At 47.2% G+C, this 287,082-nt stretch overlaps 4 protein-coding genes and 1 non-coding gene across 10 annotated transcripts; 3 read left to right on the top strand and 2 right to left on the bottom strand.

The window, feature by feature from the left end:
• Positions 1–70,891: 70,891 nt before the first annotated feature.
• Positions 70,892–116,832, top strand: GATA4 (GATA binding protein 4). Of its 2 annotated transcripts, none has more exons than XM_065908243.1 (6): positions 70,892–71,507; positions 109,660–109,826; positions 110,784–110,909; positions 113,395–113,482; positions 115,277–115,425; positions 116,650–116,832. In XM_065908243.1, exons 1-6 carry the CDS (start codon positions 70,892–70,894, stop codon positions 116,830–116,832), a joined length of 1,329 nt encoding a protein of 442 aa, XP_065764315.1. The 2 variants fall into 2 exon arrangements, with proteins under 2 accessions (XP_065764315.1, XP_065764314.1); XM_065908242.1 differs by having other exon boundaries at positions 109,657–109,826.
• Positions 116,833–123,359: 6,527 nt separating this feature from the next.
• NEIL2 (nei like DNA glycosylase 2) lies at positions 123,360–133,400 on the top strand. 3 transcript variants are annotated; one of them, XM_065907975.1, is made up of 5 exons: positions 123,360–123,480; positions 125,691–125,830; positions 128,003–128,340; positions 130,460–130,659; positions 132,353–133,400. In XM_065907975.1, the coding sequence occupies exons 2-5, from the start codon at positions 125,693–125,695 to the stop codon at positions 132,664–132,666; spliced, it is 990 nt and encodes a 329-aa protein (XP_065764047.1). In that variant the 5' UTR covers positions 123,360–123,480; positions 125,691–125,692; the 3' UTR covers positions 132,667–133,400. The 3 variants fall into 3 exon arrangements, with proteins under 3 accessions (XP_065764047.1, XP_065764048.1, XP_065764045.1); XM_065907976.1 differs by having other exon boundaries at positions 123,428–123,528; XM_065907973.1 differs by lacking the exon at positions 123,360–123,480 and adding an exon at positions 124,600–124,713.
• Positions 133,401–141,454: 8,054 nt separating this feature from the next.
• Positions 141,455–164,865, top strand: FDFT1 (farnesyl-diphosphate farnesyltransferase 1). Of its 3 annotated transcripts, XM_065907962.1 has the most exons (9): positions 141,455–141,657; positions 143,363–143,452; positions 151,111–151,208; positions 152,241–152,424; positions 156,103–156,231; positions 157,011–157,202; positions 159,043–159,219; positions 160,516–160,668; positions 163,979–164,865. In XM_065907962.1, exons 1-9 carry the CDS (start codon positions 141,559–141,561, stop codon positions 164,198–164,200), a joined length of 1,344 nt encoding a protein of 447 aa, XP_065764034.1. In that variant the 5' UTR covers positions 141,455–141,558; the 3' UTR covers positions 164,201–164,865. The 3 variants fall into 3 exon arrangements, with proteins under 3 accessions (XP_065764034.1, XP_065764035.1, XP_065764033.1); XM_065907963.1 differs by lacking the exon at positions 143,363–143,452 and having other exon boundaries at positions 141,459–141,657; XM_065907961.1 differs by lacking the exons at positions 141,455–141,657; positions 143,363–143,452 and having other exon boundaries at positions 150,753–151,208.
• A 3,697-nt stretch (positions 164,866–168,562) lies between these two features.
• On the bottom strand, positions 168,563–190,074 carry CTSB (cathepsin B). Its single transcript, XM_065907965.1, has 10 exons — positions 189,935–190,074; positions 177,512–177,662; positions 176,789–176,874; positions 175,772–175,886; positions 173,846–173,964; positions 172,953–173,038; positions 172,512–172,655; positions 171,987–172,103; positions 170,748–170,876; positions 168,563–170,141 (listed from the first exon to the last, which is right to left on the bottom strand). Exons 2-10 carry the CDS (start codon positions 177,635–177,637, stop codon positions 170,056–170,058), a joined length of 1,008 nt encoding a protein of 335 aa, XP_065764037.1. The 5' UTR covers positions 177,638–177,662; positions 189,935–190,074; the 3' UTR covers positions 168,563–170,055.
• Positions 190,075–258,296: 68,222 nt separating this feature from the next.
• Positions 258,297–258,446, bottom strand: LOC136148793 (small nucleolar RNA SNORA62/SNORA6 family). Its single transcript, XR_010659564.1, has one exon. It is a non-coding gene; the product is annotated as a small nucleolar RNA SNORA62/SNORA6 family (small nucleolar RNA).
• Between the last annotated feature and the right edge of the window lie 28,636 nt (positions 258,447–287,082).

Raw genomic sequence — 287,082 nt, 5'->3', positions numbered from 1 at the left:
GTAGTTTATCCCTTCTCCAAGGGACATTCCCGACCCAGGAATTGAACTGAGGTCTCCTGCATTGCAGGTGGATTCTTTACCAGCTGAGCTACCAGAGAAATATCTACCCAGGTAGATAGATAGGGAGGTAGATAAATGATAGAAACAAACCTTACCAATTCAGCTCTGGTATCTCCCAAAACTGAAGTGCAGGATGTAGAGAGGTGTCTCATGAAAGACAGGGCCTGGATCCATGAAAGAGTTCAGAGCAAAGGCAGATAGGGGGCTATGCTTGGACTTGGTAACCTGGCAGGACAGGGTTCAAGTCTGCCCCTTACTGGCTAAGTGTGGTTGGGGAAGCTACTGGATCTCCAGGCCTGACTTGTCCCATAAGTAAAACGGGATCCCAATAGTACCTGCTCTTGGGACTACGGTGAGCTCTGACTTAGCGTGGGCAGCAAAGGCAGCTGGATGCTGGACATGGGCTCCAGTTCCTGTTCGCTCTCTTCTTTCCTGCTTTCTTGCAGCCTTGCTTCCAGAGCTCCTCCGTACATACAGCCATCTCGTAGCTGGTTTACATCTTTTCAGAGGCAACACTTCAGACACGGAGGCATATCTCCCTCAAGTCTCATGGATTCATCCAAGTCTCTGGAGAAGAGAATCTGGAAGGACCCTCCAGGTTCCATCACAACTGTAATCCCCTCCAGTCAGAAGTGAGGGACCCAGTGATGCAAATGTGGGTGCAGCTCCATACCCTCAACTCCTGCTGAGAAAAGAAACAGTTCTCAGAGAGAAGGGTGGATGCAGGTGACAGGGTGTGCAGATACCCCTCAGCTCTCTACCGTGGCTCCCCAGAAATAAACATTCTCTCCAGACCGACCCCCATACTGCCTTTCATCTCAAAGTCTGCCCTCCACATCTTCCTGGGATGAAGTCCTTCAGCCCCTACCTCCACCTCAATCTGTCCCCTGTTCCCCCATTCCGTCTGCACTGGTATGATCCTCCCAAAGCTTCCAGTGTGCCCTCCACTGGGTGGGTTAGGGATGATCCCAAAGTGTGATCCCTACCCCCAAGGTGCTGACAATCTAGCTGATGACAGCAAGACAACACAGACAAACCAGTTGAAGAAGTGTCTGGTACTAAACCTTGAGTCGTGACCCTGAGGGCTCCAGGGATCCAGAGAAGGGAACGATCTGTGCAGACTGGAGTGATCAGAGAAAGCTTCCTAGAGGAGGAGGAACCGAGCAGGCTTTTGAAGACGGTGGGGATTGGGAAGAACATTCTAGGCAGGCACTAGAGGAAGGGAGAGAGTCCTACGATAAGCTACCCAGGTGGGAATACAGGCTGGGGAGGGGGTGGCAGGAAGGAGAGGAGGAGAAGCCCAGCTCCGGAGGAGCTGTGACTGCAGTGGGCCTCGTTGGCCAAGCATGGCCCTTCAGACTGCGTGCTGGGGGTCGGTGTGTCCCAGCCTCCCTCCCACCCCACTCAGACAGGCTGGCTATCGGGCTCCCGACCCCAGAGCTGCCCCATTGATTGGCCTGTGAAAGGCCACTTGGTGGGCTGGTTGCCGAGAGACGGCCCCAGAGGCCAGGGCTGGGATTAGCAAGTGGCCCTGTTTGCTCTCACTGCTGGGAGGAAAGAGGACTTTGGTCTCAGCTTATCAAACTGCCCCGGGTTTGAAAGCCCAGGAATGCAGCCTTGGCCAAATGTGCAGGTTCACAGGACACCCATTAATCAAACAGTTCCCTTCCCTCCACCCCAATAACCTGGCCCCCACTCCACACACACATACACACTCACACTCACATATGCATGCTCTGCCAATGCACTTTTATATGGTGTCTTGGAAGGCCAAGCCCAGATGGCTGCTAAGCCTGAAACACCTCAGTGGGGTGTTTCAGACTGGGCTGGTCTGCATGCTGTGTCTTTCCCCTAGTTTTCCTGGGGGGCCATGGAGGAGAAGAAGCCAGAACACCACCTTGCTGCCTCTCTTCTCTGTACAAATGGCAACTCATTGTTTCCTCCAGATGGAAAGAAAAATATCCTGGGAAGTAACTTTTTAAAGTTTTTTAAAGTTTCAAGTAGTAAGCTTTTTAGACAAAACATTTTTTTTAAAGAAAACATAAAATTCCTCTTACACAGTGGAAATGAAACTACAATGGAATGTCACATATCAACCCAGGGGCCAAGCATCACAGCTTCTAACCCAAGGTTGCTGTGTCTTCAGGGTAAAGGGCTGGAGGTGGAAGCACTGAATCTAAAGAAAAGTGAATTTCTTACAAAAAATACAAAGAAAAATAATAAATGTGAGTTCCTGTTAATAGGTTCTAATAACCAGCTGCCCAGGTTCCAGACAGGGGCACGTGGCTTGGAGCCATCCAGAGTGAAGGTTCATGGCCTTGAGAAGACAGTGTGCTTCTATGCAAAACTGTGGGCTCCAGTTACCAGACCTCAGATGTCAAGCTTGGTGGCAGAAAGGGCAGAGACTGGAAGGAGAGAGATAAAAGACTGAGATAATCCATGCCATCCAGACAGTAGCTGAAATCCTTTGTTCTGCTCTGGGCACCACACGAGGTTACCTTAAATTGTAAACAGGAGCCCAACCCTAGGGCTGAGTTGGCTGGTGAATGAAGCACTCCAAGGTTATGTCCAGTGAGTACGTGCAGACCTGAAGTTGCACGTCCAGAGAAGTTTGCCAACTCCCCTTGGACCACACGTTACCGCCTCTCGACCCCACCCATTGCCCTCCACCCACGGCTGCCGCCTTAGCCCAGACACCCAGTGCCTCTGGCCAAGTTGCCTGCAGCCACCTCCCCTGGGCTCTCTGCTCCGGCCAAAGGACACCCTGGAAATGCCTTCTCCATCTGGCAGCTGGAGTGACCTTGCTAAATTCCACACCTGATCCTGCCTTCCCCCATCAAAACTCCCTGGTCTGTGCCCACCCTTGTCCCTGCTAGGGCCTCAGAATCAGGTCCAGCTCGTGCCCTGCCTAGGGTGAGCTATCGGTCTCCCCACACTTCCTGAATCACCTGCAGTGCAGGCGCCAGGCTGCACCCTGGACTCCCATGTCCCAGCCCCTCTGTCTGGAGCACATAGAGCTCCCACACCCCTCCTGAGTAGCCGTCATGCGCCCTCCAGCACGTGGCTTCCTCTCCTCCGGGCAGGGCCCAGCCCCCAGGGGTTCTCCCAGCCTGCAGACTATCACCCTACAGGGCCAGCTCTCTTCCTGCCCTCCCCTCCACCAGACCACCAAGCACCTGTCTGCCCTCAGCCCTCAGCCCTGGCCCGGCACCCACCAGGAACCCTCTCAGTATTTGCCAGCGCATGAATGCCAGCTCTTTTCCAGTATCACAAGGCTGTCTTGGGGAAGAAGCGTTCGTCCTAACCCAAGTGCCACAGTCAGGACGAGTGCGTGGACGTGACAGAGGGGCAGGAACCCGGTGGGCCTCCCCTCTGCCACAGGCTGCTCCCGGAGGCCGTGGGCACCCTGTCACCCGTGGTCACTGAACATGGCATCTGGCCTCTTAGAGGGATGACCACAGAGGGGATTACATTCAGATAAGAAAACCTCCACGGCTTCCGGTTACACACCAGTCAGGCCCAGCCAGGCTGAGCCTCCGAGCTGCTGGGGAGCCAGACGCAGCCCTGCTAGGACCCAGAACCTGTCACCATTCTGCCGAGGCACGCTGGGTGCCTTTGGGAGGATAAGGAGGTTGACGGACATTTGACCATCAGCCTGTGGCCTCCAGGGGGAAAGGTAGAGTCTCCTCCCCCAAACTCTCCTCCCCGAGGGCTTCCCTGGTGGCTCAGAGGGTAAAGAATCTGCCTGCGATGTGGGATACCTGGGTTCAACCCCGAGGTCGGGAAGATCCCCTGGAGAAGGGCATGGCAACAACCCACCCCAGTTTTCTTTCCTGGATAATCCCCTGGACAGAGGAGCCTAGTGGGCTACAGTCCATGGGGTCGCAAAGAGTCATCGGGCGCAACTGAGTGACTAACACACTTCGTTGTGGGCCCCCAGGGGCAGAGAGGAAGTCTCCTCGCCCCAAACCTGCAGGGCCTCCTTGAGAGCGGTCTTCTCTCCCAACACTGAAGCAGAGTCTTCGCCATCAGAGCCAACCCAGGTGCCGCGGGGGAGGGGAAGTGACCTCAGCCCAGCCAGCGCGGCTCCTTGGCCTCAGCGGGGCTGTCCTCCCTTGCCAGCAAGGTCACCGTTATCTCCTCTGCGAGCGCACTCGCAGGGCCTGGACGCCCTCCAAATATGTAGAGGGAGTTTTCACCTAACCCGGGACTAAGAGGCCTCCCACGCTTGACATTTTCCAAGTGCTGTAAACTCCAGGCGGGGACAAGAAGGAAAAGCACCACGAAACACCTTTCCAGCCGTGGGCTGCGGACGTCACCTGCATGAGGGCGCTGGTTTGTATGTCAATGTGTGTATCAATGTATGTGTGTGTGTAAGCATGTGCCAATGTGTGTGCTGTGCCTGTGTTAACGTACACGCATGTGCCTATGTGTTCACAGGGGTGCAGAGAAGCTATTTCCTTTGATCGCAAGGCTGGATGTATGGAAACATTTTGTCCGGAACCCTCTCCCAGGCTGGGAAGCCAGGGTAAAGTGGCTCCAATTCTCAGTCTTTAACTACTCATTGGATGTGGCCACTGGCAGAGCCCTCAGTTCCTCTGAAATCTTTCACTGTGAGCCATCTTCACCCTCTACAGAAATTTCCGCTCCCCTGTTGCTCTCAGAGGGTCATCACTTTCCTGGGTTAAGGGTCTAACCCTCAAAGCCACTGGGAGAGAGGGGGACGTAACGTTCATTGAGAGTCCTGACTCCAGGCCGTCCCATCCCCGGCTGTGTGATGCCGGTGAGCTAGCCTCTCAGCTGGCAGAGCTGAAAGCGACCTGAATGTACGATCACATGTGAGCACCTCTCTCCACGCTGCTGCAGTTCCCTGCATTGTCGATGTAGAATTAAAAGCAGAACGAAAACAATAAAACTTTCTGATCCCTGACTGAATGAACCATCCTCTGTGCCCTGAGGCACCCCACACAGAACCACCCCCAACCACGTGAATGTGCTTAGTACTACTGGACGATAGACTTAAAAACGGTTAAGATGTAAATTTTACATTATGTGTAATTGACCACAACTAAAAATGAAAAACATTTTCTGAACCAAATGGATGTTATCTGATTATAGCAACATCTTCCCCACTGGTCTCTGGGCTAAAAGGGCAATTTTATAGCCCTGTCATCTCTCACCACGCCTGGTACCTAGTGGAAACCCCATACCTTTCAATAAACTGCAGGAGGCTTTGGAAAGAGGGGTGCCTGGGGGGTAAGGAGGGCAGAGTGGAGCCTGGCACAGAGGCCGAAGGATAGGTGATCACGTTCAACCATGAGTACTTGCCTTCTTTCTCTGAGAAAATCTTCTGAAATCAGGTGGGATTCCCTGAGGGAGGCGAGTAGGCAGGTTTAGAGTCAGATAGACTTGCCTCTGCTCCCTGGAACTGCTTTTCACCTGGGTCCTCTTGCCCTCCAAGGAGACTTAGGTACCAAAAAAAAGGAGGGGGCAATTACCTGACAATCCAATGGTTAGGACTCCATGCTTTCATTGAGCATGGGTTCCATCCCTGGTTGGGGAGCTAAGATTCCACAAGCCGCCTGCTGTGGCCAAAAATAAATGTAAATAAAACTGTAAAAATAAAAAATAAATAAGTAAAATCAAAATAAATGAAATAAAAATGTTTATAAATAAAGGAAATAAAATTTAAATACATTTATGTAAAAAATTATTTATATATTTATTTATATAAATAAAATAAACAACCATGTCCTACTATATAGCACAGGGAGCCATATATAGTATCTCAGGATAAATAATGGAAAAGAATATAAAAAAGAATGTATATATGTATATAACTGAGTCACTGTGCTGCATAGCAGAGATTAACACACTGTAAATCAACTATAAAATTTAAATTTTAAAATGTTTAAAATTAACTATTTAAATTATAAAATTATTATTATTAAAAATAAAATAAAATTTAAAATAAAAGGTAAATTGTTCTTGAATATCTGTAAAACACAAAAACTTGTAATAGTCCCACTATTTTTGATGTCTTCACTCTTAAGCAGTATGAAAAAAAGCAAAGTGATTAAAGAAGCAAATCATATCACCTGGCTTTCACTTATTAAAATGAAAGCAAATCTTTGAATTAGAAAAAGGCAGAAAGTAAAGATATGTTGGTTTTGAAATATAAACAATATAATCTATCTTGAATTAGAAGTGAAAATAAATGCTGCCTGTAATGGGTTTATTATTTTATTTTGGCTGCGCTGGGGCTTTTCTCTAGGTGCGGTGCACTGGCTTCTCATTGTGGTGGCTTCTCTTGTGGAGCACAGGCTTTAGGGCTCACAGGCTCAGTAGTTGCAGCTCCTGGGCTCTCGATCACAAGCGTAGGTAGTTGCAGCGTGCAGGCCTTGTTGCCCTGTGGCATGTGGAATCTTCTCGGATCAGGGATCAAACTAGTGTCTCCTGCATTGGCAGGCAGATTCTTTACCACTGAGCAACCAGGGAAGTCCATGTTTTACAAACAAATGATACATAACTGAAGGTGACTCTAATAGAACAGCCTGAATGAGTTTATTCCCAGGGTAAATCAAAGCTGTTAAGATATATATTTTGTTTATATTTCTGCATTTCAAAAACTCAACAATTCTTGGGTACAAAAGAACCAGGAAAAGCTTGAAGAAATGTTCTAATCATTATCAAAAATTATTAAGAACTACTTAAGTCCTTGGAGGCGTATTTAGTCAACATCCAAAAGAACCACCAAGAGACCCATTTGAAAAGTCACTTGTGTGTATGAACTGAAGTGTACTTTTCTTGCAAAGAGCATATGTGTCTGTTATCGATGTTATTCTTAGAATAAAGAGTGTGGGAAGATAGGAAGCTATCTATCTCATTCTACTGAATGAGCTTTTGTATCCATCCTGCAAGCAACTGATGCATCGGAAAGCTGTCCTTTCTGGATTGGCAGCTCCATGTTTAACACTTCTTCTCTAGGTAAAGGTGTGATGCATTTTCCTGGACATCCACCTGTATCCTAGTTTGACTTCTAAGAAAGTTGTGACTTTAGGTTGCACGTTACAAGGATAGCTAAAGTTAACTTAAGGCATTGGATAATTTATGAGACGGGCGCAGATTCTTTCCTAAGATCTTAGGGCAGAAATGCAGAAAAAACATAGCCAAGCTTCAGAAAGGCCCTGATGCTTTCTCCATCTCACCGCTGAGTTTTTCTAAATGAGTCTAATTCACTCTTCTTTCTCAGCAAAGCACCTTTCTGGGCTCTAATATCACAAAGAGGATGAGGTGGGAAAGATGACTGCCACAGTCACAGTTACAGATGTACAGAAAAAACAGACTCCCAGTCTCACAAAGCTAATGTCTAGCCCTCCTTCTGCACAGCAGGGCTGGATGAGTTACAAGCTGGAATCAAGATGCCTGGGAAAGTACCAACAACCTCAGATATTCAGATGATGCCACTCTAACAGCAGAAAGCCAAGAGGAGCTAAAGAGCCTCTTGATGAAGGTGAAAGAGGAGAGTGAAAAGCCTGGCTTAAAACTCAACATTCAGAAAACTAAGATCGTGGCATCTGGTCCCATCATTTCTTGGCAAATAGGTGGGAAGAAAGTGGAAACCGTGACAGATTTTATTTTCTTGGGCTCCAAAATCACTGCAAACAGTGACTGCAGCCGTGAAATTAAAAGACGCTTGCTCCTTGGGAAAAAAGCTATGACAAACCTAGACAGCATATTAAAAAGCAAAGACATCCATGTAGTCAAGGCCTTGGGTTTTCAAGTAGTCACGTACGGATATGTGAGTTGGACCATAAAGAAGGCTGAGCACCCAAGAATTGATGCTTTTGAACTGTGGTGCTGGAGAAGACTCTTGAGAGTCCCTTGGACAACAAGGAGATCAAACCAGTCAATCCTAAAGGAGATCAACCCTGAACATTCATTGAAAGGACTGATGCTGAAGGTGAAGCTCTAATACTTTCACCACCTGAGGTGAAGAGCCAACTCTTTGGAAAAGACCCTGAAGTTGGGAAAGATTGAGGGCAGGAGGTGAAGCGGGGGACAGAGGATGAGATGGTTGGATGGCATCATTGACTCAATGGCCATGAGTTTGATCAAGCTCCAGGAGACAGTGAAGAACACGGAAGCCTGGCGTGCTGCAGTCCATGGGGTCGCAAAGAGTCATACACAACTGAGTGACTGAACAACAGCAATGAATAAGAGAGTGTGACTTTTAGAAGCAGAACAAAGTTTAAAGAAAATATCCTGAATATAAGAGCCTGCTACCCTCGCATACAGTAGGTGCCCAGTAAATGCTGTCCTCGCCAGTCCTCAGATATCTGCTTTGAGCTATTGATCTGGCCTTCAAAAGGACCCAATTCTCTCTCCTTCTGGGCCTCAAACTCCCCTTTATTTCCAGTGAGTAGCAAGCTCACCGTTCCTTGGTTTCCCTCTGCGCAGAAGGAGGGCTTAACAGTTAATATACTGCCGCCTCTGATTGCAGCTTTAAGAGGTGTAACATTTGATAAGCTCCATTTAGCTTGGTTGGGCTGCATTGTTTAAATTATTCAAAGACAGATTGCTCCCCTGCCGTCCCCTCCCCCACCCCGAGGATTTCTGCTCCACTGAGCCCGCTGCCTGCCAGTTACCAGGAAGTAAGGAAGGGGAATCAGCGGGGCAGTTTCTCACTCTAGGACTGAAAATCAGTTCCAGCCGTTGTTCGCCACCCGTCACACCCCATTATTCCTTGCTAATTGCGAGCCTGGCATGCGGTTAACTCTTTGAGAACAATGACGGCTTTGATTGCCGGGGAGACGCAGGGCTCCCCTCCAGCCCTCCCCCCACCCCGCTTGCCCTCTCCCACCATCCGCAGCTGACTCCGCCTGTCTGGGATTCCAAAGGTCTCACTTTGAGGAAGAGGAAACTTGGAGAATGGGCTTCCCAGGTGGCTCAATGGTAAAGAATCCGACTGCCTTTCCAGGAGACTTAGGAGACCCTGGTTCAATTCCTGGGTTGGGAAGATCCCCTGGAGAAGGGAAAGGCAGCATATTCCAGTACTCTTGCCTGGAGAATTCCATGGACAGAGGAGCCTGGTGGGCTACAGTCCACGGGGTCACAAAGAGTCAGGCACAACTTAGAGACTGAGTGTGCAGGTGAAACTTGAAGAACAGCTTGCTCCCCAGACATTCTGATGGTGGGACATGTAGGGGGGAGTGGGACACTTGGGGACAGAACCTGTGTCTAAATTACAGGGAGAACAGACAGTCTAGACTCAGCACCTGCTTGACAGTGCCTGCCTAGGCTGTCATATTTTGGCCACCTGATGCGAACAGCTGACTCATTGGAAAAGCCTGCGCTGCTGATGCTGGGAAAGACTGAAGGTAGGAGGAGAAGGGGACCACAGAGGATGAGATGATTGGATAGCATCACCAACTCGGTGGTGAGTTTGAGCAAGCTCTGGGAGTTGGTGATGGACAGGGAAGCCTGGTGTGCTGCAGTCCATGGGGTCACAAAGAGCTGGACATGACTGAGCGACTGAACTGAACTGAACTGAGGCTGTCAGTCTGAAAAAACACTTCCTCCTCCTGGCCTGAGAAACAGGGATGGCAAGAACTCAGGCATCTCCCATGGATAGATCATTCACTGGAAAAGTTTGCTTAAAAGCCACTGAATAGGGACTTCCCTGGTGATCCAATGGCTAAAGACTTCATGTTCCAAATGCAGGGGGCCTGGGTTCAACCCCTGGTTGGGGAACTAGATCCCACATGCCAAAACTAAGACCTGGTACAGCCAAATAAACAAATAAAAAATACATAAAAAATAAATACAGAGGGAGGTTCAAGAGGGAGAAGAAATATGTATACCTATGGCTTTTTTGTGTTGATGTATGGCAGAAACCAACGCAATATTGTAAAGAAATTATTCCTCAATTAAAATAAGTAAACAAAAAATAAAAATAAATAAACTTAAAAAAAGACAGTGACTAAATGCAGATGGTTAGCAGGCAGTGTGAATGGGGGGATTATTTATTTCCATCTACTGAATTCATTGAACTTGATTTGACAGCTACTCCCTTAGAACAAATAAAAATAATTGTAAGAGAGGGCACATGACCTGCAAAGACTAAAATATCTACTCTGATCCTTTACAGAAAATATTTGCTCACCCCTGACCTTGAGTTTGGATGAAAAGAGACTAAGGCCACATAGCCACTAAATATAGCTCATGAGCCTTTGTTGAATTGGATCCTGGACCAGAAAAAGGGCGTTAGTGAAATAGCTGGAAAATTTGAATAAGACCTGCAGATTAGATAAGAAAGTGCATCCATGTCAGTTTTTTCATTTTGATCATTGTACTGTGGTTCTGTAAGATGTTAATATTTGGGAAACCTGGGTATGTGGGAGTTCTTTGTACTATTTTTGCAACTCTTTTGTAAGTTTAAAATTATTCTAAGAGGGGAAAAAAAGGTCTACAGAAAAACAACTACAAAGAGATGGAGAGTCATCTTCCTCGCCAGAACCCAGGGGCCCAGGAGAAGACAGTCTTATGGTAGGGAAGCACCCAGGAGAGGAACGCAGAGTTCAGGAGGCTACCCTCTCCAGAGGACCTGAGTTCAACCTCACGGGCCCAGACGCTGCAGAAAACACATGTTTGGGGAAAGGATGTGAAGTGAGGGGGGAGGGGAAGAAAGATGGTGGAAGGATGTCCATGTTGTGACCCCTCTCCATGAAACCTAGAGTCTCAGCCAATTTACTAACCTTATGAAATACAAGCGTGATTAGATTTCTCATGTAAGTTCAGGGCCCAAAGTGGTGCCAGCTGGCAGGAGGGTGAACAGAGCTGGTATACCAGAATGCAAGGACAGAGACCATGGTCCATAAGGAAGTGAGGCCGGTCATTCACAGAAATCTTGGGAGGCCTCAGGGTTTACCCAGGCTGGGAAACAGGAGGGGAGACAAATGTACCTACATTGGTAAGGGGTAGATGGAGAAGGAAATGGCAACCCACTCCGGAATTCTTGCCGGGAAAAATCCCATGGACAGAGGAGCCTGACGGGCTACAGTCCATGGGGTCGAAAAGGTCAGACACAGCCTAGCGACTGAACAACAGAGAGGTCCCAAGGGCTGGGCTCCCCTCTCAGGCAGTATGGCACCGAAAATGTGCATACATCCTCACAAGGCTCACCGAATCTCCCTTGAGAACATATAGCCAAGAATGGCCTCAGGACGATCAATGGGGCACCGGCGAGTCAGCCCCTTGGAAGTCGATAATGCCTGACTCACTCACAGCCACTCCCGGTGCTGTTGGCTTTTCCGACCACCCGAAGCTGGCAACCAAAGTGACGGAGGTCCATGTGCTGTGTGGTGGAAGCAGCACAACTGATCTGTGGATTCTGCAGCTAGTAGCTAGTGAAGAAACATAAAGTCCTGCCCCTGCAAAAGCATCTTTAAGGGAAAAGGGTGGATTCTTCCCTTGGTGCTAGAGAATCCATCTACCAATGCAGGACAGGTTTGGCCCCTGATCTGGGAAGATCTCACATGCCACGGAGCAACTAAGCCTGTTCACCACAACTATTGAGGCCACGTGCTGCAACTACTGAAGCCCTCGCGCCCTAGAGCCTGTGCTTTGCAACAAGAGAAACCACCTTGGTAGAAGCCTGGGCACTGCAGCTAGAGAGTAGCCCCCACTGCACACAACTAGAGAAGAACCCTTGCAGCAACAGCACAGCCAAAAATAAATAAAAAATTTAAATTATTTTCAAAAAGAAAAGAAAAGAGGGCATACGGAGAGCAGGAGATTCTCACCAAACAGTTCCCTGAGAACAGGCAAAGAGGCAACAGGCCTCAAAATATGGAGCTCACTTGGAGCTCAGGGGAGCCAGTCCACTGCATCAGGCATTAGAAAGGCTCAGAGATACTAAGTCAAGAGCTGGGATTCGAACCTGTCTGCAGTCACGACATTGGTGTCATGACACCCATCCTGTGACTCAAGAAGGTATTTCTGGACTGGTCACCTTGGTGACTCCGTCAGCACTCACTTCCTTGGCTTTATTTTGGATTCAAAGCTGCCCAAGTGATGAAATCATATTTGTCTTTGCCTAAAGCAGCGCTGTATTCTTGCCTGGAAAATTCCATGGACAGTGGAGTCTGGCCGGCTACATTCCATGGGGTCACAAAGAGTTGGACACGACTGAGCAACTGAGCGTGCACACACAAAGCAGCACTTTAGTTGCTTTTTTTTTTTAAGCACAATTCATGGTGAGAAGCATCTTTTTCACTGCAGTCCAATGCACATATACCCGTGGAGGTGTATAAAATATCTGAAACAGAAGTCACACAAACTGATACTAATCCTATCTGCAAAGCATTCTACTGTTTTCTCATTTGGTGTCTTCTTTTCTCTAGCATTTAAAAGTAAAGCTACTTGCAGTCAGACAAACACCAGCTGAAGGGAGAACTGGGGTGACCTCAGGGACCTGGAAGAAATGTCAGGTCAGCAGTGAGGCTGTGCTCAGGTGTGGCTGAACGTCCTTATCAGGAAGCTGGAGTTCTGACCCCAAGAGGTCCCCACGGCCTCCGTGGGTCCTCTCACTGACCTAGGTCCAAGGACATATCTCAGCTCAGATGCCTGCACAGTCTTTGATTACAGTAACAATTTATACTTCACTCACATTTTCTCACTAGAAATCCCTCAGAACAGCCCAGCAGAATAGGTGATGTTTTTCCTTTGTTTAACCAATGAGAAAAGTAGAAGTCAGACTGCCCAGGTGACTTGCCCATGGTCACCTATGGCCAGGGCTGAGACCTGAGTTTTCTGATGCTCTTTCCACCACGACCCTTCCCCAACATTTTGATGGTTCTCTGTTGGGACTCGGGAATCTTCTTTCTTCCTTGGGAAATCTCTCCCAGTTCTTAAGCTCTGACTAGACTGGAGAGGTCCTTGAGGAGGAGAAATTTCTAATAATCATCTTGCAGCAGTCTATCCAACTGTTAGCCTACAATAGGGGCTTCCACTAAGCCCTTGAGCAAATATTGAGGATTTATACAGAGACAGTAGGGGCTTCCCAGGTGGCGCTAGTGGTAAAGAACCTGCTTGCCACCAGTGCAGGAGACCTAAGAGACACAAGTTTGATCCCTGGGTTGGGAAGATCCCTTGGAGGAGTGCAAGGCAATCCACTCCGGTATTCTTGCCTGGAGCATCCCATGGACAGAGGAGCCTGGTGGGCTACGGTCCATAGGGTCACGAAGAATCAGCCCCTACTGAGTGACTAAGCATGCACGCACACATATGGAAACAGTGGATTGCTCAAGAAGAAATATGGGAAGGCAACAGTGCTTCCAGCTCTGCCTGGGAACTCTTTTAAGCTGCTGAGGTCAGAAGCAATTTGCAAAGCCCTCCAGGAAATTTGACTGAATGACGCTCTGTGCTGGGAGTTAATGTTTTTATTAATTGGTTGTGTTTGCAGCTTCTTGAAAATATTGTCGACTCACTGGCATCCACCCCCGGTCCCACTGTAACAGCCTCAGTCCAGCCCTCCATTTATCAGCACAACTGCATCAAGGGATCACCTCCTGGTCTCATCCATCAAACAGGCCACTGTCTGCAGACGTTCCGGGATTTGTTGTATTTGGGATTAAATGTGGGAGGGGGTGGGGTAAAATTAACGGGATTTCTATAAATATAACTTCTCTGGCTCTTGTTAAAACTTGGGGTCACAGGAAATCTCTGGTTTCAAACAACTTCATGTGGAGTGATCCTGTTTACTTGAAATGTCTAGCCAAGATCTAACTTTGCCCATTAATACTAAATAAATAATTTCCACAGAAGCTATTTTTTGGTCATCTTTGCCAAAAATGTTGAGAAAAGGGGCCAGCACAGAAGCCTTACATGCATGTTTCATGTAAAAGCCACAAAATCATTGGGAACTAGGCTTTTTTATTTTTTAAGCTGTTTCGTGACAGATAAAACTCAGCTGGTGGTGAACCCATCCATACAAAATGATTCATCAGGGATACCATACTGTGAGCAAAGAGGAAAAAAAAAATCAAAGCCCCTTGTTAAAGGTGGGGATGCTGACTTTATTCAGGACATTCAGGACAGGTGTAGGGACCACTGCAATGGGATTTTACAGTGGGAGAGAGAGAGATGGGATCAACTCTGAACATATCAGTGACAAGTGGGGATTTATAGCTGAGGAGGGTGGTGGGGACCAGTGGCTGGAAAATTTCTGGGAGGAAACATGAGGGTTGAGGAAGTTTCTTCATAAATTGACATAACAGGATTCTTTTTACATTTTCATTTACTTATTTATTTAGGCTGTACTGGATCTTCGTTGCTGAGCACAGGTTTCCTCTAGTTGCAGTGGCGGGGTTTCGGGGCGGGGGGCAGTGGGGAGGTGGGGGGCGGTGGGGAGGCAGGGGGAGGGGGAAACTACTCTTTTATTGCAGTACACAGGCTTCTCACTCAGTGGCTTTTCTTGTTGCGGAAGTATGGGCTTCGTTGCTCTGAGGCATGTGGGATCTTCCCAGACCAGGGATTGAACCTGTGTCCTCTGCATTGTCAGACAGACTCCCAACCACTGGACCACCAGGGAAGCTCCAGGATTCTTGATGAAGGGGAGACAGGACGATCAGACAGCACTGGGGTTGGTGTGGAATGAGGAACCTGATCAGATATCAAAGGTGATCAGATATTAAAGTTGGGGGGTTAAACTGACTTAGCAGGGTTCTTGCTAAAACTAGATTTTACAAGGAAGCACATAGATGGGCCTGGGAGAAGGCTCAGGAGCCTGACTACAGTTTGGTCAGGCAGTCTTTGTCACCGGTTACCACCAAGAGGCCATTCCGTGAGCTCCATGCTCTCTTCCTATCCAAACCAGCTCCCTGAAAAGGGCCTAGCAAACGAATTTACCCAAGACACAAATGGCTCTTAAGTAGGGTGGTCAGATTGAGCACATAAAAAACTCGGAACATCCTGGGACTTCCCTGGTGGTCCAGTGGTTAAGACTTCATACTTACAATGCATGGGGTGCGGGTTCAATTCCTGGTCAGGGAACTAAGATTCTACATGTGGCCAAGAAATAAAACAAAAATTTTCTTTAAAAACATGTCATATCCAGTTAGACTTGAATTCCAGATGAACTGTGAATAATTTTGAGTATGTCTGTCCTGTGCAGTATTCAGACCCACTTATGCTGAAAGTTTTTTGTTGTTGATCTGAAATTCAAATGTAATTGGGTGTCCTGTATTTTATCTTGCCACTCTACTTGGTAAAGCCCACTATGCTACTTTTCAAGGGCATTTGCTTTTTAAGAGGACAAGCGTAGACAGTAACGGGGTTAGAAGGGAACTTCTGTGGGGATGTGCTGGCGTACCAGCTAAGAGGTGTTTGTGGCCCAAGAACTTGCTTTGATTCAGAAAGAGCAACTTTGTCCCCTGTCCTCCGCTGTGTGGCTGAGTAAGCACGCTCTGCACCTTAGCCCCCGGGATGGGTAAAAGCTGCCATTTCTGAGCACCTGGCACTTGACATTTGAGGTGAGGCAGGTGTTCTGACCCATTTTCACAAAAGAGGAAGCGGAGGGAAGGGAGACCAGAAAACAGGCCCCGGTTCTCCACCAAGACACAGGCCCCCAGAGCCAGTCTGGGTCATCTTGAGAGGGAACCTGCTCTCCCTTAAGTCACCAGGCTGGGCCTGCAAGGGACAGAGGTAGACAGGGATGCAGAGGGGTGACCAGATGCTTAGTGGACAAATCTAATAAAATGGGCTCTATGCAGAATGCTCAGAGGGCATTGATACTTATTGGGGAGAAGGATCAAGCTTCAGAACCAAAGTGATTTGGGGGCAGATCCATAAAGGAGAAGAGAAGGTCAAATTTGGAAGGAAGTGGAATGAGTATGGATCCAATTTCTGAAAATCATCATCCCAGCTGCCATCAGAGCCTCTGCTTGTGGCATGTATGCCCACTCCCACTGGTTTTGTACCCAATACAATAGGAAACTCCAGCCAAAATTTCAGAAAATAAGAGTTTCCTCAACTTTATTCCTAGGAAAGGGCCCCTGCCCGGCTACAAGTTTCTCATACATAGAGCCTCCAAAAATTGCTATTTTTCTCTGATTTGTGTACTAAGAAAATCAAGGTCAGCGTCATTCCAACCTTGGATGTGCCAGCAATGCTATTCTTGAGAGGTTCAAATATCGTTGCAGGCCTCCCATTGGTTCTCAACTGGGGCGATTCTGGGCCCAGGGACGATTGGATGTGACTGTAGGTAAATGGGCTTCCCTGATGGCTCAGATGGTAAAGAATCTGCCTGCAATGCAGGAGACCCAGGTTCAGTCCCTGGTTCAGGATGATCCCCTGGAGAAGGGAATGGAAACCCACTCTACTCCAGTATTCTGGTCTGGAGAATCCCATGGAGGTAAATGGGTTGTTACAACTTGAGAGCAGTGGGTCTACCACCTCCAGTGGGCAGAGGCCACGGGGGCTGCTAAATGTCCTACAGTGTGCAAGACACCTCCCAAATGGAATTATCTGGCCTCAAACCCTGGCCTAAACTACTCAACTAATCCTTGCATTTGAGAGGCAGCTACTGGACACCAACCAGGCCAGACGCTGAACTAGATGCTTAGAATGTGAGATAAATCAGGCCTGGTCTTTGATCTCATCCACTCACACTCTGGGTGAGGAAAAAAGACCCGGAGACAGAGCTCTCAAAACTGCCTGTTAATGGGGGCTGCACACAAGTCCACGTGGGCAGAGAGAAGAGAGAAGGGTGATTCTGCCCCCAGGAAGGTCCAAGCAGGCTTCCAAGGAAGGACCATTAGAAAAGGGCTGTGACAGATGAGTATGAGTTTGATAGCAGGGAAGACTGGAAGAGGACTCAGGCGGTGGGTCAGAGGCTCAGAGACCTGGGGGTATACGAGTAACACTGCAGATTCCAGAAACCGTGAGTGGTCTGTGCAGCGAGAGCGCGGCATGTCGTGAAGCAGACATGAGGGGCTGGGCAGATGGGGAGGAGCCCAGTCACATGGTCACATCTGAACTTGGAAAATGAACTGTGTGTGGAGGATGGTCTGGAGCAGGCAGCCCGTGAGAGAGGATGCAGTAGCAAGAAAGCAGAGGGTGAAGCTGGCTGAGGGGCTATGACAGTGATGGGAAACTCTGGGATATTTTAGAACTTAGCGACTGATTCTGTCAGGGGAGGCGGGGAGGCAGAGGTCAAGATTTAGAAATTGCGCGAGAAGGGAACATGCCAATGCGGTTGACATGGAGTGGGGTCTGGAGTGGGGACTTGCACGTCTGCTAGGGCTGCAATAGCAAAGCCCCACAGACGGGGGGCTTCAAAGGCAGAAATGCATCCTCCTACAGCTATGGAGGTGTCGGCAGGGTTGGTTTCTCCTGAGGCCTCTCTCCCCAGCTTGTCGAGGGAGAGGGGACACCTCCCTGTGTCCCCATGTGGTCATCCCTCTGCATGTCTGTGTCCTCATCCCCTCTTCTTAGGGCACCAGCCATACTAGATTAGGGTCCACCCCAATTACCTCATTAAAAGATTAACTTATTAAGTTAATTATTAAATTAAATTAAAAGATGCCTGTTCCCTGGAAGAAAACCTGTGACCAAGCTAGACAGCATATTAAAAAGCAGAGACATCACTTTGCTAACAAAGGTCCGTAGAGTCAAAGCTGTGGTTTTTACAGTAGTCATGGGTGGATGGGATAGTTGGACCATGAAGAAGTCTGAGCACTGATGCTTTTGAACTGTGGTGTTGGAGAAGACTCTTGAGAGCCCCTTGGACTGCAAGGAGATCAAACCAGTCCATCCTAAAGGAGATCAGTCCTGGATGTTCATTGGAAGGACTGATGCTGAAGTTGAAACTCCAATAATTTGGCCACCTGATGTGAAGAGCCAACTCATTGGAAAAGACCCTGATGCTGGGAAAGATTGAGGGCAGGAGGAGAAGGGGACAACAGAGGATGAGATGGTTGGATGGCATCACTGACTCAGTGGACATGAGTTTGAGCAAACTCCAGGAGATGGTGAAGGACAGGGAAGCCTGGCGTGCTGCAGTCCATGGGGTCACAAAAATCAGACATGACTGAGTGATGAACAATGATAACAACACACTAGATTAGTACCCATCCCAATTACCTCATTTTTATTTAACGCTTCTTTAAAGATCTTTAAATACAGTCCCATTTTAAGGTACTGGGAGGTCAGAACCTGGGGGCTGAGAGGACATCAGCCCCCACTGGGAAGGGACTGAGCTGTCTCCTCCAACATTTCCCTGGGAGCGGTCAGGGTCCCACTGATTCAGAGATGCTGACTTAGCAGCAGGAGAACTGTAGTGATATCCCATGGACCATGCAGCCAGCAGGCTCTCCAGTCCAGAAAACAAGACATGCCATACATTGAGCCACTGATGAGGGATGGGTATGTTATGTGCGGTGCCGTTTCCTCCTCACAGGAGGATGCAGGCAGCTGCTCTCATCCTTGTTGTAGAGACTAGGAGACGGAAGTCCAGAAAGCTCAAAACACTTGCCCATGTTCTCACAGCTCACAGCAGCGAGTTCAGAAGTGGCGCTCCTTGCCTTCTCCTGCACATCTGCCTGCTGCCCACCAAGCCCGGTGTCTGCTCAAGACCTGGCACCGTGTCCCTCAGGGGGACCTTTTGCCTCTGCATCACCCATCTCTTGCCTGGCAGAGCCCCCACTTTACCAGAGATGTGCCCGTGGAAACAACAGGTAGCTCCCGGGCCACCGGAGCCTCGGGTCAATATTTACCCAGTAATTCAAGCAGGCAATAAACAGCTTACAGGTAGCCTCCCTCACACACCACACAAACTTCCTCGGCCCTTGGACTGGGCCCAGCCCTGGCAAGTCTGGGCCGGGGCCACCCTTCCTCAGTCCTGGGGGCACAGTGGAAACCCCCAGGGGAGCTCTGAAGAATCCTGGTGCTCAGGCCACCACAGATCGGCGAAATCAGAGCCTCAGGAGTGGGACTCAAACCTCAGGCTCTCTGAGGTTCTTATAAGAATCTCTGAGATTCTTATAATAATCTCTGAGATTCTTATAAGGCTCCCTGGTGGGCAGCCAAGGCCAAAGGGATGCAGCCATCTACAGATGTGGGGGAGAGATTTACTGTCCCTGTCCCCAAGGAGCGTGACACTCAGCACAGCACACACTCCCTCTTCTGCACATTCTCACCTCCAGCCGACCCCGGGTGGACACAAGCATTTACTTGCACGTGCAGACGCACAGTCAGGACTTTCTGTCCTAAACCCATAGGAGACCAGTTTTCTGGGTGATGGGGCATGAGTCATTTGTCCTGGCTCACCCCACAGATCACCCCAGCATGGACTGTCCTAGCAGGGGGCTCAGCCTGCAGTGCTGGCAGAATAGACGTGTCAGGTCCACCACCCCACCCCACCCCCCGCGCCGAGATGTCCGTTCAAGGCAAGGAGATGCCAGCAGGCTGCCGGCATGGAGCATCACAGTTGGGGAGTGAGAGGGGACTTGGCAGTGGTGCCAGTCCTTCTTTTCTGTGGCCCAGAGAGGTGCAGGGGTGTGCCTGGGGCCACACAGAAAGGCCCAGTAAAATGACACTGGTAGCTGCCAGCATCTCTGGCCGCCACTCTGGATTGGCCACTTCTCTCAGGGGACGGCTCCATTCACACACTCAACGCTGACAACCTCAGAAGTACAAGAGGTTCCCCCCCTCCCGTTTTAGAAGTAAGGAAACTGAAACTGAGGGTTTTTTTCCCTCCCTGTTTTTTTCAATTATAGTATAGTGGTAGAGAACCCCCCTGCCAATACAGCAGACATAAGAAATGCTGGTTCGATTCCTGGGTTTGGTTGAATTCACCTATGGAGCCACCCAGTCCTGAACTTTGTTTGTTGGAAGTTTTTAAATTATTGATTCAATTTCATGACTCAGAACAGGTCTGTTTATGTTTTCTATTTCTTTCTGGTTCAGTCTTGGAAAGTTGTATGTTTCTAAGAATTTGTCCCTTTCTTCTAGGTTGTCCATTTTATTGGCATAGAGTTTTTCCTAGTAGTCATTTATGATTTTTTGTGTTTCTGTGGTATTGGTTGTAACTTCTCAGCTTTCTCATTTATGATTTTATTGATTTAAGCTCTCTCCCTTTTTTTCTTGATGAGTCCATTAAGCGTGCAATAGTATTATGTCTAAAAAATAAATATATCTTAATTAAGAAACTAGCTAAAGAATGCTAACCATCATCTGACAATGCAGAGTTGCCACAACCCTTCAATTTGTAAAAAGAAAAAATAATAGTAATCCCCCCAAAAAAACCCACAAAAATGTAGTGAAGGAAGTACAATAAAATGAGGTCTGCCTGTACTGATTTCCACAGAAGCTGCTTTACTCCCACCAACAGTGCATAAAGGTTCCAATTTCTCCATGTGTTCACCAGTACTGGTAGGGTGAAGTTCACACCCAAACATCTAACTGCAAGAGCTTGCTTTTAACCATTGAAATAACACGTGTGGAGCTCTTGAAACAGTGGCTTGGGTGGATTAAGTACTCTGTAAATGTTAGCTATTACTGCCATTAACAGTACGGCCACCCAACAGCGCTACTACCAGTACTACCATTAACGTTACCACTACTATTACTACCAGTGGCTATTACTACTACCGTTGCTGCTATTAACTGTGCTGCTACTCTTGTATGTGCGTGTGTGCTAGGCAGGCAGTTGTGTCCAATTCTTTGCAACCCCATGGACTGTAGCATGCCAGGCTCCTCTGTCCATGGGATTTCCCAGGCAGGAATACTGGAGTGGGTTGCCACTTCCCTCTCTGCTGCTACTCTTATTACGATTAACATTACCATGACAGCTTTGACAGCCACCAGGATAACCACCACACCGGCAGCTGAGTTCTGACCAGTACTTGCTATGTACAAAACTCTTCTGCACACAGTATCTCACTGACTCCTGGCAACAACCGCATGAGATGAGCCTTGATGGCTCTTCATAGAAGGCACAGAGGGACCCGTCTGCCCAGTCACCCAACTAAGGTGGGGCAGAGCCAGGATTCGTGGTCCACCGAGAGCTTCCCTCCGCTGGAATCCCAGAACCAGAATGGAAAAAATGCAGAATTCATCCGCACACTTGATGATGGAGCTCCCATCTGGGGCTTCTGCCTCCAGTCTGGGAACACCATCCCCAAGGCTTTTGGACAGACCTGTGTCTTGTGCTGCGGCAGAGCCGAGGCCAGACGGCCACAGCCTGCTGGAGTCCCTCATCACAGGAGCCGACCCGCAGGTCAGGGTAAGTGATGGGGTGTGGCGGTGGCTGAGCCCTCACCTGCTCACTTTCAGCCGCACCAACATTCTGTCTTGTTTGCGGGAGACGCCTGACCCAGTAGTCTCGGAAGAGAAAGGTGCCCCCCACCACTCCTAGAAGCTGGGCACGGAGCTGCCTTGTCCTGTGTAACAAACTGAAAGGAATTTTGAGTTTCTGGGCAACCAGACAAGGAGGAAACAAAGCGTCTGGGAAAGAGGAAGGTGAGACCAGGAGGAGGGTCGGGGAGAGGGAAGAGCATGGCGGTTGGTGCCCCGCACAGGCGAGCTGCCAACACAAAACCCTCCCGTCCAGGCCACAGAGCCCCGGACAGTATGCCCAATGCTGCATTTATTTCAGAGATTTGTTAATATTTATTTATTTGACTGTGCTGGGTCTTAGCTTTGGCAAGAGGGGTCTAGTTCCCTGACCAGGTATCGAACCTAGGCCCCCTGCTTTGGGAGCACGGAGTCTCAGCCACTGAGGCACCGGGAAAGTCCCACATGTATTTTTAAAAAGTATACGTTTTTTTTAAAGAAGGAGTTTGTTACAGTGCTGCTTCTGTTTTATATTTGGGGGATTTTTGGCCCTGAGGCACATGGGATCTTAGTTCCCTGACCAGGGATGAAACACAAACCCCCTGCTTTGGGAGAGGCAGTCTTAACCAGTGACCCACTAGGGATGGCCCCCAACGTTGCATTTTTTTAATATCAAAGTAAATCAAAACTTTATTCTTCCTCTGTATATTAACTATATTATAATATTTTTATTACTTTTAATTAGCATTCCTTTTCCAATGTTGCATTTAAATGTGTTTGCTGTGTTTTGTCCTGAGAGGTGACACTCTTTTCCTATTACCCAGGCCTTTAGCAAAAGTCAACCTCACCCAGATGTGGTCCATCTTTGATGCTTTGGGACATGAAACAAGAGGAGTGTCATCCAGCAAGTTAGAGAGAAGACCCTTCTGTCAGTCATTACTGGAAAGTAGGGGCCACCCATCTCTCCCAAATGCCTGAATCAATTCTGCCAGGATCCATGTCATCAGCTCTTTTTCAAAATTAACTGCAGTAATTGAAACTGAAACTCTGTACCCACTAAACACTAAGTCCCCATTTCCCCTCCTTGCAGCCTCGGGCAATCCCCTATTTTACTTTCTGTCTCTATGAGTTTGGCCACTCTGGATACCTCGTATAAGTGAAATCTACAGTATTTGTCGGACTGTGACCGGATTCTTCGATGACCATAATGTTCTCAAGATTCCTCCATGCTGTAGCCTGTATCAGAATTTCCTTCCTTTTTAAGGCTGGATAGTATTCCACTGTACGGATGGACCATATTTGGTTTATCTGTTCATCCACTGATAGACACTTGAGTTGTTTCCACTTTTTGGCTTCTGTGAATAATGCTGCTATGAACAGGGATGTCAAAATATTTTTTTCAAAATCTTGCTTTCAGTTTTTTTGTATTTATACTCCAAAGTGCAATTGCTGGGTCATCTGGCAACTCTCTTTAATTTCTTCACCATACTGTCTGTCACAGCAGCTGCCCCATCTTACAGTCCCACCGGCCGTACACAAGGGTTCCAACTTCTCCACATCTTCCCCACACTGGTTACTTTCTATTTCCTCAGCTCTTTTTAAAAAGTATTTATTTATTTATTTAAAAAACCCACTGCAATGCAATGGGTTTTCATTGCAGCATGCAGGATCTAGATCCCTGGCCAGGGCTTGAACCAGGCCCTCTGCATTGGGAGCACAGAGTCTTAGCCCTCAGACCACCAGGGAAGTCCCCTGCTCAGCTATTTCTTCCTCACTACAGGTCTCAGCCTCTCTCAACTTACTGCAGAAGTGATAAGTGGAAATATTCACTCTCCTGATGTATTTTTCCTCCAGAACTCCCAATTTCTGCAGGGTCCTGTGTGCCCAGTGTTTTACTTAGGTGGTGGTGGTTCAGTCGCTAAGTCATGTCTGACTCTTTGCAACCCCGTATATTGTGGCTTACCAGGCTCCCTTGTCCTCCACTATTTCCTGGAGGGAACTATATTCAATTTCCTATGATACCGCGATAGTGGAAAAGAATATTTTAAAAATGCATATGTGTATAGAACTGAGTCACTTTGCTGTACAAGAGAAATTGGCACAACAGTGTACATCAACTATACTTCAAAAAGGAAAAGACACCTACCTCTGGGAAACAAAAAGTGTGGGTGGTGGTAGGCTAGGGAAAGGCAATTAGCAGCTGTTGAATAGTTCCTCTGGGCAAGCACTGTGCTCTATGTTTAATATATTCTACAGTGTAGAACTCTCACACTCCGGAAGAATATGCAATATTAGCCCTTTTACAGATCAGAAAGCCAAGGTTTACAAGGAGTTAGCAGCTTGCTCGTTAATGATGGGGATATAAGCTCAGATGCAGCCATAACCAAAAATCCTGCTTCTTCCAAACAGCCAGCTGCAGCCAACTTCTGTTTCCCCGCCGCTCTGCTGTGATGGTGAAGTGGGGGGTGGGGGGAAGGTTTGGGTGCTGAGACTTCAGCCCAGGGACCAGTGCTTCACAGGCCCAGGGCTGACATTCACCTTCCCAGTGAGCAATCTCTGGAGGTCTGACCTCCACTCAGAGGAGACTGACTTGAAAGCAGGGTGGTGTTTATACATTTATTATGACCAGATGGTGACAGGATGCCTGGCTTCCAATCAGTCACCATCTCCTGGCTCAGGAAGTGAAATCAAGGTCAGAGTCAGACTGATATGCTGAGAGTCCATGCAAAATGAAATCAGAATTTTAAAAATTGTTTATTTATTTATTTCTGACTGTGCTGGGTCTTCATTGCTGCGTGGGCTTCTCTCTAGTTGCAAGAGTAGGAGCTGCTGTCTGGTTGCGTTCTCACTGTGGCAACATCTCTTGTTGTGGAGCACGTTTCTAGGGTGAGTGGGCATCAGTAGTTGCGGCTTTCAGGCTCTAGAGCACAGGCTCAGCAGCTGTGGTGTTTGGGCTCAGCTGCCACCATGGCATGTGGGATCTTCCCGCATCAGAGATGGAATCCGTGTCTCCTATGTTGGCAGGCAAATTCTTTACCACTGAGCTACCAGGAAAGCTCAAAATCAGATTTTCTGTTGTGATAAAGCACACCTAAGACGAACCATTCTAACTCTTTTCAAGTACACAGCTCAGTGGTGTTAAGGACACACTGCTATGCCACCGCCGCCACCATCCATCTCCAGGTGGTTTTCATCTTCCCAAACTGAAACTCCATCCCCATTAAACCCTAACTCCCCCTCCCCCTTCTCCTCAGCCCCCAGGCACCCATCCTTCTACTTTCTGTCACTGTGAATCCAATGACTACTCTAGGAACTTCATGGATGCGGAATCATCCAGCATTCATCCCTTTGTGACTGGCTTATTTCACTTAACATAACGTGTTCAAGGTTGAACTTAGGAATTTTAAGAATCCTTTGCATCAAGTGCTTCAGCCTGGTGAGTCACCCGCTCTGCTGAGGGATCCCACACCAATTGGCCTGCACTAGATAACCACCCAGGAGCCCACACTGGCCTCTCCCTGTGAACCACACCTCCAATAGAGCCGTGCCATGACAGCAGCTCTCCTCTTCGTGTCTGCACCCTTCCAGGCCTTGCTAAAGCCCCCAGGTGTCCAGATTACTTTTCTATTTTTTAAGCACTTCTAAAAATTATTATTATTAATGTTTGGCCACACCTCGCAGCATGCAGGATCTTATTTCCCTGACCAGGGCTTGAACCCGTGACCCCTGCAATGGAAGCACAGTCTTAACCACTGCACCACCAGGGAATTCCCCCAGATTACTCTTCACTAACTTGCTTTGGAGGATGCTTCCCATGAGAGCTTCATGGGGCCCTTAATCTCATCAGGACTAAATACATCCCCAACCACAGGGGGCTTCCCAGGTGACTCAGTGGTAAAAAAGCTGCCTGCCAAGCAGGAGACTGAGGCTCCATCCCTGGGTGGGGAAGATCCCCTGGAGAAGGAAATGGCAACTCACTCCCATAAGATTGCCTGGGAAATCCCATGGACAGAGGAGCCTGTTGGGCTACTGTCCATGGGGTCACTAAACAGTCAGAAGCAACTTAGCAACTAAACCACCACCACCACCACAGGGAGGAGGGGTGGGATTCCCTTGGGGCAAGCATCCTTAATTAGCAACTCCTGGATCTGGAGGTTCTTGGTCGCTTTCTGTAGAGCTGGGTGGTTGCAGCCCTTATTCTAGTCTTCTGCCTGCTTGAGCCATCCACTCAAATACACACCCCTCGCTTCACTTTTCCAGAATGAAGATGACTCCTGGGACCTCCCCACCCCTCCCCACCTCACGCCAGCTGCCCCGCCGCCTGGCAATCTGCCTATGCCCACCTCACTGCTCTGGAAAAGACTCTCCGTCAGCCATCCCTTGAGGGTCAAGGTCACTCGTCCGTCCTGCCCACCCACTGGCTGCGCAGACTTCCCGGGCAGCTCCACCCTGCCCTCCTGGGAGCACAGGCCTGGGATTGCATCACGCACACCTTTAGACTGCCAGTGCCACATGGGCACGGACTCTGCTGTTTGCCTTGGCTACACCTTTTTCATTAATTCCCTGCTGCCCTCGTTTACGGCCCCATAAAACGACAGGATTAGAAAGAAATAAATAACCAATTGGCCGTTGGTGCTCCTTTAACAGGGGAGAGGTTGGGAGGGTCCTCCTTTCCAAGTCCAGAAGTGAAAATGTCACCTTTCACCTCAACAAGGTGAGGAGCCCAGGAGACCTTGCGAAGCTCACCAGGTCCCCTCTGAGCCCGGTCCTGTCTGTTTCCAAAAGGCCCTTCACCCCAAGCCAAGTCGCCTTCATGACCCCTCTGCTTCTCCTGCCTCACCTCATCTCCCAGCCTATCTGTATCCCGCGGTCTTGTTACTTGTGACAAGGGGGTGGGGGCAGCTCTGGGCTTCACCCCAAGCCTTCATCACCACCCCATTTTCCTTCCTGGATCCCAGGCTGCTGAAGTCCTCCCTTTTCCTTCTTTCCCGAGAAATCCATTCTACGGAGCCTCTCTCACCTTGTTACTGTCAACAACTAGTGGAGAATAAAACCAAGAGACCATCCCCAGAAGCACCCTCCTCATCTCCTTCCAAGCCCGGGGGTGGGGCACTGTGGACCACTCGCCCCAGGGGGCTTGGGGGGAGCAGCAGGACCAGCCTACCTTGTTCCCAGGGAGCCCTGGACCTCTCACACCCCTCATCAGTTATCCCAGCTGACTCTCTGGAAGACCCAGGTGGAAGGCTCACTTCCAGAACAATGTCCCAGCTCTGCATTGTAGAAACCACCTGCCTTTGCATCTTACTCTCTGGCCCATTTGTAAAAAGTGAGGAAACCCTCTTTTCATAGATAGTCAGACATGCTGCTGTCATCCCCTCCCGTCTGGGCTGGGGCACGGTCCTCCCCACCCTCCTCACTGCTGCCATAGTAACCTCGCTGGGCAACACCAGGAGCCTCCAGGGCTTCACGCCCAGAAGTCCTAAATGATCCCCCACCCTACACAGAATGGAACACTCGAAGCCCTAAGCATGCTGACCACAGCTGTCCCTTCCAGAACTTCCTCCGTGACCTTGGTATAAGTACCTCACGCTACAACCAAGAGCGCCTGCTCATCCTTCAGAGAATGGGTGTATGCTCTTCACTTTTTTTCAGGGGAATATGGACTTAAAGAAGAAAGAATTCAGTTTTAAAGAAGGGAGTTACCATACTGTGTCTGATGGTGGTGGGGACAATCCAGGAAAGAACAGGTGAGCCTAAAGAGAGAAGGGAGGTTTGCTAGAGCCACATCCTTGAACATGGGGAAGGAGTGAAGCCAGCCCACAAGACAGGGAGAGAGTGGCTCATATGAGAGGAAGGACAGTGGCCATGCCCAGACGAGGAGGGGTGGACAAGCCCAGAGACAGAGGCAGGGGCTGGCGCCCCGTGGGTGGCTCCTGTTCTCTCAGTGACATAAGAAGAGCTGAGACAGAGTGGGTGGATGTTGGAGGTCTAGGAAGAGAGAAGGAATGAAATACAGGATGCAGCAACTATGAAAATATATAACTACATCTGCGTAGCTCTGTTTCTCTGTCTACATGCCAGCCCCCTCGCCCCCTATGAAGCCTGGAGAGAAACACATCAGAAGGTGATGCGGGGCTCTATCTGAACACGTGTTTTATGAGGGGTTCCTGCTTTCTTCTTTGCGTATATCTGTGTTTTCCAAAACATATCCAGTGAAGGTGAATTAATTTTACAGTTAAAATATAATTCTTAGCAACAAAAATAAAATTAATTACAGGCTGGCATCTGAAGTAGACAAAATTGTCACCTTAGAAAGTAACTTAGGAAGATCTTAAACTAGAGTCAGTTGAAGGGAGAAGGCAGCAAACACCTCAAAGGCACATGACAAAACGCCTCTCTCCAAGCTAGTCTCATGTTACAAGCCCTAGTTGCCTCACAGACCAAGGATGGCTTAAAACTAAGACAGGGTGACACTGAAGCACAGACAAGAAAAACAAAAAATCCACTGGACTACAGCAAACCTCGGTGCATCTAAAGACTAGGATTCTAGGTTTTTACTGTCAGGGCCCAGGTTCCATCTCTGGTGGGGGAACTGAGATCCTGCAAAGCCATGTGGGGAGTGGCCAAAAAATAAAATAAAAGTTTTAAGATACTATCAATGAAGTGAAAAGCATCTTTCAGAATGGCATCAAATATTTGTCAATTCTATTCCCCATTAGGAGTTAACATTCAGACTATGCCAAGAATTCTTACAACTCAGTTCAGTTCATTCACTCACTCAGTCATGTCCGACTCTTTGCAACCCCTTGGACTGCAGCATGCCAGGCCTCCCTGTCCATTGCCAGCTCCTGGAGTGAACGCAAACTCATGTCCATTGAGTCGGTGATGCCATCCAACCATCTCATCCTCTGTCATCCCCTTCTCCTCCTGCCCTCAATCTTTCCCAGCATCAGGGTCTTTTCCAATGAGTCAGCTCTTCACCTCAGGTGGCCAAAGTATTGGAGTTTCAACTTCAGCATCAGTCCTTCTAATGCACACCCAGGACTGATCTCCTTTAGGATGGACTGGTTGGATCTCCTTGCAGTCCAAGGGACTCTCAAGAGTCTTCTCCAACACCACAATTCAAAAGCATCAATTCTTTGGCACTCAGTTTTCTTTATAGTCCAACTCTCACATCCATACATGACTACTGGAAAAAGCATAGCCTTGACTAGATGGACCTTTGTTGCCAAAGTGATGTCGCGAATCATTAAGGACATGCGAATCAGAACTAAAAAAGGAAAATAAATTTACATTAAACAGCTGGTGAAAAAATGCCAGCAGACTCATGCCATTTTGAAGTGCTTTATCTAGGAAGAGTGAGGCTGTTTCACTGCGGTGTTTGAAGCATGAGATGAGACTACCTGCTCACTCTGTGCGAGCTCCTGGGCCATGAACTTGAGCTCAGGCAAAGCTGGCGCTCTTGCTGCCCTCCTGCATCCCTGGGCACACTCACCAAGGACCAGCTCTGGAGCTGGGGAGAGAGGGGCTTGGGCCCGCCTCCCTGCCAGTGAAGGGCGGAGCTCCGCCCAGATCTCTGACTCCACCTCCCACGTCCACTCACCACCCGCAACCGCCTTCCTGACACCAACAGACTTTAGAGGTCAGCAAAATCTCAGCCACCCCATCACATCTAATTTCAGCCACCCTCCCTCACTACCTTCACCTCTCTGCTTCGATCCATCCCTATTTCTTTATCTCCAAAACTCAGGCTTCCTGTTCCCCCAAGGAGCCAACTCCTTGATTGTCAAGGGTGTTCTCCCTCCTGCACCAACCTGTTGCTGGCATGAGGCAGCAACTTCCCCCTTCAAGCCTGTTTTTTCCCACCAGGGCCCTTTAACCTCACAGACCAATTTTTAAGTCCCTCAAATCTACAAGTCTTCTTCCATCAAGCGAGACGTTACCTGTCCTCTCCCCTGGGGTAGTCTAAACATTCATCTGAAGAAAAAGACATTTATTGCCTAGACAATTGAAGATAAGAAAAGATTGTCTGTCTGCCCAAACAGCTTGGGTTGGGCCAGAGTTGCAGCATTGTCAGAGTGATTTTAGCACAGACTCTGCTAGACATGGGGCTCTTACAAACTCTAGATAAGGCCCTGGTCTTTATAAGACTTGGAGGAGTGGAAGAGAGGCCAGGAGTTGCATGAGACTTGCCACTGTAGATAAGGAGGATATATATTTTGTTTAACCAGACCTGTCCTTTGGCTGGAAACCCCAATGAAGTAGCATCCATCAAATCCTTTTCTGATTTACATGAATCCCTGATTCCCCCGATAAGGAAAAGTGTAAGTCAACACAGCTCTGTTGTAATTGGGTGTTACCTGCTCAGATACCAGACTTTTTATCTATAGATTCTTTTGCAGGCTCCCTTTGGCTTTATCTGCTTTGTAGGTGCGACCAAATTATCATGTGTGTGTGTGTGTGTGTGTGTGTGTGTGTCTGTGTGTGTGTGTGTGTGTGTGTGTGTGTGTTCCAAGGGCCTGTTCATGAATATGTCCCAGAGAAATACATCAGAGAATTAGTGATTGGAATCCAAAGAGGGGGAAAAAAAAAAGGAAGGTGGTAGGAAGATGATGAATCTATTTAATAATCATATCTAAGCCTTCCCGTATTGTCTGCTCCATGAAGATATCTGCAATTCATCACCCGTAACATGGGGAAGCCAAACTCAGGGCTGCCCTGATAAGGGGCTGATGCTGGGGTAAATCACCCACACCTCCAGACTCAGTTTCTCCACCTATGAGAGGGAAAACTGTATGTACCACCATGTAGCTATCATCAGGATAAATGAGCTGTGTTTCACCAAGTGATCTTAAAACAGGAAGGCTGGTGGATTAAATAAAGATTTACAAAGAATTATGTCTAAATGATCATTATGTATGATGTGCTTCAGGACGGTGATAGATGATGCCTGAAGAGATCGCCAGAGAGAACCTACTTCCAGGGGCTCATTTTCCAAATGGAAAAAAAAGAAAAACACACATACTCCCCTCCCACTTTCCCTCTGCTGGTCAGGTCAGTATCCAGGGAAGATAAGTTCGAGCTACAAGTCACTGGTAGCTCAAAGTCCATCCTTCTATCCTGAAAAGTGATACTTAGAATTTTCAGCAAGGCAGAGCAGCAGCAAGGATACAGTGTTAAGCAACCTAGCAGAATACAATGGGGATTGACGTATATACACTACTATGTATAAAATGGATGGTTAGTAGGAACCTACTGTAAGACACGGGGAACTCTACTCAATGCTCTGTGGTGATCTCAATGGGAAGGAAACGCAAAAAAGAAGGGATATAGGCTTACGTATAGCTGATTCACTTTGCAATACAACAGAAACTAATACAAAATGGTAAAGCAACTATACTCCAGTAAAAATTAAAACAAACAAAAAAGCAGTATATTTACTACAATTGCAGTCGTGCTGAGTGTGTGCCTGGGAAAGCAGTATTTCAAAACAAATGGAAGTAATTGTGCTTGAGGGTGTGTTTTAGTTTAAATTTTAGTCTCTGATGTTACTGCATTGATACTGGTCTCTTAAATTGTGACACTCTCTTTGCCAAAGTGTTTATATACAGAAATGTAAAACTGTACCCCACCGTGACCCCCCAATCTCTTATCTTGCTCTCCCTGGTGAACTAGCTTTAAGTTACACATGTATTTCCAGACCTTTCCTAGCTACAAACCTGACTCTGAATGTTTGTAGTGATTTTTTTTTTTCATTGAAAAGGGGTAGATTCTCAAGTCTCACTACTCAACACCCAGGAACAACCCGTCCTGGGACACAACGGAGCGTGGAGGACGGGGGAGGATGTACTCTCCACTCAGACCAGGAAAATGTGACTGTGGACCGAGGTGAGCACAGTTCATTCACCTTTCTAAGGGGAGACTTTACTCCCAGAAAAGCACTGACTCAGCCTGGCCCCTCCTGGCGCGGCTTCTTCCCCTTTAGCCCAAAAACACCCAAGTGTGCTGGCCTGTGGACCCAGCCGCCACTGATGAGTCAGAGGCCAGCTTGACGGAGGGAGGCTCGGAGGCAGCAGTAAGTCAGTGTGCGTGAGTGGCCTGAGAAAAACAAATCATAAAACAAGAACCCTGAGGACAGCAGGTGGAACGAGCAAGCACCATGTGGTCTGTATGTGGATTATCTTCCTGGGAAAGCTACCAGGACCCAATTCAAACACCACCTTCATAGCACATTCATTTATGCTGAGCTCTCGGTGCTCATAATGGACTAATCCAATCCTTGGAACAGGTTTCTTTCATGAGCAGGTTCCCCAGTAGCCCCCAAGTATAAGGAACCCACCCCCCATTCACACACAGGGTTTCCCAGGTGACACTAATGGTAAAGAACCTGCCTGAAATGCAGGAGACAGAAGTGATATGGGTTTGATCCTGGGTCTGGAAGGTCCCCTGGAGAAGGGCATGGAAACCCACCCCAGTATTCTTGCCTGGAGAATTCCATGCACAGGGGAGCCTGGCGGGCTACGGTCCATGGGTTTGCAAAGAGTCGGACACAACTGAAGTGACCTAGCACACACGCATGCATACACGTACCATTCCCATCAACACAACCCTCCATCCACTGACCCCAAAATTGTTGCAAGTTTTCTCCACACTTAGAGTTGCCACATTTGCAAGTAAAAACTCTGGACACCCAGTCAAATTTGAATTTCAGATAAATAACAAATTCTGTTTCAGTCTAATAACAAAAGAATTAACATTCAAGTCACTGGAGCTCCAGAAGAGAAAAGAAATGGGTAAGGCTGAAAATAAATTTAAAATATTTTTAAATAAAAATTAAAAATACTTAAAATTTCCAAATTTGACAAAAGATTCTTTACCGCTGGTGGCACCAGCGGAAAAGAATCCACCTGCCAGTGCAGGAGATGTAAGAGACATGGGCTCGATCCCTGGGTCAGGAAGACCCCTTGGAGGAGGACACGGCAACCCACTCCAGTATTCTTGCTTGGAGAATCCCATGGACAGAGGAGTCTAGCAGGCCACAGTCCATAGGATCAAAAAGAGTCGGACACAGCTGAAGTGACTTAGCAGCAGCAGCAGAAGATTGCAAATATGAACACATTGAATCTCAACTTTATGAAGACATGGGTTGAGTAAAAGGTCAGTAAAGCATTAATGATGAAATGCTGAGCTGGCCTCTGGATTGTCTGGGGGGGCAGGACTCAGATGACTCTCATGGAGGGAAATGCCCAGGAGCAGTTTCAAAGGAGGAAGAGGGCTTTGCCTGTTGAACACACAGGATTAATGGGAAGATCCAATGAGAACAATGTGAACACTTGGTCACTGTCACCTGTGACACAGTTAGCTGTTGGCATGATTTGGCAGAGAGGATAGGAGGACATCCCCAAGCTGAGGAGGGCACAGTGTCAGAGTCAGCCAGTTCAGAGTCAGTGGCACAGTGAGGAATATGTCAGGGTTCAAGGAATTTCTGTGAACGTAGATAAAATAAAAGGATATGTTTGTTCTCTATGCCCGTGTCTCATTTCTGCTTTGCAAATAGGTTCATGTGCACCAATTTTTTTAGATTCCACATATATGTATTAGTGTATATATGGCTGGTTCGATTTGTGGTACGGCAGAAAAGGATAACGCATTGTAAAGCAACTATACTTCAAAAATACCTTTTCTTAAAAATAAATAAAAGGATAAGAAAACATGAACATGGAGCGCTCAGGGTGGCACCTGGCGATAGTGAGAACCCAGCGCAGAGCCACCATTCAAAGTCACGGTCTTGGTTCACCAAGTCAACATGAAGAGCAGGAAGGACGGGGTATGATCAGGTGGGGGGCAGACCTAGAAGGTGAAGCTGGAGTGGGGTTAGACCAACACAACTCCAAGGGCCACTAGAACTAAAGAGTCTGGGACTTTCTCTAGGAAATTTTCAATAAACCTACTAAATCCAATCAAATTATAACCCGAAAACATTCTGAGTTTACATGGTAGTGCTGGTTTGCACAGCCTCATGAATATATCAAAAGTCCCTGAACTGTACATTTTAAAAGGACGAGTGTTACTGTTTGATTCCTCTTATACAAGGTACCTGCTGCTGCTAAGTCGCTTTAGTCATGTCCAACTCTGTGCGACCCCATAGATGGCAGCCCACCAGGCTTCCCCGTCCCTGGGATTCTCCAGGCAAGAACACTGGAGTGGGTTGCCATTTCCTTCTCCAATGCATGAAAATGAAAAGTGAAAGTGAAGTCGTTCAGTCGTGTCCAACTCTTAGTGACCCCATGGACTGCAGCCTACCAGGCTCCTCCGTCCACGGGATTTTCCAGGCTAGAGTACTGGAGTGGGTTGCCATTGCCTTCTCCGATACAAGGTACCTAGAATAGTCCAATTCACAGTCAAAAAGTACAAGCATCTCCGGTTAGAAAGTCTCAGGAAAATTCTGAGTACATCTTCAAATTGACCAGGGGTTGGGCACAGGGTGTGAGGTGAGTTGGGGAGACAGGAATGGGGAGTTAGTGTTGTTATTAAGAGGGACAGAGTTTCCATTCAGTTCAGTTCAGTTCAGTCGCTCAGTTGTGTCTGACTCTTTGTGACCCCACAAACCACAGAGCGCCAGGCCTCGCTGTCCATCACCAACTCCCGGAGTACACCCAAACCCATGTCCATTGAGTCGGTGATGCCATCCAACTATCTCATCCTCTGTCATCCCCTTCTCCTCCTGCCCTCAATCTTTCTCAGCATCAGGGTCTTTTCCAATGAGTCAGCTCTTCGCATGAGGTGGCCAAAGTATTGGAGTTTCAGCTTCAGCATCAGTCCTTCCAGTGAACACTCAGGACTGATCTCCTTCAGGATGGACTGGTTGGATCTCCTTGCAGTCCAAGGGACTCTCAAGAGTCTTCTCCAACACCACACTTCAGAAACATCAATTCTTTGGCGCTCAGCTTTCTTTATAGTCCTACTCTCTCATCCATACATGACCACTGGAAAAACCATAGCCTTGACTAGACGGACCTTTGTTGACAAAGTAATGTCTCTGCTTTTTAATATGCTGCCTAGGTTGGTCATAACTTTCCTTCCAAAGAGTAAGCGTCTTTTAATTAGGAAGGTGAAAAATTGGGGAGGTGGATGATGGTGAAAGTTGAGAGTTGTACAACAATGTGAATGTATTAAGCGCCATTGAACTGTATAGTTAAATAAGGTTAAAATAGTATGTTTTATATCGTGTGACTTCTACCATAATAAAACAATACTTAAAATTTTTTTTAATTAAAAGAATGAATTTTATGATATGCAAAATGTATCTCAATGTTTAAAAAAAGAAATCAAAGCTTGATGGACTGGGACAGAGAACAAAGGTCAGAACAGAGCCAAGCCAGAGCCTGGCCCAGAAGCCACTTGTCTTCAAATTGTCCTTACCTCTGCCCATATCACGGGGACCTCCCAGCCCCAGGGGACACACTTACCAGCAGTCCTGTCACAACAATGCAGGGGAGCCACCTGCCAAACACAGCACAGCCATGAGCTCCAGGGCCAAGCAGAGGGTTCACAGATGGTCAACACTTGCCAAGCAGCTGTCCGCAGAGCTCCCGCCTGGACACAGGTCAGCATAGGTAGCCCGAACAGGGTCACTGGGCTGAACTCAGGCTTCCGCTTCTGTCCACAGTTAGTAATATTTTATTTATTTGTTTATTTATCCATTCATTCATTTATGTGCCAGGCAACATACTAAGTGATTCCCATCTCAGGAATCTCAGGTTCATAGGAACCTTATGAGATAAAAATTATTTTCATACCCATGTCACACATTTGATCGTTGAGGCTGAAAAATATTCATTAATTGCTCACACAAGAGTAAGAAATGCAATTTCTGGAGGCTATTTCTTAATCATATGTTCAATGTCAAATCACCCAGAAAAAGGACAGTCTTCAGAAGAAAAGTCAGAATTTCAGAGTGATCTGATGAATGGGGAGGTGACGGCGGTGAGAAAGACTGTCACTTTTCACCTTCTACAGAACTTTTAATTTTAGCAGTGGGTATGTCAGATTTCCATAATAAAAACTAGTTAAAAAAAAAAACTAAAAAAGTGTGTGTGTGTGTGTGTGTGTGTGTTTGAAGTTCAGAGAGAGCAGATTTGTAATGAATGTTCCTCAGAAGTTCTCTCTCTGACCCTCCCCCGGGGGTGGGTTTTGAGTGGTTTTTAGAGAGTTCTGACTGGTTTCATCAGCAGTTAACATCATCTTCATCATCCCTGGGTTTTACCCTCTGCCCTAATACAGAACAAGCAGGGGTGTGTAGATGACAGTAAGTCCTTTGTTGAACCAACACACGAAGGAGCAGCTGGCAGGGGGCTTGCTTACCCCTCTCCTAACCCGAGTTCCTGGGCACGTCTCACCACCCTACTCCCCACCCATGGGCTGTAAGGGAGTGAGGGCTCCCACCCTCCCAGGAAAGGCTGGTCCTGTCCTGGGCTGTATGCAGAGCCCCAGGCGAGGCCTCAGGACAACAGAGTTTCAGGTTCCCCAAAACATACAAAACCTTTGGAAAGTTTGAAACCACAAGGGACAAAAATGGGCTTGCCTCTACCTCACGAAAAAGTTCAGTAACCTGAAACAAAAATACAGGAGCTTTCACTAATGCTCCCTTGATTATTTTTGCTTTTTAAATTTATGAACATAAATGCATGCTGTCTACGACTTGTGTTTCTTTCCTTGACCTTGTTGGCTGGACAGTGAAGCTGTGAGGACCCCAGCTTGTGGTCCTGTGTGGGAGATGGAGGTAGTAGACAGCAGAGCTGATGTTGGGAGCCTCTGAGCAGGCATCGACCTGCTTGGATAGAACCCCAGCTGGAGTAAGTGGGTGCAACTGCCTCAGCTTTTCATTTTTTGGGGGGATGGAGGCATCCTCTACCCATTTTAAATCAGAACTCCACAAGGGGTGGGAAGAAACAGCATGACGGGGACTTCCCTGGCAGTCTTGTTGTTAAGGCTCTGTGCTTCCACTGCAAGAGTCACGGGTTCGATCCCTGCTAAGTTCCCACATACTGCAGGGCCGAAAACAAAACAATGAAACAAGAACAGTATGGCGGCTCATCAAAAAATTTAGCTTACACTGGTCCATATGATCCAGCAATTCCACTTCTGTGGATATAATGCAGAAGAGCTGAAAACAGGACTAGAACAGATGTTTGCACACCCCTGTTCATAGCAGCATTATTCACAATAGCCAGAATCGCCATCCACGGATGATGGTAAACAAAAGTGTTATATATGTGCAATAGAATATTATACAGCCTTAAAAAGGAAGGAAATTCTTCTTTTTATTTTTTAATTGGCAGAAAATTGCTCTACAGTGTTGTGTTGGTTTCTGCCATACAACAATGCAAATCAGTCATAATTATATTAATACATATATACCCTCCATTGGCTCAGATGGTAAAGAATCTGCCTGCAATACAGGAGACCCAGGTCTGACCCTGGGTCGGGAAGATCCCCTGGAGAAGGAAATGGCGACCCACTCCAGTATTCTTGCCTGGAGAATCCCATGGACAGAGGAGCCTGGCGGGCTACAGTCCATGGTGTTGCACGGAGGCAGACAGGACTGAAGCGATTTAGCACACAGCACAGCCCTCTGTCCTGAGCCTCCTCTCCTCTTCCCATCCCACCTCTCTGGGTCATCATAGAGCAGGCTGGGCTCCTTGTGCTATACAGCAGTTTTCCCTTGCTATCTATTTTGCACGTGAGAGTGTATATAAGTCAAGGCTACTTTCTCAATCCGCCCTACCCTCTCCTTCCTCCATTGTATCCACACGTCCATTCTCTACATCTGCATCTCCATTCCTTCCCTGCAAATAGCTTCATCTGCACCATTTTTCTAGGTTCCATACATATATGTTAATATACAATACGTGTTTTTTCTTTCTGATTTACTTCACTCTGTATAATAGGCTCTAGTTTCATCCACCTCAGTACAACTGACTCAAATTCATTTCTTTTTATGGCTGAGTAATATTCCAAAGAAAGGAAATTCTGACATAGGCTACAGCGATGGATGAACCGTGACGACACTGTGCTCAGTGAAATAAGCGAGTCAGCAAAGGACAAATACTGTATGATTCCACTTTTTATGAGGTACTTAGAGTAGTCAAATGTAAAGAGACGGGAAGTAGAATGATGAGCAACAGGGGCTGCAGTGAGGAGGAATGGGGAAGTGTTATTTAACCGGGACAGGGTTTTGGTTGGAGAAGACGAAAAAGTTCTCGAGGCAAATGATGGTGATAGCTGTCCAGCAATCTGAATACAATTAATGTCACTGAACTGAATTCTTAAAAATGGTTAAGATGGTAAATTTTACATTATATGTATATGTGTGTGCTCAGTCACTCAGTCATGTCTGATTCTGTGACCCCATGTACAGTAGCCTGCCAGGTTCCTCTGTCCATCGAATTTTCCAGGCAAGAATACTGGAGTGGGTTGCCATTTCCTACTCCAGGGGATCTTCCTGACCCAGGGATCAAACCCACATCTCTTGCATCTCCTGCACTGACAGCCGGATTCTTTATCACTGTGCCTGTGTCTGCATACTGTATATATATAAATATATGTATTTACCATAATAATTGTTTAAACTTCATGAAGAGAGGCTACAGGGGAAAGGGCAGTCCTCTGGTAAAATTAAGAGACCCCCCACAAAGAGAAAGCAGGTATGACACTACTTCTGCATCACCATCTTGTCCTGCTCAGCCCACACATTAGGAATTTTAATGATCTGACATCACAGGGAGCTGTACAGTAAAATCTTCCTGTGGCATAGTTTCTACAAGTTATTTGGCCGGGGAAGTGTATAGAGACAGATAACAATAATAGACACCTTATTTATCACTTCCAAAAATATTCACAACTAAAAATTCTTGGAAGGAAAAAATATTTATCTTCCCTTACGTTTTCCCTTTCTTCCCAGGCCTTCATCTCTCTAGTTGCTTTTCCACCATACATGTGTTCTTTGATTTCTGGCAGTTCTTTTACCTTTTCTGTTCTGTGTTTCTGGACTACATTTGGAAATAAGTAATAACTTGTATTACTTATCACTTGTTCTTTCCTTTCCTTGCAGAGATTGTTGTAAGAATTCTGGAGACAGGGGAGAGGAAAATATGTTAAAAATATAAAGGCATTCTGTTTCTTCTTATTAAGAATTGCCTTTGGGGGACACTGACTCCATGGGAGAAACTTGCCCTAAACAATGCCAGACGTGACAGGAGAGAATTCCACAGCAGACCTGTCAGGAGACCTGGTTTGCCTGATTCCTCAAACCCTGCTGCAGCTGCCTCTTCCTGTTTCTCTCTGTGTGCCTGGCATAGCCCACAATTCTGGGTCACCTGGGAGACAGGGAAGTGTGGTGGCCAGTAGAACTGTACCTCAATGCAATGTAAAAGGATGAGCTCCCCATCACCAAGGGAATTCAATTAGAGTGCAACTAATCATATCACAGGGAATTCTTGCTTTGTGAAAGAGACTGACATCTGAGGTCTCTTTCAATTTTAAGAACCCATTGGTTTCTTTATTACTGGATTTAGTTCAGTCGCTCAGTTGTGTCCAACTCTTTGTGACACCAAGGATTGCAGCATGCTAGGCTTCTCTGTCCATCACCAACTCCCGGAGCCTGCTCAAACTCATGTCCATTGAGTCGGTGATGCCATCCAACTATCTCATCCTCTGTTGTCCTCTTCTCCTCCCACCTTCAATCTTTTCCACATCAGGGTCTTTTCCAATGAGTCAGCTCTTCACATCAGGTGGGCAAAGTATTGGAGTTTCAGCTTCAGCATCGGTCCTTCCAATGAATATTCAGGACTGATTTCCTTTAGGATGGACTGGTTGGATCTCTTTGCATCCAAGTGACTCTCAAGAGTCTTCTCCAACACCACACTTCAGAAGCATCAATTCTTTGGTGCTCAACTTTCTTTATAGTCCAACTCTCACATCCATACATAATTACTGGAAAAACCATAGCTTTGACTAGACAGACCTTTGTTGGCAAAGTAATGTCTCTGCTTTTTAATATGCTGTCTAGGTTGGTCATAACTTTTCTTCCAAGGAGCAAGTGTCTTTAAATTTCATGGCTGCAGTCGCCATCTGCAGTGATTTTGGAGCCCCCCAAATAGGAATCAATTGATCTGTTCTTGTGTGGGCTCCATCCCCTTCCTTGCTATGTGACTGGACCACAGGCATGTTCCTAACCTCTCTGAGCTCAGCTGTCTCAATTATCTCTTATTAGTATGTAATCTGCCTCCCTGATCCTATCCTGAGGAGCCCAGAAAATTCTACAGAGCAAGTGCTTTGAAGATCTTACATTTTTATTGCCATGCTGGGAAGAACTGTACTGCTGTTATTATTACTCTTGCCCTCAGAGGACGACTGCATGAGCCAACCAAATAGCACAGGGCAGCCCTCCCTGCTCAGGACAAGACTAGAGTCTGAGAGGGACTTAGGGTAGAGGAGTCATGCTCTGAATCAGCGTTTCTCCCCAAGAACAGTGATTCCTTCCGATTCCTTCCATGTCTTTCCTGTTGATCTCTGGTCCTTCTGAGCAGACGAACTTTCAAAAGCATCTCTGGAACCGTGTGAACACTGACTATTATTTTTTTTAATGTCCAACTAGGGCTTCAGTTCCTAGGAGGATTTCCTTCCACTTGCACACATACCCCAAAAAAAAAAAAAAAAAAGGCTTGCTGAATTAATGAACCACTTCTCTTATCTATTTTTCCTGTTATCTAATTCCGAGGGGAAAGCTGGGAGCTCCGAGGGAGCTGGGAGACAGCTCACAACGCCTCCCTCCCACCCGCTGAGAACAGCCTGGAGTCCCCGGGACTGAAGGACGCTTCGAGGAGCTGCAGAAACTCCGCTTCCACTTCGGGTGAGTTCCCACCTGGCCCCCCTGGTGACCCCTTCACCAGGGCAGAGCAGGAGATGCACGGAAGGAGCCGGGAGGGCCAGGAGCAGAGGGGCTGGAGGAGAGAAGGTCGGTGGGGGGAGGAGGTCAGGGAGAGGACCAGCCAGCCTGGAGTGAGGGTGCACAGGGGCTCTTGGGCCTTAGGGACAGGAAGGATGAGATTCTTTGCAGGCCAAGTCACAGAGGCAAGGCTTCCTTTCCCACTTTCGCTCTGTGGTTCATTTTCTCGGTTTCTTTCTTACAATCGGGTGGTATTTTAGTTTCTCCATTTCCTGATTCAGCTTCCTGCTTGAACAATCAGAAGTTGATGGGAATGAGCTGTCTCTCAAGAAAAAAATAATAAGTGAATATGCACCATGCAAAAATATCAAGCAATCTGATCTGACCGATTGCCCCTGGGCCCCTTGCCTCTGCTTCCTCCAACACATTCAGATGGTTTTTCTTTCCCCTGGAGTTCCTGCTGTGGATGCTCTGTCTTGAGAACCTGGTTAGAAAGCTTAGGAGAACCCTTCCTGACTCAGATCAGACCTGCCCAGGATGCTTTCGGGGCAGAAAATATCTCACTGGCATTTTTCGTGGTTCCATTGGTGAGTTAGTGGACAGGCCTCATGGCCTTCAGGATCTGATAATTTTCTTTACCTATTAACAGGTCAAAAGTCAACCAGGCTTGGTGTCCAGTTTAATTTTTCGTTAATTCTGGAGTCAGATTTGTGATGGGAAGGAGGGGGTGAGGGTGGGTCTTGCAGGTGTACCTCAATAATCATGCTTTTTTTTTCTGAGTTCAGGTTGTACTTGCAAGAGTTTGGTTGCATATGCTTTCTGCAAACACATCAAAATTACCTCTGCTCCCTATAAACCCATTGCTTGGACAAATGAGCTTTGGATCTTATTAGTAACAGAGAATAGGGCTGAGTCACAAAGAAAAGGAGATACAGTGGTAAAGACAGAGGGATAGCTTTGAGAGGACACGGGTTGAGAATGGCAAATCTGTGCTTAAAAATGAAGGCTCTGCGCAGGGTTTGAAACCAGGCAGGTTGAGCTTTTCCCGCTGGCCCAAAGTTTGGAAATAGATAATGGCAGATTTTAACTCTGTAGCCTTTCGAGGACTAAGCAGCGTTCATCAGGAATTGGGAAGGAGTTAGTGCAAAGTCTCTTGGTGTCTGTACAGTTACTACAAATATTAGCTCTGCAAAGCAGAGAATGGAAATTTTTCTGTGTTTCCCTCTCGCCGGCTTCCAGCCAGGTGGTTCAAACCTGCCTGACTTCTCTTTCCCCTGGCCAACTCTGAGTCCTGTCACCTTCCCCATTTCTCCCAAAGGCTGTTATTCTCAGGCTTCTGTGTGTTCTCCAAAATTAAGGGAATTTGAAAGGTTTCTAGCTCGGCAAAATCAAGGAAGTGCCCCTCTGAATTGAATGAAAATCCTACTGTGAAAGGCTACTAAAATCCCATGATTTATCATCACAAAATTGATTTGACTTTTTTATTAGTAGTAGTACTGTGTTGGTTTTTGTTTGCTTGTTTATTTCTGTTCATCTTATTTGAATAAATAAGCCTAGCATGAAAGGATATATAAAAGTCCTACTTTATTAACTTTTTAAACATAATTCATTAGAGTTCATTTTTAGCAAAACAGACATATCCTGTTTCTTCTAAAGAATTCATCCCTGAAAGTGACTTTGCATTTGTGAATTCAATTGGCAGGGAGGCGAGAATCTCACTTTCCTGTGGTTGGTACTGAGGAAATATTAATAAGTTGCTCTTTATCCCGTTCTATTTCTCAAGTCCAATAAAATATCCATTTCAAATGACTTTCTAATGCTTTGTTATATTTGCCAAGTGATTTATGGGGCGGAAAATTGTAGTTCAGCGTGTGTAAGTGCAGAGATGGTTTAGCGCTGGGGACAGTAGAAAGCAGGGGGTTTGGGGCTGGGGCAGCACAGAGCCTGAAGAAATTCAGGCTATCAATCTCCAGCTGTCTAAACACAGCACCAAGTGGAGATTTGAGACAATTATCCGAATTATTGGGGGGTGGGTGGGAAGGCACTTTCTCCTGAACTGTCTGGATAGAGGGGAGGGCGACACAGGAAAAAACTCCCAGCGCGGGGAGGGCCCTGCTTCGGCTCTTTCCGGGACCACGCGAATTCTGACGATTTTTCTTTAAATTCTCCGAATTAGAATCAGGGATGGCAAAGAAAGCTTTCCAGAAAAAGCTTAAAAGGGGCTCCCGTCGCGCCACTGGGCCAGGCGGAGGGTGGGCCCCCCGCCCGCCGGGCCTGCGCCGCGGGACGCCCCCGCCGGCTCTGATAAAGCCCCGAAGCCGATCTAAGGTCAATAAACCAGGCGGCGTCCGGCTCCGGCGGAGGGTCGGGAAGGACAGGGGCGGGAAGGGAAGACGGCAATCTTGAGGCTGTCAGCGAAATGGAAAGGAACGCTGGACCGAGGAGGTCCAGGTCCGGGCGCCGGCGTGGGGCGCGCGGGGCCGAGACTGGCCGCGGTGCGGGGCGCGCGGCCCCCAGGAGGGAGTCGGGCGGCCGGCCGGGTGGGTCCCCGCGGCGCGGGCCCCTGACCGTGACGGCGGCGACCTTGAAAAGTAAACCGGTTCCCCAGCGATCAACCGTAACTTCGCCGAGTTTGAAGAAGGAAACGAAAAGTTTGGGGGGGAAACAATTTTTTTTTTTAAAGAAACGGAGGAGGGGTGAGGTGGAGACTCTCAAATAATGGGAACACTCAATAAAACTTCTGGGATGCTTGAAAGAGCCAAGGAATTGTCCGAAAAAACTAGGAGAAGGATGACAGTGTTCATCATTAGTCATCCATTTTAATCCCTTTTGTATGGCGTTTAAAAGTTTACAAATTCCTTTTACATAGAGTTCTTGTTTCTCCCACTCCTCGCAAGGCGAGAAGCAAGATTGGAAGTAGTTATTCTGCCCAAAGTTACAGCACGTCGCCAGGGTTCCCCGCAAAGGGGCTCGAACCAGTTGCTAAGTCACTCCTCGTCATCAGAGAAGGTCTTCCCAGGACAGAGCCCGGATATGTACGCGACCCTGAGGAAAACCGGTGCATGGAAGCCTGGGCCAGCGATTGGGGTAGTTAACATCCGCAATCGGGGTCCCTCCCGCTGAGCCGTCTAGTGCAAAGCCGGGACGAGAGCAGATGCGCGACGAGCTAGAACCGACGGATTTCCGCAAATAAACACCACCCCCCTTGAGTTCTTTGCACTCTCCCGCGCTTGGTCCACGAGCCTACGGGGCTCCAACTTATTCGCATTCCTGGCGCGGCCGAAGCTGGTTTGGTTTGAACTTATTTCAACTATTGTGGTGCTATGTAGGCCAGGCCACCTCGGACGGGTGTCGAGTCCGAGGTCTCCAGGGTCGGGTCTCAGGCCCTGGGAAACCCGCGCAACCGAACTTCCTGAGCGCAGCAGGGCTGGTGGGCGAGAAAGCCCAGGCCGCAGGCGCGGTCAGTCGTGTGACCTCGGGCCTGAGTCTGGCGCTGATCAGAACGCCGCCCCAGCTGCCCTCTGCAAGGGAGACCCCTTTAGGGGTCTGGGGATGCAGGATTCAGGACGCATTGATGGCGGGGGCGGCGGGGGGGCGCGGTACGGGTTGGGTGGCGGGCGGGAGAAGGTGTGCAAACTTGGCCTGCCTCCTCCGCTCCTCGCTCTGTGAGCTGAGCGCTAGCGGCCGCGGCCGTGGCCCCCACTGTCGGAGTAGCAAGGCTTGTAGTGCAGCCCCGTCCCCCTCCGGTCGCGACCGCCCTGTGAGGTCCCTAAACAGGCCAAGAATCACAGTAGGAGTTTAATCAGAAAGGTTATTCTTACACACAATTCCCCAGTTAGGCTGCTCTGCATCTCAACATCCCGTGCTCCCGTGCGGAGCATCCACACGCCCCCATCCCCAGGGTCGAGGGTCGCAGCGAACCTCCGCAGGCTCCGAAAGGCACTGGATCAGTCATTTCTTGGGCCGGGTTTGGAGGATTATGGGATCCGGGAAGGGAACGAATGGCAAATACCCCGGGCTCGCAGGCTTAGTGGCCACGGACACCGGGTTCAGGCAGTCTCTCTCAGCCGTAATATTTCAGATACGTTCCCTGCCCGCGCGGGGGCTGGAGGTCGATTTTGCGCAGCTTCTGGACTTGGAATGTACAGAGGATAAATGGTTCCCGGGCCTGGCATGCGGATTTCTGTGGAGGCAGTGTTTTAATCACTTCTCAGCCAGCGTCCCAAACTCGACCGTTCCCCAGCGAACCTCCTCCTAGTCTTGGATAAAACTCCTGGAAGATCCTTCCCATACGACCCGTCTCTAAACCTGGGGGCAGCGGCTGCAAAGCCCGGGGCGGGGTCCAGGCTCTGGTGCGACGTGGGCGGGGGTCGGCGTGGGGCTGGGGTTGGAATGGCTGTTGCTTTTTCTTTAGCTACTGAGAGGTGTAATGTCTCCCTCATCCATCCCAATCGTCGTTCTTAGGGATATTCTTTATTCGTTTACTATGTCTTCTTAACTTAGATGCTCCGCCTTTAAATTTTCCTCTGCGTCTGACTTGATCTTTCCCCATCCCAGCCCGAGACCCTTACTCCTTATGATAAATTCGTTTTTATTAATTCGGGTGTCCAGGTCGCATCCAGAAATTACCCGATGACGTCCTGTTGGATGAATCAGGAGCTTTCCTGTTCGCCACATATTTTAATTCCTGAATGTTGAACTACATGGTAGCGGTTTTTCTTGCCTTTAAGGAATTTCTTAAATTCCCACCTCTAAATAGCACCCTACAAAATTATTTTCCAGCTTCTAGGTGGATGTCTAACAAGATTGATTCTCTCAAAATCATGATGCATTGGTGTTGATATTGTTGTTTTTTTAATGTTGTGGAAGCATTTACTACTGAGCCAGTTGATTTGTCCTACCACACGATTTATTATGGCTTTCCACTAACTCCAAAGATTTAGCAGGAAACTGATATGGTATAAATAGATAACTTTCAGTTGTTCATCAGCTAAGATTTTGTTTGCTTTCTGTTATATCAGAGTAGTTCTAGTGTAATAATGATAGAACAATTAGTCTCTCCTTGTAGATAAGTCATTATTTTGAGCATTTATTATATGTTTTCTGCCGAATTTGTTGTTTAGAGCCTACTTGAAAATGTAGTTTCTTATAACAGTGCTGATTAATAATAGATCCTTTTCATTTTCAGAAAATGACTGGCGATCACGAAAAGATAGCTCATACCAGGGGAAAATGTATTGAGGTTTATTTCCTCAAGAAATTTTAACAAAGAAACTCTAAAGAAACAAGACCATTAACAGAAAAAACTTGACCACAGGGAATTCAGAGTGGAGGTCAGAAATCAGCTATGCTTCCTCTGCAGTGATTCAAAAACAACAAAAATTAGGAAAAATACTACCCTACTGGTCACCCTGTTACTGCAAAAGTATCTCTCTAGTATTAACTAAAGGGAGGGGGAGCGGAGTGCATGGGAAGGGTGTTCAAAGTGTTCCTAGCTTCTGGAAATTTGACAAGCAGAATCTAGAAGTCTTAGGACTTCTCCCTAGAATTCAGCAGATAGTAGCTACTGAGCACATCGGATACCTGCTTCCTAAAATGCTATGGGAGTAGCAGCAGGAGTTAGGGTTCAGGGCAAGTTCTGAGAAGAAGTTCTAGGAGGAAATAGCCTGGAAGCCACAGGATTTGTCAGCTCTCCCGGGCCCTGTCGTTTCCCCAGGCTTGGCACCGGGCTGCCTTAGAAAGCTCTCAGCGTGGTGGCCGCTCGGGTTTGCTCCAGCTGCGATAATGAAGGGGCCGGCTATCTAATCTGGACAGCAGCATGAACAATCCATTAGACCTCGGCATTTATCTGGGGCGGGGGAGGAAGGAGGGACAGGGGCTGGCATGCCCCACCAAGACTAGGAGGCACTGAGCTGGCCCATTGGAGCCTGGATGGGGTGTGGGTGGGGGGTGGGGGGAATTGGTGAAACCGACTTTGTGTAGACTCACAGTTCACCCTTGCTTGGTGTGCTTTCCAATGCTGGTAAATTATAGTTTTACCCATTGTCAGTGTAAGGATGAATTAGGAGCCCTTTGGGTTTGGAGTATTACACATTTTATCTTAAGCAGTTCAGTATACACTTCACAATATCTCATTCATACTCCACCCCAATTGCAGAGCACTGTAAGATTGCAATTTTCACCAGGATTCCCTGGACTTGGGAGACCTAAATCCATCCATCCATTCTTTCATTCAGTCATTCGCCAAACATTTACAAAGCTTCTCTCCACCAGGCATTGTGCCTCGTACTGACAGGTTAAATTATTTGCCCAAGATGAGGGCTATGCTGGCGACAGAGGCGGAACCCTAAATCAACTATTCCAGCCCTGTGACTACTCACTTCTTTCCCCTAAAACACACAAATCAGAAACACAGGGAGTTGCAAGGGCCTCAGGGGTTATCCGGTCCAGCCTACCATTCAATGCAGGAATTCCCTCCTCAGAAGGCAGGCAAAGAGGCCTGAGTGGGCTTGAATGTGGCTCCCAGGACTGGAAAGTCTGTTCTGGGAGAAATCAGCCCCTGCCTACCTTCACCTAAGCTCAGGATGCTGAGCCCCTCCTGCTACCGTGAGCCCCCAGGTGTCCTGCTAACCAGCTGGACTACCTTCCTTTCAGACTTCCCCTGGGAATGGAATCTGCAAGTACAGGATACAAAGCCCCAAGTAATGTTTGGGCACTGTGGGCCTTAGTTCAGCTGGCTGCCTCCCCCTCCCATAGTGGGTATTTGCTGCTGGGTCAGCAGTAGCCAAAAAATCTTCAGAGCTTGGATTTTTGTCTCAACACAACTACCTACAAGCTGGGTGACCTGGAGCAAGTTATTTCACTTCTGTTTCTGGCATATTCTAGAAATAAGATAGGTGAATGTGCTCAGTACTAGAGGATACCACCTTCTTTAAAGATAAAATACTCCTCATTAATAATGAGATTATTGTCATTTGCTGTCTAAAAGCTTCAAAGTTACCAAAGGCAACTTCTGGACAATGACCTCATCACAGAGAACATTCTGGAAACTTTAGAACTGATGAGAAACTCGGTGCACACTGTCACTGGGTGAGTGTGAGAATTTAGGCTGTGTTAGAATAATGTGATTGGAATCCCAACTCCACTACTTACTAAGTCGTGTTCAACTCTTTGCGACCTCACAGACTGTAACCCACCAGGTTCTTCTGTCCATGGGATTCTCCAGGCAGGAATACTGGAGTAGGTTGCCATTTCCTTCTCCAGGGAATCTCCCCAGCTCAGGGATCGAACCCACGTCTCCTGCATTGGCAGTCAGAATCTTTAGAACTGAACCACCTGGGAAGCCCACACTGGCTACGTTGTCTTGGGCACATTACTTACCATTTCTGTGCTTCTGTTTCTTGTGCTTTGAAATCTTCACAGACCTTAGAGGGCAGAGAGGACCTCTCCCAGTCCCTAAAATAATCTCCATAATGTATTTCATTACCATCAGTGTCCCTCACGGGTTTGGTTTTGTTTGCTTTGTTTCTTAACCTGTAACTTCAAAACACTTCAATAGTTAAATTTGTCTACTAAGGGGTAGACATTTACTCCAAAACTGATAACTATGTCTTAAAATTATCTCACCCAAAATTGAGTGTTGCTGGTGGGAATTTTGGGTGCAGCCTTTCTGGAAGACAATTTAGCAATATGTATCCAAAACACCACAAATATTCATATTTTTTGGACCCACTTTTTCCATAGTAGCAATTTACCCCAAGGAAATAATCAGAGGTTTACAAGATGCTTTGCTTGCCAATATTTGTGTGAACTTGACAAGGACCCTTCAAACATATATTTAGTTTAATGAAAAATAGAAAATAATATAATCTCTGAAAAATAAGTTACATAAACTGCAAAATCCATAATGTAGCCGTCAAACTATTTTTCTTAAAATATTTAACTCATGGGAAATCTCATAATATACTTTTGAAAAATAAAAAGCAGATTATGAAAAAATAAAAAGCAGATTATAGAATACTTTATACAGTGTGAAACTGGCTGGGTGGGGTGGAGAGGAGAGAGAATCAGATAGATGGAGAACATTAATGTTCTCTGTTTTTATTTCTAGGTGATGTGGTTAAGGATAGGTTGTGCTTTCCTGTGTTATACTCATTTGTATTTTCCAAATGAACTACAATGAGCTCCTGTTTCCTTGAAACTAGAAAAAGAAATTCTTTGAGAGGGGTGGGGATAATTGGTCACCTCCAAGACCAATTCTCTTGCTTCCCAAGATTTCATGACTATCGTGCTTATGACAAACACTTATTCATTTTAGAGAATTCAGCTTTGAAGTTTCCAAAACTCCATGGACTCAAACTCCAAAAGCAGTCCTGGACTCTAGAGACATTTACACTTGGTGGGAGTGATTTTTCCACACAGATTCCCCCTCCTGCTTTAGAAAATCTTTTCAAAGTCATCCAGATTGTCTCAGAATTTCACTTGCAACCTTGAGTGTTTCTGACATTGAAAACAACAGTCTAAGTTCTTGTAACTTTTTCCTCTTCTCAAAACTCCCTTTGCTGGCAGAAGGATATGCTGGAATGTGAGGCCAGGTGCTGGTCCAACTGCAAATAAACGCTGCTTATTCAGACCCAGGAGAAGAGGAGGAGGGAAGGCAGACATTTAGTGGTGGCCCAAAAACCCGAGAGGGTTTTCAGAAGGGAAGACCTTTGTGAAAGCAAGGAAGTTAACCACTGAGAACAGCAATGTAGGACAAAATAAGTTACAAGTATTAGTGAAATAGTTTTAATTTGTAGAGGATTAAGTAGCAGTCTATAAAGAAGAAGGCTGCCTCCCTTCCACTTTATACCTGGAGTGCGGGATGGGGTTGCCTGGGAAGGTGGGTAACACAAAGAAACGGAAACAAAATCCCACCATAAACTCAGGGAGCCTTCAAAGGTCTTGTACTGAGATTTTTAATTTAATGTAACATATTCAGTCAACAGAAGATAAAAGTAGCATGGGGCTGAAGACTGATTTCATTGATGTTAATTATGTAATAAACAAGCAAATTTTAAAAATTGGAGTGTGAATACAGTAGGGGATAGAGACTTAAAATACCACTCCAAAAAAAAAAAAAAAAACAAAAAACAAAAACCACCACTCCAAGCTCTATACTTTTTTTTTGTTTGTTTGTTTAACTTTGAGGTCAGCCTTTGGTTGGTTGGTTGGTTGGTTGGTTTGGTAATAAAGGCATATGAATAGAATTTTGGTAGAACTGTAGAATTCAAGTTTTTTGTAAACTGGAGTGAGTTTCTCTCCATCCTGCTCCATCTATGAGGCAAGTAGGGCCCTAGTAATGCACCTATTTATCTTCATGCTACATTTGCAGGCCTCCTTCACGGCACAGTTATGGTAGTAGGTGATGTCTTGAAGAGTGATCTCACAGGAGCACATTCTAGACATCTTTGCTGAATGAATTCTCTACAACAAAATTACTTATCAACCACTGATTTTCCTTGTCTCTGAAGGGAACAAACTTAAGCCTTGGACAGAACATATGTACCCTCCAGCTGGCCAGGATGCATCCCAAAGCGAGGGGTATAAGAAGTAAGGACAGCCAGAGTTATGAAGGGTGCATATTTCCAAAGCCTTTACAAAATGCTTTATTTTTCTATTAACTAGGAGTTCCTAGATCTGTGGGCCAGTAGATACGGGTTGACTTTCTTATGACCATGCCATTTAGCATTCTCATAAATGTCTCATCAGGCAAGGTTTTCTTGAACACACACTGACCCCAGGGAAGTATCCTTAAGTACTCAACCTTTATATAATTTTAAAATAATATCCACATATAATCAAAATAGAACAAGAGAGGTCAAACAAGCCTTCCCTTGACCCCACTACAAACTGATTAAACAAACTGCTTCAATCGATTGCCCGATTTGTAAATTGGGGACAAGGAGTAGCATTTATTGGAGTCCTTTCATGTACATATCACATTTGATCCTCACGTTTGATTGCTCTCTGGGGTAATCAGTGAGGATATTAATAGAATATTATGCCCGTTTTATAGGTGAGGAAACTGAGACTTGGAGATGTTGCATTGCCAAAGGTCACATCGCTAATAAGTAACAGAATAAAATTCAAAATGCCCTGCTCTATCTAGTAAATGCTGCCTCCTCCACCCTCCAGGAGTATGCCAAGGACTCCTGAGATGGTCTGTATGAACTGATTTGTAAAAAAATCTCATCAGGATCCCTTAATTTACTCATCTGGAAATCTGGAAATCAAGTAATGACAGAGCTGCAAGTTTCTTAAAGCTGATTTAACTACCCCCCCCCCTTCATTTTACAGGTGAGGCTTAGGGAGGTTAAGTGATTTGCCAAAGGTCACCCCACAAGTTGGTGGGAAATGACCAATGTTATTTTTAAAAATTAGTTAAAACAATTTCCTACCAAGCCCATTTTTATGGCTTATTTTAAGCAGGTTAATAAGTATACCAGGCATAGCTTTAAACCCAACTGAGTAAATGCTGACACTAGTTTATAGATTCAACAGATAAGTAGCAATAAGGAATTATTCATCTCTCATTTATCATCCAGCCTCTCCAAGGTGCAAGTTATAAAGTGAAGCAAATAGCAGTTTAAGAGCCCCCACACATGGGAGATCAAAACAGTGAAAATAAAGTGGTTCAGGAAGTCATACGTTTACAATGTGACTTGGTCCCCAGGTCTCAATGTGAAAAAAGTGAAAGAAATTTGTGCATTTCACAAATAGACACTTTTGTCATACAGATTTCCATATTTGGCTTCCGGATGCATCCCATCTTAATTCATCCTTTGGAGTGTGTATTGAGCACCTACTGCATGCAGGGCGCTGTGGCAGGTATGGAGAATGATTAAATCTATTCCCGCCATCAGGGACATTTTACGCTTAATAAAGTGGCAGAACACACACACACACTTGAACCTCAGCTAGTGGGGTACAGAGGAAAGGGAGACTGCCTGACTGCTGGGGAAGCCACAGGAGGAAGCATACGGAGGAGGTGTCCTTGCCACAACCTTGTCCGCACCAACACGTCTTTATCATAGGCACAGTGCTGGGAACCATCACGGGCAGAGAAAAAAAAAAGGCTGTGAATTGACTGCCCCAGTTAAGAAGGAATGAAAAAAAAAAAGCCACGTTTCCTCCACTCAGCTCCATGTTAAATACAAACAAACTGGAGAAGAGATGGACGGGGTCCCCTAGGATGTGAACAGATGTTAGAATATTTGTAACACATGCTGATGATGAATAAAATTAACAGTTGATTTGCTTATTTGGACAGTGAGCACTAATGAATCCTCATGTTGTTCTTCAGAAGGACTGGCTTATTTTATTATTTTTTAAAAGTCAATCCCAGTACCCCAAGGGTGAGCCTTGAGGCCCAAAGGTCAGTGCCAATAACAGGGCAGTCACAGATCCATAGTGACTTTGCTCTCAGCTGCCCAGACAAAAGACACTGTGAGGCTCCTCTTGGAGCCCCACCCTCATAAAATGGAAGCATTTCCCAAGATATTTACTCAAAAACCCTTTATTTATGGGATTTTCCTGGTGGTTCAGTGGTAAAGAATTCTCTTGCTGATGCAGGAGACATAGGAGACATGGGTTCTATGCCTGGATCGGGAAGATCCCCTGGAGGAGGAAATGGCAACCCACTCCAGTATTCTTGCCTGAAGAATCCCATGGACAGAGAAGCCTGGGGGGCTACAGTTCATGGGGTCTCAGAGTGGGACATGATTGAGCGACTGAACACAACAACAACAACATTTATTTTATTTTTTTTAACAACAAACTTTAATTTGTAGATGGGGAACCGAAGTTCAGAGAGTCCAAGTGACAAAAGGTGACCATGAAATAAATGTGAAATGATGAGTGAATTGTGTATTACAAATAATTACGCAGGACATGGGGGTGTAAACTGGGACATGGGATCATCCCATGAAACAATAAGGGTCATGACAAGGACCAAGCCCAGACTCCTGTCTAGTATACCTCTCAACGTGCCCACAACTTTGCTGTCTTATTTCATATTGAAGGCTGGAATATTTATGAGGACAATTGAAAGCCATTGTCCAGAAACATATTATGTACCCAGTGCCCCTTTTGGCTTGGTTTACCCTCTGTCTAGGAGATGCAAGGAATGACTGTAGTTGTGAATGACTCTGACTCCCTGAGACCCTTTACTTCAGCCGCATTCCCCCGCCCACCCCCACTGAGGCTGAGCCTGGTCACCATTTCCACCTTCCTGCAAAAGGTGGGGGTGGCAGGGCTCACCATGCACTCTGGCTGCCCCAGAGCTCAGCATGCCTTATCGCTAATCCTCTCACCCTGGTGATAGCATCTGGGTGAGGAAAGCTTGGCCTTGGATTCAGATTTATAGAGGGGAGCTATCAGTTCCTACGCAGCATATGGAAATGGAAGAATAGGGTACGACCAGCTCTAAAGGCACCTAGTACTGGCTCTGCCATTAAATAGCTGTGTGACTCGGCACAAACCTGTAGCCCTTTCTGGGTCCTAATCGCCTCATCTATTGAATGAGTGGATTGGACCAGAATCCCCAAGGCTCCTTGCAACTCCAGCTCTCCACATCAGTGTCAATGTCAGAAAAAGAGACCAAAGGTACATGGGTCACAGTCACTCCCACAACAGGAGCACTCAGGCTAAGATACTTGTGAGGCCTCATTAGGCATCTTCGGCATGTGAGCTTTTCTATGTTTGCACAATGGAAGGGACCGCAGCACATGTTTTGCCGTATCCCACCAGTGGCTCAACGTGAAGAATCTGCCTGCAATGCAGGAGCCACAGGAGACACCGGTTCAATCCCTGGGTCAGGAAGAACCCCTGAAGGAGGACATGGCAAACTACTCCTGTTTTCTTCCCTGGAGAATCCCCATGGACAGAGGAGCCTGGTGGACTACAGTCCATAGCATCACAAAGAGTCAGACATGACTGAAGCGACTTAGCTCTCACATAACATGGTACTACATCTTCAGTCATAAAGGATAGAGGTTTCTACTGTGTGAAGACAAACTGAAAACTTCAATTTTCTAAGCTCAATTCAACAAGCTTAATAACATCTATTACATATTAGAAGCTATGGAAAATACAGAGATACCAAATAGGATTTCTGCCCTTGAGAAAGCTGAAATTTGGAAGAGACGGTTATGGAGACAGGCAGACATGTGGAGAGATTAAAAGGAACTAATGTGGTAAAAATCTGTGGATAAGGAGGGGGGAAGGGATCAAGTCTGGAAATTGAAGTCTTTAAAAGTGGATTTTCATTTAAAGGAGGACATGTGAGAAGAAGGGCTTCCCAGGTGGCTCAGTGGTAAAGAATTCACCTGTCAATGCAGGAGACACGGGTTCAATCCCCAGGAAGATCCCCTGGAGTAAGAAATGGCAACCCACTCCAGTATTATTGCCTGGGAAACTCCATGGACGGAAGAATCTGGTGAGCTACAGTCCATGGGGTCACAAAAGAGTTGGACACAACTTAGCCACTAAAAAACAACAATGTGAGAATAAAGCTCTTGTTTTTTCCCTTTTTCATCCCTCACAGTACCAATGCTTTGCTCACAGTAGCAGCATTTGGGTTCTGGAATCAAACTACTTGCATGTAAATCTTGGCCCTGTCACCTAGTAAGCTAGGCAAGTTACTTAATAGTGCTGTGCCTCAGTTTCTTCATCTGTAAAATGGGAGAATAAAGTGATTGCCTAGATAAATGAGATAGTCAATCCGTCCCACCTCGTTGGCACCATGCCTGGATATAGTAAGTGCCCAGTGGTAGCTGTTACTCAATAAATGTTTGTCTAGGAAATGGATGGAAGTTTTATCTGCAGTCTGAGCCTTCTCTCATAGACATTATGATATAGACATTTTGGGTTCCTCGCTAAACACACTCATCATCTGTGGCTAAAACTGAGCTCAGACTTAGAGGTCTGGTGTTCCTACCCTTCCTCTGTGTGGGACCAGCAGTGAGCCCCTTGTTATAGAACCTTTTGAGGGACAGAATGGCACCATTTGGAGATGCTTACTTGGGGAGTTTTAGAGCCACAACGTGTTGGTGTAGGAAAGGATCCAGCCTCTGCTACTTACAGACAGAAAACGAAAGCACAAAGAAGCGATTTGCCTGTGGCCCTGCGGAGTCAGGATTAGAACCCAAAACTTCCAACTCCAAATCAGTGAGTTTCCACCAGACACCTGACCCTTAGATCCGACTCCCTGGCCAAGACTGCTTCTTGCTGTGAGTCTCTTGGGCCACACCGCCTCCTTCCACTCTCCCTGCAGTGTCCCAAAGAAAAGACTACCTGTTCCCAGTTCTTAGGTCACATCTAACGTAGAATGAAGGCCCTTACTTGTCAGAGCTAGCCCTCAACTCAGAATGGGGTGAGGGGCGGGGCGGAGTGGGGGGAAACAAAAGAAAAATCTGAGCCCTTTAGCACTTCCTGTTGTCTCCCGAGCTGACTTACTCCTTCAGTTCTCACCGAAATGCTTTGCAGGTGCTATGATCATGACCCCTCCCCCACGTGAGTGTCACCTGCAGAGAAGGTGACCCTGGGGGCTTTCGGTAGAAAGTCAGAGGAGGAAGGCAGCTTGTCCTAGTTACAAAACCTGTCAGGAGGTCAGAGTGCCCGCTTTTCTGGTCTGAAAGGCAACGACGGGAAGAAAAACTGACCAAAAACAAGATGGAAGAGGGTGGAAACGGGCGAGTGAGCGTGAGGTTGCGCGTGAACTAAGGTGGATCGTATTTTTTCAAGCAAGTAAAGTGTATTCGCTATTATAAAAGCGCAATTGAAACATTAGAAATGTACAAAAATGGAAGGGGGGGGGATTCCAAGTTGGAAACTCACCGTCTTTACACGTAGGTGCACTGACTTTCATTTATCTACCTGTCTTGGTTTCTATCATGTAAAAATTCGATGAACTCAAATGGAATGTGCGCCGGGGTCCTGATTTTGCTGCGCTCGCGCGGGAGTGAGTGATGCCCGAGAAACTGACGATTCCCGTCCTGAGCTGTGTAGCATGGGATACCACGCGGCCCCTCCGCTGGGAAAGGCGCTCGTCTCCCCCGGTGCGCGGCTGGAGAGGGCGGGCTCCGAGCTCGGACCCTGGCACGGACCACGGCTGCGGGTAAGAGCCGAGGTCCGGGCGCGGGGCCTCCGCCCAGGAGGCTGCGGCGTCGGTCCGGGGGAAGTGGCGCGGGCGAGCGGGGGCGGGAAGCCGGGCCACAGCCTGGAGGAAGCTGGGCCGCACGCCGGGCGCCGGGCTGGGGAGGTGCTTCAGCGCCCGCCGCCCCCTCCGCGGAGCCGATCCGGGGCGCGCCGCGGGGCGGGGGCGGCCGGCCGGGGGCTGACCCCGAGCGCCGCAGAGTCTGGGCCCGCCTGCCGCCCCGCGCTCGCCGCCCGCCGCCTCGGGTTACGCGGCGGCTGTCGGCGCGCACCTCATCAATAAGGCCTGACAGGCCGCCGGCTCCGCGGCCATCCATCACCCGCCCGCGCGGCCCGAGGCGCAGGGCACCCCGCGCGGGGGGCGGGCGCGGGCCAGGAGCCGACGGCCCCTCGGGAGAGCGGGACAGGAAAGTCCAGCGGTCACCGAGGAGCCGGACCGACTCCACGTGGCCCGAAAGCAGCCCCGCGCAGCTCGGAGGCAGGGTTTCCTATCCATCAACACATATCTGACTTTATTCCAGTTCTTAATTTCAGAGTCTTATAAGGACATGCTCATTTGTTTTTAAAGAGCCACAAGGGAGCTTAGAAATGATCTAACACAGCCCGCCCATTTCACAGATGAGGAAACTGAGTCAGAGTGGGGAGCGGGCATGCCTGAGGTCAGGCAACCTGGTGGCAATGAAAACGACAGCCTAGGTCTCCTGATCCTGGATTCCCAGCACACGCGCAGGCCACTTGGGCACTGGGCGGGACCCAGGATCCATATGCATGACTGACATCAAATATGTGGAATGAACGAAGTCGTGCGTGTTGTAGGTTCTCGATGTGCCCGCTAGTGCATGAACTCTACAAGGTCTACACAATTTCTTGCCCCGAAATCAGATCGCCGCCTGCGTGTGTGTGTGTGTGTATGTGTGTATACGCGTGTGAGTGCGAGCGTTCTGAGGTCTAGAAAGAGAAGAGTAAATGAGGCAAACGTGTGGGGTTGGGGGGCGGGGGACACCTACACATAAAAATAATAGAGTTCCTTGAATTATTTACTTCCTCTTCCCACCTACTCCCCCACTCTCGTCCCTCCAGGCATTAGCGTGGTTTCTCTTCTAATTTCTCTGTTGCAGCACTTTTCCCCGTTGCCTGTTTGCAGGGTTCTTTTTCCTCACTGGTCTGAACCAGTTTGGAGGTGGCGACTTGTGTTCATTCTTCGATTTCCAAAGTTTGCCTGATGCCTGGCACACAGCAAGCATTAAATACATGTTTGCTATGTAAATTGCAATACTTGTAAGGGAATCCAAGTAATACAAGTTCAGTGGACACTGAAGCTGAAAGAACTCTCAGATTACGGTGTTTTGTCTCATTTCATGAGAGAAAGAGACTGACTCTTGATTTACTCAAGGTTGCCAGGGGGGTAGGATCAGATCTCTCTTGGCCCCCAGAGTTGTGTTTTTTTTTCCCCCGGGGAAGCTACCGTCCCAGGCGCTCCCAGTTGTGGCTTCCTGCATGCTTTTTACTGCTTCCCTTTCTTTCCCACCTTTTGGATCTTCCACTGCCAAATTAGCAAGCTTTCAAAGGGTGGGGAGGAGAATAAGAGAAATCGACAGAGCCAATCTGTTGGCTTTATTTCTAACAGGAAATGGTATTTTGTGGGGTTTTGTTCTGTCTTTGTAGATGGTGGTGTTTTGTGATTGTTGGTGCTATTGGCTTTTTAATTCGAGTGAACAGGATGAGATTAAAGCCAAAGACCAATGGGTGTCTGTTAATACTAGCACTCCTTTGGTTGGAGTTAGAAACAGTGATATCAACAACTCTTGGAAGGGGTAGAAATGAATGCACACACACTCATACCACTTTTATTGAGCAGGAAAGGCATCAGAGCCATCCTATGGTCCAGGTAGTCAGTGGCTTTGGGCTGGCTTGTGATGTCCACTAGACCATGATTTCTGTAGATACAGGTTAAAAACTGTAATTTTATCTGGAATAATGTGCAGGTTTTTCCCGGTTACTATCTACCTACATGGTAGCCCTTCCACAGGCAGGTTGTGAACTGTAGCTGAGTGTAACAAAAATTGAAAAAAGAATCAGAGTCAGAACAACTTATCCTGCAGAACTGTTGTGAAGGTTGAATATGATCATTTACAGAAAAGGTCATGTTTCACCAAATGGACTAAGGGAAATACACTTCTACTCTTGGGGCCAAACTCATGCTCTCAAGGGCACACTTTGGCTTACTCTTACCTCATGAGACCAGCTGGAGAAAACCCAGTCTCCTCTGACTGACTAGGTTCTGGCCAACTGGGGCTCTCCACCCTTCATTTCCTGCCAGCTGGTTGCCTTGGGGAGCAGCAATGTGACTGAAAGTGACTTAGCAAGTTCTGAGCTTCTGCTACCTGACTCCAGGGACTGTCAGGATGAGAGAACAACCACCCTTCCTGAAATAAGGAGGGCCAAAAGAAGAGATGCAAGGCTGTCTTCTGTATATAAATCACTTTTCTGAAGTATCCTAGGTGGGAGTGAAACATGTACCAGGGATGTGAAGTCTCACTAAAGACTGGAGGTGTGTGTATGTGGAGACAGACAGAACAGGGTCTGAAGAATTTTATCCTGTCCCAGAAATACTCTTCAACCCCCTGGTTTTTCAAAGATACTTTTTCAAATCCCCTCTTTCTGATTTATTGAGGTAAAACTTACATACAGTAAATACACCCTTTTTAGTGTACAGTTCTGTCAAACACACAAACCACCACCACAGTCAAGATATAGACTAGTTCCAACACACCCCCAAATTTCCTCCTCCACCCTCCTGCCCCTGCCAACCTCTCTTTTCTATCCCTGTGGTTTTGCCTTTGTGACAATGTCAGATAAATGGGTTCATTTAGTCTTTTGAGTTCCACCTCTTTGATGCAACCCTAGTGCATGTGACATTCTTTCATGTTGTTGGGTGTATTTGTAGTTCATTCTTTTTTTGTTCCTGAGTAGTATTCCCTTGCACGGATGTCCCTCCGTTTATCTATTTTCCAGTTGAGGATCATTTCTGTGGCTTCCAGTTTGGGACAATTATGAATAAAACTGTAAGTTTAAAGATGCCAGCAAACCTCTTTTATAGGTTAAAACACAACTTACATTGAGCTTGTTTTTTCCTGAGGCAAGTCGAAAATAATTCATCTGCTGAGCAGCCTTGTTCAGGGAGTTTGGGGAGGGGATGTCCCAGTATGTGGAGGTGGGGATTGGGAAGGAAGAGAAGAGGAAAGAGAATGAGAGTTCAGGGCTTTTGAAGAGGAATAAAGACCGATTACTCACCTGGTGGTGGAGAATTTGATTGCTCCTGTCAGGAAAGGCTGTGTCTTGTTCTTTCTGCTCTGAACCCTCCATCCCATCCTTACCCCACACCAAGAAGTGTGTGGGCGATGGGAACAGGGCATCTCCAGAGACTTCCTGGGGTAGAGGTGCAAAGATTCTTGCCCTCACAGGGGAAAGATTCCAGCCCCTGTGAGAGGTGGTATGAGATTGGGGAGGGAAGACAGGCTTCCTGTGCAGAGGCTCCTGGGGTTGGGCTCTCCACCTCCCAGAGCAAAACCCTGCCAACTCTTCCCCATCTAGGTGCTGATTATGCCATTTCATTTAGACCCTTGCCTCTCTATTTTTCCCCCTTTAGTTCCTGGCCCTTTGGCATCTTGCTGTTGATTAGCACCTCTGCTACAAACGACTCGGGCTGTGGAAGAAAGCAGACTTTAAAGGTAGAGCACCCTTGTCTTTCAGTCAAACAGGAGGGGATGCAGGAGAATAGACAACAGGGAAGTTGAAACTAGTCGAGAGAAATGGAACATCAGGGATCTTCCAGTCTTTCTCTTCACTCAGGTCAAAATACAACAAATACTCTTTTGACCAAAATGGGTAGGTCAAGCTGTGTGGGAAGCTCCACGCCTTCCACTTCCTTCTTCTGCTGTTGCAAGAAACCAATCGTTTACAAATAATTAATAAATAGCCAATACTTTGGCCACCTGATGCCAGGAGCTGACTCATTAGAAAAAACCCTGATGCTGGGAAAGACTGAGGGCAGGAGGAGAAGGGGACCACAGAGGTCGAGATGGTTGGATGGCATCACCGACTCAATGGACATGAGTTTGAGCAAACTCTGGCAGATGATGCAGGTCAGGGAAGCCTGGCGAGCTGCAGTCCGTGGGGTCGCAAAGTGTTGGACACAACTGAGTGACTGAACAACAACAACTTGTTGTTGGAGATAAATAATTATCTCCAAGTGCCCAGGGGTGTGTGAGAGAGGGCAGCTCCCTCTCTTCAGGCACCTGCTGCCATTGAGGAGTGGTGGCCTCTGATCGAACTTTGGGTCCATTACAGGGAAGCCCAGGCCTGGGCAGAGAGGCTCCTCCCCCACGTGCAGGATCGCAGGACTTCCAGCCACCAGCCCCCAGGTCCGCTCAGCTCAGCCCTGCGGCCTTGGCTCCAGGAGCCGCCTGCCCAGGGTGGAGAGGCTTCCAGGGAATGGGGGGCAGGGAGGAGATGCTGTTTTTGCACTTGAGCTTCGCGCTTCCTTGACACTTTCCTGTCTCTTGCTCTGCCGCCACGTCGCGGCGCCTGCCTGGGCGTCTTCTTCAGCTCCGGGTCACCTCAGGCTCAGTGGCCCCGGGAAGGGTGCAGGGGGAGGCCTGTGCGGAAACCGGCCCAGGCTGGCGCTGGGAACACCGCGTCTCCGGTGGCCCCACAGGTCCCGATATGCATGTTGGGGTCTTGGACTGGCAGCTCTCCAGGCTCTGGATCCCCATCACCACTGCTGCCCTCCTGGGAGCAGGGCTCCAGGGGCGGTGGGGGCACGATTCGGAATTGAAGTCGCTCTGCAGGGTCCCCTCTCCTCCATCCGGCAGCCCTGGCCTTTCATTCTGGTTCTCTCCTTGGCCTCTCCTCTCCCTGGGGGTCTCACTCTATTTCTGTCGCCTGGTCTCTTGACTCCTATCTCTTCTTCTCTGAGTCTGTGTTTCCCTGTCGACACCCCCTCTTTTCCTGGGTCTCTGTTACGCTCTGCCCTCCGCCAGCCCTTTACCTGCTGTGTCTTCCCTAACACTCCACACGGCCTAACATTCTGGATTTGACTGACTTCTTCTCTGTCTTCCTCTTATAGAATGTAAGCTTCCCATAGAATTTTTCTCTATTTTGTTCTATGTTGAATCCCAGCACCTCAGAAAGCTCCTGGCACTGAGTAGGTGCTCAATAAAAATAGGATGAAAGACTGGATGAATGAGATGTTTAAGGGTGGAACGAATCCGTCCCCCACCAAATCTCCAGGGAAGCCCCTCTGGGTTCTCAGGCCGGTCTTTTCTCTGTCCTTTCTGCCTGCCTTCTTTGTCTCTCTCCCCGTTCCTCTTCTTTCTGTCTCTCTCCATTCCTCCCTCATTTTTTTTCTTGGTCCTACTAACTGACAGGGTCCCTCCAGCTTTCCAAAATGTAGGGGTCCAGGCCCTCCACCCTCCCTATTGGGAGGCAATATACTGGCATTAGTCCCAAGGAGCCTGGCAGCTTCCGTCTCCAATCACTGTAGCCTCAGCGCCCAACCCGGTTCCTAGCAGAACTCAGCCTCTAAAATCCTGACTGCGCCTGGAAATCTCTTCTTCCTGCAGACCCCAGAGTGCTTGGTCTCTGGGTCTCCTTAGAGGCAACCTAGATTTGGGTGGGAGACTTGTAGGCAGCTGCACAGATAACACTCCCCAGAGACTCAGAGTGGGCCTTCCTCTCCCCACGTCTGGCCTGGGCCTCAGGGTTCTGCTTAGAGAAATGGCGGTGACTGTGAGCACCCACTGTATGCCAGGAGACTCACTCCCTTTTGAGAGAGTGTTCTGTGCTCCAATTCCCAGCAGCCCTGAGAGATTCCATTAGCAATTCCTTTTGTAGTTGTAATCATTCAACAAACATTTACTGGGCAGCTACTACGTGCCAGCCCCTGCTGCCCTCAGACATCCTGCATTCTGGCATGTGTGGGGGAGGAAGGGGTGTGTACAAGCAACCACAGATAAACGAATTTCTAACTTTGGGGAACAGAAGGCCTAGGGATTAAGCAAATTCACGGTTTTTATTTTTTTTGTATTCCAGGAGCATTTATTGTGCCCTTCCTCTGTACTGGGCACAGTCAGTGCTGCAACTGCAATAGTCCCTGATAGAGGAGGAGGGAGGGAGAGTCCACAAGTGAAAGACTGGTGCCCACATCACCAAGAGACAGCCCAGAGGTGGCAACTTAGGTCCCAAAGAGCAGGGCCCCTCCAGTCAGCTCAAAGATTCTGCAGGCTCAGGGCAGCCAGGGCAGTGGGTGCCGGAAGCTTCCGCTAGCAACTGTTCCCCTGCCTTCCGCCCCCAGCCCCCACCTTAGTCCTCTGTGAGGAAGGGGAGAGGGAGCCAGGCTGGGAGAAGGAAGAGGAGGCATGAGAGGGCGTCAGCCTGGCCGCAGGGCGCCCGGTGCTCCGCGCTCCGCGCCCCGCTGGCGGCGAAGCCGGGACTTGCGGGCGCCTGGACCGGGTTTCAGTTCTGGCCTCTGCTGCCCCGGGACCTGAGGATCACTCTCCCCATTCAAAAAACTTTTGGCATCCTTCCCAAAATTAATGAAAACGTAGAGACTCCTTTTAGCCTTTCTTTCCCTTCCCACGGGCTCTTAGATTATGAGACAGGAGCTGTTTTATTTAACCTTGATTTTAATTTTTAAATGTGAGACATATTCAATGAAATTTAGAAACATTTGAAAAGCAAAACGAGGGTTTTAAAGTGTTTCGTTATAGAAACTCAACATTAAGCAGAATGCTGCTGCTGCTAAGTCGCTTCAGTCGTGTCCGACTCTGTGCGACCCCATAGACGGCAGCCCACCAGGCTCCTCTGTCCCTGGGATTCTCTAGGCAAAAATGCTGAAGTGGGTTGCCATTTCCTGCTCCATTAAGTAGACTAGATAAAAGAATTAAGACTCAGAAATCTAGATTCGAGACCTATTTCAGAGATCACTGGCTTTGCCACCTTCAACAAGGGTCTTAACCACTCTGGGTCTCTGAGTTCCCCTTTGTTCGAGGACGCGAATCTCTCTCCCTCTGCGATGCTGTTGTTTCCTCGAAGGAAAAAAAAAAGGAATTCGAAAGTGTTCTGTAATCTGGAAATGACTCTAAAATATGGTAGGGTGTGCCAAAAGCTCTAGTCCTCAGGGCCGGAAGCAGGAGGAAACGTTTGCGGTCTGTGAGGGAGAGCATGGCTTCGCCTTGCAACACCGGGTAGTATTTTTACAAGTTTGACAATTAAGCGGAGCTGCCTTCTCCCCGCACGTCTGCCTGCCTCGAGGCCGGTGATTGCTTTCCGGGGTGCAGAGCACAGCACCCGCAGGAAGGGGACGGAGGTCTCTACGCCCGCCTCCCACCAAGGATTCCCAGTGCCAAGGCCCAGGGCTCAGGAGGGAAAGAAGGTCTACTAGCTTAATTCGTTCTGCATTTTTCCGTCCATGGGGATCGGCCCTGCTCCGCACCCTGCTCCTCGGTGCTCCACTCGCGGAGGGTTGCGCAGCGCTCAGTGCGGGCTCCGCGAGTGAGGACCGACTGTCAAGAGGGAGAAGAGATCGCCCGCAGCGCCAGGCCCGGCGGGGGGAATTGGAGGGCGGCGAGGGGACTGGAGCCGGCAAACGCTTCAGCGCGGGTCCCTTTGCTCGTCTGCCCAGAGTCCGTCTGCACAGACTCGCAGAGTATCGTCCACACCTCGGAGGAACTCGCTACACAGGACGAGGTGACTTTTCTGGTCCCCGCCCTGGTTCTCTTTGCGGGTTTCTTGATTAGAAAACTTTGGGGGCCCGTTGTTCTTTCAGGCGTCGATGGTTTTTAGGGCTGGCGGCCGCCGAGGCTGATTTCCGCGGGGTCCCCAACGACTGCATCAGCCAGAACAGAGATTGTGGCACCGTCTCGCCCTTAGCTTAAAGCAAGCCCGCTCCGTCCCACCAGGAAATCCGGAGAACCCCACATGGAGAGACCCTCGCTGGTGTCACTGTGAATTCCATCGTCCACTGCTTATTAATTTGTCAGGGAACTAGAGTTCCGATCCCTTTGTCCAACGTGTCCTGCTTACAAACCTGTCTCTAAGGTATGGACCGGCTCAAGTTCCAGAGGTCTTAATGGAGCAAGAAAACGCATCTTATTCTTGCGTCCTCGAGAGATTTTTTTTAAAAGCGTAAGGCACATCTTAGTAATTCTTATTTCTCTAAAAATCTCACCACTTGACTCTTCATTAGACCCAGACTCCTAGTAAAAGAGGTCAAAGAATTTCACAGTATTATATTTTCCTTGCAGACTATGGGAAAGAAAAGCGGAAAGAGGACGTGAACGGGGTTGAGCCATATTCCAGGCCAGTTCGGAGCCTTCTTCTTAAAAATAGCCAGGAGTCCGAACCTCCAAGCACAACCGCCCCCCACCCCGGCCCCCCTTCCTAGCGGCCTCCTGAACGTGGGAGAAGCCTGGGAATTTAGCGGCAGCCGATAAACCTCCTCCAGCCCGCGGGCCAGCGAGGCCTTGAAATGCTCTCTGCTCCTGGCAACGGCGAGCCAGCCCCGGCGGCTCCCGCCTCGCCCAAGGGAGGGAGGGGGCGAGCGAAGGAAGGAGGGAGGGAGCGAGGGAAAAAGAAACACCCTAAAAGAGTGGGCGGCTCGCCAACCACCCTCTGGACTGTCCTTGAGCTGGGCCCTTTGGGAAGAAACTTGGGGTGCTGGGCCCCAAGCGAGGGGGGAGGGGGGCACACAGAATATATCGACACAAAATACTCGGTCCCAGTAGCCTTTGTAGAAGCAAGGAATCTTTCATGGACTCCCGGGCTTCAGCACACAGGACAGCCCGGGGGTCGGGGGTCGGGGGTCGGGGGGTGGTAAAGGAGCTCTGTCGCAGGCCTTGCCTGGAGCGGCCCCCTAGTGAATCCCGGCTGCCTCGAAAGGAAGCGCTTAGAAAAAGCAGGCTCTTCCATCAGGGTCTCACAACAGCCACATACAGCAGGAGCTAAGTGACCTCTCCATTGCACGGGAGACTGGGGGTGCGGGGAGCGGGGCGAGGCTCGCCGCTGGTTACCCGGCTAATGCGACCCGCAGCACGCGCTCTCGCGCTGCGGCCGACCCGGCACTGTGGAGGTAGCCTGCGTGGGAGCGGCCGTGTCCTTGGCTTTGGGGAGGACTCCCAGATGGCCGCTCCACCAGATGCTAAGCTCCAAGGTCCAGTCTCCAGGTTCATCCCTTTTCGCCCTCTGGGGGTCGCGCGCGCGGGAGGCAGCTCTGAGACTGGGGCATCGCTGGAGCCACAAATTTCCAGGGAGAAGAGAGATGCCGACGTAGCTTCCTGCTCGGCTGGGCTCAGCCTTTCAACTCCTGAGGAAGCCCTCCTAGGCCCCGGACGTAGGCCTTTTCCTTGGTGGCTTTCTCGCTCACTCCAGTGGGAAGGAGGACCCGTTTCAAAGAGCGCAGGGGCCGTGTACCCTTCCCGGCTGCATCTGAAAGTGCGCTGGTCGGAGTGTCCCGGCGAAATCGTCTTTCCCCAGGTCCAGCCTCGGGGATCCCCAGGACACCTCCCCCCCTTGAGTTCCCAGGCCTGGGATATGCAGCGCCGAACTCTGCAAGGCGCTGGCGAGGAGTTGGGGGAAGCTGGAGAAAGGACCGACCCCCTAGCCCGCCACCCTCAGCTTCCGGGGCGCGAAGGGACCCGGCGGGCAGCAGCCCAGGGAGCGGCGTCGGTCCGTCCAGCCAGCGCGCAGCCCTTCCGCCCCTCTGCTGGGCACCTCAGTTTTCTCTCTTTCGCCTGAGCCCCTCTAGATCTCCGCACCTTTCGCTCAGGGAAGAGACTTCCCCGCGCAGCCGCGCTCAGTCCTTCCTCCGGGATTTTCCTGAGAATCCCCACGAGTTGGCCACGAGCCCTTTGGGGGTTTCCTTCCAGCCAGCCCCGAATCCTAGCCTGGTTCTCGGCGCCCGGATCGCCCTTGCGCAGGCCGGGAATCCAAGACCGATTACCGACTGCGAAGCGGGTCTCGCCTTGTACCCTTACTTCGGAGGCGCACAGGTTTCTTGCAGGGAGGTATCCTGGCCCCCTCCCGACCCCTCCAATCTGGCATGAGAAACCTGCGCTAGGGATAGAAACGCGACCTTTGGCGGGTGGGGGGGTGTTTAACCGAAAGCTTGAGAGCCACCGGCCGGCTGTTATCTGGAGCTGAAGGCTGCGGTAATCGATGGGTTATTTTTACGCGGTAATAGGGCCCTGTGATTGCTCTATTAACCTTTAGACCTGTCTGAGGGACTCTCCGGCTCACAGCCCCGCTGCGCTGGGGCCTCTAGGCACTGACGCCGACTCAAACAGGCCTGCCACCCTTCTCCTCCCGGCTCGGGGCGGGGTGCTGAGCCCCTGGAAGAGTCCTCTCGTCGGAGAAGCCCCGCTGGATTGCCGAGCTCCCCGAACCCCTGCTAAGTCCCTTAGATTAGTGCGGCGGCGGCGCAGGCTGCAGAGAAAACGGAAAGATCTGAAGGCAGGAGGCCGCAGGGGCTGGGAGCTTCGCCATGAAAGCGTGGACTTTTTGCACAAATACAAAACTGTAGGCAGGAGCCTTACGGACACCCTGGGCTACTGCGAAGGTGAAAGGGAGTGCGGGTTAGGTCTCCGCGCTCCGATTGAGGAGGACCATCCAAGTTTGGTGTCTCTTCCACCTACCCGGGATCTTGGACTACGAGGATCCCCACTACCCACTATCACCCGGAGCCTTGCAGCCAGCTGGGGCACTCCCCGGTGACCTAGTGCCCACACCCGAGCCGGGGTCGCTCCCGAGAGGTCACCTTCCCCTTATCAGCCCCGCCCCTCGCCCACCGCGTCCCCAGCCTCGGCAGGAACCCGACCGCCAGGAGGCGTGGGGAGGAGGGAAGAGGTGGAAGGCAGGGGAGGTCTCATTAATAAAGCTGACCCAGGGCAAAACCGCAAAACCGAATCGGCCTCAGGCAGGGCGGTGGGGTGAAGCCCCGCGCCCCGGCGGAAGCACTTTGGCGTTTCCCGAGGAGATCCCAGCGCCTGGACTTTGTCTGCTGGGGGAGTTTTTTGAACAGCCCCGCAGCCCGGCGCCCGGCGGCGGTGCAGCCGCCTCGGCGCACCCCCCGCCCCCTTCCCTTGCACGTGACTCCCGCGGGCCAGTCACCGCCGGCGAGCGGGAGCGCAGGGGCCAGGGGCTCCGCGCCGCGAGCCGGGGGACTCCGCGGCGGCCGGCAGGGAGGCTGCGGGAGCTCTGCCGCCGCCTAAGCTGCCGCGGCGCCCGGGGGAGCGCGCGCTGGCCTCCAGGAAGCTCGAGCCCGGGCAGGTACGGCTTTTCCCATCCCTCTCCCGGCTCTTTCTCCCTAGTCGCGGAACCCCGATCTCCTCCGCGCGGGCTTGCCTGGGAGCAGAGAGAGGTAACTAGCGGGTGGAAAGGAGACGTCGATCATCCCCGGTCCCTAACCTTGCCCAGAGCCGGCTCTCCTTTGGCTTAGCAGTTTCTTTAAAACTAAGTGAGATTTAGGGGGAAAGTGGAGAGGGATCGTCTAAGGGCTTCTGGATTCTTTCTGTGTGAACTTGGACGTTTTTAATCCCCGCCCCTCGTGCGGATTTCCCAGCCCTCGTCTGCACCTCGCAGGACTGGGCCTTGGTGGCGATGATGGCCGTGAGAAATCACCCTGACCAACTGACCCGGGACCGGCCGCCCGGCGGCTCGAACACGGAGAGACTCAGGCGGAGGACTGTCGCCCATGGGCGACAGAGTGGCGGTGGGAGGCGGCGCAGCTGGGCCTCGGGGCCCCGGGGAGGCGCTCAGAAGTCGGGAATGGCTGCTGAGTGCCCGCTCTTTTTATGCCTCCTAGTCTTCCTATCCGGGGTCCAGGGAACTAAACGCCCCTCACGAAGCTAGCAACCCCACCCACCCACAGCCCTTCTGGATGAGATTAGCTGGGGTGGGGAAGGGCGGGAACCCGCGGAGAGCAGTGATGTCCCTCAACTGGCCAGGGCTAGCCACCCCGTCCACGAAATTCTGTCGCTTTACTTAGGGCTGGGGGGTCACCTAGGGGAGCAGAGGATGCCCAGGTGGTGAGCTGCCCCCAGGCTGAGAGAACGAGGGGCCTTGGGGTTGGTCGCAGAGGGTGGGGAGGCACCCAGGGCTGGTGGGAGTCCGGGCCAGCGCTGCCGGGAAGGTTGGGGAAGCGCCTCGGGGAAGTATTTCCTGTGTTTCTCCTAAAAGGAACTGCAGCCTAGAGCAGGTTAGAGGCTTTAAAAGAGAGAAAGTTTTTATTGGAGTGACGGGGTGATTCCCACCCCCCCACCCCCACTTCTGGATCTCCACGTCCCCCTCAGCGATCAGGTTCATTATTGCCGGCTAGTGTGTGCGTTCGGGTGTGACAGTTTTCTAGGCAGCAGGCCGCGGGGTGAAGGCGCCAGCAGAACCGAAGGAGCAGGAGTGACTGTAAATGGACGGGAACGTTAGGGCACTCTCCATCCTCCCCGCTGGCAGGAATTTATCAGAAAAGGGCTGTGCGCTAACTCAGTAAGGAAAAAAAGCATTCCTGTCCGGCCTGTGAATCGGGGGTGAACTGGGATGAGTGATAGGAGGAGAGGGACAACTGGGCACAAGCCTCAATCTCCAGAGGCCAGACCTTTTCTGCCATTCTCAGGAGTTCTGTCTGTATCCTCTCCCGGTGGCCTGCATCGGAGGCTCAATTACAGAAACAAGCAACTTTCTTTTAAAGGGAGTAGTTAATTTCTTGTCTTAACCGAAAGGTCTAGGGTGGTATTTTCTCCACCTTCTATTGTTCAGTAATCCAACTCTTAGGTAATGTATCAGCCATTTTAAAAAGGCAGAGAATGCAGTAAAGACAAATGTTGGATTTATGGCATTTTCAGCGTTTACATTTTAAAGCTTGTTAAGTTAGCATCTCTATGTATATTGGAAGTTGGATTACAAAATTATAAATCTTCCTTTCCTGCAGCTATGTGAGAAAAGAAATGTATAATGTTTGTTTTAGAACCGAGGGGGTATTCCAGAAAATTCAATGAAATAGATCAACTATTGGATTTTAAAATTAAATACTGAATATTTTATTAAGGTAAACCTGTGTAATTTACTTATTGAAGCCTAGGTATTCCTTTAGGTACTAATTTTTTAAATTCATTTTTGAAGGGGAAAGTTGATGATCTCAGGTCAAATTTTTTAATATCCATCCTCTAAACTTCTTATTGGAAGGAAATGTTCACCAAACCAATAATTTATCAGAGTTTTGAAAGCAAATAATAAACCATTTAAGAGTTAACATATGACTATATAATATAGTGCTATCCCATTATTACTAGTGATGTAAAAGTGATGAAAAGCATTATATTAGAAATTCCATTTCCAAAACTTTTTAATAGAATAAAGATAATCATTTATTATAGTACATAATACATTGGAAGCACTTTCTTTATCTATAATAGTAGTAATAGCCGAGTATATAGAATTTATAATCCTCACAGTGACCCTACAAGGTAATTACCTTTACTATTTGAATTTTTGCAAATGAAGAAACTGAAGCATGGGGGTTAAGTAATGTGTCTACAGTCATTCATTTGGTAAGTGGCAGAGCCTGGATTTAGTATATAATTCAGTTAATAACTCTATATAAGTTTGCTATTGCAATAAAAAAAAAACGTTGTTAAGAGTAGCTGCGTTTTCTTAAGGAGAAAAGTGGGCATGGACTGGACAAACTTAAACTCTGGAGTCCTTCAGATCTTGTCCCCCACCCCCTTTTAATTGTACTTTGATCTTAGAGAAGTTTTAAAACTTTTGGATGCTTCAGTTCTGCCTTTTGTAAAATGAGGAGAGAAACTTCTACTTAGTGGAATTGTGAAGAAAATGACCTGGAACCAAGCAGGTGCTTCAGAACGTAGCACGCTTAGTTTTTATCAGAAAAATTGCCTGGTGAAATCAAACACAGGATGCAAGGAAATAATCAAGTCCTACAAACTGTTTCTGTCCCCCAAGCAGTCTCATTGGTGTTCTGATTCCATACGTGAGTGGACCTGTGATTCCATATGAAAAACCCACTCAATGAATTGGAGATCCAGTGAGTTCTGTAGTTCTGTAAAGTGATTGTACATTTCTCTTACTTTCTCATCTTAATACCCAGTCTGCAAAATCTCCAAAATAAAACTATTTGTAAGAAATGTGTATCTTGTCTAATTTGATGTCCACATTGTATAGTTGTATAGATAAGAGTTCACAAACCTTTTCACTGAGATTTACCAGACGCTGTGTTCATTTATAAATATTTAGAATCTGCCTCTAGTTTAAAAGCAAAAAAAAAAAAAAAAAAAAAAACCAAACAAACAAAAAAGATTGCAAACAAAAGTTTCTTAGGTTGCTGGGTTTTTTTATTTTATAAAGTTTGTGTCTTCCCTGCGCAATCTAAAGTTCTTTCACAGTCAGGATCAGTTGGGGGTAGGTGGGGGGAGAAAGGAGTTGGGGAGAGATTTCTTAGATTTCTAGGCTCTTCGTGGAAGCCGGAAACCCTTGGTCTTTTAAAATACTGTGACAAGAATATGCTAGAAATAAGGTACAATTAAAGTCCTTCCTGACAAGCAATACAAAAAAAAACGCTGATCGAGATCACAACCAGTAATTTACACGTCCAATACCCGGAGAGCCCTACGCCTCTAAGGCGCCCCTCCCTGAGGGCTTCCTTGCAGCAGTCAGGCCCCACCGGCCTCTGCAGTCAGCTTGCCGAGGAGCTGGGCCCCTGAGAGTGGCGATTTTGTTTGTCGGGCGAGAGAAGCATCCAAGCTTAGGGGAAATGGGCCCTGGAAGCACTGGATGAACTTGTTTCCCTCTGTCGTTCCCTCTTTAGACGCGGCTACATCTCGGAGGAAGGGAGCCGGCCCGGCCCTCAGCCTTGGAGCCAGCCTACCGCACCCTGCGCCCCGGCCGGGGTGTTCGGACGAGCGGCCGTCACCCTGCGGGAGCTCCGCGCCCGGGCGCCATCCCGCGCCTTCGGATCCTCTGGGACCTTTGAGTGGGCTCGGCCCCCACCCCTCAACTCCACCACCTCGGGGAACAACCACAAATTCAGTTTGGGATTTTCCTGAGTAAACCAGAACCTCAGAGTCTTTTTGCTCAACGCTGGATTTAATATGTATATATTTTTGAAGGATTTGTGGTTTTTTTTTTTTTTGACCTTTGATTTTTGATCTTCGGGATTTTTGACAGCCCCTCCCCTGTACGTTATTCGTTTGTTTTTTTGTTTGTTTTTATTTGTGTGTTACTGTTTTCTCTCTCCGCATTGCTCCTCGGCCCGAGGACTCGGACGCTGCGAGCGCGCGGGGGGCGATGTACCAGAGCCTGGCCATGGCCGCCAACCACGGCCCCCCGCCCGGGCCCTACGAGGCGGGCGGCCCGGGCGCCTTCATGCACGGGGCGGGCGCCGCGTCCTCGCCGGTCTACGTGCCCACGCCGCGGGTGCCCTCCTCGGTGCTCGGCCTGTCCTACCTCCAGGGCGGAGGCGGGGGCGCGGCCGCCGGGGCCGCCTCGGGCGGCAGCTCGGGAGCCGCGCCGTCGGGCGCGGGGCCCGGGACGCAGCAGGGCAGCCCAGGCTGGAGCCAGGCGGGAGCCGAGGGCGCCGCCTACACCCCGCCGCCCGTGTCGCCGCGCTTCTCCTTCCCGGGCACCACCGGCTCCCTGGCTGCCGCCGCCGCCGCCGCCGCGGCCCGGGAAGCTGCGGCCTACAGCAGTGGCGGCGCGGCTGCCGGCGCGGGCCTGGCGGGCCGCGAGCAGTACGGGCGAGCCGGCTTCGCGGGCTCCTACTCCAGCCCCTACCCCGCCTACATGGCCGACGTGGGCGCGTCCTGGGCCGCGGCCGCCGCCGCCTCCGCCGGACCCTTCGACAGCCCGGTCCTGCACAGCCTGCCCGGCCGAGCCAACCCCGCCGCGCGACACCCCAATCTCGGTGAGTGCTGCATGCCGCGCGAGTACCGGGGCCGGAACAGGCAGCCCCGAGCCCTGTTTGGGGCATTTAATTTTTCACAAATATGTGGGGGTGGGGGCAGAAGATAGAAGGGATGCGTGAGTTTCCAAGGAAAGCACACCGGGAGGCCGAACCGGGCGGCCTGGGCGATGGTGGCGGCGAAGGTCACAGCTCCAAGGAGCCCAGATTCTGTTCAGTGAGATCGGGCCTGCCTTCTACCATCCGCCTCTGAGCCCGAGAGACGACTGCAGGGTGGCGGGGGCTGAGGGAGCCCTCCGCGCGGCCCCAGGCGTGGGATGTGTCTGGGCCGCCGGGCACCCAGGCAGCGCCCATTTTTGGGTGATTGGGGAGGCCCCTGGTGTACAGCGCCGAGACCCCCGGCTTTCTGCTCCCACCTCCTCTCAGCCCTCCGCAGGAAACTCATTCCATGGCTTGGGCCCAACGTCTTCTGGCCCCCATTTGGCGGCTCAGTTGGAAGATCCCTCTGGGCGGCAGATTTTCCTGTTGGGTATTTCACACCGGGAACAAATGAGGGACCCTAGCAATGGAGAGGGCGTCCCTGGTGGCCTGCAATGAGGAAGACCTGGGTTCGATCCCTGGGTTGGGAAGATGCCCTGGAGTAGGTCGTGGCAAGCCACTCCAGTATTCTTGCCTGGAGAATCCCCATGGACAGAGGAGCCTGGCGGGCTACAGTCCATGGGGTCGCAGCGAGTCAGACAGGACTGCGCGCCTAAGCACAGCAATGGAGATGGGTTGAATTGGGTCAGTGCCCGGGGTGTGTCTCTGGGACGTATATCAGGGCCAGAGCGTATTGTGACCTTGGGCTGCTCGGCCAGACCGGGGTGCCCAGGGCTGCGTTAGAAGCGCTCCCCAGGTGGGTATCCTGGCACACAGGAAGCCGGGCATAGGAAGTCCTGGCACACAGGTGCTTCTTTATGATGCCCACCTGTGGAGGCTGTGCCGCAGAACCACGTGTTCAGCCTCCTGCTGTCCCTAGCGCTGGGGTTAGAAGTTATAATTGTAACAGGCACAATGTTATAGTTCCTTTGAATTTCAGACCTGAGGACAGCATGTGTGTACCCCTTGGCCTGATTTACAGATGAACAAAATGAAGTCCCAGGAAGGGCTTCCGTGCTGAGAGGAAAAGGAAGTGGCACCACTAATTCAGAATCCTAAAGTCCTTTGGTGCTGTGGAATTTCAGGAAGGGACAGAATCGGGTTTGGATGGAAGTGGCTTTAGAGGGGGAGGGGGAGCCCAGACTTGAGAAATAAAGTTAACATTTATTGACTGCCTACTAAGTGCTAAATCCTTTCGCATTTGTTCTCACTTTGAAGAGAAAAGCTTTGTCCCTCCCAGGTTTCCAGTCTCCAAGAAGGATCCAGGCTTTGAAGGTTTTTACATTATTCTCTGACCCTGGGTGGCCTAGGAAGGTCCTTAGGGGTGTCGGACCAAATACACATCTTAGGTAAACTGATTAACCATGGATGTGGCGCCCAGTTTCCCCCTCATGGGGGAGCCAGACGCACCCCTCCCATCCCCAGGGAGGAGGACCCCCCCCTCCCCCAGGATGCTGGCCCCTGGGAGGACCTTGAGAGATAGCCGGTCAGCATCTCCATACAATGGCAGTTCGAGGTGGGCTTACTGGGGGTGGGGCCCTGAGGACTCCCATTCTTGGAACTCTGCTGAGTTCTCTCTAGAACTCACTCTAGAACTTCCATTTTAAAATAGGAATGGTTCACGTAGTTTTACTTCTTTTAATTTGGGAGTGGGTTGGAGAGATTGCTTCCTAAACTCCTGTGATCCTGGACTGAGAATTTGGTGTTAGAGGAAGAAGGAGAAGTCTGAAATCCAAAGATGGGGGATCCTTTGTGGTCATGAGAGTTACAGCCGCAGCAATGTTAAAAAAAAAAAAAAAAAAAAAGTACTGTTTGAGAAGTGCACTCAGTGAGTATTAAGATTAGAAAATGTGACCCCCGCCAGGCAGGAGGGTATTGGAGTCAATAAAGTGTCCCACATTCCAGTGCCAGCAAGCTGACCTTTAGTTTAGGGACGGCATCCTTGCTGAGAAGCCTGGTGTTGCTGAGAAGTGTGCTCTGTGCTGTGTCCTGCTAGTTCAGCAAGCCCCTCCTGAAGACAGCCGTTGGTTCTGGCCAAGCAGTTGGAGTTTCTCTTCTGGGCACAGCCAAGTGTTTTAAGTGGTCAAGTTATAAAAGGTTCCATGTTATCTATGTGAGGGGAGGAGGCATGTTGAATTTGTTGGCATTCACATCTCCAGTATGTTCTCCATGGCACTTATATCAAAGCCAGTTAAAAGCAGCATATGTACATGCATATTTATATGTTCCTTCCATCACATGAGCCTTCTTGTAAATGCCTCATAGCTTTATCAAGGACCATCACTGGCATGTTAACTGATGCTGAGTGGTAGAAGGATGAAGACTGAATCTATATTTTTTGAGAGCTTGCTTGTGTGGAATGAGCACCAGGTCCTAAGACCCAATGAAGGGCTTCCCTGGTAGCCTGGCAGTAAAGAACCTGTCTGTCAGTGAAGGAGACACAGGTTCAGTCCCTGGGTGGAAAAGATCCCCTGGAGAAAGGAATGACAACCCACTGCAGTATTCTTGCCTGGGAAATTCAACGGACAGGGGAGCCTGGTGGGCTACAGTCTGTGGGGTCACAGAGTCAGACAACAAAATGATAACCACAACACCTAAGACCCAATACAGTGTGGGGTGTGACAGAGGCAAACCTAGATTCAAGTCCAGGTGCCTCTGTGACCTTGGGCAAGGTACTTACCTCTTTAGTCTCCTCTCTTTTTCTGTAAAATGAGATGATGGTAGCTACTTTTAATGTTGTCTTAAAGTAGAAAAATACTGTAATGTTTGTGAAGTACTTGGCTTTGGCATCTCAGAAATGATGGCTATTTTATTAAACAGTCACTCGCTATCATGCAGAGTGACCAGTTCTGATTTTCTCAAGACTGGGTTTTTTTTTTTTTTTTTTTTTAGGATTGGGAATGTTTCATGCTAAACCTAGGAGAGGCCCCAACAAATGGGGATGGTTGATCACCCTAAAGACACATGAAGGCCAGTGAGTGACTCAGCAGGGAGCTATGGCCATGAACTGATAGCAGAGGAGAGATGACAGAAGTGTGCCTCCCTTCTGTCTAGGAACCTGGAAGTCTTCACCAGAGTGGTACTGTCTGCACTTGGCATTGAAGGATAAATAGAACTTTACCAGGAGAAGTGCCTGCAATTTGAAAAAAAGATTAAGAAAACATATGCCCTCATTTACAAGTTACCTAGCCTGGTACCATGAAATAATACAACCCAGTTTGGTTTTTGTTTAAGTAATATATTTATCACTATAGGTAAAACCACACAGACTAACTCACCCTTCACTCAGAAGCTGTTTTTAATTTCAGTGAGAAGAACGACGCAAATACATTTATTTTCTATGAAGTATTAAGCGTTAATATTAACAATAGTTCACATCTTGCCAGAATTCTTTTTTTGGTTATTGGAATAAGGGAAAACCCAAAGTAATAAAAGCAAACAAGGGCCTTTGTAGAGCTCTGGACCTAAGGGGGAAGGAATTACTCTGCCTTGACTGCAATGTATATAGACTTTAATTCATTCCAGGTTCAATATGTGCGTGACACACCATTGAATTCATGAATTAGGCTGCACTAATGGAATTATGTGACCTTACTGAGGCCAGGTACAGAGTGTCACTCATGTTTAAGTGCCTGGCAGAGGCTGGGCACTTAGCAAATATTTCAGTGGAGATCCAAGAGGGAGTTGCCACAATCCTCTGCCCAGGTCAAACCACACACTTGGGCTGCTAGAGGCAACTGGAGGGCCTTGGGGAGGAGTAAGTGAGGTGGGAGAAGGTTCTGGAAGCCTTGGGAAACCTCTGGAACAGTTTCGGGTGGAGAAGTCACAGGATGGGTAAGAGAAGGTGAGAGAGAGAGAGAGTGACTGTGTACAGGTCTCTAAAATGCAAGAGCCTATGCCTTTACGAACTTCTCTGGTGGCCCAGTGGTTCAGACTCTGAGCTCCCACTGCAGAGGGCATAGGTTTGATCCCTGGTCAGGGAATAAGATCCCACATGCCACACAACATGGCCAAGAGGTTTAAAACAATAAATCTGTGGCCTTTTAACGTGTTGCTCTATGTGAACAGATACTAGGCTTGAGAAGAACACTGTCACATGTGGGATTGTAGTTGTTGAAATGGAATGTGGGCACTGAAAGTTCTTAAGGGTGCACTGTGTGACCATCTGCCAGTGGAGCTGTTTTCAAGGGCTCAGGTCCACGTAGGTGTGCGTGTGAGTTAGCTGTGCAGGGTGATATAGCTGTCTCCTTGTAGAGACCCAGTCACAGCTATTAAGTAGGCACATCCGTTTGTCAGAACTCGCGGACATGTACTAATAGAATGGGAGCATTGAGAAGTCCCTGGTGGTCCAGTGGTTAGGACGCCACACTTTCACTGCCAGAGTGTGGCTTCAGTCCCCGGTTGGGGAACTGAGATCCTGCAAGCTGTGAGACCTTGAATACAAAATTAAATAAAATGGGAGTATATAAAATAAACAAAATTGCCAAAAATAAATAAAATGGGAGCATTTTATTGTGTGTACATTACACCACAATAAAGTTGATTTTTGTACCAATTAATGCTTGTAAATACTTAAGGCTGAAAAGGAAACCGGAAATTATATGTGAATATATCTGAAAGAAAATAACATTGTGATAGATGTTACTGGAAAGCTATGGAAATATATTTTATGATGAAATAATAATTCTTTTGTGTAATAGAAAAACAAGTGATTATATTTTTAAAGGATCTCAATAATTTAGAATCATTTTAAGGGTTGATTAAGAAAACATAACAACAGAACAAAATGCATGTATAACAGTGTTAGCGGGAGGTTTCTTTAAAAGCTTTGTCTTATTCACTTAGAATACCTAAGAGTTTATTTATGGTGCATTGGTGAGTTCTACAAACCTATACCATAAACAAACTCTTAGAATCTTTTGGTAACTGCTTATCAACAAAGCCCGTTGCTTTCTGAGCCAGTTCATTTATGTAGGGAACTTTGTGAGATAGATTCGTGAGTAGCTTGTTTGGCGAGAGAATGATTCGTCAGTCTTTGAGAAACCAAAGTTGTTTAACTTTCCGGTTACCACCCCGAGCAGGTCAGTCAGAGCTGGGGCTGGACTCTGGTGCTGGCCTGAGAACCAATTAAATGGGGAAGGTGTGTGGGGGCAGCCAGGGGGGTGTTACTGCCTCTAGTAAGATTTGTCACCTGCCCAATTGTGTCCCATTGAAAGGCCAAGCCACATTTGCTAGGTACTTTCTAAGCACTCAGGTGGAATGATGCACGGGAGACGGTTTTAGATAACACTTTCTTTGGTATCCCTCCCTATTTTTTTTTTTACCCTAAATGAGCTAAGAAAACAAACATACTCTGAGGTGGGGAAACAGGAACTCTGATACCTGTGGATGGAAGTGAAAATTGGTACAACCTTTATGGAGAGCCCTTTGTGATGTCTGACAAATTACAAAACTGATACCCTTGACCTGGAAATTTAACTTCTAGGAATTGATTCTGTAAATATAAGGACATAAGTTAGTTGCAGCAGCGTTTGTCATTGGAAATAATTATTCCAAGCAAAATCAGAAATAATCTAAATGTGCATTATTTAGGGGACTGTTTGCCTATATAAGGTGTATACAAATAATAGGATATCTTGTCAGCATAAAAAATTAGGAAGTTAAAAAAAATTAACACTGTTTAGAAAAAAAAAAGAATTGATATTCTTTGAATATGCAAAAAGCTCTCCAGAAAAAGTTAGAAAGTTCATTATGCAACGAACTTAGAATAATCTTGGAATCCTCTCCAAGACATTTACAAGTGCAGGATGTGTGTGTATTTGTTTTTGTTTTTTTTTTAAAAAAAAGGACAAGAAAAAATTATGTACATTTGCAAATATTTAATTTCTCTGTGGAACTATTCACAAGGAATTTGTGAATGCTTGCCCATTGGGATGGAGGGGTTGAGGGGAAAGGGACTTTCACCATATATGCTTTGGAACATTTTGAGTTTTTAACCATCTTAACCATTTTTCATTGTCATTTTTGTGCTTCTTTATTAACCCATTAAATAGCAAGAAATACATTTAACATCCAGGGAGGTTAAAGTGAAAGTTTATTTGTTTTGTTTTTTACCATTTTGTTCTTGTTCAGTGGCTAAGTCACGTCTATTTTCAACACCATGGGCTGACTGCAGCACACCAGGCTCCTCTGTCCTCCACTGTCTCCCAAAGTCTGCTCAAATTCATGCACATTGAGTCAGTGATGCCATCCAACCATCTCATCCTCTGTCGTCCCCTTCTCCTCATGCCCTCAGTCTTTCCCAGCATCAGGGTCTTTTCCAATGAGTCGGCTCCTCACATCAGGTGGCCAAAGTATTGGAGCTTCAGCTTCAGCTTCAGTCCTTCCACTGAATATTCAGAGTTGATTTTCTTTACCATCTGAACCATTTTTAAGTGTGCAGTTCAGCAGTGTTGTTGTGTGTGAATGCTCAGTCATGTCCAACTCTTTGTGACCCCAGGGACTTCAACCCACCAGGCTCCTCTGTCCATGGAAGTTCCCAGGCAAGAATACTGGAGTGAATTGCCATTTCTTCCTCCAGGGAATCTTTAGAACCCAGGGATTGAACCGCCATCTCCTACAATGACGGGCAGATTCTTTACCACTGAGCCACCTGGAAAGCCTAAGTTGTTTTTAGATTGTTGTAAAACAGATTTTCAGATTTTTCTTTTGTCTTGCAAAACTGAAACTCCATACCCATTAAACAGCAACTCCAAATTTCACCTCCCTACCAACCCTTGGTAACTGCCTTTCTGTCTCCATGATTTTGACTACTTTAGATCCCTCATGTAAGTGGAAATCAAACAGTATTCATCTTGGTGTGACTGGCTAATTTCACTTATGGTCTTCCCTGGTGGCTCAGTGGTAAGGAATCTGCCTGTAATGCAGGAGATGCGGGTTCGATCCCTGGAGAAGGGAATGGTTAACCACTCCAGTATTCTTGCCTGGAAAATCCCATGGCGGGTTACAAAATCCATGGGATCACAAAGAGTTGAACCCTGAGTAACTAACAACAGCAGCAACGGAATGTCCTCCAGTTTCACCCATGTTGTAGCCTGTGAAATAACTTTCTTTCTTTTTAATGCTGAACAACATTCCAGTGTTTGTACTGCGTTTTGTTTTTCTGTCTGTCAGGGACACAAGTTGTCTCCTCCTCTTGACTTGTGACTTGTGCTGCTGTGGACGCATGGAACCTTTTTAATTTGGATTCATATGACTATATTACCAGTTTAAAAAAACACTAAGCCAGTTAAAATTTTAAAGGCACATAAGTATTCATGAATTAACTTCCTGAAAGTCTTCCTTCTTTAAAAAAAAATAGAGTTCTATATTTAGAGCTTATGGATGCACAGGAAAAGCACTTTAAAGCATAAACTGTTGTTTATTGAATGTTGCTGGGTTTTGCTTATTCAACATGTGATTGCTTTACTGAGGGGTCCAAAAACCCTTATCCGAGCCTCAGTAATGTCTTCTGGAAGCAGATCTCAGTCTGCAATTGTCAGATGCCACTCCCCCCCCACCCCCCCAACTGACATGACTTTCTAAGATGCCCTCACTGGTACATACACTGGCCACCATTCTTGGTGTGGGTACTTCTCACTCAGATTATATTGGGTCTAGAACCAGAAAAACTAATAACCCAGGGCAGTGATGGGATTGTGTTAGAAAACCAAATTACCTTCCACCAGGGCAAGGTAACCACTTCCTTTCAGCCTGTCCTTTTAAGACCTTTAAGGTGTACTGAACTTAGAGCTGAAGCAGGTTGCAAATATTGTTGCTTCTGTTTGCTTAAGAAAGAGAAAGGACCCCTAGTTTTTCCAATGCTTTGCTCTAGAAGTGGGCAATTCTTCCAGGTCCCGGGATACTGCTGTTTTAAGATCTTGAAGGGGCCTTTTTGACATCCCAAAGTGTTTGTCTGCTGGTGACTTCTTTGACGTGCAGTCCTGCATAAGTTGCGGGTGATAAGTCTCTCTCGTGGCTTGGAAAGTATCACTCTGTTATATTGCCCTGCCATGGCCCATGAAGTGGTCTCAGGTAATACTCTCCAGGCAGGATTATTTAAATGTTTTATTGGCTAATAAAACTATTCTTCTGTTTAGAGCTGTTCTGTTTCTTTCTAAAGAGAGTAAGGGAAGATAATATGAATGGGGTTATAATAAGAGTAACCTCTGAAGTATTTTAATTTATACAAAAGAAGTTTACAAGTTTGGGTACATTAATGGTTGGAAACCAGCTAACAAAATTTTAGGGATAGGAACCTATATCTTGTACTATACACACACACACACACAATGCCTGTATCATGCATATGGGGCTTCCCTTGTAGCTCAGCTGGTAAAGAATCTGCCTGTAATGCACGAGACCCTGGTTCGATCCCTGGGTTGGAAAGATCCTCTGGAAGCAGACATGGCATCCCACTCCAGTATTCTTGTCTGGAGGATCCCCATGGACAGAGGAGCCTGGCGGGCTACAGTCCGGGGGGTTGCAAAGAGCTGCACACGACCGAGTGACCAGGCACAGCACAGCCCATAGTGCATATATGCAAGTAAGCTGAATCCATCCCATGAGGAAGTTGTCAGGTGAGAGCGACCTGTAAGTTCTTCTTGAGAATTAGGTGCTGTGACCTCCGTTTTGCAGAAGGAGAAACTGGTGCTCAGAAAGATTAACCTGTCCCAGTTCTCTCTGGTGGCAGACAATAGGTCTGGCTTAGAACCCAGGTAGGTCTCAATTTCCAGGAATGTGCTTTCTCCCCGTTTGCCACCCTTTCACTTGCCAAGTTGAAGGGCACTCATCCTTTCAGATCCAGAAGGTCTGTAGTGGTCAAAGGTCTCAGGTCAACTTCAGGAGTGTGTATTACTTTGTTCTCCACCTGCTCTCTCTCCCCGCTGTGGTTTCTTTTCTGTGTTTTCCTGTTTCCTACCAATGTCTCTCCATCTCACTTGGATGCTGCAGGACTCATTATGCCAGGAGTCCCCGCTTCAGAGAAGCTTCCTTCAGCATCCTGGTTTGGGCGTGTAGAGAATTAAAAGAGAGAGTGCCCAGAATTGAGGCTCTCCAAACTAGAAAAGTCTTCTTATTTGTGGGGACTGTTGCCTGCAGAGGAAGGGCAAAACCATATGCCTCGCACAAAAATCGTTTTCCTCAAAGAAAACTAGAGTTGTCTTTTCTGTATTGCCTTTTCTTTGAAGGTCAGAGCTGAGAAAGAAAGAGGGGAATCACAGTAATTATATTGTATAGTGAACATGTCAATAGAGGCCTGGATCAAGATAGTGGATAAAACCCTAGGCTGGAAAAGCCCATGGACTTGGTCTGAGCTGATCACAGAAGCCATCAGTAGAAGCTTTCTTGTTTCTGGCAGGGGGCCTAGGGTTTTATCTATTACTGCTCTGTAATCAAAACTGAGCCAGGATATTCAAGCCTCTTATCTGAATGAAGGGAATTGGGTTTTCTGGCCTTCAGTACTTTGCAAGAGCCCTCGAATTGCCTTCATGTCTTTAAATAATCTTTTTTTTTTTTTCTGCCAAAGGAGGCATATAATCCAGACAGGTAATCCATTCCATTTGGTTCACCCTTTGCAAGTGGAATGAACAAAGAACATAAGGCTGTCGCTCTGTGTTGAATCGTCATAGATTGACTTTATTTTTGGAGGATGAGAAATCAGGGAGTTCCCACCAGAATCGGGTGGGAAGTTTTGAGGATTATTAAGCTACAGGTTTTGAGAGTTCTCAGTCACAGATCCAGTTTTGCTTCTTAAAATTGAATTCGGTCCTTAACATATTATTTTGATCTTCCTTTTTTCTTCCTAGTTTAAATCCCTATTTCTACTTCTAGAAATCCAGTCAGACTTTTATCAGCACTATTCAGTATTGATCGATAGCAACTGGTGAGCAGGTTAATTATAATCGCAGAATAAACGCTGAAGTCTCAAAGTTCACCACTTTTGCAATGTTTCCAAACCCCTCGGGGACCATGCCAAGAGACTCTCATTGACACATTCAGAGCAGGTGTGGGAGTTTGAACCCAGGCAGACAATCCGATCTGATTCAAGACAACCCAATTTGGCTTCTTATCTGCAGCTTTTCCTATCTTGTGATGTCTGTCATTTCAGATTTAAAAAACAGTTCAGTCAATTGAGCTGGGAAATGGCAAGTTACATTTTCTTCTGATAAAAGTTTTCAAGTTGCTGTTTTATCAGATTGGGTTGAAGTTGTATGTGTTTCTGTCAAGGTCTGCAATGACCTTTTCAGATATTTTATCAGGTATTAGGTGGGGAGACCTTTTTTTTTCCCCTTCTTTCTTCGACCCAGCAGAGAATGACCTGACTTCCAAGATCATAAATCAAGCCAGGTAAAGAGAGGCAATAATACAGGTTACCCATCAAAATTGAGTAGGTGGGGAAAACAAACAACAAATAAAACCTTTCGCTAGCATATAGAGAGAACTTAACTTGACCCTAAATAAAGAATGTGGTTCTCTCCGAGTGTACATTTAATAGGGAAATACTGCTTATTTGAGAAAAGAAAATATTTTCTAGGTCAAAGATGACTTCAGAAAAACTGTTTTTTAAAAAATAGTATCAATAAAGCTTAATTATTTTTATTTTATTAAACAGTGTGTATTTACTATGGAGAAATGAAAAACTCTTATAAACCAATGCACAGAGTTTGTAATCTTACCGTCCAAAGATAACCACTGTTAGGCATTAATCCTTGACTTCTTAGTTACCATATACAGGCATGTGTATGTCTATATATTTAAACAGTCATAAAAAGTTACTGTTTAGTTATTTAAACATTGAAGAAAGTTTTTATAAGATTAGTGACCCAGACTGGCTCCTAAAGACTGATCTCTTAAATCAGGGGTCCTCAACCTCTGGGATCTAATACCTGATGATCTAAGGTGGAACTGATATAATAATAATAGAAATGATTATTTCTGTAAGAATAGAAATAAAGTGCACAATAAATGTAATAATGCAATGGAATCATCCCCAAACCATCCCCCTGCACTGTCTGTGGAAAAACTGTCTTCCACGAAAACAGACCCTGGTGCCAAAAAGTTTGGGGGCCACTGCCTTAAATAGAGGAGAACTGGGAAAATGACTGAAAGAATGGGCAATAATAAATAGTCAATCAAATGGGAGCATAGTTTTCCAATCTTACAGTATGCTATGCATAGCCATTTTAAAGCTAGGGCATTTTTCTAAGTTTTAAGTGGTTGCCCTCTGCAATGAGGTGACCAGCTACAGGCTGTGTTGATTTTTGAGGCTCTGACATGCGGGAAATGTGAGGGTGCTGCTTTCAACCCACTTTTCAGAAGGGGAGGGCGTCGAGGTGAAGGCACATCGGTCTGGCACCGAGTCCCTGCAATTCTGCCTCATGCTCTCATCTTCCTGCTCTGTGACTTTGGCCAGCTTACTAAAGCCTCTCTTAGTTTGAGCATCTGCATTGTCAAGGTTAAGAAATCAGGCCAGGAACAGAAATAGTGAGAAAAGGGTATTTAAAAATCCAGGGTCTGGGGAATTCCCTGGCAGTCCAGTGTTTCAGACTCCACGCTCCCAGTGTATGGGGCCCAGATTTGATTCCTGGCCAGTGAACTAGATTCTGCATGCTGCAACTAACAGCCCACGTGCCACAGCCAAGACCCAGCACAGCCAAATTAAAAAGACAAAGAAACCCTGGTCAGGGAACTAAGATCCTGCAAGCCGCGTGGTGGAAGTAAATAAATAAACTTAAAAAATCCAGGATCCTATGGCATCGCCCATTAGAACAGTTCTCTGGCTTTATCTTTCCTCACAGCAGTGGTACATGTCATCTTCCGAGCTTGCTGGGCTTCCACTCGATTCCATTCAGTCTGGGTAGCGTAGGTCTCCATGACTGCATGTGTGTGTGCTAAGTAGCCTCAGTCATGTCCCACTCTTTGTGACCCCATAGACCATAACCCGCCAGGCTCCTCTGTCCATGGGATTCTCCAGGCAAGAATACTGGAGCGGGTTGCCACACCCACGTCCAGGGTATCTTCCCGACCCAGGGATCGAACATTCCCTTACATTCTCTTATGTTCTCCTGCTTTGGCAGTCAGGTTCTTTACCACTAGCGCCACCTGAGAATCCCATTTTAAGCAATGGTATCTGAAATTTCAGGTTTGATGGGTTAATTTTATTTTTTCTTACACAAAATAAAATAGGAGAAGGTAAAAGCCTCTGTGGGAAAGCATGGGTTGAATGATCCAGTGCTGGGGTCTCAGTGTGTGGTCCCTTTGGTTTTTTCTCTGTTGTTAACCAAACCCATTCAGTACCTGAGGTTCTTGGAGGCCTGCAGAGGGTAGAGCTCTGCTACCGACACCAGTACCAGACACATCATTTGTCTCATCAGCCAACCAGCCAACAGATTTTTTTCCCCCTGCTTCCTGGGAGCTGAGTGCATGTTAGGCTTTGGAGATTGAAAATGAACAAGGTTGTCTTTGCTTCCCAACAGCTTACCGTCTTGCAGGGGAGATTAAAAAAAAAAAAAAAAAAGTGAAGATCTCAGTGTGTGGAGCGCACACTGAGATTTACTCAGATTTACTCAGCGGGGTAAAGCTGTGTTCCTCTAGAGCCCAGGATGCTTAAACTGGTAGAGACCCGCTTCCTGCAGGCGTGGACTCCTACAGGGGGTCTGAAAGGAAGATTAGGAGTTTGCTGCCTGTGGGGGAAGGACATGGTAAGCTGAGGCTCTTGAGTTGGCTTTTCTGCAGTGTTGAGGGTGAAGCATAGGGAGCATGCGGCCAGCAGAGGCATCTGGAGAGTTCAGACTTGACCTTGGGAAGGCAAGACTCAGACAGTGGAGGGGCAGGATTCAGGTAGCATTTTGGACCTATCACTTTGGTTATAGTATAGAAAGGTTAAAATGAGTTTGTTTTGTTTTGCCGCACTCTTGCAGGGTGATGATAACCTTCCCTCTGCATTTCTGTGTGTATGCATGCTCAGTCGTGTCTGAGTCTTTGGGACCTCATGGACTGTAGCCCGTCAGTCTCCTCTCTCCATGGGATTTCCTAGGCAAGAATCCTGGAGCAGGTTGCCATGCCCTCCTCCAGGAGATCTTCCCGACCCAGGGATCCAACCCAAGTTTCCTGTGTCTCCTGCATTGACAGGCAGATTCTGGACCACTGAGCCGCCGACCTGTTCCCAATTAGAGAGAGCTCTCATATGGAAAGGAAGAGACACAGTGTAGGATGTCGAGGAGCTGTTGTGTGTTTATGCCTGCTTTAGAGTAGGGCACAGTGTGACTGTGGCTTGTGTCCATGCCGAGGTAGAAGGGGGAAAAATCCAGGTTGATTCTAGTTCCCAAACCCAGATTCCCTGCCCTGGGAAGGATGGGGATGTGGCTAATCTGACCTCAGAGGTGGAGTCCCACCCTCTTTTGTAACCCCACTCCCTTCTTAGTGATTCTGTCTCTAAATGTAGGGACCAGGAGTGTCCTGAATAGGAATACAGATAATGACAGGGGAAATTACTGTTTATGCAGGTGTGCAAAGCCAGAGGCCATAGCATCTACTTCCCAGGGGGGTTAGAGGTGAAGATGAAGATTTTAAGGTCACTTCTTGCCTTTTAAACACATTTTAAAAAATATGTTAATTTCCAAACATATGCAAAATTGAGAGTAACTACTCATCCCCTTAGCTTCAACAAATGTCGACTCAAGACCAGCTGTATTTCATCTGTATCTCCCCCATCCCTCATACTATGTTATTTTGAAGGAAATCCTAGACAACTTATCATTTTATCTCGAAATACTTTGTAAATATCTCTAAAAGATATGAGGACACTGAAAAAAATGTAGCCTGAGGATTAGCATCACTCTGATACAAATTAACCATCACACCTTAATATTAAATATCTAATTGGTGTTCAGATTTCCCATTTGTCTAATTTTCTTTACCAGTTTGTTGAAATCCGGACCATTCATTTCCTCTGTTGATATGTCTCTTAAGATTCTTTTAACCTGTAGTTCCCTCTTTCACTCTTCTTTTTCTTGGAATATATTTGCTAGGCTTCCCTGGTAGCTCAGTGATAAAGAATCTGCCTGCCAACGCAGGAGATGTGGGTTCAATTCCTGGTCTGGAAAGATCCCTGGAGAAGGAAATGGCAACCACTCCAGTATTCTTACCTGGGCAATCCCATAGACTGAGGAGCGTGGTGAAAGGAGTCCATGGGGTCACAAGGAGTCGGACACAACTTAGCAAATGAACAGCAGCAATGTTTGCTAAAGAAACTAGGCTTTTCCATTAGGTTTCCCCACAACCTGAATTTTGTTGATTGTATTCCCTTCATTTAATGTGTCCCGTGTTTTTGTTTTTTTAAAAAACGAATTATTTATTTGTTTTCGGTTGTGCTGGATCTTCATTGCAGTGAGCAGGCTTTCCCTAGTTGCAGAGAGTGGGGGCTACTCTTTTGCAGCGCACAGGCTCTAGAGCGCACAGGCTTCTATAGTTGTAGCACGCAGGCTTAGTAGTTGTGGCACTTGGGCTTAGATGTTCCGAGGCATGTGGGATCTTCCTGGACCAGGGATTGAACCCATGTTCCCTGCATTGGCAGGCGGATTCTCATCCATTGCACCATGAAAGAGGACCCCCATCCTGGTTTTTTTGTGTACATCTGTGATTGGAAAAATTGGCTAGAGTACATTCAACAGCTAATGGTCATTGCCTAGATCTGTTATTTTTTTAGGGGTTGCAAATGGTAACATTCTAATACTCTCATTCCTTCTTCATCTATTAGCTGAAATACATCTATAACAGCTAAAAGACTGTTTAATTTATCAAATATTTGGTTACTCTGAGATACAGTTTATATAAGAAAGGTAGGATAAATGCTTGCTTCTTTCACTTTACTTTTCAATGTTCAAAATAATGAATTCATTCACTAGCATCCTTTCCAAGATTACTAGTGAAATAAAAGCTTTCTAGTATAATTAAGAACTCATGGATTTAAACATACTTGATGTGTTTTAGTCTATGTCCTTATTATCCTAATTGATGCTTACACTGTCCCATCTTTGCCAGAGGGAACTTGTTCAAATTGTCTCCTGAGTTCTTTTGACAAAATCTTGGCTTGATCCTTTCCTGATTTGCATACTATAAAATGTTCCAAGTTCTCCTTATGCACTTCCTCCTCCCAGACCTGGGTTTGGCCATGTCTCCAAGAAACACTGACTCCTTTTAATGAGAAATGGTGTCTGGACACCACTCTTAGAGTTGGCTCTGCTAGTTGAACTCTTTGCTATTGGATGAGTCATTCAGTATAGAGAGATAGGAAATACTTCCCCTGTCCACCTGAAGATAAGATAAAATATATCATGTGGTGAAGCTAATACTTCCAATTCAAATTTAGGACTGAAAGACTTTCGCTTCCCTTTTTGCCCCTTTTGTATTAACTGTTGTAAAATGTACACAGCATAAGACTGACCTTTTTAACAATTTTTAGCTGTCATTTCAGTGGCACTAAGTGAGTCTACATGTTCACACGTCCATCACCACTTCCATCTCCAGAACTTTTTCATCTCCCCCAAATGAAACTCTATATACATTTCCTCCTCCTCCCAGCCCCTGGCAACCACCATTCTCCTTTCTGTCCCTAGGAATTTGACCATTCTAGTTACCTCATGTAAGTGGAATCATACAGTGTTTGTCCTTTTGTGTCTGGATTATTTCACATAGCATATGTCCACAGGGTCCATTCACATTGTAAGCCTGTGTCAGAATTTCCTTCCTTTTTTGGCAGCACCACATGGCATACTGGGTCTTAGTTCCTTGACCAGGGATTGAACCCATGCCTCCACATTGGAAGTACAGAGTCTTAACCACTGGACAACCAATGAATTCCCTTTCCTTCTTTTTAAATACTGAATAATATTCCATTGCATGGATAGACCACATTTTATTTATCCATTCACCTATTGGTGGACACTTGGGTTATTCTGCCTTTGGACTCTTGTGAATCATGCTGTTTGCCCACAGATGCACCAATATCTATGCAAGTTCCTGCTTTCACTCCTTTTGGGAATATACCCAGAAGTGAAATTGCTGGATCATGTGGTAGTTGTGTGTGGTTTTTGAGGTACGACTATACTGATTTCCATGGCAACTGCACCATTTTACATCTCTCATGCATCTTTACATCTTTAAATCCTTTCATCCACATCAAGAATCTCACTCTCAAAAACCCCAACAGAATTCCTCGTTTGCTTTATGCCATCCATAGAGTCTGAGAAAAGCAGTATCAATGCTAACGCTGGTGCTTGGTTACTGAAACCTGCTCTCTCTGTTTTAGTCATTCTTTGCCTTTTGACTTTGGGTTTACCTCCAGTGTTTCCGGCTCTGGGCTTCTGTGCAAGTATGTGAGCTGGTTGCTTACAGCGACGTCCCCTGCCTCTTGCTCCTTGATACAGTTCTCCACCCTGGAGGACCACCTTGGGCATCTTGGATACACCCCCCCCCCCCCCACACACACACACACATCTTGGACCTTTTCCAGGTGCTCCTGCAGCCTGGTTCTCCTTTTGGGGTTGTCCAGGTTGATACCATGGGACCACACGTGGAGGGCCTTGAAAATCAGGCAGAGGAGTTTGGGGCTTTATGAGCAGGGAAAACATGATTGAAACAGTAAATTGAGAATATGTCTACACAGAGGTACGGCTTCCCAGGTAGGCTCAGTGGTAAAGAATCCATCTTCAATGCAGGAGACACAGTAGATGCGGGTTTGTTTCCTGGGTCGGGAAGATCCCTTAGAGGAGGGCGTGGCAACCCATTCCAGTATTCTTGCCTGGAGAATCCCATGGACAGAGGAGCCTGGCGGGCTGCAATCCATGGCATCGCAAAAGAGTTGGACATGACTGGGCGACTAGGCATGCATGGCCTCATTTTTCCTTCTACCCTAGTCATTTCATACTGGTGTTTTAATGCAAACAGCATTTCTTCTCACTCACGTGACCGTGGAAGACCCAGAAGCAAACAAGGAAGCATTAAAGAAATCAGGTTCACGCCGCCTCTCAGTAGCCCAGAGGGAGCAGAGCTGCATCTTGTCATGAGTGCAGGAGAGCTGGGATGGGCTCTGCGCTGGGAGTCTCGCTGTGAGCTCGCCTCTGCAGGCAGCCTTTGACTCGCCCACAGACAGAATTCCTGAGAATTGTACACAACCAGCATGCTCAGCCTGTACACAACCTATTTCTCCTTGGTGCTGTCCTTTCATTTGGATTATAGTTCTACTAGACTGGAAGTGTTTCCAGGGTAAGAATCCCACCTTACTTACTTTGCCGTCCATGATACAATTACAGGGAAGATACTACGTGAGCGTTCATTATCTGAAAAGGTAAAATCAGGAATTCATCAGAGTCTGTGGCCCCTTCGGCTCGCATTTTCAGACCTGCAGTCTGGCCCCACTGAGACTCTGACTGCGGGGAGGGGATCATCCTTGTAAAACGAGCCTGAGAGGCAGAGGTCCAGGGAGGAGCGTGATCAGTGTTACGGGGAGAAGGACCTGATGGGACTGCGTGTGGGAGGGGAGGACACTGAGGAGCTGTAAGAACCATGTTCTGGGGCTTCCCTGTTGGTCCAGTGACTAAGACTCTGCACTTCCGAGGCAGGGAGCCAGGATCCGATCCCTGGTCAGGGAGTTAAAGCCTACATGCTGCAACGAAGACCCCATGCAGCCAAATAAAGATTAAAAAAAAAAAGGATCAGGCTCAGGCAGCCCAAACCTAGTAGGCCAGGGGAGAGAGGAGAGCGTAGAAGACCCCAGTGATGTGCTCTCAGAGGTGAGAACAAGGCAACAGGGGTCTAGGGGTGGGTCAGCGTGTTGGGCACAGTGGTCTGAGGCATGGGGGAGGGACGGGGAGGTGGCAGGAGGCAGGTGAGCCAGTCTGGAATCTGGAACCATCACTCTGTTTGAAGCCTTGAGAATGGGAGAGAGCCCCCAGGGTTGTGGGGAGAGTTGAGGGGGAGAGGTGGTGGCTAGGCAGCACTGGCCTCTAGTGGAGGTGGGACTGGTAACAGGTTAAGAGATACCTGGCAAGAGGAACCAAGAAAGGAAGCTGAAAAAAAAAATTGATAGTTGTGTGCTCTCCGTGTGCACCTTGTAAAATTCACGCGAGCTCATCCCTTGATCTTGTGACGCTCTGCTGGGCCCTGATGGTGCCCTCTTTGACTTCCTAAACAGCCCCCCCGCCACACGCGAAGCCCTCGCATCCTCTCAGGGTTCTGGCCCTGGAGCCAGAACCATACAATCTCCTCCTGCCAGCTTATGGAGACTTGCAGAATTTCCCTCAGCAGATCTGTCCTTTGCAACTCATTGAGTGTCTGAATCTGTGCTTCTCCCTCCCCCTCGCTGTGAATAGATTCCTTGAGATCCTTTTTAGAGAGCCTCTTAAGGCACCCAGGAGGGTTTTGTGTATACGGGTAACCGCCTCTCAACCTCATCATAACAAACGGGCTCAGGAACTCAAAGATTCTCTGTAGAAACAAACTCTCCCATCAGACTCTGTTTAAAGGGCGTAAGTGCCTGTTGATTTGGGAGGCTGGTCTCTGCCTGCCTGAAGTGCTTCACAGAAGTGACAAGACACTCTCCTTCAGGGAATGTTGATATTAAGTTTCCTGCCCTGTGTAAACACATCTCCAGGAATGGCATTAATAAAGGGGACCCTTTTCCCAAGACAAAGCAGAAGGGGCAGTGGGGGGAGAAGGACTGGGAGGATGGATCTGCTGGGCCAGGGAGAGCTGGCCGAATGCACCGTCTGACCAGCTGTTCCCAGTGAAGGCAGAGCCCATTAGCCAGACCTTTTTTTGGCATGTTCAGAACTCTTGCTTATATTTCGTGTTGGGACCTCCATCTTTTTATTATTTGGCAGCTGATAACAGAGCGGCAGAAGAGGCTTGTGGTTGAGGGCATGAGTCTGGAGTCAAGACACCTGATTTAAAATTCCAGCTCTGCTCCCCACTGCAGTGTTCTCCAGTGTTCATGTCCATTGTAGTGAATAGAAGCCACATCATCAAGTTATTGAGAGTAACAGAAATAATGTTCTTAAAGCATAGCATCCTTAAGTGTTAGTCATCAGTCACCTATTAATAAATATTCACTATTATCACTAGGCAGATATTATTTCAAATAGGATTTTTTCAGTTCTACTAATGAAAGGTTAGGTTGCCAGGTGGAATTAAATGGGAGTTTTGTAAATATTTGTTAGGAGTTAACCTTCTTTCTCAGTATTAGTGTACATTTAGGGACACAGTTGGGTATATTCAGCTTAACATCTGATTTTTTTCTACATATGGGGGCACATGTATGTATTGAAGTGAAGTGAAAGTTGCTCAGTTGTGTCTGACTCTTTGTGACCCCATGGATATACAGTCTATGGAATTCTCCAGGCTAGAATACTGGAGTGGGTAGCGCTTCCCTTCTCCAGGAGATCTTCCCAACTCAGGGATCAAACCCAGGTCTCCCACATTGCTGGCAAATTCTTTACCAACTGAGCTACAAGAGAAGCCCAAGAATACTGGAGTGGGTAGCCTATCCCTTCCCCAGGGGATCTTCCTGACCCAAGAATCAAACCAGGGTCTCCTGCATCGCAGGCGGATTCTTTACCAACTGAGCTGTCAGGGAAGCCCACATGTACATATGCAGATGTTCATTGGGGTTGTAGGTACTTGGAGAGTGACTTTTGTCATAGGTTTGGAATGTTTTAAAAATCCTTCTAAGGAAGTTGGAGCCAGTTGTCTGCCTCCATCGAGAGCTGAAAAAAAGGGAAAAACAGAGAAACCCTTTGGGTTGCACTGAGAAAGGAAGAGAGTATATGCCCTGAGGAGGCCCAGACAGGGTCTGTCTCGGGGAATCTGACAGTAAGTGAGACCCCCTTCCTCACTGAGCTGCTTCAGTGGAGTCTTCCGTGGGGTTCAAGTCCAGCTTCACTTGGTTCACACCAAATGGTGCTAGGCTGTGTTTGCCAGAAAGCAGGGGGCAGGTCACCTGCGCAGTGGATTTCTGCCAGGAAATGTACCTAGTCCATGGTGGCTGCTGGATTCTCAGTGGGTTTGGATAAGAATATGAGGAAAAGGAGGAATTGTGTATTGGTGGTTTTTTTTTTGTTGTTGTTGTTTAAGTAACCCAATATATGCATCTTCCTGGACAGTCCTACCTCTGACTGGTTTTGGGGGCTGGAATTGGGATCCAGGGTCTGTAAGGTGAAAACTGCATTGTCCATATGGGCTTCCCTTGGCTTCTGATTGCTTTGTAAAAACAAGTGAATTGGAACTATATGCCTCATGTCCAGCTCTGACCCTCTGAGAGTCAGTGAGAGTACAGTCTTGGGATGTGTGTAGGAGGGGGTGGATTTTAATGGCTTTAGCACAAATAGAAATAGAGTGAAAAAAATCGGAACCTCTGAAGGATGATTTATGCAGCTACTGGCAAAAGCAGGGGTCTTTGGCCCATTCCTTAGGGTCTGAGGACAACAGCCCAGCAGAGGTCCAGGCAGCGAGGAGGAATATGAAGCCTGGGTCCCCATCCTCATCCATGTCCAATCTGTCCAGTTGGTGAGTCATTTGGAGGAAGTTGTGACATTTGGTGGTGGCACTGAGGCCCAGTAGACACTCTGAGTGAAAAAAGGAGAAAGAAAACAAAACTAATGCAATAAATAAATATAAAATATATTCTGATATCCTTGTGCTTATATCTTGGTTTAGGAACAAAATGTCTTCATCTCTAGTGAAAAGTGGGAAAAAACTCATTCCCCCAACTTTAGAAATACTCTCAAATATGATGGAAATTCAAACCACATTGAGGGAAAGACTTTGAGAACTGATCATACCTCTCAGATCTCTGGCTGGTGTAAATTTATTTACCTGGTAATAAAATAAATGAGGTTGGAAGGGAAGAGGCAATGTTTTCATTATTTGCAGATGAGAGAATGGTCAGCTTTGGTAAACAAATATGTAAGATCACTGTGGAGAAAGCTATAAAACTTAAAGACATAAAAAAGACATGAATAAATGGGAAAAGATATTGTGTTCTTGGTTTGGAAAGCTTAGCAGTATTCTTTCTTCCAGATTCCCCCTCAAAGAAAATCTATAAATTTAATGCAGTCCCAGCAAACATCTCAATAGAATTTCTTAAATACAACTTATCAAGATGATTATAAAATTTATATGGATGAGTTATTGTGCAAGAATAGCCAAGATAGTTTTTATGAATAAGATGTAAGAAGAGAGAACTTGTCCTGCCAGAAATCAAAACAAATTAAAATAAACAGGTACTGGCACAGAAATTAAGGCAATGATGTTCACTACAGCCCTGCTGTATGTAGCAGTGAAAAATTACTTGCTGAAAGACAGCCAAGGCATTAGGAAAGGGGAACCCATGGTATAAAAAGACTGGCAGTAAGCAGTGGATCCTGTCAGATATCAAAATGCAGCTAAACAACTGTGGGAATTATGGATTAGAATGTAAATGTACTTTTACCATGTAAAACTAATAAATCCTCTTCAAAGAGTGAGATAGATCTTTGTTAATGTTGTATGCTTAGTCGGGCAGTTGTGTCTGACTCTTTGCAACCCCATGGACTGTAGCCCACCAGACTCCTTTGTCCATGGGGACTCTGCAGGCACAAATACTGGAGTAGGTTGTCATGCCCTCCTCCAGGGGATCTTCCCAACCCAGGGATCAAACCCATGTCTCCCGCATTGTAGGCGGATTCTTTACCATCTGAGCCACCAGAGAAGCCCCTCTTAAGGCATAGGAGGAGTTATTTCCTCAGGGCAAGAATTCTTAAAGAGAATTTTTTTCAAGCTTTCTCTGGAGTCTAAAGAATATTGTGACTACACTGTCAAAAACCTTATTTTTCTAGGGTCATAGTTTTATAACCAAAATTTAGACCAGAGAGTGCTCAAATTGGCCCTGATAACAAGGGCAGATTGGTTCCAGCAGGGATTGTCCCTCTGGGGGAGTAGGGATCTGAGTTTGATCAGCCCCAGGATGTTGATTATAAGAGAAAGTCCTAGGCATAAGGGAACTTCAGTCCATTTTCCTATCCTATGTCAATAAAGACCTAATACTTTTAGGCCTTTTTTGGGGGGATGGTGGGGGGAGTGTCCAAATATGTGTGCTTCCATGAAGAAACTAGGCTGCAGAAAGGTCTGTAAGGTGTGGACCCATCTGTGTTCAGGGCAGATGGTACTGTTCTCCCAGGTGCATCTTCCTGGGGGAGGATTACATCTCCCACCCTGATAACATAGGCTTGCCTGTGAGACTTGCTTTGATCAAGGCCATGTGACTACAAGTCACTTGCGCAGATTCCAAGCACAGGTTTTAAGAGTCATTGTGTAGCATTGACATCACTTTTTTGCCCCTGCCATGAGACCAGCGTGACCCAGGTAGAGGTTGTACCGTCAGCCTGGGCCTCAGGATAAATGGAAGCACACACATGCAACAGAACTGCAGCCAACTTGGGACTGACTGACCTGTAATATGAACAGCAGAAAATAACACTGCAACATAGTAAGCCACTGAGATTCTGGGGTTGTTTATTACAGCATAACCTAGCAAAAGATGTCTGGTACAGTATTAAACAGCACCCAAGCCAACATAAGTGTTTGTTGAATATATGTTTCTCTTTAATGCATCTATAATTGTTATAACTTATAAAGCAGATGTGATTTGAGTACTACATTTCTATTCACAAAACTTGCTGGGTTACTTTTCAGAGGCCTTACAAGGAGCCTTGTTAGGCTTATAATTTTGCTACTCTAAACAGTGTTTTTCTTTGGAAAATAAGTCCTGTGGAAAGTTACTCCCATCAAGTTGGTTCAGTTTAACATGCTAATTTCTAGAGGTCTGACACATGCAGTAGATAAATACAGGGGATGGAAGGTTTTGAACAAGCCTAATCCATCCGAGAGATAAGTACAAGGATTCCTGCTGCAGTGATTATGGGGGAAAAAATTGAAAACTACATAAATATACATCAATAATGACATTGACAAATTAAATATGCCATGTTAATATAAAGAAAAACTATAAAGCAACTCAAATGAAGTAACCCCATGTGTATCAACATAATTAAAACTCAGAAAGATATTAACAGGCAAAAGTAAAGCTTACAGAAAGATACAAATATTATGTTATTTCTATGAAGCTTAATGAAGCTTAAGACATGCAAAAAAAACTATGTACTTTTTTGAAAAACTGTGCACATATATTTACCAGAGTAAAAGCATTCACATGAATTGTAAACATATTCAAGATCCACTGAGGGAAAGAGGAGACTGGGATGAAAGGAATCAACAATCTCCAGTGCTTTATTTCTTTAAAAAATTGGAAGGAAATATGGTAAAATGTTAAGATTTAACAAGCCAAGTGCTGGCTTCAAAAGTGGTATAATATTCTTTTCTTCTCAATTACTGAAACATTTCACATTTTTAAAAAAGTAAATTTGTAAGCATGATGTACAGTATGAGGGTATTCATGTAAAGTAAAATTTCAATTTATACAGAGCCATGCCTATAATATTCAGAGATGCATATCTATGTGTGTAAGAGGATAAACAGGAATTGGAAGAATATACACTAAATTCAAAATAGTGATTGGATAAGGGATGGTGATAAAGAGTAAAAGGAATTGTTATATTGTTTTTGATATTTTTTGTGATTTCTAAATATGGAAATTATAATTAATAACATAGAAAGTGTCTGGCAATAGAAAAACTGTTAACCTCCATTGCTTCTGGGGAGCAGGATAGTGGTAATGGTGGAGACTTTTATCTTTCCTGTGCCATCTTTCTGTACTGTTTGTATTCTTAAAGCAATAATGATTTATACACTTTAAACATAAATATAGATAAATAAAAAATACATATAACGAATGGAAAGAGTTCCAGTGTAGTGCCAAGTCAGATGATTCAAAAAGCAGGGAGTTACAGGGCTTCCCTGGTGGCCTAGTGGTTAGGACTTCCCCTTCCGGTGCTCGGGGTGCAGGCTGAATGCCTGGTCAGGGAGCAAAGATTCCACATGCTTCGTGGCCAAAAAAGCAAATGTAAAACAGAAGCAGTATGGTAACAAACTCAATAAAGACTTTAAAAATGGCCCACATTTAAAAAAAACACAAAACCTAGGGGGTTAGAAATCATCTTTTCCAAATATTTTATTTTTGAGTTTTGGAGATCAAAGCAAGAGAGGTAAAGGTGCTGTTGGTGAATGTTTTGGCTTGTAATGCTTCTGGAGCTGGTTCTCATTGCTCCCAGCCTTTAAGTTTGGTAAATGTAGTTTGTGGTATTGAAGCAGTAGATGGATCTCATTCACATCATTGGTAGAGAGTCCTGGATGGCACTCCTGCAGCTATGCTTCTGCATACTCAATGGTTGGGGGACCTCCTCAAGGCCACTGTGTGAATTTAAATATATGGAGGGGGATTTGGGAAAAGTCTGGGTCATCCTTTCACCCAATCAGCTGCACTTCTGTCTTTTTATTTCACAATCCTAAATAAAATTTTCCTTGAAGAAAGGGTTCTGCAGCTTAAAAAAAACCCAAATGACAGAAAAATCACTAACAGAGTCATTTATACATTTGATCTGATATCAGTCTGGATAATTTTCGAACTAGGAAGGACCTTGATATGTGGTCTAACACTCCCATTTTACGAAGAAGATCCTAAACATAGGTGCATAAAATGTGTGTTATCCGGGTCCATTGCCTGGGAGGAATGCAGTCTCCTGGCCGTATTGTAAGTGATCTTCATCCTTGTTTTTGTTTTATGTTAAGTGAACGCAAAGCTAAACAGAGCCCTCCTGACTCTCCTTAGAATCCACATTTCATGCAAAAAGCTTGCAGGATAACTAGGTGGATTAGCAGGAGAAGAAAATATAAACTGCTGGTGATTGAATTTAACCTGGGTTTGATTAAATAATCCCTAAGAAGCCCCCAGAGGAGAAAAGTAGTCACATGTATACAGTGCTACACCTTGGCTCCCCTCCCCTTCTAAAAGGCGTAAATCTCCCTGAAATGCCTCCCTAGCATTCAGAGCAATAAAGAGGTCACATTATATCTCCATAAATCTCCCCGGCTGGCTGGCTGGCTGGCTGCTGCCATTCCAGGAGGTGAAAGGGAAGTTGTTTCCTTTTGACGGCCACTGGGCTGGAAGGAAAAGGCTTTTCCCTCCAGACCCATTGTCTGGATCCCTGAGGGAGCTGGTCTGGCAATTTGTTCAGTATTTCCTTTCCGTCCTTCCAACCTGTCACAAACTTGAAGAGAGGTTGCAGAGTCAAGCGGGCCCAGACTGGCCTGGTATAAGTCTCCAATGGCCCTGATAAAGGGCCTGGCCGTAGCGCCTTCTCAGTCTTCCTAATTAATAAAAGGAGCAGGATCTAAACAGGCAGTGTGCATGGGTATAGCCTAGCATTAGAAACCAAGCAGGATTTGCCAGGGGCTGGGTACCTGGGCTGGTCGAGGAGACTGGATTTGGGGGCACCTTGGGATAAGAACTGGGGTGCTCTGAGAGATGGCAGTAGGTCAATTAGACTGAGAACCTGCTTGGGAAATGGTGGGAGATAAGATGCTCTGATGGGAAATCAGAAAAAGGAATCTTCCCTGCTCTAAATTAAAAACATCACTACATGAAACAGTGGTGATGCTGGTGGGGGCTTATTATTTGCTTTATTGCTTTATTTAACCTATAAAAGAATTATTTAATCACAATGAGGAGATAAATTAACATAGTTCAATATTCAAAAGCTTCACAAGGGAATACAGTTGAAAAGTACTCCTGAGCCACCAGATTATAGTCTCCCTAGATGCAGTCAGTATTATCAGTTTCTTGTCTGTCCTCCTAGAGATACTTGGTGTGCATACAAGCCAATGTTGTGATAGTTTCAAGTGAACAGGGAAGGGCCTCAGCCTTGCATATACATGTATCCATTCTCCCCCAAACTCCTCTCCCATCCAGGCTGCCACATAACACTGAGTATAGTTCCCTGTGCCATACCATAGGTCCTTGTTGGTTATCCATTTTAAATATAGCAGTGTTAGACGCCTCTTCTTTTTTAAGAGAGTCTTCTATGCCCTGTTCTGTACCTTCCAATATTTCATAGCATATTTTGTAAAGAATTCCTTATCAGTGTATAAAAGATTTTCATTCTTTATGGCTACACAGCCATTGAGTTTTTGAGTTATTAAGAGTTCCATACTGATGAACATATAAGTTGTTTTCCCAATCCTCTGCTATTGCAGGAAAAAAAAAAGCCACATTAAGTATGCTTGTACGTGAACCATTTTACGAAAGTGCCAGTGCATCCACAGGATAAATTCGTGGAAGTGGAGTTTCTAGGACAAATGCAAGTGTGTTTATACTCTTGCCAAGATAGCCTCATGTTGCCCACCTCCCTATCCCCGTGTCCTGCTCTCCATCAATGTCTGGTCTGAGTATTTACCCACAGTCCTCTCCCAGGGCACAATTAGGTGACTGAGGCAGGCTGGCAGAAGGCCTGGACTCTGGGGAACCAGCACCAGCGCCAGACTTGGTCCGCAGCGAGATTGGCAGGCAGCTTTTGACTAGCTTGTCACGTACATGCCTGCACTTGCTGGTCCTGCCCACTGTGGAAAGGACCTTCCTCTCTCCTTCTGTGGGGTGGGAAGACTGGCCTGTGCCTTAGTGCATACCTGAGCCCCGAGGTCCGTGTGCAGAAGGCATTTGGTCACTGGAATGGGGGGATCCTGGGAAATTGAAGGAGTGAAGTCGACATCTCCCATCCCCTGACGCCTAGGCAGAGATGCTTTTGAAAATTATATTAAACATAATATTAGTTATTTTGCAACAGCCTTATTAATATGCATTTTGCCAGTAATATGTAATGTACATGCTGTAAATTTCACTCATTCGAAGTGTACACTGCAGTGGATGGTAGTGTGTTCACAGAGCTGTGTGTCTGTCTCACAGTCAACTTGAGAACATTTTCATCACTCCGTGAAGAGCCCTGTACCTATCAACAGACATTCCCATTCCTTCTCCCCCAGCTCCTGGCAACCACTAATCTACTCTCTGTGGATTTGCCCGTGGATTCTCAACATTTCATATGAATGGAACCACGCACTCTGGTCTTTGTGACCGACTTCTTTCACGGTATTAATGTTATTTTTAACCATCCATTTCCCCTGAGCTCAGGGATTTCACACTGCTGTTCCCTCTGCCTCCAATGCTGTCCCCCCAATACAAAGATGCTTGCTTAATTAGCTACTGACTTAATGAGTTTTGAACTGTGTTACAGGAAGAGGAAATTCTTAACATAGTTTACTAATTGTCATTTAAAAAAATCAACTCGTTTTTTTTTTTTTCTTTTTACTGTATCTTAGTTTTCTTACTCATTCCCCTATAAGTGAATATTTGAGTTGTTGCTAGTGTTTTGCTATTAACACCTAAAATATAAATATTTCTCCCTTCCTATCTGTCTCTCACTTTCTCTCTGGGAGCATTGGGGAGTCCTTTTGATGTATTTTAATGAATTATTAGAGCAATTTTTATCACTATAGTTGGCTGGTTTTTAATGCATTTCGTGGAGTACTTTCCTGCATCCATCCATCCATCCATCCAGATGGATGTATAAAATATATATATACACACACACACAGATGGATGTATGTATACACTATGTATATATGTGGATTTATATCTAGGAGAACCTGTGGCCCCGTGTAGATAATTCTCTCAACTGAACTATGATGTGTGTCCAGGAACACGGACCTCAGTGACCAGGCGATCAGGCAGGCCAGGAGCGGAGCCTTCAGATGGGCACCATCCTACTGGTGTGACTGCTGCCTCATCGAATGCTTTAGGGCGCTGGATTTTGAAATCTGTTCAGTCAAAATGTTCTGAGTTTCTGTTGTGTGCGGAGCACTGCAGATGAAGCGAACCGGCCTGAGAGCCGCATGGGGCTGGGGAGGGCAAAGATCAGGTCACAGAATGTTCTGGAAGCTTAGATGACTTACTCACCATCTTCGGACCTTGGTTTCCTCCACTGAATGTCCACCCAGACATCCCTTCTAGTTTCCAAGGCTTGTGTGCCCACCCTCCAGGAGCCAGCACGGGAGTACCAGGATGGGGGGCTGCTCAGAGCTTACCAGGCGCAGAGAAGGCATGGGGGTGTGCTCTGGGCTCAGTACCCAGAGTCCAGGAAGCAGCAAGTATTTTCAATGGCTGATGCCCACCCAGGGCTCCTGTGGCTGTAGCCGAGCCAAAGGCTAAACCCAGCCTGACCCCGGGGAGCTGGGAGATGTCAGTGGCCAGCTAGAGAACCCAGCGTTCAGGGCAGTTCTGGGCACCTCTTCCCTTCTGCATACACCTTCTCTGGGAGGTGCTGACGCTGGGGAGAAACGAATGTCCGGGGGAGCCCAGGGGGTGAGTGTGTCAGGGTTGTAGGTCTTATACCTGAGTTCTGCCAAGCGTGGCCATAAGTCTGATGTTAAGCCAGTTACCTGATGTGAACAGCCGACTTAATGGAAAAGGCGCTGATGCTGGGAAAGATTGAAGACAAAAGAGGGCGGCAGAGGATGAGATGGGTGGATGGCATCACTGATCCAATGGACGTGAACCTGGGCAAACTCAGGGAGAGAGTGAGGGACAGGGAGGCCTGGCGTGCTGCAGTCCGTGGGGTGGTGAAGAGTTGGACATGACTTAGCAACTGAACAACAGCAAAACAGTAACCCAGGATAATTAGTAACAGGCACCCTTCCCTCAGAAGTGTTCCACTGTGAATGATGAGTTATGTGGTATCCTAGCCAGTCCAACGGAGTTGGGGTGGGGGGCAAAGAGGAGGAGCCGTTGGTTCCAGGTTTAGAGGCTGGGGGCTGCAGGACAGGGTGTCTGTTGGATGCAGCAGCTTTCAGAGACCCAGGCCAGTCCTCACTCATGTCTGCAGGGTTCTTCCCCTGGCCCCTTGAGGAAGACTCCGGGCAGTTCACCCACTGGGTAAAAATGGACAGGAGGTGGGGAGGGGAGCCCACAGAGGACCAGGAGACCACTGGGCAAAACAGCGTTTGTAAAATATTTATTGTTAGAAGGATAAAATATCAACATTAGGAAGGGTTTTTAAATCGAAATTATAACATCACACAATCTTTTGAGTGTCTCTTTCTTTGTTTACTTGTCTGCTTTGAAGACGGTCTCCTAGCCCATACATCACAAGTGGAAAGGGGCCGTGGGGGCTCTCTCCCAGGGGTCTACGTGTGTTCCACTTATAGATACAGCAAACAAAGTAGTATTCTCAGAACCTAACACCACGGATAATCATGAGGCGGTCTGTATCCTTCATGGACTTAACCTCGCCCAGTGCAGGAGGCTCAGGACATCATGACCACCAAGGATCAACTGTGAATTCTGAAGCACCCGGAGGGCTTCCCTGGTGGTTCAGTGGTAAGGAATCCACCGGCCAATGCAGGAGGTACAGGTTTGAGTCCTGATCCAGAAAGATCCCACGTGCCATGGAGCAACCGAGCGCATGCGCTATAACTGTTGAGCTTGTGCTCGAGAGCCCAGGAGACGCAACCACTGAGCCCCGCACTGTGCCGCAACTATTGAAGCCGTCGTGCCCTAGAGCCCGTGTTCCGCAACGAGAGAGGCCTGAGCACTGCAACTAGAGAGTAGCCCCTGCTCTCCGAAACTAGAGAAAAACCTGCGGAGCAACAAGGACACAGCCAAATAAATAAAATTGTAAAGCTCCCAGAAACTTCTCCCTCATTAGTGACTAACGCTTCAGTCATGGGGAAATCTTTACATGGTAATTATATCCCTATACCTGGGGATTCTTGATACTCACAGAGAGGCAGGTCAGGAGGCCTTTCCCAAGCTGGTGTGCTGAAGGGCATTGAAACGCACGTGCCTTGAGATGCTTTTGTGATGCAGGTGAGCTGGGTAAACAGGCATATGTGGGTGCTGGACTTCTTGTGGTCCTCGCTGCTAGCATGTCATGTCATGACTGTCTTTCACATAGTGATTTTTGAATTGCTCATGTTCAAAAATCACTGTCTGCTACTGGGAGGAGAATCAGGCCCCCGGCAAGATGGTCATGTCATCCATCTGGCGGCAGGACCTGGGGGAACTCGGGGCCCACGGTTAAGAGACTGGCCAGTCTGTCTGGGTTGAAATCTGAGTGCCTCTATTTACTGGACAAGACTTAACTTCTCTGAACCCCACTAACATACCTCTTTCTGGGCCTCCCTCCCACTCTGCCTCTGCTGTGAACGCAGACCAAGTAGGAATGGAGGCAGATACTTGGGAGCTTGTAGAGCTTCAGGAATGGATCAGTTGGTCCACAGAATGGAAAGGCTTGTCTCTTCCCACAGCTTCTTCAGTGTCATCATTGGTTGCCCCATGGAGTCTTTCTCTGTGTGATGTGTCATTTTTCTTAACATATTCAGTTCAGTTCAGTCACTCAGTTGTGTCTGACTCTTTACAATCCCATGGATTGTAAATCCCATGTAAATCCCATGTAAAGCAGCACACCAGGCTTCCCTGTCCATCACCAACTCCCAGAGCTTCCTCAAACTCAGGTCCATCAAGTCGATGCCATCCAGCCATCTCATCCTCTGTCCTCCCCCTCTCCTCCTGCCTTCAATCTGTCCCAGCATCAAGGTCTTTTCCAATGAGTCGGTTCTTCACATCAGGTGGCTAAAGCATATTCAGTTCAGTTCAGTTCAGTCGCTCAGTCGTGTCAGATTCTTTGCGACCCCATGAACCACAGCATGCCAGAACTCCCTGTCCATCACCAACTCCCGGAGTTTACTCAAACTCATTCCCATCGAGTCGGTGATGCCATCCAGCCATCTCATCCTCTGTCGTCCCCTTCTCCTCCTGCCCCCAATCCCTCCCAGCATCAGGGTCTTTTCCAACGAGTCAACTCTCACATCAGGTGGCCAAAGTATTGGAGTTTCAGCTTCAGCATCAGTCCTTCCAGTGAACACCCAGGACTGATCTCCTTTAGGATGGACTGATTGGATCTCCTTGCAGTCCAAGGGACTCTCAAGAGTCTTCTCCAACACCACAGTTCAAAAGCATCAATTTTTCGGCACTCAGCTTTCTTCACAGTCCAACTTTCACATCCATACATGACCACTGGAAAAACCATAGCTTTGACTAGACGGACCTTTGTTGGCAAAGTAATGTCTCTCCTTTTTAATATGCTATCCAGGTTGGTCATAACTTTCCTTCCAAGGAGTAAGTGCCTTTTAATTTCATGCTGCAATCAGCATATTAGGTGGTATTAACTCTGGCAACATGCCGCAAATATTTTCCTCTAGTCTATCATAGCAAGAGGTTGTTCTTTCTTTCCTCCTTTCCTTCCTCTCTCCCTCCCTGTTTTTGGTGCTTTTGTTCCTTCCTTTCAGGATGTCCTTGCTTACTTGTGATTATTTTCTTAACCTGACTCATTCTTTAACTTTCACCTCAAGCCCAAAGCCAGATTCCTAGGTAAATGCTACTGGAGTGTGTATGTGTGTTGGTGGAAATCTATTTCCAGTGCAATTACAATATTCATCTGAAGAAAAGTTTAAAGGCCTCTCATATTACCGGCTATTAAGAAATGTAGATCAGGGACTTCCCTGGGGGTTCAGTGGTTACAACTCTGTGCTTCCACTGCAGGGGGCATGGGTTTGATCCCTGGTCCAGGAGCTAAGATCCTGTAAGCCACATGGCGTGGCAAAAAAAAAAAAAAAAAAAAAAAAAAAAATGTAGGAAGAAAGGAAGGAAAGAAAAAGAAATGTAATGGTCACATGTTTCATACAGATTCTTCTCAGCTTCCTTGTTTGTAAATTTCTAACGCTATCCCACCTCTCATGGGTCAGGGTTGGGATGTAGTGGGTACTCTGTGCACCTCACACATGCCTGCTGGGCACTCAGAGGTGGGCCCCCAGCTCCCGCTCCGCAGGGCAGTTCCAGCCTGGCCCAGCGGGAACCGCTTCTGTTTAGCAGGAGCTTCCAAAATAGGTGCTCTAATCCTGCCAGGCAGCCGGTCGCTGCCTGAGCTGTGTCTGCCCTCCCCGCCCAGCTGCCTGTCACCGGTCGGGCCTGACGAAGCCCAGAAGACCGAAGGCTCAGTCGCTGCCCAAAAACCTCGGAATTTGTTTGCTGCTCGTGCCTCAAACCGAGGCGCCAGCCCAGGGGCAGAGCCTGGCTTGTCAGGAAATCCAGGCACAACCTCCGCTGAACTTTGGATGGGACTCGGGGCTGGGGTTCAGCAGGGAACGTCTGGGTGGGGCTGGCCATCCTGAAGCCCCTTTGGCTCTGTCCCGTCTCTCGGCGGCCCCTCCACTCTCTTCACCAGGCCGGGCCTCGCACCCACTCTGGCCTTGATTTTGCGCCATTGACTTGGCGCTCTGGGCATGGGGAATGTCCACTGTGTTTGTGTGTCTTCCCTCCCCAGACAGAGTGCAGAGTGACCTGGGACAGCTGAGGATGTGCTGGGGGTGGGGGTGAGGGGCGGGGCCTAGTGCTGCAGCCCAGGCTTCATTGCAATTTGTCACATTTAATAAAATTATTTGCTTTGAGTTGTGCATCCCCAGCTAGATCAAGACAACTTTGGGCAGAGATTTTGTCTAATAGGGGCTTCCCTGGTGGCTCAGACAGTAAAGAATCTGTCTACAATGCAAGAGACCTGGGTTTGATCCCTGGGTTGAGAAGATCCTCTGGAGAAGGGCATGGCAACCCACTCCAGTATTCTTGCCTGGAGAATCCCATGGACAGAGGAGCCTTGTGGGTTACAGTTCTTGGGGTCACAAAGAGTTGGACACGACTGAGCAACTGGCACTTCCACGTTTTACACTCTGCCTAATATATCTCTATGCCCAGCACTTTGCTTCAAAGGCAAGCAGAGCAGACACACACACATGGCATACATCTGGGCCCTGGCCAGAAACACAAGCACCTGATGGACTCAGCATCTGAGGACTGAGGGAGAGGAGGGTCTCTTCCCTCCCAGCTCTGGCTCAAGACCCAGCAAGCAGAAGCCCCCCTGAAGAGGGAAGGCATGAGGGGCACCTTTGCAGCAGAGCAGAGCCAGCTTTGCAGCTCCGACCCAGTGGCTGGCACGCACGGGGCCAGGTCCATCAGCCCAAGCTCTCTCTCTCTGGCTGTAGGGAGACAAAGCAGCTTTCTCGCAGTACCCAGTGGACGTTGCCAACTGCGATCCTGGTTCTCGAAGTCCTCTCACTTCTCCACCAACACCTCCCCTTTCTTCCTCTCCCGTCAGCCCCTCTCCCAGCCCTGACTTGCTGGCCAGCCTGTGTGTGGGTTCCCCAAGATTGATGGAGCTGGCCAGGAGAGGTCAGCTCCCAGCCCGTGCTTGCGTCAGCTAGCCATGGGGGAAGTCAGGGTGGGATCCTTCAACCTCCTGGCCCACATTTTTCTTGCAGGCACTTGGGTGGGCGTAGTCCGCCTTAATTCCTAGGAATATCTGTGCTATTAATAAATTGAATGCAGAACAAAGCAGGCTGGGTTTGTGCCCCTCCTTTAAAACATTTTTTTAATTGGGCATGGGTGGAAGTGAGGAGTTAAACCCCCATTCCTGGGGTGAGGAATGGGGATTCCATTTTCTGCTTTTGGTTGCTAAAATGATCATGAATTAAGAGTCCCCATGAGGAGCAGCCCCAGACCTGTCAACCTGCCTGCAAGTTCACTCTGCCTTTGAGTCTCAAACTGGGTCAAGTCTAAGAGTGATACACTTTACAACTGAGAAAAGGTCAGATTCCCAAATCTAGCTCTTCTATCTGTTCCCTCTCCCAAAATCCCAGCCCCAAGTTTCTCCCTGGTTGTTCCCACTCTCCCCCAACCCCTCCAGCCCTGACAATAACCCATCATGGTTATCTCATTGGGTGTTTGCAGACCTCTTTACAGCCATTGTTTTTTTCCTTTTATTTGCAAAGTACTTTACAACTTTTATTACAAGTCTTTCCTCTGAATGTGGGGTAACACTGACCCATTTCGGAGAGCTGGATTCCCTTTCTAAGTGGTTGGTCCAGATCCCAAGATGCCCGGCACTGGGTGGGTGGGTCTTTTGAAAGTCAAGGCCATGGGCATGGCCTTCCTTGTTAGAAATCGTGCCCACTTGCCCTCGGGAAGTCCCACCCAGGGCACGTCTATCTAATGAGGCGGTTGTTACCAAGGTTCACACAGATGTTAGTGCTGGCTTGGGGCTCCCTGCCTGTCGCCTCTCACCTCCCCCAGAGTGGGAAACAAGCAGCAGTGTCTGAACTTTCTCTTCTTCAGTCCAGCGGGTTCCTGCCTGTGTCAGATATAAGAAAATAAAATGGTCCCTTCCCCCATGGCATAGTGGGAGTTGCTGCAGATGATCAAAAATTTTTGTTTTCTTCTTTTTTTATCATATTTAAAAGCTAAGCAGTTATGACATTTCAGAATGATGCTTTTAAAAATGAAAAAGCCACACAGTTTATTAGCCTAATAGAAGCTCCTTCCCAGTGGTCTCGGCTGCCGTCACAGTATATAGGATGTTTTGCAGGCTGCATTTTTTATTTAACGTGGGAGGTTGGCATTTTTCTCTATCATTAGGTTGTCTTCGTCATAATCATTTGCAATTGTGTAACATCCCATTGAGTAGGGCAGATGACAAGATCTGGTAGAAGACATGGAGACTTTACCCATCTGGAGGTGTGGTAGGTTGTAGGGAGACGCGGTTCCTTTACAATGCTTTTAGGAGGCTCGTCCTTAACGGCTTTCCTTTGGCTGCTACTGTAATGCCTGACTCTTCAATCTGGGTCAGACTTCTGCGCCTTCTAGACAAGCAGTCTCTGCCACCATAATACCCACCTTGCTTGAGGTATGTGTCCCAGGGCTGTCCCAGGGAATCTGACCTTTTCTCAGTGGCTCCGTGGTAAAGAATCCGCCTGCCAACGCAGGAGACACGGGTTCCATCCCTGGTCTGAGATCTCACGTGCTGTGCAGCAACTGAGCTCATGCTCAGCAACGAGAGGCCACCGCGACGAGAGGCCCATGCAAGCCCCGTGCACTGCAACTAGAGACTAGCCCCCACTCGCCACACCTAGAGAAGGCCCTTGTGCAGCGATGAAGACCCAGCACAGCCAAAAAAAAATTTTTTTTAAAAGATACATGGCCCAATTGAGTTCAGTTATACTGTTACTCATTACCGATACTCTGGCCCAGTTTGCCCAAGCAGGGCATTAGTGTTCATAGCTCCTATGACCTCTATCAGAGTGCTTAAATAGCAGGTACTCAGTAAATATTTGTCAGTGACAAATACATACTTGCCGACCTCCAGTGCCTTCCCCAGCCTGTAAAATAGTTGCTTGCCTGTGTAACCCATTCTGTGTGGCAGGTGAGAAGGTGTTTCTAAGGCAAACCTTGGTGTTGGGTTCTCAACGCGTCAGGCTAGTAACCAGCAGAGAGACTGGAACTGCTGGGGAGGCCCCTGGGATGAGACCCTGTCTGGGATGTCAAACAGTAAGTGTGAAGAGAAAAGGGAACGTCCCCTCCAAAAAAAAGAGGAATGAATTCAGAGACCTCTGTTTGTGCAGCCTTTAGATGAATCGGAACATAGGAAAGAGGTTGGTTTGCTCATCTTTCAAAGGAAAAGAGTGTGAACCTTTATCTGTGAGAGGCACGTTCTGAAATATTCATGAGTGAAATGACAGAAAGTCTGAAATTTTCTTTAAAAAAAAAAAATCAGGTAGGGAAAGTGGGTGGAGGTATACATGAGACAAGATTGGCCACAAAATGTTGAAAGCTGGATGGTAATTAAATAAGAGTTCGTTTTCCTATTCAGGCCACATTTGGGCCTGAAAAAAAAAAAAAAAAAAAAAAAAGAGTTGTGCTGGGTGTGGAATGGGAAGGTGCTGTAGAAAGCCCTCTGTCGTGAGTTAGACCCGAATGACGAGTATCAATTTTGAGGCTGTAGCGCCATCTAGTGTTAATTGCAAACACGCTACAAATGCGGACATTGCAAGCGCCTTCCTTGGTCCGAGGGCCTTTTATGAGCTCCCTTGGCCTCTCCAGCCGTCTCATCAGAAGGCTGGGCTGTGGGAGCCAGGCAAGGGTGGGGTGGCCGTGGTGGTGGAGGGTGACGTGCCGGTTGTTGACGCCTCCCCCGGGTTTGGGAAAGGAAGCTGAGAACAGGAGTTGTCATGTCATGTGGGGCTCTGAAGGCAGGTGACCTTGCTGGAGGGTTCTCAGTGTGACCTCGTGCAAAAATAGCCTCTCTTGTGACTGTGTGTGCTCAGCTCCCCAGACTGAGCAAACAGCCCCTCACACCTGCACACTATTGACTCACAGTTACTTGTTTGCAGGTGCAAATGACTGTTTGTGTACCCAGAGTTGGGGGGAGGGCCCCCACCATCCTTTTCTCTCTTAACTCATGTTCCCTTAGAGCAGGTAGTGGGGCCACAGAACTGGCAGAATGTGAGACCCTAACCCCCAGGGCAAGGGGGCCGAGTCCTGATGGCAGAGAAAGGTGTTGCCCTCCTCCTCAAGTCTCCCCGTGAACTAGAGAAAAATCCACTCTTGCTTCTCGTGGTAGGATGAGAACAATCTGGACACCAGAGTGGCTCTATTTAGGGACAGAAAATTAGAAAGAATATAAAATTTGTCAAAATAGGAAGCAATACACATGGAGTCAGAGAGAACTCTGGGAGTTCTCAGCCAGGCTTTATATAGATAACAGGGAATAAGAAAACTGGCCCGACCTATCTCTCCCAACCTGTCAGGATGACACGAGTGAAACGTGTCAATTGTTACATTCTATAGACTTTGGGACTTCCTTGGTGGTCCAGTGGTTAAGACTTGGAGCTCCCGATGTAGGGAGCTTGAGTTCGATCCCTGATCAGTGAACTAGATCCCACATGCTACAACTAAGACCCAGCATGGCCAAATCAATTAATCAATCAATAAGTAAATATTTTTAAAAATTCTATAGACAATGGAAGACAAAGGTGATGGGGAGGGAGGCGCATGTGAGCGAGTACAGGGGAGTGGCAGGGATGGCCACATCCCTTGGACAGGTTCCACTCTAAGGCATCACTGCTCATAATATGCACCTTTATTTCTTTGTTCCAATAGGCAAGAAAAATGTCAAACTATGACATAGCATAATCATACAGAAATTGAAATGAAAAAAATGAATTACACCCTTCTCATGCAGGGAAGTTTGAAAATTTCAAGAACTTTCAAAAAAGAGAGTACCTTTGCCTCAGTAATTCTATATCTAGGGGAATATCCTGAGAAATAACCAGAAATGCTAAGAGTAGTTTACAGAATGAGCTGTGTCTACAAAAATCAGAAACTGAGTAATGACTTAGTAAAAATTCAGTGAGAATAAAGGATGGTGCATTTCTGTGATGGGATAATATACACTAAAGTTCCTGAAGAATTTCTAATATGGGAAAATGCTTTGATATGAAGTGAAAAGACAGGCTCTTAATGATATGGCCTGACCTCAAGTAGGCAAAGCTATGTCAATATACAAAATATAAAGTATTAAAAAGGATGTAATGAACAAACTTAATAACATGGTGATCTTTGAGTTATAGGATTACGTGTGATTCCTATATTCAGCATTTAACTTTCTTGAAGTAAATATTTATTATATTTTTACTGAAAAGGAACTGAAATCTCAATTCTGCAAGGGCAAAAAGAGAGAGAGAAGGTCTCGAGGGGAACTCCCAGCTCGGAAGGAGCTGCTGGTTTCTGCTGCACCCCTCCCCACTCTCAGAACCAGGGAGAGCCCTGCTGCGTCTGTGAGGCCGGCGGTAAGATGGCCACTCCCCAGGACAGGCCTTGGAGCCGGCTCTCCAGGGTGAGGGCAGAGTGAGGAATGACATGGCAGCCCAAGGGGACCCGACTTCCACTCCTTGCCAGGAAGGGCCATTGTTTCTGTGGCCTCTAGGTTCTCCGCTGTGAGATTTCTGGGCCTAGGCAGAGAGCTAACCCTCTGTGTTGTCTCCCACCCAGTAGACATGTTTGATGACTTCTCGGAAGGCAGAGAGTGTGTCAACTGTGGGGCCATGTCCACCCCTCTGTGGCGGCGGGACGGGACAGGCCACTACCTGTGCAACGCCTGCGGCCTCTACCACAAGATGAACGGCATCAACCGGCCCCTCATCAAGCCCCAGCGCCGCCTGGTAAGCCAGGGCCTGGTGCCGCGTGGCCAGGGCAGGGGGCAGGCGGCTTGCTTCTCCGCTTCTCTCAGCTCCTGGCTTCGGGCTCAGCCTCGGTGGGAAGCTCCCGGTTTCGAATCTGGGGTTTCAAGTTCTCTTTCAAAGAAGGTGCAGGTTGAAGGACTGGGTGGGTGGCAAAGTCATTTCTTCCCCCTTCAGAGTCAGTTTGAACTGTGAGGATGGTCCAGCCCATTTAGTTCAGCCCCTTAATTATGCAGCAGTGAAAAGTGAGGCTCAGAAACGCTGTGCCTTGCCTGCATTGTGTGGTGTCTCCTGCGCTCACGTCAACCCCGTGAGGAAGGCTGACTCTTCCTTTTTATGTTGTGACTTACCCAGTTTTCAGTTGATCCACTGACAAACCCAGAGATTATGTGAGCGTGTGCTGGGCCCTGTAGCTGGGGAGGAGATAGAAGCAAGTTTTTGGCTCCTAGTTTCCTGGTCATTTCTACCACGATTTAATTTTGACCAGTAGCTTTCACAGGTATTAGGGAAGGAAGAACAGAGGGGACAAACCCTGGCGCTTGCTTGCCTCTCTTGAAGTCAGTGTTTGAAGTCTCTGGGATACAGTAATTGCCAACCCCAGGCCCTGAGGCCCAGGTTAATTCTACTCTGGGGAGAAGTTTTTCTGCCTACAGTGCCCAGTGGTCGCTCAGCTTTTCCCTGACGTGAGTGACTGATAATGTCGCTGACGCAGCAGGAACGACCCGGATTTGCTGTCTCCGGCAGCCCAGCCCTTGGTCGCATGCACCCGTGAGAGGCTGGGGTACCCGACTCCCAGCATCTGGGCATCGCAGCGTCAGAGCATCTCTTGCGGGGGCGGCGAGTCTGAGACGCACGTGGCCCCGCCCCGCGATCGCTCGCGGTGAAGCAGATGCCATGGCACCAGCCTTGGGCCTGAAGGGTCTGTCTCCTGTGTTGCAGTCTGCCTCCCGCCGAGTGGGCCTCTCCTGCGCCAACTGCCAGACCACCACCACCACGCTGTGGCGCCGCAACGCCGAGGGCGAGCCCGTGTGTAATGCCTGCGGCCTCTACATGAAGCTCCACGGCGTAAGGCTCCCGCGCACCACGTCCCGAACCTTCCTCCACAGCTTGGGGCTCATCCCTCTTCTTGCCCACAGATCATAATTCATTGTCTCCTTCCTAAATATAATTAAATATGGGAGCGTCCAGAGACTGCCTTGCAGCCGTCTATTAAGGCTGCTGTAACAATGCCATAGACTGGGAAGCTTGGGTCTCCTGCGTTGCAACTGGATTCTTTACTGACTGAGCAACCCGGGAGACCCACGGGGCAGCGTGTGTGTGTGTGTGTATGTGTGTGTGTGTGACTCTGTGTGTGTGTGTTAGTGTGTGTGTGTGTGTGTGTGTGTGTGTTAGTCACTCAGTCGTGTCTGACTCTTTAGCGACTCCATGGACTGTAGCCCACCAGGCTCCTCTGTCCATGGGGGATTCCCCAGGCAAGAATACTGGAGTGGGTTGCCATGCCCTCCTTCAGGGGATCTTCCCTACCCAGGGATCTAACCCAGTCTCCGGCATTCCAAGTGGATTCTTTACTGTCTGAGCCACCTGGGAAGCCCTCCTGGGCAGCTTAACCAACAAGAATTCATTTCTATGGTTCTAGAAGCCAGAGGTCTGAGATTAGAGGCCAGATCAAGGGAGAACCCCCTGTCTGGTGCCAGACTTCTTACTGTGTCCTTACATGGTGGAAGGGGTAAGGATGCTGTGGGGTGTCCTACATAAGGCCACTGATCCCATTCATCAGGGCTCATCCTCATGACCTCATCACCTTCCAAAGGGCCCACCTCCTAATACAGTCACCTTGGACTATAGACTTGTGAACATATCAGAGGGGGATACACATTCAGACCATACCAGAGACACTGCTAGGGAACATCACTCCCATCTTTAACACAACAGAAGTCTAATTCCCATTTTACAGATGAAGAGAGTCAAAAGCAGTCTGTGTATGTGGTAGTGTGATATATAACAAAGGTAACAGTTCAATGCATAAGGAATAGCTTTTTAAGAATGCTTGCATTGACACAGTCTGGAACACAAAAATGACACTTGGCCTCTGCCTCCTACTAAAACCAAAAGTAAACTTGGGTGTATTAAAGATATAAAATGTGGCTGATTCATGTCAATGTATGAAAAAACCCACTGAAATGTTGTGAAGTAATTAGCCTCCAACTAATAAAAAAAAATAAAATAAATCTTAATCAAACATAAAAAAAGATATGAAATGTAAAACCTCTTTTAAAAGGCACAGTAAAAATACTAGAAGAAAATGTAGAGGGAGAGGTTATATAACCTTGGGGATGGGAGGAGAACTTTTCTTCAGCAAATTTTCAAAATTCTTAAGCCATAAAAGAAAAAGATATATTTGATTGTATACCTGTTCATATTAGTATATGGGAAAAGATACCCCAAGAAAGTAAAAACAGGAGGTAAGGGGAGGGGGAAATGGAGTTCCTGTTTAATGAGCAGAGAGTTGTTTTGCAAGATGAAAGTGTTCTGGAGATGAATGGTTGCATAAAGTGTGAATATGCTTGACACTGTTGAACTATATATTTAATAATGGTTAAGATGGTAAGTTTTATGTGATGGGCATTTTATGACAATGTTTCTAAATTGCTGATGTGGGTGGGGGTGCACATGAGGGCAGGATTCTTCTGAAATCAGGATGGTGTTCAAGAAGGTTTGAGGTGGGCGGAGGGGAGGAGGGCTGGGAGGGAAGGACACTTTCCTCCAAAGGTGGAGGTGCTGTCTCATCTGACTAGGTTGACTGGAAGGCCGTTCAAGTTCACGTATGCTACTGCCCCCTTTTATTTTTTAGCCACTCTGGTGGCTTAGTTCTCTGACCACAGAATGAACCCGCGGCCCTTGGTGGTGAGAGCACAGAGTCTTAACCACTGGATTGTCAGGGAATTCCTTACACTTCTTTCTTTAACAATTCCATGTTCATATCTCAAAAGTGGTTGTGGCTTTTCCTTCAGTATTTGCAGGTGTGGCCTGTGTTAGTCCCATAGGAGAGACTAGCATAGACCAGGAACTAAAAGATTTGGTTGGCCAGGCCTGAAAGAAGCCAGATATGGGCAAGGCACACTATTTTAAAATACTAGAAAGAGGACCCTGCCAGTCTGCCCCTTTCCCTCCCCAAACCCAAGACAGAGTTCAGTGTTTTCATTTTTCTGTTTTCCCACGTCACCTATAAATCTGGTTATTTTCTATTTGTGTCTTTCCCAACACACTGTGAACTCTACAGGGAAGGAACTGTGTCTTTAAGTCTGTTTCCCCTGGGTCTAGTACAGTATCCCAAAATATAAGTGTTCAACTCATCTTTTTAGTAGAATTGATTTCTTGCTTAAAAGGAGTTCCAGGCCTGATTCACTTAGACTCAGTCCCAAAGTTTGTAGAGGAATTGCACAGATCTGGCCTTCCCAGTGTGTATTTGTGTGTATGTGTGTGTTGTGTAAATACTGTCACAGATCATGTACACCTGGAAAACCATGTATGTTGACTTGCAACCTCCTAGGTCCCCAGGCCCCTTGCGATGCGGAAAGAGGGGATTCAAACCAGAAAACGGAAGCCCAAGAACCTTAACAAATCAAAGACACCAGCAGGTGAGAAAAAGATCTCTGTGTAATTCTATGAATAATTCCGTAGCCCTCAGAATGAATGAGCATCGTGTATGCTCAGGTGGGCCAGCCCAGGCTGCAGAGGTGTAATGATAGCATCGTCCATTCCCTGCCTTTCAGGACAGAATGAATAACTTAGTGCAAAAGTAACATTGTCATGGAACATATTAGGAACTTTTAAAGCAGGCTCAACTTTTGTCATGGCCTGATTTTTGCCAGTTGCAAAGATTGCAGAGGTCCAGCTAGACCTCTCGGTCTCGGAGGAAAAAGGAACATTATTCAGTCCCTCAATTTTTAGTGCTGCAGCTACTCAAGAACTCAAGTCCTTTGGTTCGCTTTGGGCTAAATGGGGTCAAGAAACCCAGGGCCCATGAGTTGTGTTCAGTTACATTTGGACATTGATTTGTAAGCTGGTGTATAATTAACATTGTATGTCCTTTGTGCTTTACAAACCTCCTTCACAAATACTGTCTTCGCTGATCCTTAAAGACCCTCACTAGATCCCATTTATGATCCCCATTTTACTAATGAGCAAGCTGAGGCTCAGAGAGGGCAATGACTCAGCAAGGGTCACAGAGCTGTGAATGGGTAGAGCTGGAATTAAAAGCCCAGTGTTTTCACTTAGGAAGTATGGATATTCTGTTAAATATCCGTTCTGCCTCTCAGTTTCTAGATTTCAAGGTGAGGACTTGGGTCTCCTACCAAGAGCATTGCCTGTTTGACTGACAGGTACACACAGCTATATTTAAGATGGATAGCCAACAGGGGCCCGCTGTATAGCACAGGAGACTCTGCTCAATGTCATGTGGCAGCCTGGGCGTGAGGGGAGTCCGGGGGAGGAGGGACACGTATATATGTGTGATTGAATCCCTTTGCTGTCCACCTGAAACTATCACATTGTCAATCAGCTATACTCTAATACGAAATAAAAAGTCTAAAAAAGAGCACTTCCTTCTGTCAGGGCCACTGTCACAGATTTTACTGGAAAATGTGGCAGGTGCAGAGAAAATAAGTCAGCCGATCTGATGGAAATTTCATCTTCTAATGTAAGGCCTGACAAGTCCAGATGACTTTCCCTGTTCCACTGCTGAGAACATGGCCAAAGTGCTCCTTTTCCAGGCTCCACAGTGGCTTGCCCCTTCTGGCAGTCACGTGTTATTAGAATGTGCAGTGTCTCATACCTGGTCCTCAGCCTTTCTCCCTCCTTGCACATTGGGTGTATGTCCAGCACCTTCCCCTGGGAACTTCATCTCTTTACGTGGTGGAGTCCTGGGGGACCACGTGTCAGTTCGGGTGTGTGATCCCCCATCCGAAATTCCAAACCCAGGGAGCTAGATTTGGCAGCAAGACACAATCTGAACTGACACAGGCTATTTATAATCTTTATTTATCCCATGTGTGAATATTCACATTTTGCTGGAGAACTATTAATGTGTTTAACTACTGGGTGTTGTCCCAGACCCTGCCGCAGATATTCTATCATATACAGGTCTTGCCCCATTTAAAATCCCAAAGTTTTGAATCCTGAGACATATGTGGCCCCAAGGATCTGGGATAAGGGGGGGATGAGCCAGTCATCTGAAAAAGTTCCCTTGAAGTTCTGCTGCTTCTGCTTCATCATGAGAACTGCCACCTTGCCCTGATGAAGGGCCCTGCTCCCCCTCTCCCCAGCAAGTGTAGACAGAGCCATTGGCGCTGGTCTGCCCTGGCTGGCTCCAAGGGCCACCGTCCATGTGTCCCGGCCCCCGGGCTAGGTGTCCTGACTCTGCCTCGTTCCAGGTCCCCCGGGCAGTGAGAGCCTCCCTCCCACCACCAGTGCTTCCAGCAGCTCCAGCAGTGTGGCCACCACCAGCAGTGAGGAGATGCGCCCCATCAAAACAGAGCCGGGGCTGTCGTCCCACTATGCGCCCAGCGGCTCCCTGTCGCAGGTACTGCCCGTGCGGGAGTAGACTCCGGGTGGCCAGGCCCCCAGCCGAGGCAAGCGGCTGTCCATACAGGGGTCTATTTCAGCATACCTGATCAAGCTACAGCGATTTGGATACACAACCATGATATACTCTGTGCCAGGCTTCCCTGGTATCTTAATGGTAAAGAACACGCCTGCCAATGATGAAGACACAGGTTCGATCCCTGGGTTGGGAAGAACCCCTGGAGAAGGAAATGGCAACCCCCTCTAGTACTCTTGCCTGGGAAATCCTGTGGACGGAGAAGCCTGGCGGGCTATAGTCCAGGGAGTTGCAAAGAGTCATACTTAGCAACAACTGTGCCAGGACCAGTGAAGACGGGCTGGCACACAGCATGACTGCAACCCAAATCAGACCGTGGGCTTGCTGGGGGAAGTGGTGAACCCATCGCAGGCTGTGGGAGGCAGAATGGGGCTTTCTAAGCAAGTCTGTCTCCTCAGTGAGGGTGGCTTGACCTTGGCGGTAGGTAGATTTTAACAGGAGGATGAGGTCCCTCCTGGCCTGTGGAAGCTGCAGTGGGCAGGGTGGGAGGTTTGGGGTTGGTGAGGGGTCACAGGCAGGATGCTATTGTAATGAGAGCTGGCTGCAGGTCCAGTTTCACACGTGTGTCCGGAAGATGGGCCAGCGGGACCCTCGTGTCCCTCTGTCAGATATGATGGCAACCCTGCTCCTCCACCCTCTTCCCTCTGTGGTTCCCCCATTTGGGACCAGAATGCCTCCAAACTTGGTCATGTTCTCCCATTAACTCATCTCTTCTCCTGTACTTGAGGTGAGCATGTCCTAATGAACTTTCTGCCATCAGAGTGAAGAGAAACTGATCCTGTGGGACCAGGAGAGCCAGGAGCCCCTTCTGGGCAGGGGGAATGGCCTCTCTTTGGACAACAGAGATTGATGGTGCTAAGATTGTAGAAAATGTCTGATGCAATCATCGAAGGTGTCTGAGAAACCAGAATAGTCACAGGGTTCCTGGGTCAGTGCTCACAAGCAGCTGGTCAGTCAGGAAGACCCCTTGCCTCTCATCCTTCAGGGGTCAGGGGGCCAGCAGTGCGGCATGGTACCTCTCCTGCCCTTGTCTTTTGACCCTGTCCTCTGGTCCCCTTCCTGGGGTGGGAGCCAGCCTGGGTACAGCTACAGAGCTCTCCGGTAGGAAGGATCCCACTGATGGTATCTTATACCTTTCACTTTCAGACGTTCTCGGTCAGCGCGATGTCTGGCCACGGGTCCTCCATCCACCCGGTCCTCTCTGCTCTGAAGCTCTCCCCGCAAGGCTACGCGGCTTCTGTCAGCCAGTCACCACAGGCCAGCTCCAAGCAGGACCCTTGGAACAGCCTGGCCTTAGCTGACAATCATGGGGACATAATCACTGCATAATGTCACCCCTTCCCTCCTTGGATCCTGCCCGGACTTGAGGACACGGGGGACAGCAGAGATGAGGCTCTGGGCTCCGGGGTGCTGGCCTGCTCTGTCTGGGAATGACTCCAGACAACAACTGGGAAGAAACTTGAAGTCAATGATTTGCTTAGGGGATTTTAGCGCATACCTTTTTAAGGGGGGCGGGGACTGGAGAGCTCAGACTCTGATCAGAAGGAGCCCACCCCCTTGCCTAGGAGCTCACCTCAGCCCCTCCCACGGAGCTGCAGACTTTTCTCATTTTTCTGCCCCATCACCCCCGACAAGAGACGAGAAGTCCTTCTCCCCTGTTTCCACCACTGCACCCAAGATGGTGGACTTTCCACGGTGCTGTGGGTACCGGGGATCCCAGGGCAGGTAGAGCGGGCATCTGTTGGACTTGTGTTGGGATGCCTCGCCCCGCGGCCGGTCCTGCCCTCGGCCAACACTCCCCTTCGGGCCCAGTGCACCCGCTTCCCTCATACTGAATCTTGACTCCAGAAACACTGCGTGTAGGGCCAGTGTTACCAGATGCTGCATGGGGAGAGTGGCTTCCGCAAACTCGCTACGTGGCAACCTCGCGTCCCTGCAAGTTCCTCCTGCGGCTCAAATCGCTCCTTCTCTTCACCCCCGCCCTCCTCGAGGCCTCTGAAAAGAAACGCCCCTCCGCTGCTCTCGGTGATTCTGCTCTGCCTGCAGTTTGAACTTCTCCCCGAATCCTTCTTCCGCCCCGTCCACGCTCAGGGGCGTTCCTGAGTAAGAACAAAAAAGGTTCTGCTGCTGAAGCGAATTTCACCAGCATTCATCTGAGACTTGAGAGCCTTCTGGACAGGATGCCTGGTGGACGGCCTCCGCCAGCGCGGCTGGGGATGCGCTGCGTGGGGCGGGGTTGTTGGCCTGGAACTTGCGGATGCGCCCTGGTTCCCTGGAAACGCACCTGTTGCCTGGGCCGCAGGCCGAGTCCGTCTGAGGGGCGCGCACTGCCTGCACCCGCGTCCTTTCTCCAGCAGACGGCGTCTGTCCAGGAGGCAAAAATGCTAGGGATTTTCCAATATGTATTTAAACAAACACAGCACAACTCATGGAAGAAAGACGACGAGCGATGAGAGATGATACAAGGGCGGGAGGGGGCGCCTAATCGCTCCCTCGGTTTGGCAGTCGGCCTCCTCTCCGCGTTGCTATCTGCTCTCTACCCGTGACCCGGGGCTCGCGAAGATGCTGCCTTCCGTGCCCTGGCTGCCAACAGAGTGTAGCTGACTAGCCTTCCTCAGTGCTACGCCAAACAGCCAACCCCCGCCCCGCAATCCTCCCGGCGGTAGCAGAGTTATCTTTAAACCCAGGTTCTGTTTTAATCATCATTTACATTGGCTTTCTTCTACGAAAGCCGCCCCTGACCCCTTGTATACCCTTCCCTAACCCACAAAACTGCTAACGTTGTCTTAAGGTGAAATGGCTGTAAAATCAGTATTTAACTAATAAATTTATCTGTATTCCTCTTTCCCTTCTCCTCCTCCCTCTGCGGTATTTTCTGAGGTTCTCTGCTGCCCGTTGCAAGGCAATCCTGAGCCTCCGAGGCCCCTTTGCTCAATCACTTTTCCGTCCGTTCCTTTTGGCAGTTGGCCGAGGCTTCGTCTGTAGGTGCTGGGGGTTAGTGACAAGGACACGCATCCAAGCCCTGCTGCTGACTAGTCTGTGACCTCGACAGGTAACCTCTAGGTTTGGCTTCCTAGGGCGGGTTGAGCCAGCCCTTAACTGAAGTTCCTGTGGCCTCTTAGAAGTTGCCACCCCCACGAAGGGGGACATTTTTAGAGCTGCTGGCAAACACTGGTAGCTCAATGTATAGGAGAGCTGCGAGGTAGTAGCCTCTCCAGTCCATCTTATTTTCGACGTGTGCTGGAGGGTCACACTGAGTTGTTTGCCATCTCCTCCATTATGGTTTGATCCAAACAAGCCCCCGAAGGGCTCCACACCAGTGGGAGAGGAGGGGGAAAACCTCTCCTTTGTCCCTTTTGTCTTCACTTTTGTAGGCTTACAGACTTGCTTACTTGCTTCATCTTAAAAGTGGAGGCGGGTTGAGGGGGTGACTCAAGTTTGTGGAACAGAACCCAGACAGGGACATCCGCTCCCGCTCAGAACTGTTGGTAGCAGCTTCCTGCCTCTCAGATGGTTTATACCCAGTGGGTAACTGAAGGTCTTTGACCTTTCACAGCACCCTCGTTATTTTTTGAGCAAGTGAGGATAAAAAACTATAACAAGCATTTGACATAAAATTGGAAAAGCCTTTAAACTGGTTATGAAATAGCCAAACCTATTCAATGCATCTACCATCCAGAAAGATGAGTAGTTGATAACTCTGGCAAAGAGTAGCAGAAAAGATTCAGAAGCAAAAATAAAAGCTACTATGATTTATATTAGCCTTGGGGAGGATGTGTTTTCTGATGATGAAGTCGTAGCTGAAAACATTTTTGCCACTTCCCTTTAGGAATGGCTTTCAGAGGATGGATATATATATACCTACACACAGAGTACCAGAAGATTGACCTCATTCCTTATATGGTCATAACTTGTGCTTCACCCCAGATGGTAAAATCCAGCTTTATTCAGCCTCCTAGCTCACCAGACTGGGTTGATTTTTCAAATCAAATGTATCCTCAGAACAGGTCAATAATAATGTTAGTCGCTCAGTCGTGTTCGACTCTTTGTGACCCCAATGTCTGTAGCCTGCCAGGCTCCTCTGTCCATAGAGTTCTCCAGGCAAGAATACCAGAGTGGGTTGCCATTCCCTTCTCCAGGGGATCTTACCAACCTGGGTCTCCTGCATTGCAGGCAGATTCTTTTACCATCTAAACCACCAGGGATGCCCCAGGAGGTCAAGAGGTCAAGTTGCTACCAATCAGGATATTTGAAAGGATGCAATTCCCAGATGGTTGGTAAGTGGCTAGAGGAAGGATGGGGAGGTGGGGGTGGGAAGTGAACTCACAACAATGGCGTCCTTAGAATAAGTGCCTGCCCTAATATGGTGAGTGCAGTCTCCAGGGGGTGTTTGTTCAGGCTGAGACATCCCTCATGGTCCCTTTCAGGCTCACCACTCACTATGACAAGAATTTTGAAGCGCAGATCAAATCATTTTAACATTCAGGGGCATCAGTCCTTAATATCTGACTTTTCGATACCTTTAGAGGGTAAGTAGTAGCAGATTTAGCCATGATTATGTGCTTCACCCCAGATGTTTGGCTTGGGGTGACAGTAGTGAACATAAATTTATATTAACTGAACATGCACCAACTAGACCAGGGCTGGGGGTTATTTGATGTCCCCCTCTTCCAGGCCCCCCAGAACTTACTGATGTGCACAGTAGTGCACGAGAAATGTGGTCATTTGGCAAGCTGCTGTCGGAGTGGAGGTGACTGGTTTTCAGTTTTAAATCATTTTCTGACACTGGAGACAACTCTTCAGATTACATCCTTGCCTTGCTTGAAGCTGGAACACAAACAGGCCTCCATCCTTAACAACACAGATAGGTATCTTGCCAGAACCAAGGACAAGGCTCAGAGCTTCCATGTGTAGCCTGGGAAGTGGAATCCGTGCCCCTGGGGACTCTGGGCCCTGGACACTGTTCCTTTCTGTTCAGTGACTGCACCCCTGTTCTGTGGCCTCCTGGGGGCACAGCTGCTCTGTGCCAGCCTGGTTCCTGTGCGATTATCATCTCCCCTCCAATAGCTGCGGCAGTCCAATTTGCAAAAAGACATCAGTGACAAGGAGAGCTAAATAATCCAAGCAAAGATGGCACTACAGCAGACCTAGGTTCTCAAAGTCCAGTTTTCTTTGGGTCTGGGCATGGCTGGATCACTGGCTGAAGCCTGGGAAATTGTGGGTTTAGTTGTACAGAGAGAGGGGCAACCGCACACAGCTGTGCTCTGGGGTTCACAGGAACAGTGGGAACAGGAAAATCCTGTAAGGTGCCTGCTGGTGCTCTTAGGCCCTGACTTAGGCCTCCTGTGGTGTCAGGAGGTCTTCAGAAGGACCCAAAGAGGGAGCATCTCCAGTGAAGCTGATAAATGAGAACCATCATCGCCCCCCCAGCACACTCACAGTGTATCCCCGCCCCGCTGTGCGGTGACTGCCCTCTGTCCTGCAGCTGTGGTGGCCCTGCTTCACCTGAGAAATAAACATGACCACAGAGGTTATTAACCAGATGCACCTGAAGTTCAAATCACTGGGTGGTTTCAGTTTCCAAATCACTGGATCTCTGACAGCAAGGAGTTCATCCAGATGAAGTTCAATACTAGTAAATGATACCAGTGAACAATACACACAGACCCCTCTTACAACAAAGATATTGTAGTCTCTTGTGCTGCTTCTCTTTTAAGATAGATTTAGTACACCCCCCCCAAAAAAAGATTTAGTCCAATGAAATGGGTTGTAATTAGAGATGTGAAACATTTAGATTTTTTGTCCCTCTGTCCTTTTGCTTTACAACTCATGAAAATTTTTTTTAAAAATGAAAATTTCATTACTTCTAGGGTTCTTGATTATCTAAGACTTTGGGGCTGGGATGTGGGACAAAAATGGTAAGATTGAAATAACAGAATCCTAAATAGGATTGCTGTTCTCTGCCGAACAAAGCAATGAGTGATGCCAGCTAACGTGCTTTAGAAGGTAAAGTTGTCTCTTCGTTATTCACACAATCCCCAGACTTCGCTGTTGGGATGTGGCCTGGAAACACTTTCAGGAAGTCTTCTGGTCCAGCCCCCCACAATGACATCGTTGCAGAATTCCTTAATGTGGCTTCCAGCCTGACCACAGCTAGCTTCCCCATTCCACCGTACCCCTACAATAGTGCCCATGTTTTGAAATTATTTTGCCTGCACAGTTATTGGGCTTCTCCTCACTTTAGCTCAAAAACATAACCACATATAAATTACACTTCAATTTTTAAAGAACAAAAAGCATAACTGCTCATCTCTGCTGACAAGTACTACCAGATCACACAAGGATAAGTGTGAGGAATTCCTGGTAGCCCCTTCCTTACAGGAGGATTTGAGTCTGGGGTCTGTGGGAGTACAGGGGAGTTACAAGAGACAAGCTACTAAAGATTAGGGTAGTATAGCTAAGGTTTCCTCCCAGTAGCTGGTTAGGGAGAGTCAAATGGAAGGGAAACAACCCATCTAGAAACAGGATACCTGGATTGGGAGACCATGCCTGATGCACTTACAGATCATGAGGGGATCTCAGGGATCATTTGGTGCAAACCCTTTTGTCCCACCATCATAAAAGACTCACCCATAAAAAACTCATCATAAAAAAAAAACTCACCCAAGGTCACAGAGCCGGCATGAAGAGGGGTGCTTCCTCAGCACCTACTCACTACTCCCAGGGATCGAACTCGCGTCTTCCACATTGTAGGCAGATGCTTTACCATCTGAACCACCAACGAAGTCTGCACTAGGCATAAAGGTTGTCAGATACGACCACTGCAGTTAACACACTCACCATGGAGGGGGCGCCAGCGTTCTCTCTCCTCTGTGCAACAGCCTGATTTTCAAACATTCCATCTGAGGCCAGCCGAGAAATTCGACTTTAAAAAGTTCCTGCCACTTATTGAGCACTCCTGCACGTCAGACACTTTAGCAGCTGTACATACTTATTCAAGTTTTCCGAAATCCTCAAAGCACTCTACACACGAAGAAGATAGACATGAACTCTCTTAGGTTTTTTTTTTTTTTTTTCCTAATATGAACCATTTAAAAACTCTTAATTGAATGTGTTACAATATATTGTTTCTGTTTTGTTACGGCTTTCTGGCCGCGAGGCATGTGGGATCTTAGCTCCCTGAGCAGGGATTGAACCTGCACCCCATAAGTTGGGAGATGAAGTCCTAACCACTGGACAGCCAGCCTTGGAATTCCTCAGCCCAAGGATTTTAAATAGCTTGCTTAGTACAGAACTAGTACAGGCAGAACCAGGATTCAAATCTGACTCCAGAATCTGAACATTTATTATAGCCCACCCCCGCCACTCCCAAAGAGTGGAAACCTAGGAGCTGGAAACCCCGCACAACCTGGGTCTAGGTCCCACTCCAAGATGAAGTCTTTCAACTTCTCTTCAGAAGCTGGGGAGAATCCTTGGTTCCAAATTCTCCAGTTGAGACACGATGAGAGAAGGTCCACTGGGGAATATGGCTCACTATCGACAGTCACAAGTCCAAAGAAGGGGACAACTGGAAGATACCCCCGCCCGGAGCCTCACTCTCCGCCCTCCAAGTTCCCCAGGTGCCCCTGGAGACACATGAAACCTCCTCGACGTGGTTCAGGACCCCCAGCTCTTTCATTGCACCTGTTTGGACCGAGGAGCCCGGAACCCCTACAGCCCGGGGCACGAGCCCCGCCTCCTACGCTCACCAGGGGGCGGAGCCCCGAGCGACCCCACCCCCCGAGGGCGGAGCCTCGCCCTACGCGTCCTAGTTCCCCGCCCCGCCTCCTACGCTCACCAGGGGGCGGAGCCCCGAACGACCCCCACCCCCGAGGTTGGAGCCTCGCCCTTCGCGTCCGCGTCGCCCACCTCGCATCTGCCTCTCCCCGAGGTTGCGTGCGGGCCTTTGGGGTCCCGGGTTCTACGGGCCCAGAGCCGGTGAGTCCAGCCGCGAGCCCCACCAGCGGCGTCGCACGCCCTGAGCGGGTGAGGGCTGGAAGTCGCGTCCTCGGCGGTAGCGCCCCCCCACGCCCAGTTGGAAATGCAGGGCTTTCCCAGCTTTACCCTCTTCACCTGTGAGCCGCGTGAACACTTCGTTACCGAACATTTTAGAAGCATCCCTCATGAAAACCCGTACCCGGGTCCAATTTTTCTTTCTTTTCGGCTGTTTGCCACTTTTTAACCCACCGCCTACCGCCCCGCCCAACCCCCCAGGCTCCTGCAGTGACCGTCTGCCCCCTCTCTGCACCCTCCGCCTCTCCCGCACATCACGCGGAGGAGGCGTTGGGGAAAGCAGCCATTTTAGACTTCTGGGGAGTGGGGGAGGGGTGGGGAATGGGGGGGGTCGGTCTGCAGAGGAAAGGGGACGCCGGCGACGCCCCCTCCTCTCCTCCTTTGTGGTCCGCTAGCCAGCCCCTTAACCGGCGTCGCGCGGTTCGCCGTTCGGGGGAGGGGCTCGAGGTTGGGCGGGGTGTCCCCTTGGAACCGGCGTCCCTTTGGCTTCTAAGGCTGTAACTGAGGCAGCTCGCGGCCCAGCTTTCCATCTCCATAAGTAAACCTAAAAAACACATGCCCTTGTGTCGAAAGATCTTAAGGATCAGGTGCATTTCAGACGGAAGCTTTTCCAGAAGCTTCCTCTGTGGGAGAGGACCAGGGCGCAGAGCTGGCAGAAGTTCAGGTCGACCTAACTGCGGCGGCCGGTCTCCCTGCAGTCGCGCAGTTTTGTCAGGATACTCTGTCGAGTGTCTTGAAGGTCTGATTAGGGGCAACCACACTACATTTTAGTGAGTCTAAAGCACCATCAAAGTAAAAATACATATTAATTATTGTTATGGAATGTGGTGCTAATTAAACAGTGAGAAAACATGGATTGTAAGAGACACCTCCATTTCTGAGATTTTTAAATTCTTTTCAGGATTACTGAAATGCAGTAGCTACCAGGAAGTAGCTACCATGCCAGGAAGCTGCTTAGTTCCTTGGGTTTTCGTCATCATTTGCAGGCTTCTGCAGTTGAGGAAATCGGTGGATGAGAAGTATAAGCGTGGGGGTGAATGCCTTCAGTGTCTTAGAAGCTGGGGTGCTGAGAACTTAAGACTCAAACATGTGAATTACCCCCACACAGGACCCCAGTGGACTGCGATGATTTGGGGCAGGAAGAGATGGGGGTCCCAGGTGACCTACATCAGGGTTAAAATGAAACCCTAGCAGTTTCTCAGTTATCAGGAGTAATTTTCTCTAGTTAAGCTGGATGTGGCCTCTCCCTGATCTGACCTGCATGACCCTGTGACTTGTCATGGTCCTGAGTTCTGCGTGGTTGTTGCTTACAGAATGCTCCTGCTAACAGGATGGTCCTGGCAGGCTAAATCGGCATCTGTGTCCCTTCCAGCTTTCTCTCTCCCAATCATCTCTCCACTGAAAGAGGGGAGATAAGTACCAGCAGTGGGCTGGGATGATTTGTGAAGGCAGACAGAGGACGACAGAGAAAGCATGGAGATGAGTTAGGGCTGCAGTCCAGGAAAAAAGTTAACAGGGCTGGCTCCTGTTCAGGCTGCAGGGTCACAACGGAGGGCGCTTGTGGTGTGGTGCCTGGCATGTTGTTGGTGCTGCTTGGGGAAAGGTGAGGGTCTGGATGAGGCAACCATCCTTGGGAAACTGACTTACACCCTGCTGCAGCTGGACTTTCTTTTTTTAAAAAATTTGAGGGACATTTTATTTATTTTTATTATTATTTTTGACTGTGCTGGATCCTTGCTCTGCATGGGCTTTCTCTGTTTGCAGTGAGCCGGGGCTTCTCTTGCTACAGAGCATAGGCTCTAGGCACTCATACATTAGTAGTTGCAACACTCGGGCTCAGTAGTTGTGATTCACGAGATTAGTTGCTTCGTGGCATATGGGATCCTCCCAGACCAGGGATCGAACCCATGTCCCCTGCATTGGCAGGGGGATTCTTATCCACTGCACCACCAGGGAATTCCTGGGGTTTCTCTTTGAACTGATCACCTCCCTCCCCAACCACATTCCCTTTTTGGCTGTGTATGCTGTCTTAAAGTTGATGGCAAAAACAGTGGCTACTTGAAAGCTTGGAACCCACCAGAAATGCTGGAGAAACCAGCTAAGTCAGCAGCCTCTTTCCCCGTTTCTGCCTGCAGGGATGCCAGAGGGGCCGTCCGTGAGGAAGTTTCACCACCTGGTCTCCCCCTTTGTGGGGCAGCAGGTGGTCAAGACAGGAGGCAGCAGCAAGAAGCTAAACCCCACGAGCTTCCAGTCCCTCTGGCTGCAGGACACCCAGGTGAGTTCACCGACTTCCAGCAGGTTTGTTCCACACCTCACCCCAGTGGGCCAGCTGCATCAACACAGCCTGCCCCTCCCCTCGGTTTCTCTCAAGACTTTCTCTGCTGTTAGCCCCTTGTCCCTGAGGGTAGCCACGCTGAGAATCCATGCAACTCCTCCTCTGACGTTTCTTAGCCTCAGGTCAGTGGCCTAGTGGCCCATGGAACTGTGCATGAGCTGCATATTCACATTCAGGGTCTGAAGTGATTCTGGTGACTCTAGCTGCGTCCATTGTGCACCTTTGGTTGGGAACAGTTTTTAATTTTCTGGGGCCAGCAAGGAGGTGAGGAAAGAGCATTGCCTTAAAAAAAATTTTTTTTAATTTACTTTTTCATTGGTGGAAAATTGAGTGTAGTCTTTTGTTCTGGGTTTCAGCCTGGCTCATCTTTGCCCTGAACGTCAGTCAGTATTCCCTAAAGGGCTCACATGGCCGCTTGCCAGTCTGATTCATGCCTCCCCCTCTGGCCTGCAGCTCACCCTGCCCTGGATCTCTCCCCAGTCATGTTGAACTGTTTGGAGCTCTTCTCACAGCCCTTCTTGCTCATGGTTTGACATGCTGATCTTCCTTTTTCTCCCTTCTCCACCCCCATTCCCGTACCTTCATGTTACCATGATAATTCCTAGTCTCCTTTGGATTTAGCCTTGCCATCACATCCTTTGAAGAGCCTGTTCTGCCTGTGCTGGGCTGGGGGAGCGACCCGGCTATGCTTCCAGGGCACCTTATATGTCCTCCTGTTGGCCCCTCATTCCTGAATTTGTCCTGCCTTTTGATTGGAGGGGACAAATAAACAGGACAGGGGCTGTGACCTCAGCATTATTGTATTCCTGGCACTTAACTTGAGTGTCTGGTACTTAGGAGACTTATAGTAATTGGTGGTCGAGAGACTAACGAGCTCTGCTGCTGCTTAGCTGTGTGCTCCTAAGCACGTTACTCAACCTCTCAGCTCTAGTGTCTCTGCTTGAGTTGTAAAATGGGGTAAACCACCTACCAGTTAAAATTGAATTAAGTAGACTTTATACCTGGCACATAATAGGCACTCAGTAAATACTAGTTCTCCGTCTTCCGCCGTGCCCTTCTATCTCTCTTTCCTTTCTCTCTCTCTGTCTCACACATACATCCCAGGCTATAAAACCTCAGTTAGAACTGAAAGATGTCTGTGAGAGGTCTGCTGGACCTTCACATGTGTTTTCTGCATTTGAAGGAGGGGCTCAGGGAAGGGAGAGTGGTTAGCCCAAGCTGACATAGGCTGGCAGGGGGCAGAGACTGGAGCCCACGCCCTCTGACCTCCAGGTCTGCACGAGGGCACCTGTACTCTTTGTCCACACTGTCCTGCAAAGTTTGCAGGACACAGGATTAATGTCCCTTTGTCTCTGGATCCCAGAGGCCTGCTAAGATGCATCTTAGCACCTGCTGTCACAGAGCTGGCTTGTAGAAAATAATTTTTTATAACAGACTCAGAAGGCTGGCTAATCCATGAAAAAATTGGAAGCCATTCCTCTTGGGCATTCTAGAGTGGCCCTGCATCCAGTGTGCATCTCTTTCATTGCTGATATGATTGTTCCACTTGCTTCTAATCATTTTGAAACCTGTATACTAAGTGCTCATACGACTGGAGCAAAAAGCAAAAGGCAAGTCCCGAATACTCAGGTTGGGAAAGCTTCATAGAAGAGGCAGGAGGGGAGACATTTATATTAGGATAAATGACTGGATGCACCTCTGCCAGTCTTCCCCTTTCTGGGTCTAAAAGGCTCAGTCTTTGTGGACTGCAGTAGTAGAACACCTCACCCTAGTTGGCTTATAAGCAACAGAAATTTCTCACGGTCTGGAGCATGGGAAGTCCAAGGTCAAGGTGCCAGCTGATTCAGTGTCTAGTGAGGACCAACTTCCTGGTTTGTACACCACTGTCTTCTTGCTGTGTCCTCATGTGGAGGAAGGGTGGGGGAGCCCTCTGCAGTCTCTTTTCTAAGGGCACTAATCCCATGTATGAGGGCTCCACCCCCATGAGCTGATCACCTCCTGAAGGCTCCGCCTCCAGACACCATCATATTGAGGGTAGATTTCAACATATGAATTTTGGGAAGACACAAGTAATTCTATATCAAGTCTTAGATCATGTTCATCTTTTTCTAGGTTCATGGAAAGAAATTATTCCTTAGATTTGATCCAGATGAAGAAACTGTGTCCCTGGGCAGTTCCCCACTGTCAGAGCCTCTACGAAAAGGAGAGCAGAAGGACAAGGCCAGGCACCACCAGGAAGCCCCTGACCAGTCCTCCCGGTCCCCTGGAGGAGACAGTGCTGTCCCCAGTGGAGACGATGGTCTGCAGTGTTTGGGGGGAGACAGTCCTGCAGGAGGGGCTGAGAGGTGGCTGCAGGTCCGCTTTGGTTTGTTTGGCAGCATTTGGGTGAACGAGTTCTCCAGAGCGAAGAAGGCAAACAAGAGGGGTGACTGGAGGGACCCTATTCCCAGGTGAGGCATGATCGAGTAGGCCATGGACTGTGACTGCGACTGTGCAGGGTCTAGGGGTTTGCCTGGGCCAGACTCTGCAGGCACGCTTGGTGGTCTCCACCTGCGCTCTGGCAGCCCACTTCTCGGAGAGAGAACCCACTACCCTGGCCGCCGTGATGGCAGGGAGACTGTGGTCTACACCGGGAGAGGGGCAGGAACCACCTGGCAGCTTGGAGAGTGGGGATAATTTCCCCAACGAACGTGGCCCGAGTTATATCTACTTTCTTTGAGTGTTTGGGGTCATTAAGTTTTTAATTGGATTATGATCAGGACAACAGCCTGTATGTTTTCTACTTTTGGCATCAAAGTTTGCAGCCAAAAACATAATTGATCTTTGCTTGCATTTTATATACATAAATGAAGATAAAATGTTCATTAAAAGTAAAACATTCTGATAAAAACCAACCAACTGAAAAAAGTAAAACACTCTGTAAATGTTAAGAATAGGTAGTTGTTTTGATTGCTCAGATTTTCTCCATTCTTGCTTATTTTTTGTTTATTTAATATGCCAAACTCGGGAAGAGGAGCATTGAAATCCCCACAGTAGTTGTGTTTTTATAGTTTCTCTTTGTCTCTCTAAGCACTTTAGGGGCTTTGTTTTGCTGCCCTGGGTCGCGCCCTGACTTACAGTTTCATTGCAGCTACATTATTAAATAATCCTGTGCCCTCTGTCTGCCTTTAGACCTAATTCTGTTTCTCTTGATATTAACAGTGCTGTTCCATGTTTGGTTGACTCACTTCTTGGACTTTTTTTCCACTTGGTTATAGGTTCATTTTTTTTTTCACTTATTTTAGGTATGTTTGTTAACAACAGTGAATAGCAGGCTTCTGTATCTCTTTAAACTCAAACTGAAGCTCCTTGTTTTGAAATTGGGTAACTAGGCTATTTGGATTTTCTTTCATTTGCAGTCTTACTCTCGCTTGTTTTCTTCTGTTGGATTTATCAGGATTTATCACGTTTCTTTTCTTCCTTTTTTTTTTTAAACCCCTGTTAATTTGGAAGTACTGCTATTCATCTTCATCCTGTTGGTAATAATCTTATCTTTAAATGATATCTGTTCCCCCTCCCTGGGTTAATAACTATCAATTTTTTGATAGCATTAAATTAATGATCTTCTCCTGTATTATTAACACTGGTGTTTCACTCACTCTCTTGCCACCCTCCCTCCAAGTTGAGACTTTTAAAATATTAGTATTTCTACTTCTATACTCTTCTGTCACTTCTACCCCATCTTCTGTGTCTGCTGAACTAGTTTAGAATTTTAGTTCCAGATTGCTAATTAACTAAATTGTTAGTTATGTATAATTAAGTGGTATTAAAAACATATGAAGGGTGTCCTTTGTTAGGAGCCTGCTTCCCTCATACTTGGTTTACATTCTCAGGAGCTCTGCCATGACTGTAGACCTCAGATCGCACAGTGGATGTCACAGGGTCCTGTGCTGACCTCTTCATCCATCCTTTCCATCTCCCTCCACCTTGAGATCCTGCTGCTTTCATTCCCATTCGGGATGTATTTTTCCTTGAGTAGTCACCTCAGATGCCATGCAGAGGTGTTTTTCTGAGTCCTGTTCCTCTCAAATTGCCCCTTAACTTTCACATAAGGTGCGTGAGTCTTGGAGTCCAGCTGCAGCCTCTCTCCCCTCACAGAGTGACCCCCTGTCACTTATTGGGGTTCATGGAGGTTTCGCCTCTGTGTCTGCGGTTCAGGAAGCCCAGGGGAGCGAGTGTGATCTTGCCCAGGATGGGAGAGGTGTCTCCTTAGCATCGGCTCTCTGCCCTCCTTCCTAACAAGCCCTGCTTTGTGCTGTAGCCACACCTCCTGAACTTGAGACTCTTCTGTACGTCCCAAGTTGTCTTCTATGTGTTGTTATGATCAGGAAAAAGGAGAGTATATATGTTTTCTTTTAATTAATCCATTTGGCGGTGAGAGTTTGACAGTTCTGGCAGAGCCGTCCCTTTTGTCCTCTGGGACCTGAGCTTCTCCAGGTTTGTCCTGCGTGGAGTGGGAGCTGTGTGTGCACGTAGGACCAGATGCCGCTGGCATAACCCTGAGGACTGTGGCCTCTCCTCTCTTCCCAGGCTGGTCCTACATTTCAGCGGGAGCGGCTTCCTGGCCTTCTATAACTGTCAGATGACATGGCGCGTCTCTTCCCCTGTGTTCAGTCCCGCCTCTGACATCTTGTCAGAAGAGTTTCACCGAGGACAGGCCCTGGAGGCTCTGGGCCGGGAGCAGCCCGTCTGCTATACACTGTTGGACCAGCGATACTTCTCAGGCTTAGGTACGGCTGATGGCAGAGGGTGGTCCCCGTGACAGACCTAGTGAGAAAGTCCCTTGTCTGGGAGGTGGGACACTGGGACCCACCGCAGGTTCAGGGCTCCTGGGCTCTACTTCCCTCTTTTTTTTTTTTTTGCCTTGTGGCATGTGGGGTCTTAGTTCTCCAACCAGGGATTAAAGACAAACCATGCCCCCTGCATTGGCAGCGCAGCGTCTTAACCACTGGGCCACCACAGAAAGTCCCTTCCCTGTTTTTAAAATGAGGGAGTTGATCAGGCATTTCTGACCTCTCTCCTACCCTGATTATATTGTTAATCATAGTTGGCCTGACAGCCTCCTGGAGCGTGACCATCTAGAGAGCAGGGGTCACATCCCTCCAACCTTTTTTTTTTTTTTATTTGTAGTGTATAGTAGGATCATGGTAGATCCTGCACCCAGAGGAGCACAGGCTTCTAGGAGCAGCCTTTAGGGTAAATTAGCAAGAGAAATGCTCTATAACTAGCTGCTATTACGGACAGTAATCATAACAGCTGACGTTTTTCAGGTGACTGACTCCACCTTGCCAGGCACACGGTTCCATCCTTACTGCTCTTCTGCAGGATGGCCACTTACCAGTTCTTCCTTCATTCAGATGAAAAATTGAAGCAAAAGACCCTTTGTTCTAAGGCCACAGCTGAGATACGAATCAGGTAGTCCACCAGTGAATTAGAGAGAAATTTTGTCTGAAGTGCTTGGAAAGAGCAGTCTTTTCACCCATCCATTGCTCCACACATACTAAAGGCCTGCCTGCCACCAAACCCACTTTCTCTCCTGGAGGAGAGTGTTAATAACCCAGCAGACTTGGACTCACCTTCCTGGAACTTAAGATAGACTGTGATAAATGCCTAGTGTGGGTTAAAGAAAATGCACTGTTGGGACATTTTGAAGAAACTTATTGATTCTGAAAGGAGAGGTCAAGGTTGACTTCATAGCAAATGAGACAGGAGTAGAAAGATAATAAAATAACACCTTCTCATCAAACCAGTATTGTAAAGCAATCAATTAAAAATAAGTAAATATTTTAAAAAATTAAAATGCAAAAAATAACACCTTCTGAACACTTTCTATACTTCAGGCATTAAGCTTGACATTTTAAATAATAATAGCAGCTAGTATTTATTATTACTCTCCACATACCAGCGTAGTGCTCAACATTTGTATGTATGTGTGAGAATTCACATTTACTGCCCACGAAAACCAGGTAACCCACCCCCATTTTAGAGAGAAGGAGACAGAAGCTGAAGGATGGCAGGAAATTCACTAGGGTCAGGTAACTGGGTCTGGTTGGGCCAGGATTCACAGGCAGGCACTCAGATCCAAGCCCCTTTTGTTAATCTCATTGCTGTTACATGGGCCACGTGTGAGTTTTATGTCATTTCATCTTTACAACCACCTCTGGGGTGTGTGCATGCTAAGTCGCCTCAGTTGTGTCCGACTCTGCAACTCTATGGACTGTAATCCACCGGACAGGTAAGTGTTAGCAAATCCTTTGCAGATGGGGTGACCGACTCAGTGCAGTGACTCCCTTGAGATTCCCAAGGATGCATGGTTGCTCCTGAGGTGCTCCCTATGCTAGCTTTGCTCTGTTTTATTAATTTTGTGGCCAGCTATTCTTATGGACTTTTGCCTTCCCTCGTTCCCTCCCCACCTTCTTCTAGGAAACATCATCAAGAACGAGGCCCTGTTCAGAGCCGGGATCCACCCGCTTTCTCCAGGCTCCCTGCTGGGTCTTCCGCGCCTCGAGGCCCTGGTGGACCACGTGGCGGCCTTCAGTGCGGACTGGCTGCTGGGCAAATTCCAAGGCACGCGGCAGCACACGCAGATCTACCAGAAGGAACAGTGCCCTTCCGGGCACCCGGTGGTGAGAGAGACCCTGGGGCCCCCTGGGGGCCTCCAGAGGCTCACGTGGTGGTGCCCCCAGTGCCAGCCCAGGCTGCCAGCGGGTGAGCCCAGGCACGCGCAGCCCTCCTAGAGCGTCCAGCCGCCTTCTGCATGGAGCTTTGCCCTGAAGGGACTGTGATGCCTGAGCACTGCAGACAGAGCTGTGGGCAGAGGTTGGGACTGGGCACAGGAATTGGGTGGTTGGGATGCGAGTACTGTTGATGTCCATCTCACTGGAGTTCAGTCTAAGACAGTTTTCACAGAGTTCGATTTTGTTTTCTGCTGGTTTTGGTTAATTCTTCCTATTTGATCCCCATTGTGAAAGATGAGACAAGTCACAATGGCACTTTCGGGGAGACCTCCCAAAATGACAGTGTGGCAGAGAAAATGGGAGACAGCCTGGCCCAGCACTGCTTTGCAGATGTTTTATTTGGTTTGGTTTTGGTTTTGAAATACTGGCTGGAGTTAAGATCCTCCATTTGAGAACCAGGAAAAGGGAATTATTATCTTCCTTTTTCCCCCAAGAGGGATCCAGGGCTGAGGAGGAAGTAACAGGAGAGTAGTGCTCGAATTTAGCCTCCCGATTGGACCCTTCCTGTGGGACAGAGACCCCAGGAGGAGGAGAGACAGGATCAGGGAGCTGGCCACCTTCCTGGTGTGTCCAGTGGGTTATAGAAAAAAAACAAAAACAAATCTCCCCTAAAGTGCTTGTTTCCTCCCCAAGGTGATGTATCTGTGACTGTTGACATGCTCACCAGTACAGGGATCAAAGTTGTTAGTGAAACCTCGAAGAAACCAGGACACAAAAATAAAGCTGTTCGTTACTTTGTGCTGTCATCTTTACTTGGCAGGAAAGATTCTTTCACCATACGTAACTGAGCTCTTTGTGAACGCACCGTGTGAGACGTGTTGAGTTGGCCAGATGGGTCTACTCACAAGGACCGGGGCTGGGAGGAGGGCAGCCATGCACTCTTCACTCTTGTCTGTCTGAAATCCTTGAGTTGCCCACGGTGGGGTGGGGAAAGCCACCGGATGGCAGGCATTGGCTGGGGGCCAGGGTGGTGCCCACACAGGCCATTTCTCTTAAGTCAGTGTCTGTGAGGGGCTGGAGTACAAGAAGGGCTGGCCTGGGCAGACATCACAGCCTGCATGTGAGTAGACACTCAGTGAGATTAATAGAAAAGGGAAAACGCTGTTGGCAGTTGTTGAGAAAAGAAGCCACAGAACTAGAAACAGCAGTGGAAGTGGAAAGGAGGAGAGATGGGAGGGTCACCATGGTGATGGATGTCAGCTGACTGAACAGGGAAACAAGGTTGGGGACGGGCTGAGGATGGCTGAGGCCTGGCAGCTGAGAGCTAGAGGAAGCCACCCCCACCTTGCCCTTGAGATAGAAAGTCGGGGGAACTGAGCAGGTTCCATGAAGAGACAGACCTGGTGCGCTGAGCTTGGGGTACCTGTACCTAAGCAGGGGGACAACAGCCAGGAAGCCCCCGCTAGTGCAGGCTTGCAGACATGGATTTGGGAGCTTTCCTTAGAGCTGAGGGTCAGTTCAAGAAGGTTAACAAGGGTACTTGTGCAGCATGAGAAGGATGGAGGTCACAGGAGAGCTTTAAGATCTTTTGCATAAGAAGCAAGAGATGACAGAAGCCAGCTGGAGATCAGATGGAATAGGAGGAGAGAACTGTGGGTGCAGCCAGTGGTGCACACACTAGAGAAGAGGCCTCTGAATTTGACAGTAGAGCAAATTTGAGGTCATGACCTTCAAGAGCCAGTTGTGCAGAATGCAGCCAGTCTGTAGGGGCTGAGGACTGGGTGGGAGCCCAGTGAGCTGTGAGGGAGCCCCGCTCTTCAAGAAGGTGGTCCTTGAAGGGAATGAGAAAGAGGGTCACAGACGGAAGTGATGTGAGCATGTGTGTATGATTGGGTGAGGGGGAAAACAGGAGGAAGAGAAATACCAGTGCCAGCATGTAGAGAAGCCTGGGCTCGAGTAGGAAAAGAGAAATAGACATAGAGAAAATCAGTCAGAGGTGAGGTCTTTTGAGGCACAGAGTAGGAGTTAGGGAGCTTTTGTAACTGCTGTGAGCGGAAGTTAGAGCTCAAGGGAAGGTCGTAGAACCATGCTGGAGACCAGAGTAGTCCCTCCATTTCCCGACCTTGTCCAGCAGTCTCCAGTAACTTGGGGTCAAAAAGAAGAGCTATGCTGGATGAACCCACAGTGGAAGGTTGTCAGGGTGTGAATGGTAGAAAGACAAGAGGGCAGAGGAGATTTCCTTATTTTATCATTTAAGTTTTAAAAATTCAAGCCATATAAAAGTTTATAGAGCAAAACATGGGAGAAGAATCCTCAGTCTACTCTGTCCTCTCAGGAACTGACATCATTTCTCTGACTTCAGTCTGTAATGAGGAAAATAGTAGCACCTAGTTGTGAAGGTTGATGACTACATTGTCAGTTCTGCAGCAGAACTGCATGGACTGGGTTCCACATGGAGGTGACAGGGAAGCAGAAACATGAAAGAAACAGAAGCACAGAAAACATGGGTGCCATGCCCTCTCTAAGATATCATTCATCCTCCATCCGGCACCATCACCATCAGCCATCTGGCAGGAGGTTCTTGGCCGAAAGTCTGAGGTTAGTTCTGTGAGGAGGAAAGGAAGAGCCAGTAGAGGCAGGCTGAATGAGGATGAGAGAAGATGGTGTTACAGAACCTGCAGGGCTAGGATGGGGTGAACAGTGGGAATGACTCCTGTGGCCCATGTGCCTGTTGGATGGGAGGAAAGGCTTTGCTTGATAGGCTGCAGGGAGGGGTGGGGAGTCCAGGTTTCACTTAGAAGTAAGAGGTGAGATATTTGAACTCTGCAGGTGTTAGAAAAAAGATTAACTTTAGAGCTGGAGTTTCATTATGCTTGACATGGTAAAAAGCTTGGAATTTAAATGTGAGGCTTCAGTGGCCTTCAGTTCAATTCAGTCACTCAGTCGTGTCTGACTCTTTGTGACCCTATTGACTGCAGCACGCCAGGCTTCCCTGTCCATCACCAACTCCTGGAGCTTGCTCAAACTCATGTTCTTTGAGTCCGTGATGCCATCCAACCATCTCATCCTCTGTCGTCCTCTTCTCCTCCTGCCTTCAATCTCTCCCAGCATCACAGTATTTTCCAGTGAGTCAGTTCTTCATATCAGGTGACCAGAGTATGGGGAGTTTCAGCTTCAGCATCAGTCCTTCCAATGAATATTTAGGACAGATTTGCTTTAGGATTGACTGGTTGGATCTCCTTGCAGTCCAAGGGACTCTCAAGAGTCTCTTCTAAGTGACCTTAGCCATTCAATAATTTATTCTTTTTTTAAAAAAATTTTTTGGCAAGTGAATAGGATTTATTAAAGAGAAGGAAAGTACAAAGCTCTCAGCATGGACACTGAGGGTGGTAAAGAGTTCCCCAAAAGGTGGGGATTATAGCAGTTTTATATCTTTATTAGTATTAATTACATTTTTGGTTGCTTCCCTGGATCTGATTGCTGATAATTTATCAGACCAAAGACATTGAAAAGCAATGACAACCCTAGACAGCATATTAAAAAGCAGAGAAATTACTACAAAGGTCCATATAGTCAAAGCTATGGTCTTTCCAATAGTCATGTCCAGAAGTAAGAGCTAGACAATAAAAAAGGCCGAGTTCCGAAGAATTGATGCCTTTGAACTGTGGTGCTGGAGAAGACTCTTGAGAGTCTCTTGGACAGCAAGGAGATCAAACCAGTCAATCCTAAAGGAAATCAACCCTGAATATTTATTGGAAGGACTGATGCTGAAGCTGAAGATCCAGTACTTTTGCCACCTGATGCAAAGAACCAACTCACTGAAAAAGACCCTGAAGGCAGGAGGAGAAGGGAATGACAGAGGACAAGATGGTTGGATGGCATCACCAACTCAACAGACATGAGTTTGAACAAACTATGGGAGATGGTGAAGGACAGGGAAGCCTGGAGTGCTGCAGTCCATGGGGTCGCAGAGAGTCAGACACAGCTAGCGACTGAACAGCAACAAAAGGACGCATTCCAAGAACTCAGGACAGAGGGTATAGCTTTAGGCTAATGGGGTGAGATGGTTATTGAAAACAAGACCAAGGTCTCAGAGTCCTACACTGACTGCCTAGCAGTTTCTACCTCAGTCCCCACCTCTAGACATGGAGACTCTAAATGCCATTGTGGGGAAAGGGGCAATGACCATTCTGGCTTCTCCAAGCTGTGTAGGGGCATCATGAAGGATGGCAGTTAGATCTTCACCACTGGGATGATCTAGTGAACCTCGGTATGTCATCTTAGGCTCTATTTCCATAACCATTTGAAGCTTGATAGCTTCAACGTGAGACATTACAAAGCGAGAGAGACAATTTAGAATACAAGGGCCAAAAAACAATATAAGCAAAATAAGACTTCCTTTCAGGACCAGAGGTTTCCACCAGGTGGAAGTTGATACCCAATTCCATAAGGTGGTCGCAAAAGGAGGAGTGGAATCAGCTATTGCCTCAGCTTGACTTTTCAGATCATACATAGGTGTTGAAGGATCCCGGATGAGCCCCCAAAAGATGAAATGAGAATCCGAGTTCTTGTTCACAGAGCCGAAGAGTGAACTTCATGAACACGCAGAAACTCATGGTAGCAAGTGAATAGGATTTATTAAAGAGAAGGAAAGTACAAATATCTCAGGATAGACACTGAGAAGGGATAGAGAGTCCCCAGTTATTATTTCATAAATGCCTCCTAAATGCTAGGTCTGAAAATACAATGATAAACAAGACAAGAAATCTTCTATACTAGTAGGAGGAGGCCAGCTTGTTACAATAGAGTGTTGGAAGCATTTTAGTAGGTTACAAAAAAGTGCTTTATGTGTCAGGGTGGGGGCCAAGTGACTGCCTATCCGTGGTGTAAAAGTTCCAATACAGTCTTTTATTTCAAGCCTTGGTATTCATTAAAAAGTAGTGGAGACTTGTGATGTGGCTAGTACTGTGCCAGCTGCCCTGTTTCGACACAGTCCCTGACCCTGAGGGTTCAAGGTGAGGTGAAGGGTCAGACAAAGGATACTTAGCATACAGAAAGTTCAGGATGAGAGTAACCAGTAAACATGATTGAAGTAACGAGGTCTGTGGAAATAGAAAAGTCCACTGGAATAAGAACAAGCAAATGAGGCTTTTTATTCAGAGCGTGCTATAGCAAGGGCCTCAGCCCCCATCACTGGCATGTGACTGAAACTCAGAGGCAGGCAGGGAGTGGGAAGGCTTTATAGTCCAAAAAAAACAACAAATGAAATCATCATTTTGCTCTGATGGGAGGAGGTTGGCAACAGGATGCTGGAAGCAAGCTAACTAGAAGTGGGGTGTCTTATGTGACTGGTTTGGGGAATATATTTGGCTTTCTGTAGTTGGTCCTGAGTTGGAAGCAGGGACAAAAAATAGAGAAGTAGTTGATCAAGTCCTGACCATTCCAGGCTGACCGGTGCAGAGGTTATGGGTAAGAATTCTTTTATCTTATTTACTCTGGCCATTGTCCGTTTGTCCATACTCAGTTTCTGGTTGGGCACCTGGATCAGACTGGGGGAGCTGGATGAGGCTCCAGGTGTGTCTGTAGTGAACAGCAACGTCACCACATCAGACACATCTGTCTCTTACTCTGGACTGGACTTCTGCCTCTCCCTCTTTGGGGTAGAACCTCATCCACCTTGTCATTATTCCCAGTGTCTGCCATGTTGTTGGTGTTCAATGGATGCTTGTTAAATCTGAAGAACAGATAAAGGAGAGGCCAGGGAGCTTCAAAAAAGGTTTCAGAGTAGTCAAGTGATTTAATAGGAGGCTGAAATCCAAAGGGAATTTAGGTGCCAAATGATGAGGGAATTTTTATTTTATGCCAGAATCCTCAATTTTATCTTGAAAACATTTCCTTTGTGGAATTTAAAGTTGAAAAAAGGGAATGTTTTCTACAGGATCCTTGTAACAGGGAAGTGAGGGAGTGCTAAAACTCTTAGCTTTGTGTTTTCTGGCCAAAAGCAGTATGCAAGTAGAGATATAAAGTTACAAGTTGACATGAGTTTTTGTTACTCTTGTTCAGTAGCTCTTGTGTCCGACTCTGTGACCCCATGGGCTGCAGCACGCTTCCCTGTTGTCCTTCACCATCTCCTGGAGTTTGCTCAAACTCATGTCCATTGAGTTGGTGATGCCATCCAACCATCTCATCCTCTGTCATCCCCTGTTCCTCCTGCCTTCAATCTTTCCCAGCATCAGGGTCTTTTCTAATGAGTTGGCTCTTTGCATCAGATGGCCAACGTATTGGAACTTCAGCTTCAACATCAGCCCTGCCAATGAATATTCAGGGTTGATTTCCTTTAGGACAAGAGTTTCAAGCAGGACCAAACATCAGGTAAGACGAAACTAAATTGTGGATACATGAGTTCTCTGTGAAAACTCCCTTCAGTTTGTTTTTCTGTGTTGCCAGACTAATTCATGGAACCAAAGTCTAAAAGCCCACAGGGTCTCACCTTAAGCTAATTAAAATCATAATACCTTATAAAATGAAAGATGGTAGGCAAGAGAGTAATATAATCAAATATATGTTTTAGATACATTACCCAAACTGTCACATGGGATTGGATGGAGAGAGAGAGATGGGAAACTGTCCTCAAAATAGTTGGAGAGAGAAGATGGGGCTTGAACCTTGATGGAGCAGAGATTAAGATAAGAGATGTGTGTTTCTTGGACTCCAGAGACTTGATGAATGATTGGGTGTATGAATGACTGGTGTAGGGAGAGCAAGGAGGACTTAGGGATGACTTGTGGATTTTGTAATTAGGCAACTGGGAGGCTGTTAGTGGAGAAGGAGGAGTTTCAACAGGCGAGAGATTCCAGTTAGGGGCAATGTTAAGTTTGCAGTGTTCAGGGGACATCAAAGAATTGCACTGTAAGACTTTAGGCTATGTTAGTGAACGAAACAAAGGTCTGTCATCCTTGAACTTACAGTTTAGCGAGGAGGAACAAACAGACACTAAACATAAGTAAATGATACATTATATATAAGAATGTAATCAGTACTGAGATAGGCCGGGACCTGGACCCTTAACTGTAGTGCTTAGACCTGGACAGATGTCTCCCCAAGCAGCAGAATGCAGAGAGACTAGAGGGGACTAAACATAACTGCATGTTTGGGCAGTTTGGGCAAATTATGAACTGTTGTGGTCCGTGCATGGGTTGGAAAAGAATTTCCAGATAGGAGGCAGAATGAGAGGAGAATAAAGTTTATTAGAGTGGGAGACGCTGTTAGAACTGTGGGCTGGCTCAAGGGAGAACCGAACCCTTTGCAGGTTAGCAACCAATTTTTATAGCCTCAAGACAGAAAATTCCTACTGGAATGGTGGCATTAGGTGATTGGTTAGGATGCTATAGGGTGGAGAGTAGGGTGGGCATTTTACATAATGTGGGGTCAGAGAACTGGCTGGTTTAGATCCAGAGGCTGAGGGCAACAGTTGCTGTGGGGTTTGGTCAGTTCCAGAGATTTTTATCCTGTGACCTTGGTACAGGGCTCCACATGAACAATAAGATACAATAAGACCAAAGACCAAAACCCAACTAGCACTTCTGAGGTGCCAGGAACAAAAGCAGGTACTACATGATCCTTGCACACAGCACCATCAGAGGGGTGAGCCAACCACCTAAGCCACCGCCTCCTCTTCCACTCACCACCCACCGATCTGCCCCTACCCTCACCGCATTTAAGGAACAAGCTCGGCCCCCTACAGAGAATGAACTAGGGAACCTACTACTTGTTTTCTCCCCCTGGTGTCCCAGTAAAGCCTTGCCTGAATTCCTGGTCTGGCCTCATCAATTTCTATTGATTAAAGAGTCCAGGGGAAAAACTAGAACAGAATGGGGCATCAGCAGTGGTGGGGGAGGAATCGGGGCAAGCTGCCCTGTAAAACAGGGTGATCAGTGTGGGCCTAAATGAGTTAGCAAAGACTTGAAGGAGTTAGCCAACTGCATATCTGGGGTGGAAGGAAATACGGCAGGAAAAATGAACTGTAGACAACAGGAGGGAGGGATAGAAAATAAAGGTGAGAGGTAATGAGGATGGGCGCTACTCCTACATACAGCTTTTAGACTCTCATAGGAACTTTGGCTATTATGAGTGTAATGGAGAGACACTGCAGGTTTTTAGGCAGTGATCTGATCTGCCTTAAAATTTTAAAAGGATTACTGCTGTTAAAATAGACATGGGGGTTCGGGGCTGGGATAGCAAGTACTTCTAGGGCTTGTGAGAGCAGTTTCCATATCATCTTTGGATACGGTGTAAAGATTCTTAAAATCCTTTTCTGGTACTAAATTTAAGTGTGCTCGGCAGCCTCAGGCTGATGCCACCCAGCGAGGTGCGGCTGCGCCGAGTGCGTCCGGGAAGAGCTAATCTGGTCGGCAGGACGAACATGTGGAGGGCTTATTGACAGTCATAGTGGACTCCCACCCGCTGGGCTTTAAGATGAAGCCAGGCCGGTGCCGGTCTCCAACGCCAGGAGCTCCGCCTCGGGGTTTCGCAAAGCGAGGGTTCGCTAACGTCAGATCCGCGTAGGGCAAGCAGAGGAAAACAAAGGCCCGCCTCCATTACGAGCGCCAATCCCGCTCTCCCGCCCCTTTCTCACCCTCCATTTAGCCTCCAGGATGTGGTCCTCACGCCAGACTCATGCCGCCGCCGATTGGCCAACGTCTTACTGGTGCGAGCGGCCCTAGCCAATCGACACCCGTCAGTCCACCCCGCGCGCCCACCGGGAGCGGCGCGAGAGCTGGAGGCCCGTTGAAGTTGGTGGGGAAATGGGCGTGGCGCCGCCGCGTTGGGTCCGCCTCCGCCCCGCCCCGCCTTCTCGCCGCACCTCCGCAGCCTAATCCTAGAGTGCGGGAAAGGGCCGGCTGAGGTATCGACGAGGTGAGCTCAGGGATCCGACCGTCCGCTGCCGCCAGCATGGAGTTCGTGAAGTGCTTGGGGCACCCCGAGGAGTTCTACAACCTTCTGCGCTTCCAGATGGGGGGCCGGCGGAAGGTGATACCCAAAATGGACCAGGTGGGCTGAGCATCCCTGCATCCCTGCGGAGTGGGGAGGCTGCGCGCGACTGCTGACTTCTGGGTCTGACCCGCAAGGCCCAGAATCGAGCGCAGAGGTGGCGACCAGCGAGTGCCAGACCCCTCGAGCTCCCTCCTTCCCTCCGGGGAGCAGACCCCTATCACGTTAGGCGGCCCCACCTGCTAAGTTTAGTTCACCTTCCGTTACCCCAATATTTGGCCCGGCTGCCCTTGGTCTCCTAGGCATTCCCCCAACCCCCAAGTTGTCTTGCTGCTTAAAATGTGTCTATTCGTTCAAGACATTGGTTTTCAAGTAGTTTGGCTTCACATTTCGTTCTGTCCCTGAGATTGATTTTTTTAATGTGTTTTAATACGTGGGTTACACAACCGAGACTACGTGGGTAGATTAAATGGGAGAGGACGTGTGAAAGAATTTTGTGAACATAATGAACTGTGCAAATATCGTCAGGAATACCTTTTCTGGAATGAAACCTTACTCATTCTTACAGTTTTCAGTTGCACCACCTCCGTACGCTTCTCCCTCCTCTTTCCTGCAGTCTGAGCAGTCCCTTCGTCCTCTGTGCTCCCTGAGTTTTTTAGAACATTTATCTACTCTTGCAAGTTCTGTAGTTGTCTGTCTGTCTGTCGATTAGCTACACTGTTGACTCTTTGAAGGCCAGACTTGGTTTTGTTTATATTTCATCTACCTTACTCCTGTACCCTTTGTTAAGTGAATTTACAATGAATAAATACGGTATTTATTCCAACAAGAAACTCATTAAGTGATTTTTAAATGAATAGACACATTCAACTGAATTAGTGGGGTTATATCAAAAGTTATAAATTCTTTTCCCCAATGGAAACATCACAAATACTGTTCTTTGTTTAAATCTACTCTTAGTTGTCCTTTATTAAAATACTGTAATTTTCCATCAGAAAAATTTTCGCTTTGTGATGTAACTCAGAATCCTTCTCCTTCACAGTCTAGCTTCTGTGAATGCTACCTCTGTTGACCACTCAGCAGACATTTATTAAACACGTATTCTCTTTTAGGCTTTATGCTGGGGACAGAAAGGCAGGATAACTTGTGTAGACAAATTACACACCCAAAGAGCTCATTGTCTTGTCAGGTCGATAAAATGTTATAAAATTGTTCATAGAAAACTTAGGCAGGCACCATAATGAGATGCCTTTTCATGTTACCTCTGACCCTCCCTCAACCATTTTCTCTAGCACTGTTTAATCTTGTATCAGCCCCATAGTCTTGTATCCTGGTTATTTGTGGATAGGTTTATGTTCCCAAAGTCCCTTTCAGAGTTAAGAGTCTGTTTGATTCCAGATTTTAAGCTGTTTGAAAACAGGAGTCTTGTTTGATGTACCTTGATGCAGTGCCCTCAAGCAACCTCTAGCTTTGAAAACAAAAGAAACTCAAGTAACTATGGCAGATTATATATAGTATATGCCCTAAAAAAATTTACAGAAGGGAAAAGTCACCTCTGATTGGGATAGGGGGTTAATTTTTTAAGGGATGCCTAAAGGAAATACAGCCTTAAATGGCCCCTATGCCTTGGTTGATATTTGTTTAATTGCGAGATTCTGGCTAAGAGCTCTCAGGTGGTCCTTTCCTGAAATTGTTTGGAAATATTTATTTTATTGTATATTTGTGTGTTTTGAGGGGGTAGAAAAATTCTGTTCCCTATTGTCAGATGCTGCCAGGGATCTGTGACCCAAAACAGAAAAATAGCCACTGCTTTACAATCCAAGATGTACAGTTTCCTGGATACTTCCTGGGACAGGTAATTCACTACCTCTGAAGACTGACAGTTCTGGTTTTTACAAAGTGTTTCTTAACAATGAGTTGAACTTTTACTCTTTGTTCACCCTCTGGAGTCAAGAGAGTCTAATCCTTGTTTTGTAATATGCCACTTGAAGTATTTTAAGACAAGCCTCATTCTCTCCAAGGATACTGATAAACAAGCCAAATGTTCTGTGTTCTGCCTGTAGTTATTCATTATATGTTACTTTTTCCAGGTCATTAACCAACCTGGCCTCTCTCACTTTATAAAGTCTAATATTCAAAACTGAACAATATTCCTTAGGTGTGATCTGGTTATTTCAGAACTTTCAATTCCTTTCTTATGGATGCTGTATTTCTAATTAACATAACTCATAATTGCTTTAATTTTTAAAAATATACTTTATTTATAAAATGTTTTATTTTATTTATTTTTTTAGGCCATGTTCTGCAGCCTGTGAGATCTTTGTTCCTCAACCAGGGAGCAGACCCATGCCCCCTGCGTTAGGAGCCTGAAGTCTTAACCACTGGACTGCCAGGGAAGTCCCTAAAATATTTTAAGCGAAGAGAAAAATACTGAAAATACTATAACAAACTTTTTCATTCCATCATACTGACAGTCATTAAGGTGATGAGCAACAGATTCACATTACGCAAAGGATGGTGCAGATTCAGCTGAAAGCTGAACACACTTTGTGTGATGGACACAGACAGGAAACTGTGTACCCTCAGTTCATCCCTGATGGAGAACAGATGTACAAAGGTTAACCTAGGGAACTTCCCTGGTGGTCCAGTGGTTAAGACTCTGCACTTCCAGTGCAGGTGGTGAAAGTTTGATCCCTGGTCGGGGAACTGGGATCCCAGGCACACGTGCAGTTTGGCAAAAAAAAAAAAAAAAAAAGTTAACCTAGGAAATGCCAAGTCATCTTAAGTTCATTGAGATTTCAGGAAATTTTAGTGAAGTAGAACCATTTTACAGCAAAAAGTTTTATGAAAAAATGCTTTGTAATGTGTAGGACCTTGAAGAAGTATTAGATTTAGGTTAGTGGTGAGGATCATCCGTGTGTAAAGCCAGTATGAGCCAAGTCATTTGGTAGGACTGTGCACAGTGTGTGGGGCTGAGGATTCCAAGTTAGAAGTACATTGTAAAGGGTGTCAGTCCAGTGGCTAAGACTCCTTGCTCCCAGTGCAGGGGTTCCAGGTTCCAACCTTAGACAAGGAACTAGATCCCACATGCCGCAATTAAGGTCCAAAGATCCCATGTACTGCAGCTAAGACCAGGCACAGCTAAGTAAATAAATAAATGCTTTAAAAAATAAATAGATAAAGGGGTTTAGAAAAAAATTGTTTAAAAAAGTACATTGTAAAGCAACTGTACTCCAATATAAATTAACTTTAAAAAAAAAGAAGTATGAAGTGCAGTGGGTGCATGTGGGAATCCTGGAGCTGAGCTGTATTCGTGGAAGCAGGCAATGGTCAAATGCACCCGTGACATGATGAAAGCAGTATTTTGGGAACAGTAATTTGGCAGGTGAATGGGATTAGGGGATTATACTGTGAGTTAAACTAATCAAATTAATAATAGACAGCATTTGAGTTCTTCTATGTGCTAGACTTGAAGTCTATTATCAGTTAGCTTTCACTGGGTAGCCACTCCAAAACAGGGTGACTTAATTCTGGAGTCTGGTTGCACAATAGTATGACTATACTTAACACTGCCGAAGTGCCTGCTTACAAATGGTCAAGATGGTCAATTTCATGTTATGTATAGTTCACCACGGCTTGCCTGATGGCTTAGTGGTAAAGAATCCACCTGCCGGTGTGGGAGACATAGGTTAGATCCCTGGGTCTAGACCATCCCCTGGAGAAGGAAATGGTAACCCACTCCAGTGTTCGTGCCTGAAAGATCCCATGGACAGAGGAGCCTGGTGGACAACAGTCCATGGAGTCACAAAAGAGTTGGAAACGACTTAGTGACTAAACAATGTATTTCACCATAATTTAAAAAACCAAATTCAGTGACTTAAAATAACACCTGTTATTGAGTTCATAGTTCTCTAGGAGAGCTGGGGGCTTCTGGTCTGTTCCAACTTGGGGTGATTTCTACCGGGTTTGCTCAGTTGGCCAGTTGGCATGTGGCTGGACCATGTGTGGTTTACAGACGTAGGCTGGGGACTCTGTGTCACATGCAGCCTGTTAGCCTGGGAACTCTCCGCTCTTGACTGGAATTGTGCAAACCCTCGTGTGCACACACTCTTGAGCTTTATGCTTGACTCACAGTTCCTAGTCTTATTGGCCAAAAAAAGGGGAGCATACATGCAAAGAGGTGGAGAAAGACTCCTTCTGATGGAAAGAGCCACAAACTTTATGGCCATTTTGTAATTTAGCACACTTAGTTGATCTTGACAACAACCCTAAAGACATAAGAGCTATTGGTACTACCATTTTACAGGTTATAAAACTGTGACATAAAGTGGTTGAATTTGGAAGACCTTCCTGCTTCCACTCTGAAGGTCACCCTGGGATAAAGAGCACAGACCTGGACTGGCCCCAGACAGCGGATCACATCCCAACACTGTCATGTGTGCTCCGGACACATCACAGGCACGCAACAATTTCTGGTTTCTTCCCTTTCCAATTCTTTGCAATTCTGCTGTATAGTCCCTCCCTCCCTTACTCTCTTCCTTCTTTCCTTCCTTCCTATATTCATCTAACAGACATGGGACCACTGGTTGCATGCTTGATATTATTGTTCTAGGAGCTTGAGATTAAAGTGAACAAAACAGGTGAAGACCTTGCTTTTACAAACCTTACATTCTTGTAGAAGAGACAGAATGAAAAAAAAAAAAAAGCAAATATACAGTGTTTCATGTGGAGAGAAGTACTACAAAGAAGAAATGATAGCAGGACAAGGGAGCTGAATGTTTGCAGTCAGGGGACATCATTTATAAGGTTGTGATTCGGGTTTTAACTTTTTGAAAAGTGAGACCCAGACTGCTCCGTCTCCTAGCTCTAAGGTCTGGTGAGCACAGAGCACGATATTTTACTGTGCTCAGCGACTCAGTTGTGTCCGGCTCTTTGCGGCCCCATGAACTGTAGCCCAGCAGGCTTCTCTGTTCATGGGATTACTGGGGTGATGGCAAGATTACTGGAGTGAGTTGCCATTTCCTTCTCCAGGGATTATTTTGTTAGTTGTAGGTTTTCTGAGCCAGTTTTAATCTGTATGAAGCATTTTTTTTAAATGGCTGAGTATACCGCAGAGAAAACAGGAATACTGATGGGACAGCGAAAAACCAAACTGAGGTGGGCAGTCTCCAGAGGTAGTGAATTACCTGTCCTAGGAGGTGTTCCAGAAACTGTATATTTTGGATTGTAAAGCAGTGACTCTTTTTCTGTTTTGGGTCACAGATCCCTGGCAGCATCTGATAATAGGGAATGGAATTTTTCTCCCCCCTCAAAACACAAATATATAATAACGTGTGTGTGTAGTTAGTCGCTCAGTCGTGTCCGACTCTTTGCAACCCCATGGACTCTAGCCCACCAGGCTCCTCTGTCCATGGGGATTCTCCAGGCAAGAATATTGGAGTGGGTTGCCATGCCCTCCTCCAGGGGATCTTCCCTACCCAGGGATCTAACCCACGTCTCCCAAATTGCAGGCAGATTCTTTACCGTTTGAGTCACCAGGGAGACCCATTAATACTGGAGTGGGTAGCCTGTCCCTTCTCCAGGGGATCTTCCCGACCCAGGAATCGAGCCAGAGTCTCCTGCATTGCAGGCAGATTCTTTACCAGCTGAGCTATCAGGGAAGCCCATAAAATTAATAACAAAATATTTGCAAATAATTTCAGAAAAGGGCCACATACGACTTCTTCACTAAACTTTATCTTAGTTTCTCTCTTAGGTAACAAAGACTCTGGAGAGAAAGATTTATACTTAGCAGACTTGGAGGGCTGAGATTATTTTAATCATAGAAAGATTTGGCTGTAGGAGTTCAGGGTTCCCTACACTTAATTTATCCTGAATTTTTAGAAGCACATCAATAAATCTGGAGGCATACTGCCAGCTGCATGCTGTGTGACGTCACTTAGCATAAAATGGAAAAAGTGTTTTCTAATCATGAAGTTCTGGCTTCCATCAAGTCTAAATACTTTTATTTAGACTAACATCTTCTCTATTAAATCAAATCCTGACTCTATTACTTGTGGTAGCTTAACTTTCAGCAACAGTTTCTTGATCCATAAAATAGACATAATGGCTCACAATTTCTCAGTCACAATTTCCCAACTCCAAAATGGCCTAAAAACAGGTTTTTAATAAGTCTGGCTCAAAGTCTTTTGGTGGTACAATGTGCTTTGATTTAAAGTCATCCCACTTAGGATAATTATTCACTGTTGAAAAAATATTCATAATCCCAGTTACAGGGAGCCACTCCACAAAGACAGGATATGTATGCATTTTATTCCCTGTCTCCTAAAACACTACAGATTCTGAGTTGTACTACACATCTGGCCTTGAAGTCCTTGGGTGGACTGCAGGTCTGTATGATATCTTCTTTAAAGGATTGTGTAAGGATCAAGGATTTTGTTTGTATTGTGCTTGGCATATAGTTACTGCCCAATAAGTGGTAGTTATTACACTTGTTTCGTAACTTCAGTTCTCAAGTTTGTGGGGTTTTCCCTCCCTTCTGACGAAACCTCTGTTGCATGCAGTCTGAATGGAAGGCTGTGGGGAAGGTTGGCCACCGTCCACTTGTGTCCTGAGAGTATACAAGTGTACTTCTCACCACTGCACACTCTTCCCCTCAATGCCCTTCATCCCTCTTCTCTCTCCCTGGAGAGTTCTTGGGAGCATGCTCATCTCAGCAAAGGAGAACAACAGGAATCTCAAGGGACAGGCTGCAGTAGCTTTAGCTTCCCGCTCCCTCCCCCAGCCCCTCTTAGCTCTTGGGAAGCAAGCAGTGGAAGTGTTTGTAACAGTGACTTTTTCCATAGTGTGTTTTTTAGTTATATCTTCCCTGTATCTTCTTGGTAATTTGAGGAAATTGTTACAGATGTATTGAAACAAATAGGTGCCAAGAAAAAGACTGATGGCAGAAGATGAGAAGTGATTTAGTGACCTGGGTCTCTTTTAAAACAGGAGAGGGCGTTTTTGGAAAGGAGGGGCGTGTTCTTAAAGAGTGTTGCTCTTCAGGAGTGCAGTCTAACTTTGACATCAGCCCCCAAACCCTTAGGTGTAGCTGAGGATGAAAACATTTGGCAGAGCAGGGAAAGGAATCAAGTTGTATGTGAAGAGCTGGCTCAGAGCTCAGAAAAGAGCTATTCCTTTTATTTATTGTGAAGTCTTTCCTCTCCACATTTTGAGAGAGGAGTTGATGAATTGCTCTTAAAATACTCTCTGAACTAATTAATTTACTCATCAGCCCTTCACTGAGTATTTTTATATACCAGACTGTATGTCCAAAATGATTTTACTAATATATGGTGCTTAGTAAATACTAATTTTTACTAATAATTTTAAATTGAATTTCACAATAAAGTGAAATTCTTATGATTTAAAAAAAAAAAAGCTTTATTCTCTTGACAAAAGAATATGTATCCATGTTTGTAAATTTAGGATATACACACAAATGAAAAGAACATAGTTTACCTGGACCCCAGCAAGGTCCCAAGTTTCACTGTTCACATTCCAGAGTGACTATGGGATTTACTTTTATATATATATATATTTATTTATTTTATTTATATATAAATAAAAATATATATAATATATATATGTATTTATTTTATATATATATATATATATTCTTTTTAAACAATCCCCTTGTTGTTAGATATTGCAAATTATTTCCTGTTTCTCTCTTAAAAAGAGAGTGCGGGGAGACTGGCTGGGGGGGTGGTATATGGGAACTCAGTTCTCTCTGAACCTAAAACTGCTCTAAAATATAGTCTCCATAAAAATAAATACAAAACAGCAATTCTTTCTGTTATGGTTGCATATTAAATTATGAATTTTTTTTTTTAAAGAAACAGTTTTTGTCTTCCTGCAGTTCAGTTCAGTTCAGTTGCTCAGTCATGTCCGACTCTTTGCGACCCCATGACCCTATGAATCGCAGCAGGCCGGGCCTCCTTGTCCATCACCAACTCCCGGAGTTTACTCAGACTCATGTCCATCAAGTCAGTGATGCCATGGGGGAAGAGTAAATATAAAGTTTATAAAGATCTTTACGGTTCATTGATTTGAAAGGGAAAGATGATTAGAAATCTTTATACAAGGAATAATTAGCTTTCCAGAGGGTAATAGAGGTTTGTGTGTGTGCGTGCGTGCTCAGTCATGTCTAACTCTTTGCGACCCTTTGAACTAGTACCCTGCCAACCTCCTCTGTCCATGGAGTTTTCCAGTATACTGGAATGTAAATTATAATATGTAGTATATAATATATATTATACAATGTATAATATACATAATATAATAATATATAATAGACTGTATTATAATTATAATACATAATTATATATAAATAATATATAATATACTGGAATGTAACAGTATAATACTAGAGTGGATTGTCATTTCCTCCTCCAGGGGATCTTCCCGACCCAGGAATTAAACCGGTTTCTTTTGTCTCCTGCATTAGCAGGCAAGAGTTTTTACCACTAAGCCACCTGGGAAGCCCCTAATAGAGGTTTAACAGGTGTTAAAGTAAAACCAGAACAGGACAGTAGTTAAAGAGGTCAGAAAAGATTTTATTCAGAAAAGCGTTTGCAGTAGAGGAAGAGACCTCAGGATAGAAGTGGGCTCAGTTCCGAACAGAGTGTAGGGGCGGGTGGATGGAAAATTACTAAGAGGAAACCTATGGGGTAAAGAACATTCTGCCTGAACTACCTATCGATTTTTACTGGGAGCAGGCTGGGGCGCTAGGATAAGTGGGCGAAGAGGAACCCGGCCAGATAGTGAGGGTGATCATATATGGGTTATGGGGGATTCTGGCTAAACGAATTTAACCGCGTTCTTGCTAGAGCTGAGCGATGCAAAGATAAGCACCGAAGTACAAAGGTTGAGGATTCAGAGGAGCCTGGCTAAAGTTTGGCCGAGGGGAGGTTCCGCTGAAGGAGAAAGAGCCAACTTCTCAAAAGAGGCCTGGGTTCCCTTAAGCAGCCTCTGGGTTCTGGGGAGAAGGGGAACTCCGAGGAAGGCGCAAGGTGGCAGAGTTTTGAGCCGGGGGCGCGGGGCGGGGCTGGCCGCGGGGTGGGCGGGGCGCGCAGGGGGCGGGCGCCTGCTCGGTGCTGGGGAGCCCCATGCCTACTGCGGGGGAGGGAGAGCCCGTCCCGCCCCGCGGTGGGCGCCTCTTCGCTCGGCTCGGGTCTATGGAGGAAAAACTGCGCTGGCCCTGCGATTCCCATGGCCGCAGTCGCCTGCAGCACCAAGGCCATGTCCCTCTTCAAGAGGACCTTGGTGCTGAGTCCCGGCGCGGCGCCCAGGGGCGCCGGCACCCCCTCGCGCGGCTGCCCCTTGCCTCCCGCCGCCTGGCCGTCCAAGGACCGGCCGCGGGGAGAGGGCGTGTGCGGCCGGCTGCGGAGCCCCGCGGCAGCCGGCCGCTCGCCCCAGCCCCACTCCAGCACCTCCGCGTCTCCCACCGCCGTGTGTCTCCTCTGCCCGCAGGACTCGCTCAGCAGCAGCTTGAAAACTTGCTACAAGTACCTGAATCAGACCAGTCGCAGTTTCGCAGCTGTTATCCAGGCGCTGGATGGGGAAATGCGGTGAGTGGCAGAGGCTGCAGTTTTTCACTTGGGGGAGGAAAACTTTTGCCAGAGGCCTGCAGAGTCATTCGAAGCTACTTTTTGGCACAACTCACAGCGTTGCAGTCTTGGTGCTGTGGCTTTGCCAGAACGTGCCCCAGTGGGTGAAGGAAATGTTGGCGGTTGAAACGCGCCTGTGTTTACTTTGGGCCCTTCCAGGCACCTGGCCATCTCATCGTGTCCCTGCCCAGTTCTTTGGGGTGGGGAGAGTGGGGGCAGGGTGGGGGGGTGATGTTTATTAACTTTTTTTAGTCCTGGCCGCTGGACCTGTCTCTGAGCGGCTCACTCATGTATTTTCCTTGGTTTCGCTTAGACTACTTTGCATTTCTAGCATATCGGGTTAATTCTTCTGAAGTTGCCTCTGTGCAGATTATATATATGACTTAGACCAATTGCCTTTAAGTATGATAGTATTTGGGCTTCCCAGGTGGTGCTAGTGGTAAAGAATCCACCTGCCAAGAGACTCAGGTTCAGTGCCTGAGTGGGGAAGATCCCCTGGAGAAGGAAATGGCAACCCACTCCAGTATTCTTCCCTGGAAAATTCCATGGGCAGAGGAGCCTGGAGTCCATGAGGCTGCGGAGAGTCAGACACTACTCAGCCAGCCAGCCATACATGATAGTATTTAGACTTGAGATGTTATTGTGTCTTTTGAGTTTATTTTATCTGCAGAATAATGGTTCTGTCTACACATTTGGTCTTTGTACAGTTCTTCAGTAGTTAAATGTAACTCATTCTGGGAGTAGTAGTGACATCCAGCTGGTACATTTTTTATTTTTATTTTTATAAATTACAGAAGCCCATTGCTTCCATCTAAAAAAGGAAAGCTAAGAAGTTGCATTAATTAGGAAAAGCTTTGGATACCCTTTCAGTGGTCTCTAGAGTTAAGAGTGCAGGAGGGTTTTCAAAATAGCCTGGCAAAAATGAAATGTGATTTTGAAACAGTATCTTTGAATGTTTGTTCCAGTGTATTAGTCGTTGTTCCTTTCTTACAGCCATGCAGTATGCATATTTTATCTGGTTCTCCGAGCTTTGGACACGCTGGAAGATGACATGACTATCAGTATAGAAAGAAAAGTGCCACTGCTACACAACTTCCACTCATACCTTTATGAGCCTGACTGGCGGTTCACGGAGAGCCAGGAAAAGGACCGACAAGTCCTGGAGGACTTTCCAACGGTAGTAGGACTAGTGGGGTGCAGTCGTATGCATGATTGGCGGGGTGGCTGTCAGCCAGCTTGTGTGCCTAGTTGTCACTGTTTACTTGCTAAGTTGCTTTTGCGACCCGGTGGACTATAGCCCACCAGGCTCCTCTGTCCATGGGATTCTCCAGGCAAGAATGCTGGAGTGGGTGGCCATTTCCTCCTTCAGGGGATCTTCCCGAACCAGGGATCAGACCTGTGTCCCCTGCACTGGTAGGTGTATTCTTTACTACTGAGCTGTGAGCCTGCAGGGAGCTGCACACCAGCCGTCTCAGGACAGCACAGCGTAACGTGGCGATGGTGCGTCAAGCCAGACTTTCTGGGTTGGCCGCCTCACACTCTTGCTCACGACTGGTGCAGCATCATGTAGTCTGCCTGTGATTCCATTTCTTCATCTATAAAGTAGGTTAAAAGTCCCTGCCTCCCAGTATGTTTTTGAGGATGGAAAGAGTTAATGAAGGTGGAGCTCTTAGACAGATGTTATTTGCTGCTATGGTTACCAGGATGTTGTTGGTTTAAGTCCAGCCTTTCTTCCTGTGGAGAGAGCTCTCAGATGCTGGTGTCCTGAAAGATGCGTTGTCCAGTCTGTGCACCCACGAATGCAGCCTGGGTGTGTCACACTGCTGGCCTCTGGAGCCCCGAGTCTGGTGGCAAACCATGCAGCTCACAATGGGTGGCGGCTGTGGAGTAGGGAGGGGGCTCTTTGCACCTGGACTGAGTGAGCACTGAAGCAGGATGACCTCTGTCATCCGCAGCTCATTAACTTCCTCCTGCCCGGGTTTCCTCCCCTGTAAACTGAGAGCTGTGAGGCCTGAGTGAGTTTATACATGGAAAGTACTTAGAGCAGTGTCTGGTACATACTGAGTGTTCTGTAAACATCAGGTATGTAGTCCATTCTGTTGGAGTAAAGTGGGTACTAACTAAAATCTTGAGCTTTAGAAAATTCCACAGATTTCTTTTATGCATGTGCCTAGATCCTACTTTTCTAGGATTTGCATATCTTATCACATAAATAAGCGATTCTTCCATACCTTATAAATAAAGTTTTGTTTTGGCAACATCTCAATGTTCCCTAGGGGCTTCCCAGGTGGCTCAGTGGTAGAGAATCCATCTACCAATGCAAGAGTTGCAGGGTTTGATCCCTGGGTCCAGAAGATCCCCTGGAGAAAGAAATGGCAACCCACCTCAGTATTCTTGTTTGGGAAATCTTCCGGACGGAAGAGTCTGGTTGGCTACAGTCCATGGGGTCGCAGAGACTCAGACACGATTGAGTAACTGAAGATGAGCAGCAGAGGCTTTCTAGAACAACCATTGTGTGTGATGGGTTAGGTTACAGTGCATCTTTTTCACCTGGTGCTAGTGGAGACTTGTAGTCTTAGGGATCTACCTCCAATCATAGCTTGAGGAATAACAAAGGCTTACTTTTTAATGATAATAGCAACAATAGCATTCAATTATTGAGCTATGAGTTTTGAAATGCATTTCATTATCAATTCATCATCTTCTTTATTTTATATTAATGGAGTTTAACATGTAATCTCTATGATATATTGTTCCCCGTGGTTTGTATAGATGAAGAAACTGAGGCACAGATTTAGTTTTAAGCCCATTGCCTGAAATTACCTGTGAAGTTAAGTGGCAGGACCAGGATTCAAATCCAGAAGGCCTGCCTGCAGAACCCTCGTACTCAATTCCTGGTACACTTTACTGTCCCTTTAAAAGATGGAAAATTTTTTTAAAATTAAAAAAAGGAAAATTTTGTGATTTGAGATAGTAGCATTGAAACATATACATTACCATTTATAAAACAGATGGCCAGTGGGAATTTGCTGTTTGATGCGGGGAACCCGAAGCCAGTGCTCTGTGACAACCTAGAGGGGTAGGCTGGGGAAGGAGGTTCAAGTGTGAGGGGACATATGTATACCTATGGCTGATTCATGTTGATGTCTGGCAGAAACCATGACAATATTGTGAAGTAATTATCCTCCAATTAAAAATAAAATTTTAAAGAAAGTAAAACTTTGCATATAGGTGAAGTGTTTTTATCATAACATCCCAAGGTTTATTATTAAGGAGGGTTCTGTTTACATGCTCCTGTTACCCCTGCTGGAGATCTGGCCTTTCTCCATGATAGCAGTGGGCTTTCTTTGGTGTCTTCTCTTCTCATACTTAGCATCACTAGAGAGTGACCTGGGGACCAAAAAGTGTACTATGGGTGGGAAACAGAATTACCTGGAGGGACAAGAGAAAGCACCTCCTGGCTGACCTCACTGGGCAGAGGTCCCTCCCTCAGATTTCTGGGGAAATGGAGAGCTCTTCATCGTCACTCCTTCCCAGACATTTGCTTTCATGTTCTATACGACGACGTAGTAAGTACCAAAGAGCTGAAATCGGTTCACATTCAGCAGTGAAGTGTTTATCTCGGAGGGTTTGTTTTCAAGCCTAAGCTGCCCCTCCCCCGGCTGGCTGTCCTTGCCCCTTTTATAAATAGAACTGACCCAGCCCAGTTAGCTGTTGAAAGACCAGGTCCTCCCGAGATTCAGGGATTCAGATGACCTTTGGTAGAGTTGCTGATTTGCTTCAGTCCACGTGGGAATTGCCTTTGGGCTTTGTCTTGGAACAGCTGTTCTGGAAAGAAGAGAGATGGGATTGATTTACAGATTTTAGGGGTTTAACAGTCAATGTTCATCAGAATAATCCTTAGTATCTTAGGCTTCTGAGCTCTTTCAGTGCCCTGCAACCAGCTGAGTTTCCCTCAGGTCCTTAAATTTAGGTGTTTCCTGAGGGAGTATTTCTAACCTTTCTGTAAATGTAGACCAAGTATTTCTCACTCTTCAGATCCTTAGCAAAGTCTGTTCACTACTTTTCATATTTTGTGGATAGTATATTATTTGAGAAGTGTCATGGTATTTTTTATTTTGACAACCTACAAGCACTTCTTTGAACTTAAGCAAGATACTTATGCAGTAGCGATGAATTTTAAAAGCATCAATAGTACTTTTTGATATTAAAGCTTGGGCTATGGAAGAAAAAAAAACATTTGATAGCCTGCCTCAGATTGAACTAAACTGAGTTGTTTAAGAAATTAGAAAGTGTAGCCTTTATAATGGGGAAGACACTATAGCTTCATGGCATGAATTCAGAAACTGATGATGGAAAATGGTTGTCTGGTCTCCTCAGGGGACTGTAAGCTCTTAGGGCAGGTCACCTGCCGACTGTGCACCCCAGTACCCACAAGTGCTTGTTGCGTAGGGAGCACCCAAGACTGCACAAACAAATCTTCATTATAATGAGGCTCGTCTGAAAATGAGGTGTTCTTCCTAAAATTCTTACACTTTGGTCCAGTTTTATGTTGAAGCATCTCGTTTCTCATTAATGGGGAAGATGAGCCTATAATAAGACTTTGCATCTTCTTTTGAGTCTAGAAACTAGCATTTTTATACCCTTCTATTTTAACATTGTGAAGTTTGCTGGGCTTATTATTCAGTATGTAGAAACATAACATAACATAGATGCAGGCTTATAGCGGGATCATTTGGGAGTCTTCATTAACAAGTCCTGTTACAGCTTTGCTTTACGATCCGTAGGTACCATGTTGGTTCCCAGTTTTACTACGTGTTTCATATTTTCTGTTTTTTTATGACCTCCATTTCAGATCTCCCTGGAGTTTCGAAATCTGGCTGAGAAATACCAAATAGTGATTGTCGACGTTTGCCGGAAGATGGGCTTTGGGATGGCGGAGTTTCTGGATAAGCGCGTGACATCTGAACGGGAGTGGGACAAGGTTCGTGTCCCTGTGGAGCGTTGTCGGTGTGGGTGGCACCGGTGGGCTGGCACTGCCCACCATGGTGTTTAGGATGAAGAAGAAGTGGAGGTTTTACAACCCAGTCGTAGTGTCTCCTCATAAACACTTAACAGTCTTAGGTTACCATTGGGTTGTTTCTGAGGACTTAATACACAGAGCTTAAAACACATCCTCATTATGTTAAAAAAGAAAAGCCAAAAAACAAAGTACTACCATGACATTCTACAAAGTGAAGATTTTGAGACCCTGCAAGATCTTAAAATGTCTTCAAGATTAAACTCTACTTAGTATTCTAGTTTCTGTTAGAATAGTCCTTATTCCCTCAGGGCCTTCACTCCCAATTTCGAATATCAGAAAGTTTACTGTACTCGGTTATTTTTCCAATAACCTTTTATTCTAGAAGCAGTGCATGTGCATTGTACAGATATATGTTTTATATATATATATATATATATATATATATATAAAATATAGTTTAAAAAAAAAGAAGAAATATCACATGAGCTAGAGATCACAGGTCTCTGATGAGCCAGAGATCATTTTTGTTAAGTCTTTTGTGTTCATCCTTCTTGGAATATCTTTTACTCCTTACATGTACATGGTATATAATGTGTGTGTGTGTGTGTGTGTGTGTGTTTAAAGCAAAGTGAGATCTTTTACACTCTCTTTGGAACCTGGTTTTTCACAGCTAATGATTTCTAGTATTTCCAGTTTAGTAAAAGCTTCATTATTAAAGTACTCTACAAATTCTTTTACAGTACTGTCACTATGTTGCTGGGCTAGTGGGAATTGGCCTCTCCCGTCTCTTCTCGGCCTCAGAGTTAGAAGACCCCTTAATTGGCGAAGACACAGAGCGAGCCAACTCTATGGGCCTTTTCCTGCAGAAAACAAACATCATCCGTGATTATCTGGAAGACCAGCGAGAAGGAAGAGAGTTTTGGCCTCAAGAGGTAACAGCTTCAGGGGGTTTCGGGAGAAAGAATTTTGAATGCTCTCTGACAACAAACCATTAAATCCTGTTGGTTGCAAGTGACAGACACACAAATCAAGGTCCCTTAGACAACACAGGAGAATGTGTAGACGAGGGTAGGATTTAGTTTGCTTCAGGGAGATTGGCTGCATCCCTCTAGGGGTTCAGGCTGTGTCCCCTTTCTCTTGGACAGGCTTTCTCCAGTGGCGGGTATAGCGTCCCGTGACTCACTCAGAGGCTTCGTTCCTATGTCATAGTTTTTGGGTTTTCCCAGGTTCTCACCAAAGGGAAAAAAAAAAAAAGATGAAAAACTCAAGCTATACCCAAAACCTACCTTATGGATAACGTGTCCAAAAGCACAAGTGACAGAACATCCCCAGGAACTCCAAAACACAAATGGGTGCAGACAAAACACCAACTCCACAAACGAAACTGGCAGAATCTGTGGAGGACAAAGCCAGAGCTCAGATCAAACAGGTGTTCCTGTCAGAGTGTGTGTGAGTCCACGAGGGCCGTGGCCAAGCCTGGAGGAGCTGGAGTGGACTGACCGCCTTGAACTGGACATGGACACTGACCAGCCAGGGTTCTCTTCCCGGATTGAGCCACATCGAGGAGTGAAATAGAAACTGAGCAGCTAGGCCTAAGAGAGACCTAAGTGACATCAGCCAGATATAACGCATGGACCTTGTTTGTTTAAGATCCTTACTGGAAGGAACTAAGTGGGGAAAAGTCAGACAGTGGGACAGTATGGCTGCTAACTGGATAATCTGTATTAAACATTTATCCTTAGTTAACTTTTAGTTGTGATAAGATATATGTACAAGAAAGGTTCCTGGTCTTTTAGAAATTCATAATAAAGTATTAAATGATAACATATCAGGATAAAATGATAAATACAATGATTATTGGGATTTTAAAATAATTTGGGGGCTGGGGTGGTGGAAGCCAAGTGTCAGTAACTGTTGAAGCTGGCGAATGGTTACATAGGTGCTCATTAACCTTTTTCTCCAGGTTCTGCAGGACAGTTGAGTACCATCAATCTGAATGAGTTTAGATGCAAGTTAAGAATGGAAAACAAATTTGACTTTCCATTAAATCTGTTAGTCCTTTTAGGCCCAGTCATTTCTTTTGGGGAGTGTATAAAGTTACAACAAGTGTTATTCTTTAGGAAGCTTAAGAATACTTAAGAATAAAAGTAAAGTATTTGCTAGCTTCAGAGAATCCTCTAAATAATATCATTAAAGATCATCAAACCAATCCTTTTGTTCAAGTTGAGGCTGTTATTTCACTTTCAAGTTACTAAGATCAAGGAGGGTAACGTTGTTATAGTAGACACTTAGCTCGTTTCCCCGAGATATGCTTGTTCAGTCGTATTCTTATCAGAATTGGGAACATAACGTTAATCATTAATTATTTTGAGGCCTGGCCACCTTGCGAATGTTTAACGTTTATCTTACAGTGCTGTTGTAGCTGATTTTGTTATAGCTGGTTATTTTTTCAGAAGTAGACAATTGCCTTGTGAAAATCAGGAGGTCTTTTTGGCCTGAGGTCATCAAAGTATTGCTCCATCTGTGCTGCACTAATTGTCCCAAAGGGACACTTTCCCAAACACTTAACTTACTCTTGGTTATGGTTAGACTTTTGAATGTAGTTATAATAGCCATTGTGTGGTGGTTAAAACAGATTCGGTCTTGATGAAAGGTGAGGCAGCGGCAAGACAGACTTTGTATATCACAGTTCTTATTCGCACAGGTCCTTTCATGTGGCTTGCACATTGTTTCCTTATGCATATGCTGACTTTAATCTGCTTATCTGTCCAGGCTTGGAGCAAGTATGTGAAGAAGCTGGGTGACTTTGCTAAGCCAGAGAACATCGACTTGGCTGTGCAGTGTCTGAACGAACTCATCACCAACACACTGCACCACATCCCCGACGTCATCACCTACCTGTCCCGCCTTAGGAACCAGAGTATATTTAACTTCTGCGCTATTCCACAGGTACAGAGCGTGGAGGCTGATGAGGAGAGGGCGGGAAGCCGGGGATGGGGATAATGGAAGGCATTTAACTGTTTTGGTCTGTGTATTTAGGAACGGAGAGTTCCTTAAAAGATGACTAGTGTATTTTCTTTCTTTGCCCCACAACCGCCACACTCAGCTCAGCCTTGAGGTTAATTTAGTCTGTGCTTTCCCAGAACCTTCTAGAACCTATTTTCCCATCAGCTACTCTAAACTAGTTACTTTGATTCTTAGCCTCACGATTTAAATCGAGGGCTTCAACTCCAGATTTTATGAGGAGTGGCTGGGTGAAACACAGATGAAGCTGTTATTAAAAAGTCATAATTAAGTACTTAACTTTTGCTGTCCTTTTCCTAGATCTTGGGATAACAGAACATGAAACCTGAGCCTGTGAAACCTAGGAACTTAATTTTTAAATCCCTTCACCAATTGTTTCAGTTTTTAACTCGAAAAAAGTTATAGGATTTAACTGATTTGGAAACTGGTTTTGGTCTTATTCTAATGACTAGTCTTGCCCAGTTGATGGAACTGAAATCTCTATGCTGGACTTATATATGCGCGTGTCCATCTCTTTGCAACCCTATGGACTGTAGCCTGCTGGGTTTCTCTGTCCATTGGATTTCCCAGGCGAGAATAACAGAATGGGTTGTCATTTCCTTCTCCAGAGGATCTTCCTGACCCAGGGATCGAACCGGGTTTCTTGCATTGCAAGTTGATTCTTTGCCACTGTGCCACCTGGGAAACCATATGCTGGACTTAGGTCTCCATCTATCCTAGAAATAATTTACCTTTACGTATGGGAGACTGTACCCCCTTGCACCCTACTTTTGTCCCCCACAACTCCCTGTGCTTTTTTTTTAATGTATAATGATTATGTTCATTGTAGGAAAAATAGAAAAAATAGTGAAAAATTTTCAGATACTATTTTGGAATATATGTTTTTCAGATCTAATAACTCATTGCCTTAGCATGGAAAATGTTACATTGGATTGTGGGTTTTTTTCAGATAGAAAGGAACTTTCGTGACCAAATTATAGAATTATTCAGGACTGCAAAGGGCACTTGATTCTGTGTGTTGCTGAGAAAGGGAGGTGTGGGAGCCGGAGTCATCTTGACGTGCTTTCTTTCTGGTGTTTTCTCTTGGTTAGCTGCATCTTGGCCCTTCGGCGCTCTCTGCCCATGTTCTCTTCCCGTCTCACGATGACTGGTTACAGTGCTGTTTCTCACATGTATTCATGAAATTAGATGAATGTGTTTTCTGTCTCTCGTTATCCGTAGGTCATGGCCATTGCTACTCTGGCTGCCTGTTACAATAATCAGCAGGTGTTCAAGGGGGTGGTGAAGATTCGCAAAGGGCAGGCGGTCACCCTGATGATGGACGCCACCAACATGCCAGCCGTGAAAGCCATCATACACCAGTACATGGAGGAGGTGGGCTCCGTGCGATAACGTTACCACCCAAGCCTTTCTTCACAGTGGGGTGCTAGACGGTCTTAGCTGCTTGAAACGTTACGGCACAAAGACCCGGGTTGGTGGCCTTTATTCCAGAAGAATATGCACAGGGAGCCGACTGCTGGGAGCCTCCTGGTACCCTGGTCAGAGGGGACAAAGGAAGCCAGGTCTTAACAATGGGGCTCCTAGGAGAATCATATTTGAGCTGGAAAATGAAGTTAGAGGCCAACCAGGCTTCTCCTCTTACGGCGGAGGCATGTGAAGCCAGGCCTGTGGCTGATGACATAGCTTCTGAGGGGATCCAGGATTGCAGGCCGCACTTCCTGACACCCCGTTCAGTACTTCATGTTACAGCAAGGACCTCAGTGGAGAAGCTGTCGTGGGGGATTTTGACAAAGGAAAACCATCAGGCTGCACCTAGTTTTGAATTTTGTAATGTCGATCTCATTTCATATGCCAGAATGCATCCCATAAAACAGAGCATGCCTGTTCTAGGCAAATCTCCCAGCACTGGAGGGTGTAATATATGAATTGGTTCAAAAGAACTTTTTCTTAGAGGTTGGGTTTCTCTACTTGTCAGTCCCTGAGCATTACTTCTCAAGTGAGGTGATTTAGTTTCTTCCTCTTCTAAGGACATTTAGTAGCATCTGGAGACATGTTTGATTGTCCCAGGGGGTGTGGGTGGCTACCGCCTTCCTCTGCGTAGAGACCCGAGAGGCTTCAGTTTGTTCTGATTGAAGGCTGAACTACTGCAGAAGTAGCTGAAAACCTAAGACCTCCCTCCCCACAGGTCACCACTGCCCCTAGTTTTCTGATCCTTCCAGTCCCTGGGTTATGTTTTGATAGGGATAAGATTTATAAGAGCAGTTTTATCTAAAAATTCTATAAGACAATGATTTCCTCTGATTTCCATTGCGTATTACACATTTTCCTTGTATTTCTCCCCTGTCTTCCATCTGCCAAGTTTAGACCTCTGCATTACTGCGTGAGGCACTTACAGAAGGTATAAGAGATCAGGTTTTTTTAAAAATCCCAAATTCTTTTACTGACTAGATGAACATGTCCAGCCATTGACCAAAAAATAGCTACTGATGAGACTTGGGACATTGGGGTTCACTGTTTAGCCAGCACTTACTTGGGACTTACTCTGTACCTGGCATAGCAGCCAAATAGGTGGGTACTATTAGTATCAAGGAAATTTGAGGCCCTAACGCCATGGCTCGGGCCATAATTTGGACCCAGGTCTGGCTGACTTCAGAGCCACTGTTCACCACAATTCTAAAGGCTTGAATTACCCTTTCTAAATAGTGACATTTTAGGTACTGTTCTCATTTTATATAAATTAGAAACATGCTATGTAGTTTATAGTTCAGAGAATAGTTTTATAATTTTATTCTGATCATTGATTTTAGAAAACCATGTTTTTAAAATGTTGTAGGCAGTTCCATTGCTGTATTAGAATTCATATTTTATTAGGTATTTTCCATCACTGCTGGAATTAAAGCCTAGTTGGGATTCCCAGTTTGACTTAGGGCAGAGCAGGGCAGGCCGCACGCAGCTGGCTGACCCCCTGATCTCATAAATGACTTGATATTAGGACACAGCCCCATCCATTTGTTCCTGTTATTGTTCATGGCTCCCAGGGCTGCCGAGCAGCAGGGCTGAGTAGCTGTAACGGACAGGGCCCACAATGCTGAAAATACTTTTTTAGGCCCTTTAAGAAAAGTTTGCAGGGACTTCCCTGGTGGTCCAGGGGCTAAGACTCTGCTCCCCATGCAGGGGGCCCAGATTTGATCCCTGGTCAGGGAACTAGATCCCACACGTTGACCCATTGACTTGTCACAACTAAGACCTGTTGCAGTCAAATAAATAAATAAATATAAAAAAGATAAAAAAGTTTGCAGACCTTTCATCCAGGGCATCGATTATTTTATTTAAAATTACTCTAGTAAAACTTAAGGTATTTTAGAGGAAATATTGATGGCCATAAGTTTATTTGACTTAAAAAAAAAAACTGAAGATTTCTGAGTCTCAAGGAATGGAATGTGAAATGGTTTTAATGTCAGCCTTAAGGACATTCTGTCAATAAAGTTTCAAGTGAAGACTTTTAGTATGAAGTCCACAAGTTGTTGGGCGTTTTGCTGGTGGCCGGATGTTAGCTCGCATCCTGTCTCTCCTGGCCGAGCACGAAAGACGGGAAGACGTTTACTCCTGAGGCCCCTGGTTGCAGGAGCAGTGCACGTGCAGGGAATCCAGGGCTCGCAAGTCTGAAGTGTGAAGGACGAGGTGGAGCGAAGCCCAGACCCCCTGAGCAGGGCAGCTGCTCCTCAGAGCCTCGTCCTCTGGAGCTGCCTCCACTGGAAGGCAGTCTGGCTACCTGGCAGCTGGTGAGAAGCTCCACCAGCTATTTTGGGACAAAAGCAAATGCTTAGGCAAACAGCCAGAAACTTTTACTTCCTTCCCTGCTAAAGATGATTCCTTGGCAAGGACCAGCTTTTTCTAGCAGGTGGAGCTTCCTGTTTGGCTGTGGTCTGTGCTCTTCACACCCTGTGGATCCTCTCGACTCAGGGCGTGGTCCTGTGCCCCCCATCCATGTCTTCCTCAAGCGGGCTAGCATTTTCCTTCTTGAGTCAGAATGTGTCTATCGCAGGAAGCCCAGGTGGCGCCTGTGAGCACAGTTTGAAGAGCAGGCAGGGGGTTGGACGTCTGAACCCTCATCCCAACCCCCACGCTTGTGCTCCGTCCCTCCTGCCCTCCTCCCTGCTACTCCACCCCAGCAAGGGTGATGGCTGAGAAGGTACCCGAGGAGGCCCTTGGCCAGACCTGGGCATTTGGGGCGGGTGTTCTAGAAAAACTTAAGCCGAGACTTGGGCAGGAGGTGGGGCTCAGACTGGGCATGGAATATGGGAGCAGCGTTCCCGGGCAGAGGGAATGGTGTGAACGAGGAGGGGAATAGGAGCGGCATCGCAGTAGCATTTCCCTGCACCACGTCACTGCTTCAGCCTCAACAAAGAATGTGGATGCCGCTGGCTCTTCGAGGTGCTGGGATAGAGCCCAATGGGACGGCCCTGCTGCTCCAGGAAGGGCTAGGGGATCACACAGGCTAGGCTGATATCCTGCCTTACTGGTGGAGTGGTTTGGGATTGTTACTTTTGTATTCTCCGAGCCTCAGTTTTCTCATTGGTCAAATGGGCATGAAATGCCTAGCTGTTGCAGATTGTCACAAGAAGTGAGCACATATGTTTATAAGGTTTCTAGGATTTATTATGTTTTCCTCTTTCTTCCACAGATTTATCACAGAATTCCCAACTCTGACCCCTGTTCCACTAAAACTCGGCAGATCATCTCCACCATCAGGACACAGAACCTCCCCAACTGTCAGCTGGTCTCACGGAGCCACTACTCACCCATCTACCTGTCATTCGTCATGCTCCTGGCGGCCCTGAGCTGGCAGTACCTGAGCACCATGTCCCAGGTCACGGAGGACTACGTTCAGACCGGGGAGCACTGACTGGCTCAGTCTGGAGACTGAGCGCCCCTCCTCCCCAGCCCCCGTCTGGGGAACAGACTGACCTTCTCTTCAGGGATGGATGCGGGCTCCTCCTCTTTTCTCCCCTCCTGTTTTAATCCCTCAAAGAGTTCTGTGGGCCTGGACCTTTAGAAACTGTGACCTGTGGTGGAGAAAGGATAGGATTGAAGGGAAAGGACACCTCAGCCACCTGTACTCACCTGTGCGGGGTGACTGACGCCGAACGTTCACGGCTGCCATCAGGAAAGTGGCTGCATCCGGGCCTGCAGAGGAGATCATACTTAGCGTGAATACAGGCTAGAGTTACAATTAAATGTATTTAATTCAAAACAACTTTTGAATACCTATCGCAGTAGAAAGTGAAGTGAGTTTTCTTTCCGTTTGGTTCTTGTTTTCTTCATTTTGTTTCCTCCAGTGGACTTGAATGTAGCAGGTGTGAATATTTGTAGAGTTCTAGGAAATATTCCTAAGAATGCAGTCTGTCTGCTGCACATGAAGCCTAGGAGGCAACTTCTGGTGAAGTTGGCATCATTTCCTTGTTTAAAGGGAGTTTAGGTTCCAGGATTGCCGTTGGTCCCTTCGTAGCAGGTGGGTTTCAAGTCAAAGCTAACGTTTTTGAGATTTTTATAATAAAGAATTGAATTATTCAGCGTTTGTCAAGGGTACTTCACTTGAAGCCTGGACAGGCATGGCAGGTGTGGGACTTCAGGCATGGAGTTGGTAGTTGAGGGATGGTGGCAGGCTGCTGCCCCCAGAAAATGAACCACCCGGCTGCCCAGCCCCACACTGTTCCTGCCAGGAAGGGAGCAAAGGCGTCCCCTCCACTGGCCTGCTGTGCTTCTGGCCAGTTCTGTCAGCTGTGTTCGGACATTTTATTGAATTCAGAGGTTATTTTCAGCTTTGGGCTTTTCTCGTTTCTCAAGAAAGGCAGATGTTTTTCTGGTGACTGGCTTGAAAGCCGAGTGGCAGTTAGCCCCGTTCCCCCAGCACAACGGTCTGTCTCCCTTTTCCCCCAGGCATTGCTGAAGTTTGGGCCGTGCCCATCCAGTGACTGCCTGAGTCTCAACACCGAGCCCGAGAACCCCTGTTGGAGGGCATGATAGAACTTTCCAGAAGCTGGGCTCTTGGTGTATACAGTGCATAGTCCTATTTTGCTTTGGCTCTTTTAGAGTCGCCAAAAGAGGTTTGTTCCAGCAATAACTGCGTTCGCACTGCTCCACGCATACCCACACTGATTCTGGTCATGTGGCCGCTGCTGGCCGTCTGATGATACACTGATGGTTAGTTTGATAATAGACTTGGGGTTCATGGAGGCTGCAGGTCCTCAGTTCACTTGAGACTAAAACCAGTCATCACACTGACCCAGAGTTACTTGCCACTTGGGAGCACGGCTCTAAGCCAGACTCAACAGATTTTCCAAGTATGTGTAATTTAAGCATCAAAACTTAGTCTTGATATTCCAAGGTAGGTTGTTAAGAATTGTATGTTGAAACCTATTAGTTCTACTAAAGTTCACATAGGACATGGGACAAGCTGGTGGCAACAAGCTTGGTCTGAGGATGCACTGGAAGATTCTCGCTCAGCCGTGGGCCGTGGGGCTTTCTGAACTTCTGGGCGGTGTGGGTCCCTCCCAGCTGTAAAGCTATGGGGGTCTTGGCTCTGGTACACGCTCCTAAGCTCTTTGGAAGAACATTTCCCTTCTAAATGTTTATCTACTATTGATGTAATTCCCAGGTAAACACAGGATGTCCAGTTTAACTTGAATTCCAGATAAACTTTTTTCTAGTATAATTATATCCCAAATATCACACAGGACATGTTTATACTTTAAAAAGGAGTTCTGGGACTTCCCTAATGGTTCAGTGGTTAAGAATCTGCCTGCCATGGAGAAGGAAATGGCAACCCACTCCAGTACTCTTGCCTGGAAAATCCCATGGACTGAGGAGCTTAGTAGGCTACAGTCCATGGGGTTGCAAAGAGTCAGACATGACTGAGTGACTTCACTTCACTTCATGGCATGTGTGAAACATATTCATCTTAATTTCCATGAAACAACACTCTGCAGTCTAATAAAACTTTTATCTATTGTATATAGAAAAAAAAAAAAAAAAGAATCTGCCTGCCAGTGTAGAGAACACGGGTTAAATCCCTGGTCTGGGAAGATCCCACATACTCGGAGCAACTAAGCCCATGTACCTCAAAGAAGAGTAGCCCTCACTCACTGCAACTAGAGAAAGCACATGCATAGCATCAGCCAAAAAATAAATGATTTTTTTAAAAGGACTTCTGAATTCAAATTGAGCATCCTGTATTTTTAGTCTAACTCTGCCTGCCCTGCCCTCTTCTCTGCACTGTGATTATATGTCCTTGGTATAGTCTACTTGGCTCCTACTGCCAGTGAGAAATTTTAAGTTGTCCTCACAGGAGTTTCTGACAAATCTGAATCTAGGGCTTTAATTCAAGAAGCTCACAGAGCCCAACCCCATTTGGGCAGTTTCTGGAGTTGTAACTAAGACCTGCATCCACAAACACGCCCACCCTTCCCTTGGAAACTGCTTCGAAGCCCCCCTCTTCTATTTACTGGGCCCCTTCTCTGGAGCTGGGGGTGTAGCAGGAGGAGTGACTGGATGTTTGTTAACTAACAGGCATTTTAGGTTCTTAGTTTTGGGAACAGAGCTCTAAGGCTGATTCTTAAACTTCAGTGAACTGCCTGAAGGTTCCAGATTACTAGGACTATGCTTTCTCAGTTTTTTCCTAGTCATGTATGGATGTGACAGTTGGACCATAAAGAAGGCTGAGTGCCAAAGAATTGATGCTTTTGAATTATGGTGTTGGAGAAGACTCTAGAGAGTCCTTTGGACTGCAAGGAGATCAAATCAATAAACCCTAAATCAATCCTGAATATTCATTGGAAAGACTGATGCTGAAGCTGAAACTCCCAGTACTTTGGCCACCTGATGTGAAGAACTGACTCACTGGAAAAGACCCTGATGCTGGGAAAGATTGAAGGCAAGAGAAGGGGATGACAGAGGATGAGATGGTTGGATGGCATCACCAACTCAGTGGACAAGAGTCTGAGCAAGATCCAGGAGTTGGTGATGGACAGGGAAGCCCGGCGTGCTGCAGTCCATGGGGTCACAGAGTTGGACATGACTGAATGACTGAACTGAACTGATGCTTTCTCAGGAGATCTGGGGAGGTGCCTCAAAATCTGCATTTTAACAGGTCCCCTGGCAGCCTTCTTTAACTGCAGACTCAGATCTGGTCCCAAATTCTGTATTTCTTATAACCTTGGAGATGCCAATGCTGCAGGCCCATGGGCCAGTCCTGAGTAGCAGGGCTCTTAAGTGTAGTGTTCTGATGCATGCTCTGAGTGGGACAGGCTGATCAACGTTTGCTCTCACTTCTAACAAAAATATGCCCTCCTCCACTTAAAGAACGAAAAGGCACTGTCACTTCCAACCATCCGTCCCCTTGCTTGGAGCCACCCAAGAAAAAATGAGCCGAGGTGACAAGGTGGTATCAGTGTGGCAAATTTTTTACTGAAGTAGTGACATCAGTCCCAGTCGTAAATTCTGTTTCGTAGCAACGATTCCTTAGGCCAAACATGGAGATGCCCCAAAGTCCATTTTGGTCCACTAAGTGCATCTCTGCTAGCTTCCAGGTGAGGATGGAGATGCCAGTGGGTACATAGCATGGATGGGAAAAAGTAGGAAATGGAATTATTCAACGCAGCTTGGGAGTGGGCAGAAAATGTTAAGAGCCAAGGTCATGCATGTTTCCCAGTTGAAATTGTACAATGTAAAGCCATATTTACAGCTTTAAACCTCAGTAAACATTCCGTAAGTACTGGGTTCCACCAGTTTTTCCTACATGTTAACCAGAAGTTTAAGAGCTTGCATGAGGTAGTTCTGATCCTAACTTCTGAGGCACATCCAAAGTCCAACCTCCCTGCTTCTCAGAAGAGCAGTGGTCCAGCTCCCAGTCGTGGAAGGGAAGTGATCTGTGGTATCAACAGGCCGGTGATGGTGGGCGGAGTGGATGTTGCCAATTCTAATGGCCTCCTGATCCCTCAAGAACTGGTGTCCTTCGTGTATGTATGTTCCTGTGATGTTGGGAAAGACTGAGGGCAGGAGGAGGAGGAGATGACAAAGGATGAGATGGTTGGATGGTATCACTGACTCAATGGACATGAGTCTGAGTTGACTCCGGGAGTCGGTGACAGACAGGGAGGCCTAGTGTGATGTGGTTCGTGGGGTCGCAGAGTCGGAAATGACTGAGTGACTGAACTGAACTGTTACTGTGTACTATCTAGGACAATGCAAAAGAATACAAAGGAACATGTAATTTTCAAAAAAATTTATTTGGCTGCACTGGATCTTAGTAGCAGCATGTGGGATCTAGTTCCCTGACCAGGGATTGAATCGGCCCCCTGCAATGGGAACGCAGTCTTAGTCACTGGGTCACCAGGGAACTCCCAGAAATAAGTAATTCTTAACCAGTAATGTAAATCCAAGAGACCAGGAGCTCATAAAACCACACATGGACTCTGCTCTCACCCAGATCCAACGCTGGAGGGCCCCAGTCCTTCTAGGACTGGTTATACCACCAGTACACCATGCCTGCAGGACTCCTCAGGTCACTGCTGGTGTATGGTTGCTAAAAAAGAGCTAAGAGTTCTTACCTTAACATAACAGGGACAGAGCTGCTTAATCAACAGAAAAGGACTGATAGAATGACAGGAAAATAAGAGATGAGGCACCATGGTTTCAAAGTACAGCAGCAGCAATGTAGTTAAAATTAGGTATTTATTTTGTTCCACTCAACTGAGGCAAGACATCCCTGGTTAGAGGTTCGAGGGCACCCAGATCCATGGGAACATGATTCTTTCTGGGGGATAGGGAGAGACAGCAGCTAGAAGTCCAGACAGTGACACACAACCTTGGAGATGCCACCAGATCGCAGACTTCACACTGAAGGAGAGGCTTTTTATTGGCAGCCATCCCTTGTATTTAACAGGGTGAAGCAGTGATTGTAAGAGGTGAAAGCTGGCTTCCTGCCAAACTAGTTTCACTGTGGATTAGAGGGCAGCAAGGTCAGTCAAGTCACAACTGCCTAGTTTGAAGGAGACAATCCGTACAAGTAGCACAGCTCTTCCAAGTAGTAGACTCTCATTCACATGATTAGCCAAGGTGCACAAAAAGAAAACCTAAAGGATCACAGCAAGGATGGGACGAGAGAGGGTGACCCATGCTGCAAAGCTCGACAGATGCAGGGGACCTGGGAGAACAGGGTTTTCTCCAAAGGGCTTCCCCACCGTCTCTTCTCAGCCTACTCCAGATCTAGAAAGCTGCCTGCTTGTGCAGGGATCTAACTAGGAACTCTGCTTTCCACTCTCAGAAATCTACAAACCCTTTAAGGTCTTGTTCCCTGGTGATGCAGAGGCGGGGCTGGGTGGGGGGCTGGGTGCGGGGGGCAGTGCAGAAGTGGTCAGGGCGGAAGCAGGGGCAGCAGGCGCTACACAGCTCGTCTACAGGGAAAGGCTCGCTCTGCTTCGGCAGAGGCTTTTGTGTCTACACGTTCGTGTTGGGGCAGCAGTCTGTCCCTGGGCAGGCCTGGCTGTGTGTCCTTGGAAGACAGACCCGATGGCAGACACGCATCTTGGCCCAACCCAGTCTTCTTCAGACCCTGTCTAAAAACCCTTATATATTATCATAACTCAAAAAATAAAAGACATCCCTACCCCACCCCCCCACCTCATCCCCAGTCTAAGTGGCCGTATTTAGGGGAAAACTGGCCCTGGGCCAGCAGACAGGCCCCCACGCAGATCAGATCTTCTAGTACCGATGAGTACACGGCATTCCAGCCACAATTTCCGACTCGATTCCACAGTGGTCCTGTCCTCTGAGGATTTTGAAGAAGCCTGGAGAGCAGAAGTAAGATGCATTTAGTCTGCTTGGATTCTGACCTTTGCCGACATAGCCAGCGTGCATGCTCAGTCGTGTCTGATTCTTTGTGATCCCATGGACTATAGCCCGCCAGGATCATCTGTGCATGAGATTTCCCAGGCAAGAATACTGGAGTGGGTTGTCATTCCCTTCTCCAAGGGATCTTCCCGACCCAGGGATCCAACCCACATCTCCTGTGTCTCCTGCACCAGCAGGCGAATTCTTTACCACTGAGCCACCTGGGAAGTCACAGACCCAGCTCTGAAAGACGGGGGAGTGGAAGTCACAAACCAGCCCCAAAGCTGTCACCAACCGGACACAAGGCGCTCGGCGGGCTTCCACTTACCCTCCAGCCCAGCCCTGTGTCAGACTTCTGGACGGTACGGCCCCGCCCCCTGCACCTGTTGCCCTAGGAACCAGGACGAGCACGTGTGGCTCGAGGCCACGCCCCCACCCACACCCCCTCGGGATCAGAGGCTGCCCTTGTGGCAAGCGGAAACCCCAGCTCCCCAGCACAGCGGGTGGACACGATGCCCACTGTGCCCTGGCTTGGGCGCCCTCTGAGCGGGGACTGTGCTCACCATTGTCACCCCAATCAGTGTTCCAGGAGTTGCCGACCAGCCAGTAGGGGGTGCCGTCCTCCACTCCCCAGCCCAGGATGCGGATGGCGTGGCCTCCCATCATCTCTCCGGTGACGTGCTGGTACACCCCTGGGGGACGACAAGGCCCTTCAGACTCAGCCTGGGCACCGCTGGTCTCCCACAGCAGCCCACCTGCTCAGCCGGCCAACTCCACACAGGACAGATGGAGCCAGAGGAAAGGACGGGCCCTGGGTGTTCCATGGGAAGACTCCAGGGAGTCCCATAACATCCGGGAATTATTTAAATGTATTTTTGAAAGCCCAGCACACTCGGAACATGGGGGATAAATATTAAGATGGAGTGCAATGCAATGTGCTTGTTGCCTGCCTCTTAAGTTAGAAACTCTGATACATTAAAACATCAATGATCATTTGTTTTCCAAACTGGGACTCCCTGCAATGACTCGTCAAAGGCATTCTGTGGCTTAAGAGTTTTAAAGTGCTACTCTGGGGCACCCCGTGCAGGCTGGGCGCTATGGGAGAGGACTGGGCTGGCAGCTGCAAGGCTGACTGACGGGAAGAGACACCCGCCGAGGTGCTCAGAGGACCACCAGGCTACCGATGAATGACTGTCTAATCGGAAATGTGTTCTCTTATATAACGTTGGTGGAAGTTAAGAACTGCCAGGTTTATAATTTTTTCTCACCAGGCAACTTGGTCTTTTTTTTTTTTAAATGACTGGAGAGCTTTAAGTTTTCGAACAAGCAGAATGCAAAATGAGACAGAAGTCCTTAGCACAGACCATTTGTCTGGGCTGGGGGATTTCTAAGACAGCTCTGGGGTGGGGACCATCCTGCCCCCTTCCCCCGTTGAGTCCCTATAGGAAGGCGCTCCCCGTTTCCTCACCCACTGGGGGCGGGCACAAGGCTAAGTCTTTATCAAGACAAAGATGACGGAGGAGGTCACTTGGTGCGGCACGGGAAACCTACAGTTACTTGCGGACATGATGGGAAAGGGATGGAGGTGGAGAGATGGGGCCGGCGGCTCCAGAAGGAGCAGAAAGGAGGAGACGCTTGGGAGGAGCAGGAGTTGGCCATGGACAGGGCAGGTGAGGGGCTGAGAGAGTGGGCAGTGGCGGCAGGCACTATTGGAAGCCCGACGCCCACCCGGGACGTCCTGCCAGCCAGGAACCCACACGTCCCTCCCCGGGGGCCGTCGGTGGGGTCGGGGGGATGCACACCAGACTTGTACAGCAGGAAGTCCGAGTACACAGAGAAGGCCCCCTCGACTGGGCCATTCTTGTAGATCTCTGCCATGATCTCCTTCTCGCTGCTGGAGACACTGTAGGAACTGCATCCTGTGAAGAAACCAGCCGAGTGAGGCGGGCGCCTCCTGCAGGGGGCCAGCAACCTCCCGATTCGTGGGGATGCAGCAGGCGGGATCTTGCCGTGTGTGTGCGTGTGTGCACGTGTGCGTGTGTGTGCATGCGCAGTAAGCATGAGGCCCTAGAAGCAGGGAAGGAGCAGAAGGCTCCTAGGCCAGATTACTCCCCATGACTGAGGGGTTTGGTCTCTTCCTTCCGAGTCTGAGGGTCTAAGGCTCCAATCCCACTGGTGTCAGGATGGAGACGTGCAGAGAACAGTGTGCTGCTCCCTCCCATCAGAGGCATTAACCACAGCGCTTCTCCTGACCTGTGACTCCAGCGCCCTGGCCTCCTCCCTCAGCTTCCCTGGGCCCAGGGCCGGGGGTCGCCCACCCCGCTTACCAAAATGCTTGTCTTCTTTGTAGGACGTGCCGTAGCCGGGCTCACAGGTCTTGCTGCACTTGGGGGTGTCCCCCTCACCGGTGCACGGGGGCCGGGAGCCATTCACGTGGTGCTCACAAGGAGGGATGGAGTACGGTCTGCAGCCTGAGGGGCCAAGAAGAAAGGTGGGCGTCAGCAGGAAGCCCCTCAGAGGCCTGAGAGAAGAATCAGGGCGCTAGCTCATGAGCACAGAAGTCACCCAGAGTCTGTGGCGCCAACACTGCCCTCTTCCAGTTGCTGCCTCTGTGTACACAGGGCTGCCCTGTCTTCTACCTGAGTTTTCAGCCAAGCGTTCAATGTACCCTCAACCCTGATCTTCACTTTATAGGGGAAAATGAGACCACTATTATTCCTGCTTATAAAATCCATCTGGCTGGATGGGCGCTAAAGGCAGACACTCACCTACATGGGAGTTATAGAGGCCCCCGGACACTAAGCCTTTCTTTGTCCAGAAGTTCCAAGCTCCAGAGGGGAAGCCGCCGTTACAGCTGAGAAAAGAGCCACTCATTAAACAGTGTGAGAGTTGTCCTGGCTGCTCCCAGACCACCACCCAGTACACCCATCACCGCCTTCAGCAACTGGCCCATCAGTTCTCCCAGATCCCCAAAAGTCCCCAACTCTTCTCCTGATGGTCATTTCCTGCCGGGAATCACCCAGGCCTGCCCACCAAGTACTTTCACAATCAGAAGTACTTTCATAATCAAGTGCTCACCAGGAGGCTGTCTCTTGTCTGGACAGGGGTTCTCAAAGGGCAGCACATGGGAATCCCTGGGCTATGTTACAAATACCGGTTCTAAGGATTTCACTGCTGTGGGCTGAGACCTAGGCACTCCCGTTTTACTTTCTTTTCACCCCCCGGATTTTTCTAATCTGCAGCCACATCTGAGAATCACTGTTGCAAAACCAAGGCCAGAACTGGCAGAAAACAGGGAGCTGTGTTCCTAATGTGGCTTATCTGGGAACCCATCAACCTCAATTACAGAGGAGACAGGCCCCAAGCTGTTCCCCAAGGAACAGGAAAGGAGAAGCTCAATAAAACCCAGAAACTAAACCGGGAACATCTGTTTTCCCCCCGACCAACCCCCAAACCAGCCCTGTGGGGGGCCAGCCTGGTTTCAGGAGCCTCCTAAAAGCAGCATCTCCCAGGGCCTGCTTCCAGATCCTGGGGGCCCCAATGTGTCTCAGTGGAGACATCGTCCTGCCCGAGGGAGTATCACGCCTGCCCCCTACAGGGAGCCCTCCGGTCCAGTCCACCCACAGGTCTCCTGGGGCAGCTCCCGGGGGCTCCGACTCACCCTTCTCCACACTCGAGGCCACAGCAGGTCAGCATGTCCTCAGCAGACACCTCCACGTTAACACGCCCATTGCTGTGGATGCAGATCCGGTCAGAAATGGCTTCCACAGCCCCGAACGCCTGCCGGAACAAGCCCCAGGAGGTGAGTCCCGCTCCGCGCTGCGGTCCCTCCAGCCCGCACCCAGGAGGCCACAGCTGACACCTCGGGCCTCCTGGTGGCTGGTTTCTCTCAAGGCAGCTGGGGGTCCCAGGGCTCACGCTAGGCTTTAAAGCAAGACACCAGTTCACCCCAGACCTCTACATGGGCATTTGGTTTATTTCTGAAACATGCAGTTTTTGGATTTTTAACATAAAAGTATAGCTTGCACAAAGGACAAATACTGTTATGATTCCACTTATATGAGACACCCAGACTAGTTAGCATTATAAGAGCTCCCCCACCCAAAATAACTAAGTCAGGGGTGGAGTGTATGACTGGTGGCATAAATGACGCCACCTTGGGCCCCTAGAGCTTCTCCCGTCCTTTTGCTGATATACCTTGACTGCATGATGCAGTGAATCACTTCTATGTCATCAAAGGCTTTAGTATTTAACAGACTTTGTTTCATAATCATTAGGACCATGTAGCCTCTATGTTCTGTTAGTCCCCAAACAATGATGAAAGCCTTCACAGACATAATGCCTAGTTATCCATTCATGAATCTTAAGAATGTACTTCCCATTTTCAAGCTCCTAACCGCCCCTTTCCATACCCTAGATTAGCTATAAAAATCCAGAGGCTCCTCAGTGGTATGGGGTACAGCTGCAAATGGTTCCAGACTCTTGTCCCCACTAACATCCCCCATCCTGATCCTACCCTGTGACTCACCCTGTAATAAACTGATTTGCTGATTAAAAAAAAAAAAAAGAAAACAAACAGAAAAATCATAGTACAGGGAACTTTACTAAGTGCGCTGTGGTGACCTAAATCAGAAGGAAATAAAAAAATCGGGGGATATATGTAGCTGATTCACTTTGCTGCACAAGAGAAACCAACACAGTATTGTAAAGCAATTATGTGTATGTGTGTTCAGTCGTGTCCAACTGCTTGTGACCCCACAGACTGTAGCCCGCCAGGCTCCTCTATCCTGGGATTCTCTAGGCAAGAATACTGGTGTGGGTAGCCATTCCCTTCTCCAGCGGAGCTTCCCGACCCAGGGATCAAACCTGGCTCTCCCACACTGCAGGCAGATTCTTTACTGTCTGAGCCATCACTCCAACAAAAATTAAAAGAAACAAAAAAAAGTCACGAGAGACAGAAAGTAGAAGAGTGGTCGCGGGGACTGGTGGAGGCGAGCAGGAGTTTGTGTTTTGTGGGGATGGAGTCTCAGCTCTCCAAGGTGACGGGTTCTGGGGACGCAGGTGGTGATGGTTGCACAGCAATGGGAATGAACCCAATGCCACCGGCTGGCACATGAATGACTAAGATAGTTACTTTTACATCACGTGTTTTACCCACACAAACACAGTTAAGACAGCTCACTGATACAGATGCACTGCTACTTCATGAAGCAGTGTGGGCATGCCAAGTCGCTTCAGTCGTGTCCAACTCTGTACGACCTTGGACTGTAGCTAGGCAGAGCAGGGGTCAAAGCTAATGGTGTCTGCTGATGGCCCAGGACAGGGTGTTCAACAGAAATCAACACTGCTTCACAACCCATATGTGGGACATGCCTTGTACAGGACACTCTGCCTGTCAATTCTTCCACCTCGTCCTGCAGTGATTCACAACCACCAGGCATCTGTCTTTTACACTATGGGAGACTGAGCCTCGAGAAGTTTATGTGACTTGCCTAAACTCAACCTGTCTAACCTTAGATCCTCTGGTTGATCCCGCCCTTACCCAGCCCCTCGCCCCAACCCTCCCTTCTGGTCAGCAGGGCCTCACCCAGCAGGAGCCACAGGATCCCTGGTCTCTGATCTCTTTGATGGTGGGGCAGTTTGGCCACTGTTCCCGGGCGTCGAAGCTTTCAGGCAGAACCATATCCGCAGCAAATGCATCTCTGAAAAAAGAAAGGTCTCCATCACAAGCCGTCACCCTACAGTTCGCACCCCCAACCCCTGTGGCCTCGGCTCTCTTTGCAGGGAGAGGCATGACGATGTGCAGAGGAGGCCATGTGCAAGGACCATGTGCAAGGACGTCACCTTGGAATTTTATTAGAAAATTTTTTTTTTTGCTGCGCCAAGCAGCATGCAGGATGTTGGTTCCCCAACCAGGAATTAAAATCATGCCCTCAGCAGTGATAGCATGGCGTCCTAACCGCTGCACTGCCAGGGAACTTCCCACTTGGAGCCTGATAAAAACAAAACTGGGTTCTATTCCTCCAAATAACTTACCATTCTGTATACTTCTGCCTAAACTTATTTTATGCTTATTTTTTAAGAGTTTTAACCTCAGGGTTCAGATAATTACCTCTTTTGCTTTCCCCATGCTTCCCCGAATCAAACATCTGCCAGATGTTCATCTTTTTTTAAACATTTTCACAATTGTGTGATGGTCCCATCACTTAACTATCCCAGCCTCACAGACTTTTCTAATGCTTCCTTCAAGGGAAGTATCTACGTGAAACATGCAACATTAATGATAAAACGAAGAAAAATAAAACATTAACGGCAGATCACATGACTTTTTTCAGATTCTCCTTATTCAAGACCATTCAGACCTGGGGCCTCTCCCTCTGCAGCTGGGACACCCGAGAAGCAGAGGAGGAAACTCTGGCACTGGGAGCTGGCCCTGCACCTCGGGCAGGGTCCCTGCAGCCTGGTGGGGGGGTGGGGCGGGCGAGGCCTCTTGATGCCAGGGAAACCCTCCTGTCTCCCCCTTTCCCCTGTGCCAGGCAGAATCTTGCTCACATGGCAGCGATGCTGGTGCAGCTGGGCGCCCCACCCGGGAGCGGGTACCCACCTCTGGGGCAGCTTGGGCCCTCCCAGGATGGTGCCACATAGCTTCTTCACGTAGCTCAGGTCCACGTTGTAGAAGTTGTGTCCGGCCTGGAAAAGAGACCCACCCAGAGCAGTCACCCACCAACCTGGGGGGCTGGGGGTGTGGAATGTGCACACCACCCACACAGGGCCTGACAAGGCCAGGGGGCCCCTCAACCCCAGAGAGCAAGGGTGCTGGGGCACTGCTACAGAATGAAGTCTCCCCCCCCAGTTCATGTTGAAACCTAACCCCACCGTGATGCTGTTACACAGTGGGGGCCTTTAGAGATGGTCAGGTCATGAGGGTGCAGCCCTCAAGAATGGGACTAGTGCCCTTCTGTAAGGAGACCCCAGAGATCAAGCTTGCCCCTCAGGCCAGGTAAGGACACAAGAAGTCACCACTTTCCACCTAGAAAAGGACCCCCACCAGAACCTGGCCATGCTAGCACCCTAATCACGGCAGGCTCTCAGCATCAGCTCAGCTGTGAACTCCACGGGCTGGTTTACCCGCCATCACCTGCACGTGCCCGTACTCATACTCTCACTCACACACACACACACACACAGAAGGGCCAGGGCAGTGGGTATGGGCCTAAGCAAGCCAGGACCATGAATCAGATCAACTGTCCAGGACACACCAGCCCGTGGGCCACAGCTGCACCCCTCCCTCAGGAGTCAGAATGCACAGAAGGGTCCCCCAGCCCACCTTCCAAGTGGTGTTTTGCTTGTTAACAAAGTTGACCAGCTCATCGGACAGAGGAGGGAAATGCAGATTGCTCCGGGCACTGGTCAGCACCAGCAGGCAGCTGAGGGTGGCCAAGAGCTGCCACATTTTCGAAACTGGATCGGAGGTTCACCTGGAGAGGAAAGGACACAAGACATCAGTATGTTTCTTCCTTCGGTTCAAGTGCTCGACACACACAAGGCACCACCTCAGGATGAGCTGCTCTGGGTGCCTCGTCCCATCCTCTCTCTGCCGCCTGCCCCCTCATGCTCCTTGGCTTCCCCTTCCGGAGCCAAGGTGTCGGCAGAGTGCCTGCAGGGACCCCGGCACCCGCGGGCTCTCATGCCTCGTCTCAGAGTCCCAGCCCGTGCCCACAGCACACAGGACTGCACGATAGACTGAAGGTGTGTCCCCCACCCACAAATTCAAGCAGCAATCCTACCCCAGAAGGTGATGGTGTCAGGAGGTGGGGCCTTTGGGGGAAGGATGACGTCATGAGGGTGGAACCCCTATGAGTGGGATTAGTGCCCTGATTATAAAAAAGACCCTACAGAGCTCCCCTGCCTCTTCCTCCATGAGAGGACACAGGGCAGTCTGATCAGGCAGGGTGGACCACACTGGCCCCTGATCTTGGACTCCCAGCCTCCAGAACTGAGAGCAGTAAGTTTGTTTGGAAGCCACTGCCTGTGGCGCTCTGCTGCAGCTGTCTGGATGGCTAAGAGAGATGGTGCCGTCCAGGAACACAAGACAGCGAGCCAAGGAAGGGCTGTGCCATGCGCGTGAGGCCCCCTGATGTGGGCAGGGCACCGTGTCACTCAATCTCCAAGGTGCTGCAGGGCCAGCTAAGGGATCACAGTCTGAAATGGTGCTGGTCACTGCATGGTCTGTGAACCGACCATCTCGTGAACTATGAGGCTGGTGCAAAGGCAGCCTGCTGTCTGTCAGAACCCACCCCAGGGCCCAGGCGACAAGCGGTGCCAACAAGTCCACCCCAAACAAACAGATGAAACCAAATCTTTATGCAAAGTCAAGTCCACTGCCCCTGCTGCCCCTGCCTCTCCATGCACTTCTGGAACAAGTTTGGGGCTTTTCTCAAGTCTGAGCTCCCAAAGAGTAAACACCTTTCCCCGTGATCACGTCTCAACTGGAAGCTCAGTCAGAGAGAAAAAATGAAACCGAAGATATATCTCACGAGCCACGTTTTGAACACCAGACAAGCAAACACAAGTCCACCTCCAGCTCCGCATGCCTTTCTCAAGAGCCGGGAACCAGAGCTGGTTTGGCCGGTCGCACAGGTCTCCTGGGACTGTCTGTGGTTTTTCCAGTCAGACAAGGACTCTGCTTCAGAGACGGGGCTCCCGAGAAGGTAAGCCATCCCATTACCACTATGGTCTTGGATCCTGGACGGGCCTACAGCTCAGGAGACAGGCGAGTTCTAGCTAGGCCTCTGAGTCACACTCTTAGGCAACAGGCTCTGATGAAAGCAAGAAATATGACCCAGGTGCCACAGCACCACCAGGCCTGGGGAGATGCCCTCTCAGTGAGTTGTGTCTATGCGTGTGTGCACTGGGGACCCTCCTGTCCCCAACCTCAGGAGCTGGTCCCTGCGTCACCTCCTCAGGTCACAGGTTGCCGTGAGTGGAACTGGAAGATGAGGTGGCTCACAGCACTGAACAGGCTGCCTCCCACACAGTGAATTATATTTAAGCAAAACAAATCTAAATTTATCTGTTGCTTAAGCAACAAGCCACTGGGAAGAATCCATGTGTGAGGCTAGCCAGGCAGTTCTGGAAAACAGCAGTGACGGAGGCCTGAACCCCTGGAGTGGAAAGGTATGAAGAACTCCGAGTAATGCCAGCTCAGGAAGGGGTCCATCAACACAACAGGCCACTTGGAGGCACAGCCTACGTGTGGCAGAGGCGGGGGAGGAAACGCACATCTACATTTCGGTGGATGGGGTTTGCACAACTGGTTGTGCATTCAGAAAAAGGAAAAAAAATAAGACTGAATCTTTACCCTCAAGTTCTTACACACATACACACAAATGCTACATGGAACAAAGATCTTGCATAAAAACACAGAAGTTGTATGAGAAAATAAGCACACTCAAAAAAAAGTCGTATTCGGACTATCCTGGTGGCTCAGGGATAAGGAATCCGCCTGCCAATGCAGGAGACGCAGGTTCAATCCCTGAGCTGGGAGGATCCCATATGCCGCAGAGCAACCAAGCCCGTGAGCCACAACTACTGAGCCTTCGCTCTAGAGCCCGGGAGCTGCAAATACTGACCCCGTGAGCCACACCTAGGCTGCAGCCCCGGCCTGCCAAACACGGGAAAGCCTGCGCGCAGCAAAGACCCAGCAGAGCCAAAAATAAAATAATCTTTAAGATTATTAAAACAAACAAACATAATACTGGAGTGAGGAAGGCCTAAGACTGACATCAAACAGAGCCCTTAAGGGGAAAATGTTTGATTACATGAAAGTAAAGCCTCCCTTTAGAAAAAACAAAATGCAAAGTGACAGACAAAAAACAGCCCTTACACATACTTAAGGCTTTGCTTCCCTAGTAGGCAAAGGACCCAAAATCAGAAGAGAAACAGCATAACAGAAAAACAGCCAAAGGATATACACAGTACATGTACAGAAAAAGAGCTACAGAGGGCCAATGGATATTTAGAGTTGCTCATAAAAGAGGTATTTATCTTCCACCACACTGCCAGGAGCTGTAGGGTTTGATCGGTTTCCGTGGGGTTAGCGGTGGGGAACCAGGCGCTGCTGCTGCTGCTTACCCATCAGTAGGTACCGCCCAGCCTCTATCAGCTCTTCAATCCACACACCCTTTGACTCAGCAATCTGACCTTTTGAAATGTATCCCACAAGCCTCAAAACGCAAAGATACAGGTACACTAAACAGTCTTGGTGTTCACAAAAGACCAGAAGAAAGCATCTATAATAGGAACTGCTAAGTTGTAAACGGTTAAATAATGAAATACAAAAGCAGCCATTAAGAAATGAACTTGTGGAAGTGAACCATATCGTACTGACAATAACATTTGTGTGCGTATATATATGTGTGTATATATACATACAGTAAGTGAAAGAAAGCAAAGGAGCAGGTGAGTCATGGCAAGTGTGGGCACTCAACCCGCGTACACGTTTATTCCTGTCACTACACGCAAAATGTCAAGAAAACCATACACAAGTCACATGGAACTGCTTACGTTCGCCATACGTGTGCGTGCTCAGTCGCGTCCAACTCTGAGACCTCACAGACTGCAGCCCGCCAGGCTCCTCTGTCCATGGGATTCTCCAGGCAAGAATACTGGAGTCTGTTGCCATTTCCTCCTCCAGGGGATCTTCCCAACCCAGGGATCGAACTCACGGCTCCCAAGTCTTCAGCACTGGCAGGTAGATTCTTTACCACTGAGCCACGAGGAAGCCCACGTTCACCATATAGCCTTCCCTCTTTTTGTTTCTATTAATTTTTCTTGAGTGAACATGCTATATTCTAAGTTTTGTTTCTGTAGGAAGAATAATACTGGTGCTACCAAAGACCGAAAGCCACCCAATTGAAAGAACATGTTCTGAGGAGGCCCGAGATGCATTTCCAGTCGGAGGCCGCCTCTTGAGTGACTTTCCGCTCAAAATGCTTACCCTTCCCATGTTCAGTGACTCACAGGGAGGCTGCTGCTCACGTGACCCCGAGTCAGGGAGCCTCCAAACTGTCAGGAAACATTTCACTGTACACGCAGGTGCCAGGAAGGGACGCAGGGGCTCTCCAGGGCTTCTTTTAAAAAGGCTTCTGGGCAGAGAAGAGGAGGGCTCCTATCGATGCCCTGACTTACACTTGCCATCTCAACACTGCCCTGAGAAGACGGGTGGGTTCCCTACATACAGACCCACCCCTGCAGCTGGAGGCCGGGCCGACAGGCCCATCAGAAGCATAGCTGGAAGGGTCGCCACCCTCGGCCCTCAGCGCAGCCTGTCCGGGTCCCAGGAACACAGCTGGGTCCCCAGGAAACCAGAGGCCATCCTCGTGAATGCTCCGTGTCTGTCAAACCGGAGTGTCCCCGGGACCCCTGTGGGCTTAGCCGGCTGCCTGATGCGCAGAATTGGGTGCTTCCGTGCAACCTGATCACACCTAAGATTTCTCTGGTTTCCTGGTGGCAGGAAACTCGGGCAGCTCCCAGCCTGAGCCCGGGACCCCACCCCACTTTCCTGCTCTGTGGGTCCTACTCCATGGCTCCTATCAACTGTTCTCCCAGCTCAACCCTGGCCTCAGTGAGAACCAGACATGCGAACCTGGGGATTACAGCAATGCACAAACCACCGCCCCAACTCGCCCACTGGGGCTGCAGTATCACATGACAGCATCTGGGTTGCGGTTCAAGGATGAGCTCTAGGCGTGTAGTCCGGAGACCTGGATTCCACTTACTTCCTGTGTACCTGCTTTCACTGAGCCTCAGTCTCACCACCTGTAAAATGGGGCTAATGACCACTCGTGTCCCCCAGTGGAAGTCCAGAGTGAGAGGAGGGTACCTGCCACAGTCAGAAGGCAACAAAGCCTCCTCTCTCTTCTCTTCTCTCCTTTCCCCATTCACAGCCCATACCAGACAAGCCCAGTTCACACAAACTACCTACCTACCGCACATCACAAACAGCCCGAAATTAAAACAGGTGTTAACTCCAGCTGACCTCCCAATGGGCCCCCCTTTCTGAGGGTCCGGAAGCTACTGAGATCCCAGAGAATATGAAGTCAAGTTTCTCCTCCCAAGGAGACAGACCGAAGTCCAGGGCACTGGCAACTGCATTCCTGGGGGTGCTGACCTCCACGGGCATCGTGAACAGGGGACAAACGATGCGCAAACAGCTGGAGACCCAAGCTGTGCTGTTAGCCAGGGTCACCACCTCAGCACGAAACACAGTCAGTTTTCACTTCCCCTCTTTCGGGCAAACATTTCCCTTTTCTCATTCTGTGGGGGTATGCTCCCCCTTAAAAACCAGGGAGAAAGAACAGAAAGTCCTTACAGTGAGGGAAGAGGCCCCCATACAGGATTACAACACCTGCAAGTCACCAGACCCCGTCAGGGCGTGGACGGAGTAGGAGCAGCTGTGGGCAGATGTGAGTTCCAGCCCTCGGTCAGCTGACTTCCTGGGAAGCCAGGGCATGGGCTCCTCTATGCCCTCTGGCCCTTTTCCAAGCTAATCTCTAGCATTTAAAAATACGGGCTGTCTCATGTCTTTCGGCTCCAGACCCCAGAGCACTTTTGTGTCCAGCCTCCTGAGAGCACAGCTGCCTGCCACACCTCCCTGCAGCCAGCTGTGGGCTCCGGGGACCGGGACTCAGGAAGGAAGGGACTGCACACGGAGTCCTGACATCCCAGGGATATGCAGCCAAGCCTGATCTTTTATTTATTTTTTAATTTAGTTTTATTTTTGTTGGTGTTGAAATGTATGGAGTCATTTATTTATGAGTACAGCTGTGCAAACAGCTGGGCAAACAGCCCTCCCAGGGCTTACAGACGCACCCTCTGCCCTGGGTGCCTCCATGAGATGGGGAGCTGGTGGAGTTGGAAGCGCACAAAAATGCTGATAGAACAGAGGCCTTTAGGATAAGAGCCCAAGCTCGATGTTTTAAACAGTTTTCTTATGTGGTTAAGAGCCCTTTGCAGACTGGATTCTAAATCCTAAGGAGACAGGACATATAATACCTGAAATTTCCAAACTGGCCACCTGCAATCCACCGGCTAATCCAGAAAAAGATGGATGCACGTCCAACCAGTCTTTCGTCTGGTCCTGTGTTCCTCCTTATCCACTGCTGTTGTTTCGTCTCTGAGTCATGTCTGACTCTTTGTAAACCCAAGGACTGTAGCCCGCCAGGCTTCTCTGTCCACAGGATTTCCCAGGCAAGAATACTGGAGTGGGTTGCCATTTCCTTCTCCAGGGGATCTTCCCAACCCAGGGATCGAACCTACCACTGAGCCACCAGGGAAGCCCCCTATCCATTGTTGCCACTCAAATACTGTTGACAGCTGGCTTTCACAGTTGGCTTCAAAGAATTGAGTGCCTACATTCTGCCAACAGCTACAAATTGAGGCTATTTCTTATGCAGCTGAGTGGCTCTAGGTAGGGGTAAGGTGGAAGGTTTGGAGGGCTGTGAACATTCAGTGGGACCATGTTAGAACTTGTGTTTCTTTCTCTCCCACAAAGCTACACTTGCTTCTCGCTGCCGCCATGAGCATTTGTGCCCTCGAAGCTGGGGCCATTTCAGGGCACCCACGCAAAGCCAGGCACCCCTTCGTGGCCCCTGGATGTCAGCTGCTCACCTCCACCTCCACGCTGGAGCAGCTCAAGCGCCTTGACTTCAAAGGGGCTCTGATTGAACTGAACGACACCGGGGACCCCTCCTCTTTGAATCTGAATAATAGCCTTGATGTGGTCTTTCTGTTTGATGTCTTGGTTCCTAACGGAAATGCGCTTAGCTGCTTTGAATTCATACTGGAGCTCCGTAACACCCTAGAAGGGTGAGATGGAGGGTCGAGTGGGAAGGGACATGGGTAAACCCATGGCTGACTCATGCTCGTGTTTGACAGAAACCAGCACAATACTGTAAATCGATCATCCTTCAGTTAAAAATAAATACACTAAAAAAAAAAAAACCAAGCCAAAAGGGCTGCCAGTCTTCATCTTCACAGCGCTAAAGAGACAGATAGCCAGACACGAGCTGGTTATCTGGCCCCTAGAGCCAGGCCCCCTGCAGCTGAATGCCCCTAAAAGCAAGTGGTGTGAGACCCAGAAAAGGCACCTATCACATCACTGCAGGCGCCACAGGATCCAGGAGCCATGAGAGGGATCCCACCACCCTCAGCCACCTAAACTCTTTAGAAAACTCATGGGGACTCTCTCTGCTCCCCATTTGCCAATCGTCTGCCCAGAATGAGTGACTAATTCCCATCAAGTCCCATGGTGTGGCTTTCTCAAGCTGCTCTCCCCTGGTGCCTGGAAACCATATGACTGCAGTGCCCACAAATGGAACATCACTTAACACACCATTGACCAAAGATGTATTATGGTCACAGGCATCAGTTTCTGCAAAAATTCCCCAGTCAATAATGTGTTAAGATCAGTCACAGCAGCTCATACCCTACAAAGGGAAGAAAAATACTAGTCTAGGGCTAAAAAGGGCTTTCCAGGTGGCTCAGTGTTAAAGAATCCACCCGCCAATGCAGGAGACGCAGGTTCGATTCCTGGGTTAGGAAGATCCTCTGGAGGAGGAAATGGCAACCCAACCCATTATTTTTGCCTGGGAAATCCTATGGACAGAGGGGCCTGGTGGGCTATAGTCCATGGTATTGCAAAGAGTCTGGACACGACTGAGCCACTAACCAACAGGCCTAAAAATATGGACCCCCAGAAAGGTCCTTGGCAGTCAAAAAATGTTGTGTTTTTGAAAAGCAAGACCATTTGGGCAAGGCTCTGGAAAGCTGTAGAAGCTTCTGCTTGCCAGCTTGCTCCCAGATTCAGACGCTAACTTTCTGAGATGCTGAAGGGGTCATCCATCCCCACTTGGTCTCAGTTACTGAAACGGGCATGCTGCCTGGATTCTGAAGGACCTTGAGGCTACTTTATAAAAGCTTTCAGAAATCCCTGAAGATTCAAATGAGATTAGTGTTCCAAGCCTCTCCAGCCCGCAGGAACACAGCAGCTCCCTAATCTAATTCGCGGCCAGACGACATCTCCCTGCTGGCTGGGCACTGGGGGCACAGAAACACAGCAGGTACAAGAGCAGGCGGCAGAAGGGCCTCACCTCTCTTACGTGGGCCTGCTTTCCTTCCCCGCGGCCCTGAGGACACTTGCCCCTCAGCAGGGTGCTGCCTGGCTGGGAGCAGACAGCCCTAGAGCCGTCCAGGAAGACAGTTTCCTGGGGGCCACGTGAGGACATATTCTCATGGAACACATCTCCCGGTGCACACGCCTGTTACCTCCTACCCCCCCGCAGGGTAATTCCTTCTGTCCTCAAACGCACCCCACTGGGCGGTGGGGGGGATCAAGATCTTCCTCAAATGATGGTTTGCGTGTGCCTGCATGCTCAGTCGCTCAACTGTGCTCGACTCTGTGTCCCGGTGGACTGAAGCCCACCCGGCTCCTCTGTCCATGGGATTCTCTAGGCAAGAATACTGGAGTAGGTTGCCATTTCCTTCTCCAGGAGATCTTCCCGACCCAGGGAACAAACCAGTGTCTCCTGCATTGATGAGTGGATTCTTTACAACTGCACCACCAAGTAAGCCCAAATGATGGTTTATTTTGCTCTTAACCACCAGAACACAGCACCCCCCAAATATCTGCAGAGTTAAGTAGATGCAGAACAGGTGGGGGCTGAAGGCTCCCAGTGGATGTGTGACAAGGCCTCAACCCTGGAGCAACCTCTAGGCTGATATCGCCTTCCCAGGTCTTACACAAGCCCAGAAGCCATGGGACTTGTTTGTTCCAATGAACACATCTTGCCCAACTCCAGGTCAGCAGGTCATGGAGAAGCCCAGCCTCGCTGGATCTCTTGGCAGAATAGCTGTTCCCACTGTGCTCCATACGGAGTCCTTTCACTATCTAGATATTTGTCCCACTCTCCTTCCCGTACCCTTGCTGGTAATTCTAGGTTATCCTGATGGCCACACTGAGTGACTTACTGGCAAAGTAAGAGACAGGTAACCACAGTCAGACTGCGGGCACATCCCTCCTAGCACCCAGCATTCATAACATAGTAACGCTGGAAAAGGACCCTTGGTCCTGATTAAGGCTTTTCTTTCCCAGGTGAGGGGACCTGGAGCTTGAGAAAAGACCAAGGGCAAGCTCTGGATGGTGTACCTGGATAGGGACAGAACTGCCATGAAATGGAATTGCAGAGATTTCTCCACCACCATCTGGGTGACCCAACCCCCCCATCACGTCACAAACCTGCAGATGCCTCAGTTTTCTCAGAAGATTCAGACTGCCAGTACCCCGAACCTACACGTGTCCTCAAAGTTAAAAAAACCAGAGACTATTATCTAATTGAAGACGAGTCCAGATGCCTAGGTTAGGATCAAAAGAAACCTTCTTAAGTTTCAGCTGTTGACAAACATACTAAAACCCACAAATTACCACTGATCAACAACAAAAATAGAAAAACCTCATCATCAATTTCCTAGGGCAGAGAATTAAACTGGAATTCCCAACCATGCAAATTAAAACAAGGACAGCTTTTCAAACACATCAGATGGGCAGAAATTAAAGTCTGGTAATACCTAGTGTTGGTAAATATGAGGAGCAAGAACCCTCACGGCCCTGAGAATATGTTGGTAAAACTTCAGTGGACAGCACTGACATCTATAAAATGGATGGTGCACACACCTTAGGACCGAGCACCTTCCCGACTTCTGCTTCTCCCCCAGAGAAACCCTTGCAACTGTCTTAGAAACAGGATACTGTAGCCTTGTGAGGACAGTGAAAAAGCAAAACCTACCTAACTGTCCCTCAGGAGAGGAATACACTGTGCACTTAAAATGAATGAACTGGATCTGTACGTATCAATGTAAATCAATTTCAGACATCAGTGGAAAAGGATACATGTGATATAATTAAAGTCATGTGCATTTCAGTAACATTATTCATAAACTGATACAGATACAAGGATCAAAAGAACAATAAGGGGATTAAAAAATAATCATGCAGGAAAATTAGAAAGAGAAGAGCTGGGACATCCCTGGCAGTCCAGTGGTTAAGACTTTGCCTTCCAATGCAAGGAGGTAGGGATTTGAGATCCTTGGTTGGTTGGGGAGCTAAGTTCCCACATACCTAAGTGGCCCAAAAGCCAAAGCATAAAACAAACAATGTTGTAACAAATTCAATAAAGACTTTAAAAATGGTCCACATCAAAAGAAAAAAAAAGAGAGAGAGACAGAGAGGAGAGAAAGCAGATAGGAGTTACAATGTCCCTTAGGAACTAGACACAGACTTGCAGAAAAGAAGCTGAAAGTTGCTGCCTGCAGAGGGGGGCTGTGACCAGGAGGGAAGGCTCTGACTCCACCACCCACCCTCCTTCCCACCCAGACACACAAGGCTGAGACAAGGAAGCTGTGGGTGCCGCAGAAAGCAGGTGGGGATGAGGCTTGGGCTTTAAAAAGGGACTGAAGTCTAAATATTTAATGGTGTTCGATCCCTAGATCCCCCACCCACCCAAACTAGGGTGGAAGGTGAACATACCAGCCATGGAGGGACTCGGGAGTCATTTCTCAAACACCTGGCTTAAGCAGCCCTGGAGTGGGCCCTGAGTGTTACCCAAGAAAGATGAAGATCCAGGGCACTGAGTGTAAACCTAATAAAATGAAGACCCAGGACCAGGGGCAGAGTGACAACTGCCTCCTAATACCCAGTGAGTCCAACACACACCTGCATGTGGCTCAAGTAGATCCACCAACCTACTGTCCACCCCGACCACCCTACACACAAGACTGAACTGTATCAAGGTGCCTGATCTCAATGCTCCTTGACCTACAAAAATTACCATTTCATACAGTTCAACCTCTCATATTTCCAATACTTTCCTTCTGCCAAACCATCAAAAACAAACAGCAGACATTGTGTGTTTTCATCCTGGAACATTTCAGTCCTCTCCTAAGGACAGGGATATTCAACACAATCACAACTCATCACCACATTTAAGAAAACCACCCAACCGACATTCCAAGGTTCACCTGAAAGCACTCTTCCTTCACTCCCCAATGCAACTGCCAGTGGTAACAAAAAAAATCTTAAGCCCTAAAACGCATGCAACTTCCTACTCCCAACTCTCAGGGCCAGTAGCTGGGGAAAGAGCCAGTCCACAAGGAGGGCCTCGGCTCAAGCTGCTGAGTCAGCAACACACAGGCAGGTGCCTCCTGGAGACAAAGGGCTTCCACCCTCACTACCTGACCAGTTCAGAAAAACGGCTGTCCTGACGCTGTGGCAGCGGAGGTAATTGGAGCCAGAGCCCTTGTCTGGTCCGAGTTGCCTCCCCCTTGGGCCTGTGACGCCCCCAGATGAGGGATCTGCACCTTTCCACTGGGCAGTACCCCAGCTCTAGGACAGATGCCCCTAAGAGGTCTGAGTGAACCCAGGGCACCTTCAACTCTCTTTGGGAAGGCCACACAGGGTGGGGCGGCCCAAACTCTTTCTCCACAAAGCTTACGGGTCACCACTACCTGTGCCAATAGGAAACAATCTTCCATGGAGTTAACAACGTTAAGAGAGAAGAAAAGGAAAGCAGCCTGCAACCAAACCGACACACTGCTAAGGCTCTTTGTCTTACCACCTTGCATCACCTAAAGATTCAACTAGATGAAGGTACATTGGCAGATATGCCCCTAGTGAAAACGCCTGAAGGGCAATTTTTCCAAGGTAACCAAAGGTGCTAGGTCTCCCTTTGAACCCCATGCCCCTCCAACTGGGTATGAATCTCAGTCAGGTAGAGGATAAGGAGCCTCTCCTTCCCCTGTGCCTGGGGAAGGGGTTGACCAAGGCCCATAATGAAAGCAAATCCAATTCATATCTGCCAGAACAGGCTGGCTGCCTCCGAAATACAGTCACCCCACAATGCTCCTTCTCCCAGACCTCCAGAGTCATCAGCTGAGGGGCAGGGGATGCCCCAGGGACTCTGCCCTGCCTCTCCGCTCCCACAGCACCCTGAGCCCAAGCCTGACTCCCTTCCTCAGCAGTGTAGGGTTGGGGCCGGCATTCCACTCCCCTCACACTCCCAGGGAAGGGGCTGGCACCCCGGGCCCTAAAGTCCCCTGTCCTCCCCTCTACTTAGCTTCTCCTCCATCTGTGCATTTAACTCTTCCTGTGGGTCCCACCCCGCTCCACCCAGTTCCAGATTCCGGTTTTCCAGTTTCTGTCTGCTGGGGTCCCTGAAATTCTATGGCGGTGTGCAGAAAGTTGCGCAGGAAAATCATCGACAAAAAGAAAACAAGTAAGATAGATGTTGATAGTATTTACTATCAACTCAGTGATCTGCTGAGGAAACAGGACCAGAAGCTCACAAAGGGCTGGGGAGCCTGAGGTCGAAAGCCAGCAGGGATCCAGGCCAAGCTCTTCCGCGCAGACTCCTCCCTCGGGAGCGCCGGCAAACTCCCCGCCTCCGGCTCTGGAGACGGCGGGCCGTGGGGTCGGGTGACCCGGCCCGGGGTCCGAACAGCGCCCGGGAAGGGGCACGAGCCTCCCGGCCAGACTGGCAGTGCATTCCGGCCGCCCGCGCGCAGAGCTTGCTTTCCTCATCACAACCACGTCCGGGGGGGGCGCGATGCCGCTCGGCTCGCCGGGCTGCGACTCCCCGAGGGTCCTCGCTCCCAACGGCCCGGGACGTTGCTCATCCCCCCGCCCGCCCGCACTCACCGCGCTCCGCCGCCTGGGCCTGCAGCCTGAGTGTCCGGGCAGCCGCTGAGCTGATGCCTGGGCAGCCGCCGTAGCTTCCCGCAGCCGCCCCTGCGCTAAGTACGGCGCCGGGCCCCGCCCCGGGACCGGCTGACTCACCACGTGACCACCCACGCGCGCGCTCCCCCCAGCCCTGGAGCGTCACGTGGCCTCCCGCGCCCAGCTTCGCTGGGTTCTGCTTTGACCTGGCGCCCTGCAGGCACCGGCTCATCGCAGGGCCAGGGAGCAGGGTTTCTGAGTTCCCGCGGCCTATCCCCGGCGCACTGGGACCCTTGCAGAGAAGAAGGGGGCTGCAGGCGGCCCTCAGGGCCTCGCCTCGCCTGGCGAAATTCCCCGGGGTCGCCCTGGACGGGACGCAGCGTATCAAAGCCTCGATCCCTACTTGTGTGGAGAGGATAGTTTTTCCTTATTTCATTGATCTAGAAACCACTGCCAGAGATGGGGGCATCGAAACATCAGGCTTCCCAGAAGAGCCTTAAAAGGTTGTTAGCTTTAATGGAATGTCCCTATCAGATATGTAAGAATTTTTTTCTTTTAAGTAGTCCTCTGTCCATGGAATTCTCCAGGCAAGAGTACCGGAGTGAGTAGCTGGTTCCCTTCTCCAGGGGATCTTCCCAAGCCTGGGATCAAACCCATATGCCTCGCATTGCAGGCGGGTTCTTCTACCATCTGAGCCATCAGGGAAGCCCAACAAGAACACTGGTGTGGGTTGCCATGCCCTCCTCAGGGGGATCTTTCCAACCCAGGGGTCGAACCCAGGTGTCTCACATTACAGGTGGATTCTTATTTACCGCTTGAACCCCCAGAGAAGCCCAAGAATACTGGAGTGGATAGCATATCCCTTCTCCAGGAGATCTTACTCAGGAATGCAGCCGGGGTCTCCTGCACTGCAGACGGATTCTTTACCAGGGAAGCCTGAATTATTACCACCGAGTACTAATTTCAAGAGCTGCATCAGAATTTCTGTAAAGGCATGACAGGCAAAAATCCGTTTCGAAAAAGGGGTGCCAGGGGGCCTGTCCCAAAGAGAATGTACATAGCAAGTACAATGTTATATTTGGAGTTTACTTCCGGATGGGGGTGCGTGCAGAGGCTGATGGAGATGTTTGAGGGGTGGGGTCAAGTCCCACCCTGCTCCATGAATCCACAGATGTTTCTAATGCGGATGACAACGTTGCCAGGTTGGTATCATCCCAGTTTTGTTCAAAAGACTCGGGGAAAGTCTGACATTTTATCCTCCTGCTCCTTTAGTAAGAGAGCTATAGGTCTGACCAAATCCAAGAGGCCTTGGCTGGCTGCTGCGTCTTGCAGATGCCTGGCCATAAGCTGTGACACTGTCCCTGTGCCTTCCAGGGCCCTTCAGACAGCTTTGTGGACACATGTGCTCTCATCTGTTTGGTCCCAGTTAAGGATAAGAGGGGAAGGAAAAAAGACTCATGTATGGATGTGAGAGTTAGACTACAAAGAAAGCTGAGCGCCGAAGAATTAATGCTTTTGAACTGTGGTGTTGGAGAAGACTCTTGAGAGTCCCTTGGACTGCAAGGAGATCCAACCAGTCCATCCTAAAGGAGATCAGTACTGGGTATTCATTGGAAGGTCTGAAGTTGAAGTTGAAACTCCAATACTTTGGCCACCTGATGCAAAGAACTGACTCATTTGAAAAGACCCTGATGCTGGGAAAGATTGAGGGCAGGAGCAGAAGGGGAGGACAGAGGATGAGATGGTTGGATGGCATCACTGACTCAATGGACATGGGTTTGGGTGGACTCCGGGAGTTGGTGATGGACAGGGAGGCCTAGCGTGCTGTGGTTCATGGAGTCGCAAAGTGACACGACTGAGAGACTGAACGGAAATGAACCCATGGTTGGTACACCCGAAAGTGCGTGGAGTATCCAAGGAACTTAGTGGCAACAGGGGGGATGAAGAAACTCCAGCCTTGGGCTCCAGACTGCACGCCAATGTTTTGCCAAGTCACATTCGTATGACATCAGTCCTTCTTGAATTCCATAGAAGTGCTCATAAGAGGAGGCATGAATAGGGAGGACACACACATGATGGTGATACATCTCTCTCTCATTAAGAGGTAGAAATTCCTTTTGAAATAGAACAAAAGAAAAATAAACAAGTACTGCAAGAGTAGACTTGAACCCTTCCTGGGAGATCCAAGAGTGCTTCTTGGAGAAATACACCACAGAATTTATTTTACTTTTCTCTTTGCTCTCACTGGCTGTTAAGCTCCATGAGGACAAGGAGTTAGCCTGTCTTGTTCTCTCACCATCCTGAGCACATAGCAGTGTGCTCATGTAATACATCATAGCTCATGTAACAGAGGATGTACACGTGTTCAGTGAGTGAATTCATAAATGAATGAATAATAGAAGGATTAGTAGAATTTTGGCTTAACTTGCCAGGTCTGGGTCCAGGGTAGAGCCCTCAGAACTTAGAGAGGGCCTTGACCTGTATGTGCAGAAGCTATTTGTCTTCTGAGTTTCTGGAAAAGAGGCTAGGGTCACACCAGAAGAGATGTAAACATGTCCTCACAAAAGCTCAGATTCAGATGTTCATTGCAGCATTATTCACAATAACCGAAAAGTAGAATGACCCAGTGTCCATAAACCCAGTGTGGCAGATTGATACACAATAGGCCATGTGCCCATACGATGAACTGTTACTCGTTTATAAAAAGGAACAAAATACTGGTACATGTTGCTCATTTATAAAAAGGAATGAAATACCAGTTCATGTTACAGCATGGAAAAAATCTTGAAAACATTTATGATAAGTGAAAGAAGCCAGTGAGGAGTACTACATGTTGCATGATCCCACTTACATGAAGTGTCCAGAACAGGCAAGTCTGTAGAGATAGAAAGCTGATTAGTGAGTGTCTCAGCCTGGGGACACAGACAGGGAGATGGGAGGTTTGGGAGGTGAGGGCCGAAAGATATGGGAAAGACTTCCCTGGAGATCAAAGAGTTAAGACTTCACCTTCCAATGTAGGGGGTGTGGGAGCTAAGAGCCCAGAAGCTTGGAGGTCAAAAGACTGAAACATGAAACAGAAGCAATATTGTAACAAATTCAATAAAGACTTTAAAAATGGTCCACACCAAAAAAAAATCTTAAAAAAAAATTATGAGATTTCTTGAGTTACAAAAGTGCTATAAAATTGACTCTGGTGATGGATATATGGTGTGCTGTGCTGTACACAGTTGCTCAGTGGTGTCTGATTCTTTGCGACCCCTGTAGCCCACCAGGCTGCTCTGTCCATGGGGATTCTCCAGGAATGTATCTTGTGAAAGTGAAAGTCGCTCAGTCATGTCAGACTCTTTGCAACCCCATGGACTATACAGTCCGTGGAATTCTGCAGGCCAGAATACTGGAGTGGGTAGCCTTTCTCTTCTCCAGGGGATCTTCCCAATCCAGGGATAGAACCCAGGTCTCATGCATTGTTGGCAGATTCTTTACCAGCTGAGCCACCAGCGAAGCCCCAAGATACATTTCTATGTATCTTTTACGCATAGGGGGAAAAAAAAAGTTTGTTCACTTAACATGGATAAATATTATGGTATGTCAATTATATCTCAATAAACCTATTACAAAAAAAAATTTTTAAGAGGGTTGATTAGGGAAGTACTGCAAAAGACCAATGCTTTTTGCCCCTACTTTTTTTGGCTCTCCTTTAAAAAAAGTTCCATTTCTAAAGAAATGCCTGATCTTTCCCCCCTTATTTGTAAACACTAGTAAAATTTATCTTTCTCGGATGTCTTTCTGCCAGCTTCTAAATCCAGAGGGTTAGGCTGGTGGTGGAGAGATTTTTAATGAATGTTCTGTTGATATTTACTGGGTTCTTTAGTAGCTGACTGGAGAAGGGAATGGCAACCCACTCTTGCCTGAAGAATTCTTGCCTGGAGAATTCCACGGCCAGGGGAGCCTGGCAGGCGATTGTTCATGGTATCGCAGAGTCGGACATGACTGTGCAACTAGCTTTCACCTTTTTCAAGTTGGAAGGAGAACGAAAAGTGAATGATCAATCATCTATTTAAAAAAAATTAAGCCTTTGTCAAAATTGTTACAATATTGCTTTAAAAAAAAAAAAAAATATATATATATATATTGGCTTTTTGTCTTCGAGGGATGTGGGACCTTAACTCCCCAACCAGGGATGGAATCCACACTCCTCCATTGGAAGGTGAGACCTAGCCACTGGACCACCAGAGAAATCCCTGGATCACCCATTATGTAATACACACATTTTAAAGAAAATTCTCAACAGCCTTGTGATACAGAAGAGTTTCCTCCATGAAGAAGGAACTCAGGAAAAAAAAAAAAAAAAAGAAGGAACCCAGAGAGGTCCTGATACATCCTATGTTACCCTGGCTTATTAAGGGCCGAGCAGGAGTTTTAACAAAACAACAATAGTGTGACCCTGAAGCCCTGGTCCCTCCTTCTTCCTCAGGCAATAGGAGGCACCATAACTCACATCTGTGGTGGGGTTTTAGGAAGGAAGAGTGGCTTTTTTCTGCTTAAGGCATTTTGTCCTCAGGAGATTGCAGTTAAAATGCAAATAGAACACCTGGAGAAGTAGCCCAAGCCACAGACAATTCCTGTCAGTCTGCTGTAGCTCTGAAGTTTGTCCTGTGTCCTTTTGCAGAACAGCTCTTCTACTTCAGGCTCTCATCCCTCCTAAGACTGCTTGGAAGTTTCTGTCTTTTCTCAGATCCAAGAGCTTCGGCATTTGTCTCAGAGGAGGCAACTTGACACAGAGTGGGTATGGTTGATGCTCAGGTTGCCTTGTTGAGAAAGCTGTCTTGGCGTCAGGGTCTCCCCTCCGGGTGGGAGCACTCAGCGCGGCCGCTCTGAGCCTGTGATCATGTAGCCCCTGCATCAGTGTTTCTGGCTGGGAGGGGACAGAGTTTGGAGCCTGCCACGTGGAACTGAGTCCAAGCTCGTACTGCTTGCACAACAAGCCAATAATTCAATAAGTCAAGAGCTGAGTTGTTGGGGCAAGAAATAGGAATTTTATTCAGAAAGCCTGCAGGCCCAGAAGATGGTGGATTAGAGTCCCAAAGACCCATCCTCTGCGAGGTGGAAATCAGGTTTCTTTTATACTAAAAGGGGAGATGGTAAAGCCCTGGTTCTGGAGGGCCTCCCGAGAGGATGCGTTAAATGTGTTAAATTTCTTCCTGCAGCAGTTCACTGGTGGGTCTGGTCAAGATGTGTCCTGGGAGCTAAACAAAGTTATTTTTAGCTTAATGCTCATTACCTGGGAGGAAGGGTTCCAGAGAAGTGGTATTATAATTTAAGCTTATAGGCAACATCCCTTTAGTGATTAACTTGTAATATAATAGAATACAAAGCTTCTTCCTTATTGTTTTACTTGATTAAGTGACTCAAACCCTCTGTTCTTCAGGTTCCTCTTTGGCTAGTAAGATGGTTGTATTTACTGCATACAGTTGTGAGAACTAGTTGAGTGGGGCTCCATTCATTCCCTGAGGATTTACATCCCAAACCCCATGCAACCCCTCAAATAAATCTGGGTGTTCCCAATGGGCAAATTAGCTCCCACTGGGTCAAAAAGCCTATATCATTTAAGTCAAGCAGAACTGTAACTGGAATTTGCGTTGCAACCAGCATCCTTAGCTCCAGAGGTCCCTTTCCTGGGAGGCTGACAGCACAGATAAGTTCTTCCTTTAGGGCTTTTGTGAGCCTGAAAGCTTAATCTCCTGAAACCTCTAGCAAGTAGAAGGAAGGGTTTGAAGGAGGATTTCTTTCCCCCCCTTAGACCCTGTCTCCAATTCATCCAAACCTACAGTGCAGAAGCACTGGATTCTACCATGAATCAGAATCTTTTGAGCTTCCCAGAGGGCCCTGACTGATGGGAAGTGTTGACAATAGTCTCCTGCACAGAGATCTTGTTACATGAAAACTAGGTTCACCTCCTGTTGGATGTTGAGCCAATAGACACAGCCAAGCCAAAGATCAGGAGAAGGGTGTGTTATTACTTGAGTCAAAGGTGAACACAGGGATATTTCCCAAAGTGGTGTCTCCCAGAGCAGCAAAACTGGTACATGCATATTAATGAAGGGGCTTGAGCCCAGGTAAATTAGTGTAGAATCAGAGCAAAGGCTGACAGAGTCCAGGTCTTAGCAGATTGAAGCAGGAGGAGGATCAACTTACCATTCTACCCCTACTTAGTGGAGGCCTTAGTTCCTGTAGAACTCAAAGATTTATTATTGTGTATTGCTTATTATCCATATGTTATATCATTATGTATACTTATTGATTATAGTTAACACATTGTATTGTCATGTGTCCTTTGAGGAGGAACTAGGACTCTGCTTTACCCTTGCACTGTTGTCATTTCTCTGTTCCTGGATTCCTTTTCTTCTCTTAGAAGTAAGTAATTACTGAGACCTGTTCAAAAGCAAGCATTGTGGCTAGGCTTAGGTCACAGAATGACTTAGACCAAAATGGGTTCTCTTATGTCAGGAAGGCCATTCCTGTTTCTCTTTCTCCAGGAGCCCCTAACCTATCTACTTACAACCTGCCTTCTCAACACTTGAAGAATATACACTTCACATTTGTACACTTCATCATTGTAGATACTGATACATTTATTTATATATGTGTGTTTAGTTGCTAAGTGTTGTCTGACTCCTTGCGACCCCATGGACTGTAGCCTGCCAGGTTCCTCTGTCCATAGGATTTTCCAGGCAAGAATATTGGAGTGGGTTGCTATTTGTCCTCCAGGAGATCTTCCCAACCCTGGGATGGAACCCTCATCTCTGGCATCTCCTGCACTGGCAGGTGTATTGTTTACCACTGAGCCACCAGCAAAGCCCAATACCATAGATAGGGAGGCTTAAATAAAATGACTTGGTTTCTCCCTGTTCCGGAGGCTGGAAGTCTAAACTCAAGGTGCCTGCAGGGCTGACATCTGGTGAAGTGCTCTCCTTGGGTTGCAAATAGTGAAGTGAAAGTCGCTCAGTCGTGTCCGACTATTTGCGACCCCATGGACTGTCCATGGAATTCTCCAGGCCAGAATACTGGAGTGGGTTGCCTTATCCTTCTCCAGGGGATCTTTCCAACCCAGGGATACAACCCAGGTCTCCCGCATTGCAGGCGGATTCTTAACCAGCTGAGCTACAAGGGAAACCCAAGAACACTGGAGTGGGCCGCCTATCCCTTCTCCAGGGGATCTTCCCGACCCAGGAATTGAACCGGGGTCTCTGGCATTGCAGGCAGATTCTTTACCAGCTGAGCCACCAGGGTTGCATATGGCCCTTCTTTCTGCGTCCTCTTGTGTGCTCTCCTCCACACAGGTAGGTGGAGAGAGAGGGGAAGCAAGCTCTCTGGCTTCTTTCTTTAAAAAAATTTTTTTAATGAATTTATTTTATATTTGGCTGTGCTTGTCTTCATTGTTTTGTGTGGGCTTTCTCTAGTTGTGGAGAGGGGGGCTTCTCTTCATTGCAGTCCTCAGGCTTCTCATTGCTGTGGCTTCTCTTGTTGCGCATCACAGGCTCTAGGTACACAATCTTCAGTAGTTGCGACCCACAGGCCCTAGACCTCGGGCTCAGTAGTTGAGGTGCTCGGGCTTAGTTGCTCCATGGTGTGTGAAATCTTCCTGGACCAGGGATTGAACCATGCATTGGCAGGCGAATTCTTATCTGCTCCACCAGCATCATCATGACCTCATCTAAACCGGACTACTTCCCAAGGATCCCATCCCAAATACCATCCCACTGGGGGTTAGAGCGTCAACTTGTGAGATCTGGGGTGACACGATTCAGTCCATGGCAGGAGATAGTACGTGGAAGATACTGAGCACCCAGCACCAGAAATATGATAGAATTCAAAAGTGCTGACAACACACGTGTGTTTGTACTCAGACAGCTCCTTACGGTTCACAGCGCATCCTCACCCTCAAAACTCTTCCACTGGGGGCCTTTTAGCAACCCTGTGAAGTAGGCTTTTTCCAGATGAGAAAGCCAAGGAGAGGCTGGGCGATTTGCCAAAGTCACATGCACTTAAGCAGTTAAGCCTCCTGACTCAGCCCACGCATTTCCTGTCTCTTTTTCTGAGGTCACCGGCACCACCTTTAGTACAATGTGGCCCCTGGACTCACTCCAAGGCTGCCGAGAAGCTCACAGAGAGGTCTAAGTTAGAAGTGACAAGTCTGCTTGGGGTCCCATACTTGGGGGTCTCCTGGACTGCGTCAGACTGTTTCTGTCCTTGGTATTAAGTTTCCCCTAGAGATAAATCAGTTGACTTCACTCTCTGTGAAAAAGCAACACCATGCCGTGCAGTCAATACGGAACATATGGTCAGTGAAGTCATCAAGAAGAGTGACCACAGGGAGGTACCCAAGTTTAGGGTTCTCCATCACTTGAGGGTCAAATGGGAGAAGAGTTTTATTTCCATACGCCAGCAGAAATCGTTTCTGAGTATGAGATTGTTTTTGCTAAGAGGAAGTAAAGAGTAAACTGTTCCCATATAAATGCAGAGTCATTGTCCTGGCTGGTGGTAGAGGCCAGTGAGATCACCGTGGAGGATGGTCTAATTTTTCTATGGATTACAGAAGGCTTGCTTGCTGTAGATGCCCAATAAGTACTTTTCAAAAGTCAACTAATCTTCCAAGAAGATCTTTTTTAAAAAAATATATTTTGTTCATTTGGCTGCACCAGGTCTTAGTTGTGGCATGCAGGATCTTCAGTTATGACATGTGGGATCTAGTTCCCTGACCAGGAATCAAACTCGAGCTCTCTGCATTGGGAGCATGGCGTCTTAGCCACTAGACCACCAGGGAAGTCCCCAAGAAGATCTTTAATTTCTCATGAATTTTTCTTTTGCTTGAGAATGTCTTCAGATATTAGAAATCCATGATGAGAAAGAGTCCTTTGTTTCCTCCAGATGTTGACCTGTGTGAGCTCTCCAACCTCTGTTTATCTTGGGTTCTGTGTAGGTGAGAAAACCTCCTCTAATTGGCACATGTGTGTGTGACTGGATGAATAAAGTATCTTTTGATTGTTAATCATCTAATTTGTGTGTGTGTGAAGGGAAATAGTGGGTCAGTCATCAGGGAGGATTTTGCAAATTTTGTGAATTTGCAACAAGAGCTGAGAAGGGCTTGAACATTTGTTGGGGGCAGGATATATAGCCCAAGTACCCGCTCAGTTTTCTGCCTTCCATTCATCCAGGAGCAAGTCTTCCTTGATGGCTTAGTGGGTAAAGAATCCACTTGCAATGCAAGAGACACGGGAGATGGGATTCCATCCCTGGGTCCGGAAGATCCCTTGGAGAAGGAAACTGTAAGGCGAGTGCAGAGAAAAAGAGAGCAAGCTGCGCAATTAGACAAGAAAAGGGAAATTTATTAGAGGGAAAAGAGAGGGTGACTAGCTCTTAAAGAGGACTGGCACCCTCCGTTTCTGACGGAGTCCTTTTTATACCCCACCAATGAAAGATTCTCTGAAGGGATGGTCACGTAGCCGGAGGTCTGAAATCTGGTGGTCTCGCAGCTTTGAGAAGATAGGCACCAGTGAGATAACAGGATGCCATTTGGGCAATTTGGTCAGTCTCAAGGATCACTGTGATTTATTCTTTATTTGCAAGGTCGACATAATGAGCCATCTTATCAGTGAGACCCCATGTGGACCCTATCATTCTAGCCTTTTTGATTTAGGATAAGGGCCGAAGGTCAATCTTCTGTAACTGCTTCCTGCGGAACAGGGGTATCATGGGGGTGAGATAAGAAAAGACTGGAATGTGGATCAAGGGGATTTGTGTGGGGTCGAAGTTTTTGATAATCTGAGTGAGTTAGAAGTAGCTTGTGGTAGTTCAGTTGGTGAAGGGTTGTAAGCGATCCTGAAGAAATTTTGAAAAAAGACACATTAAACATGGACTGAAAGTTAGAATAAGGGTAAGTAGAAGGAGAGGGCCTAGAAAAGATAGGACCCAGGGCATCCAATTCCAATTGTTTAACCAGTTTTCCCATGAATTACTGAGGTGATGGGGTATTCTTGAGGCCCTGTTTGTCAGATTTCTTGCTGCTTCCTCTAGAACACCTGATTTATTGGCATAGAAACAGCAGGCTTCCTCCAAAACTAGGCATAGGCCTCCTTTTTCTGCTGTGAGGAGGTCTAATTCTCTTCAGTTTTGGAGGACCACGGCTGCCAGGGAATCTAGCTGGTTTAGGATAGTGATAAGGCTATTAGCTATTTCTTCTAGACTGTCATTGAGGTCTTTAGAAAGGCTTTTATAGTAATTTAAAGAGGTTGTCAGTCCTGTGGTCCTTGTCCCAATCCCAGCAGCTCTTCCTAAACTGATTAATAGAGGGATGAATTGAATTGCCCATCTGGGTCAGTTATGAGTTAGTGGATAGGAAGAGTCTGACTGTTAGGAGCAATATAAATATCTGGGAGCAGATATACCAGGGCACATGTTCCTGCCCAGTTAGTGGGAAGACATAAATAAGTAGTGGTTCCACATGAGAAAAATATTCCAGGAGTAAGAAGACAACAGCTGAAATCAAAAGCAAATAGAAGTCTTTCTGGGAACTTGTTAGTAGTCTCTGAAACTGACAGTGAAGTCGCCAGTGTAGCCCCTATAAGAGGAGTATTTACACGATATGCGGAAGTGAGTCTCCCTGAGAAACAAAAGAATGCCCTGCAGTTCCTGAGACATGATAGACAGATCGGCCTGAAGGGAAGGAGAGATGTGAAGTGTGATTACAGAGGTGTGGCGGTATAGTTCCTAGTTGGGGTTAAGAATTGTTGATGGAGTTCTGTCCGGAAAAACAGAAAGAAGCCTGTTGTAGACGAACGTCAGAAGTGGTGGGTGTTAAGGAGCAGTAACCAGGCTAGATCAGAGGGTGGTCTTGGGATAGTAATAGAAGCTTTGAATTTTGAGAGAAGTTCTCTCCCAAGAATAGGAGTGGGGCATTTTGGGAGTATGAGAAAAGAATGGGAAAATGGAGTATCTTGAAGCGTGCAAGGTAGAGGTTCGGTTATTTGTGGTGTAGATATTAAACCGTCAACCCCCATAACAAAGGCCTGGGAGACCTTGGTTTCTCTGGAGTAGGCAAGCATAGCAGAGCAAGTGGCCCCCGTGTCAATGAGAAAGGAGGTCGGCTTACTTGCCGCTTAGCCTGGGCTCCGTGGCGGTGATGAGAGTCGGGGCCTGGGGCCATGGGCCCCAGCGTCTTCAGCGGCGAGTCCGAGGAGGCTGGGCAGAGCTGGGTCGGAGGACTCCTGCTCTCCTGCTCGGGACCAGGAGGGGGTGTCCGGATCCCTGGAGGGGGTTTTGGGCAGTCGACCTTCCAATGTCCCTTTCTGCCACAGCTGGGACGGGGACCTGGAGGGGCCTTGGTTTAGGCATGAGCAGCCCAGGGGCCTTCTTTGGAAGGAAGCAGGGCCCAGGTGGCTTCCTTTCTTTGTTGGTTGATGGAGGCTTGGAGCCATGTAGGGCAGTGGCTAAAAGGTGGTACTTGGCTTGATCTCCATGGGCCTTCTCTAGTTTTGCCTGTTCGTCCCAGTTGTTGAAAATCTTAAAGGCTAACTTTAAAAGGTCTCGTTGAGGGGTTTGAGGGCTTTCTTCTGCCTTTTTTAGTTTCTTGCCGATATCTGGGGATGACTGGGAGATAAAATGTGTGTTAAGAACAATGGTGCCCTCTGCTGAAGTGGGGTCTAATTTCGTATATTTTTGTAGGGCTTCCGTTAACCTGGCTAGAAATTGTGCCGGGTTTTCATCTAGTCTTTGAGTTATTTCCTGGAGCTTATCAATGCTGATGGCTTTATGCCCTGCCTTTTGACGGCCCACAGTGAGGCAAGCAACCATGTGATTACCAGCTGCTCATCCGGGTCTCCCTGCCTGATCACCCCAGTTGGGGTCTCTCGGGGGACAGCCGTGGCCCCTACGCCTTCGTGTCCTCTGTCCTGAGCATCTCAGCAGCAGGAGCCTGAGCGGCTTGCCTTACTCGTTCCTTCTCTTCCGGGAGAAGAGTGGGGGAGAGGATGATGTAAATACCATGCCAGGATGTCGTAAGACTGGGTAAGATACTTGAATTCTTTTAGATAATTATCAGGGTCTGAGGAGAAGGAGCCAAGATGCTTTTTGGCCTGAGACAGATCGGGGAGGGAGAATGGGACAGAACCCGAACAATTCCTTCTGCTCCAGCTTCTTCCCCTGAATGGAGGAGAGGGGCAGGGGCAGGGGTGGGGCCCTGCGTGAAGTTTCCTGTTTTAAACTTGTTCGGGACCCTCGGCGAGGGGATCTAGGGAGGTCGGGGTAGAGGATGGGGCTGAGGTCTCAGAGCTTATCTCAGGCACAGGCTGGGGAAGGGGTTTGGGAGCTGGAGTGGGGGAGGCCTGCTCTGGAGAAGGAGGGAGGGAGGGGGGAGGGCACGTAAGGTGGAGGTTGTGGAACTGGATCTGGAGCACCTGCAAGGGGATTGGGAGCGATAGGGGGTGGGCTGTGGTCGGAAGGGTCGAAGGAAGAAGAAAAGTCTCAACAGGGATCGGGAGACATTGTATTAGGAGGATGTGGCCCAGAGAGGGCTAAGAGTATTTAAGAAGTAGAACAAGATTCACAGAGAGCGAAGAGCAACGAAAACATGAACATATGGGATTTCTAACCCTTTGCCACTGTGGTGGCAGAAGTTATCGAGGTCCTATAGAGTATTATAATCAAGAGTTCTGTTTTCTGGCCTTTGGAAGCCATTGAAACCTGTTACCAAGTCTGTATTGTGGCCAGACAGTGTTAGAATAGTAAATAAGTCATTTTGGTCTTATCTCCCCTTGGAAGTCTGAAGCTTTCATGTTTCGGAAGAAGGCATCCTAGAAGAGGAGATTTTGAGGGCTGGGATAGAGAATTTCCCTTTGTGGCCGAATAGGGAGGTTAGAGTCAGACACGACTGAGCGACTCCACTTTCACTTTCATGCATTGGAGAAGGAAATGGCAACCCACTCCAGTGTTCTTGCCTGGAGAATCCCAGGGACGGGGGAGCCTGGTGGGCTGCCATCTATGGGGTCGCACAGAGTCGGATACGACTGAAGCGACTTAGCAGCAGCAGGAAGGTTAGACATGGGCAAGAGAAAGTGAGGAGAAAGATCCGAGAGAAAAGGTGTCCCTGTTCTCAGGACTTTCTCAGAGAGTAATAATAGTCTGCTTTGAAATGGGCATCCCCTATTTCAAAGTCAGACAGGGCACAAGGCCAAGGGCCATGGGGATCCTCCCGCCAGCGCTAGGACTTGGGAAGCGAGAGAGAGAGGGTCCGAGGGAATGGGATTTCACTCACCTTTGTAACTGATGGATGAAAAGTGGGCCGGGGTGTGGATGTCAGTCCAGCAAGGCAAGTGGAGCGTCCTGTCCCGGAGCTCGTCTCAGGGACCCATCATAGGGTCCCAGGGAGGGGACCACGGGAGGTGGGCTCGGGAGAGGAGCCCACCCAGGTGCGGTGATCTTCCCTCCCGGGTTTCGGCACCAGAGCGCAAGGCGAATGCAGAACCAGAGAGAGCAAGCCCCGCAGTCAGACAAGAAAAGGGAAACTTATTAGGGGGAAAAGAGAGGGTGACTGGCTCTTAAAGAGGACCAGCGTCTTCCTTTTCTGACGGAGTCCTTCTTATACCCCACCAATGAAAAATTCTCTGAAGGGATTCGCTGGAGGTCTGGAATCTGGTTGTCTCGCAGCTTTGAGAAGGTAGGCACCAGTGAGATAACAGGATCCCATTTGGGCAATTTGGTCAGTCTCAAGGATCACTGTGATTTATTCTCTGTTTGCGAGGTCAACATAACGAGCCATCTTATCAGTGAGACCCATGTGGACCCTATCGGAAACAACAACCCACTCCAGTATTATTGCCTAGGAAATTCCATGAACAGAAAAGCCCAGAGAGCTACACTTCATGGGGCTGCGAAAGACTTGGACATGACCGAGCAACTAAGCATGCATAAGCACAGTCAGGAGTGGCTTTCAGTCCAGGAGCAGGAGATTCATGGAAGACTGGCTGGGGTAGTGGGCTCCTGAACCCATAAAAGCATGGTGCCTCCTGCCAACAGAGGGAGCAGAACCTGTGGGAGGCAGAGTTCTGGCTGCCATCAGTCTGCTGATAGCATTGGGCCAGATGTCGGTCAGGAAATCGAGGGCAGGAGGACAGGTTGAGCTTAAGCCTGGGGCCTGCTGTCGCTGTGAACCAGCACATCAGCTCAACACCAGGGACAGGGACTTTCCTGGAGGTCCAGTGGTTAAGAATTCACCTTCCAATGCAGGGGACGGAGGTTTGATCCCTGGTTGAGGAAATAAGATCTCATATGCCATGGGGCAACTAAGCCTGTATAGCACAACTAGAGAAGCCTGAGCTCTGCAACAAAGACCCAGCACAGCGAAAATTGAAAAAAAAAAAAAAAAAAATCCAGGGTGGAAGAAGAACCAGGGTCCTTGTGTCTGAGACAAGCGTGAGTTAATCAAGGCAAAAATATCTGTGCTCTGTTAACTTGTCCCTTTTATACTTGGTCATTCTTTTGCACTTTAGGTTTTCAATCAGGGCTTCCTTTCCCTTTAGATGCAGGTAAAATGGATGGAAACCTTCCACTGTGATGATCTTCGGATGTTAAAGGTGTCCCTAGATGTTACAAATCCCCAGGTAAAGGAGGATGATGGGGGAAAGGTTGTGCTTGCTTTCTGAAGACATAAAGCTCCGCCATTGTTTGATTTCTTGACTGTTATTATTTTTATTTATTTATTTATTTGACCATAACGTATGGCATGTGGGATCTCAGTTTCCCGACCAGGGAATGAACCTGCACCCCCTGCAGTAGAAGAAGAGTCCTAATCATTGGACAACCAGGGAAGTCCTGCCACCCTTGTTGATTTTTGAAGCTCCCACTAAACCTGGTGAGTTTAGCAAACCCACCTGCAGGTTTAGGAATAGACGGTGAGGCTGGCAGAGAAGCCACAAGGTGAAGGAGGGCTCTGCTTTGCAGAAACTCATCCAGAACATAGGGTTTCTTCTTCCAGAAGATGTTCTTTGCCAACCCCACCATGCTGGACTTCACGTCGACCCCGACCCCTCCCTCCTTCTTCGCATCTGTCTCTCCTTCCCTTTCACTGGCAGGACAGCAGCCTCCCTCCTGCTCTGATGTTGGGGTCCTTGCTGACATTCATTCATCCCACAAGGTCTCACATGCCCCAGCCTGACCTAACTCAAGATCCTTCCTGTATTGCTTGGAATTCTGGGTTTAGTTGTATTCTTTCTCTTTTTAATTTCATTTCTCCAGAGAGGTTTCATTTGGAAATTCAAACCTTGCTCGACTGATATAACAGAGTCAGAGGAGGACTGCTGTGGGATCATCCTGGCCTCCCAGTTCTGGGTGCACCTGGGGAGAGTGGGGGTGCACCCCTGGGGAGCCCTGCAGCTGGTGGGAGGTGGAGACGGCTCCTTGGCCCTCAGCACAATGGAGGTGCTGGTGTGGCAGAAGCCCTCCCAGCTCAGGAAACATCTTCTAGACACTCCTACCAAGGTTGTCCTGAAGGTTTCTTTAGCTCTTTTTACATTTATTTTTTTTATTATTTTTTTTTGGCGGTGCCGGATAGTTTGCAGGTTCCTGGTTTTAGGGCTTTGGACCTGAGCTGAATTACACCACAGAGTTTCCTAGTTCTCTTGCTTGCAGACATCAGACTATGAGACTTCCTGACCTCTGTTACCACGGGAGCCAGTTCCTAGAATAAATCTCCCTTCCTCTCTCCCTCTCTGTTCATATGTACACTTCTTGGTTTATTCTCCGGAGAACCCCAGTGATTATGTGAGCTGTACACTCACTCCAGGCTAGAGATGAAATCCAGCAAATGGAATCCAAAATGTTGGTCTTTAATGATCTTCAGAGATGATGTGGCTGAACCCATTAGTGGGGAGTAGAGGAGGGTGAGGAGAAATAGCACGGACGTGAGCTCATCTGGACTGGAGTTGATTGGAGCCTGAGTTTCATAAGCACCACAGACCTGGACCCACCGCCTGTGATGCCCGCCCCTCCGGGACCCACAGGACTGACATCACCACTTGTTGCAGGTGCCGACAAAGGTGATGCAGGCATCGCCTGCGGGGGCTCATAGTCACGCTGGTGTTTCCAGGGCCAGAGTTAGCAAATGCCAAGCTGATAATGTGCTGACGGCTGCTTCCCCAAGCCCCTGGCTTCAGGTTGGAGTGTGGGGCTAAGAGAAACAAACAATTTGCTAGGAGCCGGGGAGACAGCTGGGCAGGAATGAACTATCTGTAAGCTGCCTTTGGTCTCTTCCCAGCTGGTCACCCCCTTTAAACTGATTGATTAATTTAAAAATCTACTTGGCTGCGCCGGGTCTTAGTTGGTGGCATGCAGGATCGTTAGTTGTGGCACGTGAACTCATCTAGTTAGCATGGGGGATCTAGTTACCTGATCAGGTCTTGAACCTGGGCCCCCTGCATTGGAACCACAGTCTTAGCCACTGGACCACAAGGGACATCTCTGGGTGCCCATTGTAAACAGGTGGGTAATGGGGTGGTCCCTGCACTGAAGGTGCTTCAGTGGCTTCTGGGGAGAGGGTCTCCCCAGGGGTCCCAGGAGCAGCTCTGTGAGCTGCACAGGCATCCCCGTGTGGCCCTTGACCTTCCTCGGGGTGAGGCCAGGCAAAGTAGAGGAAAGACAGGCTTAGGCTTTGGGCGCTGGAATTTGCCCCTGGCCTTTAGTTGGTGTGTGAAGTCACTGGGCTTTGATGAGCCTTGGTTTTATCCTCTGTGTCATCTGAGTAATGGGGATGGTATTTGCTGGAGGTCTGACTCAAGGCATCAGCAGGGTTCATTTCTTCTGATACCACTCTCCTTGGCTTGCAGGTGGCTGCCCTCTCTCCCTGCCCCGACATGCTTTCTCCTCTTTGCTTGAGTACCACTGCAGTCTCTCTGTGTTCAAATTCCACCTTCTTTACACAGGTCAGATTGGATTAGGGCCCACTCTGGAGGCCTGACTTCATTTTAACATATGAATGTTGAGGGTGGGGGTTGGGTGGAAATTCAGCCCATAGGGCTTTCCTGGTAGCTCAGCTGGTAAAGAACCCCCCTGCCAGTGCAGGAGACACAAGGATTGATCTCTGGGTTGGGGAGATCCTCTGGAGAAAGAAATGGCAGTATATTGCTCCAGTGTTCCTGCCTGGAAAATTCCATGGATAGAGAAGCCTGGCGGGCTATAACTCATGAGGTCACAAAGAGTCAGGCATGACTGAGTGTGCATGCGCACACATTCAGCCCATGACACTAAGTAAAACTTCTAGCCAAGTAGTGGCCTCCATAGATCCTCATTATTCTATATAATGACTTTATTTTTGGGCAGGCCACTTGGCACATGGGAGCATGTGGGATCTTAGTTCCCTGACCAGGGGTCGAACCCGTGTACCCTGCATTGGCAGCACAGAGTCTTAACCACTGGACCAGGAGGGAAATCTCCCTCATTATTATGAAACCCTGCCATTTCTTTCCCCGGGTTCTTTCTCCCTGCTCCTCATTCTAGAATGTTTCCCTGGTTTGGAAGCTGATAATTATGCTGGGATAATAGCAGTATTTTTCACAGAGTTGATAGTGAAAGCTAATTAATGGAAGGACGAGAGGTTGTTCAGTCACTCAGTCATGTCCAACTTCCATGACTGCAGCACGCCAGGCTTCCCTGTCCTTCACTATGTCCCAGAGTTTGCTCAAATTCATGTCCATTGATTGGGTGATTCCTTTATCTTCCCATCTATTTGCCATGAAGTGATGGGACTGGATGCCATGATCTTAGTTTTCTGAATGTTGAGTTTTAATAAGTCAACTTTTTCACTTTCTTCTTTCACTTACATCAAGAGGCTCTTTAGTTCTTTGCTTTCTGCCATAAGGGTGGTGTCATTTGCATATCTGAGGTTATTGATATTTCTCTTGGCAATCTTGATTCCAGCTTGTGCTTCATCCAGTCCAACATTTCACATGATGTACTCTGCATATAAGTTAAACAAGCAGGGTGACAAGCCTTGACGTACTCCTTTTCCTATTTGAAACCAATCTGTTGTTCCATGTCCAGTTCTAACTGTTGCTTCCTGACCTGCATATAGGTTTCACAGGAGGCAGGTCAGGTGGTCTGGTATTCCCATCTCTTGAAGAATTTTCCACAGTTTGTTGTAATCCACAAAGTCAAAGGCTTTGGCATAGTCAATAAAGCAGAAGTAGATGTTTTTCTGGAACTCTCTTGCTTTTTTGATGATCCAGTAAATGTTGGCAATTTGATCTCTGGTTGCTCTGCCTTTTCTAAAGCCAGCTTGAAAATCTGGAAGTTCACGGTTCACATACTGTTGAAGCCTGACTTGGAGAATTTTGAGCATTACTTTTGCTACTGTGTGAGATGAGTGCAATTGTGAGGTAGTTTGAGCATTTTTTGACATTGCCTTTCTTTGGGATTGGGATGAAAACTCACATTTTCCAGTCCTGTGGCCACTGTGGAGTTTTCCAAATTTGTGAGAAAATTGAGTGCAGCACTTTCACAACATTATCTTTGAGGATTTGAAATAGCTCCACTGGAATTCCGTCACCTCTGCTAGCTTTGTTCGTAGTGCTGCTTCCTAAGGCCCACTTGACTTCACATGCCAGGATGTCTGACTCTAGGTGAGTGATCACCCCATCATGATTATCTGGGTCATGAAGATCTTTTTTGTATAGCTCTTCTGTCTATTCTTGCACCTCTTCTTAATATCTTCTGCTTCTGTTAGGTCCATACCATTTCTGTCCTTTATTGAGCCCATCTTTTGCATGAAATGTTCCCTTGGTATCTCAGATTTTCTTGAAGAGATCTCTAGTCTTTCTCATTCTATTGTTTTCCTCTATTTCTTTGCATTGATCACTGAGGAAGGCTTTCTTATCTTTTCTTGGTATTCTTTGGAACTCTGCATTCAAATGGATATATCTTTCCTTTTCTCCTTTGCCTTTAGCTTCTCTTCTTTTCACAGCTATTTGTAAGGCCTCCTCAGACAACCATTCTGCCTTTTTGCATTTCTTTTTCTTGGGGATGGTCTTGATCACGGCCTCCCGTACAATGTCACGAACCTCCATCCATAGTTCTTCAGGCACTCTGTCTATCAGATCTAGTCCCTTGAATCTACTTGTCACTTCCACTGAATAATTGTGAGGGATCTGACTTAGGTCATACCTGAATGGAAACAGTGAGAGACTTTATTTTCTTGGGCTCCAGAATCACTGCAGATGGTGACTGCAGCCTTGAAATTAAAAATGCTTGCTTCTCAGAAGAAAAGCTATGACCAACCTAGACAGCATATTAAAAAGCAGAGACATTACTTTGCCAACAAAGGTCCATCTAGTCAAAGCTATGGTTCTTCCAGCAGTCATATATGGATGTGAGAGTTGAACTATAAAGAAAGCTGAGCGCCAAAGAATTAATGCTTTTGAACTGTGGTGTTGGAGAAGACTCTTGAGAGTCCCTTGGACAGCTAGGAGATCCAACCAGTTCATCCTAAAGGAAATCAGTCCTGAATATTCATTGGAAGGACTGATGCTGAAGCTGAAACTCCAATACGTTGGCCACTTGATGTGAAGAACTGACTCATTTGAAAAGACCCTGATGCTGGGAAAGATTGAAGGCGGAAGGAGAAGGGGACAATAGAGGATGAGATGGTTGGATGGCATCACTGACTCTATGGACATGAGTTTGAGTAAACTCTGGGAGTTGGTGATGGACAGGGAAGCCTGGTGTGCTGCTGTCCGTGGGGTTGCAAAGAGCTGGACACGGCTGAGCGACTGAACTGATCTCAACTGAACTGAGTAGGTGATGCCATCCAACCATTTCATCTTCTACCACTTCCTCTCCTTTTGCCTTCAATCTTTCCCACCATTAGGGTCTTTTCCTGTGAGTCAGCTCTTTGCACCAGGTGGCCGAAGTATTGGAGCTTCAGCTTCAGCATCAGTCCTTCCAGTGAATATTCAAGGATGATCTCCTTTAGGATGGACTGGAAAGAGTGAAAAGCCTGCTAAGCATTGCTTTACCAACAGTCTATCCTCAGGGACTTCCCTTGGGCTAGTCTTACTGAGACATAGTCTGCTGGCTCTGAATCTGTGGAAGATGCTTTGCTCCCAAGTCAAAAACATGCTATGATTACAGTCCACCTATCGTGCCTTTTGTGATGGGCTGTTTGCTGCATAAATGAAGAAAGGGTGTTGAGTGGATATTTATATATCAAGATTAGGGGAGCCTTTGTGGTGAGAAGTTTTCTCTCAGCAGAAATCTTATTATTATTATTTAAAAAAACATGTTTTTTGATCACACCTATTGGCATGTGGGGGCTTCCCAGATGGTGCTAGTGGTAAAAGGACCCACCTGCCAGTGCAGGAGTTCAATCCCTGGGTTAGGAAGCAACCCAGTCCAGCAACCCACTCCAGTAGTCTTACCTAGAGAATCCCACGGACAGAAGAGCGTGGTGGGCTGTGGTCCCGAGGATCACAAAGAGTCAGACATGACTAAAGCGACCACGCATACATGCTCATGTTGGCATGTGGCATCTTAGCTCCCCTACCAGGGATCAAACCCTCATCTCCTGCTTTGGAAGCTCAGAGTCTTAACCACTGGACCTCCAGGGAAGTCTTGCATTATTATGTCTTTTTATAGTGCTGAAAAAGTCTAAGTAATCTTAAAATTGAAAGGCAGCTAAACATGATGGAGGGCCTTATAAGGCTGGGCACTGTTCTGGGTGTTGAGGATACTGATGTGAAATGAAAATGTCTCCTGCCATATCAATAAACAAGAAATGTCACAGCCATCAGTGGTTTCTGGCCTCCAAATGTGAATGGGGCCTCCCCAGATTGCCATCTAGCAGATGCCGCCACCGCCCAAGGTGATTGTAAAGGAACTGGGGGAATGCAAGAAGCAGCCTTCTGCCACTGCTTAAGGTGAACGATGAAACTGGATTGGCCGCAGATAACTGAGGTGCATATGAAAGGAATGAATTCAGGGAGTCCAGAGTCTCGCCTCTGCGCATACCGCGAATGTTGATACCTGATCTTTGACGTTCAGACTGCCTGCTCCCTCTGTTGCGCGCTTGTCCACAGCTGACTGCCCTCCTCCATTCTAGGAGCCGTCTCTCAGAGCTGACTGGTGAGGTCTTCCTGGGCTGCAGTCCTCATTCTGCCCCACATAAAACTTAACTGATAGCTGTCAAGTTGTGCATGCTTTTCAGTTGACACAGAGAAGGCCTTGACAGGCTCTTTGCTCTCCAGGAGGCCAGCCTTCTCCAGTGTCCCGAACGCCCACCGTCGAAGGTGACAAGACCGTAGCACTTTGCATCTGTAATGGGAACCCCGGCTCGTGGTCGCTGGCAGCGGTCCCAGAGAGAGGGTTCCTGGACGCTGGCCACTGCACCAGGCACCCTGACATCTGAATGCAGCGTGAGCTCTCTGCGCTACCTGTCCCAGCCTACGGTTCAAATATGCTCTCTGCCCACAGGAGGCTGCCACATCCCTCGATTTGGGCCGAAGGCCTGCATTCCACCAGCTCATGCTCTTGGGGTTCAGTTCCCAGACCTGGCCTCCCCCTGCCTGGCTGGGCTTCTTCCTGTCTGCCACTCTCTTCCTGAAAGCATGGCCTCTGGAGAGGACCCCACGGAGAGCAGTGCAGTGCCTGGGGTGGCCGTGGGGAACATTCCTCCCCACTGAGACCCAAGTGCCATTTCCTCCAGAAGCAGTGGGTCATGGCTGGTTTTTCTAAAGGCAAGAGTCTTTTTTCTCAGGTTTCTAATGTTCAGACTCTACATGAAGCCACTTGACTTCTCCCTACGCTGCGTTAAGTTTGGGGTCAGGTGTAGGGCAACAGAATGGAATCATGCCTCTCACCCCTTTTGTTGTTATGAATGATAATATTCATTTATTTATAGTAATGTTGGCCGGCTATGGAAAGTCTGGTGTACCAAAGTGTGCCTTAAATATTTTATGGGGTTCTAAAAGCCTGATCTGTGGTTTGAGCTGCAAAGAGGATGACAGGAATGCCTTTATCTTTCCAGAACAGCCCCAGATTGCTGTGGGCTCCAGGCCAGTGCCCTTTGCCCAACTGCAGTCACTGAAGCAGATTCCTATCACTGCATCCCAGTGAAATGGACTTTGGAATTCTCAAAGACAGATTTTAAAATGTATGTTATACATATATAACAAGTAATTACAAATATTAATAAAAAGGAGTTCTCTGGTGGTCCAGTGCTTAGGACTCCAGTCTTTCACTGCTGAGCGCCCAGATTTAGTCCCTAGATGGGAAATAAGATCCCTCATTCCTTTTGGCGTTGCCAAAAATAAAAAAAATAAAAAACTATAGTATTTGTCCCATGCACTTTCATTGCACAATATCATTCAGTCTTTACATCAACCCTGTAAGATCTTTTAACAGATGGGGAGACTGAAGTAGGGTAGTGAGGTAATCTGTCAGGGACCCACAGCTGGTCAACACTTAAGCTGGGACATGAACTCAGCTCATTTGGCTGCAATTCAGCAAATCAGTCAGGAGCAGTGACCAAAGCCACTCAGGGCAGAGATTCTCTTAGAGCCAGGTGCTGGGAGAATGAAGTCAGCAGAAAGCAGAGGAGCCCCAGGGCCCAGCCAACCAGGGCTGGTATTTTACTGAGGAGTTGGATGAGCTGCACTGCAAGACACACAAATACATACGCGTACACACACAGCACAAACACACATGTCACACACAACACGCACACTCCACACACAGCCACACCCCCCCATACACACATATCACAAACCACACACACACACACATACACACCACACACACATGCACACCACACACACACATACACACCACGCATACACACATTACAAACCACACACACACACACAACACACACACAATCCACACATCCACACATACACACATCACAAACCACACACACATGCACACCACACACACATACCATACACACGCCACACACAACCACATACCACACACACACATACACATCACAAACCACACACACATATATACCACACACACATACCATACACACTACACACACATAGACTGTACATACATCACACGCCACACACACACCACACACATACCACACATACCACAAACATACGCCACGCACACCACAAACACACACCAGCACCACCCCCCACACACATGCCTTGTGGAACAGAAGGGGAGAGGGACAGAACTGTGATTAGGAGAATCTGGGAAGGCTTTACCCAGAGAGACCTCTGAGTGAGACTTGGAAAGAGTCCTTTCAGTAGGAGGAGGAGCGTGGGGTGGCGGGGGAGCAGAGGCCCTAGATCCCACTGGGCAAGGGCAGGAGCGAGGCTTCCCTCTGCCCTGGGGAGCAGAGGAAGGACTGGGTAACCAGGAGACCCAGTGAGGCTTCTGTTTCGAGGCCTCCCAAAGGCTCTAGCCCGGCCAGCCAGCCGTGCCTTTGGAGTTTGGAGTTTGTCTTTGCAGTGCCCTCTGCTTCTCAAGCCCTCCAGCTCTTCATTTCCACTTAGGCTCCAGGCTAAGAGTAAATGCATCTCTTCTCTGAGCATTTATTGACCTGTGGCAGGAGAAGCCTTGCCCTCTCCACCCCCAGTGCTGGAGCTGATGCCTTTCGGTCACTCATGATCAGTGCCCTGAGAGGCCCCTGAGGGAGGGATGGCGCCCTGCTCACCTCTGTCCTTTTCCGATCCTGTTTCTGGCCCTGCCGTGGTGGTCATCCCAGCCATTCCTCTGAATTAGTCCATACACTTGCCCTGGGGGTCCCTGGCCACTCCCCAGGACCCCAAGAGGCCACATCACTCACCGTGCACTCAGCTTCTCTTCTCTGGGGGGCAGATGGCGCTAAACTGTGACCCTCATCGAGTCCTGACCAACCCCCCACTCCCAGGGTCTGTGTTCCCCTTTCCCAGAAGATGTGCCAGGCAGAGAAGGGGAAGGCCACACCTCCTGCGGGGGACCTCTTGGGGAAGCCTCTCAGGGTTTGCAAAGGATGCTGGCAGTCGATTGTTTCAGCTGGACAGCTCACACCCTCCACACAGGAGGCAGGACTCCTGCCCTCCATGATTACCGATGCAGGGCATCTCAGGGGGCCCCTTCCTGTCCCGGGGCAGGACACAGCGGGTCCAGGCTACTCTCTTGCGGCTGCCCCAGAGCTTGACCACAGGGCCCGGGCACCCGTCACACCTCACCGTGTGGCCCAGGGAGGGCCCGGAGGTCAGGAAGTGAAGGGAACACAAAATCATTTGGTCTCTGTCTCTTAGCGCCTCTCACTGTGACGGCAGGCATGGATAGCAGGTCTCTCCTCCGAGACCCCAGTCCAGCCACTGCTCTGGCAAGTGCAAGGTGCACATTGCTCATCTTGGATGTCAGAGGCTTCCTGACGTTTGCTTTGCTCCCGCCCCTCTGAGGGTCACGTGCTTTGGTGAAAGCAGTTAAAAGTCTGTGTTTCCTGCGTTGCCATCACAAGGGATCCCGAGCCCTCCTGTTCTTCTTCTTTCTTCTCGAACAGCTGAAAGACCTCCTTTGTCAGCCTTAGTGCACTTCCCCAGTCCCATTTGGGGGCCGTTGTCTGCCCGCTGCATCTGGATCTTTCTTGTGCCTCCAGAATGCACTGAACAGTTGTGCAGGTTGTTCACAGCACAACCCCAGGGGGCATCATTCGCAGAAATGAGGAGGTGAATGGCACACAGGCCCACAATAGCCTCATGGGCCCCTTTCTGCATTTCATATCCTGTCTTTGCCATATTGAAGTACCATGAGAAACTTCCTAGAGTTGGTGATTCTGAGGTTCTTTTCCCGTTTTGGGGAAGAACCATTAGAGAACCATTTCTCTATTTTAAGAAAAAAACAGCTCAGGGATTATGAGCAGTGGTGATTAATACTTGGCCTCTGTGTTGGAGAGAAACGAAGAGGGTGGTGAGGAATAGGGAGAAATAGAGCATGTAAGCCTTAAAGAAAGGGATAACTTCTTCTCAGTTCTGGAAGATCCTTGGCATAAACCTGAGTAATTCTCACCTTCCTCACAGAGAAAGAAAACTCATCAGAGGTTCTACTTCAGGTGATGGGGACACTCTTTCCAGCTGGAACTGCAGGATTTTCCTCTTAAGATGGTACCACCTTTCTTGCTTTGACTCCATAGTTTCTTTTCTTTTAAAAATCTACTTTATTGAAGTACAGGCTTCCCAGGTGGCTCGGACAATAAAGACTGTGCCTGCCAATGCAGGAGATGTGGGTTTGATCCCTGGGTCAGGAAGATGCTCTGGAGGAGGGCATGGCAACCCACCCCAGTATTCTTGCCTGGAGAATCCCAGGGATGGAGGGGACTCACGGGCTACTGTCCATTGGGTCCTAAAAAGTCAGACACAACTGAAGCAACTTTGCTTGAATGCACGTGTTCCTTTCTAGATTCACATGTTGAAGCCCCAGTGTCTCAGAGTGTGACTGTATTTGGAGATAAGGTCTTCAAAGAGGTGACTGAGCTTTTTTTAAAAAAAAAGAATTAATTAATTAATTTTCCTCTGCTGGGTCTTAGCTGCTGCATGTGGAATCTAGTTCCCTGACCAGGGATCGAACCCGGGCCCCCTGCATTGGGAGCTCAGAGTCTTAGTCACTGGACTACCTGTGAAGTCTCAGGACATGGATTTTTATTTTAAGTAAGGTGGAAGCCATCTGGAGGATGACATGATTGTTCATACGTTTTAAAAGGATCCTTGTGCTGCTTTAATTGTGGAGGGCTTTAGGGTGGGCCTTCATCCAGTCTGGTCAGTGTCCTTGTAAAAGAAGAACTGTAGAGACCGTGTGGAAGGCACATGAGGATGTGGTGAGAAGGTGACTTCGATAACGTGATTTATAAAAAAATATATTTGGTCATGCAGATGACCAAAATATATATCTCATATGTATCACATCTCACTCTTTGCACCCCATGGGCTGTAGCCCGCCAGACTCCTCTGTCCATGGAATTTTCCAGGCAGGAATACTGGAGTGGGGTACCATTTCCTATTCCAGGGGGTCTTCCTAACCCAGGGATCAAACCTGTGTCTCTAGCATCTCCTGCGCTGGCAGGCGGATTCTTTACCACTGTGCCACCTGGGAAGCCCCTCATGTATAGTTGGTCTCTGTCCACAGTTCCTGGCTGAAAGCTCCCCAAAGCCTTGGAATTTCCTAAGTGAGAGTGATAAATGTTAATGTGGTGACTTTTGGATGGGGACTGGTTGCCTTGGAGACCAACCAAGTGACTGGAGGTTTGGAAGTTTTCAGTCCCACCCCGGACCTCTGGGCTGGAGGTGGGATCAATTTCTATCAGCCAATGATTTGGTCAGTCATACCTATATAATGAAACATCCCCCAAACCCAAAGGGGTGGAGTTTGGAAAGCTTCCAGGTTTGTGATCACGTGGAAATTCAGGGAGAGCAGTATGCTTGAAGAGGGCACGTTCTTTGCCCTGTGCGTCTCCTCCACCTGACTGTTACTTGCGTTACATCCTTTTGTAGTAAACCAATCATCTAGTAAGTAAAATGTTTCTCTGAATTCTGAGAGCTGCCCTAGCAAATCGACAGCATCTGGAGTGGCAAGGAGGGACAGTTTTGTAGGACCAAACCCTTACCCTGTGGGGTCTGGTGCACTCTCTGGGTAGACAGTGTCAGAACAGAGTTGAATTGTAAGACACCTTGCTGGTGTCTGAGGATTATCTGTTGGCGTGGGGGAATACCCAGCCCCCCATTAAAACTGGGTTCAGGAACCTAATTTAGTAGCCATCTGTAAGCCAAGGGAGAGGTCTCAAAAAAACCAAGGTTTCTGACACCTTGATCTCAGACTTCTAGGGTCCAGAATTGTGAGAAAATTAATTTCTATTGTCTAAAAATGAATTTCTGTTGTCCAAGTCACCCAGTGTGTGGGGAGGCCCACAATGGAAAGACACTGAGGGTGGCTTCCAGCCAAAAGCTAGCTAGGAACTAGGCCCTCAGCCTAGCAGCCCCACAGGAACTGAATCCTGCTGACAATCCCGTGATTGACTTTGGAAGTGGACCCTCCCTGAGCTGAGCCTTCTGATAAGACCTTTGCCTTGGCTGAGTACAGCCTTGTGAGAGACCCCGAGCAGAGGATAGCAAAGTTGTGTCCAGATTCCTGGCCCACAGAAGCTGGTTGATGATAGGGGTGTTTCAAGGTGCTGTGTGCTAATGTTACTCAGCAGTAAATAATTAGTTCAGTCCTGAAAAAAGCTCTTTGAGGTGGAGACCGGAGCTAATCCTAGGCCCAGTCAGCACTGGCCTGAGGCAGACTCCTCAACTGTACCTGGAAAACTTGAGGCTCCTGGGATGAATCACATCCTCACCTACTCTCAAACTCCCCACTAATGAGCTGAGAAGTTTGGACAGACCTCCAAGGTCTCTTTTGGTGCCAACTTCCTATAACATGGTTAAGAGCTCACAGCCAGCACACCTGGGTTGGCTGGCTTACGGCAGCCCACTGATGCTTCATTTAAAAAGCAGTGTTTGAGGCGCTTCCCAGGTGGTTCAGTGGTAGAGAATCCACTTGCCAATGCAGGAGACACGGGTTAGATCCCTGGTCTGGGAAGATCCCACATGCCAAGGAGCAACTAAACCCCTGCATCACAGTGGCTGAGTCTGTGCTCTGGAGCTGGGAATCCAAACTATTGAGCCCACGAACTGCAGCTACTGAAGCCCGAGTGCCCTGGAGCCCGTGTTGTGCAACAAAAGTCACAGCAACGAGAAGCCTGCTCGTCACAACTAGGGAAAAGCCCGAAGAGCAGTGAAGACCCAGCACAGCCAAAAATAAATGAATTAAAAAAAAAAGGTTTTTTTTTTTTTTTTTTAAAAATAGTGTTTGACTTCAGAATTTTGCAGATGGCAGCCAGAGTGTCAAATACTGTCTCCCCAAATTCATGTCCATCTAGAAACTCAGATATTCATTGGAAGGCTTGATGCTGAAGCTCCAATACTGCAACCACCTGATGTGAAGAGCTGACTCGCTGGAAAACATCCTGATGCTGGGAGAGATTGAAGGCAAAAGAAGAAGGGCACAGCAGAGGATGAGGTTAGAGGCAGAGGTTAGAGAGCATCACTGACTCAACCCACAAGAATCTGAGCAACCTCCAGGAGATCGTGAAGGACAGGGGAGCCTGGTGTGCTGCAGTCTGTGGGGATGCAAAGAGTCGGACACGACTGAACAACAAGCAAATATTATACAGAAGTCATTGCGATTCTTGGATTTCCATGAAGTATAAATATGTCACTATGCAGCCATGAAGAAGGATGACTTTGAAGATTTTAGATGATGTTATAAACAGTTTTCTAAATTAAGAACAGAAAGCAGAAGTATGTAGAGTGTGACTGTGATTTAGTAGAAAAAGACCCACTGCAGAGGGAAAGCTGAAATACAAATAAATGGTAGGACTGCAGCGGATTTTCTCCCCTTTAATTTCTCAGAATTCTTTAATGTGTTTATATTCACTTCTATGGAAAATATTATAGGAGACTGTGTAAAAGGAATTCAGATTTTAAGAGAGGCTGTGAAACATACTAGTGAAATGAATTTGTGACACCACTACCCGTGTCAGTAACAACACTGCTAGCATGAATGTGCGTGCATCACCTGTTTACTTTATTCTCTATCTCCTACCTCCCAGAGGGAACAAACACTCAACATGAAACTTATATTAGGACTTCCCTGGTGGTCCAGTGGTTAAGACTTCCCCTTCCAATGCGGTGGATACATGTTCCATCCCTGGTCAGGGAGCCAAGATCCCACATGCCTCCTGGTCAAAAACCCAAAACATCAAACAGAAGCAATATTGTAACAGATTCAATAAAGACAAAAAAAAGGCCCACATCAAAAGTGAAAAGTGAAGTAGCTCAGTCCTGCCCGAGTCTTTTGGACCCCATGGATTGTAGCCCACCAGGCTCCTCCCTCCATGGGATTCTCCAGGCAAGAATACTGGAGTGGTTTGCCATGCTTTCTCCAGGGGATCTTCCCAACCCAGGGATCGAACCCGGGTCTCTCGCAATGCAGGCAGATTATCGACAGAGCCACCAGGGAAGCCCTTCGTTGATGACAGCCTTGCTTTTAAAATGTGTTCATTCAGGGCTTGGTCCAGGTATTTGGGAATAGAGGAATGGGGTGGGAGGAGGAAATTCAGATTTTGAGGCAAAAGTTTCAGAGAGTTAAATTTTTTTAAATAAGACTTGTGGTATGATTTGGTCAAATCATGGTTATTTTCTTTCCTCTTTCCCTCTCTGATTTGTGCATTTCCTTGTCTGCTGCTGGGATGTGATTTAAGAGGGTTGCTTGTTTACCATCCCCGAGCCCCCCAGGCAGTTTCAGCAGGACCCAAGGGCAGGATGGGGGTGGAGGGCAGAGTCCCTGGGTGACTCCAGGCAGGGAATAGAACTCACAGCCTAGCGAAACGCCCCTGTTTTCTTCAGAAGTGGTTAGGAAGGATTTTTGTGTGTGTGGCATTTTTGCTTCCTCTCTGCATCTTTGGCCCATGAAATGACCTCAGCATCTCCTGACTGTGGAATCACATGCTTTTCTCTACTTTGAAGTTTGAGCTTTTTAAAATCCCTAGCTTTGGCAGTAGGTAAGGTGGGGGTGATGTCAGCAGTGGGGACAAGGATTTCAGCTGCTGGCCATCTGTGCATGTGAGCTTGATGAGTCCTAGGGCGCCCCGATTTGACCCTCCCCACAGGAAGCCACACTGCACATTGTCCCAAGATGGGCCCTGACCCGCTAGGACAGCACCCACGTGATGCCTTAGCTGACAAAGCCTCTCCAGATACACTCCCATCTGACTTCCGCAGCAACCCTAGGGGAAGACCCTTCAAGCGCATTTGGTGGAGAGGATGGTCCATTGCTAAGTGGGACAATAGGGTGGGGGGAAATGTGGTTAGAGAAGATGCTGGCATTTTTTAAGTCTCTTCCCTGGGTCTCACCCTGCGCTGGTGCTTTGTACATGCCTGACCCATTGCCATCCTGAGTGAAGCAAGTCAGGCAGATAAAGGCTAATGTTGTATGGCATCCCTTATATGTGAATCTAAAAAGACATGATACAAACGAGCTTACTTACAAAACAGAAACAGCCTCACAGACTTAAAGAAGGAAATTATGATAGCTGGCAGAGAGCGGGACGTATGAGGAAGGGATCGTTAGGGAGTTTGGGATCAAGGTGTACACACTGCTATATTTAAAATGGATAAACAGCAAGGTCCTACTGTAGAGCATGGGGAACTCTGCTCATTGTTATGCGGCAGCCGGGATAGGAGGGAATTTGTGGGAGAGTGGATGCATATGTATATATGACTGTGTCGTTCAGCTGTGCATCTGAAACTATCACATTGTTAATCAACTATACTCCAATTTAAAATGAAAAAGTCAGATAAAATAAAAAAGAAGTTCTACTTCTGTATGGGCTTCCCGGGTGCACAGCGGTAAAGAACCTGCCTGCTAGTGCAGGAGACACGAGAGACACAGGTTGGATCCCCAGGTTGGGAAGATGCCTGGAGGAGGGCATGGCAGCCCACTCCAGTATTCTTGCCTGGAGAACCCCGCGGACAGAGGAGCCTGGAGGGCTACAGTCCGTAGGGTCACAGAGTCGGACACGACTACAGAGGCTCAGCATGCACGCACACACTAGTGGCCCAGATTGGTTGCCCCGTCTTAGATGGTGATACGAGGCCAGGTCCTTCTGTCCTGGGAACTAACACAGGGCTTTCTAACTGATTCATATAAGGAGGGCCAGCCGGTCCAAAGCTTCCCGAGCCCCAGTGTCTGGGAACTGAGGCCAGATGGTAACTGGAGGGGTGGAGGAGTGGGTGTTCTGGCACAATGGCTGAAGCGGCTGGGACAGCTAGCTCGGCCAGAAGTTGGAGCAATGTATTCTCACCCTTGCTCCTCTGCCTGCCTGCGTCACAGGTTTTCCCTCAGGTTTCCTGTACCATGAGGTGACAACTGTCAGACTTCTCCGCAGCCTGATGTAATGGCACAAATGCTTTCACACAGAGGATTGCATCATTCTTCATCCTTCTTCACAGAATAGCTATAGAGCCATTCAAAGACCACCGTAAAATGATCAGTAGCAACTGATTATCTCTAACCATTAAAAGGATGCCTTTTTGCCTTGGCATCAGCCAACTGGGCTGGATTCTGTGATGGGCTTTTGGTGATTTTAGGAACCAAGTGGAAATGTTCCTTCTTGGTTTCTCTTCTCCCGGGAAAGAGAAATGTTTCTTTTCTCCCGGGAAATGCTCCACTTTAGGGCAGGAGCAGACAAGGTTGTTTGTTTGTTTGCTTGTTTTCTTCCTTTCCTCCATTTGACATCGGTCTGTAAGGAGAAATGGCACTGAAACAAAATGAATGAGGGACTTCCCTGGTGGTCCAGTGGTTACGACTTAGCCTTTCCCTGCAGGGGGTGTGGGTTCTATCCCTGTTCAAGGAGGTAAGATCCCACATGCCTTGCAGTCAAAAAACCAAAATGTAAAACAGAAGCAGTGTTGTAACAAATTCAATAAAGACTTTAAAAAATGGTCCACAGGAAAAAAATCTTTAATTAAAAAAAATGAAATGAGAAACCCAAAGAACAAACAGGAAACCCTAAGTAAACCCTCAAGTTTGGTCTTGGGGTCTTATCTACCCCAAGAACCATCCACTCAGCCCCCATGCAATGTGAGTCCTTGGCCAGGTCAATGACACAGGAGATGCAAACGATGTAATTAACACAGAAGGGATGACAGTACACAGTGCACTGGGTCCCAAGATGACCCTGCCTAAACCCCTTGCAGAGATCCTAACAGGTACTGTGGCCACATGTTGTTAGAATAAAATATCTTCGTCTCCATCATGGGTTCATAGATATAATCAGACCACTTAGCCAAAATGCACCCCAGAGTACATTCTTTAGGGACAGTTAAAATATTCCTCAATTTTTAAAGACACAAATAGCACACATGCATGCCATCATGCAAAGAAACAAATGAACTGGTTCACAAATCAAGCAAAAGGCCAGTAACTCATTCCTCTCTCCAACAGGATAGCCCACTCAAATACAAAGCAAACTGGCTTATTCTGGAGAAAAAGCCCCAAAGAGAGAGGAAATAAAGTTTCTGGCTGTACACTAGAGTGACTTTATTGAGCCTGTCGGCTGGCTCCCAGATGTCAATTCCTGGCTCTAATTGCCAAGCTGCAGCCAGTGCTGCTTCAGGGAATTCTGAAGGGAAGATTCTGAGGACAAGTGGTCCCAGCAGTTGCTCAGGCCTTGCTGGACAATTCCCCAATCTGGGGGTCTCTGGCCACGAGCAGCAAGGCTCCAGGTTGGTTTCAGAAGGTGAGCGACTTGTGCCCTAAGGAGTCATCTTCCGAAAGGTAGAGTTCAGACTTCCTCTGTACTCAAAGGGGAAGGGGTAAAGCCCTGGTTCCAGCCAGCCTTCAGAGGGGATGGGTTAATTTCTTCCTTCCTGTAGGCATCCATGGGTATGCCTGATCAGGGTGCTTCCTGTGAGCCAAACAAGGTATTTTAGCTTAATACTCAGTGTCTGGGAGGCAGGGTTTCAGAGATGGCCCATTATGTATCATTTAAGCTTATAGGCAGCATTCCTTCAGGGATTGACTTGTAGCAGAAAAGCAAGGTTCTTCCTTATCATTGATACGCAGCCACCTTCATGAATGATCTTAACTGGATCTCCTGGGTGACTTGCTGCAGCTTCCACATCAGAACGTGCTGCTTCACTTTGCACTTTCCAGTGGCTGGAAAGGTGGCTTGGGGCTGGATGAGAGTCCTGGAGCGACACATGTTTTCATTATTTTGATTAATGTACCGGTTTTCATGGTGCATATTCATGGGTAAAAATTTATCTTCTTTCCTTAAGCCTTATGAACCAACTTCTGCTAGCTTCACTTTTCTTCGGCAGCTTCATCACCTCTCAGTCGTGTCTCTTTGTGATCCCATGGACTGCAGAACTTCAGGCTTCACCATCTCCCAGAGTTTGCTCAAACTCATGTCCATTGAGTCAGTGATGCCATCCAAGCATCTTATCCTCTGTCGACCCCTTCTCCTGCCCTCAATCTTTCCCAGCATCGGGGTCTTTTCCAGTGAGTCGGTCATTTCCATCAGGTGGTCAGAGTATTGGTGCTTTAGCTTCAGCATCAGTCCTTCCAGTGAATACCTCCATTCCCCCGAACGTTTCCTTATGCCCCCTTGTAATTCATCTTTGCTTTCACACTTGTCCCCAGTTAACTACTGATGTGCTGTTACTGAGAATTAGTTTACATTTTTAAGCGCCATACAGTGCCTTCTCTTTTATGTCTGGCTTCTTTCATTCAACATAATGATTTTGAAAATTACCCGTGTTATTATGTGTATCCATACTTTGCTCTTTTTAAAAAGTTAAACAACTTCTTTTATCGAGCTACAATTGGCACACAATAAACTGCATGTTTTTAAAATATACACTCTGATAAATTTTTACCCATGAATATGCACCATGAAAACCGGCACGTTAATCAAAATAATGAAAACATGCGTCTCTCCAGGATTCTCGTCCAGCCCTAAGCCGCCTTTCCAGCCTCTGGAAAGGCACCCTCCATTAATGCCGACGGCGCCACCCAGCGGCCCCCCTGGGAACAGTCGCCACTACCTGGAGAAAGGGAAGGATGTTCTGGGCGTGGAGAGGCGGGGAGCGCCCCGCTTGGGCCCGGATGGGATGGATCAGGTGGCAAACCACCCCAGGCTGGCCGGGGGGGCCTCCCCACATGGAGGTCTGAGGGCGACACACAAGCCAGCTAGAGCCACCTCCACTGCTTCTGCTGTCTTGACTTTAATTTTTGAAAATGGGGTAAGAAAAACTAACCCAACATTGTAAATCAACTATACTTCAATTTTAAAAAACGAAAATGAAAAATATGGTAAGAAACACTTTATTCAAAACTATTGCAGGGCTTCCCTGGTGGCTCAGTGGTAAAGAATCTGCCTGTCAATGCAGGAAACATGTGTTCCATCCCTGGTCTCAGAAGATCCCGCATGCTGCAGAGCAGCTAAGACTGTGCTCCACAAAAAGAGAAGCCGGCGCCCAGCACGTTACAACTAGAGAGCTGCTCCTGCTGCCTTCAGCTAGACAAAAGCCTGGGTAGCAATGAAGACCCAGCACAGTCAAAAATAAATAACATTATATTAAACAAACAAAAAAAAAGACTATTGCAAAAGGGGGCCATGACTGTGGCAGCAGGAGAGAGAGATGATGCTCAATTCCTACTACAACAAGGACAAGGGGATTTCTACCCAAGGAGCAGGGTGGGGCTCGTGAATGGAAAATGACCAAGAGGAGACATCAAGGTTAGGGGGATTCTTGCTAAACTGGATTCTTGCAAAATATAGACAAGGACTTAGATAGCAAGGGTGGGGCATGAGGAACTTGATCAGACACTCGTGGTGATAAGATATCAGGGTGCTCAATTATCAAAAATGGGGGGATTCTTGCTCAACTGAGGACGGGATGGGGGCCAAGGTGGAGACCCAGTTGGGAGGTGGGCTCAGAGGATCCTGACTATAAAGTTTGGTCAAGGAGAGAGTCTCGGTCACAAAACACATCCATTGAGTTTACATGTGTTGAAGTCAATAGCATACATATAATTAAGCCCCTGCATCTTTTAAGCTGTCCTCTAAAAGAGCAAAACTCGTAATTTCCTCTCTAGAGTCTGTAAACTTGAAAATAGGAGTTTGGCAAGCCTTCTGTAGAACAGAGGAGCTTTATGAGGACAAGGAACCCCCAGTCTGGCTTCTATTCTGATATCTCATACTCCCCAAATCCATTACTTATTCAACAAATATTTATTGAGCACTTACTATGTGACAGATACCATTGTAAGTACAGAGAATTTAACTGATCAAAACAGATCCCTGCCTTCTTTGGGGTTCACACTTTACTTTACTGGAGGGAACCAAATAATATGCCAAATAAGTAAGTAAAATATATACCATATCTAGGGGCTTCCCTGGTAAAGAATCTGCCTGCAAACCCAGGAGATTCGGGTTTGATACCTGGGTCAGGAAGATCCCCTGGAGGAGGAAATGGCAACCCAACCCAGTATTCTTGCCCGAGAAATCCCATGGACAGAGGACCCTGGTGGACTATAGTCCATGGAGTCTCAAAGAGTTGGACATGACTGAGTGACTGAGCAACCTAGACAGCATATTAAAAAGCAGAGACATTAGTTTGTCAACAAAGGTCCATGTAGTCAAGGCTATGGTTTTTCCAGTGGTCATGTATGGATGTGAGAGTTGGACTATAAAGAAAGCTGAGCGCCAAAGAATTGATACTTTTGAACTGTGGTGTTGGAGAAGACTCTTGAGAGTCCCTTGGACTGCAAGGAGATCCAACCAGTCCATCCTAAAGGAGATCAGTCCTGGGTGTTCATTGGAAGGATTGATGTTGAAGCTGAAACTCCAATACTTTGGCCACCTCATGTGAAGAGCTGACGCATTGGAAAAGACCTTGATGCTGGAAGGGACTGGGGGCAGGAGGAGAAGGGAACGACAGAGGATGAGATGGTTGGATGGCATCACCGACTCGATGGACATGGGTTTGGGTGGACTCCGGGAGTTGGTGATGGACAGGGAGGCCTGGCGTGCTGCAGTCCATGGGGTCGCAGAGTCGGACACGGCTGAGCGGCTGAGCTGAGCTGAGCTGAGTGACTGCGCGTGCACTGTGTCATACCACACGGGAGAGCTGAGCAAGGAAGGCACACTCACATCCCTAGGAGGAGCAAAAGGGACCTTGCCCTCAGCCCCACACTTGAGAGGCCAGCCCTGCCTCCTCCAGGCAGAGGAGTTTGCCAGGCCAAGGGCACGCACCCCTAGGAGCCTGAACCCCAGTTTCAGACCACACTCTGGTTACCAAGAACCTCAGAAGTTTCTGCCCAAACGGTGCAGTGTCCATGTCCAGGACTTGCAGGGATTTCCCTGAAGTCTGACCGTAGCAGGTAGGATGGAGCACAGGTATGTGTCCCCCTAAGCCTGCAGCGTGATCAGAGGCCACTTGCTGGGGACACAGTTGGATGCTCACGTGAGTGTGTGAAGCTCTTGAGGGGCTGGGTGGAATTGGGTGCGGGAGGAGGAAAAAGGGGCTATATTTTGGGGACCACATTTTACTCTGTTCTAGCTTCCCTGGTGGCTCAGTTGGTAAAGAATCTGCCTGCAATGCAGGAGACCCCAGTTCCATCTCTGGGTTCCATCTCTCCTCTCTGGAGGAGGGAATGGCTACCCACTCCAGTATTCTTGCCTGGAGAACCCCCTCGACAGAGGAGCCTGGGGGCTGCAGTCCACGGGGGTCACACAGAGTCAGACACAACTGAGTAATTAACACTTTCACTTTCAGACTCTACAGATGTTAGGGGCAGGCCCAGAAAAAGAGAGGACCTTTAGGTGTATGTGTGGCGGGGGGGAGGGGCGGTGCACCACTGCAATTTTAGATCAGAAGGCATCACGGAGAAGGTGACATTTTACTGAAGACCAGAGGAAGATAAGGGAAGGAATGATGAGAGGTGGAGAGCATTCCAGACAGAGGAAAAAGCAAGTGCAGAGGCCCTGCGGCAGGTGTGTGCCTGGCATGTTCCGAAAAAGTCACTTCAGTCCACGGGGACCTGCCACATTTGTGTCTGTGCAAAATGTAACAGGCATAAATGTCATTTTTTTTTTTTTTTTTGCCATGGTGCATGGCATGTGGGATCTTAGTTCCCTGACCAGGGATTGAAGCCACACCCTCTCAGTGGTAGCAGAGAATCTTGACCACTGGACCACCAGGGATGCCCCATAAATGTCATATTGAGTAAGTGAAGGGCCAGGGTCTGTCTTCGCTGCCCAGAGTTCCTGGGCCAGCTCTGCTGTCCCTGTCGATGACCAGCAACAGCTACTCTTCAGGCCAGGATTTCTCCAAACCTGCTGTTTTTAAGTTTTTTTCTTGTTTGTTTTCCCCCAGTTCTCTCAAGACTCTGTCCTTATCACCCCACCTTCCTGTTTTCCTCTCCCACCCATGCCCTTGATCTCCCAAAGGTCTCCCCACATGTCTGCCTATCCCTGGGGACACCCGGGTGTCGGATGTGGCTGCAGACACAGAGCTGAGAGAGGGGTGGCCGGGGCCGGGGAAGGCTGGGGCCGAGGAAGGAAAGACTCAGGGGTCGCTTGACCTGGTCTCAGTTGCGGGTATTTACACAGATAAGTTATTATTGTTGGTTAGTTGCTCAATCATATCCGTCTCTTGCCACCCCAGGGACTGTAGCCCGCCAGGCTCCTCTGTCCACGGGATTTCCCAGACAAGAATACTGGAGTGGGTTGCCGTGCCCTCCTCCAGGGCATCTCCCCACCCAGGAATTGAACCTGTGTCCCTTACGTGTCCTGCATTGGTGTTCTTTCCCACTGTTTCCCAGCTCCTCCCTGCTAACCCAGGCAGCAGGCACGACCCTCCTGGGACTACATGGAAACTGCTAGTCAAATTCAAGTCCCGTCCCAATTTTCTTTCTTTTAATGTGCTCATTCACTTGGCTGTGCCGGCTGTTAGTTGGGGCATGACTGAGACATAAGAATAAATAGAGGAACTTCCCTGGTGGTCCAGTGGTGCTGACTCTGCACTCCCAATGCAGGGGACCCAGGTTCGATCCCTCTCCGGGGAACTAGACCCTGTATGTCGCAATTGAGTTCTCAGGCTGCAACTAAAGATCCAATGCAGCCAAATAAACAAGTGTTTTTTAAAAAAGGACAGAGATCCAAGCAAGTGAGCGAATATGTGAGTAAATGTGAATGAATATACACTATATAAAGCAACATCCATAATTATTCATGGTCTTTGAAAGAAGAACTGGAAAAACAGACACACACAGCAATAGCAAACCAGCTGGAGGGATAAGTGGAATTAAAGTGTTAGAGGTTGTTAGACTCTCTGGGAATGGGATAAACAAAGTTAATTCTGCATGCTGTGATCTCCAAGGTAATCATGATAAAAATAGGGCTTATAACTTCCAAGGTGGTAGAGGGATAAAAAAAAGGAAAGATAAAATTAATCAAGATCAAGTGATGCCAAGAAGAGAGAAAAAAACAAACATAGAGGAACCAAGACAAAAGGGAATCACAAAAGAGGTGACAGATGTTAACGTGGATGTGTTAGTAATCACATTAGATGTAAATGCCCCAAATGTTTCTTTTTAACAAAGATTTAAGACTGTGTAAAGTGACTCTGTGTGAACCAGAGAGAGGTAATTAACCTGCCCAAGTTCCCAGCAAGTTGGGGAGGTGGAGGGCGGGCTGTATTCTTCCAGCCTCCTCAGTGCAATCAAACCCGGTCCCTCTCTACTGAGCAGCCCACTGTGTGCTGGGTGGCATCAGATTCTGGAACATACAGATTAGTAAAAAGCAAGGTTTCTACCCTTACAGTATTTTCCTCGATGAGGAGCAACTATGTTTTAGGACAAATTCTTGGATGCATTCTTTTTCTAGGGGTTTGTAGTCACAGCAAGACTTCCCAGGGGTGGGGACAGTTTTTTAAATTTATTTATTTTTAATTGAAGAATAATTGCAACATTGTGTTGGTTTCTGCCATACATCAACATGGATCAGTCATGGGGTGGGGACAGGTTTGAGGCCGTGTCTGAGAAAGGCCCAGCCTGTGACCTGAATGTTCCTCAAAGTGGGACCACGTGAGCACAGAGGGGAGGGCAGGGGGAGGGGGGCACTTTTCTCAATGGAAATTCATCAATGTGCTTCTGTCTGCCCCAGTTATCAGCGTTGCTATTTCAGTGAGTAGCCATGGAGCCTCCACCAGGCTCTGGCCAGACGCTGGGGGCGGGGGTGCAGGGCCACGATACGGCAGGGTCCTCTCTGTCGTCAGAAAACATGAGCTCATGCCAGGGTTTCGGCAGGTCACTGAGATAGCACGGACTCTCTGGAGACAGGCGTGACCTCAGGTCGGCTCCTAGTCATTGAACTAAGTGGGCCCAGATAAGGGCCAGATAATGGTAGCCAAACTCCCACGGCCTGGACAGGCTTCCCCCAGGGCCCCCGGGGCCAGAGAGGGGGCAGGTCTGGGCGGGGCCAGCCAGATGGAGCCTGAGAGCTGGGCAATGCCACCGGGGCCCAGGCCTGTTGGGGCTTAGAGCCCTACCCTTGGTCCATGACCCTGTCTCTAGGCCAAATCGTTGTTAGGAAAAACGGATGTCTGCTGGGAAGACCACTGGCCACAGTAACTCCTGGAACGATGTCAAACTGGCAGCACTCTCTGCCCTGGACTTTTTCTTGTTTCATCACCATTCGCTGTGCCTGTTGGCGGGTTTCAGTGTGTGGGGAAGCAGACTCGTGCATTCGGGGCCCTGCTGTGGATGGGGCGGAGGGTGGGGAGGACACGGGGTTAATCGGCGCCATGGTTTCAGGGAAAGCCAAGATCTGACCATGGTCCAAACAGTTTCTCAGTCCCTGTTGTTCAGCCACTCAGTCGTGTCCCCCAGTCTTTATGACCCCACGGACTGCAGCATGTCAGTCTTCCCTGTCCACCACCATCTCCCAGAGCTTGCTCACACTCATGTCCATCGAGTCGGTGATGCCATCCAACCATCTCATCCTCTGTCGTCCCCTTCTCCTGCCTTCAATCTTTCCCAGCATCAGGGTATTTTTCAATGAGTCAACTCTTCACATCAGATGGCCAAAGTACTGGAGCTTCAGCCTCAGCATCAGTCCTTCCAAAGAACACCCAGGACTGACCTCCTTTAGGATTGACTGGTTTGATCTGCCTCTGTGCTCTGACCCTAAATCGGCCACCTGAGGAGGCTTCATCTCAACCAAGCTATCCTGGGACTTAAGCCACAATTGCTTCAATGATAGAATGACACCTGTGTAACTACCATGGGAGATAGTCATAGCCCAGACCTGCGAGTCTCTGGGGGCTGCTCTGCAGCACCTGGGGAGTGTGCGAGGTGGCTTTAGAGCCGGGAGGACCCCGGAGCTCGGTCTCCTCCGGGATGGCAAACATCAGGCTGCGTGGGTTCCCCTCTGTCCTTGTGGATTTAGGGAAGCTTTCCTTCCTCTGCCCAGAGTAGCTTCCAGGGAGCTGCCATCAAAGGACCAGAGTGCCTCCATGAGATGCAGCGATTTGCTACCTGTGATTCTCTTGGGGGAAGGCTTGGTTTGGAGTGAGGGGACCGGACACCCAGGACTGGGATCGAAACCTGCCTGCCCAGATTGGCAGCTGAACGCATCCTCTGTACCCCGGGGCTCACAGGTCTTTCCTCTAGGGAAAGAGCTCAAATAAATCATCGGAGGCATCACTGCTTACGATGCTGCCGCTCCGGTATCTTGCCTGTAGACAGCCTCCAACTGCAAACTTTGAGTTAAAACTTACACAGACGGAAATCCCAAGCAGGTCAAGGAAAGAGAAACAGGATCCGCACGAGTGGAGTCCTCGCGACATCTAGTGGTCCATATAGGCACTGCAGGCGCCCCGGACAACTAATCATCCTTTGATTCTAACACATTTTACCGTGTTAAAAATTTAAACGCATGCAATTCACATGTTGTTTACGAATATAAGTACATGCAGAAAAGTACAAAATATGCTCGCAAATGACAAACATAGCTTCAAGATAGAAGTTACCTCTGGGGAGGGGAGAGATGTAGAATTTTTTTTTCCTTTAAAGAAATCTGAAGCCAATATGACAAGGTCCATCTATTAAATCCTAGAGGTGGTAATATTGGAGCATTTTTCTGCACTTATCTCTTCGTTTCAGAGTTTGTAATAATAGTGATGATTATTATATTTATATATTTTAGTATATAAATATAGTATATATTTAAAATACATACTACAAAATAAACTATAAAATATAGTGCAATAAATAAATAATAAATATTGTATATAGTACAATATGTATCTGTATTATATATATTTATTGTACTGTATTATATGGTATGAGTTATATATTCATGATGTAAGTTACATATATGTAAACACAATACAAAATAAGAATGTAAAATTTGGGGTCCAGGTTTTGGGCTCTGATGGCAGCAGTGCAGCTTAAGTGGCAAGGTGTTAATATTGGCTGGCTGCTATTGTTATGATTAATAGGTTTACTGGAGTTGATGCAAATAATTGCATAGCAACCAAAGAGTCATGCATAGGCTAAAAAGAAGCAGCACTCTTCAGTAGAAGTGACAAGATGAAGATGATACATACATTTGCTATTAGCAGTTTGACACTGGACAGACTCATTTCTTTTGTTGAAAAATGGTCCTTTCCCCATAGGAAGAAGTGGTGTGGAACCACAAAGTGTCAATCTCATGTAGGAGGGTGAAGGTGGGTAGTTTAAATCCATAGTCAATATTCTCTCCAGAAGAATGTTACAGCCTAGGTATGATCACAGAGCACAGCTCCTCACGGTTGGGACTGTAACTCAAAAGCTGCCTAACAAAGCCGTCAGGACTACAGCAGGCGTCACCATAATTTGATAATTTGGGTTCACCTCCATAATTTTTTGCATAGTCAAGTACTTCTTGTAGTTTATTTACATAGCACAATTTTAAGTAAACTCACTTTTGACTACCAGAGATTTGAATGTGATTGGTTTAGGTTGTGTGCTGGGATTTTAAAAATGTCCCCAGTTGATTCTCATGTAAGCCAAGGTTGAAAACCACTTCTCCAAAGCAAGAAAGGGAAACCCTGAGTTTCTGGGGGTGACGAGGGAATTGAAAGCCACAGAGTTGGTGTGAAAGCTGAGGTCGTGGGCCTGGGGTCTGACTGGGTGGATTCTGACCAGGAAATGGATCTGACTGGTTAGAGGCTTGTCCCTCACAGGGCCAGGCTTGTGAAAAGGGGAAGCTGCACCTGAGACCCCTGTTCAGGGAAGGTGGGGACTAGAAACCCCCTACCCACTGGTGAGGGAGACTTTGTGTGTCTGGGACCTTCGGTGGGAAAACATCTCCCAGGATAACCCTAACCCAGCTGAGAAGTTCACTTAAAAATCAGTCCCAAACAACTCAAATGTCCATCCATGGATGAATGGATAAACAAAATGAGGCGTATACATACAGTGGGATATTAGCCAGCCTTAAAAAGAAAGGAAATTCTCTTTATTTAAAAAATGGAGATATAATAACATATAACATTGTATTAATTTTAGAGTGATATCTAAAAATTCCTAAATACCTAATAATTCCTTTACAAGGAATGAAATGACACATGATACGTGTTACATGAAATGACACATGATACAATGTGGATAAACCTTGAAGACACTACATTGAGTGAAACAAGCCAGTCACAAAAAGACAGATACTGTGTCATCCCACTAATACGAGGTACCCAGAGCAGTCAAGGTCAGAGAAACAGAGTCACACTAACGGAAAGGTGTCTGCCTGGGGCAAAGGGGAGCGGGGAGTAGGGAGTCAGTGTTTAACCGGGACAGAGCTTCAATTTGGGATGATGAAAAAGTTCTGGGGATGGATGGTGGTGGTGGTTGCATAACAAAGGGAATGTACTTACTGCCACTACACTGTACACTCAAAAATGGTTAAATGATAAATTTTATGTATATTTCACCACAATGAAAAAATTGGTCCCAAGTTTATGGCATCCCTGGAGGGCTTGGCAGAATCAAATAAAATACCTCTTGGAGAAAGCAATCCTCTTCCTAGAGTGTATTGGCTCCCCCAATAGAGTAAGGACACAGGGGGTGGGCTAGGGTGAATTTTCCCTGAAAATAGTTTCATAGTAATAAGTTACAAAACATAGGAAAACTGCCTACCATGATAGAGAATAACACAGAGAAAGAACAATGCACACACACCCACACAGTGGAGTCATAAATGTACACACACACACTCAGTCATAAAAAATGAAATCTTGCCATTTGTAGCAACATGGATGAATCCAGAAGGTAGGATGCTCAGCGAAGTAAATCAGGCAGAGAAAGGCAAATACCACACTATCTCACTTACATATAGAATCTAAAAAACACAAAAAGCAACAGAATGGAAAGACTGATAGACACAGAAAGTAAACACGTGGTTGCCAGCAGAGAGGGTGGCGGGGTGTGTGTGACATAGGTGTAGGGGAATAAGGGATACAAATCTTACATGACATAATAAGTAAGTCATGGGGATGCTAGCATCCAGCATAAGGAATATGGGCAATAATACTGTAATAACTTTGTACGAGGATAGAGGGTTACCAGACTCATGGTGATCATTTTAGGATGTATGTAAATATCAAAACCAACATTTTACTGTGTATCAATTATATATCAATTTTTAAAATGATAACAGTACCTATTTCTTCCTCCTTGCACCAAAACTGGTTGTTTTCATCTTTCTTTGAAAAACATTATTTGGCCTCCTTGGGTCTTAGTTGCAGCTCGTGGCGTCTTCCTTGTGTCATGCATGATTTTTCACTGAGACCCATCGACTCTTTAGTTGTGGTCTGCAGGATTCAGAGCTCGTGGGCTCAATAGTTGAGGACTCCTTGCTCAGAGGCATGCGGGATCTTAGTTCCCTGACCAGGGATCGAACCTGGGTCCCCTGAACTGCAAGGCAGATTCTTAATCACTGTGCCACCAGCGAAACCCCTGTTTTCATCTTTTTAATGTTTTCTCCAGTGCTGTGTCTCACCAATCTCCCCCTTCTCTTCCTTTGTGCCATCAAGTTCTTTTCTGGCACACCACACACAGACACTCTTCAGAGACTCAGACTTTGTACTCAAGTCATAAAATCACACGGACATAAGCCATATGGTCAGAAGTCATGCAGAAACCTCACTCAAACAGGCATCCACAGAGTTTGTAAAATTGCGCGAACACGCGCACACACATGCACACACACACACACACACACACACACACACGTCTTCACACACAAACTGTCTTCTTTCCAGCTAAGATAAGACATTGGTGGGAAAAGTGCCGCCAAACTATCTCATTTCCCCGTGTGGGCGTCCCAGATAAGCGGCCTCCCAGATCTGGACAATAACACGCCGACTGACAGCTTTGCCGCCCTCCGCCTCCCCCACCTCCCCCGAAGTCACCATGGTCACGGCTGTGCGGGGCGGGGTCAGGCCAGCAGCTCTGAGCCGATGGACCGGATACAGCGAGGAGGACCCAGGAGGAGGGACCACAGCCGTATGGGCGTGGCCGCTGATGTGCAGGTGCGGGTCTCACCTGGGAATGGGGGCAGCCAATCAGAGTAAGGAGCGGAGCCACTGGGGGGCCCAGGTCATCACTGTGGCCAGGAAGTGAGGATGCAAAGTGGCCAAGCCTGAGGGGACGTGTCTAACAGGTGCGTAAACTTCCCTTGGCTCCGTCTACCATCCCCAGGTACTCTGGGCAGGACAGTCTTGATAAAACAACACCCTCTGACCTGTGTGAGGTGTTGCCCCATTATAGTTTCTATTTGCCTTTCTCTAATAATGAATCGCTGCAGATGGTGACTGCAGCCATGAAATTAAAAGAGGCTTGCTCCTTGGAAGAAAAACTATGACCAACCTAGACAGTATATTAAAAAGCGGAGACGTTACTTTGACAACAAAGGTCCGTCTAGTCAAAGCTATGGTTTTTCCAGTGGTCATGTGTGGATGTAAGAGTTGGACTATGAGGAAAGCTGAGCACCGAAGAATTGATGCTTTTGAACTGTGGTGTTGGAGAAGACTCTTGAGAGTCCCTTGGACTGCAAGGAGGTCCAACCAGTCCATCCTAAAGGAGATCAGTCCTGGGTGTTCATTGCAAGGACTGATGCTGAAGCTGAAACTCCAATACTTTGGCCACCTGATGTGAAGAACTGACTCTGATGCTGGGCGAGATTGGGGGCAGGAGGAGAACGGGACGACAGAGGATGAGATAGATGGACGTGAGCTCGAGTAGACTCCGGGAGTTGGTGTTGGACAGGGAGGCCTGGTGTGCTGCAGTCCATGGGGTCAAAAAGAGTTGGACACAACTGAGCAACTGAACTGAATAATAAGCGATGTGAGTCTTTCCATGTGTTTATTGGCCATCTGTATGTCTTCTTTGGAGAAATGTCTGTTTAGGTTTTCTGTCCATTTTAAAAAATTGGGTTGTTTCTCTGGTACTGAGCTGTGTGAGCTGATTAAATATTTTGGCGATTAATCCTTTGTCAGTTGTGGACACAGCGGGGGAAGGAGAGCTGAGATGAACTGAGAAAGTTGCACTGACATACACACACTGCTATGTGTAACCTAGAGAGCTAGTGGGAAATTACTCTACGGCACATGGAGCTCGGCTCCATAGGCTCTGTGATGACCTAGAGCGGTGGGGGGTGGGATGGGGGTGGGGAAGGAGTCTCAAGAGGGAAGGGATTTATGTATACATAGAGCTGATTCACACTCTCGTATGGCAGAAACCAACACCACATTGTAAAGCGATTTAATTAAAAAAAAAAAAAAAGACTCCCTCCACCATCACCGTTCAACGTTCCTTCCTTTCCCACTCCTCTTGGCCTTTATTCTGTGGCTTCTACCACAGGTGAGTGCCAGGGGCTCTGCTCATCCTAAAGGATATGAAACACAGTAAGGACCCACTTCAGCCCTCAAGGGCCTCCTGGCCTGTAGATGATCCTGCTGGTACTACAACCATATTATCATCCTCGACCACGTTTCACCATCCCACGTGCCTCACTGCTGTGTTTGATGTTCACGGTCTTGATGCCACTGAGCTAGCAGCTCGTGATACTCATTTTGAGTCCTTACTTCTGTTAAGTGAAGGCATGCTGCTGCTGCTGCCAAGTCGCTTCAGTCGTGTCCGACTCTGTGTGACCCCACACAGCAGCCCACCAGGCTCCCCCGTCCCTGGGATTCTCCAGGCAAGAACACTGGAGTGGGTTGCCATTTCCTTCTCCAATATGTGAAAGTGAAAAGTGAAAGTGAAGTCGCTCAGTCATATCCGACTCTTAGCGACCCCATGGACCACAGCCTACCAGGCTCCTCCGTCCATGGGATTTTCCAGGCAAGAGTACTGGAGTGGGGTGCCATTGCCTTCTCCGAGTGAAGGCATAGAGACAGGCAAACAGGGGACCAGCTGTGATGGACCTGAGGCCAGAGGAACACACTTACCCAATATTCCCCCATCTGGGGCTGGGGATGAAGGCTGGAAGCCTGGAGACCTTGTCAGACTCTGCAGAGCGTGAGGGTGGCCTGCCCTACAGACGTCCTCTGCTCCTCCCCCCTGGGAGGAAGAGGCAGACCTCCTTAATCTGCTACAGAAGAGGAGAAACTGAAGGTTACGAAGGTTAAATGACCCCCTCAGGCTACACAGCCGGGAAAGAGAGAGCCCGGTCTCTGGACTTGAAGAAGATGGGCCCAACCACGAGTTGTGTCTGAAGGGGCTTAGCGAGCCAGCTCCACACAGCAGTGCCCCTCAGTGAGCGGAGGAGGTGGGGGCTTTGTGTGGTTCCCTCCCACCCCCCTGCCATCCAGGCCCCTGTGGGCGTCCTTAGGGAGGGGAAGACAGAGCAAGTCACATTTATGTCCCACGCAGCCCCCAACATGAGCCTCCAGATGTGATGGCTATAAACGGGAAATGAAATACTGGGGGTGGACTTACTGGGTAATCAGTCTGCAAGGTGGGTTTATGGGGGGCGGTGTATACACTCTGGTGGCTCAGATGGTGAAGAATCTGCCTGCAATGCAGGAGACTCGGGTTCAATTCTGGGTCGGGAATATCCCCTGGAGAAGAGAAAGGCTACCCACTCCAGTATTCTTGCCTGGAGACTTCAGCCTAATATTTTCCAACACTAGTTGATGAAGCTGCTGGCTCTTGCCTTAGAAACAGTCTGAGCCTTTTGTTCTCCAATCAGATTGAGACCCCACAAACCTCAGACATTTTCACTTGCCTGTTTACTGCATGTTGATATCCTGACCACAGTCACAGGCACGGCACCAGGCCCTGAGCTCTGATGTGAGGGCCACACACAGCTTGAGCCAGTCCAACCGGAGCCTGTCTGGACCAGGAAAAGTCACACGCTTGGGTCCGAGGCGGAATTTTGTAAAGAATCTATGGTTGAATATCAGATGGTGGGAAAACCAAATGCAAAAGAATGAGCCAGGAACAGGAATGAAGCTTTATTGTGGAGCTGGGGTTCAGAGTCTGGTCAAGAAGAGGTTTGGAATGAGAAGGGAAGGTCAGGGAGAAGAGATAGAGTGTTCTGAGAGCATGTTTTTTTTTTTTGTTTTTTGTTTTTTTTGATGTGGAAATAAATAGTCTGGCGGGTGGGGACCCAGGACCAGGAATGGACTTTTATTTCAAGGGATAAAGGGAGACTCCCTCTGCTCTTCTGAGCCTCGCTAAGCGGTGGCGCTGGTCGCAGCTGCCCTTGTCCCCAAGTGCAGCTCAGAGGAGGTGGAGGCTGGGCTGGGAGACGTGGCCACGTGCTCTCACGGCCAGGGCGGCTCTGATTTGAAGGCTGTGGCTGACAGTCCACAGAGCCCCAGGCTGCGCCAAAGTAACCATGGCTCAGGCTGTCCGCTGCCTCCTGGCCCCTCCCCGCTCCAGTCCCAGGGAGGCCAGAGCTGATAGGAGCTGGGTCCTGCCATGAAGTCATCTGTTATGGTGCCAGGGAAGGGAAGGGCTGGGGGCAGCAGGCGGAGGGGCCACAGGGTCCCCGCTCTGTCTGCCTTCCCCACACTGGCGCCGTAGGTTGGAAAGCTTGACTCTTATCTAGGGAGTGCCCACCGGGGGGTGGGGGGAGGCGGTGGTGGGTGGGAGTGGGGGCCCTTGGAGGGCAGGGGCTGGTGGGGAGGGCCTGTGCATTGTCAGCGAATCTGGAAGAGAAAATGAGAGTTTGGTGGAAATGTCAGGGATAGGGGCATTTGTAGGTCTCTGCGAAGTTTGTCTAACTGATACTGGGAATGCTTCAATCATGATTGGATGCACACACTCCTTTGACTGTGTGCCATTCTACAGCAAAAGGAAAGAACCTAAAGAATATTCCAAACTGCCAAGGTGGGGGTGCGTGGTGGGGGTGGACCAATCCAGTTTTCCAAAGGGGGAGGGGCATCCTGGAGGGATTGTGTTGAAAGTTACCTCCTTCTGCCCAAAGGAAACAACAGAGAACGTTGCAGGGCAAAGAAACAGGGATGACAGGGGTGTGTGTGGGCCCACTCAGGGCAAGGGCACCCATGGGCATAGGATCCAACCACCCAAGCATCAAAAAGTCAAGACCAGGGGAAGGATCATCTAAGCCCAGGGCCCCAGTCACAGGGAAGGATGAGTCTCTTGGGGACAGTGAGGCTGGAGATCAGCTCTGGACGGGAGGTGAACGAGAGTGGGGAGAGCCTCGGAAAGTGGAAGCAAAGAGCCTCAGAGGAAGACTCACTGTGTCGGCCACTGTTCCTGATTAGCAGAAAATGAGGGAAATGGAGCCCAGTGCTGGGTGGGTCAACGGGGCTGGACGGAAGGCCCATCTCTGGGTTCTTGGCAAGACAGAGGAAAATGTGCTCTTCTCAGGTGTGGGATATGACTTGAATGTACTCAGTTAAGGAGTCAGAAATAGAGAGAAGTTGAAAGACAGCAAGAAACAGGCTGGAACCCAGAGCCTCATCCCCTGTGCTGTGGTCTGAATTCTGTGTCCCCCAAATTCACCTGCTGGCACCCCAACCCCCAGAGGAGATGGTGTTAGAACGAGCAGCCTTTGGGAGACAGTCATGAGGATGGAGCCCCCTGGGGATTAGTGCCCTTAAAAGAGACCCCAGAGAGCTCCTTAGCCCCTAGAGCATGTGAGGACACAGTCGGGACCTGGTGGTCCAGGGGCTGAGGCTCTGTGCTCCCAATGCAGGCGTCTGGGGTTCAATCCCTGGGCAGGGAAGAAGATCTCCCATGCCTCAACTATTTAATAAGACTTGGTGCAGCCAAATACATACATAAAATAAATAAAAATAAATGTTCAAAAAGAAGGCACCAGATGTAAGTTAGAAAGTGAGTTCTCAGACACCCAGTCTGCAGGCGGCGAGGCACCTTGATCTTGAACTTCCAGTCTCTAGAACTATGAGCAGTGAACTTCTGCTGTCTGTAAGCCACCTGGTCGGCGGTATCTTGCTAGAGCAGCCTGCATGGGCGAAGACATCAAGTTGATGGCCTTAGGCCCGGCCTTGGGCAGCATAGCCGTGTCAGGACACTGGGCTGGCTGGGCTTCCAGAATTCTGTTACGCGCCCCCCGTGGGCCGCCCAGATCCAGAGCTGGCAGCTCTGTGTTAGTACGCAGGGTGCAGCAGGAGGGGGACCCCATCCCTGATACCTACCTGAGCTGGCGGCACTGGAGGGGGCGCTGTTGCGGGCACTCCCGTGCCAGGTGTCCTGCTAAGATGTGGCTGGCAAATGGTGGGAGGGCAAGGCTTTAGGTGGCAGGGTGGTACTCAAAGGTGAGACTCTGAAGCTGTCTACCTTTTTCAGCTGCTCTTGACTAGTTGCAGCTCATACGCTCTTTAAGTAACACCCAGCCAGCGGATGGTGACTGTTCTCAAGTTAAATCTTCATCATTATTTTGAATCACAGCTTCAAAAATCAGAGCATTATTCTTTTGAAATATTTCCTAGAGATTCAAAACCCATTGTCACTGTTATAAACTAGTTGAACATTTGTTTGTATTTGTTAGTAAAAGAAAAGGAAGAAGTATATTGAAATATAAAAATGGATATGAAAAATAAATATTCAGAGAACTTCAAAGGTCTTATTAAAATTGGAAATAGTATATAAGAAAACATGTATGTGCCTTGGAACATGTCTCTTCTCACCTCTTGTCAAACAGAATCTGGATACAGACCTGACCAGTCCCATTGATACTAATTATCAGTGAATAGATTCCACATCTATTGCCTCATACCATGACATGGTGCCAACCATATGAGCCTCTTGAGTGATTGCTATTTTCTCTTTTACAGATGTGACTAACTGAAGTTGAGAGTTTTTCTTAATATCACTTTTTGGGCAGCCTCATCCAAGACCGTAACACTTCAGGGCTGTTCTCATCACGGACTCTCCATTACATTTGCTCTGCCTTTCCTTTGTGCTCCAAATTAGTTTCTTTCCTTTTATATATGTTTTCAGTTCAGTTCAGTTCAGTCACTCAGTCGTGTCCGACTCTTTGCGACCCCATGAGCTGCAGCACGCCAGGCCTCCCTGTCCATCACCAACTCCCAGAGTTTACCCAAACCCATGTCCATCAAGTCGGTGATGCCATCCAACCATCTCATCCTCTGTCGTCCCCTTTTCCTCCTGCCCCCAATCCCTCCCAGCATCAGGGTCTTTTCCAATGAGTCAACTCTTCACATGAGGTGGCCAAAGTACTGGAGTTTCAGCTTCAACATCAGACCTTCCATTGAACACACAGGACTGATCTCCTTTAGGATGGACTGGTTGGATCTCCTCACAGTCCAAGGGACTGCATGTTTTATATATGTTTTAATATATGTTTCATATATTTAATAAATGTTTATATATGTTATATATATGTTTATATATATAATATGTCATATATACATATATGTTTTAGTATACAATTATCAAACTTCATCGCCAATTGAAACATCTTATCAATTTATATTTGCTAATGATTTCCATGTTCTTAAACATTCAGAAATTGATTTCCTTCACAAAACTAGAATAAATTCTCCTTCCTCTTTCTGTTCCCCGCCAAATCCCCAGAACAAAACAATGTACTATTTAATTCCTCTGGTTCCTATTGTGTGATGTGAGGTTTATATCCAAGTTCACACGCATCCAGTTTTATGTCCTGCTCTTCCAAAAGTTGTTGAAAGTTGCCTCCTACATGTGGAAAAGTGGCGAGCGAGGTCGTCTGGGCGCTGCAAAGACCCCCAGGATGCGAGCAGCGCGGACATCCTCGCTGTCCGCCGGGGTGAGAGGAGCAGGCAGGCTGCGCCCTCTGGTGGTGAGAACAGGCTCTGGCTGCTCGCCGGGAGCGTGGGGCTTGCCTTCCTGCGGGGCGGTCACCTCTCACCTGCGTCTGCGCGGAACAAAGGCTCTTAGGGGTTTTTCAGCGATTCGAGTCCCTTTTGGACCATCATCGGATTGCATTTAATTTTGATTCAATGTCTTTTGAGTCCTACACAAGTTGGCACATATCCAATTTCCCAAACAGGCAAGGTTAAAAAGATTTAAACATTTAAAGGGTGATTTGATCCAGTTTGAGTGGTTCCCTCCCTAAATACACGTGGTGTGGAGCACGGAGCACAGAGCTGCCTCTCGGAAGACCCGAGGCCGTTTCTGGGTTCTGGTCTCACTAAAGGCTGTGAGGTCTTGAGCAAGTTCTTCCCCTCTCGGGGCCTCTGTTTTCTCACTTGTGGTGATGACATCTAAGGGCCTTTCCAGACCCAGACGGGGGTGGTGTTTCCAGGTGAGCGGGCTGCCTCCTTGGCCCGTGCTTGGGTCAGACCCAGCAGTGCAGGAGTGACCCCTTCGCTACAGCCCGGTCCCACCTCGCTCCCTCCCCAGCCCATGAGCAGGACTCTGTTGGGGTCCTTGGCTTCCGTTTCCCACTCGCTGTGTAGCTGGGACCACGGCTTTAACCTGTCTGTGCCCTTATTTCTGTAAACAGAGTCCGTAAAAAGCGGACAATATTGCGGAGAAACCACAGGCCAGAGGAAGCTCTGCTTTTATTCACCGACTTTGCTTTTGATCGTCGCGCTGATCATGAAGACCCCAAAGGAAAGGAAGCAGCTGGTTATTAAGCAGGCCATTGGAGAAGGTGCAGGGCAGCGGTCAGGGCGTGCGCCCAGAGGGCTCGGAGTCTTGGGAAGGCTGCAGGAGGAAAGCAGGTAGAGGCTGCCACCTGGTGGCAGGAAGGAGTATTGCTCCCCAAGGGATGCTCCGTGCGCAGCTCCTCCCAAAACAAGCAGGGGAAAAACAGAAGAGCCGGCTGGCCACGCATCTGATACAGGGAGCAGGAGGAACTGTTCCGTAAAGGAAAACGGCTTTCGCCTTGGTATGGCTTGGATTCCTTTAATCTTCTGATCTAAACCTGGTCTACATGACAGGTCCAGATTATTCATTTATGTAATCATAACGAGCCCCTTTTGAGCCCCCCCCCCCTTTTTTGGGGGGGTCAAGAATACTGGAGTGGGTTGCCATTCCCTTCTCCAGGAGATCTTCCCGACCCAGGGGTCGAACCCGGGTTTCCAGCACTGTAGGCAGATGCTTTACTGTCTGAGCCACCAGGGAAAAGAAATACAAAAAGGCAAAATGGTTGTCTGAGGAGGCCTTACAAATAGCTGAGAAAAGAAGAGAAGCGGAAAGCAAAGGAGAAAAGGAAAGATATACCCATTTAAATGCAGAGTTCCAAAGAATACCAAGGAGAGATAAGAAAGCCTTCCTCAGTGATCAATGCAAAGAAATAGAGGAAAACAACAGAACAGGAAAGACTAGCGATCTCTTCAAGAAAATTAGACATACCAAGAGAACATTTCATGCAAAGATGGGTTTGATAAAGGACAGAAATGGTATGGACCTAACAGAAGCAGAAGATACTAAAAACAGGTGGCAAGAATACACAGAAGAACTGTACAAAAAAGATCTTCACAACCCAGATAATCAGGATGGTGTGATCACTCACCTAGAGCCAGACATCCTGGAAAGTGAAGTCAAGTGGGCCTTAGAAAGCATCACTATGAACAAAGCTAGTGGAGGTGATGGAATTCCAGTTGAGCTATTTCAAATCCTCAAAGATGATGCTGTGAAAGAGCTGCACTCAATATGCCAGCAAATTTGGAAAACCCAGCAAGGGCCACAAGACTCGAAAAGGTCAGTTTTCATTCCAATCCCAAAGAAAGGCAATGCCAAAGAATGCTCAAATTGCTGCACAATTGCACTCATCTCACACGCTAGTAAAGTAATGCTCAAAATTCTCCAAGCCAGGCTGCAGCAATACGTGAACCGTGAACTTCCAGATGTTCAAGCTGGTTTTAGAAAAGGCAGAGGAACCAGAGATCAAATTGCCAACATCCGCTGGATCATCAAAAAAGCAAGAGAGTTCCAGAAAAACATCCATTTCTGCTTTATTGACTATGCCAAAGCCTTTGACTGTGTGGATCACAATTAACTGTGGAAAATTCTGAAGGAGATGGGAATACCAGACCACCTGATCTGCCTCTTGAGAAACCTATATGCAGGTCAGGAAGCAACAGTTAGAACTGGACATGGACCAACAGACTGGTTCCAAATAGGAAAAGGAGTACGTCAAGGCTGTATATTGTCACCCTGCTTCTTTAACTTATATGCAGAGTACATCATGAGAAACGCTGGGCTGGAAGAAGCACAAGGTGGAATCAAGATTGCCGGGAGAAATATCAATAACCTTAGATATGCAGATGACACCACCCTTATGGCTAAAAATGAAGAGGAAGTAAAAAGCCTTTTGATGAAAGTGAAAGAGGAGAGTGAAAAAGTTGGCTTAAAGCTCAACATTCAGAAAACTAAGATCATGGCATCTGGTCCCATCACTTCATGGGAAATAGATGGGGAGACAGTGGAAACAGTGTCAGACTTTATTTTTTTGGGCTCCAAAATCACTGCAAATGGTGATCACAGCAATGAAATTAAAAGACGCTTAATCCTTGGAAGGAAAGCAACCTAGATAGCATATTAAAAAGCAGAGACATTACTTTGCCAACAAAGGTCCATCTAGTCAAGGCTATAGTTTTTCCAGTGGTCATGTATGGATGTGAGAGTTGGACTGTGAAGAAAGCTGAGTGCTGAAAAATTGATGCTTTTGAACTGTGGTGTACAACCAGTCCATCCTAAAGGAGATCAGTCCTGGGTGTTCATTGGAAGGATTGATGCTGAAGCTGAAACTCTAGTACTTTGGCCACCTCATGTGAAGAGTTGACTCTTTGGAAAAGACCCTGATGCTGGGAGGGATTGGGGGCAGGAGGAGAAGGGGAAGACAGAGGATGAGATGGCTGGATGGCATCACTGACTCGATGGACATGAGTTTGAGTAAACTCTGGGATTTGGTGATGGACAGGGACGTCTCGCGTGCTGCGATTAATGGGGTTGCAAAGAGTCAGACACGACTGAGCGACTGAACTGAACTGAATCATAACGAGATGTGTTAAGCTAGTTATGTACGTCTTCCAGAACCTAGTCCATGGTAACAACTCAGCTGTTCATTGTTTTAAAAATGAGAGTATTAACAGCATTTTGTGGCACTCATTTCCCCCCCACCTTCCCTTTCATAGAAGACACAGTGTAGTGCAGTTTTAGGAAACCCAAGCTCTTGTCTGGGCTCCTCTGTCTTTAACTTAGTGATGGGCTCATGGCTCAGCTGTGGTGTGAGGACTATAGAGCTCAGTTTTAAAGCAAAGATCAATTCATTACCATAAATGTATTTGTTAACTCAAATGTATTAGAAGTCCTCCAAAACAGTAAAGAAATGACAAACAGCCCAATAAGATTGGGCAAAGGTTTGAACAGGTGTTTCATAACTGAGGCTCTCCAGATGGCCAATGAGCCCGTGAAAAGATGCTCAATTTTATCTTTATTAGAGGAATGCAAGCTAAAATAGCAAGATAGTAGACAAACACCAGGATGGTGAGAATGTAAAAGACATTGTTAAGTGTTTGTGAAGATAGGAGGCAACCTGAACTCTCACACATTGCTGTTGGGAGTTAAATTGGTCCACCCAGTTTGGAACCTGTCAGCATTCACTAAGAAATCAGTATATAAATACATTGTGGTACGTACACAGTAATAGAAAAGAATGAACTACCGTGACAGTCACTGTAATGGATGAACTTTATAAACACAGTGTTGGATGAAAGAAGTCAACCACGTAAAATTGCATGCAGAATGAGCCCATTTCCACAAAATTCAGTCGGAAACAAAACGAACTGATGGTAATGGAATTTAGATTAGTGGTTCCCTCTGGTGTGGTTATTGGTGTAGAAGGGCAAGAGAGAGTTTTCTGGGGGTGGTGGAAATATCCTGTATCTTGATCTGGGTGTGGTTACATAGATTGTGTAGTACAAATGCACACTTATGTATATATGTACATACACACATGTATAGACTGAAGTGCCCATACACCTTCCTTCAAAGCAATTACCATTTGTGTGGTTTTTTATAACTGAGTAGATAATTTCACCAAAATGTATTTTATTAATACAAGGCTATCATAATTTTCCACCTCACTTTTATGGGAATTGGTGAAGTCATATAAGCTCCATTAAAATGTATAGGGGAAAAAAGAAAAAAATTGTTTAGGGGAATCGGTTTTTATAAAGACAATTTTACTGTGATTTTCCTTATAGACCCTAATGATTAATGCAGCATTTAAAAGTGGTAACCCAATAAACATTGGTACAACCCATTCCAGTGTTCTTGCCTGAAAAACCCCATGGACAGAGGAGCCTGGTGGGCTACAGTCCAAGGGGGTTGCAAAGAGTCAGACACAGCTGAGTGAGTGAGCACAAAAAGCACTTAGAGAGATATGGAAAGTGACCATTTTCATGATCATTAATTTGTTTGCTTTTCAAACTCATTTACTTTTGGTTTATCACTTCTGAGTGAGTGAGTGAAGTCGCTCAGTCGTGTCCGACTCTATGTGACCCCGTGGACTGTAGCCCACCAGGCTCCTCCGTCCATGGGATTCTCCAGGCAAGAATACTGGAGTGGGTTGCCGTTTCCTTCTCCAGGGGATCTTCCCAACCCGGGGGTTGAACCCAGGTCTCCCGCATTGCGGGCAGATGCTTTAACCTCTGAGCCACCAGGGAAGCTCCCTCCTATAAATTCAATGAAGATGGTGAACACAGTGGTTTTTTTTTTTTTTTTTATGCCTATTCCCATAGTAGCCATGAATTATATTTTTGTTAGATGAATAAGTGAATACAAAAAACAAATGAAGACACGAATGAGTTTTTTGCATTTTGAATGCTTTGTTTTTGCCTTGGAAATGGAAACATAACTCAGAACTGCATAGAATGGTCAGAAATAGTGTTTATAAGGAAGGCTTTTTTGAATCAATATAAGTATGATTTATTAAGCATCTAATATATGTGAGGCCTTGCAAATATCTCACTTAAGCTTCATAACAATCACTTGAAGCAAATATTATTTTCTCTTTTTGTTTGACATTAAACATTTTTTAATCCCAAATCGACATTTTCAGGGAACATGAAGCATTTGTTTATGTGCAGCATTACGTTTTTCTTTGCTGAGTAGTTCTGACTCCATTGCATCTTAATATTGATTTTTTTAAGAGGAGAAGCTGAGGTTTGGAGTTTAGTAAGTGGTCCAAGGTCACAATGATGGATAAAGAAGTCTGGGGTGACTTGGGGGACCCCACTTCTTCTTACTGTTGTCCTCCACCTTCTCATCCATGTGCTCCCTGACATAGCCCTGGGGTCAAAGTCCCAGAAGCCTTGCTCACATAGCCGGTAGTGGGAGCAGGGGTCCCCAGGGCAGTGCTGGGGCTCTGTCTCCATGTCCCCCACAGGCTAGTGCAGTGCCTGGCACACAGTGGGTGTGCAACTGATATCCAAGGAACAAATGAAAGAATAGTGGTGATACCGATGGATACCAAGACACGGTTCCATCTGTGTACTGATTCATCTGTCATGAACATGTGTAGATTATAAGCCCCTTGGGGGCACATACCCTGATCCAAGCTCTGTGGCCTCGACACTTCCTGTGGCCTTCACAGTTAGCCAAGGGGCTGAAACATGCCCTGCAGCAGAGGTTGGCAAGCCCAGCCCTGTGGGCCAAATCCTGCCCACTGCCTGATTTTTTTAAAGTTTTTTTTTTTACATGGAAAAATAATTTTTTTAATTTTTAAAATCTTTATTGAATTTGTCACAATATTGCCTCTGTTTTATGGCTTGGTTTTTTTGATTGAGAGACATGTGGGGTCTCAGCTCCCTGACCAGAGGGAGCTTCTGGGCTCGTAGGCCAGGGATTTGCTTGCGAACCACATGGTTTCCTAGTAGGAAGTGGTGAGGATGGGGTGTGGCCATGCCTGGGGTGGGGGGATTTACCAGCTGGGGGAGTGTCTTCCCAGGAGCTGGACCTCAGCGCTATCCTCTCCAGCAGTGGGTACCTTTAGGAATAGGTCATTGTGTTAATGCACCCAGATTGTAGGGGCTTCTGGGAGCTGCTGCCCTGGTTGTTTGCCCCATCACAGTGAGGAGAGAACTTGACAAAAATCAGGGGGCGGGCCAGCTCCAATAGTACCACCAGCAGCAACAAGTACTAGTCTGAAAAAAATATAACTGATTTGTATTGAGTACTTGGGCTCCCTAGATTGTGCAATGGTAAAGAATCCACATGCCAAGCAGGACATGTGGGTTCAGTCCCTGGGTCAGGAAGATCTCCTGGAGAAGGAAATGGCAATCCACTCCAGCATTCTTGCCTGGGAAATCCCATGGACAGAGGAGCCTGGTGGGCTGTAGTCCATGGGGTCCAACACGAGTTGGACAAGACTGAGCGACGAAGCACAAATGCAGACATTGGAGGCTCACCTGTGAGCTAGTAATTGCCCAGTGTTACTGTGTGTCGGGCTCCATGCTAATCGCTTTTTATCTTACTCACGTTCCCAACCATCCTGTGGAGACTAACTTCTCTGATCATTCCCCTCTCTTCTCTTCCCCGCTTTTCTACTTCTCCCCTCCCCCTCCCCTCTATCCTCTTCCCCTCCTCCTCCTTCTCTCTTTGGTTCTTCCTTCCCAGGGAATAGAGCGTGGAGGCTAACAGAGGTTAAATGACTTGGTCAAGGTCACCAAGCTAAGACATGGTTCTGGAAGGGCCTGAATTGAAATCCACATTGTCTGATGCTGAGGCCCATTCTGGGTGAGTACACAGCCCTGCTCCCATTAACGAGTCCTGATGGCGTCAGAGCCCCTGATCTGAGCTAGGTGGCCGGCAGCCCAAGGAACATCATGAGCCCTTAAGCTTCTGTGGTTTTCTTTAGACTCTTACCAGGAACTGCCCCAGGGGTCCTGCAGGTCCCGATTGAAGGTGGGGAGGCAGTCCTCATGTAGTTGTTCACCATTGGCAGGAACAGACCTAGCATGACTAGCATCTTTCAGAAGAGCCGCTCCAGGGCCAGACCTGGCCTTAGGTGACCCCAGGCCAGCAGAACCCGGGATGTATTAGTCATTACCTTCTTGTACCCTCCCAGATTCTACTTTACTCAGGAGAGAGAGACAGAGACAGGCAGAGACAGAGTGGGGAATCTGGGACCCTCTCCATGACTGCTGTGGGACGGGGAGCCAGGACTGGATGCTTTGGTTTCCCTGAGTGGGTGGCCGCCACCCATGGGCCCCTGGTGAATCCATAATGGCCTTTGTGTGTGTGACAATTTACTCATTTCACATGCAGTTTTCAGCAAGAATGATCTGAACATTCAGTCTTATCTAAGCTGCAGGGGAGAAAATCAAAGACAAGGTCACCTCTTCTTTGATGTCTTCTTTTTGTTCCTCCCCTCAGGCAGGTGGAATGATGGCCTTAGGAACCACAAGAAAAGGGTAGGGATTTTTAGTCTTTTTTGGGGTGGGGATGGGTTCATGTGGAACCTTTTGAAATTTGGTGAAAGAATGTTTGCTTTTTTCCTTCACCTAGTTGTCTGTTTTATTTCCTGTTTTTATGTTAATTCCACTGCATTTATAGGCATTTGTGAGCTTCACACCTCTTCTCCCTTTGAGATCAAGTATAATGGCCCAATACCTGGAACCTCTCTAGACAGAATGCAGCGGGCAAGCTAAAATACAACACCCTGTGCACCAGGGATGACTTCTGGCTTTTTTTTTTTTTCCCCTGAAATGTTGAGGATCAGAGGCAGGAAAGAGTCTGAGCAGATATGTTTCCTTCAGGCCTATCCTTGGAGACGGGAAAGTCTGAAATTCAGCTGCTGGATTTTATTTTCCTAAGCAGATGGTGACAAGGGTCTTTACTTATTTATTTATTTAAAATTCTTGGGGTATAGCCGATGAACAGTATTGTGGTAGTTTCAGGTGGATGGCAGAGTGACTCAGCTACACATATCCACGTACCCATTCTCCCCCAAACTCCCGTCCCATCCAGGCTGCCACATGGCGTTGAGCAGAGGTCCATGTGCTCTACAATAGGACCTTGTTGGTTATTCATTTTAACTATGGCAGTGTGTACATGTCCATCCCAAACTCTCTTGAGTATGCCTTTCCCCCATCCTCCCCTCCACAATCCCCCCAACCCCCACCCAACCTCAAGTTCCTTCTCTAAGTCTGTGAGTCTCTTTCTGTTTTCTAAGTAAGTTCATGCGTATCATTTAGAGAGTGTTAATAGCCTCCGTAGGGAGGTCAGAGGATCCCAAGCGGCAGGAGGAAATAAAACTCCAAGTGGCAGACATTTTTATTTCTTTTTTCTCTTCTAATGCTGTGTTGTCATGGTGACACCTGGTTCCACCTGAATTTAATTTTATCTCAAACCTTGAGCTAACCGATGCGTTTTTCTCATGGAAATGTCTTCCTGAAGCTATGTTAGTGAACTATGTATTTGTCCTTCTTCAAGATTCATGACAATTGTTTTATGGCCTGGAATGACTCACCTTGGGCCAATGCTATCTCAAAATGCACATTGTGGGTGAGGAGACTGGTGCAGCTCTCTTAGTTTTGAGGTGTTTCCTCTCTAATTAGCAGCTTGCTGATAGGTATGTAACTCCTTGCTAAAAACTAGCAAGGGGGTACTCTTTCTGTCCCCTTCTCATGTCTATGTCAGAAGCTTTCTCTATCTCTTTTATACTTTAATAAAACTTTATTACACAAAAAGCTCTAAGTGATCAAGACTCATCGCTGGCCCTGGATCGAATTCTTCTCCTCTGGAGGCCAAGAATCACAGCATTGTTCATGGTTTGTAGCAGCAACCTTTCAATTTCTTTTTAGATTCCACACGTAAGAGTTGTCATACAATATTTTTCCTTCTCTGTCTGACTTAGTTCACTCAGTATGAGAGTCTCTAAGTCCATCCATGTTGCTGTAAATGGCATTATTTCATCTTTTTAATGCCTGGGCAATATTCCATTGAATATATGTACCACATCTTCTTTACCCACTCCTCTGGATGACGGGGGTCCTGATGAAGACCTGTGATGTCTGCCCCTGGTCAGGGGTGCTGGAGGGGAGGCGAGGAAGGGCTGCTGGGCCAGCACCCCCCATAGAGAGCTAGAAGTTTTGTGTGGGTATGGATGGGCCATTGCTTCCACTGCAATGGTGAAAGCAGCAACGTTTGGGATACGAAATCTTAAGGCCACACTGGTCTTGAATCATGAAAGTTACTGACTAGCATCAAAGATACAACCTAACAGCCAGAGACATTATAGCCTGAAGTCATGGGAAGTTTTGAGGGACTTGCTCTTGGACCTAGTTGGATCCTTGATTCCGCATTTGACTATAATCTCCAATCAATACATCCAGCTAGAAATTACTAGAGAAATGCAACTCAAAAGTATATGAGGTATTACCTCACATCAATCAGAATAGTTATCATCAAAAAGTCTATGAATAATAAACACTGGAGATGGTGTGTGAAAAAAAGAACCTGTCTATAGTGTTAGTGGGAAGGTAAATTGGTGCAGCCACTGTGGAGAATAGCATGGTTGTTCCTTAAAAAACTAAAAATAGAGCTACCATATGATCCAGCAACCCCACTTCTGGGCATATATCCAGGAAAGATGAAAACTCTTATTCGAAAATATACATACATTACCCGATGTTCATTGCAGCTGTATTTACAATAGCCAAGACAAGGAAGCAAGTGAATGTCTATGGACAGTTGGATAGATTAAGGAGATGTGAGATATATATATATGTATGTATATGTATATTACGTAGCCAAAGAAAAGAATGAAATGATTCCATTAGCAACAACACAGATGGACTTAGAGATTATCATGTAAGTGAAGTAAGTCAGACAGAGAGAGACAATTATGTTATGGTATCACTTATATGTGGAATCTAAAAACATGATACAAAGGAGCTTATTTACAAAATAGAAACAGATTCACAGACACAGAAAACAAACTTATGGTTGCCAATGGGGAAAGGGACAGAGGGATAAATTAGGAGTTTGGGATTAACAAACACACACTACTATATATACAATAGATAAACAACAAGGGCATAACACAGGGAACTCTATTCAATATTTTAGAATAATCTATAATGGAAAAGAATATTAAAAAATTGTGTCTGTGTATATATATATATATATGTAATGGACTTTCCAGGTGGCACAGTGGTAAAGAACCTGCTTACCAATACAGGAGACACAATGCATGGGTTCAATCCTTGGGTTGGGGAGATCCCCTGGAGAAGGAAGTGGCAACCCACTCCAGTATTCTTGCCTGGGAAATCCCCTGGACAGAAGAGCCTGGCGGGTTACAGTCCATGGGGTCGCAAAGAGTTGAACATGATTTAGTGACTGAGCACACACCTATTCACACACACACACACACGCACACACACATGTGCACACACACACATGCACACACATGCATGCACACATGCACACGCACACACTCGCACATGCACACACATGCACACACACACGCGCACACACACACACACACATGCATAACTGAATCATGTTGCTGTATACCTGAAACTAAGACAACATTGTCAATCAACTATACTTCAATGAAAAGATGCATGCAGTTATATTCCTTTACTTCATAACTGAGAAGTGGCATACGTCTTGACACTGGGTCAAGACTGTTTGGGTTCAAATCCAGTGCTAACTAACTTACCAGTTGTGTGACCTTGGAAAAGTTTCTTTATCTGCAAAATGGGAGAAATAATAGATTTTTTGTGTGTGTGAGGATTAAGTGATTGAGTATATGTAAACCACTTAAAACATGGACCACAGCCTTGTCAAACTTAATGAAACCTTGAGCCATGTAGGGCCACCAAAGATGGGCAGGTCATGGTGGAGAGTTCTGACAAAATGTGGTCCACTGGAGAAGGAAATGGCAAACCACTTCAGTATTCTTGCCTTGAGGACCCCATGAACAGTATGAAAAGGCAAAATGATAGGATACTGAAAGAGGAACTCCCCAGGTCGGTAGGTGCCCAATATGCTACTAGAGATCAGTGGAGAAATAACTCCAGAAAGAATGAAGAGATGGAGCAAGCAAAAATGATGCCCAGTTGTGGATGTGACTGGTGATAGAAGTAAAGTTGATGCTGTAAAGGGCAATATTGCATAGGAGCCTGGAATATTAGGTCCAAGAATCAAGGCAAATTGGAAGTAGTCAAACAGGAGATGGCAAGAGTGAACATCGACATTTTAGGAATCAGTGGGCTAAAATGGACTGTATTGGGTGAATTTAACTCAGATGATCATTATATCTACTACTGTGGGCAGGAATCCCTTAGAAGAAATGGAGTAGCCATCATGGTCAACAAAAGAGTCTGAAATGCAGTACTTGAATGCAATCTCAAAAATGACAGAATGATCTCTCTTCGTTTCCAAGGCAAACCATTCCATATCACAGTAATCCAAGTCAATGCTCTGACCTGTAATGCTGGAGATACTGAAGTTGAACGGTTCCATGAAGACCTACAAGACCTTCTAGAACCAACACCCCGAAAAGATGTCCTTCTCATTACAGAGAACTGGAATGCAAAAGTAGGAAGTCAAGAGGTACCTGAAGGAACAGGGAAATTCGACTATGGAGTACAAAACGAAGCAGGACAAAAGCTAACAGAATTTTGCCAACAGAACACACTGGTCATAGCAAACACCCTCTTCCACAACACAAGAGAAGACTCTATGCATGGACATCACCAGATGGTCAACACCGAAATCAGACTGATTATATTCTTTGCAGCCAAAGATGGAGAAGCTCTATACAGTCAGCAAAAACAGACTGGGAGCTGACTGTGGCTAAGATCATGAACTCCTTATTGCCAAATTCAGACTTAAATTGAAGAAACTAGGGAAAACCACTAAACCATTCAGGTATGACCTACATCATCAAATCCCTTACGATTATACAGTGGAAGTTACAAATAGATTCAAGGGATTAGATCTGATAGAGTATCTGAAGAACTTTGGATGGAGGTTTGTGACATTGTACAGGAGGCAGTGATCAAGACCATCCCCAAGGAAAAGAAATGCAAAAAGGTGGAATGGTTGTCTGAGGAGGCTTTACAAATAGCTGAGAAAAGAAGAGAAGCTAAAGGCAAAGGAGAAAAGGAAAGATACACCCATTTGAATGCAGAGTTCCAAAGAATAGCAAGGAGAGAGAAAAAAAGCCTTCCACAGTGATCAATGCAAAGAAATAGAGGAAAACAACAGAATGGGAAAGACTAGCGATCTCTTCAAGAAAATTAGAGATACCAAGGGAACATTTCATGCAATTATGGGCACAATAAAGGACAGAAATGGTATGGACCTAACAGAAGCAGAAGATATTAAGAAGAGGTGGCAAGAATACACAGAAGGACTGTACAAAAAAGATCTTCACCACCCAGATAATCACGATGGTGTGATCACTCACCTAGAGCATGATGGTGAGATCAGTTACCTAGAGTCAAGACATTCTAGAATGCGAAGTCAAGTGGGCCTAAGGAAGCATCACTATGAACAAAACTAGTGGAGGTGATGGAATCCCAGTTGAGCTATTTCAAATCCTGAAAGATGATGCTGTGAAAGTGCCAATATGCCAGCAAATCTGGAAAATTCAGCAGTGGCCACAGGACTGGAAAAGCTAAGTTTTCATTCTAACCCCAGAGAAAGTCAATGCCAAGGAATGCTCAAACTGTCACACTATTGTATTCATCTCACATGCTAGTAAAGTAATGCTCAAAATTCTCCAAGCCAGGCTTCAACAGTATGTGAACTGTGAACTTCCAGATGTTCAAGCTGGTTTTAGAAAAGGCAGAGGAACCAGAGATCAAATTGCCAACATCCGCTGGATTATCAAGAAAGCAAGAGAGTTCCAGAAAAACATCTACTTCTGCTTTATTGACTATGCCAAAACCTTTGTGTGGATCATAACAAACTGTGAAAAATTCTTCAAGAGATGGGAATACCTGACCACCTGACCTGCCTCCTGAGAAATCTGTATGCAGGTCAGGAAGCAACAGTTAGAACTGGACATGGAAAAACAGACTGATTCCAAATAGGAAAAGGAGTACATCAAGGCTGTATATTGTCACCCTGCTTATTTAACTTATATGCAGAGTACATCATTTGAAATGCTGGGCTGGATGAAGCAGAAGCTGGAATCAATATTGCTGGGAGAGATATCAATAACCTCAGATACCCAGGTGATATCACCCTTATGGCAGAAAGCAAAGAAGAACTAAAAAGCCTCTTGATGAAAGTGAAAGAGGAGAGTGAAAAAGTTGGCTTAAAATTCAACATTCAGAAAACTAAGATCTTGGCATCTGTTCCCATTGCTTCATGGAAAATAGATGGGGAAACAATGGAAACAGTGAGAGACTTTATTTTTTTGGGCTCCAAAATCACTGCAGATGGTGACTGCAGTCATAAAATTAAAAGAGGCTTGCTCCTTGGAAGAAAAGTTATGACCAACCTAGACAGCATATTAAAAAGCAGAGACATTACTTTGCTGACCAAGGTCCATCCAGTCAAGGCTCTGGTTTTTCCAGTAGTCATGTATGGATGTGAAAGTTGGAACTATAAAGAAAGCTGGGCACCAAAGAATTGATGCTCTTGAACTGTGGTGTTGGAGAAGACTCTTGAGAGTCCCTTGGCCTGCAAGGAGATCCAACCAGTCCATCCTAAAGGAAATCAGTCCTGAATATTTATTGGAAAGATGGATGCTGAAGCTGAAACTCCAATACTTTGGCCACCTGATATGAAGAACTGATTCATTGGAAAAGACCTTGATGCTGGGAAAGATTCAAGGCAGGAGGAGAAGGGGATGACTGAGGATGAGATGGTTGGATGGGATCACCAATGCAATGGACATGAGTTTGAGTAAGCGCCAGGAGTTTGTGATAGACAGGGAAGCCTGGTGTGCTGCATGCAGTCCATTCGGTCACAAAGAGTTGGACACGACTGAGTGACTGAACTGACTGAAACCACTTAAAAATGGGACTGGCATGTGGTCAGCTATTGTTATTAGGCTTGTGTGTATATGCTCAGTTGCTCCTCTGTCCATGCGAGTTTTCCAGGCAAGAATAGTGGAGTGGGTTGCTATTTCCTACCACAGGAGATCTTCTTGACCCAGGGATAGAATCTGGGTTTTTGCAATTGGCAGGCAGATTTTGTTTTTACCACTGTGCCACCTGGGAAGCCCATTATTAGCCTCATTGAATGTCTTATACTTGGGCCTGTAGTCATGTATTAATCAACTGATTTTGAATTAGATGTCGGAATTACTTATTGGAGATTGGAGGGCAGAAAAGAGAGTAGGAATGCATATTACCACAGTGCCCCTTTAAGAAAGCACGCCTGGAATTTTGCCAGTAAATTGGTTAGAATCTGGCCCCCTTTTGTTACCCAGAGCCCAGTTAACCATGCTTACACACAAATTGGAGATCTCATCCTTTTAGCCATTTGTGTACCCTTTTAATTGCACACATGAGGTGAGGGTCATGGTAACTTGGTCTGAGGGAGTTTATTAAACTTCAGTTCCACGCAGCAGGACAACACGTTGTGACAGAAGGCGACCCACTTCCACCCCAGCTTACAGCTGAAGCTACAGTGGCCACCGAGTTTGGTGCACGTGCGGACTGTCGCGCCATTGTTGTCAAACAAACTGCTCCCTGAAGGAGAAAAAACACATGCGCACAAAGGAAAAATCAGTCTTCAAGAGCCTGGGGGAAATCTCAGGGCTGTCCTCTCTTTGGTGGTGAACGGCTTCTCAGTTTGGCGTTTTCCTTCTACACTCCGTCCTCTCATCTGCTGTTACATTTTGGCGAGGCCACTGAGTCCAGCGCTCATCAGAGGAAGCTGAGGGACACAGGATTGTAAATAGCTGGAGAGTGATCTATGCATGTGGTGAAAAGGGCTCCCCTCTCTTAAGCTATGGCAGACTTTCAGGAGGTAGCAACAGATGGTCAGGGCAGGGGCTGAATAACACTCACTCACCTCTTGCCTCTAGCACCTCTGATGAGTGATACCGTGGTCTCCCTGCTGGGCTTACACCAACAGGGCTTTTCAAGTGTCTCAGTCCTTAGAAGACCCTCAGTTTTCATGAACCATACCCATCATTACTTACCTGAAGGCAATGAGATCACCAGGAGGAAGAGTAACCCAGAGAGACGGAGTCTCATAGTTGATGAGGACACAGAACTACAGCTTCCTGGTGATGGCTATCTGGGAGGCTCCTTTATAGTGCGGGGCAAGGCTGGGTGGGGCTGGACACTGGCCTCATTCTATCTGGAGGGATACCCAGGGGAGAGAGGCTTTTTCAGGATTGCAGGAAAAGGAATCCCTGGGCCACTCTGTGCGACTTCCTCTTTTACAAATCATGGGAGAGGAAAGGACTCAGTCAAGGTAGAAGAAAGGGAGAGACCAGGCATCATCATGCTCAGGGTTGGGCACTATCCCTGTGTCACTTCAAATGGACCCTGATGGGAAAATGGCAGGGAAATGTCTGCTTGCTCCTCCCATTCTTTGCAGTCCCACTGAAAACACGGGAGCCCAGAGAGGTGATGTGATAAAACACAGGCTTAATTGAAGGCCAGAAAGGATGTCAGCAAGAATTTACAGTGTTCCAAGAAGCAAAGAATCTCAGGGTGTCAACTGTTGGCCTGACCAAGAGTTAGGTAGGTGTTCAGACACAGTGAAGAAGGGAAAGCTTATTTGCCTATTGGAGGCCCGTGCTGCAGGGACCCTCACCCCCCAGAACAGTTCACTGAGCAACTTTGTTTTCTAGATGGCTGATGTAGAAAGTCAGCTGCACTTTGGGAACCAGTTCTGGGGAAGGTTTGTTTTCGGAGTGGGTGAGTTAGAATTCTCTCCTGGCCCCTGAGACCAGGAAGAGCTGATTCAGGGCTGGTTGCCCTCTGTCAGGAGGTGAGCAGAACAACGCTTCCCTGGAGCTAGAGGGACGCGGTTCCGGGAAGGGTCATTAGGTCTGCCTCCCTGGAGGGATGGTGGGACAGAAGAAGACATGCACTTAGGCTTTATTCTTGCCCCCGAGCCAGGTTTGTACCCGAATGATCCAAGACTGTAGAATTCTGGGTCTGTAAAGTGGCAACAGAGCATAGTTTTATTGGTTACACTCTGTTTTGCTGTCACAGGCTTTTGGATGAATTATTTAGCATCTCTGAGTTTCAGCTTCTTCTTTTCTTTGTTTTTTCTTTTTCTCTTTCTTTCTTTCCCTCTTTTTTTTATTTCCCTCTTTTTTATTTGTAAGATTAAAAAAAATTGAGGTAGAGTTGCCGTACAATATTATGAAAGTTACAGGCATACACTATAGCGATTCACAAATTTTAAAGGTCCATTTCTAGTTATTATAAAATATTGGAAAAAAAATTGGCTAGATTTGCTGTATTGTACACCATAGTCTTGTACCTGATTTTATACCTGTTTGCACCTTTTAATTCTCTGCCGCTATATTGCCCCTCTGCTCTTCCCTCTCCCCACTGGTAACCACTATATACATTCTATCTGTGAATCTGCTTTATTTTGTTATATTCACGAGTGTGTTGTATCTCTTTATAAAGATTCCACATATAAGTGATATCATGCCATATTTGTCTTTCTCTCTCTCTCTCTTTTTTTAAGAAACAGTTTATTTTCCATTTTGGTGGAAGTGTGTGGAAGAACAGCTTACGACCGCTCCGTGGTGGTTCCTACCCACTCAGTGGCCTGAGCGGCGGGAGCTGCAGACCAGTCTCCAGCGGAAGGCTGAGCATCCCTCCCCAGTGGGGAACTGCTGAATAGGCGCGGGAGGCACCCGCACGCCCTCGGACCAGTCTGCCACCTCGGCCTGAGGAGCAGGGAGCTCTGGAGCTGCAGCAGTCCATTCTCCCTGAAACTCCTCCTGGGTCACAGCCTTCTCAGCTGCTGCCTGCTCTTCTTTTTCAATCTCTTCAGGATCTCTGTAGAAGTAGAGATCCGGCATGACCTCCCATGGGTGTTCTCGGGAGATGGTGCCACGCATGCGCAGAACTTCCCGGGCGAGCATCCACCACATCAGACCCACTGAGTGTGCTCCCTTTTAAGGATCTCAGAGCAGGATACATCAACTGAGAAAAGAGAAAAGTCAAGTACTGCCTGAAGAGTTAGGAATATTGAAGAGAATAAAAGCTATTTTTTAAATGCTTTAATCTCTCCTTAAATAAGCTCTCATTCCTTAAAATCATAGTTTTGTAGCAAGTATTACTATCCAACCCCACTCACTGGGCCAGAGACCCTCGTGGTGTTAGCAAAACACTTGCCCCTCGTGTACCACACTACCTACACTTGTGAGTCCCTCGGCCAGAAGCCTCAACTCCAAGCTCTAACAATGAGCAGTCTTTCTCTGTCTTATTTCAGTTAGTATAACACCCTCCAAGTCCATGTTGCTGTAAATAGCAAAATTTTATTTTTTAATGGCTGAATAGTATTTCATTGCATGTGTATATATTCATATTTATTCATACCATAACGTTTTTTTTTTGTTGATGGGGCTTTGCTGGTGGCTCAGCAGTAAAGAATTTGCCTGCAATGCAGGAGATGCAGGAGACACAGGCTCAATCTCTGGGTTGGGAAGATCCCCTGGAGTAGGAAATGGCAATTCACTCTAGTGTTCTTGCCTGGAGAAATTCCATGGACAGAGGAGCCTGGTGGGCTACAGTCCAGGTGGGTCGCAGAGAGTCGGACATCACTGAGCACACAGGTATGTTCCGCTGAGGGACCCTTAGGTTGCCTCTAGAGTGCTGCTGGGAACACTGGAGTGCATATGCCTTTTTGAATCAGTGTTTTTTTTTTTCAGATAATCTTCCTTTTCTCTAAAAGTGCACTGTAAGAGGTTTTTTTTTTGAGGATGAAATGAGCTATAGCTTACAAAATGCATTGTGCTCTTTACTTCTTCTCCTCTCCCTTATTCTTTATTAAATTCTACCACTATGGCTGTGTTTCTTTCTCTTCTGTGGACCCTCTCCAAGAGACTTCTTAGTGAATGCAAGACATCACTGGGAAAGTTTTATTCTGGTTTACAACAATGGGTATGGTTGAGAACATGGCTGTAGGTTGGAATGGGGATGGGAGAGAGATTGTGGGCTAGTGGACTAGAAGTACCGAGGTCAGTGCTAGTTCAGGGCTGAGGAGTCCCTTGCAAGGTCCCAGGAAAGGCTCCCAAGAGACCCTTCAGTGGGCATGTGATTCTGGCCCATAGAGCCCAGGCCATATGCTAACCATCTGCTATCATAGACATAGTGTAGACCATAGCTTAGACATAGACAAAGCATAGACACCTCATTCTTTCAGAGATGGGGAAAACAAGGCTCAGATTTGTGAATGGACTTGCACAAAGGAAGGAAGCAAGCTGGGGGCTGTGTTGGCATCAAATATTCAGCTGTCTTGATACTCAGTTCAGAACTCTGTCCTTCATATATTTTAAATTGTTCAATTGTGCTTTAGGGAAGATAGGAAGTATGAACCTAAGATTTTCTAAATACTTCTGAGTCCCTCCTACACACAGTTCTGGAAAAAAAAAAAAAAAACAGATCTAATATGTGTCTGGGGATCAGCATATGTTCAGGACAGACCCTTTCCTTTCCATCCACAGATGTCCTATTAAATCACCATTCCAGCCATGCGGAAGGAGTTTCTCCTAAGTGAGTTAAGTGTTCACACCTTCTGCTTGAAGTCTTGTTGATCAAAGCTGCCAGGGAAACAGAAACGGCTTCATTCTCTTCCATTTAGTTTTGCTGTACTGGTGCTTTCTTCCTTTATCTTAGTTTTCTAGAATTCTCCTGCTCACCTTACTATTGTCTTTACCTTTGAAAAGAATATGTCCACTGCACATCCTATTGAACCTTAATGAATTACCCAGTCAAACTGAATTATGCTTCCTTTTCACCTGTCTCATTTTACTAATCACACAGTTCCTGAATGCAGTGACTTCACTGTTTATTTCTCTGCATGGGCAAATTTATTTTCTCTCATGGTTTTTATTTTTAAATTTTATTATTATTACATTATTATAACTATATTTTAAAAATTATTAAGCTTTTAAAATTATACTTTTCTTTTCCATTATTGTTTATTATAGGATATTGTATATAGCTCCCCATTCTGTACAGTAGGACCTTGTTTATTATCCATCCTATAGGTAATAGTTTGCATCTGCTAATCCCAAACTCCCAATGCATCTCTTCCCTCCCTCTTGGCAATCACAATCTGTTCTATATGTCTGTAAATCTACAGACTCCACCTTTTTTAGAACAGTTTTAGGTTCACAGCTAAATTGAGTGGAAAGTTCAGACAGCTTCCTCCTGTCAACCCCCCTACCAGAGTGGTATGTTTGTTTCAAACGATGACCCCCCACGGTGACGTATATTATCACTCAAAATCTGTACTTTATGCTAAGGTTCACCTGTGGGATGTATGTTGTCAGTTTTGACAAATGTGTAACATTTCTTCCCTCTTGTAGTATCATACAGAAACCTCACACCATCCTAAAAATCCTCTGTCCTCTGGCTGGCTCTTATTCTTAAACTTTTAACATAAAATATTGATAAAAGATGAAATTTACTATACATAAAGAAAAACACATCACAGACTTAGTGACTGAATATACAGCAAACACTGTGTAACCACCACTCAGATCAAGGAAACAAATGTTCTCCAGAACCAGGGACGGTCCCATGCTGTTGGTCCTTTAATGGACCGGAACCTGGTGGTCCGGAGTTGATGATAAGAAAGTAAGAGAGAGAAAAAAAAAAGAGAGAGAGAGAAAGAGACTGATAGCGCTTGCTGGTCTTTTAATGGACTGGAACCTGGTGGTCCAGAGAGTAAGAGAGAGAAAGAGGCTGATATCCCCTGGTTTACGCGGAAAGCCAATAGGGTCCTGTTCTTAGGGCTCGCGCTGCTGCACGTAGGCACCGGGCGCCGTCTCGCGTGGGTCTTAGAAGCCCGGGCAAGAAAGTGAGCTCAGCGGGCCTCTGTGCTCCAAGGAATTAGCCAGATGTATATATAGAAAGACAGGAAGAATAGAAAGAAAAAAAGAAAGAAAGACACGGGCACCAAAGCTCTGATGGAGCAAAGGTGTTTTAATCAACATGGCATGGGCACATATACTGTCTTACAAGGTGGTTATTCTCAGCAAAGATAAAGATTAAAATTCCAGACTTACAAACAGAAGACGATCCCTATCAAAGAGAGAGTTGCAAACAATCACCTTTTACCGTATGGCTCATAAAAAGGAAGAGGATACTTATCACCATAATGAGAAATGCCTGGATTCCTCAACCCCCGGGAAAGGCGTGCCTCTCCTCTTAATTCCTGAATATTCAGGAATTAATAAGGGCCAGAGGGTTCCTGACAGATCCAAAACAGCACACAGGAAGCCTTTTGTTAAATGCTTCCTGACACCATGCCCCACTAGTGATTTGCAGCCCACTCCCTTCCCTTGTGGGGGACAGCTCAGATGCCTGGTGGGTGGACACGTGGTGTGTGCATGCCTACTGTGGGACACGTGGTGGGCAGATTCGTGAGGGTGTACACGTGGTGCGCAGACGCCTAGTGCTCAGGCACGTGCTGCTGCGGGTGAGGACGGCCAGCAGAGGCACGTGGACCCAGGTGTGCAGATCATGTGGGAAGCATGCCATAGTGACGTCCTCATGGATTCTCGGAGGAGGATGCTCCGTCACACCCCCGCTCCCCCTCACAGCCCCACGTTGTTGATTTTAAAGGATTTTCAGGCTTTTAAAAATATTTTTTCCTTTTTTTTTTTTTCCCTTCTGGCCGCAAGGCCCGAAAATGATGGAGCCTGCGGAGACTGGGCGGAGAGCAGCGACTACATTCTTAACCAATTATTCTTCTCAAATATTTGCTTTTACTGCCTGCTACAGACGTTGGCTTTTTATTAGAACTACGCATCACAGAGTAGTCAAGCTATCCAGGAACAGGAGAAGATTTTCAAGACAAGTAAGCGCTAAAAGGGCTTCCCTGGTGGCTCAGAGGTAAAGAACACGCCTGCCAATGTGGCAGACGCGGGTTCCATCCCAGCGTGGGGAAGAGCCCCTGGAAGAGGCATGGCAACCCACGCCAGTATTCTTGCCTGGAGAATCCCATGGATACAGGAGCCTGGTGGGCTACTGTTCATGGGGTTGTAAAGACTGGGACACGACTGAGCGACTGAACAAGAGCAAGCGCTTAAAAAAAAGTGAGGCACAGAAATAAAGATGCCATCATAGTTGCATGAGGTTTGTGCCATGCCAGAGCTTGAGATTTGTAAGAGCCATAGAAATGGGGGTATGTTTGGCTGAAAAAGCTTGCAGAAGACTCTGTCTATGGGGTCCAAGCTCAGGTACTTCAACTCAGCTCTCCAAATGGGAATAAATGAATGAGAATGGTTTCTTTGACAATTTCCACCCAAACTTCTCCTCCGAGGTACAGGCAGGCTATGTATTTTAGTGCAAGAACTCAGACCTTAGCCTCTGATAGATTCAAGCTGGCCTCTGTGCTCTGCTACTTCTGAGGTATGTGATATTGGATAAGTCACTTAATGTGTCAGAATTTTGGGGTCTTCATCTGTAAGATGAGAATCAATGTACCTCTTTATACGTTGTTGTGGGACAAATGGAGATGACACACAGAAAATATAGGGGCTGTGGGTTCTTGGTGATTGTTCTTTTCTTCCTCTTTGTATCAGGAGAAGAGACAAAAGTGAATGGAAAGTGATGTGGCCATATCTGTATAATATTATGAGTCAAAAGAATTGTGAGGGGAGAGGGATGGGAAGACAGCGGGAGAGACTTCGGCAGGCTGGCACTTCCCTAGTGCCCTGTGGGTTTTCATTGAGACTTGTAGAAATTGGGTGCCTCTGCAAGATGCCTCCGAGGTCTCCACTTCCCTGCCCCTGATGGAGTAACTGAAAATCTGGTTGTTCAGGCAGACACACAGAACATTTTTTGGTTGGAAAAAATTTAGATGAGGGTCAGGGGTGGATGTTCGAAAAATATTTTTTTCCCAGACATGTCTTCTGAGGGTACTGCTTTGCCCAGTCTCCCCAAGGAATTTTGTCCCTCTTTCAAAACAGAATCGTTATGTTGTTACAGCCTTGATTGTTGGAATGTTCTCTTTTGTGATGCGCAGTCCGCTGTACACTTGTCTTCATGGACTGCGTGATACTCAGGATATTCAAGTTGTAATAAATACTTTACCCAGAATCAAGTTGGAAGAGATTCTGTTTCCTATATGAAAAGCCCTGGGATTAAAATAAGGTCTCCCCATCACACCAAGCCTGGAAGATAGCAGTGGACCCAGATCTGTTATACCTTCTCTTCTGTGGTTGATCTGTGAGGCTTGGGAACCCGGGAATACCGAGGGCTAGTGCCCCAGGTTCCAACCAGGAACTCAAGGTCTCACAACAGACCACAGGATCACAAGGTTTAAAGGTGCATTTGTCTAGACCAGTCCTGCTATAGGGTCTTTGTTCCCATGTCCAGCTCATCCCTAGGAAATCTGAGGAGATGTCAGTCCTGGGGAAGGCCCGAGGCATACTCCCATGGCCCAGCTTAACATACGCCCATCCCCTTAGGTGGAAGCATACTGTCAAATGGAAGATCAAGGTCAATGAAAGGAGGAAGCCTTTCAGGTCTGATGAAGGGACATGTTTCTGATCCTAGAACTTCCCAGTAGAAGATGGGAAGAGGCTTGTTTCAAGCCGGGGTGGATATCAGGGTTCAGGGTGGCCCATTCTGCCATATAGGACTGATGGGAGAATCCATGGAAGTCAGAGGGTAGGAGTACATTGCTGCCATCTCCTTAGCAACTGGCAGACTTCAGACCAGAGGAACAAAGGGTGTGAACACAGTAGCTTCTCTGATCACTGGGAAACTTGACTTAAGTCTTGGGTATTCTAGGGCATGACCCAGACCCTCCACTCTTTAACCAGGTTCCTCTAACTGTATGTTGGGGTGGGACTTAGAGTGAGGATTAAGATCACAGTTTCACTGTGTCTAATAGCCTGCAAACTCTGAGCAAGAACTTCAGACCAAAACATAAGTCCAAACCCATGTAGGAAAAAAAATTTAGCCAGCTGGTTACATATAACCATGACATGAGGATACTAAAGAAATCCCTGTTTGGACCTGGAGAAGTTCAGAGAGGAAAGTGGGGTCTGGTTGTCTCAAGCAATCAAGAGACACTTGTGCCTGGAAGGAACTGTGTAATCAGGTGAATCCATCACTGCCTTTAGCAAGATTCGATTATGTTTGGAGTCTTAGGACATTCTGTGAGGAGACGTTGGCTTGGAACTGGTCCCTGGCCACACACAAGGAAGAACGTTCTCAGGGCTTTCTTTCCAGATCAGATGCCCTCTGCCACTGGCCAGATGCCCAGAAGTCCCCTGGGCTGGTTTGCCTTCTTGCTTAACTTCAGACAGACTGTCTATAGAACATGATTTTTTCCTTTGGGCATTTGAGTCTCTTCCTGGTCCTTGAATTTCCTAGCACAGTTGTAGCCAACGGGGCTGTGCTTATCTCCATGGATTTCTGTGCGGGCTGTGAGAAAGGCAGTTCTACCACACTGGTCATGGACTTGGTGTGCGACAAATCCTCAGCCTTACTCATAACTCTGAGCAGATCAGCAGCCCACCCTGCCCTTATTCAGACTCGTGTCTGTAAGAAGTGAGTTACAGACCCAATGTGGGGAAAATACAGAAGGGCCATGATCACTGTGAGCGTGGAGGGGAAATGTAGCATGGGGCATGGAAATGGAAAGCTCCAGAGAGCAGGAAGGTTCAGTCCAGTTCAGTTCAGGGTGGCCAACATTAGTGGCGTTTTATGCCAGGTCCTTTGCTGGGTTCCAGGGACAGAGAAGATTCCTGCTCTCATAATTGCATGGATCATAGGTTATAATTTTCATATAAAGAGGTAAAAGTTGTGAACAGGAATTATGGACAGGATACTATGGAAACTTGGGGCACCAAATTGAGCTTTGAGAGAAGCAGGGAAGGCTTCTTGGAGGAGATGAATCTTTCAGGGTAAGTAGAAATTATCCAGGAAAGAAGGCTCTAGGAAAAATCAATAGATCCACAGATAAGGGCACAGAGGTATAGACAAGTCTGGTGTGTGCAGTTATGAACACATATTTAGGTGTCACTGAAAGGTGGGATGTGGTTACAGATTAGGCTGGAGATGGAGGTACAGCCAAGTTACAAAGGGTCATGAGTGAAATTTTGTTAATTTATTTAATTTTATTTTTCATTGAAGTATATTTGATTTACAGTGTTCTGGGTATACAGTAAATTGATTCAGTTATACATAAATGTGTCTCTATCTGTATATCTGTTCTTTTCAGATTCTTTTCCATTATAGGTTATTAGAAGATATTGGATATAATTCTCTGTGCTATACAATCAGTTCAGTTCAGTTCAGTTCAGTCTCTCAGTTGTGTCCAACTCTTTGCGACCCCACCAACCGCAGCACGCCAGGCCTCCCTGTCCATTACCAACTCCCGGAGTTTACTCAAACTCATGTCCATCGAGTCGGTGATGCTATCCAACCATCTCATCCTCTGTCATCCCCTTCTCCTCCTGCCCCCAATCCCTCCCAGCATCAGGGTCTTTTCCAATGAGTCAACTTTTCGCATGAGGTGGCCAAAGTATTGGAGTTTCAACCTTCCAATGAACACCCAGGACTGACCTCCTTTAGGATGGACTGGTTGGATCTCCTTGCAGTCCAAGTGACTCTCAAGAGTCTTCTCCAACACCACAGTTCAAAAACATCAATTCTTTGGTGCTCAGCTTTCTTCACAGTCCAACTCTCACATCCATACATGACCACTGGAAAAACCATAGCCTTGACTAGATGGACCTTTGTTGGCAAAGTAATGTCTCTGCTTTTTAATATGCTATCCAGGTTGGTCATAACTTTCCTTCCAAGGAGTAAGCGTTTTTTAATTTCATTGCTGCAATCACCATCTGCAGTGATTTTGGAGCCCCCCAAAATAAAGTCTGACACTGCTTCCACTGTTTCCCCATCTATTTCCCATGAAGTGTTGGGACCAGATGCCATGATCTTAGTGTTCTGAATGTTGGGCTTTAAGCCAACTTTTCTTTTTCTTTTTTCATTTGTTTTTTTAGTTGGAGGCTAATTACTTTACAATATTGTAGTGGTTTTTGCCATACATTGACATGAATCAGCCATTAAGTCAACTTTTTCACTCTCCTCTTTCACTTTCATCAAGAGGCCTTTTAGTTCTTATTTGCTTTCTGCCATAAGGGTAGTGTCATCTGCATATCTGAGTTTATTGATATTTCTCCTGGCAATCTTGATTCTAGCTTGTGCTTCTTCCAGCCCAGCATTTCTCATGATGTACTCTGCATATAAGTTAAAGAAGCAGGGTGACAATATACAGCCTTGACGTACTCCTTTTCCTATTTGGAATCAGTCTGTTGTTCCATGTCCGGTTCCAACTGTTGCTTCCTGACCTGCATACAGGTTTCTCAAGAGGTGGGTCAGGTGGTCTGGTATTCTCATCTCTTTCAGAATTTTCCACAGTTTATTGTGATCCACACAGTCAAAGGCTTTGGCATAGTCAATAAAGCAGAAATAGATGTTTTTCTGGAACTCTCTTGCTTTTTCCATGATCCAGCGGATGTTGGCAATTTGATCTCTAGTTCCTCTGCCTTTTCTAAAACCAACTTGAGCATCTAGAAGTTCATGGTTCATGTATTGCTGCAGCCTGGCTTGGAGAATTTTGAGCATTACTTTACTAGCATGTGAGATGAGTGCAATTGTGCAGTAGTTTGAGCATTCTTTTTCATTGCCTTTCTTAGGGATTGGAATGAAAACTGACCTTTTCGAGTCTTGTGGCCCTTGCTGGGTTTTCCAAATTTGCTGGCATATTGAGTGCAGCACTTTCACAGCATTATCTTTGAGGATTTGAAATAGCTCAACTGGAATTCCATCACCTTTACTAGTTTTGTTGTAGTGATGCTTTCTAAGGCCCACTTGACTTCACATTCCAGGATGTCTGGCTCTAGGTGAGTGATCACACCATCGTGGTTATCTCAGTTGTGAAGATCTTTTTTGTACAGTCGTTCTGTGTATTCTTGCCACCTCTTTTTAATATCTTCTGCTTCTGTTGGGTCCATACTGTTTCTGTCCTTTATTGAACCCATCTTTGCCTGAAATGTTCCCTTGGTATGTCTAATTTTCTTGAAGAGATCTCTAGTCTTTCCCGTTCTGTTGTTTTCCTCTATTTCTTTGCATTGATCACTGAGAAAGGCTTTCTTATCTCTTCTTGCTATTCTTTGGAACTCTGCATTCAGATGGGTATATCTTTCCTTTTCTTGTTTGCTTTTTGTTTCTGTTCTTTTCCCAGTTATTTGTAAGGCCTCCTCAGACAACCATTTTGCCCTTTTCCATTTCTTTTCCATGGGGATGGTCTTGATCCCTGTCTCCTGTACAATATCACAAACCTCCGTCCATAGTTCATCAGGCACTCTGTCTATCAGATCTAGTCCCTTAAATCTATTTCTCACTTCCACTGTATAGTCATAAGGGATTTGATTTAGGTCATACCTGAATGGTCTAGTGGTTTTCCATACTTTCTTCAATGTAAGTCTGAATTTGGCAGTAAGGAGTTCATTATCTGAGCCACAGTCGACTCCCAGTCTTGTTTTTGCTGACTGTATAGAGCTTCTCCATCTTTGGTTGCAGAGAATATAATCAATCTGATTTTGGTATTGACCATCTGGTGATGTCCATGTGTAGAGTCTTCTCTTGCTTTGTTGGAAGAGGGTGTTTCCTATGACCAGTGTGTTATCTTGGCAAAACTCTATTAGCCTTTGCCCTGCTTCATTCTATACTCCAAGGCCAAATTTGCCTGTTACTCCAGGTGTTTCTTGACTTCCTACTCTTGCATTCTAGTCCCCTATAGTAAAAAGGTCGTCTTCTTCGGGTGTTAGTTCTAAAAGGTCTTGTAGGTCTTCATAGAACCGTTCAACTTCAGCTTCTTCAGCATTACTGGTTGGGGCATAGGCTTGGATTACTGTGATATGGAATGGTTTGCCTTGGAAATGAACAGAGATCATTCTGTCATTTTTGAGATTGCATCCAAGTCCTACATTTTGGACTTTTTGTTGATCATGATGGCTACTCCATTTCTTCTAAGGGATTCCTGACCACAGTAGTAGATATAATGGTCATCTGAGTTAAATCCACCCATTCCAGTCCATTTTAGTTTGCTGATTCCTAGAATGTCGACATTCACTCTTGCCGTCTCCTGTTTGACCACTTCCAATTTGCCTTGATTCATGGACCTAACATTCCAGGTTCCTATGCAATATTGCTCTTTACAGCATCAGACCTTGCTTCCATCACCAGTCGTATCCACAACTGGGTGTTGTTTTTGCTTTGGCTCCATCCTTTCATTCTTTCTGGAGTTATTTCTCCACTGATCTCCAGTAGCATATTGGGCACCTACCAACCTGGGGAATTCCTCTTTCAGTATCCTATCGTTTTGCCTTTTCATACTGTTCATGGGGTTCTCAAGGCAAGAATACTGAAGTGGTTTGCCATTCCCTTCTCCAGTGGACCACATTCTGTCAGACCTCTCCACCATGACTCGTCCGTCTTGGGTGGCCCCACATGGCATGGCTTAGTTTCATTGAGTTAGACAAGGTTATGGTCCATGTGATCAGATTGGCTAGTTTCCTGTGATTATGGTTTCAGTGTTCCTGCCCTTTGATGCCTTCTCACAACACCTACCGTCTTACTTGGGTTTCTCTTACCTTGGGCGTGGGGTATACAATAGGTCCTTGTTTATTATTTTCTGTATAGCAGCATGTATATGTTAATCACAATTCCCAATTTGTCCCTCCCCACCATGAGTGATATTTTAACAAATGAAGACTAGGTGTTATAGAGCCACTACTGACAGAGTGAGGAAGTGATGAGGTCTGATTTGTCTTTGAATGGACCCACTGAGAAGTTCTGTGTGGGGTGGATGTCAGGGAAGATAAGATAAGGAAGTTAGAAGATTTTTTTCAACTGTTCAGTCAGCTCTTCAGGCACCAATCTGTTGACTTATCCCTTACAGTGAAGTATTGCTTAAGCAGGTAGTGGCCACTGTAGAACTGTTAACAGGAAAGTCATACTGTACAGGCGAAGCCTATGCAGATGTTGAAGGGAGAGGTAATGTCAGTATCTGAAGAAGAGTGGTCTGACTCTGACTCTGGGGTACTCATTCAGTTCAGTTCAGTTCAGTTCAGTTGCTCAAGCGTGTTCGACTCTTTGCAACACCATGATGCCAGGGTTCCCTATCCAACACCAACACCTGGAGCTTGCTCACGCTCATGTCCATTGAGTGAGTGATGCCATCCAGCCATCTCATCCTCTTTGGTCCCCTTTTCCTCCTGCCTTCAATCTTTCCCAGCATTAGAATCTTTTCCACTGAGTCAGTTGTTCACATCAGGTGGTCAAAGTATTGGAGTTTCAGCTTCAGCATCAGTCCTTCCAATGAATATTCAGGACTGATTTCCTTTAGGATGGACTAGTTGGATCTCCTTGCAGTCCAAGGGACTTCTCCAATACCATAATTCAAAAGCATCAATTCTTCAGTGCTCAGCTTTCTTTATGGTCCAACTCTCACATCCATACATGACTACTGGAAAAACCATAATTTTGATTAGATGGACCTTTGTCAGCCAGGTAATATCTCTGCCTTTTAATAAGCTGTCTAGGTTGGTCATAACTTTTCTTTCAAGGAGCAAGCCTCTTTTAATTTCACAGCTGCAAAACCATCTGCAGTGATTTTGGAGCCCCCCAAAATAAAGTCTCTCACTGTTTCCATTGTTTCCCCATCTATTTTGCATGAAGTGATGGGACCAGATGCCATGATCTTGGTTTTCTCAATGTTGAGTTTTAAGTCAACTTTTTTACTCTCTACTTTCAATTTCATTAAGAGACTTCTTAGTTCTTCTTTACTTTCTGCCATAAGGGTGGTATCATCTGCGTATCTGAGGTTATTGATATTTCCCTCGGCAATCTTGATTCCAGCTTGTGTTTCATCCAGCCCAGCATTTCGCATAATGTACTCTTCATACAAGTTAAATAAGCAGGGTGACAATATACAGCCTTGATGTACTCCTTTGCCTTTTGGAACCAGTCTGTTGTTCCATGTCCAGTTCTAACTGTTGCTTCCTGACCTGCATGCAGATTTCTCAGGAAACAGTTAAGGTGGTCTAGTATTCCCATCTCTTGAAGAATTTTCCATATTTTGTTGTGATCCACACAATCAAAGGGTTTGGTGTATTCAGCAAAGCAGATGTTTTTTCTGAAACTCTCTTGCTTTTTCAATGACCCAGTGGATGTTGGCAATTTGATCTCTGGTTCCTCTGTCTTTTCTAAAACCAGTCTGAATATGTGGAAGTTCATATATTGTTGAGCCTGGCTTGGAGAATTTTGAGCATTACTTTGTTAGCGTGTGAGATGAATGCAATTGTGTGATAGTTTGAGCATTCTTTGGCATTGCCTTTCTTTGGATTTAGAATGAAAACTGACCTTTTCCCATCCGTGGCCACTGCTGAGTGTTCCAAATTTGCTGGCATATTGAGTGCAGCACCTTCACAGCATTATCTTTTAGGGTTTGAAATAGCTCAACTGGAATTCCATCACCTCCTCTAACTTTGTTTGTAATGATGCTTCCTAAGGCCCACTTGACTTTGCATTCTAGGATGTCTTGACTCTAGGTGAGTGATCACACCATCGTGGTTATCTGGGTCTTGAATATATTTTTTTTGTATAGTTCTTCTGTGTATTCTTGCCACTTCTTAATATCTTCTGCTTTGTTAGATCCATACTGTTTCTGTCCTTTATTGAGCCCATCTTTGCAGGAAATGTTCCCTTGGTATCTCTGATTTTCTTGAAGAGATCTCTAGGCTTTCCCATTCTGTTGTTTTCCTCTATTTCTTTGCACTGATTCCTGAGGAAGGCTTTCTCATCTCTCCTTGGTATTCTTTGGAATGCTGCATTCAGATGGGTATATCTTTCCTTTTCTCCTTTGCCTTTAGCTTCTCTTCTTTTCTCAGCTATTTGTAAGGCCTCCTCAGACAACCATTCCGCCTTTTTGCATTTCTTTTTCCTTGGGGATGGTCTTGATCATTGCCTCCCGTACAATGTCACGAACCTCCGTCCATAGTTCTTCAGGTACTCTGTCTATTAGATCCAATCCCTTGTATCTATTTGTCACTTCCACTGTATGACTGTAAGGAATTTGACATAGGTCATACCTTAATGGTCTAGTGGTTTTCCCTACTTTCTTCAATTTAAGTCTGAATTTGGCAGTAAGGAGTTCATGATCTGAGCCACAGTCATCTCCGTGTCTTGTTTTTGCTGACTGTATAGAGCTTCTCCATCTTTGGCTGCAAAGACTATAATCAATCTGATTTTGGTATTGACCATCTGGTGATGTCCATGCATAGAGTCTTCTCTTGTGTTGTGGAAGAAGGTGTTTGCTATGACCAGTGCGTTCTGTTGGGAAAATTCTGTTAGCCTTTGCCCTGCTTCATTTTGTACTCCTTGGTGAAATTTCCCTGTTCCTCCAGGTATCTCTTGACTTCCTACTGTTGCATTCCAGTCCCCTATAAAGAAAAGGACATCTATTTTGGGTGTTAGTTCTAGAATGTCTTGTAGGTCTTCTTAGAATCATTCAGGTTCAGCTTCTTTGGCGTTAGTGGTTGGGGCATAGACTTGGATTACCGTGATATGGAATGGTTTGCCTTGGAAATGAACAGAGATCATTCTGTTCTTTTTGAGATTGCACCCAAGAACTGCATTTCTGACTCTTTTGTTGACTATGATCGCTACTCCATTTCTTTTAAGGGACTCTTGCCCATAGTAGTATATATAATGGTCATCTGAGTAAAATCCACCCATTCCAGTCTTTTTTAGTTCACCGATTCCTAAAATGTCGATGTTCACTCTTGCCATCTCCTTTGGAAGTTTGATGACTTCCAATTTGCCTTGACTTATGGACCTAACATTCCAGGTTCATATGTAATATTGCTCTTTATAGCACTGGACTTTACTTCCATTGCCAGTCACATCCACAACCGGGCGTTGTTTTTGCTTTGACTCCATCTCTTCATTCTTTCTGGAGCTGTTTCTCCACTCTTTTGCAGTAGCATATTGGGCACCTACCGACCTGGGGAGTTCATCTTTCAGTGTCCTATCTTTTTGCCTTTTCATACTGTTCATGGGGTTCTCAAGGCAAGAATACTGAAATGGTTTGTCGTTCCCTTCTCCAGTGGACCACATTTTGCCAGAACTCTCCACAATGACCCATCCATCTTGGGTGGCCCTTCATGGCATGGCTCATAGTTTCATTAAATTAGACAAGGCTATGGTCCATGTAATCAGTTTGAGTAGTTTTCTTTGATTGCAGTGTTCATTCGGTCTGCTAGATAAGGATAAGAGGCTTATGGAAGCTTCTTGATGGGAGAGAGTGACTGAGGGGGAAACTGGATCTTGTTCTGATGGGCAGGGCCAACTCAGTGAATCTTTAATCCAGTTTTCTGTAGCTGGGTGGGGCTGTGTCTCTCCCTGTTGTTTGACCAAACTATGGTGGAGGTAATGAGGATAATGGCGACCTCCTTGAAAAGGTCCCATGCATGCACTGCTGCACTAAGTGCCCCTGACCCTGCAGCAGGCCACTGCTGACCCATGCCTCCGCCAGAGACTCCTGGACTCTTACAGGCAAGTCTGGGTAAGTGTCCTGTGGGGTCACTGTTCCTTTCTTTTGGATTCTGGTGCACACAAGATTTTGTTTGTGCTCTCTAAGAGTCTGTTTCCCCAGTCTTGGGTAAGTTCTGGAAGCTCTCTTGTGGGATTAATAGCAACTTCTTCTAAGAGGGCTTATGCCACACCCAGGTCTGTTGCACCCAGAGCCCCTGCCTCTGTGGTCGGCCACTGACGACCCATACCTCCGAATGAGACACTCAAACACTCAAAGGCAGGTCTGCCTGTCACTGTGGAGTCTCCCAGTGCACACAAGGTTTTCTTTGAGCCCTCCAAGTCTGGTGGGTATGTGGTTTGATTCTAAATACAATTTTGCCCCTCTTACCATCTTGCTGTGGCTTCTCCTTTGTCTTTGGAGGTGGGTTATCTTTTTTTGGTGGGATCCAGCATTCTCCTGTTGATGGTTGTTCAGCAGCGAGTTGTAATTTTGGAGTTTTTACAGGAGAAGATGAGTGCATGTCCTTCTACTCCACCATCTTGTTACTTGTAATGAGGGGTACTCATTACACTTGTGTGTTTGTGTAATCCAGGGTCTGTCTCTTGGTTTTCCACTCTCCCAAAGCTTATCAATTCCCCAGGGACCAGATTCACATAAACCAGGCTCATCTGATTTATTTGCAAAGCATATCTCACAATATATTGCTTTATGAGAAACAGTCATCATGGGGTTGAAATATTCTATGTCAGCTGGGTTGCAGCCTGGGGTACTTTGAGCTCCTCCTGCACTGCTGGATGATGAACATGGTTGGAGTATTTTATGATCATGATTACACTGGTAAGGGGTCAGCCAGAGAATGATGCTTTTTATTGATATAAGTTTGAAGTCTGCTTGTCTTACATTGTTTTTCCTTGGTTTGTGTTCTAATACATACTTCCTAAAGTTGAAATAATGTTTATGTTGAAGCTATCTGGTAGTTGGAGTACATGTCTAAACCTTGTATCTAGTTAGAGTACATGTCTAAACCTTGTATTTGTCTTTTAAAGACAGAAAGACTCCTCATGGTGTCCAGCAGTTTGGTACTGTGTGATGCAGATGGTCTCATCCTAGGCTAAGCTGAACGTGATTTGCTGGTGGCATCAGAGATATGAAGGTTTTTAGTACTTTTCCCACTACTCTATATGGTAACCATTTCAGCTTCCTTCTAGGTCTCTTTATATGAGAGAGAATAAAATTCCATCTTATTTAAGTCACTTTTATTTCGGGGTTTCTCATTATTTACATTATACCAGATCGTAACTGTCACCACAGGCAAATTATATTTAATAGAAAGCTAATCAAGCTATGTGAACATTAGCAAAAAGAGGAAACCAAAAAATATAACAGTGTTTATAGGCAAAAAAGGAAAGAATGTCACTACATCAGAAGCAGTTCATTTGGGAGCTAACTGGTTCTTGTGGGGGGTGGGTAGCCTAGCTGGATTTAATTCATTTGTTTTATAGGGTAAATTTTACCCTATCAGGGAATCAGTTTGTCTACATGCTCTGATGCTGGAATCTGTTTGTGGTGTTTTTGTTGGAATTTTTCAGGGTCTTTTGTGTTTTGGTATTATAAAGCTTATAAAAATGGGAAATTATTTCATCTATCCTGAAGGAAAGCTCTTTGGGGGTGCATATTAGATATGTTAAGATCAGAAGAGCAATGGCCCCTGAATGGCCTACAATTAATCTGGCAGTCAGAAGTGCTTTACAAAGGAGAGGAACACTCTGATAATGAACTGCCCTAGGGGTTTCTTTGGACTTGAGGCATCCAATTCTAATTTCCTATACAAGAGCCCCAGAGAAGCAAATGGCAACCCACTCCAGTATTCTTGCCTGGAGAATTTCATGGACAGAGGAGCCTAGCGGGCTACAGTCTGTGGTGTGGGGGGAGTGTGTAATTTCCTCAGTTCTGTCGTGCAGCAGCAAAAATTTGAAGTGATGGATGGAGCAGAGTTATAGCTCAGTTTTATTAGGAAAAACAGAGGGTAGTACACCATCGAGGAGTGAGGGCAGGTTGACCCAAAAGACAAGAGAAGAGAGGCTTCAATCCTTCTAGGCTTCCTCCTTTTATACATTTCTCTCCTCCCCCCTGAGCCTGCCCTATGTAAACTGGGCTAGCCAAGAGGGCTGTTTGTTTTACCTGAGATCCTCACTCTGGTCCTCAGAACTTCCTTTGTTCTATTTTTGCAGGCTTCTCCCTTCATTGTCTTTTAGCTACCGCCATTTTGGACTCCTTTTTCCTATTCTACCTAACCTTCCCCCCTCAAGAGATGGGAGGCCCAATTCTTGGGGAATAGGGACATCGCAATCTCTCTGACTACTTCCTGCTGAACTGGGATGATGAGGGGCATTGGGCCTACCCCTCTTGCTAATCTCAAGCCTCGAGTCTTTATAGTGGTGTCCATCTGAGGGTGAGTGATATTTTCCGTGGTCAGCTGTAGTTTTATATATTCTTGTTAAACTGGCACTGCATGTTGTAGCCTGTTGACCTGGGCAGAGACAAAATGGGTTAGACAATTGATAATACACGGAGCAACCATAAGCAGCATCAGTATGGTGATAACAAGGATTAGTAGGGGCATTAAGCAACTCCAAATTCCCCCTTACTAGGAGAAGGATCCCCCAAAGAGACTGTAGCCACCCCAAGGCCCCTCCAGCTCATTTTTTTAGATCCTGTAGCATCTGAATGTTTTCTTGAGGACTGTGAGACTTTCTTTAACTTAGCTGGAGGTATTTACCCAGAAACAACACGTCTCATCCAAGATGAGTCAAGTCCCTCCTTGTTCAGGGATCAGGAGATCTAGCTCCTGTCTATTTAGGAGTGCAACTCCTGCCAAGCTGTGTTGGCTCTTTAGAGCTGTCCTGAGAAATCTTATCCCCAGAAACTTGATTTTGGGGGTGTTCATTAGAATGACATCCATTTGTAGTTCTGAATAGGTATCTGAGATCTCCCTGGGGCTCATAGGTGTATTGAGTGTCCTCTTCTGTTTTCTTCCATGGCTTGACTCGTGAGTAGTGAATCCAGGAGTCATGTCCTGGCACCTTGACTGCTGTGGGGGTAGAAAGTATTACAGGGTAAGGGCCCTTCCATGTGGGCTGGAGTTGAGTGTTTGGGGACCCATCTTTCCAGACTTTAATTAGGACTTGAGTCCCTGGAAGATATAGTGGTGGTCCTTTAGAATCTTTTGGGTCCTGGTTGACACTCCACAAGCATGTATCTTATTGTAATTGTCCAATGATCATGGTATAAGACCAGAGGGTCTGAGCCTCTGGATCTAGGAAGATGTCATGGAAGAGGTCATTGACATAAACAGAAGGTCTCCCATATAGCATCTCATAAGAACAAAGACCAACCTGTTCCTTAGGGGCAATAGGTGCAGAGGAGAGCTATTGGTAAAGCCTCCTTCCATCCTGGGGAGGTCTCCTGGGTTATCTTTTTTATTGCTAATTTTCAGAATTGATTGGTTCTTTCTACTTTTCCTGACGACTGAGGCCTCCAGACACAATGGAGATGATAAGTAATACCCAATGCTTTAGAGATCTCTTTGGTGACCTTAGAAGTAAATGATGTCTCATTGTCATTTTGTAATGATCCGGGCAGGCCAAATCTTGGAATAATTTCATGGAGCAATTTTTTTTTTTTTTTACCACCTCCTCAGCCTTCTCTGGTGGCTCAGATGGTAAAGCGTCTGCTTACAATGCCGGAGACCCCAGGTTCAATCCCTGGGTTGGGAAGGTCTCCTGGAGAAGGAAATGGCAACCCACTCCAGTACTCTTGCCTGGAGAATTCCATGGACAGAGGAGACTGGTAGGCTACAGTCCATGGGGTCGCAGAGTCAGACATGACTGAGTGACTTCACCTCACCAACCTTCTCAGTCTGGGTGGGAAAACCTTCAATCCATCCTATGAATGTATCATGACTAATAGGTATTTATACTCTTGAGAAAGTGACATCTGGGTGAAGTCCATCTGCCAGTCCTCTCTTGGGTAGGTCTCATGTCACTGGATGGACTGGGCCAGCTGGGGTCTTCAAGCTCTTTGGGGGTTGTTCAATTGGCAAATAGGAAGGAAACCACTTGCTTTATAGTAATTTGGAGGCCTGTTCCTCTGAAGGATCTTTCTAGTAATCTTTGGAGGGGCTTTTCCCCTAAATGAGTAGTGGCATGTAGGGAGTTAACCAACTTCCATTGGAGATTCCAGGGAGAAAAAGGAGTCCCTCCTTGTGAAACCACTCAACATGATCTTCTTGAAAGCCCTCACTCTTAGCTTTAAGAGTCTCACCTTCAGTATATGAAGGAGTTTCTGGCTAATTTGTCTGTGGAACTAAGGAACCCCTATTAGGTCATTGTTCTGTAATGCTGCTCAGAAGCTGCCTGATCAGCTGCTTGGTTCCCTTGTGCCACTTACATGCTCCCTTTTTGGTGTCCTTTACAATGGGCACTGAAATCTTAGCGGGCAGATGAACTGCCTCCAAGAACCTAAGGATTTGATCACCATATTTGATTGGGGACCCTCAGGTGGTCAAGTGGCCTCTTTCTTTCCAAATAGCCACATGTGCATGTAGCACCAGAAAGGGATACTTGCAGTCCGTGTAAATGGCTACTGTTTTTCCTTTTCCCAGTTCCAAAGCTGGAGTCAGGGCTGTGAGCTCAGCTAATTGGATTGAAGTACCTGGTGGCAAACGTTTAGCCTCTATGATCTCAAAATTGGAGACTACTGAATGTCCAGCTCTACTTTTTCCTCCAAGACAAATCTGCTTTGATCCGTGCACCAGATTTTCTCAGGGTTGGTCAGAGGATCTTCTGACAGTCCCTCTTGGGGTTTTGTGCAATGGTCCAAAGTTTATAGGCAAGATTGAGAGGGGAGAGAGTCCTCGTGGGTAGGCAGGAAGATAGCTGGGTTAAGAACCTCACAAGGGGATATAGTCAGGCCTGGATTTTCCATCAGCACTAGCTGATATCTGAGGATCCTTTGATCAGACATCCATAAGTGGCTTCTCCCACTCAGAAGTTGTTTCACTTGGTGGCTGGTAAAAATAGTTGGCCCCGAAAAGAGAGTTTTAAAGCATATTCTAAATCAGGACTGCAATAGCTGCAAGATTTCAAAGTCAGGGGGAGATTTCTTTGCAATAAGGGAGGAGGACAATCAGGGACCACTAGAAACTGGTGGGAAAAAATTTGTCCATCCCAGCAACAAAGTGCTCAAGTGAATCTTTTTGTAATTCTTTTTCCTATAACACCCAAAATGGTACAGGTTTGCGGGGAGAAGGTTCTGGAGCAGGAGGTCAGGACAGAGTAGGTAGCCCCTGTGTCAACTAAGAAATTCTTGGATTTACCTGCCACATCCAGGCTCTAGTCCTGTGATGGCTATCTGTGACAGGTGGGCTGGCTGGAGTGGGCCGCTTCAGCCCTGTTGAACCATTGTGAGGGAAGGCTTGGCACTTGACCTTGAGGCTCTTGGGTCCCCAGGACAGAGAGCCACCCAATATCCCAACTGGTAGCATTTGTAGCAAGCCATTTTAGGAGACTTGTCACGGTTTGGACACTCTTTGTCCCACTGCCCTGCCTGTCTACAGATTAGGCATTTGTCCTGGGCCTTGTCCTTTAAGGACTCGGGGGTTGCCGTAGGCTTCTCTGGAGGGCGGCCAGTATCTGGGCATGCCTTGTCGCTTTCCTTTTCTCCCTTTCCTGAGCCGTGGCCTCCTCTCCCATTCTCTGTTAAAAAGGTGGCTATCTGGACCATCTCCTCTAAAGAGGCAGCAGGGTCCTGCTGCTGTAGCTGTTGTAAATTTATCCTGATATCTGATGCATACTGGGACAGGAATTTGTCCTTTAAAATTACCTGTCCCTTGTAAGAGTCGAAGTGCAGATTGGTTAACTTTTAGAGGGCCTCTTTTAGATTTTCCAGAAAGGCAGTGGGGTTCTCGTTGGATTCCTGAGTTATTGCTGAGACTGGGCATAGTCCTACAGCTAATAGGCTTCCTTCTATTTTCATGGGTGGACTTCCTTAGGGGTGAGTCTTTTTGAAGCCTATCTTACCCAGTACTGTTACAACCTGAGAGCCAGGCATCCCCGAGTCAGGGTGCACATCCCCAGGCAGGCTGAGGTGTGACAGTCTCCTGGAGATCGAATCCCTGGGCAGGTTGAGGCAGGTCAGCCTCCTGAGAATTGGGTCCCTAGGCAGGTTGAGGCATGTTGATCTCCTGGGACCCCTGGACTGGTGGATCCCTGAGCAGGCTGAGGTTTGACAACCTCCTGAGAACCAGATCCTTGGGCAGGTCAAGGCAGGTCGACCTCCTGGGATGCCTGAACTGGTGGATCCCTCAGCAGGCTGAGGTGTGACAACCTCCAGGGGATTCTGAGGCAGGTGGAGGCAGGTTGACCTCCTGGGGCCCCTGGGCTGGATTTGGGTGTCCCCAAGGTCTCCAGTGTGACCAGTGCTGGGCGGGACTAAGGGGTTGTAATCTTAACTTGTCGCTGGTTTGTCCACTGCAGATGGGAATAGATATCATAATGTAAAGAAATCCAAGTCTGTGCCCTGAGACTGGAAACCTGGTGAAACAGTCATAAACCTTATCCTCTTATTGCTCTGAGATAATGTAAGTCACTGATTTCCTCCCCTACTCCTCCATAAGAGCAGTTTAGGGCGTTTCCAATGGTAAACATTTCATTGCCATAGACCCACTTTAGGTAATAACAGAAGTAATGACAAAGGAGTGGGTTATCCAGTCCTGTTAGGGGGATTCAGTTCAGTTCAGTTGCTCAGTTGTGTCTAACTTTGCAACCCCATGGACTGCAGCACACCAGGCCTGCCTGTCCATCACCAACTCCTGGAGCTTACTCATATTCTTGTCCACTGAGTCAGTGATGCCATCCACCATCTCATCCTCTGTAGTCCCCTTCTCCTCCTGCCTTCAATCTTCTCCAGCATCAGGGTCTTTTCAAATGAGTCAGTTGTTCACATCAGCTGGCCAAAGTATTGGAGTTTCAGCTTCAACATCAGTCCTTCCAATGAATATTCAGGGCTGATTTCCTTTTGGATAGAGTGGTTGGATCTCCTGGCAGGCCAAGGTACTCTCAAAGCACAGTTCAAAAGCATCAATTTTTCGGCACTCAGCTTTCTTTATAGTCCAAATCTCATATCCATACATGACTACTGGAAAAACCATAGCCTTGATTAGATGGACCTTGGTTGGCAAAGTAATGTCTCTGCTTTTTAATAAGCTGTCCAGGTTGGTCATAAGTTTTCTTCCAAGGAGCAAGCCTCTTTTAATTTCATGGCTGCAAATACCATCTGCAGTGATTTCAGAACTCAAAAAAATAAAGTCTCTCACTGTTTCCCCATCTATTTTCCATGAAGTGATGGGACCAGATGCCATGATCCTAGTTTTCAGAATGTTGAGCTTTAAGCCAAAATTTTCACTCTTGTGTTTCACTATCATCAAGAGGCTTTTTAGTTCTTCTTTGCTTTCTGCGATAAGGGTGGTGTCATCTGCATATCTGAGATTATTGATATTTCTGCCGGCAATCTTGATTCCAGCTTGTGCTTCATCCAGCCCAGTGTTTCTTATGATGTACTTTGCATATAAGTTAAATAAGCAGGGTGACAATATAGAGTCTTGACGTACTCCTTTCCTGATTTGGAACCAGTCTGTTGTTCCATGTCCCATTCTAACTGTTGTTTCCTGACTTGCATACAGATTTCTCAAGAGGCAGGTCAGGTGGTCTGGTATTCCCATCTCGAAGAATTTTCCACTGCTTGTGGTGATCCACACAGTCAAAGGCTTTGGCATAGTCAGTAAAGTAGAAATAGATGTTTTTCTGGAACTCTCTTGCTTTTTTGATGATCCATCAGATGTTGGCAATTTGATCTCTGGTTCCTCTGCCTTTTCTAAAACCAGCTTGAACATCTGGAAGTTCACAGTTCACATACCGTTGAAGCCTGGCTTGGAGAATTTTGAGCATTACTCTGTGAGTGTGTGAGATGAGTGTGGTTATGTGGTAGTTTGAGCATTCTTTGGCATTACCTTTCTTTGGGATGGGAATGAAAACTTACCTTTCCCAGTCCTGTGATCACTGCTGAGTTTTCCAGATTTTCTGGCATATTGAGTGCAGCACTTTCACAGCATCATATTTTAGGATTTGAAATAGCTCAACTGGAATTCCATCACCTCCTCTAGCTTTGTTTGGCTTCCTAAGGCCCACTTGACTTTGCATTCTAGGATGTCTGGCTCTAGGTGAGTAATCACACCATCGTGATTATCTGAGTCGTGAAGATCTTTTTTGTACCATTCTTCTGTGTATTGTTGCCACCTCTTCTTAATATCTTCTGCTTCTGTTAGGGGCATTTTAATAATAGGCTGGCTGAAGCGCTGTTGCCTACAAGAGGGCAGGGTTCTGGTTGTAGGAGTTAGTAAGTGGCTTAAAAACAAATTGATAAGAGACAATAGGCCAGATGTTCCATAAAAGTGGAGTGGAGATTTGATCCAGGGGTATGTTTGTAACTTTAGCAGAAAGGTGGTAAGGGTTTGGGCCCAATCGGCCTGCAGGGCTAACTCCCAAAGTGGCAAAAATTATCCCTGGAATCCCAGTTGCTCTTGAAACGATGCCACCAACAGATGGACTTCTAGCAGGCATTGTGTGCCTGTCACCCACCCTAGCGGGTTCACTGAGAGATGCTGCTGTTGCACATGTTTAGGAAACATGGATGATGATGGCCTGAATATCTAGAGGGATTGGATATCATGCAGTATTTCCCTCCCAGGGCCAGCTATTTTCTGGTTGCCCCTCAAGAAGATTGTAAAGGGAACATTGTGGGCCCAGACAGGGCTCAGGAAAAGGGCATGAAATAGGAGGGAAGGGGGCAGGGCACAACCTTTGAGAGAATGACATAGCCCAAGGGAATACCATAAACAGATAAAAATCAAGTGGGTCCAAGATGACAAGTCAGATTCAACTAAACCTTGATCTTCAATCTGCAAGCTAAACGCATACCCAGGGGCACCAGGACAGCTCCTAGGTACTGTCAAAAGACGAGGAATGGGTGGTTCCCTAATTATTGGAATGATCCTCCCACTCATTAGCATATGAAGTCACCCAGCCTGACAATTCCATGGCCACTGCACTCTCCTCTGTGATGGCCCACACCCTGTGGAATGTGCTTCTCTCTGAATCCGAACAAATCTACCTCTTACCTATTGCTGTGTCTCTAACTGAGTTTTTCCAATGAGACATCAGAGCCTGAACTTCATTAGGTCTTGAAACCGGACACCATGGGTTTTGGCTGGGCTCAAGTTCTGGGAGAGAGGAGTTGAAGGATGGGAGGAAAAAGCAGTGGGAAAAACATGCCGAGGAATCCCCTTCATAACCTGCCAGAAAATCTGCTAAATACCTGACCTGTGCTCACAGTTTTCATTGGCCTGATTCTTGGCACAAAGAAGATTAAGGACAGAAGAACCCTCACTCACTTGGGCAACAGCTACTGGGGCGCAGAGGATAGCGGAGCCTTCAGGACATGCAGGGGAGTAGCCTCTCCAGAGTCCCTCACTTGCGCCCACTGCCGCTCTCCTGTTCACAGGGGGTTTGAGGAAACAAGAAACACGAGATTGTAAAGGAATTAAGATTTTTTTAGCCCTGTGTCTTTCCAGTCATAGGAGCGAGGACCTCTTACTTTAACTGGAGGTCTTCTGGAGTCTGAGCCTGAGCCGCGTTGAGTTAGTTTTGACTGTCCCATTTGCCAGCACGCTGGGCTTCTCGTCACTTGCACTGCGCTGGGTTTTATTTGAGTTCAGCTTCTGCCACAGAAGCTTTCGCCGAGTTGGACTTCTGTTGTGTTTCGCCTCCGCCTTGTGGGGCCAAACTGAGGTCGTTTCAGCTAGGTTAAATCCGAGAAATGGTACCCTAGATGTCGGGGGAGCATGTAATTTCCTCACTTCTGTCTTGCCGCAGGGAAAATTTGAAGCAATGGATGGAGCAGCGTTATAGCTCAGTTTTATTAGGAAAAACAAAGGATAGTACACCCTTGATAGTACATCCTCGAGGAGTGAGGGCGGGCCAACCAAAAGGCAAGAGAAGAGAGGCCTCAATTCTTATAGACTTACCCTTTTATACATTTGTCTCCTCTCCGCTGAGCCTGCCCTGTGTAAACTGGACTAGCCAGGAGGGCTGTTTGTTTTACCTGAGGTCCCCATCTGGTCCTTGGAACTTCCTTTGTTCTATTTTTGCGGACTTTTCCCTTCTTTGTCTTTTAGCCACCACCATTTTGGATTTCTTCTTCCCTTACTAACTACCTAACTATGGGATTGCAAAGAGTTGGACATGGCTGAGCGACTAAAATGTACACTTACTTCCACGGGGAAGCCTGGTGGGCTGCTGTCTATGGGGTCGCACAGAGTCGGACACGACTGAAGTGACTTAGCAGCAACAGCAACACTAATGATAAGAAACAGGAAGATGTAATGAGTCTAAACTTGTTGTTTAGACACTTAGTCATGTCCTACTCTTTTTCAACACTCTGGCCTGTAGCCACCAGGCTGCTCTGACCATGGGATTTCCCAGGCAAGAATACTGGAGTGGGTTGCCATTTCCTTCTGCAGGAGATCTTTCTGACCCAGAGATCAAACCCATATCTCCTGCTTTGGCAGGCGGATTCTTTACCGTTGAGCCACCAGTTGTAGGTACCCACTCTTACAGCGTTAAAATACAAAGCTGAAGGACACAGTCACACACATATCAGAGCCCTGATCTTTGTAAACCAGGAGATATTTCTGCCCAGCAGTGCACATCTACTTTACAGGCCTCAGTATTTATGTCTGCTAAGAGATATGGAATGATAAAGCTCATTAGTGAATGGACTGCTGAGCTTCATCTATAGAGTGAAAGACTTCAGGAACCCTGTTCTCTGGCTCATTACTAAAGAAAAATGGGAGAAGAGTATACTGGGGTATACAATAAGCAGTCTTTGCTAGAATTGACATATTTTTTTCATCTTTTATATCCCTGCTTTCTTTGTCTTTAGGTGTTGTTGTCACTCTTATAAATAGGTTACTGCCAGATTAAAAATTCAATCTTAACAGTATTTTTTGTACTTTTTATTTACCATTTTACTGATTGATCTATTGAGTGGTTTTTGCTTGTATTGTTTGTGCTTCCTTTGGTTTGGAAGTTACACATTCTATTTTTGTTCTTATAGCAATGACCTATTTTAAATAAGTAAACCTATCTTAAAAAAAGTCTCTAAAATTAATCACTATCTTCATGTTCTCCCAATAATACAAAGACTTTGGAATGTTTTCTTATAGTAATTTTCTTCTCCCTTTTCATGTTGTTGTTTAATGTTTTAACCTTATTTTTATACTTTTAAATTACTCATATATACATTTTATTTTTAATAGTCCTTGCTTATTTGTATTCTCTAAATGTAAATAATTAACTTATTGCATGCTTATTACTGCTTTTCATCTTAATTCTTCTCTCTTTGTTTAATTTACTGCTTTATGAAAAACATCTTTTAGTAATTATTTTAGTGATTATTTTTAATTGTAATATAGTTGATGTACAATATTATCTGAGTTCCAGGTGTACAACATAGTGATTCAAAATTTTTAAATGTTATACTCTTATAAATGTTATTTATAAGATAGTGGCCATATTTCCTGTGTTGGACAATATATTCTTATACCTTATTTATTTTCCACATAGTTGTTTGTTCCTCTTAATCCCCTACTCATGACTTGCCCTTCCTTCCTTCTCCCTACTGATAGCTACTAGTATGTTCTCCATATCTGTGACTCTGTTTCTTTTCTGTTATATTCATTGGCTTGTTTTGCTTTTTAGATTCCACATATAAGTGATATTATACAGTATTTGTCTTTCTTTGCCTGATTTATTTCACTTAGCATAATACTTTCCAGGTGCATCTATGTTGTTGCAGATGGCAAAATTGCATTCTTTTTTATGACCAAGTAATATTCCACTGTTTGTATTTGTGTGTATACACACACACACACAGCATATTTAGTTTATATGTATGTATGATGTATATGTATATGTTTATATATATATATATATATATATATATATATATATATAAACAAACAAGATGTGATATACATGCACACACACATACACAATGGAATATTGGTCATAAAAAAGATACCACTTCACACCTGATCAGATGGCTGATTCAAATAGGTGTGAAGTGATATCTTATTGTGTTTTTTAATTTGCATTTCACTATCTTTTCCCCACTAAGTATTCTTGGTGCTCATGTAAAATGAATGGGATTAGAGATGACCTGGAGTGATTATGTTCTTGATCATATATGCATAGGTTTATTTCTGGGTTCTTATTTCTGTTCCATTGATCTATGTGTATGTTTTTATGCCAGTACTATACTGTTTTGATTACTGTAGCTTTATAATATAGTTTGTAACTAAGGAATATGATGCCTCTACCTTTGCTCTTCTTTCTCAGCATTGTTTTGACTATCTGGGATCTTTCGTGGTACCATATGAATTTTAGAATTATTATTTCTATTCTGTAAAAATTGCCATTGACAATTAGAATATCACCTTTATTCAACTCTTGATGAATGAATGTCTCTTGCCATTAAGTATCAAGAGAGATACAGGTTCTCACTCTTGCTTTGGACACCACTTCTCTAATGGGTCTCTAACAGTGCCCCCTCATCCAGCTGAAAAGAGAGGCTCTTCAGATAGTCAGCAGGCTGGGATATTTTCAAGTTTCAGTTTATCTCTGTGTATAAAGAATGTACATCTTAAGTGAAAGAGGAAAATGTGAAACAAGCCTAAGGATTGTGGAGTATTTCGAGGACATTTCCAGAGGAGTCAGTGTACTCATATAAGGATCCCCTGCTTCCTTCAGAGTCTGAGAGTTTTCTTGGGTCCTGTCTGGATGCCTTCCTTACTCTGGATACTGAACCATGGTTATCACTCCAGGTCATGTCTAATCGCATCCCTTTTTATCCCCTGTTCCCTAATGACTCCACAGGAGAATTTGGGCCTCTGAGAAGAGGATTTTTAGCATCTTCCCTGCTAAAGACACCAACACTGGATTTTATCAAAGGTTGGATAGAGTCTGGGAATGTGGAACCTCTTACAACCCTTTATTCGTTTCAACCACGCTTCTCCTTCTGTCTTTTCTCAGTATCAGTGAGGAGCTGGACAGGCAGAGCTGTCACTCAGGCCAGGCCTTGGGCACCGTTTTCTCAGTCCTATACTAGGTCAGTGATTGGCTCTGGGCAGTTAGAGCCCTGTCCTCTCAGAATCACGAGGGAGTCTGAACTGAAGTCAGCAGTGAAGCTGAAGATGGTTGCTGCACACCCAGAATCTGTCCCCTTCCACCGCTGCACCGCTTATCTTGAGCAGCATGTGCAGAACTCATTGGTGCATCTGGGCACGGGTTGGTGATGTTGAGCAGTGAGGCAGATGTCCAGCAGCACCACAGTAGTCAGTGGGACAACCAGAACCCTGATGGAAGTTGCTAGCTTTGCTTGTCACACTTTTTTTCTTTTTGCTTTTTTTTCTTTTTTGGCCACACTGCAGGGCATGTGGGATCTTAATTTCCCTGACCAGGAATTGAGCCATCGACCCCTGCAGTGGAAGCGCAGAGTTAATCAGTGGACTGCCAGAGAAGTCCCTGCCTGTCGTACTTTTGTAAGGTTCACTGGTAAACAAAACCATGAATTCTAGTGGGACAGTTTATTACTTATACACAGCAAAGCAAGACCAGCAGGTGTGTTAGCTGCTAGTCTCACAGGGTGGCGCTTCCCCAGAGTGGCCAGATGGCGGATGGCAGAGGTGGTGAGCCACTCAACTGTGGAGAAGCCAACTCTGAACCATGGCCAAGTGGTCTGATAGCTGAACCCAAGGGGGCTGAGGTGGAAAGTCACATGATTTCATTCTCTGAAACCGGGGAGGTGGATGAGAACCTGCTTTGTTACAGCCTATTGTAACATAGCTTTTGCCCTTGTGTTTCAAGACCTGCAGGGTCAGACCCAGTCAAGACTCGCTGCAGCCTTAAGTGAAATCAAAATGATCCATGTGAGAGATAAAGAAGGTCGTAAGCGGCTGGGGCAGGTCTGTTCCTCTACAGATGAGAGGCTCAAAGAAAAGGTGAATAGGGAATTGAATGTATGGTAGGGTAAAGCCTAGGTGTGAAAAGATGTTTCTACAGTTTCTAAAATAATGTAGACAA

This window comes from Muntiacus reevesi, chromosome 17 (assembly GCF_963930625.1).
Source record: "Muntiacus reevesi chromosome 17, mMunRee1.1, whole genome shotgun sequence".
Classification (NCBI taxonomy): domain Eukaryota; kingdom Metazoa; phylum Chordata; class Mammalia; order Artiodactyla; family Cervidae; genus Muntiacus; species Muntiacus reevesi.
The sequence above is the reverse complement of the archived record's forward strand: the minus strand, read 5'-3'. Positions and strand labels throughout refer to the sequence as shown.

Bases quoted from the DNA above. Each gene is read 5' to 3' on its own strand.
- CTSB (XM_065907965.1), bottom strand. From the start codon at position 177,637: ATGTGGCAGCTCTTGGCCACCCTCAGCTGCCTGCTGGTGCTGACCAGT. The intron at 175,887-176,788 runs GTGGGTACCCGC...TTCTTTTTTCAG, and splicing joins GGGCCCAAGCTGCCCCAGAG to AGATGCATTTGCTGCGGATA. The intron at 173,039-173,845 runs GTGAGTCGGAGC...CTCTTTTCTCAG, and splicing joins GGCCTCGAGTGTGGAGAAGG to CTGTAACGGCGGCTTCCCCT.
- FDFT1 (XM_065907961.1), top strand. From the start codon at position 150,850: ATGGCCGCAGTCGCCTGCAGCACCAAGGCCATGTCCCTCTTCAAGAGG. The intron at 156,232-157,010 runs GTTCGTGTCCCT...ATTCTTTTACAG, and splicing joins CTGAACGGGAGTGGGACAAG to TACTGTCACTATGTTGCTGG. The intron at 157,203-159,042 runs GTAACAGCTTCA...TTATCTGTCCAG, and splicing joins GAGAGTTTTGGCCTCAAGAG to GCTTGGAGCAAGTATGTGAA.
- GATA4 (XM_065908242.1), top strand. From the start codon at position 70,892: ATGTACCAGAGCCTGGCCATGGCCGCCAACCACGGCCCCCCGCCCGGG. The intron at 110,910-113,394 runs GTAAGGCTCCCG...GCAACCTCCTAG, and splicing joins TCTACATGAAGCTCCACGGC to GTCCCCAGGCCCCTTGCGAT. The intron at 115,426-116,649 runs GTACTGCCCGTG...TTTCACTTTCAG, and splicing joins CCAGCGGCTCCCTGTCGCAG to ACGTTCTCGGTCAGCGCGAT.
- NEIL2 (XM_065907973.1), top strand. The intron at 125,831-128,002 runs GTGAGTTCACCG...ATCTTTTTCTAG, and splicing joins TCTGGCTGCAGGACACCCAG to GTTCATGGAAAGAAATTATT. The intron at 128,341-130,459 runs GTGAGGCATGAT...CTCTCTTCCCAG, and splicing joins TGGAGGGACCCTATTCCCAG to GCTGGTCCTACATTTCAGCG.